Raw genomic sequence first — 272721 nt, forward strand, 5'->3', positions numbered from 1 at the left:
GGAAGCTTAACGTGAGGGCCTGGGTGCACTTATTTGAAGGGTGTAAAACAAAAACAAAATAAAGCATTTCCATGGACTACACAAACGATAAGCCAAAACCATGTCCTGAAATGGAGACATCTGGGGCAAGGAGGAACGACAGGACCCCGTGTTGTTGAAAGTTTGATTTTGGCTCGGGCTGAGCTGTAGCAAGACTGGTACGGTTTTGCCTTCTCCTGCAGGTCCTTGGGGAGGGAGGACATGGACTAAGGCCCCCACAACGGTGGCAGACCAGGTGCAGAGGAGGAAAGGGACAGAGGGAAGGCAGGGTGCACGAGTGGCAGATGAGCCTCCTCGCGGAGGACCATGTCTGCTCCACTCTGGGAAGGGCTTCTAGCCGACATTGTGTTCAGTTTTTCTTTTCTCATTGAAAATCCCATACGTAAACGCCAGTCCATTTTGTTATGTAGCATAGCGGGTTGGAGAACTGTCAAATGTCGGCAATGCTTTGGGAAGCCAAGAGGAATAGCCTTAGAGGGAAGCACGTGTTTTGGGGCAGCAGGCTCCGGCAGGCTGGGGGTGCACAGAGAAGGTGGGAACATAACAAGTGTGGACTTGAAAGAAACCCCAGGGAGCACCTCACCCCTGCTCCCACCCTGCCCTCAACACAGAGAAGAAGACAGGCCCAGAGAGGCTGGTTCATCTATTTCCCACAATTTGAGGGAAAAGTTCCCTTCAGTTATTTACGTATTTAGGCTGCAATTTCCACTACTCAAAAAAAAGCTTGGGACTCCTACTTCTGTTCTCCCCCCAAACTGCCAGTGTATATTGACTGGCAGCCAGGCCAGAGCCATCAGCACCCAAACAAGTACAGTAGTTCATTGAGACCACGCAGACTCTTGTTTAAGATTGTGCTGCCTTTTTTCTCTTTCTGTTTTCCTCAGATGCTCTCTATCCTAACAGGCTCTTTTAAAGTTTTCAGGGATGGCCCTTGACAATTTCTCAGTTGCTTGGTCTGCCTGCAGTCTTTAGAAAGACGTATGCCTTGCCTCGTCCCATTAAGCACACATTTACTGAGTGCCTGCTGCAGCTGCCAGGCATGGTTCTGGACTGGGTAGGTGGCGACGGACAAGTCAGACACAACCCTGCCCTCATGGGGCTTAGCACTAGCAGCTTGCTGCGTCGCCCAACTCTAGAAACAGTCCTCAATGGAATAACACCATCTTCATTTTCCACCCACCCCTCCATGTGTGTTAGCACCCAGAAAGCTCGCCCACAAATATGAATGATTCTGTTTCATTCAAGCTCTGCTGATTCTGCCTATTCTCTCCTTTGTCATCTTTAATCAATGTGTTTTTTCATTTGCATCCTTCAGCGCCTACACCCCCAAGTAACTCAGGAAAGACCCCCCCCCCCAAAATGCACATAGTATTGTAAACCTTTACAAAATTGGAATGCAGCTCCCTTTCCTGTTTAGCATCCAGATGCCAACTCAAAAGGAAATTCATTCAACCGAGGATTGCCTAGTGCAGATGACTTGGAAGTATTTTTGGAAGTTATGTCTCTACTAAACCAAGACGCTTCACCATTCTGCACATACAGGATGAATTAAAGATCTATGGAGGGAAATAAGGAAAATCTGGGAAGCAAGTTGAGAACTGCCATGCATGGAGCGCCCCTCTGCATTCCTCCCCGCCCCCCATCCTCCTGCAGAACCCCAGGGTGACAGAAAGATAACATCAATTTGGGGTCAAAGGCAAGAAACAAGAAGGTTCACTCCCACGTCTTCTTTTCCATTTTAAGGCCCTTACGTGGAGAGAAAACAAAAACCGCCACCACGCCAAACCTTTCCAGAGTCATCCGAAGGGAATCCGCTTGAGTCTAGGAAACATATCATAAAGGATTGCCACCTCCAGGGCCTGGTGTAAATCTACAATCGCAAATAGTAGTGAGATTGGAGCACCCATAAGTCAGTCACAACTATCTGAGTCCATGTAATTAACCATGTCACTTGTTTGCAACGTTTGGCATTTAAGAAAAGATGAGCTGATTGCAGAAAATGACCCAACCAAATGTATTCATTCTCTGGAGACAAGTACCCCTCTCCAGGACATGCCAAAAGTTTTCTGTAATTGACAGTAATAAATTTCAGTAATTGTTATTGAAACAAAGGCAGCTGGTTTACAAATGTGATAAATAATTTCCCAAATTGGCAAGAATTTCGATGTGCGTGTAAAAAGGCAACTTTTCCCAGCCTAAGTGACCCACCAAGGCCCTCAGGGCATGATGTAGACTTACTTTATTCTTTGCAAACGCTTCAAGACTGCATGCTCCTTCTGTGTTGGCTCACTTTTTTTCCCTGAACCCGGAGTGAAAAGACAATAGAAGCATGCCAAGCAAAATCTCAGCATTACAGCAAAGTTGTCTGAAGGGTGTGCCTGTGTCCTCACCGGCCCCGGCAATGGAGATGCATGCGTATCCACCCCACTTAAAAAATGAAAACTATCCGCTTTTATTGTTTGTGAGCAAATCTGTGAATAGAAGGGTCATTTTCTGCCTCGATTTCTTTTAACTTCCCGTGTTTAAGGAGGATAAAATGCACATTAGGAGGATGGCAAGCACCGCCACCACAATATCCCAGCTCCGTGGGTCCTATTCAACTCTTTTTTTTCCCCTTCAGTGAGCTTTGCATAAAGCTTACCCAAACCCACATGGATTTCTATAATATCCAAAAAGAATGACAATGAGTGATGTGATGTAGGTGGAAACTGCCTGAAGAAACCTAAATTCTAACAGGAAAAAAAATTGACATTTTAGATTTTAAATGTTACACAGTTTTTATAAAGCTTCAGTCAATTTATTTTATTTATTCTAATGAAGAGCATTACAACTGCTTTACTGCACTGAAGCAAGCATCGATCACATCATTAATCACACCTTGTGAATAGCCACAAATCAAGTTCTAACAGCAAGCACTGAATCAGGAGCAATGAAGCATAAACTCCTTCACAATTTATGATCTCTCCAATTGCATCTTTTCAACCATTAAATTGCAAGATACCATAAATTTTTATCTTCTTCACTTCAGTCACATTATTGATTCTGCCGTGTGAAATATAGAAGCGCCGTAAATCTCGGCTATTGAATTAAATTTAAAGTCTCGACTTCAGAAAAGAAACCCAACACACTGCCATGGCTGTTAATTTACACTGAGGAACAAATGATAGAAACATTAAAATTTAAATGGACAACAGGGATTTCTAAAAGCCATCGTACTGTCAATCCTAGTCCTTGTCAACCTTGAGGGCTTTTTCTTTTATTAGTAATTCAAATTTTAAAATATAAAAAAAAAAGAATTAAAAATTTTTAAAGTAGAAGGTAGGTAGATTGTTCATAAGAAGAAGTAGAAAAATTCCTCGGTGGGAATGGGTGCCAAGACTGGATATTAGCAAGGCGGGACAATGGCGGCATCCTCGCCTCACCGCCATACCATGGGCTAGGTACATGTGCCTTCTGTTCCACTCTGGACACCTCTGGACACAGTGATGGTCCCGCAGAGGCATTGGCAGTCCCCAGCTGGCTGTGCTCATTGCCACCATTTGCCATCCTGACTCACTCAGATCGGTCTTTCGTCCTTGCAGGCTGCCCTGCAGAGGCCTCCTTGCTATCTGGCTTCCGGGTGGGTTTGGCAATGGGAGGCACTAACAGAATTAGCAAAGGGTAGGGTGAGAGACGGGGGAGCATTCATTCCCACCCTGCTTTGATGCCAGGGTTTGGTAGGGGTTGGACCCCCTCCCTGGTTATAGCTCCAGTGTGTGTGGGGGGGGCTCCTTTTTGGCTCAAACTCTCATGAACTCCAGTGCAACTATTACCCCTTTGCACCTTTGGGCCTGGAGTTAGTAACAGTTTCTCCCTGCTGCTCCTCTCCAGGTGCCTCAGCCTCCCTGGAGGTTCCCTTAACCTCGCCCACCGCTCTGCAAAGCGCCCCTTCATTCAAGTCTCTCCAGTCAGACATCTGAATGGGATCCTGCTTCCTTCTGGAACCTTGACTGATGAAGCTGGCAGGGCACAGAGAAGATATTAAAAGCAGATCTTAAAACCAGAAAAGAGTCAATAGCAACCAGGCCTAGCAATAAAAGCTAGAGATAACACACACCCCAAATGGTAAAGATCCTAAAATAAACCCAGACCATATAGAGATCAAGAAATGTCCACTATGTTCTGGCAGATAGCTGTCTCTGGTTATTATGAAGGGCATGCATTGAACCCAGAAGCAAGACAAATGGGATCACAACAAATGGCCTTTTTCGCAAGCCGCCAGACACTTGAGATCTTTTAGCCACAGAGAATAGAGGGGAGGTTGCCGAGCAAAGGCTGAGTTAGAAGAGGACACAGGGGCTTGCCTTCAGGCATATGCCATTCTAACAGACAGGCAATCGGTGGTCTGCTGTGACAGCCAGGCTGGCTGGGACTCAGCAGACATGAGCAAAACACCAGCCCATTGCAGGGTCTGAAACAACCCAATAGTGTGTGAGCTGTGATCTGAGGAAGCCCGAATTAGCTTTTAGCCTTGCGTACATTCCAAGATGCATGGATTTTCTATGTCCTCCAAGTTTTCCTCTGGGAGGGTAAGACAGTGAAGAAGGTCCTGCTAGAGTTACAATAATTCGAGCTAACACTGTAACGACTGTTCCATGATCCAATAAACACTCCCACACCCCCACACCCCCCCAAAAGAGCAAGGACTTCTGGAATCGAATATACCAATTTCTCCAACCAAATAATGATCTTAAAAGAAATGGGACTGAGTGTCTTTCCCAGGTTAACGTTTTCCCAGAGATGAGGACATCCCTGAGAGCCAGCAAAGCCATTTGGGGAACAACTCGGGGTTCAACCTACCCTTACAGGGGCCAGGCAGGTCCAGGCTGAACAAGATTTCTGGAATCATTCTTGACTTGATTGAAATCCACATGAGGTAGAAGAGCAGTGATATACACCTGTATCACCTATCACGTGTGTGTCCTGGACCCAGCGGTTCCTGCTCCAAAGTGATTGAATTCCCTTGGTCTACCACAGTAATGCCACAAACTCATGAGACGATTTCTGACATCCAGGAAGAAATAAAGAGGGCTCTACAGAGGTGGAACTTGATGGTTCACAGGCCCTTCACAAAGCTTCTGTTTGGTAAAATAATAATATATAAGCATGGCTCAAAATTCAAAAGATACAAAAGAGGATAAGGTAAAAAAAAAAATAATAATCTTCCCTCCCACCTCATCTCTCAGCCATTCAGTTTCCTTCCCAGAGACAACTAATGCTACAACTAGTTTATTCATTGATCTATCTAGCTGTCTAGATATGTATGTGTATGTGTGTGTACACACACAGAAATAGTCCATCACATACAACACACAGTCTATCACATACACAGACTTTCAGAAATAGTCTATCATATACAGACAAGTAGGTACATGTGTGCATATATATACACTCACACACACACATAGATTCTTCCCCTTCCTTCACACAAACGGGTGTCATATACATTGTAGAACACCTAGCCTTTTTCATTTAATGATCTTGTGAAGCCAGTTTCATATTGGCACATAAGGAGCTTCCTTGCTGCTGTTTAAGGCTGCAGAGTTGTTGTGTAAAAGATGGACCACAATTTATTGAAACGTTCCGCTGTTGATGGACGTTTGGGTTGTTTAAAATCTCTTGCTATTGTAAACAGCAATAATGATCTTTTACATATGTCATTTCACAAGTGCTGCACAGACTTTACATTGATCCAACATTTAAAAAAAAATCATATTTCACATTTAAAAATGGATTTGAGGCCTCTTTTGAAAAATGAAAGACCTGGCAGTAGTGAACTCTCACTCTCACCCAGCAACAGCCAGCCAGAGCTGAGCAGCGGCGCCCTGCGGAAGGCTTCTGTGCGCTCCGGTTAGCCATGTCCTCCGCGCGCTTGTGCATAGTCCGCCGGACATGCCACCTACCTCGCATTGTACGAGAGAATGAAGGCAACCCCCCAGCACGGTACTTGGCACCTGGTGAGTAGTGGAGATACTCTGAAGAAAATGATATGCTTATTAAAGGACTATTCCCTCCCATTTTCCTTCCCTTCCCTCAGGTCCACGAATTCTTGGTCCTTCGACCTCTTTCTAATCTCACAAGAGAGTAAACTTTATGGAGACATAGACTTTATTTTGTTTAGCACCATGGCCCCAGCACCTAGAAGAGCACAGGGCACAAAGAATGAATGAGCGAATGAATAAATGAATAAAAGAAACTAATAATGCATCAAGAAATAAACTATACTAGGTTCTACATATCAGTTTCTTGGTGTTTTCTTGCTTTCATTCATTTCCCATACTTTTCCATTTACTTGCCAACTCTGAGCTTTTCCATTCGGACAGTTATTAACACATAAACATTTTTCAAGTTCTTTAGTATTTACCTTCTATTCCTTACCTTTTGAATTACCTTTTCTATTCTGTCCTCTAACTCTTTCTGTTGCTTTCAACTGTTTCACCTTACAGTTTCAAACCAGAAGAAATTGTACTAACTTTTTTTATGTATTCCTCAAATCCATAAATATTATTTTAAATTCCAAAACAGCCCTAACATCTTTGAAATGTTAATAACCCTATAAAAATATTCACATTAGTCCAAATTATGTGATTAATGTGGCATCTTCAGCTTAAACATTTAAGCAACTTTAAACACATTACTTGCGACTGTTGCTGCAACATAAGTCTGTCTAGGGCCAGATGTCCATCTCAGTCCCATAGACAATAGGAGGAAAATAACTTTACTAACCACATTTTATTCTTTGACTTTCCAATTGCATTAACAGGATCCAGGCAGGTCCAGGCTGAACAAGATTTCTGGAATCGTTCTTGATTTGATTGAAATCCATGTGAGGTACCAGAGCAGAGATATACACCTGTATCACCTGTCACGTGTGTGTCCTGTCCAGCAAAGTTAGCTTGCTGGAGGTTTGATTGTGAGTTACAGAAACCACTCAGGTAACCTTAAGCACAAAGAGGAAATCGCTGGGGAGAAGCATGTGTATCTCTTGGCTCAAAGGCAGGAAGTGCAGCTCCACCCCACATTTGTTCTGAGTGACTCACCCTCAGCCCAGGGCACTCCTGTGCATAGAGAAGGGCCAGTCATATAATGTGCAGGGCCCAGTGCAAAATGCAAATTCAGGGCCCCTTATTCAACATTTATTAAGAATTTCAAGATGATAACAGCAGAACTGTCCAAGAGCAGGGCCCTTCTAAGTCCTGGGATGGCATGGAAGAGAGCACAAGCCCATGAAGCCCACCTTGCTTAGAAGGTAGATCTTTGAGAAGTGAGGTTATGGCTAGGCAAGTACTCCCAAGGGTCTCTATTATAAGCAAGTGATATTATTTTACCCTCTTTGTAGGTTTATTCTAACTAAATGACTCGCCTATGTCTGCACAGGTAGCAAGCAGACTTCTGACCTAGATCTGCTAAGCCACCAAACATATGCTTTCAATTCCACCACATTCCCTCTTGCACATCTTGGCACATAATAGGCATTCAGTACACAGAAAGTTCTGGAACAGAAAAAAAATGTTTACAGATAGTATGCTAAATTCTACATTCTCTAATGTGATGTTCATCCATTTAGAAAGCACTAAATTTCAGTAGTAATTTAATTACAAGGCTTTTAGATACTTTCAAATAATAGCATATCCTCACTATCACTGTAATTTTGACATAACTGTCCTATTGTAATTCCTGGAATTCTTTCTGAACCCCAGACAGAGTGCCAAATTGACACTACCTTTCTAGGAATTATCAAATTTTTAGGCATTGACTATTACTCTCAGTTCCTCTTCCATCAAGGTATGTGATAATTCTCCAAAAAGGTGCTCCCCCTACCTTTTTACTTTTAATAAATGTAATTGAACAAGTCCTGGGCAGGAGCATCTGGGCTTGGCTTGCCATGTGGAGTTTTTTTTGGTCCAGAGGGCACATTTCTTGTTCTAGGGTCAATGAAATAATCAAAACCTAGTCCCTGGGGAGGAAATTTTATGGTTCTCATTTATTTGATCCACAATCTACTAAACTCCATGCCATAGTCAATCAGCTGTAAGATAAAGAAGGAAAGCACAGCTAGTTTGCTCTAGAAAAGGCAAAATCCATTGGATCCTGGGCCGGTTAAGTTAGAAATAGATTGATTAAGCCTAAGTTGGGTGCTGATAGGACTTCAATGAAAATGCCCCATGGTCGGAAGCTCACTCATTTATTTTGCTCACAAACAGAAACCGCCTTTTGAAATGACGAGATGAATCCTAGTTAACTGGGTTTCCAACCCAGGCAATGGTCTAGATTGACAGGCTCAGATCGTCAGAAAAGAACAGCAGGGAGGTAATGAAGGGACAGCACTTTAGAAGCGACGGGCTGAGGCTCACAGAGAGAGAGCGTCTGTTCAGAGGCGCCCAGCACTGCCCTGTGGCCACCCAGGGCCGTCTCCTCAATGACCCACCCCTCTCAGCCCTCACATCGCGGGGCTGGCCCGCCAATTGATCTCTAATGCCTGCCTTGGCTAATGTAATTGGAATGTCAAAGAATAAAATGTGGTTAGTTACGCGTTATTCTCCCTCTCATAAAACTCACCCTTGGACAGAGGGAACCAGCCTTTGATGAGGACTGTCACAGGCTTCCAGAGAGCACTTACTTTCTGCATGTCCTGAGACGTGTGAAGCGCTGGAGACTCCTCATCGAGCGTGAATTTAAATGAGCGGTACAAGGGCCAGCAGGTTCTCAGACAACTGTGTGACCAGGGGCTCCAAGAATTCTTTGCCAGCCCATAGAAACAGTCAGCACCCAAAGGATCCTGCGACCTTGCGTTCCCTCCAGGCCCCACCACTTGCACAGCGATGGCAGCCAGAAGGGAGGGGCTTTCTTTCCAGGTTTGGCTGGGGACACGACGTTCCTCTTTCCCCCAGCACTGCTGTGGCTCTAGCACTGCAGATTCCAGAAGGGCACCAACTACGCCCGTGTCCTTACTGCGGCACAGCCAGGGGCTCTCTCAGGCTGACACGCGGTCGATACTAACGTTTGTTGAGTCATTAATAGAATTTCAAGGGAAAACCCTCTGTGAAGAGAGATTTAAGAGGGAGGGACAGGTAGGAAACAGGTATTTATAAGATACTACCCTCGAAGTGGGAAGGTAGGAAAAAAGACACCTTAGTCTTGTCGGATTTTACTTTTTATTTATGATCACATCGTCACAGAGTTGGGCTGTGACAAAGAGAAGAAGCTGAAGCTGGGGAGGCCTGGGGCTGAGTCTGCAGTAGAGTGGACAAATGAAAAGAAATGACAAGAGTTTAGAAACAGCGAAAATATGGGCCAAGCAGCCACTGGGATTCTCCCTCAGCAACGTGCCCTCCCTCCTGCCTTCAGGCCGGGCCACATCTGAAACACCTCATGGGGACGAGGAGCTATTGTTGGAAAGAGAGCCGGAGAGGGGGCTCCAGAGTCACAACTGCCCCCTGGTGAACCCCGGCCAGCAGCACAGGAGTGTGCCCGCAGGTGTGCGGCCTCCAGGTTCAAGTACAATTAGACGCAGAGAGTGTTTGTGTGGGGGAGCCCCGCCTTTGCCTTTCAGAGGGTTGGAATCCAAATTCCAGAGCCGGTGGCCTGCCCCACTTTGACTGCCACAGACATCTTTTTGTGTGTATATTTAGAGCTATTTGCCATTAGGAAACCCACTGCAATATTCTAAATTCATCTTTCTTCAAAAGTGGATGTATGGCCGGGCGCTGTGGCTCACGCCTGTAATCCTAGCTCTTGGGAGGCCGAGGCGGGCGGATTGCTCAAGGTCAGGAGTTCAAAACCAGCCTGAGCAAGAGCGAGACCCCGTCTCTACTATAAATAGAAAGAAATTAATTGGCCAACTGATATATATAGAAAAAATTAGCCGGGCATGGTGGCGCATGCCTGTAGTCCCAGCTACTCGGGAGGCTGAGGCAGAAGGATCACTCAAGCCCAGGAGTTTGAGGTTGCTGTGAGCTAGGCTGACGCCACGGCACTCACTCTAGCCTGGACAACAAAGTGAGACTCTGTCTCAAAAAAAAAAAATAAATAAAAAAAATAAATAAATAAAAAAAAAAAAAAAGTGGATGTACCTTTTGGGGAAGAAGAATTTGAACATGAAATGGTTCTTCTGTGTAGTCGAAGCACCAAAGTTAGGGGGGGGGGGTGGCCAGGCTGTCAAAAGGAGTCCTCCCACCCATGCTGAACCCATAGCCTAGAAAAATGCCCCGAGAATCAGCCGCCACCTAGTAAGCCACGATAGAGCGGTGCTTGGGCCAGCAGGAAACGGACAGGGAGAGGAGGGATTGAAACTCCCAGCAGCAGACAATGAAGGTTTGCAGAAGGAAGGCCGCTTTCAATACATAACAGCAGACCCACCCACCAGGCGAACATCTTCAAAAGTAAGTGATAACTATCTCAAGGAAACATATTTTATTACATTTTTAAAGATGAATACATAAGTAACATTGCATACATAAGTAACATTTTAAATACAATTATTTTAACACTTTTTTTTTGCCCCTGGATTAAGCCAATTCTATTCCACAAAGCTTCTGAAACCAAAAAATGAAGCCTGTGGGAGATACAAGACCAAGTGAAAAGGGTTTCATGTCAACAAACTGGACCCCCAAATTTTTAATTATCTTTGAATTCAGTCACTTACCTGATCCCGGAAGGCCCAGACACTCGCAGATGCAAAACAGATTTCATACAGTTCAGAAGAAGAGTCTGGGGGAGTATTCTGGGCTGTCAGGAGACAATCCAGTAATGAGCAAAAAGTCTTCCATAAAGACAAACAGAATAAAAGGGCTGTGTTAAAATTACTGCAGCCTGGCATAATAGCTGAGCTGCGAAGATACTACAGAAATGGTAATGAGTACAGTAATGCTCTGAACTTGGAGTGTTTTTATTTAAAAGATTTTAATTAACCAGAAAATGAGCATTAATCCCACAACTTGGAAAATAACAACATGCCATCCTATTGCTACGAGCAAAAAGGTGAGAAAAAGAACAAGAAAATTTTATCTGGGGAAATAAGCTCTTTGAAAAATTAACAATTCAGAGCATTAGCTAGAGTATGATAGGTTTGCTTCTAAACAGTCAACTTACAATGGTTTGTTATATTCTGAAATTTCCACCCTTAAATTCCAGAGAATACAGTTACATTTAATGTATACTAGATACACTTACCGAACTTTTTCTGCCATCTAGAATTCATATTCTGAAAAAAATTACTCCTTGTTTCAATTATCCTTACACACTTGGGAAATCCAATGAGCCAACAAGCATCAGCTGCCTGCCTCCTCCTAAAATATCAAAGAAGGCAAACAAGATGCCAAAGGAGACCTACTTACAAAGGTCTTGGTGAAAGACATGCCCCCACCCAACTTCCCTGTTGCTGCTCTAAAGAAATCATTGTTGTTTTTGTCCGCTACATGAGCTATTTTTTCTAGCCCAGTGGAAGTGGATCTGAGTTTATCATATGAATAACAGAAGCAGACCTCAAAATATGGGATGATTATCCTAAAGCTTCTCATTAGCAACCAGGCATCTATAAAATGTAGGCATTGGGAAGGCAAACCTCTCTCATAAGAAATTCTCCAATATGCTCCCACACCATTCTTCCTGGATTTGCATTTGGGATGCAGAAGATTTCAAAGTTCTATGGCCAAAATTTCTACTATCAATCATGTGACAGCTAGAGCTACAGTCATAGGGACTCCAGCTAAATGTGCCCAACACTACTTTACAACCTGTGCCTTGCCCTAAACTCCTTCTCCTAGTCAGTGCACTACGATTCCCACAGCCTTCTGAGACGGAAATTCCAAAGTTATCTTAGATGCTCTCACATAAAAGCTCATCAATTCTACCTTAGAAATGTCTCTTGAATCTGCTCTTTACCCTCTATGCTGGAATTCAGGCACCCTGCCTTTCTCTCATTTGCAAAAACTCCCATAATGCTAAAAGGTTTTCCCACTGCCCTGACTCCATTTGTCTCCAGCTTTTTCTTCCTAAGCAATAATTAGTAATGTCATTCTCATGCTTAAGATTTTCCACTGCCCACCAAACAAAGGCCACACTGCTCACCATGCCCTTCACAATCTCGCCCTACTTTTATTCCCTGATCCTTACTACAATTAACCCATTGTCTCGACACATTGAATTTCTTAACATTTCTCACATCCACTAGGTTCTTTCACAACTTCAATCATTGAACTTTTTTTGGTAAATTCATCCTTGGGCCTGGGCAAGGGGGACTCCTGCTTTAAGGGGATCCTGTTGTTGCCTTCCTCTGGCCACCCTTTCTCCACCAGGCAAGCTGCCCATGGGAACAGGTCTGCGTGCCTGGCCAGAGGCCGCTCATTCCCTTCTAGACCATATTCCCAGTACCCAGAGCTCCAGAGTTTCCTGTCCAAATGACCCAACCTTGTTTCAAGAGCCCGTGTTGGCCTTTTCCCACGTACATCCTCCAGAGGGCAGGCCATACTACCAGCCGGACCATTCCTGGAGCTGAGGGTGGCCCCGAAGCCGATGAAACCAGAGTGTCCACATGTGGCACAGGAGGCCCCTTGTAATAAAGGATAAAGCTGGGAGTCGGGAAAGAAGGAAAGACACACCCAGGGAGGAGCAGCAGGTGACAGGGACCAACTCAACTCATACCATTGCATTCCAGTGTGGAACTCCAAAAAGTGCTAAAATCCAAAATTTGAATTTGGCCTTCTAGACCACTGTGAAAGCAAATTTGTCAAGGTAGAGAAGTGGATTGTATTTTATTTAATGGCTTATTAGATTGATGTATGATTTTTAAATATTGAGATATAGGGCATCTGAGTCTCTTTTTGAACTCCTGCTTCATCCCTGCAGTCAACATTAGAGGCAGGCTTGCTTTCCTGTTCTGCTATACTGTTCTTCTTCATTATAGCTGCATGATGAACTCCTATTCAGCCTTCAAAACCCATTGCAAATATCACCTCTTCAGGGAAGCTTTCCAGCTCTTTCCAAAGCAGAGTTAATCACTCTTGTTTAATCGGGACTTTGGGTTGAAAATAGCAAGTAACATTATTAGTAGTTACACAGGCAAAAAAGCACATCTCCACGTCCTCCTCCTTTTCTTTTTTTTCTTCTTTAATAAAACCTGTCCCTTCCTCCCCTCCTCCTTCCTTTCCCTGCTTCCAATAAAGCTAGAGGACAGGAATGCAGTTGGCCCTAGTCTGACCTGGAGCCAGCAGGTGCGGTACAGTCAGGCCCCAGGCTGTGAGCTGGGCCATCTATCTACCTGTGCCTCACTCTGCAGACCAACTCTGTCTGCCATTTGCCCAGAGGGTGGAATATGGTCATGCCACACTTCAGAAAGGAAAATTAGGTGGGCCAGATAATCTATTTCAGCCTTCAAATGTTCGTATTTAAATAAATGATTTGAGAGTTTTCTCTTACTGTAATTCTTATACCTCTTACATTTAAAAGGCCAGACCCCAAAGAGGCTGATTTCTTCATGCCAACTGCAAATTCCTAGAGGAATTCTCATGTAATGGCAGGAACAACGAATATCATATCCTTCTGGGATGGGATAATACCTTGAGATTAGCCCGCCCGTGTGCCCTTGTCCTTCCTTAGTCAGAAGCATTCATTGTCTTGGAAACTAGGGGTGGGAGAGAGAAGGCCAGGGAGTTTCAGAAGCCTTGGCTTGCACTTCATACAGCCTAGAAGCTGAAGAGACTCTGGCCTCGGGAAATGGGGGAGGATGAAGAACTAGGCTTCACACTCCCCGCAGACTCCCCCACCCTCACCCCACAGATACAACTGGGCAGAGATTAAAGCAAGAGAGTTATATCTGGCTGCTCCCTAGGCTGAGCCTCGTGGAAAGAGTAGAAGCACAGAAACCGGGACAGTTTAGGGATGGATGTGGAGCAAGGACAACCTGGGTCCTCTTCCAAAGTAAAGCCTTGGGCAGCGAGGAGGGAGGCCCAGATTCACCCACTCCCCAAGATGTCATGTCATGAGAAACCGAGAGTAGAAACTGGCAAGCAGTGAATCTAGGCAGATGGCCTGACGGAGCCACACTGAGCATGCGCAGTGTGTGCACTGATCATCCTGGGTGCAGTATGTGCAGTGACTGTGCTGAGCATCCTCAGAGCAGTGACCATGCGCTGCAGGTGGAGGGGGACAGTGAGCATGCGCAGTGTGTGTAGGGGGGGTAGTGAGCATGCGGAGTGGGGGTGAGGAAGCAGTGACTGTGCCGAGCACCCGGAGAGCCCGAGCACGCGGAGAGCCGTGGGATGTCCCGTGTGCTGCAGGCCAGGGTGCCTGCGGAAGCCCAGAAAGCCTCAGGAGCCTGAAGGGGCCATTGGTGGGCACCGACAAGCCTAACCCAGGGGCAACTTGCAAGAACCGACAATCTTGGGTGAAGACAAGGGAGGAAGGAAGCAGCCAAAGACCATCTGCCTATGAAAGAACCCCAGAACACATCTTCAAGGAAAGGGAAAGAACCCTGACGTGACTGCTGCATGGTCGAATGGAGGTTTGAAAGAGAGATCCATGTTGTCGGATTATTTAATTTTATTTTTTTTAGTTGACAAATAATAATTGTACATATTCATGGGGTACATAGTGATGTTTTGATACATCACATAGTGATGTAATGTATAGTGATCAGATCAGGGTAATTACCATATCCATCATCTCAGACATTTCTCATTTCTTTGTATTGAGACGGTCAGTATCCTCCTTCTATTTGAAACTATATGTTATTTGTTAACTGTGGTTATCCTACAGTTGTATAGAGCACTAGAACTTATTCCTTCTGTCTCTCTACCTGTGATTTTGTATCCTTTAACAAATCTCTCCCTATCTCTTCCTTCCCATTGCTGGATTAATATTTTTAAAATAAAATGCTTTTTTTTGTTTACACTATATTCCCTGGTAAGCAGTCCTAGCAAATGGGAGTGATATATGCCTTGGAATTTGTGTGTCTCCCATGAATTTAAACTTGTGTTCTCCAGGCAGGATTTTGAGCATAATGAGGGGCAGCCTCTGCCCAAAGAAGTTAACCCTTTAAGCTCCCTAAGCAGTACATTATTGGATGAGAGCTAAATGGGCACCTGGCAGGGAAGCCACCATGCTCTGACTGAGCTCCATCCCATGAGTCAGGTGGCAAGGAGAAGCCGGACAGTGTGTCCAGGGCTTGTCTGTGGAATTGAGATATGTTTAGCTCACTGACTGGAGTGAGCTAAACATATCTCTGGGGCATGGTACAGGCTTGCCAAACACCTCAGGACATCAAAATTAGTGTTACAGATGACCTGTTTCTGCTTTTTAAACTTGTATTTACATAAAACATGTGAGGACTTTCCCTTTCTGGTTGTTTTTCATTTGCAGCAGCTACTGTGTTCAAATGAACGTTTTTTAAAAAATTAGATGAATAACTGGCTATGAAAATCTCTCTGCTCATAAACTTTGTCATTGCCATACTTTTATGAAAGAACATCTAAAGTCACTATTTCATTAAACCAAGTATATTATCTGATTAAATATCTAAGTGCCTGAAGACTTCCACAGTAATTTCTTTTGTGTGGATTGGACTGGAAGTGGTAAACTGTGCCACCCCTGCTCTAAGTGATACCAGAAAGACGCTTCCAGCTCCAGCAGAGCAGAAGTGGTTTTTTTTTTTTTTAGTTCAAAAAGAACTTAATAATTAATAATCTATTTTTTTTTCTTTCCTTTGAGGACATTCAGAAAAGAAAGGGTCATTGCTCAACATGAGGGACAAATTGGTACCATCATAAGAGAGGGCAGGAGATGAATTGTGCTGCTCTGGAGTGATCTGACAGATGGGGACACGAGCGTGAATGCACACTCACCTCTTGTGTGCACCTCGCTCTCTCCACACTTCCTGGAAGGGCAACCCACTGTCAGTTAAAACAACAGCACTGAGCACCGGGAGAACAATAGATTTTGATTAGAAAAACACTAATGCCATATCTATTTGTTAATTGTAGACTCTTAACAATTTCTGTCAAATGTGGGTTCTTTTTTAAATTTCAGAGAAGTAATCACAGCCTTCTGAAACTCCCTGCGAGCCCCATCCATTCAGGCTTTTGTTTGCATAATGTGAGAAGGTTTGTGGGGGTGTGGGCCGCCATGAGTGGGCCACGTAGAGTAGTTCTCTTTCCAAGGGCACTTGAGAAAGCAAGTGTTGAGCGTACAGTTTTAATCATGAAGGACCAAAGCTAACCAACCGAAAAGTTTTTGATCAAGATGTTTACATTTCCAATTTAAGCACCCAATTGAGAGGGGAAATTACAAAACACATGCAGAAGCCACAATTTTTACTCTTTCACATGGAGTCTAAATTGCTTAGTGTTTTGGATTTTTCACATATTTATTGTCTATGCTGCTAAAACAAAGAAAGGATAAGAAAACCATCCAAATGAAGGGAAATAAGGAAAATTAAAACCGTGAGAGAAAAGAATTATTTGGGTAGGGGAGGGTATTTGGGCGTTCCGCTCTGAGAAAAGAAGAAAATTAAATATCAATAAAAAACCTATCATAAAACAAGAACATTAAACAGCCACTGAACAAAGAGTACAGTAGAGTGTAGCCAATTCTGACTTTCCAATATTTGGGGGCCAGGGTTATCTCAGCTTCAGCCTTCTTTAAGAACCTGCTGAGGCACCAATGTGTCTCAGTCAAACACATAAAAAGCTGGGGCAGGTCTGCCCGAAACTTCTTTGCATAAGGTATGTGGGAGGCTTTGGGGTAGTAATAATTTATCTTTAGAAATGAAGGATCCAAGCACGTTCAACCTGACCCAGTGACAGAAAGGAAACATGAAAATGAACACAACTCTATGTTGTTATCTGGATTTGTCCCCTACTTTGCCCTCAACTTTGACTTGTGGCTGGGTCCTAATTGGGCATGGGGCAGAAGGTGGTACGAGTGCTTTGTAAAGAATCTCTTGAGTAAAATTTGTGCAAGTACCTGTGGTGCAAGCAACTCTGCTTTGGGATCTCTCCAACAGATAATGCAAGAAGAGAGAGGCCTTCTTCCCATCTTCCCAGCTTAACGCCAAGCACCTTTGGTACTCTGGGGACGCCTGGTGTTCTTGAGACTCACCTCTGGAGGCACCCAGTGAAGGGAGACTCCATCACCAGCCCAGGCTTGCTTCAGAGCACTTATAGAAACACATTCTCAAAAGCACCTGGTGGAGAGTGCCATTTGCAGGAAACTGAGGGTATGACTATGCAAGGAGAGTCAAAAGACAATGGAAGATTCATCACCTACTCCCAGCTTCCCTTTTTGTTGACTTTGATATTTAGGTAAGTTTTTCTCTTTTTCAGTTTTTATAGCTTTACAAATTGGTATCATTTAAACATCTTGCTAAATCTCAAAGCTTTCAATGACCCAATACTAGGTAAATTCTATATGGATATAAATCCATGTTATAAACACTGCTTAATAGCATTATACAGCCTTTGAATTTTTGGCACAGGGCTTTCTTCCTCAACTATGTAATCTAATGTTTCAAACTATGAAAAGACCTCAACAAATATAGTTCTTAATGTACTTAAAAATGGTTTATGTTTGTATTCAAATTGGGGGATTATTCTTTTTCATCCCATGCCAGTTATCTATTGTTATATAACAAATCACTCCAGTGATTTATAGTGGCTTACAATACAAAAATACTAAAATGTCTAAAATTAAAATACTGATTATACCAAGGTTGGCAAGGATGTGGAGCAACTGAAACTCTCACACACTGCTAATGAGCATGTAAAATGGTGCAACTACTTTGGAAGCAGTGGAAAACAGTTGGGAATTTATTATAAAATGTTAAACATACACTAACATATTTATTCTACTCCTACATATTTACTCAAGAGAAATGAAAGCCTACAGCCAAAGAACTATGAATGTTTATAGAAGCTTTATTTCTTATAGACAAAAACTGTAAACAGTTGCAGTATCCATCCATTGGGTGAATGGGTAAACAAATTGTGGTATATTCTCACAATGGACCACTACTTGAGTAATAAAAAGAAATGAACTATGATATACCTAATAATGTGAAGGAATCTCAAAATAATAATGCTGAGTGAAAGAATCAAGACAAAAAAATAGCATATTAGCTCATTTGTATAAAAATCTAGAAAATGTAAATTAGTCCATGAAAACAGCGAATCTCTGGTTTCCTGGCTGGGAGGGGAGGGTAGAGGGAGAGATTACCAAGGGGCACAAGGAAACTTTCAGGGGTAACAGATATGCTCATTATCTTCGTTGTGGCATTAGTTTACACATATATGCACATGTCAAGACTTGTCAAATTGGACACTTTATGTACTGTCTATTATATGTCAATTATGCCTCAGGAAAAAAACTACAGTAAAATTTTGAAAAGCAATGTGACGCAATAGATTTAGTGTCTTTAAACAAGTAAAGCTGAATAAAATCATTTCATTTTCTCATAGGTCTATAAATTGGGCAGGGCTTGATGGGGAAGACTCCTCTCTGCCCCATGAGGCATCAGCTGTGACAGCTCAATCGAGAGCTGGAGGGTGAGATCCCAAGATGGTGCACTCACACGGTGACAAGTTCCAACTGGCTGTGGACTGGGAGTTCAACCCAGGCTGAGCACTGATGGCCTCCATTTCTCTCCACCTGAACCATTTCACGTGACCAGAGCTTCCCACCTAGTGACTGGGTTCAGCAGGCAAGTGTTCTGAAAGAGAATCTGGCAGAATCTGCTTCACCTTTTAAAACTTGGCTTTGGAAATCACATGGCACCACTTCAACCAAACCCTAGTAATTGAGGCAGTCACAAAAGTGCACCCAGGTTCAAGGGAAGAGGACATACACTCTATGTGTTAATGCAGAGTGGTAAGTTCTGGAAGATCACATGGAATGGAAAATATTATTAAATACTTTTTAAAAAATTACAATATCCTACAGTCATCTGGCCACAATTCACATTCCTCCCACATGCAAAATACACTTCTTCCTTAAAACAAAACAAAACAAAACAAAACAAAAAAACCAGTCTCATTCCATGAAGGATTTTGGGCTCAGGTTTGTGGTCCAGGATCTCATTATCTAAAGCAAATCCAGTGGAAAACAGTGGGTAGTTTCTTAAAAAGTTAAACACACTGTTACCATAGAGTTCAGCCATTCTGCTTCTAGGTATTTACCTAGGAGAAATGAAAGCACAAAGCCATACCAAGAGATGAGGCTTCTTGGATGAGGTTCCTAGGGTACAGATCCCTAAGTAAGATTTTTCTTGTTCTGAAAATCTTTGAATTGAAGAGATAGCTGTCTACCCCCTACACACTCAACATACAATGGTAGGACATATATATAATAACTTCCATAAACACTCTTGTTCAAAAAGAGGGAAAATGAGGCACACAGAAGTCACTGCTTCATAGCAATCCTGAAGTCCCACTGGGCACATTTTGCCAATCCCTTGATTAAAGTTCAGTTCTACTGCCTGTGTAAAATTTACTGCACCTCTTCACTCTACTCTTTTGGCTCTTCATTCTACATTCTGAATCATTCTTACTTTTTAATAAAATATAATCCACATTTGCAGCTGGGTGATTTTGTCAGTCTGCCTTCTGTCCACAGAAGTTCAGGGGTCTGAAGGCCTACTTATGTTTTGTACAGTATCTATACTATTTAGTTCAAATTGGTTTTGTTTTCAATAATATATCTAATTCTCTTAAAAGCTTATAGATTTCTTAGGAATCTCAGGGTCTCTTTAGATAAAAGTGACACCCACAAATCACATCCAGATAAGCCCTTTTTTACCTTAATCTACTGATAAGGGACAATGTCCTTCAGATTCTTATAAACCCTGTTATTTAACAGGATTGGTGATATTTAAATGTTTAGAGAGTATTAGATCTGTCTGAAAGTTTCTTTAAAGCACTGACACTGAGGCACTGTGGCCTTAACACATTATCTTATAGTCCCACCTTAGGACTGATCTTTGGCCGAAGGACATGCCTTACTTTGAGGATTCTGTGGCACATGGAGAGGTAAGGAATGAAAAACGGTTTCATTTTAGATTCCAGGAAGTCCTGGATCCTTTTTATTTCCTTTATATTTGCTTGAAAATCGAACAGTTCCTTTTTTAAGTTCCTCTCTCCTTATCCTTGTCTATTCATACATAGATCCATTTGGCATTTTCAAAATTCTGCCTGGAAATTTCCATGTTCACCAGTTCATTATGTGTATTTTCTATTTTTTGTGTCATTGCAGGCAAAACCCCCTTTCCACCAGTTTCCAGTGACCTTTTCTTCTCTTTTTTTTCAAGCCCTCACTCACAGTCTCCTCAAGGGCCATCAGGCTCCAGCTAGCAATTGTTTCAAGGTCCTTCCAACTTTAGCCACTTCCCAGTTTCAAAGCCACCGTCACAGTTTGGGGCTTTGCCGTGGCAGCACCCACTTCCACACACCGAGCCTGCTCCAGTTCTCCACTGGCGCGTAATACGCTATGCCAAAACTCGGTGGTTTAAAATGGCAATAATCATTTATTATTGCCCCAGAATCTTCTATTTAGGCAAAGCTCAGTGGGGAACGCTTGTCTCTGCTCCGGTTGGCATTAGCTAAAGCAGCTCGACCGTGAGTCAGAGGATCTGATTTCAAGACGACCCATTTGGCTGACGAGTTGGCGCTGACTGCTGGCTGGGAGTCGAGCCTGGCTTGAGGCTCCTGACAGCCACAATATCTCTTTAAGAGAGCCTCCCCTGAGCCCTGGGCTTCCTCATCCCGTAGTGACTGGAGTCCTAGCGTGAGCATCCCAAGAGAGGAGGGTAGCCTTTACGACCTTGCCTTAGTAATCACAGAGTGTCACTTCAGCCACATGCTGTTAGTTGAGGTGGTCACAAAAGCCTGATGAACCTGACCAGGTTCAATGGGAAGGGACAGAGACTTTCCCTCTTGAAGTGGGTGTACTAAGGTTCTAGAAGAGCACATGGAATGAAAAATATTATTGTGGCCATTAAAAAAAGTACAATTTGCCACACATTCTCTTTTATTTAATTATATTTTTGGGATATTTAAACGTTTTATGTAGTTCAAAAGTCAACACTATATAAAAAGGTATCCTAAGAGAGGTTTCATTCCCATTTCTATCCCTATAGGTAATATATCAATTGATTTCTGGTTTATCCTTCCAGTTTCTGTTTTAAATTACACACACACACACACACACACACACACACACACACACTGTTTTACATTCCTATTGCCAATTCTTTCTTACACAAAAGAGATATTACATATATATATTATATGATAGACTTTATATTTTAGTACTTGCCATATAACCTTTTATCAAGATCTTCCTTATTCTCTTTTCATGGCTATGTAGTACTCCATTGTATGCATGTACTAGAGTTTATTCAATTTGTCTTTTATGAATAGTCATTTGCTGTCAAGCTTTTGAATTTTTGCCATTCTGGTAGGTAAGAAGTAGTATCTCAGTGTAGTTTTAATCTTAATAACTTTATGGTTAAAATATATATATAATCTTCTTTTTCTGTGAAAGGTCCGTTCATGACTTTTGCCCGTTTTTCTACTGAGCTTTCTAAATTTTAATAATTTCTCTCAATTTGGACAAATTTTTATATGCTAGAGAAATTCATCCTCCAGCTGTTGAAAATTTTTTTCTGCCAGTTTTTCCTTTGTCTTTTGACTTTATTTTGCTTTCTACCTGACAAAAGTTTTTGCTTCTGATAATGTCAACAACTTTATCTATGTTTTCTTATTACAAAGAGAAACAAATGATTTTATGCAAAACTGTATATAAATTAGGTAACATTACCACACAGAAAAAAAAAAAAAACTGAAGTAAGTCATTTTTTAACCCAGGATTTTAGCTGTCCATACTTAGTAGGATATATTGTTAGTGGTGTTGGTGACTTAATTTGGAGGTATGTATTTTCTATACAGGATCTCAAAGGACAGAGCAAATAAATTACTCTATCTCTGTGACTGGGAGAAGGCAGAGACCTGTCAGACACATCCTCAGCCTCACTAATGATCCAACCACTGCTGCGTGAGTGGTTGCAGGCAAGCTTCAAACCAGTTCAAATTGACATCTTGTTACCAGTGTGCACTGCTTGTCTCCCTCTTCCTGCCCCAGCATTTCCTTGCTGTGATATGGGATGCCTGTGGAAACCCATGTGATACTCACACATTGTAATTCAGGGGAGCAGATGAATCAGTCAGTCAGGGCAGGAGCTGATAGATAGATGCTTCTCCCTTTTGTCCTTTGGACAAACAACTCTAAGAATATTTTATATACTACTTAGAAGACACTGGGAGATCAAGCACCAATCCCCTAAAGAAGAAACCACCTCATCAATGGATTTGTTTGGGGTTTCCCTCCTTCTGTGTTTCACTCTCCCTGGTTCCTTACTCTTGCTCCCTGAGATCACTTTCTAAAAACAAAACACCTGCATGCCACCCTTTGTCACAGGTTCTGCTTTTGCAGAACCTGGCATGGAACATTGCCCGTGGAAGAGCTGAATCAGTGCACTTACGCTAGAAGCTACTGAGCTCCAAATTTTTTACCACATGGGAAAAATAATCCTTAATTTGTGTGTGGTTACTTGCAGCTGAAAGCACTCCTAACTAGTACAAGTAAACTAAGGGGAGTGACAGTAGCTGAAGCTGAAAGTATGGAAAAGGACCAAATATCAGAGGGCTCCATATGGCAGTCTGAAATGTTTGCACTTCATTCTCTGGAGTGAATCCAACACTTCTTGCCTGGCCAACTGGTTGGATGGTTTGAGCACCCACTAGTCCAGAGGGAGGTACAGCTGGTGCGATAGGGGAACTTAATGGCTTGGATTGAGATGTGTTAAATTGCAATGCCGCTAAACAGTGGCAGATCTAAAGCTGGGGAGGTGCAAAGTGAAAGCTATAAATAAAGCAAGTTTAATTTTTCTGAAGTTACTCACTTTTGTCTTTTTGCCAAACCTAATTCAGATTTTTATGTTCCTGTCATGTTCTATCCTGCTGAGACTTCTTTTTGTAATGGTGCAACACTACTTTATTATTAATCACTACCTGTGAATAATACACTTTTTAAATTGCTCTATGTTGCCTATAAAATACCATATGAATTATCGCCACAGTTTAGTTCCCAAATTCTGAGAGATGTAATCAATTTTTTAGAATCAAGATATTGCTGAATTGTCATTGGCTGAATTTACAGATGGTCTAATTGGCAAAAACATTTGTCAAACTCATGCACACAAGAGTTTAAGTTACTTTTAGAGTAATGTTGAATCATACACTCACACATACATAGACACATGTATGCATATTTACACACATACCAGCACATGAAATTTTAATTTTTTAATTTGCTCTAGGTAAGGTATATAAAAATATCTAATTCAATTGGTTTTGTAAATAAATGGCCATGAATGCATTCTCCCTACAAATGGCCAAAAATATGTGGTGATTTGTCCTTCACGGTTGATGCAAACTTCTCCCATAGGACCTGAGTGAGGACACGTTGCTAATTTGCCCTCTTCTCTTTGGGTGTTTATTGTGGTCCAGAGCAAGGTCTGCCAGTTTATTCAGATCCTTGACAGCACCTGGTTCACCAATGGCAGCATCAACTCCGCCAGGGGAACACCTGTAGGGAGCTGGACCTCAGGAGAGAATTCTGGGCCGAGGATATAGGTACAAAGGTCACCAGTGGCAGCCAGAATTGGCTACTTGTAGAGAGATAACGAAAAAGGTCAAAGTCAGAACTGTGACAGTGGATCTTAAAACTGAAGGAACAAGCAGAGAAATGTATGACAAGACTCAGAAATAGTGTCAGAGATTGGAAGGGAATCAGGAAAGAATGTTGTCACCAAAACCCGGGAGATAATTGACTCTCGGGGAGGAAGAGGCAAAGGATGCCTCAGAAAGGTCAAGTGGGCAGGAAATCTTGCATTTGGTGGTGCGGTTTCCGTGGAGTCCATGGTGGAGTCGAAATCTGATTTCAGACGCGTGAGGCATGAATGGCAGGTGAGGAAGCAGAGACCGTACTGATTACTTTTGCAGAAAGACTACAAAAGGAAGCAGAGAGGAAATGGTGGGTAGACAAGAGCATAGAGGGAACAACAAGAATTTTTTTTAAGATAGGAGAAACTGACATTTAAAGGCAAAAGGAAAGGAATCGTTAGAGGAAAAGGAGAGTTTGAACATATGGTGAAACAGAACTATTTATCAGTCAGTAGCCCAGAGAAAATGAGGGGGGGCAAGATCCCCTCAAACCATCCCCTGTGGCTAGGAAGAGGGACACGTCTGCCCGGAGACTGAAGGGAAGGAGGGGGTGGGACAGATCCAGATACATTTAGGGGGAGCACAGTGGTAAATACAGCAGGTCCACTTCTGACGGCCTCTCTTCTCTGTGACATAGGTGGCAGGTCACCACCAGATTCAAGCTGCCACTTAACCTCACCCCTGCCAAGAGGGAGTGAGCTTCACGTCTTCCCAGGCTGACAAAAACGTCACAATTCCTCGCCTCCTTGCAGAAATGAAGGGAGCAAAGGTGAGCATGGGCTTTGCACCGAACTTTCTGTTCTCAAGATGGCTCGCTCCTGAGAGGATAAAAAGACACATAATAATTAAAACCCCAGGACGGGATAGTGCAGATAAAGATTTTGAGGGATGGTGGAGTGGAGATAATGGAGGAAGAAATCAAATCTACAGGGGCTGTGGGTAGGCTTCCTATTTGGAAAAATTTCTGACAAGGCACTCAAAGGAACAGAAAATTCTGATGTGTACAGATGAACACAAGGTAGAGATGGGCAGAGAAGGTCAACAGTGTTTAATCCAGTGGAATCAGTATAAACAATGAATGCTGAGGTGGTTCCACTTGCAACAGTTACCTGAGCACCAGATTCTAAGGCTGAAAGCACGTTAGTGTAACTGTTAAGCCTTTAGAGTGAGGCTGTCTGAGGTCAATTTTTAGCTCCATCACTTACTGGTCAGCATAACCAGTTATAAATGGAAATAATAATAGTAACCTCCGACCTCATAAGAACCTGTTACGACTCTGTTAGACTATACACTAAAGCACTAAGCAGTGCTTAGCAACAGAAATTGCCCAGTGTCACTGCAGGTAGGCCTGGTATGTTAGGCTTCCGGATCTTTATGTAATAGACTAAGTGATGAAAATCGTTAAAGGTTTGGGGGCTTAAGAAATACAGTGGTTCATGCCTGTAATCCCAGCACTTGGGGAGGGGAGGAGGGAGGATTTCTTGAGGCCAGGAGTTCAAGACCAGCCTGGGCAACATTGTGAGACCCTGTCTCTAAAAAGAAAAAAAAAAAACATTGCCTGTAGTCCCAGCTGCTTGGGAAGCTGAGGCAGGAGGATCACTTGAGTCCAGGAGTTCAAGGCTATGTGAGTTATGATCGTGCCTTTGCACTCCAGCTGGGTGACTCTGCCTCAAAAAAAAAAAAAAAGAAAAAATAGGACTTTCCTGGCAGAGATGTGCAAAATATTTTGAAATGGAGTGAAAATGCAAGTGGTAGGTGAGTAAAATCATCCTTTCAATAGACTATGCAAAAAGGCAGTGAGATTTAGCCTTTTGCCTAGTGTTTATGTACAATTCATATTTATATTGAGCTTTCTTTGTTCATAAATTTTGGCTTATGAACTTAAGAGAGACACATGTTTATGCCAATCAAAACTATCATAGAATTACTTGAATTTATTAGCTATGTATAGGGCATTGCAAAATAGAAAGTAGGTGTGCATCATGTGTGAAAACTTGAACCCCTTTATGTTGCCCACAAGACAGACATGAAACTTTTTTATCCCACGTGTATGATGCCTAATGGGGAGAATTTATTTATTTTATTTTTAAATTGCATTTTTACTTCATAGTCTCGCTAATGAGATAATTGGCTCTCCTATTATTAATATTTTGAGTACTTTTGATTAGCAATCAATGCCCAAATCCTTCCAGAAGAGGTTTGAGTATCCTTTTTTATCTTGAAAGTCTGCTTGCTCTCCATCAAGTATGTTGTTTGGAAATTCATATTTGCCAAAAAGAAACAAGAGAATAAACATTTTTGGTAATCCTTATGCTGATTTCCTATAACTGTGGTAATAATGTTTTCACTATCACAACAGGAAATCAGGGCAAAGAAAGAAAGAGCTCTCTAAAGCTCAGACATTTTATCCTTTAAAAATTAATTCATGAACCTTCATAACAATCACAATGAGAAGAAAAATTAAGTGAAAATAGTGCGAAGAGCAGATAAGTTTTCTTAGGCATGAGAAGTTTGACTTTCTTAGGGACTACATCAAGGCAGTGGTTCAGTTATCTATTGATGTGTAATATATTATCGCAGAATTTAGCACCTTAGCACGACCGCTTTATTGTGTTCACAATTTCATTTTAAGGCCATTTTTAATCTACCATAGGTGATGCTAGAAATAATTTTAAGATATAAAATAGTCCATACAGTTTCATATTTAATGACTTACTCAACATAATCTTGCCATGAAGCATTAGCTTAGGAAATTGAAATGATATTATGAGTTTTTTAAAAAATATATAAATAGTTGACAATGCATGCTAAATTCTTTTTAATACCTTTAGTCACAAACTGGCGGTCCACTGGCTGAGCTTGCCTCAGGGGTGTGTTGTTTGGCCTCAGTGTTTTTAAAAAGATGAGCCAACATTTTAAAATAGGAGGATTTAACATAAAACTCCAAATTTTCAGCTTCTCTTGGAAAGTGGAAAATTTGGGTTATAAAAGGCTTAAATCCCACTTGGTTATATCTTGACCAGAACTGAGTAGCAGCAGTCCCCATAGACAACTCTATCAATTTCTAGTGCTAAATACCATCTTTCCATATGCTTGCACCTGGCTTTTTCCTTATGGTAGAGAAAAATATATCTGTACCCAATATTTACTAAAATTTGGAAAACAAAAGAAAGACAAAGAGGGTGGTATGTTCCTAGAAATGAGAGAATGCAGTTGGTGGGGTGGGGCGGGGGACCAAAGGGGTAAAAGAATATACCTACATGTTCAAAATGCCAATGCCCCTGCCCATCTTACTTGCATTGTTTACCTGCCTGACCTTTGTAGGTGTTTGAGTTGCAGCTCCTGCTTTAGTGACCAGAGGATAAGGTTGTTCTTAAATGCTTAGCAGAGGCTCCCTAGAGTTTAGTGGGAACACAGGACATGCAGTTGTGAGAATAGAGCTTTAAGATCTCTAGTTTTTACTCTGGTAGTTGTGGGATTATGGAATGAGCACTGGATATAAAGACAGAGTATATCCATGGTGGTGTAAAGGCAGCTGAAAAATTCTTTGTAAGTCTGCCTGAGAACAGGTGTTCTATTTCTCCACCCCTTTGGATCTGTTCTGGGCCTATGACTGCTTTAATCAGTAGGATATGGGGGTTGAAATACTAACCTTTCAGATGACTGACAGTTTCTTTCTGTTGGAATCCAGCTATCATGTTGTGAGGAAGCCAAAGCAGCCACATGGGGAGGTCCACACGGAGGAGAATTTTAGCCCCAGCTCATCTAGCACCAACTTGCCATTTGTGTGTGAAGGAGCCAGCTTGGAAAGGGATCCTCCAGTCCCAGTCAGGCCTCCCAGTTGATACCACGCAGAGGACAGATGAGCTGTCCCTGCTGAGCACTGTCCAACTCACATGGCTATGAACAAATAAATGATTGTTGTTTTAAACCACTAAGTTTTGAACAGGCTTTCACACAGCTATAGAAAGTACAGTATCTGCAGCGGTCTAGTGTTTGTGTCCCCAGTACCCATGTGCCCTTCTTCTGGCAAGGGTGCCTGTAATTTCCCTGGGGGAGCCAATCCACTCCCACTCTCAGTACATGTACTTTGAATGATACTGACTCTGTCCCCGGCTCCAGGAATGAGCTTATGATTCACCTTGGCCAAGTCAGAGCAGCTGACCACTGAAATTGTTTCTAGAACGAGGCACGTGACCCAGTCAGAGCCAGTGACTTACAATAAGACTTTTACTGGTGCTGGTGAAAGATGTCTCTTTCTTTTCAATTGGATCTAAACCCAAGAAGATATAAGCCTGGAATTACCCAGCAGGAATGGGCTGAGAATGAAGCAGACACAATGGAAGGCTGGAGAGAGAGATGGAAAGAAGTCAAGTCCTGATGACATTGTTTGAGTCTGGGCACAGCTGTGCCTGAGGCCATCCCCACCTGGGACTTGTCAGCTACATGAACCAGTAATATTTCTGTTTGTTTATTTTGCTTGAGCAAATTCGAATTGGATTTTCTGTCACTTGCCCCAGAAAGAGTCCTCAGACATAGAATCTGAATTTGGATCCTTGATCTTTTTCTTATTTTCTTATCTTTTTCTTATTTTCTTTCTTCCTCTCTTTTAATTTGGCATAACTTCAGATTTACAGAAAATTTGCAATAATACAAAGAATTCCCATATACTCTTTACCCAGTTTTCCCTAATGTTAACAGTTTTACCACATTTGCTTTTTCCTGTTCTCTCTCTATTTATATACACATATTATTTTTTTCTGAACTGATTGTGAATAAGTTGCAGTCACAATACCTCTTTACCCCTAAATACTTCAGTGTGTTTCCTAAAAACAAGGACATTCTCTTACTCAAGTAAGAGAATTACTCAATTAACCACAGTGTAATTATCAAAGTCAGAAAATTAATATTGATATAATGCTATCATTTCATCTATTAACCTTGTTTAGATTATACTGTTTGTCCCAGTAATGTCTTTTATAGCCAAAGAAAATTTTGGACCATGCACTGTACTCACATTGTGTCTCCTTAGTCTATTTTAATCCAAAACAGTTGGTTTTAGTTCATTTCGTGCTGCTATATCAGAATACCAGACTCTGGGCAATTTATAAAGAAATTTATTTGACTCATGGTTCTGGAGTCTGGAAAGTCCCAGATCAAGGGCCCACAGCTGGTGAGGGCCTTCTTGCTGTGTCATCCCATGGTGAAAGGTGGAAGGGGCAAAGGAGGGGACAGAGGGGAGGGATGATGGATAGATAGAGAGAGAGAGGGAGAGACAGAGAGAGAGAGAGAGACAGACAGAGAGAGGACTGAACCTGCTTTTATAACAAACCTACTCTCACAATAGCAAAATCATTCTGTGATAACAACATTATTCCATTCCAGAGGGCAGACCTAGCCACCTCTTAAAGGGTCTGACAGGCCAGGCGCAGTGGCTCACGCCTATAATCCTAGCATTCTGGGAGGCCGAGGCAGGTGGATTGCTCGAGGTCAGGAGTTCGAAACCAGCCTGAGCAAGAGCAAGACCCTGTCTCTACTATAAATAGAAAGAAATTAATTGGCCAACTAATATATATATATATATATATATAGAAAAAATTTGCTGGGCATGGTGGCACATGCCTGTAGTCCCAGCTACTTGGGAGGCTGAGGCAGGAGGATTGCTTGAGCAATCCCAGGAGTTTGAGGTTGCTGTGAGCTAGGCTGACGCCATGGCACTCACTGTAGCCTGCGCAACAAAGCGAGACTCTGTCTCAAAAAAAAAAAAAGGTCCAACATCTCAATACTGTTGCATTAAGGATTAAGTTTCCAACACATGCACTTTGGGGGACACATTTAGACCATAGCACAGTTCCTCAGTCTTTCATGACATTGGCATTTTTCAGGAGTATAGACTAGATGTTTTATAGAGCATCTCTCAGTTTGGGTTTGTCTGACATTTCCTTGTGATTAGATTTAGGTTATGATATGTGGGCAGGAGCATAACAGAAACTATGCTGTGTTCTTTTCAGTGAATTGAATCAGAAGGCATGTAATGTCCCTTTGTCCCATTACTGCTCCTGTTAATCTCGATCATTTGGTTAAGGTGCTAACTGCCTTATACGTAGCTTATAAATTCAATTAATAAGAAGGTAGGGACATAAATCATTGAAGGAAGAGAATAATAGATACTTACAAATGATACTGGATCCCTCCCCCACTTCCATTTTTGAAGGAACAAAAAATGGAGTCATGACTTATATTCTGGTACTGAAGGGGAAAAATAATATTCCAGAAACTAAAGTGTCCACTAGAAATCTCTGATTGTTCTGAAAAATCCCTATAACCAATGAGCAAAAATTATTCTCTAAGCTAGGCTCACATGATCCAATCTTTGGGTGAAAATTCCCAGTCACTGCATTGCCACTGCATTCCTTTAAGAAGGAATTTCTTATTTTGACTCAAAATAATTCTTATGATAGCAGGACAAGATTTTCTCTTAAAGAATAGTCCTTTAGAAATGGAAAGATTTATTACCCTGCTTAGGAATATGAGAGATTGGTTATAAATGGGGTAAGGCCTGGATGTGGTGATTTTTTACTTGACTTTGCCAGAGAAACACAACCCATAGAAGGTGCAGAGCCGAGTAGGAATCTTAGCCACTTCCCAGGCCTCAGCAATGGGGACACATTGCAGGAAAGCTGTCCTGGTCACACCAGTCCCCTCAGACTCCTCCTTTGCAGAAGTAACACTTGTCTCCTGCAACCACTCATTTTGTACTAATTACGTTGGCCACTTGCACATTTGTTAGCCTCGTGGAGGTCGCTGCAGAACTAACGGCTCCTGACAGGGAGCAGGTGGAGACTCAGGCCCTGTCAGTCAAAGGACAAGGAGGACGAAAGAGAAGGCTCAGATTCAAACCAAACTGAAAATCCCTGGCCTCGTTTTCAGCATCCTGATTTTCTTGGTTTTGCGGGGGCGGGGAGAAAAAAAGCAAAACTGTTTTGAGTCTCACACTGCGAGCAAGAGCACACACAAGTCTCGTCAAGGAAGGAAGGGAACACTCTTCATGTCAGAACACGGTACACCAGGGCCACGGGAAGACCTAGGAAATCTTTCACCTGCTGCGTAGGTGGAAAGCTAGGCACGGTGACTGGATGTCATGGCTTGAAAATCCGTACTCCCTCTCTCAAAGAGAGAGACTTTGGTGCCCTTCGTTCATGTTGATCTGAGAACAGAAAGTTGTCTTGACAGAAGCTTGCATCGAGAGTCACCTGGGACCACGCTGCCCCTGTAAGTAATCCTCCTGTTGAAAACTTCAAGAGGAGGCACTGGGTGAGCCCTGCCCAGATAGATCCACTAATCACAGCGAGCTGACTAATGAAAAGAGAGCAGATAGGGAATTAGCAAGGATCCCCTGGAGGGTACAAATAAAAATGCATGAGAGTGACAGATGGTGACAGAGCACGCAGGCTCCCTGAGATGCTGCAGTCAAGGCAGCGTACCCAGGCCTGACTGTATCAGCCCATTACAGTGGGGGTGCCGGGCTGCCGAGCCACGTGACCAGCACTGGCCTCCTGAGTGGCTTTTGTGTCCTTGTTCTGTCTTCTACAGCATCCTCCCAGCTCACCACCTCCTGCGCCTCCAGTGAACCTGTAAGAGCTGGTGCAGTGGCTCTCAAGGGGCCTGGAACTGCCCCATGGGGGTGTTTTGAAATGTTGTGGGGGTGCTTTTGAGTGTCAAAATAATTAGTGGGAGGTACTACATGCATTTCGTGGTCAGGGCCACAGGTGTTGGATGCCTGTAATGCATAGACATTCGCACATAACAAAGAATCCTCCTGCCTTCCATGGCTTTCCAATGATCCACTGCACATTCATATAGATGAGCCTTATTTTTATTTTTGAGCCTAGAACCTTCCTCCATGTTATCTATAAACACAGAAGATTCTTTTGCATTTTGCACAATTTTAATATGCCCTGAATTTTCCAGTTGATTGGGGAAAGATTATTCCTCTCTTTGTTCGAGACTTTACCGGGAGTTGTCACCGTTTCAGAATGTCAGTTCATGACAGGAACGCTGCTCCAGGTATTTGAGGCTCTGACACAGCACTCTTGTGTCAGTGTGCCTCTGTAGCTGTCACCGTCGTGGTGACTATAACTAGATTCTTATGCAGTTACACACAAGCATTCACCTATGAAAATGAAAAAGATGTTATTTTATATGACATTTTCTTTCTCTTTTTTATTGTAGCGGGACATTTTATGATTTTTAAAATGTGTACAAGTTGATTACGTTACCTATAAATGCCATTTTTGAGTAGCAAAGAGAATGTTAACAAAATGTTTTGGATGGGAAGTAAAGATCTATCAGGGTAGAGAAATTCTGCTATAATAATGAGCTGGAGCATCTAAAAATTAGCAAATTTCAACTTACTGATCCAAGTATTCTTTTCCTACCTTTTCTCAATAAAATGCTAGAGAGGAAAGAAGAAGGAGAGAGGGGCTAAGAGTTAGCACCCACAGAGAAAAGGGCCATGACACCCCACAGCAGCCGGCCTGGTACATAGTAATGGGGTTCAGGATGCTGTCCCCAAAACGCAGCACTGGCATTTAAGAAAACAGCAGAACGGGCAGATCACTCTCACCTTCTCCTTTCCCTTCTCTCCTGATGCAGATCATAAAACCAAGCTGACCTTCCCCTAAAGTAGGTCATAAGACCTTCCTTCCAGAGGGATATTCCTTATAACAAGAGGAAAGGAGTGCCACATGGCACACAAAGAAGAATCTGGAAAAACAGGCCTTGCCAAGGTCCCATTGGATCACACCTTTTTATCCTACAATCACGCCTCTGCACAACTGTCCATAGAAGTACAGTTTTCTTTGTTTCTTTGGGTCTTCATTCCTGAAGGCTCCTGTGTCATGCAAAACTTTAAATAAATTTGTATGTTTTTCTCTTGATAATCCATCTTTTGTTATGGGGTCTCAGCCATGAACCTTGTGATGGGTGAGGAAAGAAACCTTTTCTCCCTGCAGTGGTATCCTTTGGTCTGGGGCCTGATTTAGCTACAATCTGCTTTTATATCTACTGGAATTCTCCCCACCCTCTCCCTGTCCAGTGTGAGCAAGTCTCATTTCTCTCTTTTTTTTCATTGTGTAATTTTGATTGTGTTCATTTAAAGTTCTCAACACAGTCCCCAAATTCTCTGGAAGAAAGGTCTTACGTGAATGTCCACAAAAAGTACATAGTCAATATATGAACAAGATGTCCTGAAAATCTGTCACCATTTTCAGAAAAAAAATTGCAAATTATTAAATTTCTTTGACATTAGTTGCCCTGTTTGCTTTTAGCTGATTAACTATCTTCTTTTGGTCACAAGCTAATTCATTTTTGACCTAAGATATAATTGTACCATGTCTAAGTTTCTCTTTATAGTGCCTCAGACTTTCTAACTTAAAACCAGTAGACCGTTTACCAGGTGTGTCCGGAATCTGAGCAATTCTGAATCAAGAACATTTCCAAAATAAACCTATTTCAAGCTTACATCTGAAACAGCACAGTCAGAAAAAGACTCAATTCATACCTAAGAGGTATTTTTTTATTACATAGATTAAAGAATGGGTTCTGGAGTATATACTTGCACAGTCCTGTAGAATAGCTGTTTATCACCAGAACATAAACCATGCAAATCACATGTCGTGAGCAGTGAAGCAGCCGAGATGTTCCCAACACAAACTGGGGACCTCTAACTTCACTAGCCAGTCTCTGGAGCCCAACAGCTCACACTGTCAGGAAACATGACACAGTGAAAGGACTTAGTCTTAGGTATTACAATGGCACAATCTTTAAAATGGGTGGCTATAAAAAGTATCTTTTGTTTGAATGCATCTGTGGTTTAGACATTGAGATAAAAATCTTCCTACCATAATCACATTTTAAAATACAAGAAATAAAACACTGAACAGCCAAGCTGAGGTTAGGAAGGCAATTGACCTATCTCTGCGTCTAAAATCAAGCAACTCACTATGTGAGAAATCACTAAGGTGGACCCTGTACTTTATTTGCATACAAATAGAGGCAGGTCTGAGGCACACTAATGGTTAAATTAGGCAAGAGGAGGTTTTGGGGCTTGGGGTTTTTTAAAGAAATGATTAGGCATTTGTCTTCAACATATACTTTCACACACACCATCAAAAGCATTAGCACACAACAATGGAATGTGCAGATGCTTTAAAAAGAAAACTTAAGTAAAACAAACACACTCATCCTTACCTCCACAGGCACAGGCAAGTATGCTAGAGACTGGATTTGAATTCAGGCAAGTAGCAGAGTCTACTGGTACAGCAAGTGTCGCAGCGGGTGGTCCCGAGGATAAACAGAGCGGCACATGGAGAGTCAGAGAATCAAAGTTCATTCGCTGGTGGGCTCAGAGGGATCTCACCACCAAATTCTGAGCCCCATCTACCTGATTTTTCCCACTTTTATTAAGCTGGGGTGGTCCAAGGGGTGGGATCTCAGGTGGCTAATGCCCACCAGGTAATAGGTTAGTCATGTGTCAGGTAATAGGTTAGTATTATGTTGATGAACCAGGTAATAGGGTAGTTGAGGCACCAGGTAATAGGTTTAGTGTTATGCTGATGAGCCAGGTAACAGGTTAGTTGATGGTCCGGTCATAGGTTAGTATTATGCTGATGCCGGTCTTCTGTGGGGGGTGGGGGCAGTGTCCCAGGTGGCTGGTGGCCAAGTAATAGATGGGGGTTTTCCTTATCACTAGGGGCTGGCTAGTGGAGCCAGGACCAGGAAGCCCCCTCCAGTTAGCTGGCTCCAGGGCCCACGGGTCTCTGTTGGACTGCGTAAGCCAGCCCAGGGGCTGGGCCAGCTGGGGGTCAGGGGCAGGCCCCCTGCTGCTGTGAGAGTGCACAGCTTTATTCAAGTAGCCTGGCACAGTCTAGTTGCACGGTGAGTTGGTAATGGAGCATTAGAGGACGGAGAAATGAGGGGAGGGAACAGGGCCACAAAAACGACTTTACCCTTCCTCGTTCTCCTTGAGACACTGACTGTGGTTTTCAACGTCAAATATTGCAACCAAGCAGAGGCAGTGTGAGGAGGGCAAAAGTACAGATTTTGTGCCTGGCACATAGTCATTTTTGTGTGTGTTATCTCTGTTACTCCTCCCAGTAACCACATGGTCAGAACTATCATCAGCCCCACACTCTTCAGAAGGAACTAAGGCCCAGGATTGCTAAGTGACCCACCCAAGATCACACAGGAAGTGCAGACGTCCAAGCGAGAGTCCAAACTCTTAACTACTAAGCTCTAAGCTCTTACTTAACTACTAAGCTGTCTCCAACTTACATCCTTAAACACCTGATTTTACATAAAATATTACTTTATCATGTTTGGGGGCTTTTATCTGTGGTGCTCAAAACATTTCACCTCTTTATTAATCCAACAAATTCCTAGCGAATTTGAGGATCAAAGTTTTTTATCCCTGGTTAAGGATTGGGAAAAATCACAAACCTCTAGCACTTCCTCTAACCTCAGCATTTCTCTTCTTCATCAGTATAGCTGAAGAGCCAGCCCAGAGCCACTGCCCTTGCTCCTGTGACCACACCAGTTGGACAGACACAGACGGAAAACACTGGTATAGCAGACTTTTCAGGAAAGAAAAATAAACGTAACAGAATCTTTGACGAAGCCAGTAACACTGTTCTGGAAGGGGCACAACTCTGCCGTCCAAGTGTGCACTCCCAACCCGTGCCAGTCATTCTTAGTTACCTAAGGAATGCGATGTGTATTTTCCTCTCATTCTGGTTTTTGTCACACTCACATTGCTAGGCTCATTTCTCACGCAGATAACAACTCTGGACACGATCAAAGTTGCTTTCTGGAAGTAGTTAACTTGAAATATTAACCATGCTGGCAGAGTTTCTAAAATGTGCATCACTACTTAACAAAGCACTAAAATATTAGGGTATTTAAGTAATTCTCTTACAAGTTCTATATTTTTATTGACATGTTAGAATCCCTCTGGGACTGTGCAGTGGAATAACTATAAAAATATGATTCTATTGATAAGTGTGACATATATAATATTACAAGTGTAAACATTATAATTACATAATACTATTCACGTAATATATTATATATTTATATATATATATATAGTATTAAGTGTAATAGATACATGTTAAATATATGTTTATATACATAATTCTACTTATAACTAAGTTATGATTCAACTACTTCCTCATGCAAAAGAACAGCAACATTCCTGAGTCATCAGTTCTCCAGCATAAGTTTCACTTAGATTTCCCTGCTCTCTCTGTGGAAAATGGCTTGTCAATAGCCAACAGGTCCTGTGCTTTGCGAGTTCTGGGTAAGGCTACTATTACTAAAGGATTTTATTCCAGATAATATAAGGGATTTATTGTCATGGAGTTTAGGAATAATAGTGGTAGTGATAGTAGCAGTGGTAATTTAGATGGAGGCATCTGCTTCAAATTATTATAAACTCTTTGGTTTACTTGCCTTTCAAAATTCAGGTATAACATGGCAAAGTCTAAAGTAAGTGACTTTGTTAATGATATATTATCATTAATTTCAAGGTTGATTCTGAAAGCCATTTTCATTAAGCTGCACAGAGAAAGCAAAATGAACCAGCATGTTCAAACCCATTAGCTAGTCAGAAATGTAAGAATACCCCAGAAAATACAATTTAAACCTCTCAAAGGATAAAAATTCAGCTAACATTGAATTATGCAATTTACTATTAGGATACAGTTATCAGTATGGTTTGGATATTCATGGACAGCAGCACAGATTTTGCATTAAGAAAGGAGTAACAAAAGTAACGATGGGGGGGGGGGACAGATAAGCAAATATGAAATTTAGAGGTTGCAAATCCAAATGCTTACAGGGGCCAGGCAGGTCCTAGCAGTGAGGACAGGCTGGTGAGAGGCAACTGGGAATGTCTAATGACGTGCTACCACATGATAGCAAACAAACTCTGTGAGTCCTGAAATATTTGCAGATGAAATGACAGGTCCAGGATTTGCCTCAGAGTAATCTGGGGCAGAGCAGAAAGGGAAGGTGGGGAGGGCAGTTTATATAATAGATGAAACGAGACTGACTTTAAGCTGATAGTTCTTGAGGCTGTTGCTGGATACATAGATTTCATTTTAAAATTCTCCTTATTCCTTTATGGATTTGAATTTTTCTGTAGGTAAAAAGTAAAAACCACTTTTTAAAAATACACCAAAAAGCAGGTTCATAGGGTTGCCAGTTTGCAGCCTCTGTTATAATGGAAACACACACACACATAAGAATGGCTGTAAGACTTTGCACCTGATCACAAGAATGAAGACAAATTGTAAATTCACTGCTGTCATTAATAAGAAAGTCCCAAAGTCAATAGGATCGAGAGGCATGGGACAGCTTCTGTTTTTATGTTTCTGGTATTTATTCATAAATACATATCGAATTCAAAGTATGAGAGAACTAAGCCCTAAAAGGTAGCATCTAGATACCCCCAGAAACACACACATACACATCCATAGACCCCCTTGTTAATTCAGCAGCATCTGCCAGTTGCTGGGGTGCTCTAACAATGAATTACTCCATAGTAGCCAAGTTGCTTTTCACTGTCCTCTCAGCTGGAGAGTTGAATTCCCAGACATCCAGACCAGGCCTTATTCATCTCCACACTCCTGGGACACCGCAGAAAATTAATAAGTAGTTGTTGAATTAATTAAACAAACAGCCTTCATGCACGGGCAGTGTCACTTTGGCAGATCAGAGACAGCCTATGTATAGAAAATGAGTAAAGTGAAGTTGTTGGGATAATCGAGAAAAACTTTAGCAAAATAGAAAGTGTGACGAGTAATGAAAAAACAATGGTCTTTCCCCTGTTAAAACAGCTATGTAAATAAATAAAATGTGATTCTAAATACATTTAGCAAATGACTTTGTCTGGAATGAACATCCAAGCAGCCCTAATGCATCTCATTCCCCCATTTCCCGGGGTATCATGCTCTCTAAGATTGGAATCGTGACAGACAGTTTTCCAGGCAAGTGCCAGAGGCTTATATAACCAATGCAGGGGTGATGCCAGGGGTGCAGCTACAGGAGCTCCCTCCACCCTGCAGGAGGCTCCTGGAGCCCACAAGTGTCCTGGAGCCCTGGGGGCACTGAATTCATAGAATGACCCAACAGAATGTGGGGACACACACTGTATGGGCAGGGCATTGTTCCACTTGCGGGGTCTTTTGGGGGTTGGCCGGTGAGGACCCCTCAGTACAGGTGGAGTGAAGAGCCTTTTGTGTGAAGGCAGCACAGTCGGCTGGTGTGGACTGTGGTTCAGCACAGCTCCTGAGCTCCCAAACCAGCCTCCTTAAACCCAGACAGGCAGGAAGCAGGAAAGAGCTATCTGTTAAAGAAAATGAAACCCAAATCCAGAGGCAGTGCAAAATATCACCACCATCACAAGCTACACTCCGCCCCTTTCTCCACTCTTACACAATCCTACAGCCAGCCCCTTCCCAGAAAGCACATGCCACACAAGAGCCCTGCCCCTCTGATTAAGAGTCATTAGAAACTCTCTTCTTTCCACTTCTGGGATCAGCCTCATTTGGTGACTGCACAAATGACAGAATGATTCAGTTGTGATAGGGGGGACCCCACAAAGGGACGCACTTGTCAATGGCCATCTGTTTGCTGTCACTCTCCACCCCTCGATGAGTGAGAAGTTGTCCTGCTGTGAGGGTGTCACCGGTGGAAAAAATCACACTCCTCATCCCCGTCCCACATGGGGGAGGGGGCACCTGGAGACGCATTAGTTGGTGCATTTGTAGAAGAAGCAGTCACCAGGAGAACAAGCAATGAATCTAGAACTTTCAGCTCCCTGGGTAGTTGTAGCCCCTCATGCCTCCTGTGCTCTAGAATCATTCACAGAAAAACGGCAACCATGGTGCCAGGCATTTATTTCACAAATGTTTATTGAGTGGCTGCTGTAGAGATAGCAACGGACTACATATAGGGAACACAGAGCAGTGAAACTCACGATTTCTGCCCTCAATAAACTTAAGAGATACTTTAAAAAGCTACACACTCATATAAAAAGTGAAGTTATATAATGATGCTAGTACTAAATGATCAGGTAGCTCCACAAGTTCCATTTTATAATTTGGAACCAAATAAGTAGAACAAATCCTAGACATTCTCAGTTGACTGCTCTTGACACCCCAAAGGCTACCACTCTGAAACCCAACTGGGCCTTGCGGGGGTGGCACCCCCAGTCTGGCGCTCTGTGCATCTGCTCCCCATGAGTGAGTTCATCTGGCCTCCTGGGCCAGACTCTGAGGTCCCTGAGGCAGCGCCTTGTCTCCTGCATATTTCACAGACTTCTCAATGCCCCGCGCAGCGTGGAGTGAACAGTGGCGCTTGGCAGGGACTCTGCTCGAGGATGTTTATTTCCCGATGTCGCCTCCTACAGGGCTCAACGCACCTCACTGTGATCATTCAGCGTCTTCCCTGTTGAAATGTAAGTTTTGTGAAGGAGGCGTTGGGTCTTTCTTGCTAATCTCTGTGTTCCCAGCAACCAACTGGGCACGTAGTGAAAGAATGAACTACTGCTGTAACTCTGCTCTAACAGCTGCCAAAGTAACTAGAACATCAGCGGGTTTATAAAACTATCAAGACACAGACTTGTTATTATTATTTTTAAAAAAAGTTAGAGGGAACAATGATAAAAAGATAGGAAAACTGGCTGGTCCGATGGTAGTGGGTTATCAGAACTTATTAACATTAGTGTCACTAAAGTTGGTATTCAACCCCCCACTGCTAAATTTGACTGGCTTAAAAAAAAAAAAGATAGGAAAACATTCTCACCTATCTCAGAATGTAACAGGTAATAATATTATTGTCTATATAAGGTATTTTTCTCTCAACCACCCGAGGCTGACTTGCAAACCATAGAGGCTGCCCCTGGTTTCGCTGTCATTTGAAAAACCACAGGCCCAAAAAGGTCATCTTCGTTGTTGCTGACCAGGCTGCAGCACCAACAGCTGAAGACCTCGGTTAATGTGTGCGTGAGTGCAGCTTCCCCGCACCCGCTCTGGGCCAGCCCTGTGTTTGCAGTCCATCCAGATACAGAGAGGCACGGCCACCAAAACACCAGGTGCCTCCCAGCCCAAGATGGAGTCACAGGTATGGCTGGCGAAACCATGATTGTCTCAACCCTGTGGTTCACCCAGGAGTCAAAAGCCAAAAAAGCAGAAAGCACGCGGCACTCGTGTTCTGCGGATGCTCAGAGAGTCACACCATTGCATATGCTGGGCCGTTGTGGGGAACCTGCAGCCTTGTGGCCATGCGTGGCCTTCCAAATCCTTGAATGTGGCGATTTGACTGAATCCAAATTTTATACAAGAAATCCTTTTAATAAAGGGATTTGTTCTGTGAAGTTTGGATTCGATGGAGGAACTGCACTTGGGGATCTGGAGGGCCACATGTTTGTTGAGGATGCAGGTTGCCCGCCCCCGCCTGGGTCAATACAGCAAAAGGTATTGAGCAGGGAGAGCCACACTTGGAATTTGGCTTGGCAGTGTGCAGGTAAAGAAGAGAACGTTCCATATATGGCTGCTGTTTTCGCTCCTTTCCATTATGTCACCCTGAGTCTGTGGACCATGCACGCATGCGCGTGCACACAGCCAAACACAGACACACGCACGCAGCATGCCAAGGCAGACCTTGTAGTGCCAGGTCCAGATTCCAAACAGCTGGAGCAGAAAGCAGCAGTTGGCAGGAACAGACAATAACAAGAGACACGGCATTGGGAGCAGATTGACACACAGAGTTCTTGGCATCCCCACACTGCAACCGCTTTCAGGGGGACTGGCAGCCTTCCAGAACTCCCCAGCCCTTCTCAAAAAAGCAACTCCTAGACCCTCTGTGGCAAAGAAAACTTAATAGGTAAAGCCATTTGCCTCTATTTCAGGCTATATGAAAATATACTCGTTAGGCTAGGTCTCAAAATGCAATGCTTCCACATTAATAAGAACAATGGCATAAAAGTAGTAAGGGCCATTTCCTCACATGACCTGTGACTTTAACCACCTTAAAATCATAGGATGTTATACCTTGAAGAGACCTTGGACATAATTCACTCTTATGCTCTCATGTGGCAGTGGAGGAAAGTGAGTCTCAGAGAAGGTATATGACTTGGCGTGGTCACACCTCTAGCTAGTGGCAGAGTTCTCGCTGGACTCCCAGGTAGCATTCTTTATTCTCTGCCATGCTGCCCTTGTGATCCTTTTCACATACATCATTAGCTCCTGGAAAGACAGTAATATCCAAATTATGATTTTGTAATATTGTAATCAGGGCTAAGGCAACATGCTGTGATCTCACAAATACAATTGTGTGTTCTAACCAAGCTGCAGGGCACACAAAGATAGTGGGGGGGGGGAGGAACTTAGTGATGACTTCGGTGACAAGGAGGCCAGAGAAACAACAACTTCCTAAGCAAGTTTCTTTTGCTAAAGGGTTAAGAGCTGATGGCTTTGTAGTTAGGAAGACTGAGTTCAAATCCTGGGTCTACCTCTTACTGGGTGAGCTTGCGCAGGTTCTTTAATCATTCTAAACTTCAATGTCTGCATCTGTAAAGCAGGGATAAAATCAGCACTTCCCTCACCAAGTTGTTATAAGGATTTATTGAGATGAGGCACTAAAGATGCTCGCCACATGCCACTTTCTCTTATTTACCTAATGGATGTAAACTTTTATTTTTTTGAATTCTGGTTTTCAACACACTTATATAACTAGACTCATTATTCACCCAGATATCAACTTTGGGCACTACCAGAATTTCTTTCTGGAGGTGGCTGATTTGAAATATCATTCTTACTGGTGGAGTTCCTAAAATGTGTATCAACACTTATAAGGGCGTCTAAAACACCCGACTCTTTAAAACTAATGTTCTTACTATTTCAGCTGAACATCCCCAGCGTGACACTGTTGTCTACCGGGTGCCCAGCACCGGTGCAGCAGCCATCCGGAGGAATCTCCCTTGATGATGAGTCGTGGCATTTGTGCAGAACAGGGAAACATAATTTCTAGGGTAGAGATACCAGGGACACTGAAGATCAGAGAATTGAGTGTTTTGTTTTCGAAGTTTGCAAACGGGACGGGTTTCCAGAAATTAGAATTGTCTCCACTTCTACTCTACCAAGAGGCTCTACTTGTTACCTTGAAAAACGAGGCCTTCTCTCTCTGAAAAGTTCCCAGGTGAGACATTATCTCTTCCTCTGCCTTCACCTCAAAACCTCTCACCTTATTTTCACGCGGAATGTATACAGTTGTAGGGGAGATGTTTTCAGATTATAACTCTGCCAATAGCCTTAGCTCTTGAAATGGCAGATTCACATTAGACAGACCTAAGCCTGCCTACCTCTCTCTTTTTCTCTCTCTCAACCTTATTGAAATAGCTTTTGCTTCTACAAAAAAAAAGGCCAAAATTTCATGGTCCCTAAATTCAGTAACAATGTTTTTAAAATGTGAAAGAAAATAAATCTGAATAAAGCAATTAAAAATGACTTTTTAATTCCTGAGAAAAAGCACTTTAAAACATTTTAAATGCCTTTAAATTTTTTTTTTTTTTTTTTTTTTTTTTTTTTTTTTTTTTTTGAGACAGAGTCTCGGTTTGTTGTCCAGGCTAGAGTGAGTGCCGTGGCGTCAGCCTAGCTCACAGCAACCTCAAACTCCTGGGCTCGAGTGATCCTTCTGCCTCAGCCTCCCGAGTAGCTGGGACTACAGGCATGCGCCACCATGCCCGGCTAATTTTTTATATATATATCAGTTGGCCAATTAATTTCTTTCTATTTATAGTAGAGACGGGGTCTCGCTCTTGCTCAGGCTGGTTTTGAACTCCTGACCTTGAGCAATCCGCCCGCCTCGGCCTCCCAAGAGCTAGGATTACAGGCGTGAGCCACAGCGCCCGGCCTTAAATTTTTTTTAATGTTATTTTTATCTAGTTAAAAATGTGTTAATCACCCAAAGTCTAGATTAAAAGTATCTTGGCATAATCTTAGTGATGGAAATATTTACTCTAAACATCTTGCCTATATTATTATTATTTCTTAAATGCAAATACTTTTAAATCATAGACAAATTGCTTATTCCAATGCAAAGCACCAGACTTTTCACTGTTATCCCTTCAATCTGTTATCTTCAGAACACAAACTGTTCCCTTTTCTGTTGTATCAATTTTACTAATTCAGCTTGAACCTGATCTCAGAACATAAGCCAATTTTCCTAAATTTTTCTTGTGCTTGTTAGCAATTTGGATTTGTCTCTGATGGAGGCTAAACAGGGCTTAGAATATTAATTTAAATTTTTGAGCTAAAGATGTAATAAAAATCTTGGGTTTTCAGCATAAGAGTCTGTGTCATTTCCATAACAATATGCAAAAGGCTCTGTTTTTACTAAATGTACCATGGTAAAGTTAATCCTGAAAATAAAGTTGTTCTTTTTTTTTTTGTCTTGATACATGAACTAGTGATATTTCCTTCTAGCATAATCCCCAGCCTATTTAAAACAAAAGATCTGGGCAGCACACCCGTGATGCCGAGGCTAACGGCTGTCAGCTAGTAAAGGCATTCACCAGATGTTGAAGCCCAGAGGCATCCAACAACAGTGATCATTACAGCCTTCAATCACCCCATTTAGAATTTACAACAAACTGAGCAGAAAGCCATTATTTCCACCTTTGGCGTAAAGTTTTCCTCGGGTTGCAAGCGGAGTTCTGCAATGGAAGGATGCACCATCTGCTCCAAGCTCACTTTACTCTCTCTTGGAACTTCCTCCAAGAGAAACAAGTCCCAGATAAAGTCCAGGAACACAGGGGTGTCATCTGTTATTATTTGGGGAATATTAAAATCTCTAAAGGTTCTTGATAAGGCCTAGAGAAAGGACTTACACTGTAATTAAAGGAAGTAATAACAAATCATAATATAAGGCATAAAATGAACAAACATTATGAATTAATCATACTTAGACAATTACAACCCATATGGTTTGTTAAACTCAATCTGCTACCTGTAGTGACATCAACTGCATGCTGTATATCCAATGCTGCAGCTTTTTCTCCCCCCAGGATGTAATTACTTAATTTTGTGAATGAGAAAATGAGATGTAAAAGGCAATGTGCTCACAATTCGGTATCCGCTTAAGTCTCTCATATTGGATCAAGGATGCACCTGCCACTCACAGCTCAGAGGACGTCTGAATTCCTATCCTTCGGAAACAAATGCCTTTCTTCCTCTTTCCACCTTCATTCTGTCCTTTCCACCTTCTCTGCTATAGAGTATCCAATGCAGGAAGTTAGGAGAGCAGACTGTCTGCGCACCTTGACCAGAGAGGGGAGAAGGTTTCCTCCTGTCTTATTTGACACCACAGTCAAATGCTAATACCAGCTCACCGGAGAAAGTCTTGCCTTTTGTATAATAAAATCAGTGGTGCAACTTAAAATGACCTCCTCCTTACCAAGGTCATTGCTGATCTTGAGCAAATTATGCAATTTACCTGAATGTGAATTTCGTCATCCATAAAATGGGAATAACAATAATATCTACCTGAGCAGAACTGTTGTGAGAATTAAATAAAACACAGTCTTGTGAAGAACCTAACACAGCGTTAGTGGGTGTTCATGAATTGGGCGATGAACTCCCCTTCTGAAAGCACCATTGGGAGTTTAACTGTTCAAGGGAGATTTTGAAAAACAAAAACAACTAAGAATGGCTGGCAATGCTCTTATTCTTGGAAGGACGTTGGTTACCGACCCACCTGTAATGAAAATGGCACTAAAAAAATTAGGCAGTGAACCAGGCTTAGGTCCAGTTTAGAGGCTTGGTGTATTTTAAAATCCCCGTTATCCACCACTAGATAAAGCCCAGAGAATTCCATAGAGTGCCATCAGATCTCACTGACATGGGCTCAGAAGCTGGGACAAAGGGGTCCAGCCAGCTGTGCCTTCCCAAGCAACTCTTAACAACCAGCTGCAGGGCCACTGCAGGTAAATATCAGCGGAGCCTCCGAGGTCAGACCTGTCTATGTATCATCAGTTCCCCTGAGCTGAGCAGCCAGTTGAGGCATCTCTGCACACCTACGGGTGTAGGATCTGCCATCAGATCAAATGAGGTGGATGAACCATAAGCCTCTTTGATTCCAAAAGGGCCCAGAGAATCAGTCCCTATGAATAAGACTTAATTAAGCAATTTTCAAGCCATTACAGAAAAATAGACACGTGAAGCCTGTTTCACCATTTATCCTCTTATAATCAGGTACTTTAAGTTGTTCTATGATATCTCTGACAGAAAAAATTCCCGGGTTAGCTCTTTGCACAAACTTCAATTACAGCAACTCTCTTGTATTCTAATTAGTTGCTCACACGTGTCAGGGAACCAAAGGCTTCGTTGGTTAAGTCAAGCCCAGACTCTGTGCAGATGATGACGGAGGAGGGAGAGGGACCCCCCCTTGGGCAGGAGCCAGAGCCCATAGCCCTAATCCCGTGTCCTGAGGTTCACCCACTCTCAGGAGAGACTGCACAGTTATTGCTCCGTCCCCAACCCACTCGCTCACAAACTCTCCAAGGCACAGCCGAGACCACTTATATAAGAACATTTAAACATGATTCTGCTAAGGACTTGGAGAGAACAAGAAAGGAAATGAGAGATTTGGCATCTTACAGCCTGAATTTGAATCTCAGCTGCCCCTTGTATACCTTCAGCCAGTGACTTAACCCTCTGTCCTCATTTATGAAACATAGACAATGATATACTTACCTCATAGGATGGTTGTAAGGATGACATTTTATTTTTTTTTCTTTTTTTTTCTTTTTTTCTTTTTTTTTTTTTCTTTTTTTTTCTTCTTTTTTTCTTTTTTTTTTCTGGTCAAGTGGAGCAGTGGGAGTGGAGAAGGAACAAAGGAATCTGTAACTGGTTGTGATCAATTAGTTGTAAACACCACTGCACTCGGACCAACCTAAGGATGACATTTTAAAAAATACATGGAAAATGCTTAGCATTCAGCCTCGTATGCAGTAGGGGCCAAACAAATGTTTACTTTTTCACAACTATAAGGTTGTGTTTATTTTCTGCCTTATAAGGTATAGCTTATGAATTCACCCTGACCCAAGCTGTCATCACCTCTCTCCTGGGTTCTCCCAGTGGCTCTGAACTGTGCTCTTTGTTTCTTTCTTGCCCTTCTCCTGGGGTCCATGCTCACATGGCAGCTGCAGTGACCACAGTAGTTTCCTACTGTCGTGATTTAGTACATACTAAATATTAAACACTCTTCCAAGCACTTTGTATCTATTGTCTTATTTGAACCTCACAATAACTAAGAAATGTCAGGACATTTTTTATGAAGATGAAGAATCTGATGTAGAGAAAATTAACTAATTATCAAAGTCACATGGTCCTTAAGAGGTAAAGTCAGACACAGGCACTCTGACTCCGGGCCCAAAGGCCTGTGTGCCATGTGGCCTTTGCTGAGGACCACAGCGGTAGCAGGGTGCCTGGGGAAGCGATGGTGGAACACCATGAGTGCTCCCACGGGGGGGAGGGGGGGGAGGACGAGGGTTAGGCTCCAGCTGGGAGTCATGATACACCAGAATATATACTATATTAGTACAGCAAGATGCTGTTTTTCTCCACGTTGCCATGGAGATTGTAACCTTTAAGTGCTCTTAAAAGTCTCTAAGGTCACTAAGATGTCTTTCTCTTCTGCCTTTAAAAAACTGAGAATTAATATCCTGATTCCACAGACCCAGACCGTAACTTCTTGCTATGACTGCTCCAACAGGAAAGGAATATCTTTCCAGACTGAACACATGTGCCTCATTTACAATTCCCAAGGAAGAGAGAGATTTACTTCCTGTTCATATCCCTGCACTCAGGAAGAGGCCACAGGATGCTTTTCTCCAAGCTTCTTAGAACATATGTGGAAGGCAGGGAATAGCTGGTCACACAAGAATTTCAGCCGACATGTCCAATGCAAATAATACTCCTCGCAACTAGGCATGTATGAAGTTTGCTACACACTTGCTAAGATAGTCACAGAGTCTTTAAATACATTTGATAATAGGTAGGGTTTCACAAGAGGTCACACCTGTCACCTGCTAAGAAGGCAATTGTCAACAGTGTATGAAAACAGATAAACTTCCTGGCAAACATCCTAGAACCCAAAAAGCCCTTTGCCCACATATAATTCCCCATGAAATCCCAACTCTCGGAATCACAGAAACTGACAAAAATGTAGTTAAAATACAGCAAGCATTAATAGAAGGAAATACCAAACTCTTGCTCTCTGTAGAAGCCAGTAGAAGCATAAACAACTAGGTAAGACTATTTTGTTATTATGTGACATTGACACTATATGTCCATTCTTGACATATAGGATTCTGCCCAGGAATTGAGGATTTTGTCACTTTCTTAATGATATCACAGGTACAATTGGTTAAGCATTTTAAATAGCCAATGCTTTTAAAAACAATGGACTATTACTCTGAAAATTTACAATTAATGACAAGGCTTAACCTTTATTCTGTCTTTATTATATGCACTATATTTCAGAGTAACTGAATAGTGCTAGTTGATGAAGGAAAGTTTTTTTGTAAAATTCCACCTAATATGTAATACATACATAATCAAGGAAAGATAGAACTAAAAAATCATCATTCTGTAACTCTTTAACATAATAATTGATTCAGGCAATAAACATCAGTGGATGCTAGGAGTGAAGGATGAGTGAAGAACTAGATATTTTTGGAAGATGACTTCTAGTCCTAAGAGGAAAACCACAACATTATAATGGAAGGGTCTGGCTGTCACCAGCTGAACTCGCTGACTAATCTTGGCATCACTAAAGAATAATCCAGATTTTTTTTTTTTTGCCTCCCTATGTAACACAATATGAAGCAAAACCCAAGACATTACACCAAAATATATTAAACCCTTTAGAGTTAAAAGAAATACAAAAGATAGAGGAACAAACACAATGAGATAATGAGGAAGACACCAGGCAAATCCAAAATGTGGATCATCCCACTGGACAGTGAGTCTCTGTAAGCCAATGGTATGAATAAAAAAGGGGGTAGGGAAGAACAGCTCTAGATTTAAAGAGACTTAAAAGACATATAGTCAAATAGAACATACAGACATTTTTTTGGATCTCAATTTGAATAAAACAACTAAAAAATTCTGGAAAACCATTAGGAAAAATTCAATGTAGTCAGGGTATTAAATGACACTAAGGAATTATTGTTGGAGTGCCATAAGGCATTGTGATTATATATATTTAAAAAGCCTTATTTGTATAGAGATACATACTGAAGTATTTGAGGATAAAGTCACAATGTTTAGAATTTAAAACTTTTCAGCAAAAAATGAAGACTGGTAAATCATATATGGCAAAATAAGAAAAACTGTTTAGTGATCAATATATGAAGAATCATAATTTATTCACTCTCCTTTTATGTATGTTTGAACTTTTTATAATAAAATGTTTTAAGAATTATTCTAAATTTCACTTTCATTTCTTGAGGTTGAAAGAGTAAAGAATGCTAGAGTAAAACTGTTGCAATAAAATGGAAGAGCTAATCTCAGACCCAGCTTTACTGCTGACCCCAAAATTCTACTTGCAAAGAGTCTTTTTTGCCTTTGAAGTTTGTTAATGATATGAACACTACTAAAATGCAGTCCTAAGATTTATAGATATTCCTAAAATATGTATTTTTTTTTACTCAGAGTTTTTAAAAAGAAGAATTGTTCTCTCTAGTTGACCAGCTGATCATTGGTAAAATGAAAAACGCACACTTAAGGACCATTAGAAAATTCTAAAATTATATTCAATTCTCACTCAGAAACAAGCTTTAAGTTGTTCTTGGAAGTTTAATGCTTCCCACATGTTGAGAATTAAGGGTTATAAATATGCCCACTGTAGCTTTCAGCACTGTAAGTTTTGCCTAAAATTTTAAACTGGAGACAAGAATGATTTGTCAGCTAGTTGACCAGTTAAATTTTTCTTCTGTTTTTGAAACGTATGCATAGAAGAAGTTGTAAAAACTTTATTTTATGAAATATGTTTTCACAATTCAATTCTTGAAAACAATAACTTGATTTCATCACATGCTCAAGCATTAATCACAGATTTCAAGGTAAACCTAACTGCTGACGTCCTTACAGTTGCTGAGCTAAGAGTTGGTCTTCCTGTCAAAAAACACAGGAACTAGATCCCATTAATGCACTAACAACATGATTGAGAATTACCCATCTGTGTCTCTGTTTACCTCTGAAATAACAATAAAAATGCCTCCCTGATATAGAAACACAGTAAGGGTTGGGGGTGGGGGATGATGGGTCATGTCCTTTGTTGTACTGGGAAAAATTCCCTACATAAATTGAAAGGAAAATAAGAGTAAAAATAGAAAAGAGGAATTAGTTATTCTACAAAAGAGTTTTTAAATCAGTCCACGCAATGTGCAGTGCATAGTAACGTAAATGTCATTAGCCTGCTTTGCTACAGATCTGTCATAAGTGGCTCCTGGCGCTGGCTGTACAGATTCATCACCATCCACAAAAAGGTAGTTACTGGGGACCTAAAGCAGAACAGAGGCTGCACTCTCATGATCATCTGGAGAGATTTATATTTAATTTGGGGCTGTCAGGTGAAAATATTTAAAACTGACAAATTTCTATTTGATCAAGATTCTTCTGGCACAGGGAACAGAGACTCTTGAACTAGCTCAGGGGCAATGGTGGGGGAGGGGCACATTAGCATAAGAAACAAGTTAGATGGAAACCCAGAGCAGAAAATGGCCTGTAATGGAGCAAGACCAAGAATCAGAAAGCTGTCCCCTCCCCGGGTTGACAACCTTCTAAAGGAAAATAGACCTCTTCCCTCCAGAATGGAAGCTTCCAGGGGAGGTAACTTGTATATCTTGACACCACAGTATTCCTAGTGTCTAAACACAGAGCAGGCACTATGCTCTCTGCCCCTCTCCTTTTCCCTCTCTCAGGCTAGATGGCCTTTCAGCACTCTCTCTCCATTCCTGTCATCCTCAATTCTTTCTCCCTAGCTTGCCTTTTTTTAAATTAAAAAAAAACTTTTTTCATTATTTTTTTCATCCATTGGACTCTGCTTGATAGCTAGCTTGCCTTTTGAGACTCCTTTATACATGGAGCCAAGCACAACCATTCCCACAGTTCCTGAATTTACATATCTTTAATTAAAGCGATTGCAGAAATTTAGTAGCTCTCTCAGGACCAATTCCAAAATCCCAGGAAAACAAATCTGAGTGATCCAGCTTTGGGCCAGATGTCCAGTTCTGATCCAACTGACTGTCACACCTGGGCAATGGCCAAGGTCAGCATAACTCAAACATGTCTGTTGGGTCCCTCCCCCCAGGGGTGAGGCTAGTCCTAAGAAAAGAGGTCACAGCCTGGACAAACCTCTGTTGTCATCGTCATCACTTCACTCCTAGCCAGATGATCACAGATGAAATAGTCCCAGTTAGATCTCACATCACATCTGTGGATAGTAGAGATCACGAGATGCTGAGCCTTGCCAAGGTAGTGCCACCTGTCATCACTAAATGTGCTGCAGCCATTTCTGAGTTCCTCACTTCCACAGGGCACACTTCATTCTTTCTGTGCCCTCAGGAGGTGGGGAGCTGATCTGTCCACTGCTGTATCTCCAGTGCCTGGAACAGCACCTGGCACATAATAGGTGATTGATGGGCATATTTGTTCAATAATGTGGAACAGTATGATAATCAGATGTAACCAATCTTAACTTTTTAGCCTGCATGTGCTCATACACACAGGCAATGCATTGACAGCCACAGCCACCTTTCCCTCAATCTTAGAGGAAAAGTTGATCTTGTACCTGCTCAGGGCCAATCCGTCACCTGTCCTGGTAACCCTAATGCCCTGCTCTCCACAGCCTTGGGCCACTGCTTATCCCCTCTCTGATATCTTTTGCATGCACTTTCTCTCTCTCTCTCTCTCTCTCTCTCTCTCTCTCTCTCTCTCTCTCTCTCTCTCTCTTCCTCCTGACTTCTTCCCCTCAACCTATAAAGCATATTCATACTCTCCCACCCTCGGTCCATCCTAGATTGGGAGAATTCCCATATCCACTTACCCCTTAAGACTCATCTCATTTCACGTTTGGCCCTACACATTTCTACACTGCTAAACTGGACATAGATTAATTTTGTAATTTAAACAGTTTTCCCCCAAGAATGTACAGACAAAAATATTTACTGCATGGATCCTGCTCTTCAAGAAGTCTTGCCTGACTCACACTGGCCACCTAAGTGTCCCCCAGGCCTGGCGAAAACTAGAGCCACATTTGCCAAAACAATTGAAAACCGTCTGCATACATGTCTATCCCCCTCCAAACTGTCAGCTCTTAGGGGGCAAGACCATGGCTGTTAAGAAGTCTGATTCCCTAGGTCCTAGCACAGTGTCTGATCTGATGGCAGTAGAATGCACTAGGAGTTTGACGAACCAATCTCAATAACGGCATTCAAGGCAAGGCGAGGCATCCTATTTAACCGGCCAGTCTTGGTACTACATTGAATAGCAAAATAGAAACAGCACAGCTAGCTGAATAACTCAGTAAACAAGTCGTTTGAATGAATAACTCCATGTGTGGGCCTTACCATTCATAAAACAATTGGCTAGTCGCATATTCCTACAAAACATTTGCTGATGTTTATTATCGTTGCAATTCTTAAGGCAGAATCTTCAAGGACTTTTCCTTCCTATAGTCCCTCATTTTAAGGCCTTTACATGGAATATGAGCTGAAGAGCTCTGAAATACTGGACTTCTGCAGACCAGAGCTGGACCACAAAGTCATTCTCCTTCTTAGGGAGAGATTATCTTTTGAGGATAGATTTCTGACACGCATCACTTTCTTTTATCTCCTTCATTTCTCTGACCTGTGTTGTGGCACGTCCTGAGTGGCGGTGTTGACCGCCCTCCACAGCGCGTACCGGATGGAGGAGCTGCGGGATCAGCCGCGCAGCACCGTGGGCTCTGCGGGCACTGCCGGCGTGCCGTGTGGCGGGGAGGAGGACGGATGAGCCAGGAGGCCTGCTGGTAACACGGTCCACAGTGGTGGAATAGAACTCTCCCCACACATGAAAACACTGCAGAATTTTGATGACTTTTGATATCAAATCTCCTCAATCTGTGACTTAGAAGAAAACCCAAGCATTCCTTGAAAGAGATCTGCAAGTCTGTCCCTGGAGTTAGGGCAGAGCAGATCCTACCGCATATACTCAGAAAGCTCTAGCAGAAGAATTAAACAAAAGCAGGCAGAATCCCCAATGGAACACTCCTTTCTACCTGTGTGTACTTGCAGAGATCTGCAAGTCTGTCCCTGGAGTTAGGGCAGAGCAGATCCTACCGCATATACTCAGAAAGCTCTAGCAGAAGAATTAAACAAAAGCAGGCAGAATCCCCAATGGAACACTCCTTTCTACCTGTGTGTACGTTTAGGATGGAGTGGGATAGAGTTTTATGTTCACTTGGGAATCGGAGACGTCTGCTTCCAGTGGGTGCCCATGTTCTGTGAGTATGGGAGTTACAAGAGCGGAAGAGTGAAATGGTATCATGTGGCGGAGGTTCAAGCCAATGAAACATTTGCAGGTCTGATGACTCTTGACTACTAGAAGGTTTGAATAGTATCAGGATTGTTCTTTCTTGTCCATCACACACATCCCTTCATCCGTTTATGATCTATTTAGACTTGCACACCAGCTCCCTCCAAAGGACTTACAGTCGCTTTGAACAAATGGAATCCTTTTCCTCTTCTCCTAATCAGTCCCCAGCCTACAGCTTCCTTACCTAGTGGAAGACGCAGCCCTGGGCGTCAGAGGGGAGCCAACTGAATTGGCAAAGACCCATCCTGCCACCGTGTGCATGCACAACAGCCATTTGCATTTTTCTAATTTTGGATTCGTGCTTCAATAGGCACATAGGACATTCTTGAGGGTATCTTGGCAACCCACACCCATATTCATGCATGAAGGTGCCTAGTCCCAGGCTGACTAATCCCACTCGTCTAAATTACACATGTCAGGTGACCATGGGATTTGCTGAGTGTGTTCAATTTAGTGCAACTATGCAGGGCTTTTCAACATCTCAGGTTACATGAAGCATATGTTAGAATAAATCGACTGACTTCTGCTGCTAGGTTTTGGCTCTGTTTCCAAAGAACTCCTGAGTGGGAAAATGGGATATGCACTCGGTATGCAGATCCTTTTCTCTCAGCTGGACTTGAAGTAGAAAAAACAAGGAAGTTGAACTTGACCATGGCCCTCTGTGGGCTGGCATGCTGGAATCTGAAGGGAAAAGGAAGCAAAGGGGAAAGAGTCACACTAATGAAAAATTCTCTTTCCATTCATCTGTAGTGGGACACTTACATTGATTCCATAGCTTGGCTATTGTGAATAGTGCTGCAATGAACATGGGAGTGCAGGTATCTGTCTACATACTGATTCCATTTCCATTGATATATACCCAGGAGTGGGATTGCTGGATCATATGGTAGCTCTATTTTTAATTTTTTTAGGAACTGCCACACTGTTTTCCAAAGTGGCTGTACTAGTTTACATTCGCAGCAACAGTGTGCAAGGGTTCCCTTGTCTCTGCATCCTCAACAACACTTGTTTTCTTCTGCCTTTTTGATAATAGCCATTTTACCTAGGGTGAAATGGTATCTCATTGTGGTTTAGATTTGCATTTCCCCGCTGATTAGTGATGTTGAGCATTTTTTCATGAGATGATAGACTAACTACCTTGATTAGATCATTATACAACATATATATATATCGAAACACCAAATCGTACCCTGTAAATACACACAATTATAATGCAATGTGTCAATTAAAAATATCTCAATGGGATTGGAGCATGATTTCAAGTCTACCTACAAAAGTAGTCTCCCATGTGCTCTTTCATATTTTAAATTCCTTTACTAAGAAAGGAAATGGCCAGGCTACTCGGAGCCAAGTGCACACTGTCTGTGAGGAAACAAAAGACTCTTCCCTGGGGCTGAGCGTGGTGTAATCCTAGCACTCTGGGAGGCCGAGGTGGGCGGATTGCTTAAGGTCAGGAGTTCGAAACCAGCCTGAGCAAGAGCAAGACCCCGTCTCTACTATAAATAGAAATAAATGAATTGGCCAACTAATATATATAGAAAAATTAGCCAGGCATGGTGACGCATGCCTGTAGTCCCAGCTACTCGGGAGGCTGAGGCAGCAGGATTGCTTGAGCCCAGGAGTTTGAGGTTGCTGTGAGCTAGGCTGACACCAGCACTCACTGTAGCCTGGGCAACAAAGCGATATTCTGTCTCAAAAAAAAAAAAAAAATGAATCTTCCCTGGGAATCCAATAGACCAAGATCAAATCCTAACAAAGGAAGGCTGTGGGGTGTCTATATGTAGGAATTGTGACTCTGATGCCTGCTTCTGGCTACAGCTCCTCACTGTATCAATCCACAAGGGCTGCCTGTGTTCAGTGAAGAGTCCACATCTTCTCAAAATATAGTAGTGTTGCCTAATTAGTATTTGTGCTAAACCTACAACCGGAAGTATAGAGACAGCATACAGCACATATGCACCGATTATATCTAGGACCAACACATTAGGGTTCACTCAGTGCAACCCCCAGGTTTTCACAGCTTGATGACCCTTGCCAGGGGTGCTCGCTCTCCCTCCACTCTCCTAATCCTGGGAGGCCAAGACTCTTGCCAGAGGCTCTGGCTTCACCTCAATCAACCTCCTCATACCACATCCAGACCACGGAGACAGCTTAGGTAGCTACAGGAGGCAAAGAACATCCACACCTACAAGGTGACTAATGAGCCATTGCAGACAACACCAAGAGATTAAGGTTCTGTGGCCTTCTACCTCGACCCCCCAAAAATGTGGGTGGTGTTGTAGTGCACCAATAAAGAAAGTCTCATTTAGATAGATTAAATAATTCCATATTGGATAGTCTTTTTGAAAGACTATCTCTGATTTCCACATTATTGCATAAAGCCAATGAAGAAAATAAAGGTCTTAGATCCAGATAGCTCAGACAAAGTCCCAGCCAAATGGCCTGAAACGGAAGTTTTCAACTGACAAGTCCCTACCGGGCACGTCATCCTACAGCTGCATTTCCCAAAGTGTGCACTAAGGTGCCCTGAGGCACCACAGTGAACTCATAAGAATACTGTGGGATAATTTAAATTTTCAAGAAAAACACAGCAATTTCTGCTGATCACCATGCAGATTTTTACCATTAAGTTCTTTGGACCTAACTACTTCACATAAACAGAACTATTAGGCAGTTCTTTGGGCCCAGAGGTGCTGTGAAAAAATGACTGAGACTCTAGGGGAGCCATGGGCAAGAAAGTTGGGGAATTCCTGCCCTAGCCTGAAGTTCCCAGTGAACATGCCCATCCCTCTGTGTAGGCTCCCAATCTTCATGTCTCACCTATGAGCAGACAACTGAGCATATCAGACATCTGAGGAAAGCTCCTACCATGAGATATACACCCATAAGACAGAAAAAAGCAACATGGGAAAAACAGAGACTGCACAGGAAGAAGACTCCAGGAAAGGAAGCATGGGAGGAAAAAGAATCAAGATATTTGTAAGAAGCACAAATAGTATTCTTTCCCTTCTTTATTTAAGCGAAGGAATTCTTTGCTAACATCACATATACACCTCCAATCACATTTATTCAAAGTATAATCCCTGATGGCTGCAAAATCCTAATCATGATCAATACATCTCTAAATATTTCAATCAATCCCTGACACCCAAGCTCACCTTACCAGGCTTAACAGATAATTAACTAAGATTTAGGTCCTACCAATTCCTGGGATGCTTCCAAGGCATTGGAAATGACCTTTTTATATTCTCTGGTGGCCTCCTGTATGTCCACAAAAAAAGATTCTATCTATGGAGAAAGTCCCACAGCATATGCCCACTTCCCAGTACAAATCTGGTCTTTCAATCTTATTTAAGCCTTCAATATAGTTCCATAGGTTAAAGAGCAGTAACAACACACAGTAACAGCAACTCATGACCCTATGAACATTAATGACAACATTCTTAAAATCAAACATGCCTCCTTCATGTCAAACTACTGTCATCAATTTATTTTAAAATTCCATTTTTGTAGATTAAATACTGTGTCTATCAGGCAATTATGGGTACATTTTTGTGTTCTAAGAAAAACAAAAACAAAAAAACTAATGTCTATAAGAGGGTCATTTTGCTCTTTAGTTTTTTCATAGAATTGGACTAAATCATGGCAATTAGTGTAACGGAAATGTTTACAGCAATCTCTGATGGCAGTTCCACTAATGTAATGATTTAGCTCAAGCCCAGTAAAACATGAACATGTTTCATTAGGATGAATCGAAATCAAAAGCATAACAACTTTTAGCTTACAGTAATTCAACATACATCATCTCATCAGCAATGCCAACTATAAAATTAAGGATATACAATTAGTCAATCAGACGGTTCCTGAATTAATTAATTAAGCGAGGAAAATCAGCAAGCAAGGACAGGACTACATCCAACAACATACTTCCCCCTCTTGGAACAATCCTTTCCATTAATTTTGGTCTAATTATCCAATAAATCATAAGACTCAATCTTTCCCAGACAATATTAGTGACCAGGACATCTCGCAAATCAGCCACCACTTTGGTATTCCACAAACACCCTCCAAGAGGTCACTTGGCTTTCTTTCTACATCTGAGAATTATTTGCTTTGCTGTCTGCCTGGAAAAACATCTCTGACAATCTCTGAGAGATCTTCCAACAGCTGCCAGTGGAATTAATGCTAAGAAAAGGGGCTAAGCATACTCCTCCATTAGGAAGAATAAGGAGAAATGTGGTGAACTAGAGGCTGAGATTTTGAGACAAGGAGTAATAAGTAAGGACGAAAGAAGTAATTCATCAGAAATGCATAATAATGTACCTAATACCAAAGTTTCAAAACACGTGAAGCAAAAACTAACAACTGAAGAGTCAAATTGACAATTCCACAATCACAGTTGGAATATTTAACATCCCTCTCTAAGAAAATGAGAGAAAAACTAGACAATGAAAACAAGAAAAACAAAAACAGTAATAATATAGAAGATCTTCAGCTCTTTGAACTAACTTGACCTAATTGATCCCAGAAAAGGCCTGGTAATTTCTTTTAAAATAGACATATACCTACCCTATGATCCAGCTAGTTCACTCCTGGGTATTTACCCAAGTGCAATGAAGCCATGTCTACAAAAAGCTACTAAAAAGGATGTTTTAGTAGCTTTACCCCTAATAGCCTGAAACTGGAAAAAAACCAAGGTATTTGCCAACAAGAGAATCAATAAACAAATTTTTGTATTTTTATACAATAGAATACTACTCAGCAATAAAAAGGAATGAACTATTGATACACACAACAACATGGATAGATCTCAAAACCATTATGGTAAGTGAAAGGAGTATATATACTGTGTGATAACATTTGTATGAAGTTCTAAAACAGGCCGAACTAAACTATGGTGGAAATTACTCAGAACAGTGGTACTTCTGAAGTTAGGAAGGAAAAGGACATTTCCTGGAAAGAAGCAAGAAGTAACTTTGGGGGGTAATAGTAATACTTTGTATCTTGGGAGGGCTTGGTTTACACAGATATTTACACTTGTCAAAATCCAGCAAACATACACTTAAGACTTTTGCTTTATATTTCAGATAAATGTTTTCCTTTAAAAACCATAAACAACTATTGACTTCTAATTATTGTGCTTGCTGAGACATTTTGGGGTGAAATGTACTGATGTTGCAACCTACCTTGAAAGGCATAAAAAAACAATATGGATTGATTGATGGATGGGTGGAAGAATGAATAGATATGTGATAGAGCTAGAATTGTAAAAGGTGAATGATAGAATCTAGGTGGTAGTATATGAGCATTCACTTTAACATTCTTGTTAAACGATGGGCACAGATGTGCACAAAGAGATGTAAAGTTCATTGAAATCCAAGAAGGGGAGAGGATAGACGAGGGTGAGGGATAAAAACTTACTTATCGGGTGCTATTTTGATGATGGGCCTACAAAAAGCCCTGACTTGAGCTTTATGCAAGGTATGCATGTAACAGAAACATTTGCACCCCCTTAATATTTTGAAATATTTTTAAAATTACATTAAGAAATAAAAAGACCAAAAAAAGAACTGGCCATCATGAATCTCAGGGGTGATTGAGAACCTGGGGCGCTGGATCAGAGTGCCTCGTGGCTCAGTGAAGTGTGGGCTGTGATTGAATTCTGGGAGTCAGACAGCGGCACTGAGCTCCCAGCTCTGCCTCTGACCAGCCCTGGGACTGGGGTGAGGGCCTCACTGCTCTGGTGCTTGAGGTACCACTGTCATAAATTTGATGCACCCTTCCTGTCCCTTTTTCTCTCTTATCTTTAGCTATGATCACTATGTACTGCACATCTGTTTTTGTTTTTGTTTAGATAAATAATCATATCATTCATTGTGAAAAAAGATTATACTATAAAAGTATTAGTGACATGAGAAATTTTGATGCTATATTATGAAAACCTAGTTATAAAACTATATACTCATTAGGATCCTACCTACAAACTATATATTTATATTGTTATATACCTAAGTAAAAAAGATAATTACCAATATGTTAATAGTGGTCATCTCTACATGACAGGTATGAGCAATTTTCATTTTTTCCTTTATACTTTTCTGTATTTCCAATTTCTCTTTACATTGACATTTATTTAATGTTATTTTTATAACCATTCAAAATAATATTTAATCCTCATTTTTTAAAGTAGAAATTTTACTGACCTAAAAGTGTGTATTATTGGTCTGAGACAAGGATACTGCTAAATGAACACATGACCAAGTCACAGCCAACAGCTTGATGTTCGGGTTCGTAAACCAATCTATACAGGTGTTTCTCAGAGTTTTAATTTAATCAGCAAGAATCATTCTTTAAGTAACACCCTTTGCAAAGGAAATCTATGTTTCATCATGAAAACAGAACAAAACATCCGTGCTTTCATCGTCCAGGAGCATGTATAGGGTGGACAGCCTCAGAATCTGGCAAATTTACACATAGCAGCTACATACTGCAGCAAAGAAGTATTAATGAAAAGTCAGTAGACCTGGTTCCATTCCAGGTTCTGACATCACCACAAGGAGCTTTGCCCCAGCCATGCTTACAGCATTTTCTAACAGGACCTTGATCCCAAATCTGGCAGCAGAGAGCAGCAAAGTTTGAGGACTGAGTGAACAGAGTCTATAGGGAATGATCCGGGTAAAAGTGGATAAAGAAAATGCCTTCTGACCAGAACCAAAATGACCAGGGAGAGCATAGACAATTGGGGAATGCCAGGAAATGAACAGAATCTCCCTTCCTCACCAGGGAGTACCTGCGGATTTTTTTAATGCAGAACCACAGACTGCTAAAATCTGACTTAGAGGAGTGAAGGAATGTGCCCAAGGTCACACAACTGGCGAACAGTTGAACTGAGATCTGAACTCAAAGTCTGACTCCAAAGCCTGTATTCTCCCCACTACCCAGACGCCTCCCGGAAACAGAGAGGGCTGAGTGAGATGTCCCTTGTTCTTCCAGCTCTGTCCTGCCATGATGCCATACACAATACTGAAGCCTACAGATATCTACCCTTCTAGGGTCCTGAATGCCAAAGTCCCAGAAGAAAACATGACTAAACAATATCCCAACCAAATATTCGTAAAAGGAAAAAAAAAAAGAAAAAGAAAAGAGAAAAAGAAGAAAACAAGGACAGTGTTAAGAAGCGTACTTGATGTAACCAGAGTCATGGTTTAAAGCTCTGTTATCAAGGAACAGAGGGGCCTCCGATTTGCACAACATTAGCGAGCATCATGGTTCATTGTCGCTTATCTCCCCCGGGTTGTGCAACATGGCAAGCCCTACAAATGCGTAAATAAGTTGACATAATGCAAGAGTACATCATGGAATGTTTCTCAAACATTTGCTTATTCTAAGGACACATCACATGCAGATAAGAGAAACAGAGAAGAAAGAAAGGATGGCATCATTTATCCTGTCGCGGTGCCTGCTGGATGCAGTACTCTGCGTCTGCTCCCAAAGTAGGGTCACCCATCCAAAGCCACTGCAGGCCACTTTGCTAGGCATTAAATGAAGTGTCAAGCTGATAAGAGCTCTCTACTTCAAGGACAAACAGCTACGATGTCTATTCTCAGAGACGCCTACAGGAGTGACTGAGGCTCCTCGCAGGAGGACTATGGGATGTGGAAGGGCTGTGGGACATCTCTGTCATCTCAGCCCGGGAAAGCTGCCTTCTCCACAGGGCTCTATTGGTTCCTAGGCCTTGTGTCGTTGCCTGGCATTCAACACTTTTTTTCAACCTACATTTGGTTTTATTTCTTAATCTTGCAGTTTTCTGAATTCATCGAGTGATAATTATATTATCATTTTAGTTTATATTTTTCCTTGCATTTTTAAAATAAATTTTTCTTGGGGTATAATTGACAAATAGAACTTATATATATTTAAGGTATGTAGCTTGATGTTTTGAAATATGTATACATTGTAAAATGATCACCATAATCAAGCTAGTTAACATATTTATCACCTGAAATAGTTATCTTTGTGTATGCGTGTGGTAAGAACATTTAAGATCGACCCTCTTAGCAAATTTCAAGTATACAATACAGTATTGTTAACTATATTCACCATGCTCGTGCTGTACATTAGATGTCCAAAACTTATTCATCTGGCATAACTAAAACTTTGTACCCTTTGATCAATATTTCTCCATTACTCTACCCTCAAACCCCTGGCAACTACCATCCTACTCTGTGCTTCTATGAGAACAACTATGTTAGATTCCATATATAAGTGAGATCATGCAGCATTTTCCCTCTGTGTCTGGCCTAATTCACTTAACCTAATGTCCTCTATGTTCATCCATGTTGTAACAAATGCCAGGATTTCCTTCTTTTTTAAGACTGAATAATATTCCTCTGTGTGTGTGTGTGTGTGTGTGTGTGTGTGTGATATCTTCTTTGTCCATTCCTCTGTCAGCAGACATTAAGGTTGCTTTCATATCTTGACTATAATGAATAATACTTCAATGAACATGGGAATACATGAAATACTGATTTTATTTCCTTTGGATATACACCCAATAGTGGGATTGCTGGATCATTTGGTAGTTCTATTTTTAATTTTTGGAGAAATCTCTATACTGTTTTCCATAATGTCTATACCAATTTTACATTTCCATCAGCAGTGTACATGGGTTCCCTCTTCTCCATATCTTTGTCAACACTTGTTATCTTTCATGTTTTTAATAATAGCTATTCTAACAGGTGTGAGGCCATATCTCACTGCGGTTTTGACTTGCATTTCCCTGATGATTAGTGATGTTGAGCACCTTTTCATATGCCTGTTGACCTTTTGTATATCTTCTTCGGAGAAATGTCTATTCAGGTCCTTTGCCCATTTTTTTTAAATCGAGTTATTTGGTTCTTTGCTCTCGAGTTTTTTGAGTTCCTTATATACTTTGGATATTAACCTCTTAACTATATGGTTAGCAAATATTTTCTCCCATTAGGTAGATGATCTTTTCAATCTGTTGATTGTTTTCCTTTGCTGTGCAGAAGCTTTTTAGTTAAATGCAATCCCATTTGTGTGTTTTGTTTTCATTACAAGTTATGTTGCACATATTATGCCAAATAATACATAACAATGCCAAAAATACAAAGTCCTTCTTAACTACCCAGGCCATTCCACCATCACCACAGCCCCAATTTCGTTTGCCTTCCTGGAGTTAAATCATTATAATTTCTAGTATATATCTTTACAGAACTTTTAAAATATATTTAAAAGATATATATATACATAAATAGATAATTATATGGTGATATGTGTTACATAAATGATGTCATGTCATACATATTTCTCTTCAACGTGCTTTATTTGTTTAAAAAAATCTGTCTTGGATGTCCTTTGAACTGCTGTATAGTTAACACTGCTGCATAGCCCATGGTATCATGGTTTGTTTAACTACTCCTCTACTGCTTCCAGTTTTTCACTACCACAGTCATAATATACAGTAATGAATGTTTTTTGTATATAAAACTTTGGGCATATGTCCAAGTCTTTCTTTGGGACAAATGTCTGTAAGAGGTACTGCTATAAATTATAACAGCTTCAGCAAAATTACCATTTCCCCAAAGCCACACCAATTCACATCTTCACAAATTGTAAATGAAAGTTCGTTTCCCTGGTCTTCACTGCTACTGGACATTATTGGTTTTCCAGTAAACCCAATGGGCAAAAATAGTGTTTTACTTTTTTAACTTTCATTTCCCTAAATACAGTGAGGTTGAGCAGTAATTATTAAATGTGTGTTTCATTTGCAATCTCTTATATTTTATTCTACTGTTTTGATAGCTTTGTTTTTTCCAGTTAACTCTTTGATCCATCTGGAGTTTGCTGCATGGTTTGGTATAAGGACATACTCTAATCTTATTTATTTTTTCCAAGTGGATAGTCAATAATCTCCCCATCATTTATTGGAGATTTCCTTTTTTCTACCCTGATTTAAACCTCCACCTAAAATATGTTTAAAACTCCTATTTATCATGCATCAATTTCAGAACTTCCTATTCTCTTCCATTGATTAATTACTATGCCAGGAATTGTTTTAATTATTAAAACTTAATTGCATGCTTAATGTCTAATAGTATATCAGCTATTTTGTACATTTTCTTTTCCTGATGGATTGCAGAACCAGCCTGACACATTTCTCAAAAAGAAAATTCCACGAGGATTTATTTAGGTTTCCTTTTCTGTCATTGTTAGACTTCTTTTTTTTTTTTTTTTGAGACAGAGTCGCACTTTGTTGCCCAGGCTAGAGTGAGTGTTGTGGCATCAGCCTAGTTCACAGCAACCTCAAACTCTGGGGCTCAAGCAATCCTACTGCCTCAGCCTCCCAAGTAGCTGGGACTACAGGCATGCACCACCATGCCCGGCTAATTTTTTTGTGTATATATATTTTTTAGTTGGTCAATTAATTTCTTTCTATTTTTAGTAGAGACGGGGTCTTGCTCAGGCTGGTTTCAAACTCCCGACCTTGAGCAGTTCGCCTGCCTCGGCCTCCCAGAGTGCTAGGATTACAGGCATGAGCCACCGCGCCCAGCCGTTGTTAGACTTCTTTCTAAGTGTTTTACTTATTTTTATTTTTGTTTCAGGCTAGGCACATATACTTAACTCACATCTGATGTAACTTCACTACATTGCCAATGACCTATACCTTACCACAATAAAAATAAAGTTATCACTTTTGCTATTCTCCAAAATTCACTTAATTATCATTAAATTATTGTAGGTCATATTGTTCAGTTTCCTGGATCTGCATTCTGCAATTAACTTGCTCTATAAACAGATAATGGAGTAATCCACAAGAACACTACTAAGGTTTCCTGACTCTGGTGGGTGACTGGTAGACCTGCTTCAAGAAATGTGCAGGCCGGGCGCGGTGGCTCACGCCTGTAATCCTAGCACTCTGGGAGGCCGAGGCGGGCGGATTGCTCGAGGTCAGGAGTTCGAAACCAGCCTGAGCAAGAGCAAGACCCCGTCTCTACTATAAATAGAAAGAAATTAATTGGACAACTAATATATATAGAAAAAATTAGCCAGGTATGGTGGCGCATGCCTGTAGTCCCAGCTACTCGGGAGGCTGAGGCAGGAGGATTGCTTGAGCCCAGGAGTTTGAGGTTGCTGTGAGCTAGGCTGACGCCACGGCACTCACTCTAGCCTGGGCAACAAAGTGAGACCCTGTCTCAAAAAAAAAAAAAAAAAAGAAATGTGCAGTTCCAAGCCTCTTCTGTACTGGGCTCTCCACCTTGTTTCAACCAAAGCAGCAATGTTTTGGACTATTTTGTCCACACAGGTTCTATATAAAATTTCACCTGGAAGCAAACTCCCTTGATGAAAAAAAATTGTTTTGAAAATAATTGTGTGGTATGAAATGCTGGAGACAGCAGGTCATTTGTTCAAGGCTGGAACAAATTCAAGGCTGCTTACTAAAGAAACTGCTGGCTGGGCCCGCCCACAGAACCCCCTGGGATTCATTTCCTTGTAGAGATGTGTGGCCTACAACCTACACTGTCTCCTCAGCCTGCTGAACTGGGCTTCACTCACCAGCACCTGTTCTTTTTGTTGCCAAAGTCTAAAGTTACACCTTCATTCAGCAATAAAGAGCTTTGGTATTATCAGTCTTCATCAGAGAGTACAGTTTTCTATCCAGAGTCTATCAAAAGTTTGGCTGCAACTAACAATACTTAGAGAAGACTATAGACCGTGAAATCTACACACCCATCAAGGACTCTCAAGATCTATACTTGCATAGGATTAAACAGCTAAATGGATAAATATTTTGACCTTATGGATTTACCTCTGAGAGAAATCATCTTTACCCAACTAAATAATATGCTTTGGTTTTGATTTAAGGTCATTCCAAGAAAGAGTCATGAATAAGTAAATAAGCAAATTTAAGAAGAATCAGCTTGCAAAGCGGGAAACTGTAGTTTTTGTCACTGTAGGCCATTTTGTTTAAAAGTCTATTAGAAAAAAACCTGATAATCCTAGCCTCTTCTCAATTCTAATAAATACTGCACACCCAAAATAAAATGTAATTATAAGAAATGTCTCACTGTTGGTTAGAAAGTTTAAGTACTACAAAATATGTATCCAACAAAGAATTATTCCCAAATTAAACATTATTTTTATCTTTAACACCCAATATGCTAAAACTTCAAAATGAATGTTTGTGCCAAAAAGAATGATACAGTCACTTTAATGGATTGTTTAAAATTCTGGATTTTGTAGCAGTAGATGTCACGAAAATTTCAGAGTGGATTTACTTTACTTAGACCTTACATTAAACAACTACATTTTAAAACAAAGTCATATAAAATAACAGGTATGTGATATGATGGCATTAGGAGCTACCCATTTCTCTCATCATAGAAGTGAGCCAGAATGGAAGATTTTACTAACTAACCACTTACTATATGTTTTTTTAAAAAAAGTTACTTTGTGGCACTCTTTACTCAACTCCAATTGAAAAAGTGATTTCATTACACACAAAAAGGGGAAGGAAATAAAGAAAAGCAGGGAGGAGGGTAGGAAGGGGGAAAAAATTGAAAAGAAAGGAGGGTAAAAGAGAGGGAGGGAGGGAGGTGGAAGGAGAGGAAGCTAGTCTCTCCAGCAATATAAAACATTACCTTCAGCGATATTCCATATACTATCTGTTCAAATGAGATTTCTATTAAAGTGTTACATTAGTAATATTCTAAAGAAAGTAGAACCGTTTGGGGGAAGGTTTATTCCCCAGAACTTTCGGTGGATGAGAGAGGCTTCCCTTTCTATGTGACTCCCAGTAAGCTGCACCATATAAGGAGCTGAGGGTCCCTACACTTCCCAACGCTCTGTTCTAGCCCACTTGGGAAGAATGGTGGGGGGCAGGGGCAAGTATTATTGTGTTTATGCAGCTTTCTGGGCACTAGACCAAGATTGCTGGAATCGTTTTGGTATATTAACATGCATAGTTCTCCAAATTATTTTCTAAGGGTCATATATACTTTTTTTTTTTTTTTTTTTTTTTGAGACAGAGTCTCACTTTGTTGTCCAGGCTAGAGTGAGTGCCGTGGCGTCAGCCTAGCTCACAGCAACCTCAAACTCCTGGGCTCAAGCGATCCTCCTGCCTCAGCCTCCCGGGTAGCTGGGACTACAGGCATGCGCCACCATGCCCGGCTAATTTTTTATATATATATCAGTTGGCCAATTAATTTCTTTCTATTTATAGTAGAGACGGGGTCTCGCTCTTGCTCAGGCTGGTTTTGAACTCCTGACCTTGAGCAATCCGCCCGCCTCGGCCTCCCAAGAGCTAGGATTACAGGCGTGAGCCACAGCGCCCGGCCTACATTTTTAATATTGCATTATTTTAGTATTAAGTTTCATCAGGTTATGAAAAAGAAATTTTTCTCTATAGAGAAGTGCAAATGTTTTGTAAGGGCCATTTTGTCCTTTTCAGTGTGATGGGCTAATATCCAACCATTCGTGGTAAACATTGGTCCTAACATCTGTAGGTGATCATAGAACCCATCGGCGGAGGCCTGAAGTTCTCGGTCTCTGGTCTGTCCCGGACCAGAAGTGCACGAGTAAACCACCTACTCTTGGTTGGAGAAATGTACTGCGTGAGGGACGCATAAATCAAGAGGCATGGGGGATTAAGGCATTTGGCCAGGAAAATAGATTAGCGGTTCTATTTTGTTGTAATTTGTGCTTCAATATCTGCCAGGGGGTTTCTGAAACATACTAAAACCAAAACGCTTCCTAGCACGTGGCTGAGGAAATGGACATTGCTGCAGTCACTAACATCTGCAGCTCTGGAAGGTGACAGAAACACACCAACACACTCAATTCATCGTCCCGCCTGCTTCCCTGAGACTGCTGGATTCATAAAAAGTAGCAGAGAAGTTTCTAGCAGAAGAAACTGCAGATATTAATGAGAGCTCTGTGGGAAGCCTCACTCTAGCCCCTCTACTGCCAAAATATGACTGAGCAAGACCTGGCAGGTGCACGAGGGACTCCACAAGACAAATTGACCCACGTGCGGCATAATACATTTTGTTTTCAACGGTCATTAAAACTGAAAATGAGCTAACTACGAGGCGTTGAGGAAGTGCAGTCAAGCATGGTGGGATTTTTTTCAAGCTATAATGATGAATCTGTAACAAAGGCAGAATCTTGACTTATGTCTTGGGAACAACCTGAGCCCCCTTCAGTTCCACAACATGGTGGGCTCAGCCAATCTTCGAGACGCTGTAGTCTGCCCCCTCATTCTGTAGATTGGGGAACCGAGACACAGAGTGGCCAAACGATATGCCCAAAGTTTCCCACTAATTAGGGCTTGGGTGAGACAAGAATGCAAATTTTCTCTGACATCCATGAGCCCCCCCCTACACCCAAAGCAGAGTTGAACACTCTATTTTTATGCAGTCCTTGCTTCTTGCACAAATGCCAGGTATTCCTATTGAGCTGAATTTGCAAGTGTTTTCCTGTCTCCCTCAACTTCAAGCCTCTAGAACTGTGGTCCCCAATCCCTGGGCTGTGGACCGGTACCGTTAGGCCTGTTAGGGACCAGGCTGCAGAGCTCCCCTGCCCACCCACCTCCCACCCCCGTCTGTGGAAAAATTATCTTCCACAAAACGGGTCCCTGGTGCCAAAGAGGTTAGGAACCACTGCTCTAGAAGATAGAGACATCTTTTATCCACTTTTTGGTAGGGATGTGTTTTATGCACATAGCATAACACCTAACACATGCTACGATATAAAGTAATAATACTAATAACAGCAGCTAACTTTTAATGAGCCCTTAGTAGTTCATATCAGGCCTGTCCTGCCTCCTTAACATGACTTCATTTGGTCCCTACAATATCCTTTGAGGCGAGCACTATTATTGATCTCACTTAACAAATTCAGAAAGAAATTGAGACCCAGAGGGGCCACATGCCCAAGGACAGGCAGAGCCTGGACCCTCAGATCTGTCTGACCACTCAATTTTTGTTCAATGAGCAAATAAATGAGATGAGTGAGTGGATTAGCCTAACGTCAGGTACCATGAACTTCTCCCCACTTTAGCTTTGCCGTTTCATAAATGTCCAGGCTGGTAAAATAAAGCCCTTGACTCCTTTTGTTCCTATAGCATAAAGTAGAAGGTTGTGCATGTGGAAAGAGAACGACCAGAAAGCTTGTCAGGGCCTCCCTGCAATCTGGATCTGGAGACTGCTGGATCTCTTCCATGTTTTGAGGTTTTCAATGCATTAAAACATGAATACATACTGAAACAGGGTTACACAAATAACAGAATATTGTAAATGTTCAGTCTTGGCAAGGTAGCCCTGTGACTACATGTAGCCTCATTTGAAGGTAATGTCAAAATGTAAATTTCAAGACTTTTCATAAATGTGAACCTAGGACCAAAAGGTCTTCCAGGACCACCCTGTGATAAGCCCCCATTAATCTTAAATCCACTCATCCTAATTCATTTGCGGAGTCATTGTTAAAACTGTTTGCTATTATTCCAGCAAAGCGTTTACTGCACAAAGTACTTAATAATCACTAATTACATTAAATGGTTATTTCAGTCACTGTTGGCATGGAGCCAACAAAGGAAAATACCTTTCAATCACGTGAAGTTACCCTCTACCCTACAACCGTTTTTCAAACTAGAGATACAAGTGGTTGTCTCTGCAGAAGCAATACAAGCATAATGAATCTCTCAACTTCCTTCTCACCAATTCCAGAGGATGGTACAGGTGGCAGCTACGGGGAAAATTGCAGTCCACAGCCACATACAATGTGCCATCTTAGGTATCCAGAGAGGTGTCATTAAAGTCAGCACGTGCAGAAGGGGATTTAAGCACTCAGGACTGTATGAGGAAAACTCTTTTAGAGGCAATTGCTATATTGACTCCTGGCTCATCTGAGGATTGTTCAGCAATGCCAGGACTTTCTCTGTAGGTCAGTGAAGAGTGTTTAAATTGCCTTTTTATAAATTATCTGAAAAAATTATTTTGTTATCCACATTTTCACTTTGGGTCTCAAAAGCTGGCATTGAACTGAGTATTGAAAATTCTAAGTCTCATCAGAATTGTAACTAAATTGCATTAATTTGTATGTCTTTCACAATATTTTCCATCTATAATTTTCAGAATGATAACAATAAAAAGAATTTGTGATTTGTCAATGTTTGGTCCACGTCTACTACAGAGCTGAATATCCAGGTCTGATATCCCCAGTTCTCACCCAGTCATTATAATTAACCTTCACTTCCTAAAGCAGGACGGCTGAGCAGTGGCCCACATACAGAAGTGCCTTTTCTTATGCAGACACGAACAGCCTACCCTTTTACCAGAAGGAGCAGCCCATCCTCAAACCTTTCCTTTCAGCAAATATAATAAGCACCTACAATGTGCCAGGCACAGGAGAAATGTGTTATTGCTGCTCTGAATGGAAACTGAGAATGCATTTTCCCATGGAAATATTGTCACTGACATTAGCACTCTTGGACTCAGGAAAGCAGGGGCCTACCCCAGAACCCAGGACTCAGGTATTCCCATGCTTTGAAGTGCATTCTGGGGCCTGGGACAGGCCAAGACTGGCAGAGTCAACTGGGAAGTCACCTGGAGCCTGGGCCAGGACCTGTGTGGGCTCCTGTCCCCATTTCTCATGTCCCAGAGGCTCACCCAGCCTCCACTGCTTCCCCACAATTGTGAGGTCAACCAGATGCCATGAGGAGCTCCAGCACTCACACTGTGGAGTCACCCCAGGGTGCTAGGTCTAGGCCCTGGTTCTGAGAGGGCAGCCTAGCAAAGGCACAGTCCCTGCTGGTCCAAGTAGCATTTTTTCATGTGATCAGATGAGACTGGGCATCAGAATGATTCTGACCCTCTGATTTTGGGTGACTCAAGTTGCTTACATGAACAGATGCCCCAGGAGGAAAAAAAATGACCTGGGATTCCCTCAGATTCTACGGGCCATTCTGGTCATTTAATCAATCAAGTGTTATAAAACCAAAGCTAAGTGCCCTTAAAACTTTTTAGTATAGGTGAATGCTTCTGATTTTCAAACTAATTTTCCAATGAATTTTTGGAACTCAATTCAACCTAAATTGGAGACTGTCCATATTGTCCTATGTATATACTGTAGAACTCACTTATAATGATGGCCGATTGTTCCATGAAATTATCACCGTAACGTCTTTCAGAAACAACGCCAAGGAAACACCAAGTACATGTTTCTCTGTTGTATGTATGTTTTCCAGAACACCTAATTAAATACATTGCCTATAGTAGACACTCAATAAATATGTGCTGATCATCATTTTAAAGTAGAAAGCCTTCATTGTGTACTTTCTTCAGACAACAAACGTTTATAGGAGCTTCATAGCTAATTGAGTTGGGATCTTTTACTAAGAAAACAAAATGAGAATGCTCTTACATAACACATGAGAATATTTTCCCAAAGAAATTCTTCTGGCTTCATACTCTTGTCAGAATTGCCAGTGTTTTTTCTTGTAGTTCAAGAACAACAAAAAGGACATAGCCATTCATAGCTTAAAAATAAAAACAAACATTGGGAAAATGGCACACAAATTTCCTGAAAACGATTCAAAAACTCTCCCACTCAGGGAAAGATTCTTCCCATTCCAGCCTCTCTCTTCTTTCTGTCTGTCTGTCTTCCCCATACTCACAACACACACACACACACACACACACACACACACACACACACACACGCACGCACGCACGCACACTACTTCCATCTGACAGGAGTCAAGAAGACAGTGTGGAGGGTGTGGTTTCGGTCCATGGGAGCCCAGTGAGAACAGTCAGCCACTTCCAAAATAGGCATGTGGTAATATGAAAACCAGAGCCTGTCCTAAGCCAAACAGAAATTGAATTACTGCCTCAGTCAACTGGATATTTCAGCCATTAACTTAACAAGTGAAAAATGTTCATACTCACTATAAAAACCAATATTTAAAGAATGATGTGTGCACATATTTGCCATCTATGCAAATATCTATTAAGACTGTCTAGCAAATTTGCTATAACTCCTACACGTTCAGTGTCAAGGATTGTAAGACACCATTAGCCAATAGCATTTCACGGTCTTCATGAAGTAAATGAACCCAACTTTTCTTGACAGTTCCATGGCATCATTTAAGTGGACTCTTCCAAAACCAAATGTTTATGATCTGTTTTTGGAAATATATTACACATGGTTGTAACAAAGCAAACACCCAAGGAACAATTGAAACTCGCCACGCTGAAGAATTGATCGATACTCCTCCTTTGGGGTGTCTGCAGGTCAGTATGTTCACAGCTGAACTGAAAAAATACCTTTTAGTGCCTCTCCGTGCCGGCAAATGGTCGGTTGCCATTGTCTGGTGTCCACACAAGGAAAATCTGCCTTGCTGTTTGTAGAGATTCGACTAGGCTGTGTGCCAACTTAATCTTTGTTGAGTAAATCATATGTAAATACACCAAGAGAACTGAATACTATATTTAAACATATCCTCTGGTGTAAACTGAAGGTGTCAAATTATCCTCAAGCAAAGAAAAAAACAAAAACAAAAACACCCCAAACTGAATTTGAATCCCAAAGCATATGAACCGAGAACAGTTCACTGCAAATCCCAGCTCTGTCTGATACGTGTACAGCAGGGAAAGCAGTGGGTCAGATATCCCAGCCTGGTCACTTCCATAACCATCAAGACTGGGCTTGTGTCACCTCCATGGGTGTCATTCCTGGTTTCGATAGATGAGTATCCTTCTGATGAAGAGGCAAAGGCCATCAAAGGGTCACCCCAGGTTAGAAACTATTTCTTGATGACAGTTGGCACCAACTTGCTGCCCCATGGATAGGGTCTGCCACACTGAGAGGAAACACCTGTCACCTCTGGTGGAAAGAAAGCAGCTGAGAGAGAAGCAGGAGCACCGTGCCCAGGTGTTCACGCAGCAAGACGGGCCTTCTGAGGACAGTCGTCTTCCTTGGCAATTGCACCAAAGGTTCCTCCCCTTCAGCCACTCTCGGGTTATTCCCACCAGACATCTGCCTCCGTCGCCCCACCCACTCCCTCAGGAAGACAGCACTCCCTTCAGAGCGCCCGTCACCTCCACTGGCTCTGTACCATGGCCTTAACCACTTTGGTACCAGCGTCAACTATAGTCGTCAGCCAAAGATGAATACGCACAGCCTAGTGTCGACTATAGTTGACAGCCATAGATGAACACGAGCATCGTGAGCGACAGCAAGCGACAGCCGTGATATGAAGGCGCACAGCTGAGCGTTGACTTTAGTCAACAGCCAAAAGCTTTTGCTTTTGTCTCTGCAGTTGCAGTGTGCACGTTCAGCTAATAAATTACTACGAATCTGTGACCTTTTAACAAGTCCTTAGTAGGAGTTATTATAGTTATTTTCCTAAAGCTGCCTGTAAAGTAAAACAAGCGTTCAGTGCTTTAAAGCTCTCCTCATCACACAAGAGCAAAACGGATTCGTCCTCAATGCACAGCACAAACTATCATGCGGACAATAAGTGTCGGCTGTGGGCAAGGTTTCGCCGCCGGTGTACCGAAGTGGTTAAGATCTCCTCAGCCCCACACCCAAGATTTTCATTGCATCTTCATTTTTTGTCTCTATCCTGGCATAATGTCCAAGAATCTTCTGCCAAATCTAGCAGTTCCAACTAGCAATAAGGCACCAAAGCAGGGAGCAAAAATATGGGATATTTTTGGTATCTTATCTGATCTAGATCTCCCTCCAGAAATGGAAAGGAATTCTCTAAAACAGGTATTCTCATCTCATGTTAAAATAAAGGAAATTTTAATGAATGGTGCTATGGACTGAATTGTGTCTCCCCTAAAATTCATATGTGGAAGCCCTAACCCCCAGTGTAGCAGTATTTGGAGATGGGGTCTTTGGGAGGTAATTAGGTTTAGATGAGGTCATGAGGGTGGGGCCCTCCTGATGGGATTATTGTCTTTATAAAAAGAGACACCAGAGAGCGTGTGATTGTGGGCTCTTTCACTCTCTTCCATAGGAGAACACAGCTTGAAGGCAGCCCTCTGAGAGCCAGGAAGAGCCTGACCAGCTGGCATCAGCCTCCAGGCTGTGTTCTGTGATGTAACTTACCTAGTCTGTGGTATTTCGTTATAGTAGCCCAAGCTGATTAATACAAGTGGCTTTGATGAAATTGTCCCTAAAATCCTTTCCAGCTCCAATTCTTTGAACCTATGTGTACTTCATAAAAAACATGCTTGTGTTGGTGTAGGCAGTGGATAGAATGGAGGGTTGCTAACGATAAGGGAAATGACACTGTTAGGGGCAGATAATCAAACAACAATGAAATAATGATAAACTGTCAAAACTCTAAAAAGGTAGTAAAGCTATGACCCGAGACTTATTGAATGCAAATTCTGTCTTGACTTCTTCAAATATAAGTTATCACTCTCACCATTTTCTGATTGACTGGCCAACAGTTCTGAAACATAAGTGGCCCCTTACCTAAAGGTACAATACTGATAAGCCAAACAAAAACAAATACTGTTTCATCGTATAGTGTAAAAAATAAACTTAGCATTTCTCAAACCTGAGTAAGTTACAGTTCTGATTAGGTAAGCTATTAAGATCAGCAGAGTTAGGCTGGGTATGGTGGCTCACACCTGTATTCTCAGCACTTTGGGAGGCTAGGGCAGCAGGATCACTTGAGGTCAGGAGTTCAAGACCAGCCTGGACAACATTGCCAGACCCCATCTCTACAGAAAAATTAAAAATTAGCACCTGGTATGGTGGTGCACACCTGTAGTCCCAGCTACTCAGGTGCCTAAGGAAGGAGGATCATTTGAGCCTAGGAGTTTGAGGTTGCAATGAGCTATGATGATGCCACTGCACTCTAGCCTGGGCAACAAAGTGGAACACATCTAAATAAATAAGAGATTAAAAAAGAAAAGATTGGCAGAGTTAGTGATGGGCCAACAGGGTCCTGTGTCAGCTTGGGATGCTAAAATGAGAAGTGGATCACTTTGACTTCAAGAGACGGTGACAAGCTTGATGCCTTTACATGCTAGGGCTGCTTTTGCATCTGTTCTGGATGCATATCCTCTCCTCTTGCCTCCTCCCCACATACATACCCACACGCATGCACCCTCTATCACACCCCTGAGCTATTCACAAAACTATCTAGGTCTATAGAGACAGGAAGTAGACTAGCCGGTACTTAGAGCTGAGGGAGACGGAGAGGGGAATTAGGGATAATAGCTTAAGGGTAAAGAATCAGCAAAAGAAACCCAAGAGTTTCTTTAAAGGCAATAAAAATGCTCTAAAGTTGACTGGCAATAATTGCACATATCTGTGAACATACTAAAATCCACTGAATTGTATACTTTAAATGGGTGAACTGTGTGATATATGAATCATATCTTAATAAATCTCTTTTTAAACATATATATCTGGGTTATACCCAAATGTCCACTTTTGAGGACAGTGGGCGGAACACAGAGAGGACACGGAAGGAGTCGCAGGGCTGGAGCCTGCCTGCCTGGCGGGCCAGGCTTGACAACGGGAAACAGAGCATCATGACGTGGTCCCTATGTCGGCTTCCCCATCAAACCACCCTCTTTGGAGGGCCATGTCACAGCATCCAGGGTCAGGAAAGGTTCTTCCACCATACACAGAGAAAAGCCCTGCCCCGACAACCAGCCCTTTATCAAAGCCTCACTCAGAATGTATTTGATTGGCATGAAGGATCCATACTGGCGAAGGTGGAGGAGTGAATCGGGTCCCAGGAACCTGGTGGCGTGAAGCAGGCTGCAGTGCCCTGGCTCGCCTCTCCCATCAGGAACCCATTAACATGCAGATCTGGCAGGACAGTCCCCCCTCGTCTTTGCAACACACCTCCTGCCTGAGTCCTATCCAAAATTCTAATTAATAGGAATCCATATTTTCACACAGCTCTGGCAGTTTGAATATGCAAGTGCCTATTCAATGCTCTGAAGACCCCAAGCCCCCTTTCCGAGCGCGCGGCTCTGTACGAGGGCTCCCTCGTCTGCAACGCAGACGCGCCTCGCTGTCACCACCCTAGCAGTGTGGCAGCTGCGCTCCCCAGAGCCAGCAAAGTGGGTCCTGCGTGTGTGCGGGAGACATGCCTCAGCTACCACCCACCATCTGCTCGGATGGTGGGTGCGCAGCCTCGGCGCAGAGAGACAGCTGCCCCTGACAATGGGGGAGACGGCAGCCCTTCCTCCGCTCCTTTAGCAACAAGGAAAAAAAAAACTCTGCAGAAAGAATATGTAAAATTGCTGCAAATTTCAGATGCAACTGCTATTATGCTTCCTCACAGCTAAATGATCACACTCAGTAGGATGAGCTCTGTTTAGCAACTGTAACAATTAGGCAGATTTATATAGAATAAGACACTAACAAGGCTAAAAGACTATTGTCCTGGACAAAGAGTTCCTCCCATAGCCTCCACCATAATAAATGATACCTTTAGGGAAAAAAAAAGCCTCTTTAAAAATCCTTCTTTTAAGTAAAACGACTATCGCTAATTACTTTGTTGTGATCACAAATAAAAATTACTTTCTTCAAAAATTCTAACTAAATAAATTACGCCAGTCAAAAAAATGTACTCAATTAATTCTTTATTAAGGGTGTTGCAAAATCTAAGTGGTTGTTCTCGGAGAAGTTAGTGCCAGGAAAACATTTATCACTTAGCTTAGAAAAAGTTCCAAAAGTCAAAAAAGAAAAAACTCAAGGATTATTTGTACAAGTCTCAGAAGACAAGGACAAATGCACAGAAGCATAACTATAAAGAACATTTCATGGCCACAAAAAACTGGGTCACCTGAGCGCTGTTGGAGCAGAATCTCTAGGCCCCACCCCAGCCAGGCTGATTCAGAATCTGCATTTTAACAAGATCCCCTGATGATTTGGGGGTTCTTAATGGTTCCGGGCCACTCATTTCCAATGGGTCATGTTCAAATCAATCCCCTGGGGGCATGGAAAGAAAATATTAATGTGTCTATTGTTGTTAATCTTATCTGTTTTAGGTCTGTTCTTGTATATTTATATCCTATATAACACAGCAATACAATAGTAGCTGTATATCATTCATACATAAATAAATGTATACGCTGAGGGCACGTGCTCAGAAAGGTTTGGAGACCCCACTCTGGGCACTAGGAAGGCACTGAGACTGGGAGGGTCTGATGGAATCCCCACTCATAGATAATCCCGACAGTGGTGTGGCTGGAGTGGGCAGGAGGTGCTTTCCTCGCTCAGGTTCAGGGGACCGGGGAAATGCATTTCTTACCAATTTTCTGCCCCATCCCCCACACCATCTTCCACACGCTGCTTTTGAGTATTCCCAAGGTTCCCAGGTTGAATCCCAAGAGCAATCAAGGCAGGGGTGAAAAGCAGTGTGTCCCAGACACCCGCCAACGGGAATGGAAGCCAGCCCAGCTGGGGCAGGTGTCCGTCTTTTGGCTGCTGGGTTAGGGAACCAACTGAGGAATCCCAGGAAGGGATCTGAGGGGGCCACACGGGGGACTAGGGCAGGGTTGGAGAACCTTTTAATGCTGGAAGGTCACATTAATTTAGCTGTAATCAAATAAGGCCGTATTCAAGAAACTTCAAATAGATATATTTAAAAATGTACATTATTTTGTAAAAATCTAACTGTATACTCAATAATTTCAAAAATGAAAACTATTTGTTCATTTTAAAGTTAACTAGCCTTGTAATGACTTTGTTGTGTCTGCTTTTTGTTGGAAAGCATTTGAATCTTTGGTTGTAGCACAGAGGTCCACGGTTTCAGCTGATCCTCGGGATGGGTATCAGTCATTTGTGACTTTAAGGGCATCTTGATTTGGGTTAGTTAGGAGAATGTAGATTTGCAGCAATAAGTGGTTGAAAAGCAAGAAAGCATTTTGGGGGCATGTTGCTGAAGGCATGGGTATTCTACTGCATTTTTCCATATTTTAATTGGATCTTTCTTAACATCAATGACTTTAAAATGTCATCTACTGAGAGCTCAATCAATTCCACCTATGGTTCTTTAGGTGCCTTGGTGATATCAACGAGGTGAGGCTGAAATGCTAATTTGAGTGTGATGTCATGATTCTCAAAGTCAGTGAACTTTTCCAATTAATAGGTCTGTAATAACTGTGCATTCTTCAAATGATTTGCTATATCATCCTATTCATCAATGGCCTTTACTAACCGGGGAAAATGTTCATCTGAAATTTCCTTTTGAAGAAGAACTGTTTTGAAAAAAGCTATCTGTTTTCAAAATGCTTGGAATTTTTGCCACATATCATATATAGACTTAGTTTTACCTTGCAAAGAAATATTCAAGCCATTTTGATTGGACATGATGTCACACAGAAATGCTGCATTCCTATAGAAATCTTCTTTCAATAATTCACATTGCTGATTCTGTTCTTCATAAAACTTAACTCTGTTCTGTCAGATAAAAAATTTTGGCTAACACCTGTCCCTACAATAGCCAATCCACTTTAGAATGATATGGCAAATCCATGCTGAATACCTCGTCTAACTTCAGCATGTTATGAGACTGACAATGCCATGTTGCATTTGCGCAAATATAATTAACAATACTTACAACTTGTTACAAAGTGTCACTTAAAATAGTAGCTTTAACACAGAGATTTTGCTGATGCAAGATACAATGACAAGAAATGAGAGCATCTGGATCTGTTAATACTTTTTTTATCTGTGCAATAAGCCCTTCACATTTTTCTATCATGGAAGGTGCACCATCTGTACATACACTCACTAAATTTACCAAATTCAGTCCAACTTCACGACATTTATCTTGAAAGTTGTTGAAGATATCTATTTCCAATGTTCTGTTTACAAAAGTGCTCAAAGCAAGTAACTTTCCATAGCACAGAAAATCTGCTATGATCCAAATGAAGCATAAAACCTGCATCTAGTCAGTAGTATCAGTTGACTCATCCAAAGTGATTGAATAATATATATTTTCTTTTGAAGTATTACATGAAGTTTTTCTGGTAAGTTGAAGGCTAATTCATGCTGCTAATCAGTTGTGGTTCTTCTTGAAAGAGGCAGTTGTTTGTACTTTGAAACATTGTATGCATCTAAGCATCTTATAACTTCGACAATGCATTCTTTCACAATTTCTACATCATTGAATGGCTTCCCTTATTTCTCAAACATATGAGCTACTTTATGAGTTGCTTCAGTGGCATTATTTCCAGGTCTTATTACTGTTTGAAAGAACTGTCTTTGCTTTTGCTTTCCATCTTTCAATTTCTGCAATACAGCCTTTTGCGCCTATCCCTGTAATTTAAAATAGCTCTGGTTCTTATGAGTGTTATAATGCTGATAAGCATTGAATTTCTTTAATGTTGATATTGCCGTATCACAAAGCAAGCAAATCATCTTATCTTTAGCAGAAACAAGATAATATTGCAATTCCCAATCCTTACTAAAAAATCTGTTTTCTTCCTTCAGCATTCTCTTGGTTTTCTTTGCCATGATGAGCTGTTAAGCAAACAGAATTTTAAAATGCTGTTGAACTGTTCAACTATTCACAAATTTCCACTTCAAACAGAAACACAGTGCACCATTGTCAAAAGCTAATAACAGACTGGAGTACTCGACCTCCACAAACTCTCCACAACCAGCCTCTTGCAGGAAGGTAGAACTAAATCACGGCCAGGTGCGGTGGCTCACGCCTGTAATCCTAGAACTCTGGGAGGCCAAGGCAGGAGGATCGCTCAAGGTCAGGAGTTTGAGACCAGCTAAGTAAGAGCTTGAGACTCCCATCTCTACTAAGAAAAAAATAGAAATTAGCTGGACAACTAAAAATAATATAGAAAAAAATTAGCCAGGCATGGTGGCGCATGCCTATAGTCCCAGCTACTCAGGAGGCTGAGGCAGCAGGATTGCTTGAGCCCAGGAGTTTGAGGTTGCTGTGAGCTAGGCTGATGCCACGGCGCTCACTCTAGCCTGGGCAACAAAGTGAGACTCTGTCTCAAAAAAAAGAACTAAATCATGAGCCTTTGCAGCTTACTAATGTTCTAATTGTGCTGGTCAATCTGGAAGGATTAGTTCATTGAAACTAATTTTATTCTTTGGTATTTTAAATATGTGCATTTTTTAAAATACAATAAAAATATAAAAGATGAACAAAAATGTATTAATAAAAATAAATTGATTTGATCTGTAAAATTTGGATTCAGTCAAAAGGCTGCACTAAGGAGAAGGCCACAGCCACAGGTTCCCCGGCCCTGGACTGAGGGAAGGACTTTTTTCCAACAGGTGAGCAAATATTTCAGTGTTGTAACAACCAATACAGCCATGCCAGGGACTATCAGCTGAATGAGAGACTTAACCAGATGGGTAACATTTGGCTATTTTATGAAAGTTTTCCCCCGTTTTCTCTCTGTTCTTGTGCATGGGATAGCAGGTGCCCAGGACCATAGACAATTAGGGACTTTGCCCACTGGAGAGGCTACTAAAGAAACTAAATGCACACACAGCCACAAAACCTTTCTTAGAGGTGTTATCTGAGCAAAAATAGGACTCTCTGAAAAGTCATAATGTACTCTATGGAGTCTCAACTCCCCAGCTACCATGGAATAAATGAATATTCTTTTCATCCTAATTGTTTTCAGACCACTAACTAGAATTATAGCATGAAAAGGCCGCTGTCACATTCAGTATACATTTTTAATAGACATCTTTAAACATTTAGACAAAATATTATTTTTAAATGGCAATTCTTTAACTGGTAAATATAATTATCTAACTTTATAAAGGGAAAAAAAAAAACCCCTGACAATCAAAATATTCTGTCACTGCTTTACCAAAACACCTAAAGTATCTTTTCAGCAAATGAAACGATTCTTTATTTTATGCTTTTAAAAATGCATTAGGGTAATTGCTCTGCGACAAATCACCTTCTCTGCTCTGAGCATGGCCACCACGTCCCTCGCATGTCCATCAATTGTGCACATTGTCATGATATCCTGATGATCACCAGGGGTGAGTCCCCCTAACAGCATGTTTAGAAAAGTATTCAGCTGAGCAATCTGCAAAATAATTATATTTCAATGGAGATATTATACTATGAAAAAAAATCTATTATATGTCAAGTGCTAAATGAAGCAGTTATAAAACCAAGACACATTTATTGGTGCTTTTAATCAAAGCGAATAACTTTTGCAAGCTGATCATTCCATTGTTTTCTTGCGATTTCAATTTGCTTCCTTAATAACAAAAATACACTTTTCAACTAGCAGCCATCCCTTTATTTCTGAATGAACAAAACTCCAGGTTTTTTTCCTTAACATTCTGGTTTACTATCTCCATATGGTCTGAATCCGTTTTCCCAAAGTCCTAGGGCAAAAATTAAAATAGAAAAAAGTACAGAAGCTAGTCTCCTTACAAAGGTTGTCCAGAAGGCTACATGATCCTTAAGTCCAGAGAGAGACTAAGGGACCCTTAACCCCATCTGCTGGTGGCAGGAAGAGTTGAGGAATTTTTGCTCCAATGAATTTCATTAGTTCCTCTATAAAGTTCAAAGTTCAAGCAGAGGCGGTTCTCTGCAAGCTTTGTACTAAACACAAGCGTGCTTCCTTTCAACATGCCAGCCGTCTCCACCACCACAGCGGGAGCTCTTAGCCACCTCTCAGAACTAAATTTTAAAATGCACATTTGTATTTCCAGAAAATTCTGTGTGTATAAAATCACTCTTTTGAACCTCAAAATGTAATAACTTTCACAATGACTTACCATTCCTTGGCAAACCTGACTACAAACACTTTGACCTGCAATATTAATGAATTCCTCATGAGCGTAACAGCTCACATTTCCTGAAGGCTCTGTGCCAGGCCCTGGTTTAAGTGCCATATAAGCATTCACTCCAATATTACAGTAGTCCTGTGAAATAAGTCCTGTGATCATCCCAGTTTACAGATGAGGAAACTGAGCCTAGAGAGATTAGGGAACTTGCTCTGTCACCACCCTAGATGTCCCCTGTAGGTGCTCAGCAGATGTTCACTGACACCAACAAACATGCTTAGGAAAGTCTTCTTCCGCATAAAACCTTTTCAAGATCTTGTTCACATCTCAACTGCCCACCAAGTCTGCAAGCCGGTCAGTCAAATTCACTTGGATAGGAAAGTGCAATATATAATGAAGTTGTAGGCAGCTGGAGCTCCCAGGGTCTCTGGGCATTCTTTCCTCTAAGACTCACCAAGCCCTAGCCCGCAGGAAAGTTTAGAATCACTTCCCTTCCTCCTTCTGCCTTTCATCTTATTTGCAGGAAAGAATCTATTTGAAATCCCATCCAAACTTCACAGTAGGATTTCCCTTTTAAATATCTGCCTGCCTGTTTTCCAAGCAGGGAGTGTGACTAATCACAACATTGTGATTGGAAGAGCCCATGGAGGGCTCTCAGTGCCTCTGCCTGGCTCTGGGAACACTGTGCTCCTTGTGGCTCGAGTCCCGAGCAAGTAAGGGCTGCCACCAGGAGGGTGCTCCATCTCCACTTCACCCCCAAACCTGGCACCACAGGCCATAGAGAGGAAAGAGAGCTGTCCCGGCTCTGGCCATCCCTGGATCCAGCCACTGACTCTGTCACCTGGTGTACCCTCTCCACCTCCTGCTCCCTCCTGCAGCCACCCAGCTCTGCCCACTTGTTATGGTTAAACCTGTGTCATCCAAAAGGGACTAATTATTAATATACAGTCCATGTGCCACAGTGCCATAGATCTTGGAAAGGAGAGTGCTGACAAGAAGGCTTTGTGGAACAAAAATGTCAACCAGATGCTCAGCACTGAAGGGGAAAGGCATCTTGTGAATTGCAGGGGAGGTATGGGGGGATGGGGAGAGAAAGTGTGTGATAGAGTGTGTGTGTGTGAGAGAGGGAGGCTGTGTGTGTGTGTGTGTGTGTGTGCACGTATGTGAGCATGTCTGTGCATTTAGTCTGGGGAGAAGGGAATCTTTTGCTGGAGAAATCACTAAAGTTTAGATGAATTTTATTCTCAGAATCACAAGAGTTGGGTCACTTTATAACTATAATATTGAGCACTGATTATATGTCAGACCCTGTGTAAGCATTCACAAGAATCCCAACGTACACCTTATGAAATATACTATACTATATATATATACTATTATGAAATATATACTATTAACTATACTATGAAATATATACTATTATCTCTACTTTACGGATGAGGAAACTGGAATTCAGATATGTTAGATCATTTCCTCAATGTCACACAGCTAATAAATGGTGGAGCTTGGAGTCAACTTGGGCAGTCTGACGACAGAGTTGGTGCTCTGTGTTAATACTGCAGTCTGCCAACAGAATTGGCCTTTGGTGTTAATATTTCATATTATTTCTAATAGTAAAGATGCCGTGTGCACTAATTACCACCATTTTCACCCTTGGATCCAAACGTTCACACCCATTTTCACAATGGTGCGGATTCTGGGCTAGAAGTTCTCAGATGTCAGGGAATGAAGGACTCAAGGAACTCGTTAAGATGCAGCGTCTTGGCTACAGCCTAGTGATTCTGGCTCCTCTTGTCTGAGTCAGGTCCTGGGAAATTGCGTCTTCAACAAGCATTCCAGCTGACTCTGCTGCCCAGACTGCAGCGCTGAGATAACTCAGATGTTTCTGTCCTTCTTAAACACAGGCATCACCCTGCCTCACCATTTCCTGCACAATCTCTCGAGGGTTAGGGATGTGCAAGTACAAGATCGAAATACAGCAAAATTTGGAGAGGTTGTTTTCCTCTAATAAATTCATTTTTACCCTAAAATTGATGGAAAAAAATAGTCTATTTCATATAATCTCTAAATATAACAAAAATAAAAAGTAAGCCAGTTTATCTCAAGAGACTGCAAGTTCTGTGAGAGCAGGCACAGTGCCTGACACTTACCAGACATGCCATTCAGTAAGTATGGAATATTTAGAGATTTTATGAATATCTGTGAAATATGTGGAGATTCTGTGAACGAATGCAGAATGCAGAATGAAACCAGTCTACTCAATTTTTGGCATTTCTTCTAACAAAGAAACTTGAGATCTTTAAAGCAGAGGTTCTCAGTTAGGGTACTACTGATATTTTGGACTTGATAATTCTTTGTTGGTGGAGTGTCCTGTGCATTGTAGGATATTTACCAGCATCCCTGGCCTCTACCTACTAAGTGCCAGTAGCAGCTCTCCCTGCCCAAAGTCATGACAACCTAAAATATCTCCAGACATTGCCAAATGTCACCTGTGCAGCAAAATCACTCCTGGTTGACACTCATTGTATTAAAGGAAGCGCAAAAAAAAAAAAAAAAAAAAAAAAAAAAAGCGTTGAATACTTAATTGGCCTTCCAAAATTTCTGACTCCTTTCAGATCATTATCTCTGCTAGCATCCCACCCACTCCCAAAGGAGTATATTTTTTTTAATGGCCTCAGAATTTCTGGAAACTTTGCAAAGTTCTTTTCAGGACACTTTTCTAACGTGCTTTTGAAAGGAGATTAGAAGGTATAATAATCTCAAATTTCACAGCACCAGGAATAGAACAAATATCATAAGAGTTTTTAGAGAGGAAAAAACTACAGTATATATAAAATGAAAGAAATCAAAATGATATAGGATTTCTTCTAGGTGCTAGAAGACATAGACAAATATCTTCAAGATTCTGAGGGAAAGAATCCCTCTAGAACTGCAGACCCAGCCTAGTATTCAATCAAGTAAGAGATTTAAATAAATTTATATTTAGACATTCAAGTAATAAAAAAATGTACTTCCCATATGCTCTTTCTTAGAGACTCAACCAATAACGAAGCATGAGTCCCAGGAAAGAGGATATCTAACATGGGAAAAAGGATGAGAGATATTCCCCACACCCAAAGAGCACCCAGTCCAAGTTTGATAGCACGCATTTTGCATAGGCAAGAAGCTTTTTACACCTTGGACATCAAGTGTCTAGGAGCACAGGACAAGGACAGTTACTAGAGTGGCATAATAAAGAATGCAGATGTGCTTGACGAATAGAAAATCCCCAAGAAATTGCACTGCCCTCTGTCTCATTTATACCTGGAAGATTTTAATTTATGGAGGTGACTGAGTGACAACACAGAGAGGCCAATGCCATTGAAAGATTTTTATTACTTACATTTCCCCAGACGAGGGGGCAGCCATACTACACAGGGCCACACAGGGAAGCACCACGGCTTGGTCAGGACGCAGAAGCAGGGGTGAGGGGTGAGCCTTTACTGGGACTTCCATAGCAAACGCAGGGCAGGGAAATAGCTTGGGATTGGCTAGTCTGAACAGTGTTGGCAAGCTTTGGGCTAGAGGGGTAGTGTCTAGTTGTCTCATACCTGGCCCTGGGTGGTTTAGGACAGGGGGAATATTGACTGGTGCATGAGAGTTAGATAAGGAAGAGGTTCAGAATATGGGCTTTGGATTGCAGGGGAGAGGGAAACAATTTTGGCTTAGTTTGGGCCTGTAATTAATGGATTCCGAGTAAGTAAACATAAAATCTAACAAAGCACAGTTAGAACATCATCGCTTATTATACAATATTACCAGGCCTTTTCTTTACTTAGCTAAAGCTAGATATGGCAAACTGAGAAGGAGAGAGTGAGTGACTAACAGATGATAAACTTATTCGTCTCCTGGAGGTATCTTTTAAAATGTGCTTTGTGAGCTGTGGCCCCAGCTCCCCAGGAGGCTGAGACAGGAGAATGGCTTGAGGCCAGGGTTCAAGGCTACAGTGAGCCATGGTTATGTCTGTGGACATATTTTAAAGAGAGAAACAGTCCAATATTCTCAGCAAGGAGACCGAGTACCAGGTAATGGTTAAGAGTATGGGCCATGGGTTTCAGGAGACCTGAGACTCTCTGCTCCACCACTTACAATGGAATGACCTTGGGCGTGTTGGTTAGTTCTTCACCCTGAGAAACAGAAAGATGGCACTTGCCTCAGGGTGGATTATGAGGGTCTAAAGCAGGGACACATGTTAGCACAGGGTCTGGTGCACAGTAAGGGTTCAATAAATGGATAACAATATTTTTGTTATCTAAATGTTTAAAATTATTATTAAGAAAGAAGACTCACTGATAATGTCCACATTTCTAGCCGGGGAGACTGAGGCACAACAGACAAAGCTGGGAGAGAAAGGCTACTTGGGGAAGTGGGCAGTGAGTCCCAGCAAGCCGGGTTCAGGCTGGCATGAGGCATTCAGGAGGTGATTCCCAGGCAATTAAAACATCACAGGTTAGACCTAGGTACACAGAGCTCGGAAATGAAATTTACTCCTCCAGAAATAAAATACTAGGGAAATGGTTAGATATTACTTCTAACCTGTTTCTTGCAAGACACTGCTCAAAAGAATTCTGTGGAAAGCATATGTTTTGTTCAGCGATAGTTTAAAAAAAAAAGCAACAAACAGAGAAAGAAATGTTTCTGGAATTTGATCATTAGGTCCTGAAAATGACCACAGTTAAAAAAGACAATTGAACAATTTCTATCTTTTCTGGAGGTGTATTTCCATCTCTGGCCTTCGCTAATAAAAGCTTGCAATAGTCAGTTCTCAATTAGCTTTGTTAATGGAAAGGAACAGTGACATAGATAAAACAAACCACAGATAACCCAGAAAGGATTTACTGCCACTCACAGGCTCCCCTCCACCCCCGGCCTCTCCCCTTCACGACGCCCTCCAATCAGCACCTGCAGACCCCAACGTGCGGTGTCAGAAGGAGACTGTGGGTCACACAGATAATCTACTCAAGGGTAATGGATTTGACTACAATTTAGCATTGATTAATTATGGTGTCCAATTTTAATTCAGTGCTATTCACCAACTAATTAGATAAGGTTTTTCTATGTTCTATTTTTGGCACAGAAAATTCTAAGCATAGGTACTTTAAAATTAGCAGTGCTGTCGAAATTTACTAATTATTTATCCCCAACCTCACCATGAATGCTGTGTGAGGGTCAGGAGAACTAGGTTTGTCCCAGTCCTACCTATGGCAGGGACGTTGTGACATTACAAGTCAACTGTAATTGACTTGACCCCTCTGAGTTGTTTCTGTGTCTATACAGCGAGGTAGGGCAAGGCAGAGGGCTGAGGTTGCTGCCATTCTACGCTAGGCCATAGCTATGATGCATGTCAAACACGTTTTCCCTGAGACCTGTACTCAGTAACGCATGGCAGTGAGTCTCAGCCAGAAGCAACTTTGCTCCCAAGGGCAAATGTGGCAATGTCTGGAGATATGTTTATTGTCATGACTGGGGGGACAGGTAGGAGTGGCGTGTGATACTGGCATCTAGGGGGTAGAGGCCAGAGATGCTGCTAAACATTCTACAATGCCCGGGACAGTCCTCCACAACAAAGAATTATAGTGCCCAAAATGTTAATAGTGCTGGCGTTGAGAAACCCTAATACACAAGAAGATATTTTGACATAGGTCAGTAGTCTAACAATTGCCCTATTTTGGAAGGGAAATAGAAATTTAAATTATAGGGTAATTGAATATTCAATTTGAACTTACAACTGAAGCACCAGAAATTCTAGAAATATGAAATTGCCGAAGGGAGGCACCAGACCACTATGTGGAAATTTCAAAGAGAGTCATAAAAACTGGGCAGCCCTAAAAACCTGCAAGAAGGATATAAAAGTGCCAGAAGTATGGATATCGGGAAAGGAAATACGAAAGGAATTCTTTGGCAGAGAGCTCCTGCCCCGTGCAACTCCTCATCCCACCCCACAAGGAGAAAAGTTGGCTGGAGCCATTTTGAATTCTGCCTCTACAGTATCTCCTGGGAGTGATGGGCCTCCAAAGTCTCTGTGGAGTGGCAACTCCAGACCACAAAGGCTGGAAGGGCGCAGCATCTAGAGGAATAGTCTACTCAGTTCACCTCCAAGGACGGACGTTGGAAGCAGCCTGCAGAGGAAGCTCTGAAGAGCCCACCAACAGCCCCACGAGAGCAAGATTAACCTTCAAGTATCCACCAGCCCCAGACAGGGTGAAGCTATCTTGTGACCACACCATTCAAGCAAGAGCTGTGCTGTACCTTTCTCCTTCTCACCTCCCAGGGTTCTGATCCCAGAGGAGCCTGGAAGTTAGAAAGTGGAAAACAAGAAAGAAAAAGCCACCATCTTTCCTTCATCAAAAGCAGGTAGCTGTGAAGAACAGGCTATGGCTGGCGAAGGGAGAGGAGGTCTTACTTTTAAATACACTGGAACATTATTATGTATTAGACTGAAACTCTAGTTCTAAATCAAGACCGTGTATTTTGGCTTAAGTTGATAGAAGGATTTTTCTACTCCTTAAGTGACTAGAACATTCCTGAAATCTGTCAGAGTTTTCATCCAACAAAAACCTCCCCACTGAGTAAATTCTAAAGAGCAGTAGAAATCAAAAATAAGTTTCATTCCAATTACATCTTGTCCATCACACTTGTTCAACATACCAGTTATACACACAAACATCTTCCTTCTTCTGGAAATGTAGTCAAAATTTTGTATGAGCTCTTTGCTTAAAGGGAAAAAAAATAAAAAACCTTGCTAGATATTTCCTGTTTAAGTGAGATATTAAAAGGCCTGGTACGGTGGCTCACGCCTGTAATCCCAGCACTCTGGGAGGCCGAGGCAGGAGGATCGCTCAAGGTCAGGAGTTCGAAATCAGCCTGAGCAAGAGAGAGATCCCGTCTCTACTAAAAAATAGAAAGAAATTAATTGGCCAACTAAAAATATATAGAAAACATTAGCCAGGCATGGTGGTGCATGCCTGTAGTCCCAGCTACTCGGAAGGCTGAGGCAGAAGGATTGCTTGAGCCCAGGAGTTTGAGGTTGCTGTGAGCTAGGCTGACGCCATGGCACTCCAGCCCAAGGAACAGAGTAAGACTCTGTCTCAAATAATAATGATAATAATAAAACTTTTGGAGTTCATAAAATATATTAAATCATTTTTTGGTTCCTAAGAATTTTTCATCAATTTCATTGAACTTTGTACTCTGAGGAGGGGAAATATCTCACCTCTCTGTCATTAGATTCAAAGCTCTCCAAAATTATAAACTCAGCTGTGAGTACTCCCTGCACTTACTTATGGTCCTTACTTTGATGATCCCAAACCGTCAAAATTTGAAGTTAATAACATTGTCATGTATTTTGAGAGGATGTCTTTTCAGCTATTGATGCACATCAAGCATTCCAACTATTTTGTATAGGATCCTGATAACCCTTAAAAACAATGGAACCCGGAATCTCCTCTTATATTTACACAGGCCTGAACTAATTTCTTCAGGGTGTCCCCAAAGGCACAATAGACAGGTTTGAAACCAGTAGAAATGTCATGCACAGATGGAAAAATGATTTTGTATTTATTTCATTGACAATCACACATAAATCTTCACCTACGTATTTTTTGAAATTAAATGTTATTATTTCTTTTTTTTAATACTTTTTTATACTTTCCATCATATGATTACAATTGAAGAGAAGGAAAACAATAAGTGACTTGGGAATATTTCCTGAGGCCCCAAGGTCCCTGACCAAAAGTGTGGTCCATGAACCAGGCGCTTCAGCCAGATCTGCGAGCTCATCGGAAATGCGGAATCACAGACTCCGCCCCAGACCTACTGCATCCCAACCTGCATTTTAACAAGATTCCTGGGTGATTCTCAAAGAGCAGTCAAATTTGAGAAGTGGCAATGTAGGCCATGATCGAGATAGTCTTCGAGGGTACTAGATAATTTAACCCAACACAATTAAATGGAAATAACCCAGTTAGGATGAATTTACTTAGAGCCAATAAATAAATAAATAAATCCATGGTAGAAACATTCCTCTCACTTCCTTGGCAATGAAAATCACTTTTAATCCAAAAAGAGTGCCAAAGATTGTCATGACGTGCCGTCTGCACCCATGAGCAATTTCTGCAGCAGAAATGCAGCTAGGACTCAGCACGTAACTCCCAAGATCGTGCTGGCCAGCTGTTGTGTAGGACTCACAACTTCCTGATAATCCCAACTGACTGATGGTTGTGAACACTTTTTGTCTTTTTTTTAAAAAATGAACTCCTAAACCCATGGGCAAGGTCAGAAAGATAGGAATATATTGTCCCAATGAATATTTTTCTTTTTCGTGCTATTTGGGAGGTGACCTTCAGCAGTCGTTCTTCGTCTTTGCTACACCTTTTAGAGTTATCTGGTGAACTCTCAAACATCCCATGCCCAAGCTGTCCCCTATACTGATGACGGCAGAGTCTCCAGGGTTGGAACCCGGCCATCAGTACTTTTTAAAAGTTTCCAGGTGATCACAGTGTGCAGCCACCTATACAAGTCAAAATGAAGGAGTTATTCGACAATCATATGGTCTACTTATCAAAAGAAATAGCTAATATTCATAACGTATGCCCCCAGCTAGATCTGGTGGGGGTAGAGTAGGGGTAGCTGTGTAGATTGACACAGTGCCACCCTCTCCCCACCCACTTCACTCACCTACTCTCATCTCTAATCAGACTATGGCAATGGCCTGCTCACTCATCTCCTGCTTCTTGCCTTGGCTGCTTATACTCTATGCCACCCATCTTCTCCCCTCTCACGCTGCATCCCTAAGCCAGGACCAAAATAATAATAATAATAATAAATTCAAACCTCACCCCCCCCCACTTAAAACCCATCAAAGGTTCACCATGGCCTGCCTAATAAGCTCCATGCCCCTGAACCTGGCAACCCAGGCCTTCCATGGTTTATCCCATGTCAACACCTTCACCTTCACCTCCGGCTCTCCTTACCCCTGGGCTCCAGCAACTTAGCCAGTAACACATTCCCATATGCCCCACGCCACTCCATGCCCCTGGGCCTTTGCTCATGCCTTCTCCTCATTTCTTGAACTGATTCCAGAGTCCTCTCAAGACCCCAGTGCAGGGCTCACTCCTCCAGGAAGCCTTCCCTTTCCCCCACACAACTCCCTTTGCAAGCTGCTCTCAGGAGTGCTCCTTTGTGCTCCAGAGAGAAGGGAACAGCATGTGAACAAGCATAGCAGTGAGAAGACATGGTATATTCTGAAAAAGCAGATAAGCTCACTATGACAGATGCAGGCAAGAGACGTGGTGCAAAAGAGATGGGTATCCCTGCCCCGTTTCTACGACAAGGCGCGTGCACACAGCCAGGCGACAGCAGGCTCTTGCAATCATGAGAGCTTGGGTAAAAAAATGGACCCATGCTGGTGAAGGGGAGAATTTTCTCTGTTAAAACAACAAAAACTACATTTATCACTAAATTTTTAAAAAAACTAACTGTAAAAAGATGAATCCTAAACTTTGGATGATAATTAGACTTTATATGACTCTGTCTGTAACAACCCTCAGACTTTGATGGCATCTCAGAACCATGTGGGGTTCCTCTCTGTGTTAGCAGTCCAGGAACTTCCTAGCCCCAGTGATTCTCATCAGAACCTGTGGAAGAAGAGAAGAGACTTATCGTAACCACCTGCTACCTAAAATAATAGCAATGAAATGGCCCAGCTAGATTGCATTGCTACCAAGACCACATGGAATGTTCCCCATGCTTTTTTCTTGTGTCTTGTTTGTCACTATATATATATTTTAGTGACAATATTTTTTTAGTCCCTCTTCCAGTTGGTCCTGTCAAAGGAAAGAAAATAAGTAACGTTTATCATGCACATATTTACATGCCAATCACTGTGTTTGGAGTATTTTCTATATATTTTCTTGTGTGGCAGTTACAACAACCTTGTAAAATAAGCATTATCTACTTCTTACAAATGAAGAAATTGAAGCTCAGAGAGCTTAGGTTGCTTAAGATCATAGTTAGTAAGATACAAATAAGTTCCATAAAGCTGCATCTTTATTGACAAAATAACAACGATAATAATATAATAAAAGAGGAAAAAAACAAGATACCATTAAACTCCTTGAAAGCATATCCTTAAATGTTGAATATACAGATACATATTGTTCAGAAATGAGACTTTTCTCCTCAACTAAAATTATGGCATTATCAGACTTCTTTCTTAGAAATAACCTTTTACCTAAACAACGTGAACTTGCACATCAGCTTCAGAAAAGTGTGCTTGGGATTCAGACCACAATATTTCAATAAAACCCCTCTCAGGATCCAAGCACAGGTTTCGATGTACAGCTTTTGCTAAAGCAGACATCTCTTAGCTCTTAGGTACACTTTGAAAAATGGAGGAAAACATCATTTGGATCTAGTTTTAAAAGAAGGAGTCACCAGTAAAAAATAAATGTGTGCCTCAACTTGCAATTTCAAAGGCAGGTTGACATTTCAACGCTGACATGGCCCGTTTGTGGTGATGACTCTACGATGTGCATAATCCATTAAGTGTCTTCTGGATATGACATTGTATCACATTCAGCACATTGAGTTTAGCAGCTGAAAACTCCAGATACACTAAGGTTGTCTGGTTAAAGAACAGTGGTCTTATAGGATTAAAGTAAGAATCACACTCTAGAGCCAACCAGCAATAAACTCACATAAAAAATTATCTCTTGGCAGTAAAAATCATGCCCAAGGTTTAAAAGAAGATTAATTAAGGAGCTACTAGTCCCTAATCTGAGGTCCATATTTGTTCAGTGAGGTTCACAGTTATTTGTTTCCATGCTGGTTTTAAGAAAAGCAAACAAATATAATATAAAATAAAGTAAAATAAAATAAAATAAGGTGTTCCTGAACAACCCATGATACCCAAGGAGAACCATAACACTTTCATGTTGCATTAAAGAGGCTTTTTCCAAGGTCAACGTGAGCTTTACTATATAGATTGTGTTTATATATAAGATACAAGCACTTTTTAAACTGTCTGAAAATACTGGTAATCTGAAAACTATGACTTGCTTAAAATCATACACTCTGTGATGTCTTTTCAATAGTCCCTGTGATCTTCTAATATGGGGAAGTGGTTTTTACCAAGCTAACCACCAGCCTTGAAATACCTAATGATGCCCTGAGACTGGAGGGAATCATTCCAAATTGCTTTAAATTGAACTTCCCATGGTAAGAACAAAGGGTGACACTTAACTCAAGGCCAACAGCCATGGGCCTTGGGGGGTCCAATTTTCCACTCAGGATTCCAGTCTTGGGAACTTCAGGATTTTAAAGTACAGTGTCTCAATCTGGCATGCAGAGTGAACTTGCCCATTTACCCAGAGAAAGAGACTGTGTGGTGGTTTTTTTGTTTCCCTGAGGTTCCCCTTTGCTGGAAGCTGGAGACCTCCAGGCTCGAGGTGGAGCTAACTGGGGAAATGGTGAAGTCACTGCCCCCTGTGTCATCATTTACCCAGACTCACCTGGATGTCAACGTGTTCTCCATAAAGATAGGCTGCCTCGTTCTCAGAATGCATGTCAGCACTGTGCGCCAGGCCTATTACAGCAAATCGTGAATGATAGAGCAAATCGACTCCCCTCTGGGAAGAAACACACTTTATGAGGATACTTTTTGGTTGCAAAAAATAGAACTCCATTTGAGCTAGCTTAAACAAAGAAAAGATGGATTATAAGAATTCTGGGAGTATCGCAAGGAATTCAAGAGCAATTAAACAGCCAAGCTTCAGACAGGGCAAGAAGCAGGAGTTGGGACATTGTAGGGAGTCCTGCAAGTTAAGTCTCTCCAGTTCATCACGGCTTCACACTTCTCTGTTTCCCAGCCCTCAAGGTGGACAGTGGCCGTCACCAGTGCATCCTCGCTGGTGTCTTTCCACTCCAGACAGCATCCCAAATGGCCTGTGTGCACTTGCCCCTAATTCTACTTCTCCAAAGAAGGAATATGATTGACTCAGCTTGGATAAGGTGCCTGCCACTCACCCAGTGAATACAGGGAAGGGCATTCCTTCAAACACCGCTGCCCACACTGAAACAATGGGGTGGAGGAAGATGAAGAAGGGATAAGGTGGGCAGACTTAGCAGATAAAAATACAGAAGGTCCAGTCAAATTAAATTTCACACAAACAACAAATAATTTTTTAGTATTGGTATGCACTATGCAGGACACTAGGGTACCTTGAGATATTAATAAATATTCCATAGATTTTAAAGGTTTTAAGCCAGTGCAGTGGCATGTGCCTGTAGTCCCAGCTACTTGGGAAGCTGAGAAAGGAGAATATTTTGAACCCAGGAGTTCGAGGCTGCAGTTAGCTATGTTATGCCTATGAATAGCCACTGCACCCAAACCTGGCCAATGTAGCAAGACCCCACCTCTAAAAAATAAAATAAAAAATGTTTAGAGGTTTGGAAAACACTGGGTAACAGCCATCCATTCACTGAATGTTAGAATTAGTGCCTACTATGGGCCAGCCACAAAATTCAACAAAGGATTTCTCAGAACTTTTAATATACCAAAGTGTACTGTGACTTTGCAAGAGCAGAAATGACTCTCCATGTCAAACTTGTCTGACAACTGAAAAATCACCAAATTCCTAGTGTTGCTCAGAACCTAGTCTAAAAAATGCCGATATAAAGCAAATAATAATAATAAATATAAATATATATAAATATATGGAGAGAGAGACAGCTTAGCAACTAGCTTGCAACAGTTCTGGCAGTAGCTCAACAGAAATGCACATTCAGGGAGTTCTTGGTATGTGTGTTATTGTCAAAACACACTCCAAGTCCTCCGGCCTGCATCTGAAAGTCCCAGACCTGGATATTTTCCCCTTGGCATACAGATTATTATACAATGAACTCTGACCCCAATTGTACAGAAATTGTTTTATTATTTTATTGATGCGGTTTTCAGCTCCCTTTGCACAGGGCTTCTAGAAACTTTCTGACACCTGCATCCCCTACCAAAATCACTACTCTCTTTGCATATTACATTCTGATCCAGAAAGGAAGTTTTGATTGTGGGCAGTGACACTCCTATAAGAAGAAATGGCAAGGAATTGTACCAGCAGCATGAGTAGCCAAAGGCTAAGTGCTTCCCAATCATAGAACTCACCTTCTTGAAACTGCCCTGTCTCTTCAGTACCTTTGACCTTACCCTGAAGTCCTTCCTTTGTCTCTTCTTTGGGGTCTTGGCTGCCCCCACCACACACTCTCACTCAGAATCATCATCTGTCCTGTTAATCTCCTAGCTTACCTTTTCCACGACAGTTTTTTCTGAGGGCTCTAAAATGCCTCCGAAGACATAAAATGCCAGGTATAATCCAGTTTGAAACAACTCTCCACGTGCACCCTCTTGAATTTGGATGCACCAGTTCTCGAAATGTGTAAGTGTCATGAGGCAAGTGTGAAAAAAAATAAAAGCTTGAAATTTGCTCCAAGTTGTAAGACTCCCAAGGATTAGATATTAGTGGTTTAAATGTGGTTAATTGAAAATTTGAATAGTGACTGGATATTTGATGATTTTTTAAAAAAATTATTATTAATGTTTTTAAGTTTGTTAAGGGTTTTGTGGTTATGATAAAAAAATAAAAAGAGTAGAGAAAGAAAGAAAAGAAAGAAACGTGCGGGGGGTTGGGAGCCCTTCACTTCTGTGAAAAGTCATGATGTCCAGAATTTGCTTCTAAATCATACAGGAAGGTAGGAGAATAGATGAGAGGGAAGATGGAGTAGGATTGGCTGAGGGTTAATGGTTGTTTGAGTTCAATAACGGGTACATGCTGTTTGGGCATTGTTCATTATATTCTTCTGTTTATTTTTGTGTGTATTTCAAAATGCTTCTCTGAGATACAGAAAAAATACCAAAGCGCCTTTTCTGCTCTCATGCACCACTCAACACAACACTTCTGACAACAGGTGCGGTGTTTCCCACACACACCAATGAAACAATTCCGCAGCGGACACTGGCTGGGTGTCTTTCTAATTCATTTTAATTCTGATGCTGCCTACCTGGAGATGGCGTCAGATCCCACAGGTGAAGGTCTCAGTCCCACAAAACTGCCCCGTCCCTCAGATGCCAGTTACAAGTAGGAGGCTGTGCGACCTGGGCCTCTGACCAAAGGGCTTGGCTTTCCCACCATCCCCTCCTCAGGTTCAACTAGTTTGCTAGAGGGCCTCGCAGAACTCAGAGAAACACTTTGCTCCCATTTGCCCGTGTATTATAAAGCATATCACAAAGGATACAGATGAACAGCCAGATGAAGATGCACAGGGCAAGGGATAGGATAAGGGGCACCGAGCTTCCAAGTCCCCTCCTGGTAGGTCCCCCTCTCGGCACCTCCACCTGTGCAGCATTCCAGAAGTTCACCAAACCCTGTCCTTTGGGGTTTTCATGGAGGCTCTGTTAACATAGGCATAACTGATTATATCACTGGCCATTGGTGAGCAATTCAACCTTCAGCCCCTCTCAACTTCCTGAAGGGAGGGGCTGAAAGCTCCAACCCTCTAATCACGTGGTTGGTTCCCCTGGCAGCAGCCCCATCCCAAGGCTAGCCAGGAGCCCACCAAGAGTTGCCTCATTGGAACAAAAGATGCTCCTATGATCCAGGAAATACCAAGGAATTTAGGAGCTCTGCGTTAGACACTCCTATCACTCAAAAAATGGCAAAGGAAAGCTCTTAGGAGAACTTCAGTTTAGGGGATAAAAAAACTAAATGTCAGAACGAAATGGGGTATTATCCTAATGCCTCTATCTACAAGGGTTTTAGGAGCTCTGTGCCAGGAACTGTAGGGCAGAGACCAAACATGTTTTATATTGTATCGCCATATCACAGCTCCATGATAAAACGTTTAAAGCAAATTAATGAATGGGGCTAATTGATCAGAACTTGGGGCACAGGATGGGAATTATGGGACAACAGCTCCGCCGTGTTCCTAGAATGAAATCTGAGCGATCAAGCCTAAAGTAAGCTTGAGAGATTATCTCATTCCCTGCTGTTCCAGGTGGTGCCCTGCAGTGTGCTCGGTTAGGTATTTCTGCTCTGGTGAGAGCCCCTTTGCACGGACCCCATACGAGCTGGACACAGATGTCCACCCCCTGCGTTAGGGAATGTGCACCAGGTCGTGCGTTTTGCCTGTGCAGCCACCCAAGGGATAGACCTCCAGTACTGAGTCTCTCTCCAACCCTGTCTGCGGAAACCTTTGCTCCCCCCCCCCCCACTGGACATGGCAAATGCCGGCTGTCGCCTGCGACTTAGCTTCCTGTCACTCTCACACGAGCTCTCTAGGTTGCTGCTCTCTCAGCTGCGATCTCAATTCTCTCATGCTGGGTGACTAGAGGTGCTCTTCAAACATTTTGGCAAGACGAGTTCCCTTCTAAGAAAAGCACAAACTCGAAGCAGTGCCATCCCTCAGACATCAAAGGCACAGTGGCGGTTCCTGTGGGACAGCTTTAAACATCCCGCAGCAGCAGAAACCCACGAGCACTGAGGTCCAGCGTCGTGTGCTCTACCAAAACACAGGTTTTGACGGTAATTGTGGGTCATGAGTAAGTCTAATTCATTCTCCGTTTGTAAGGTAGGCGTTTGGGAGACGTGTTAACATTTAATGGAAAGAGAGTACTTCCTGGATCAGTCCAGGTTCTTGATTTCAAACCGTGGGCACCGACTCTGGCAATTCTTACCTTGATTTCAGCAAGGTAAGAATTTGCTGGAAGGATATGTTGGTAGCTCACAGTTTCTCCAGGAAAGTTGGAGAACCAAACTCACAAAATAAGCAGGAACGAAGAAGCAAAGTTTCCTGAAACACGGTTAAAATCCACTGCCCCTGCTCCTAAACGCCAAAACCTCCACCACTGTTGCAGACGCTGGTCCTAGACGCTGTCATGGTCCCTGCTTCTTCACATCACTCGCTTCTGACTCAGGTCCAAGTCGGAGGCAGCTGGTAGGCTGAGCCGAGGATGTGCCCATGTCCCGCCTGCAAAGTAGCATGCGGAATGGACCATCAGGCCATCTCTACCTCCATGCTGGCACCTACAGGGGGGTCTCCCGGTGAAGCACCCATGTCACACGTGTTCCCCTATGACTCATAGCAGCTGAACTCCCATATTAACGCAGAAGTCTCCCTGGGGGCTCTATCCAAGAATAGCTGCTGCATGAAGGTGAAGCCTCCTTTTCAGGGCAGAACTAGGGAGAGAGAACGAGAAGGCTGCTAAATTGTTGTGCTTCGGACACTCAGAGGGGGGCTGCCTGTCTATGGCTATGACTTGTTTCCACTTCACCTCACTCCTAACGTTTGTACTCGGTGTTTACCACACACTCATTTTTAATTAAAAGAAACCTCATTGATAAGAAAATGATGAATGAGGAGAGCAAAGGGACCATGATGATAACCTGCCCTTTGCAGCCCTTTTCCAAAATAAAGGAATAAACGATATTTGTTGACTCTGAAAAACAGCCCAAGAGCCTAGGTCCACTGGCCTCTGCCTTTCCTGACTTGGAAAAAAGATCCCTGCCGCTCCCCAGCATGGTCAGAGAGCACCGTGGCTCCCCAGGCTTGAGGCCACACACATTTTTATTCTCCTTGGTCATCCTTGCTGCTGTTCCCGTGGACACCACACTCACACACAGCCCGAACACGGTTATTGTAATGAGCCATACTTATTTTGCAAGGTTGTCAAGTTAAACCAAGTCAGAACTCTTCATATAATATGGTACAATTCACAAATGGAATAAGCCATGACTGCATCTTGGACTATTTCAGAATTAAATCTGCAGATTTGGAATATTGAAGCAATCCTGAACAGCCTGCTTCCAGATACCTTCTTCACTCGTATCAATGATCAATGCCTTCTGTGTCTGCATTTCTAACTCTGCCTGACCCCTTGCCTGACATGTGTAATTTGCCATGTAGTATTTTGCCGTAGTGCAGCTCAAGGCCGTGATGGGGTCATCTCACTTCCCAAGATTAAGGGCGCCTGTTTTCCCCTTTGCCAATGAGGAGAGCAGTTGGAAATCCTGCTGAATCCACAGTTCTTCTTACCTGAGCTGGAAGTTATAGCCATTGACTTTTCCAACCTGTGCTTTCTGGGGATAAGTCAGGTACCTAACAATGTAAAACAATATCCAAATGGACCCGGGCCTGTGCTAATGTGACACAAGACATCTGATCATGCCTGAACACCAGGAAGCTATCAGCACTGCTAGGGTCATGTCAAGACTCAGGAGCTAGGCTCCCACTGATGAAAGCTGATACAATTTCAGCATTAGAAAAGATAATAATAGCAAGAGATTGAGATTATTTAAATCTATGAATTATAATGACAGTAAAAAAAATCACAATAGCTTTATTGATCACATTTGGGGGATGCTGGGGAACCAACTCACTATTTTGAAAGCTGATAAACAAAGGGAAAGAAATGAGCATTTATGCCTCTTTTCCCATATAAACAGCTCCACTGGATGATCAAACAGTTGATGAAGGAAAATTTCTCTTTATATAAGTATTCTAGCTTTAAAAATAAAGGATATGTAAAAGAATAATAAAATTGTCCCTTCGCAACTTCTGGTAGAGAAATGCATCCAGACAATGGTCACCGGTGGCTACTCACATCACAGAAAGACAGTCACACATCGTGTGCCCCCGATGGTGAAGCCACCACTATCTAAGAGGTAGTCTTACCAAAAATAAAATAAAATGACATGAATTGAATCACGTTTGCTTCAATTACCAATTTATAGGAAATAAACAGATCAGAGGAACACATTAAATGACTCCTTAAAAATGCAATCAGTAAAACCCAGACTTTGGGAAACACTACCGGATGAGCAACCGTGTTTCTTCAACAATAACAACAAATTTTGCAGGAAAAAAGAAATGGAGGGGGACCTGCAGATGAAACTTGCTCTTCTCCATTTACCATCAAATTGGAAGAGAAGTACTAAGAGCCACCCCAGGGGACCACTGGGTGTCAGACACACCCACCTCCACCTCCATGTGTCACACCAGCTGTGTAAACTCTCCAGAAGATCAGGGCCAATCGTCCCTGCCAGGATGGATGACTCCACCCCTGGCCTGCTGGCCCCTAGCCACAGGGAGCTACAACCGCTCAGGCAGCAGTTACACTTTGCAATTCAATGGGACTCTCTAAGTGCCCCTAGAGGAAGTGTTCCCCATTTGGGTACCTGAAATCCCAAACCAACAGAGCCCAGGGTTGCCAGTACAAGAAGCACAAGTGGGTGACTGGAAGTAAGACCACTCCTGTTTCCTCCCCTTGGTTTCCAAATCCATGCATTCCTGCTACTGGAACAGGGCACCCTATCAAATGTGCTGCAGCCTCAAGGATGATCACCTCACAGCTGGCACTTCAGCTGTGCCTTTTAAAGGCCATTCTGAAGCTCTGCTAGGCCGGCAGCTTCTGGGGGATGCAGTACAAGATACAACCAGTGGAGAGCATGGTCGTGGGCCCATTCCCACACCTCCTTCTCTATAGAGTGGATCCCGGGCCCGACGCTACAGGCCCTCAGATGGTGCTGCTGAATGAGACCCTACAGGCAAGAAAGACAAACCCATGCTGGATTATGACTTGCTGTCTCATCTAGGGGGCAAGGGATCTAATGTAATCAAGTTGCTACCACGTGTCTGGTTGGCCTGTTCACATCACACAGTCCTCGATGAATGCCACATCAGGGATTCAGCATTGTTCCCACTTGCTGGCAGGTTGACATCCGCGGTGGGAATAGCTAGACCAGCTTTGGTAAACAGGAGTCTATCTTGTTAGGTCTATGCATAGCCTCTTTTTCTGCTACCATAGTCACTGCACTCATGTGCCCATCATGCCAGGCATGGGTGTGGCTGCTGACAGCTGCTGGGTGACATCAATGGGCTGAGTAATTTTGTCTACTTGGTTGATTAGTGCCACTTCTGTGACAGATACTTTCTGGTGGATTAAACTTACAATACAATAATTTTCCCATTTTGACTCTTCCTATGTGTTCATTGGCATACTTCTACACCAGTCAGTCCTCTTTGTCCCTGATCTTCCCATCTTTCTCCTTCGGGCCCCTGACCAGCCAGCCAAGCCATTTGCCTCTGCCCACAAATCCATACATTCAGTCCTGAGCCACTTCTCTTTCCTAACAGCGGATACTAGAGGAATCTCCGAAACCTCTGCCCACTGGGAGGGTTTTGTTTCATCAATGTCTTTCAAGGCCACCCTTGATCAGGACTGTAGAGCAATTGCCTTCCATTGTTGGCTTGTGCCCATATACCGAGGCAACCCATCTGTGAATCAAACCGAGGGCGTATCCTCCTCAAACAACCCATCTAAAGGAACCATCCAGCCATAGGTGTGAGCTGAGGGAGAGCCACTGGTACAACAGTGGCGTTGACATGAGGCTCTGGGCTACCTGTTCACTCAGCTTACTATGTCCTCTGACCCTGCTCATGTGTGATCCCAAAGGTTCTACTTCCATCTTATAAAGGATGGTCATTGTCAACACTTATGGCGTGGTGAATCTGATAGAACCTAGTTCATGATGGCCATGTGACCACTGGCGTTCATGCTCAGACGCCACGTCTCTATGGGGGCCCAGCAGCACCCAGAGCTGTTTCTCCAAAAGGCTTACAGTTCTGTGATAGAGCTACGATTCTAGAGGTTAGCATGGCAATTCTTTCACTGGGCTTGCCAGATACCCCACACAGCATCTTCTCTCACCACCAACACAGCTAAAACCACAGGGACCACTGGATCCTGTGGCTCAAGCAGCGAAGCTGATTGCACATCAGGCTGGACCACATCAGGCTTTGATTCCCCCTCAAAGGTGGAAGCATTTTGTGTCACCTTGTATATGTAGGTCATAGGTGGAATATGCTACTTCTAGGATCTAAAGGGATCTACCAGGTGTTTGCTTCCTCCTTTGTGGTGCAAGATGCAATAATTTCTTCTTTATCTTGGATGGGATAACTTGGTCTGCCCTGGTCACTAGACTCCTAAAAATTGTACTTACATGGCAGAAACCTAAATCAACAAAAGGTTTATTTTCCACCCTCTGGAGTGCATATATATTTCCAAGACCTCCAATGTGCTAGCCAGTTATTGTTTGTTGAGTACAATTAACATGATGTTATTGATATAGTGGATCAATATAGTGATGTTCTGTGAGATGTCCAGATGGTCCACATCTCTTTAAACTATATTAATGACAGAGTGTGGGGACAGTGAACATAGTCCTGGGGCAAAGTTGTAAATGTATGCTGTTGTCTGTGCCAGGTGAACACAAAAATTTCTGATAATCTTTTCTGATAGTAATTGAAAAGAATGCATTTGCTAAATCAGTGGCCACATACCATCTTCCTGAGGTCATGTTCTTCTGCTCTAGAAAAAAATTCACATTTGGCACAGTGGCTTCAACTGGGGATACTTCTTGGTTGAGTTTGCAGTGGTTTACTGTCATTCTTTAGGATTCCTCTGATTTTATAGAGGCTGCATTGGTAAATTAAGTGTATGACAGGGACCATTACATCTGTATTCTTTTGATCTTTAAGGATAGCCCTAATTTTTAACATACCCCACAGAACATGTTGTTTTTTATTTATTATCTTGACAGTGGGGCGAGAGAGAGGAAGCTTCACTTGGTCTTGCCTACCAGAGCCATTTACTTGGGTAGCTGTGCACTGGGGAAAGGGAAATATACAAACATTTCAAGCATTATTTTTGTACCTGACATAATTGAAATAAACATATTTGGTAGTTTGCACAACACTCACATTGGGTCTTCAGCCTGTAGGCTGAGAGCTAATGTGGTAGGCAAGACCAGGTGGAAGTTTCTGAAACTACCTCCTCTCCCCCCACCCCATTGCAATAAAGATAATAAATAAAAAAACAATATATTCTAGGAGGCATGTTGAACCTTCCCCAGACACCAAATCATCCAGCACCTTGATCTTGGACTTCCCAGCCTCCAGAACCATGAGAAATTAATGTTTGTTGTTTAAGCCACGCAGACTATGGTATTTTTGTTACAGCAGCCTGATTGGCTAAGACAGGTCTCTACAACTGAGGCATCTCCTAAGGGGCTGACAGCTAAGGCCACCTGCCACAGCACTCCCAGCAGCCAAGGCAACAACAAGTCCATCACTGGAAGGGAAACTGGGGAGTGGGGAGGTGCATCACACTGTCCTCCACACTTCTCTTTCCTTAACTCTGTTACCCTTGGATACCCCTCAGTTGTGAGTATGCATGCAGGCTTTATTGTTTATATTTTAAATATTTATTCCTTCAAGGCACATAAACTCATTTACAAATGTGCTTAAGAAGTCTCATCACAAAAATGTCACTTTTTCCGGCAATTTACTTTTCATTACTGTTTAAAAATAAACAACATTTTAAATGGAATTGGACACGTGTGCATAATGAGTGCACGTAGACATTTATTATGATGCTATAATGCTGGGCACACAGAGCGCTCAGCTAATGTATGGGGACAACTTTATTTTTGGGGTATTTTATTAGCTCTTCTAGGATCCCTTCTAATTTCAGGACACCAACATTCTTCCATTTTAAATTCACCCAGAAAGAGCTGCTTTGGAGGATGTGGCAACATCATCCTGACTTGACAGCTTCAGGGCACTAACAATGTGCTTTTAATATAAAGCAACCACTGGATTCAACAGATGTGCAAAGCTTGCTTTCTAATGGAGACTTTTAAGATACTTGCAGTGAATGACAAGTCAGCCACCCAATCTGTCAGAAGCCTGACCTCATGGGCTGACAGCAAAGCATTTCCCTCGAGAATATATTCTCCACTTACCTGGCAAAATGCAGCTTCCTCTGAGTGGAGGGGGAACAAGGCAGCTGGCAGGATGTAGCTATTCCAGACACATCAGAAGCCTAACCATGTCCCAAAGAAAAGAGGAGGTTGGATTTGGGCAGGTGTCCACTTCTGATTCAGCCATCTATGGCCCTGGAGGACACACACACTTTGTGGAGCATCCACACGACTGACTTGGACCCTGGAGGGACTTGGACCCTGAAGGATGAGCAATGCTGCTCTCAGAGAAGATGGGTGTCCACTTACTTGAGGCGATTATTACTCACGAGCAATTGGCTCAGTGCTAGTCACTGTCTTGATGCATCTTGGCTTCGGGACCCTTCCCTTCCCACGACCCACTTGTCTGCTTAGGATTGTCTCATGCTGATCACATTGCTTGTGTGCATAATTTCTCACACCTGCTTTGACCAGATAAGTATGCCAACCATCAGATACTCAATCTTCCTTCTTATAAAATGCTAACCTCCTGATCTTCTCAGAGCACTTGACTATTTCTTGCTAACTGTAGCATACGGGAAAATACTTTGCCATCTTTTCTACACTTTTGCTCCCTATCCTTCTCCTTGAGGACTTCATAAATAATTGTCAATTTCCTTTTCTCTAAAATGAAAGTACTGGGTTAAAATTATTCCTAAAATTCCTTTTCACTCCAAAATTCTATGAGGCTATAATTTTTAATCATTCTTTCACTCGAGTAATCTCACTATCCAAAGCTGCAACTTTCTTATTTCACTGAATCCTTTATAATTAGGATTATGGCATACTTCTATAATTCAAGCATAATATTTATAACAGGAATCATTTTGCAGATACAATGTAAAAGGTATAAATATGTGATTAGAAGATTGTAGGGTAATGGGATAAAATGATGATTTTAATGTATCATACAGTATTATACAATATTGCTACACAATATAATGTATATTTTATCTGTTCTTGACAGCATTTTTAAAATTTTCTGACACTGCTTTTCAGATTGTTTAAAATGTTCATTAACTCTGTACTACTTCAGAATCCTCTTTCCTATGTGCAATTTGTGCCCTCAAATTAGACTATTTTTAATCCTCTTTTTACCCAAATGATGTGTTTCTGTAACATGTTAATAGGTGCTCCATACAAAAGGATTTTATAATCAAATAAATGTTGGGAAATGCTGGGTTAAATTCAATTAAACAAGTTTTTACTGCACGACTTCTCAGATCTTTTAATGTACTAATATATACTTTGAAGGGAACCCCCTTTCAACCCTTTTTTCACCCAAACACCTATTTAACAGCTTTGAAGTAGTAGTCAACAAAATATAGTTTAGAAAAGGCTGGCCTGGTCTTCCTTAATACATACTTTGTGCTCCAATGTACACCCATAATAAAACTAATAAAGAAGGAAAAAGGGAGGTATATATTTGAGATTTTTCTGTTTGCGTTTTTTGCTTTATTTCTGAGATGGTTGCTTCTCATCCTGACCATGCGTCCCGGTGGAGGGGGCTTCTTCCAAGTGCTACTCTTTTTCTTCCTACTATTGTTGACTATCTATGGATAGAGGGAGGGATGCCGGGAAGAGGGAGGAAGTAAATATGATAAAATGCTTTAACAAAGTTCCTTTGATGTTAAAAGTGCTGTGGAACACTAGGCTGGTAGCACAAGTAAGTACTTTTTACTTAAGGAAGTATTTATGAGTCTTTTTCCGCTCTTAGGGCTAAGCTTATTAGTGAAAATGATCATAAAATGATTTTAAAGACTACTAAGTGGATTTGGAACAGTTGATGGATATTCTTCTTAAAAAAACCTGGGATGTTCTCCAAGTTTTTATAAGACGTAATTTAATTAAGCTTTCCTTTCATGTGCTTTTTCTTTCAGCAGTTACACGTTGCACACACACAGTCTTATGGCCTCGGAAGAGCTAACACTCAGTTCTTCTCATCCCACACCTCTTTGGAAATTCCGGAGGCAGCTTAGCTTGCTTTGATAAAAGGTAAAATAGTTCTTCAGGCTCCCAACATCTAGATTTTTCTTCACCATTAGGAGTCACGTGTTCATTCATTCAACACAGAAGACTAGAAAAATGACTGGGAAACAGTTCCTGCTCTCACAGAACTTAGAATCTAGCCAAAGGAGACCAACCAGGGGTGGAAGGCTATATACAAGGAGGACAGTCTATGTTACTGAGGGAAGGTTACCAAGAGGGCTTCTGGGAGGAGGTGGTACCTGGGCTAAATCTTACAGTACTTGTTGGGTAGACGAAGTAAGACAAATGCATCACAAGAAGGGCTGCAGCCCGAGAAACCGCACAGGAACGTGGCAGTCTGGTGCTAGTTAGGAACACCAGGTTGTTCCTGGGGAGAGTGGCAGGTAGGGCCCCACCCGGTAGGGACTCAATTTTACCCCCAAAACAATAGGGAGACATTCAAGGATGTGCAGCAGGGAAAGATAAGTATGTTTTGCATGCAGAATATTTCATGCAGAGGACAGATGTGAGGATACCACGTAGAGATAGGGAGGGCAGGGGAAACCAGGACAGGAATGGCCAGTCAGGGAGACAGAGAAATACCAAGGAGGCAAAGTAGGTAGAACCCATTCTCCTTTGTAATACGCATGCGCATGCGGAGGGAGGTCTGAGGTTTCTAGTTTGGCTGCCCCGGAAGATAGTGGTATCTTTCACTGAGATAAGGAGCACAGGAGAAACAGGAAGTGTTGTCGGGGCAAGAGGGAGGGAAGAGATCAAAGAAACCCACTTCTGTGTTTTTGAGTGTGAGGGGCTGGTGAGTCATCCAGATGGAAGTGACAGGGGAGGACCTGGACTCGTGGAGCTGATGCCTGAGAGCTCTGGGCTGAAAATAGTGATTCTAGAACCATTGTGTGTAAGGGAGGCCAGGGGAGGCAGAGGCAGTGCTGTGCTCCTGAGCCATTCCTCCGTCACCTGTTTGATTTTCTTTCATATCACTTGCTACTTATTCCATTTTATAACCAATACTTGTCTTCAAGTCATCATCTCCTATTTTGCTTAATACAGTTTATTTTATAAGGAAACTTTATATTATTATTATAAATTTTAAAACATCATTTGACATAAATAGAAAGTAAATATAAAAATAAATACATAACAATTATATAATAATATGACCTACCTTATATATAACACACAATTTGGCCAAATTATAAGAAGAAATTAGCAAACCTTCAATCATAGTGAAAGATCTCAGCATATTTCCCTTAGTACTCAATAAATCAAACAACTTTAAAAGAAGTAAAGATATAGATTTAAATGCCACTGGTTCTTTTTTAAGTAAACACATACCATTTTTTTAAATTGTCATATACTAAGCCACAAAGCAAGTCTCAACATGTATCTAAGAGTCTCTACCCTACATATATTCTGGTTATAATGTAATAGAGTTAGAAATGAATAATAAAAATTAATCCTCCAAACATTTAGAAATTTCTTTAAATTTCAAAATAATTCATGGGACAAAGATGATATCATCACAGAAATTAGAAATTAGAACTGAAAGTCGATTTATGAAAATGTATGGGATAATGCTAAAGCAGTATTTAGAGAGAAATATGTACTATTAAATGAATATATTAGAGAAAAAGAAAGATTAAAATTTACTGAGCTAAGAATCCAATCAAGAAGTTAGAAAGAAAAAACCAAACAAAAAAATACTAAACTCAGAAAAAGTAGGAAAAAATACTAAAAAATAAGAGCAAAAATTAATGAAATAGAAAACAAAGAAAAAACAAAAATAATCAAAGAAATCACAAGCTTTATAATTCAAAGACTAATAAAATAAATTTTTGTAAGATAAATAAGAAAAGAATTCTGCCTCAAATAAAAATATTAGGGAAAAAAAGGATGTCCTTTTATAGAGGATGTCCTCTATACAGAGAGATTTGAAAATAAGAACTTTATACCAATAACATTGAAAAATTAGATAAAATGGATAATTTCCCTGAAAAAATGACATAAAATGGACTATAAAAGAAGGAAAAACATGAATAGACCTAAAACAGTTACATAATTTTAAATAATAGTTTAAACATATATATAGACACATGCACAAATATCATTCCTATACACCAGTAATCATACACAGTACATTTTAAAAAGATATATTACAATAGCAACAAAGAATTTGGGATGTTTAGGAATAAATCTAACAAAAGATGTACAAGGGAGAGTTATAAAACTTTAACAAAGGATGTAATGAAAAGCTATATAACATATATTGGGCTCATGAGAAAGAAGATTCAATGCGTAAGGACGGCGAGTCTCAAATCATTCTATAAATTCTACGTACTTCTAACCAAAATCCTAAAAGAACACTTCACATAACTTGACAAGGTGATCTTGAAATTCAGACAGAAGAGTAAGGAAAAAAGAATAGCTAAGAAACTTTTAAATAATAACGGTAGACTCACCCCTACAAGAAAGATTATTATAAAACTACATTTAAATCAGTACAAATAAAGACAAACTAAAAGTAAGTAAGCCTAGAGACAGACCCACATATGATGAAGAACTTGGTACAGTCCCAAGGTGGCACTACAAGTCAGTAGGAACAGGGTGGACTAGTCAATAAATGATGCTGGGACAGTGAGCTATAAAACTCGATTCCTGCCTCATGCCATAGATGGCACATGGGTAAAAAACAAAACTGAAACTTTTACTTTTCGATGAGAACATAAAATACACTGATGACATCAGGATATGGAAAGATTTCTTAAATGTAAACGCCTCAATCTGTAAAAGAAGATATTGCTATATTTGACTACATTAAAATAGAAAACTTTATGACAAAAAAATACCATAAACAATGTGAAAAGATAAGCCACAGAATAGAAAAAGACATTTGTTCCCGATATATAACTGACAAAGTATTAATGTCTAGAATATGCACAGAACTTTTACAAATCACTGAAAAATATCTAACAATAGAAAAAAGTCACAAGAGATGAACAGGATATTCACAAAAGAGACTATTCAAATGCCCAAGAAACATAAGAAAATGTGCTTAACTTCCTCTAAAATAAAGGACATGCAAATTTAACACATAACAATTATAAAATACCATTTCAAACCATCAGATTGGCAAAAATTAATAAAACTTATATCAGACATCTGATGTGGCATAGATATGGAGACAAATAAATCCTTCCATTCTTTTATGTTGCTCTTGGGTGTATGAATCAGCACAAACAGCCAGGCACAGTGGCGAGCGCCTATAGTCCCAGCTACTTGGGAGGCTGAGGCAGGAGGATCACTTGAGCCTAGGAGTTTGGGGCTATAGTGTGTTATGCTGATGGGGTGTCTGCACTAAGTCTGGCATCAGTATGGTGACCTCCAGGAGCAGGGGACCACAAGGTTGCCTAAGGAGGGGTGAAATGGCTCAAGTTGGAAACAGAGCAGGTCAAAATTCCCACGCTGATCAGTATCGGGATGGTGCCTTTGAATAGCCACTGCACTGCAGCCTGGGCAACATAGCCAAACCCCCTAAAAAATTAAATAAATAAATAAATTGGCACAAATATTTTGTGAAACGATTTGTCAATACTAGTGAAGCCAAAGACGTGACTATCCTATAACCAGGAATCTATTCTTGGAGAATCTCAGAGGAAACATGCACTCAGGTTGATGTTACATAGCATTGTCATAAGAACAGAAAAAGCGGAAACAAACTATTGCCCTAAAGTATGGCACCTGGGCATACTGAGTATTTTAAGCTGAAGGAAATGGAGAAAACTGCATGAGCAGGAAGGTCACTCTCTGACCTTCTCCCGCCTTTCTCCCCTGAAGCAGGCCATAAAAGAATTCTCTGATGTACCTTCCCTGAAAGTAGGTCATAAGACCCTCATTCCAGAGGGGTCTTGCCCTGTACCCAGAGGCCAAGAAGAATCTGAACAAACAGGCCTTGCTAAGTTCCCCCAGTTTATTACCATTCCATTACACCCTTTTGTCCTCCAATCTTGCTTCTGCACAACTGTCCATAAAAATACAGTTTTCCTGAGGCCTTTGGGTCTTCATTTCTAAAGGCTCGAGGTCACATAAAACTTATATTAAATAAATTTGTAAGCTTTTCCCTTGTTAATCTGTTTTTTTGTTATAAGGATCTCAGCCACTGAACTTTATAACAGATGAGGAAAAGATATTACTTTTTCCTCCCCTACACTATCAATGGGGAAATGGACAAATAAACTGGTTTATTCAAATATTTGAACACAACAGAGCTGTCAAAATAAATTATTTACCTCTACATATTTCAATATGAATAAATCTCAATTATATTTTGAGGGTTTTTTTTGGGGGGGGAGCAAGTAGCCCAAGAATATGTTTAATACGATGCCATTTATGTAAAACTTACAACCCCACAGAACATACTCTCTACATCTTCTTACTATGTACAAATATAGGACGTACACCACGGAGGGGAGTGATACTGGCTGTAGCAGATGCTGTCAGGGAACCCCCCCAGAATCCCTCCACACTAGCTGCCCCTGTACACCCCAGTTTCTCACTGCAAACACCTCCCACGCTGCCTGGAGGCTGCAGGAGGGTGCTCAGCCCCTCGCAGGGCAGGGCAGGGCTGGACCTCCAAGGAGTTTACAACCAATGACAAAGGGAGTTGGCAGGTCTGTACCCCCAACCTCCTCAGCCCTCCTATAGGACACCAACACAGTCCTCCAAAGCTTCTTGTGGACTGAGCCCCGGCTGACCACAGGAATAAGCTGCTCATTCCCACCCTCCGCACTGGCCCCTTTCTTTTTTTTTTTGAGACAGAGTCTCGCTTTGTTGCCCTGGCTAGAGTGAGTGCCATGGCGTCAGCCTAGCTCACAGCAACCTCAAACTCCTGGGCTCAAGCAATCCTGCTGCCTCAGCCTCCCGAGTAGCTGGGACTACAGGCATGCGCCACCATGCCCGGCTAATTTTTTGTATATATATTAGTTGGCCAATTAATTTCTTTCTATTTATAGTAGAGATGGGGTCTCGCTCTTGCTCAGGCTGGTTTCGAACTCCTGACCTCGAGCAATCCGCCCACCTCGGCCTCCCAGAGTGCTAGGATTACAGGCGTGAGCCACCGCGCCCGGCCTTCACTGGCCCCTTTCTTGCCGGGCGGCATCGCTGCTCTACTTCCCTGCAGGTCTCCCTGGGATCGACTCCCAGTACAGTACTTGCGCTCAGAGCCTTGCCTCGGATCTGCCTCCTGGAGATCTCAAGCTAAGATATTCTAAGATACTTACCAGCATCAGGAGAGGGGCCCCCTCTGTGAAGGGAAGAAGGGGCATGAAACAAGTGGGTACATTTTAGCGGTATTCATTTATTTATTTTTATTTTAGAGTATTATGGGGATACAAGTGTTAAGGTTATGTATATTGCCCATGCCCTCCTCCCCCCTCGAGTCAGAGCCTCAAGCGTGTCCATCCCCCAAACATTGCACATCTCACTCATTGCGGTTGTATATACCCATCCCCTCCTCCCCCCTCCCACCTGCCTGACACCTGATAAATGTTATTGCTATATGTCCACTGAGGTGTTGATCCGTTAATACCAATTTGCTGGTGAGTACATGTGGTGCTTGTTTTTCCATTCTTGAGATACTTCACTTAGTAGAATGGGTTCCAGCTCTGTCTAGGAAAATACAAGACGTGGTATATCACCATTGTTTCTTAAAGCTGAATAGTACTCCATGGTATATGTATACCACATTTTATTAATCCACTCATGAATTAACAGAAAGATATCTGAAGCAAACATCAGGAAACTGTTAGGATGGTGGATTCATATGTGCTATTTTATCTTGTATGCTGTCTAGGCTTTACATATTTTTAAATTGAGAATAAAAAATTCTTAATAAAGTAAATATATGTGATAAATCAATGAAAAACAGAACACTAGTTCTACATTTAATAAGACCCAGTCAGGACCACCTCTAAGGTGTTTGAGGCCTCAGGCAGCTATGCTTTGTGTTTTGATTTAAAAATGCATTATAAAATACATGGGCCATGTGAAGCAAAGGGAGTTATCAATGAGGATTTAGAATAACAGGTAGAGAAGAGGTACTTCTGCATTTGCTATTGTCCATAGGGGCACAGGAAGATTCGTGATAGTGTTCAGGCATGTTTTATTTTATTTTATTTTATTTTATTTTATTTTATTGTCAGTTGTACCATTCATAGACAGTTTTACATCTCCCATGCATGACCAAAGGTAGTGGTGGCATTATCACTCACAATGCATGGCTCTTCAGAACCTATTTCTGGTTTGTGATTCCCTTACACCACTTTTTTTAACGCTGGTTACAGCATTAAAAAATGCATAACACTGAATTATCTGCTGTAGAGCCCATGAATACTGATTTCCAATAACTCTCTCAAAAGTTGTTAGCTGTGTTTCATTGACAATCACAAATGCAAGTCTTACCCAGAGTATGTGGGAAAATGCAAACAATCATTCATGTTCTGATTGTATTCTATTTACTATTTGGAATGTTATAGCATAAAGATGCAACATAACATCTTCTAGCCTCATCTGCTCTTGAACTCTTTAGGCTAAATCACAGCAGGAAAGATAACTGAGGGGTGTGTGCGTGGTGCAAGAACTCCATCAGTGCAAGGAATGTCCATTCCTGGCCAGTGTGGCATAAGATCACCCAGGGAGAACATGGTATCGCTACTCCATCTGAGGCTGGTGCCACTGAGTTTTAGGAAACAATAGTCTCAAACACCCTTGGAAATAAGGATAGCCACCCTTGAGGGTGCCTGACAGGTGGCACAAAGCCTGTGGAGGAGATGGGGTGACCACCCTGGGTGCCAGCAGTGGGGATCACATAGATTAAAGGATACCTGCTTTAGGTGCTATAGATAGGCCAGAAGTTGCACCATGGTTAGAGCCAACACACACAGCTCAAGTCCAAGGGTTAGTAGCCATGGACGGTGAGTGACCCAGAGCCGGAAACTCATCCTTACTCACCCCAAATCAGCATGTCAGCACCATTCTGACAGCCCCGTCCCATGTGATCCAATGAAAAAACTGCTGCACTGACCAGCAGGGGCAACCTGCTGACCAGAAGGCCCTCCTGGCACCTGAGACTAGCTATAGGACCTACAGGCACATGGCCTGGAGCTCCTTGGGGCACCTAGTCAACCCCACAGAAGAGATCGAGGGTCAGGGAGAAACAGAGGCCCATGCAATCCGGGTCCTGGCTCATGGCAGTCCTGCCTGGACAGCACTGCTGGCCTACTGGTCTCAGGCATCACAGGGGGACTTCGAAATTTTTGAGGCAGCCACTCAAGACTGAAGACCCCCTCGGCTATGAGGCATGAGGCTGGGGGCCCGTTGGTCCTGTCCAAGGGTAGAACAGTACCATGTCTCACATGATCTGTACTTGTTCTGTGTGTGTCCATTTGGTATTACACCTCAATTGGGAATTTTTTCTTTCTTTTTTTTTTTTTTTTGGAGACAGAGTCTCACTCTGTTGCTTGGGCTAGAGTACTGTGGCATCAGCCTAGCTCATAGCAACCTCAAACTCCTGAGCTCAAGCCATCCTTCTGCCTCAGCCTCCTGGGTAGCTGGGACTACAAGCATGTGCCACCATGTCCAGCTAATTTCTTTCATATATTTTTAGATGTCCAGCTAATTTCTTTCTATTTTTAGTAGAGACGGGGTCTTGCTCTTGCTCAGGCTGGTCTCGAACTCCTGAGCTCAAATGATCCTCCTGCCTCGGCCTCCCACAGTGCTAGGATTACAGGCGTGAGCCACCATGTCCAGCCCGACTGGGAATTTTTTAAGGAAAGGCTTACTTCGTGGACTTTTTCTATGTCAGTCACAGACCTCGGTACAATGCTAGATTCATACCAGATGCCCAGTGGGTAACTACTGACCCAAGGACTGACCATATTCTTTCCCTGGAAGCAAAGAGTCAGAGAAATGTTGACTTAAAGGTGACACTGGTGAAAACACCACACAAGAAGCTGATGTTGAATCAAAATTTCCCCTTTGCACATCAACCCTCTAGTGCAGTGTGCAATCATCATACAGCCCCTTTTATAGCAACGAGGACTCAGCTCTTTCATCCACACGCTTCTACTTTAAGGTTCTGAAATATCTTTTTAACAACACCAAAGAATATGGATGTTACCTTGTAGTCTAAGATCTTTTCAGTATTCGGAAAAATCATGTTCTGTATCTTTATACAAATAACATACCTCATCATCCTTTTGCAGTGTGTGTGTGTGTGTGTGTGTGTGTGTGTGTGTGTGTGTGTGTATGTGTATTTCTTCCACTATCCTTTAATGGGAAAACATTAAAACAATTAATTTCTTTATCCAGCCCTCTCCTTCTCTCTCCTACACTAAGTCTTCTTGCCAATTTAGCCTTTCCCTCCTGTTTTGCCTTTTCTCCATGAAACAGCAATGTTTCCACTTTTGAGTGTCATTTCATTAAATTTCTAAAGCAGCCATCCTGCATCCCCAAATTAACTCTTGTCTGGGAGGAAGTGTAAATGGCTTATCAGTGCATAATGTACTTTTTCAAAAAAAAAAAAAAATCCCTCCCTGTAATGTATATTTCCTCCTTGTTGTGCTTAGGGGCATCAATTAATGTCAGAAGCCTGACAATTCCCTGAACACATCCCTTTGACTGCAGATGCTAGTGCCACATTTTCTGACATCTGGGCAATGTTTTCTCCACGTGGCTCACTCCTCTTGCCCTTGATTTCCATGACATTCTCACACTGGCTTCCTTCTCCCTTCCCCTTCTCCTTCTGGGGACAAAGAGTGTGGCGGGAGCGGATCCTCAGCAGACTAGACGCCCTGTGGGATACCTTTCTCTGTCCTTCCTTCTTTCTCTCTCTCTCTCTCTTTCCTGTCAGAAACTTACTCAGACTTGAAACATCTTAAAATAATACTATTTTAACCTTCTCTCCTACATTCTTACAGTTACACAATGAGTAAGTTTTTAAAGAAAGCCTTCAACTATACAAGCTTCCAAAAATGACAACTTCAGAATTAGAGGCTAACGTTTTCATCAGTGCTCTCTTTTTTCTTTTCTCTCTTTTTTTTTTAATGAGGACGTGATGGTACAAAAAGGACTTCCGTTTTCAAAGGAAACACATGAGATACTCTCCAAGAACAGAAGTTGAGAGGAGGCAGGCCCACCCTGAGTGAGTGAGAAGAGATGGGTTTCCGCCTGATTCACATTCTTGTATCACACAGACAGAAATCACACCGAGGCCAAAACTGAGAAAGGGGTTCAGAGATGAGTCGTGGAGAAATGGTGTAACCCAAGCTCGTGTGGGACCACAGGTGGCATTTCTTGACTCTAAAGTCCTCACTGGCCCTGGACATTCCAAAACGCCCTTATGGGAGCCTGCTGCCAAGTGCCACGTAGGCTGGTACTCTGCTCTCAGGAAAGAGGGAAGGGATCCTTACCTTCTCGTTCTACTTGGAATGTCAGTGGCAACCCCAGCTACAAAGGCATAAGTGATGCCCAGTGGGAAAATCTAATGTATCTTTTCAGAACCTAAAATCATTTCCTCACAGCACAGCCCTACACATCTCGAGATGGGTAGGAAACACAAACCAGTCAGAAAAAAACTGAAGGGAAATGCCACTAGAAATAAACAGGGAGAATTTTCTTGCATCCCTACAGAGTTCGAGCGAGAAAGAAATATTGCTTGTTTATAGGAATTTGACCTTAGACTTCAAAGAAAAGAAAGATGCAATGGGGGTCATGAAGGAAATGCCTTTTTCTTGGATTTTTAACATCGGTTTTGTAAATGGGTCAAAGCAAAGTGAGCTAAGAGATCAGCGATTGATTTTATTTTATTTTTTTCCTTCTAGGAATCCACTTTCTTAGTCCCACTTTCTTTATCACACTAAAGTCTTACCCCAGATGAAAATACTATCGCTCTTGAGATAAACTTGGGGGAGAAGGAGGATGCTGACCCGGAAGGATTACGGTTTTAAAACTTAAAAGCCTTTTCCTTTTAAGCACAAATTCTAGTTAACATTTAAAGGAGACTTCAGAACGATCCTTTGAAAACCAAACCAGGAGAGACATCCCCAAAGCAGCACAAAATAAACCCATTGGCAGTCCAGAAGGGATTAGATGCAAACCCAAGAAAAATCTTTGTGGTGACAAATCACACCGGTGTCTTCCCCTTTAAACCCCAGTTAAACGCTCCTATATAGAACTTCCATAAGACAGAAACATACACATGGTCTGAGCTCTAATAAAACATTTCTTCCATACTTTCATTAAATTCATAAATCCAGGAAAAGATCTCAAAAATTTTGTCAGGGTAGTATTTCTACAAATATCACCTTGACACTGGCCCCTCGGGTCCCAGCTCTAACAATATCCCATGTTACCTCTGAACATATTTTTGCTTTGAAATTCTACAGCATGCAGATACCTAGAGCACCTCCACATAAATAAGCAGAAAAAAAAAAAAGAATTCTAATAACAATACCAACTGCATCCTATTCAGCGATTGAAAACTGCAACTATGTTTTCCAATCTGCCGGCAGTGATGGAAGTGTCATCATGTGGAATGAAAACCCGTGGATTATAGTCCCTCTGCCCATATGCTTATGAGGCCCTGTTTGCATCAAACCCAGAGATGACTTGATTTTTAAATTGGTTTCTGAACTCCTGCCTGGAAAGCTGAAAGACACAATGTATTTATTCAAGGAGAGCCCTGTAGAGGTGAAGCAGGTGATCCGTAGAGACTCTACCATAACTTTTCCCGAACTGCCATTCATTAAACATGTTCCATCTCATGAACCATGAATCATTTCATTTTTAAGCACTCTTTTATTTCCTTTAAATTTATCTAAAACTTTATTAGATTCCACTGGCACAGTCCTGACAGACAGCCCGCATACATTTTCAACCTTCCCAGCGGAGAGGCATAAAACACTTAAAATCTATATTTGATCTGACAACAGCAGCACAGTGTTTGAATTAGAAACAGATTAGACATAATTGAAGATAAAGAGGACGCAAGCACCACTCCCATTTTGGTGAAGTGGGCTTTAAATTATCAGATTCCTCCAGAATACATTACGGAGAAACATTGAATTGTTATCTTTAGACAGCCTTTTCTAAGAGTTTACAATTTCCCAGTTCAGTGAAGCTTACCACCAGCTTGTTATCAGAACAAAAAACGAAAAATCATTCGGTTCAGAGCACAGAACCGATCTCACCTCAAAAAGTACACATTTCCTTCTGATAACAGACACTTCATTGGACAGCCAAGGGGCCACTTCACGCACAACCTTTCTGGGTCCTTCTACTTCCCAGGTAATTCCTGAGTAGGCTACAAACAGGCATTGTTTATCAGCAGGGCGCCCTGCCAAGCCCCACCTCCGTCCTTTAATTAAACAGCACACACGTCACCCACATTCACTCATGCCCGAGATCACAGTCACACCCAGTGAGCGAGAGCGCTCTCTCTCTCTCTCTCTCTCTCTCTCTCTCACACACACACACATACACACACACACACACACACACCTTGGCTTTGCCAGAGACCTTCCACCTTTCTCATGAGGAATGGAGCCAAACTCATTATGCAAAGCAAACCTACAAAATTTAATTAATGAAAGTTAAATAAATTAAGTTTGGATGCAACACCATGCCATGTTTTGGGGATTTTGTTTGTACAAAAAGAAAAATCAGACTTTGGAACAAAAATCAGACTTTAACAAGACCGCAAAAATAATTCCATTTAGAAGCAAGCTACGGAGCAAGAACCTGTCTCAGGTTAGTTTCTTCTTGTTAAATATATTTTTACTCATTTTCAATGTAAGACATATAAATACTCTTATAAGGCATCAAATCTTGAGTTTTCTAAAGACAAAAATGAGGACAGGAGAAAAGAAGGGAGACTGAATTATTTCAGAAAAATGGGCGTCTAGCTCACTCATGGAGAGCTCAAAACCCTTTCAGTTAAGCCAAATTCTGAACTTTAGTTTTAAGTCCAAACTTTTCCCTGTGTAGGAAAGCAACAATTTTTTACAAGCAACTAGAAATATATCCTCTCTCTCTCTGCACTTCTTTTTTAATTCTTCCAAGTTTTAGAGAGAAGCTAAGGCGTTTTGGAAATCTACTTCTGAACAAGCATTAAACTTGGAACACAGTAGATATTTAAGAAATATTGGTGGAATTAAATGCTTAATTCAGTGATTATCTGGCTTTGATTTTACCATCACCTATCTGTACTCTTATGTACCTCAGCTTTTTCTCTAAAGCACATTTTTTTGTTTTCCATGTTAACTTTGCTCCCTCCCCAGGAATATTTTTTTGGAAAAACCTTGCAGTGCTTTGTGATTTTCCAAAGAATTCAAATTAAATAATCAATATTTAAATCAGGGTAGATCTTCAAAATGTAGGAGTTAGACTGTGTGTGCAGGAGGCAGGGGTGTGTGTGTGTGTGTGTGTGTGTGTGTGTGTGTGTGTGTGTGTTATTAGTAAAGTCACTTAGGCTGAAAGTCAGAAAATATTTTTTAACTAAGTAATTCCTAGAAGGCAGCCTTCTTGCCTGGGAAAGAGCACAGAGTCGGGAGCCAGACAAACCTATATTTAAACACTAATGCTCTGCCTTTAACCAGCTGGGTGACTATAGGCAAATTACTAGACCTGGTTTCCTCCTTACCAGGGGAAAATACCTCCCTCCAGGGCTGTCCTGAGGTTTAAATGCGATCACATCTGTTAAAAAGCTTGATCCTATGTAAACTCTAAAATATGAAAATAAGTTATAACCTTATGTCCTATACATACAATGCTAAAAATTGGGGTTATGTACTTCAAATGCCTTTGGATAATAAGAATATCAAAGTGATAATGCAACAAAAATGAAACAACTATTTTTAAATAAATGTTTACAGAACACAAATGATTTTATGAGCATGTATTTAAAATGTAAAAATAAAAAAACTCATATACCAAATTTCTATCATAATTTTTCCTTTTCAGGGAGTTTTCCAGATAAGCTGAACCAGGTGGGACTTGGTACAATACACCGAGTTTGTAAAGTGGCCACCTTCTTCCCTTCCTGGTAATCTTGTGGACATTCTAGGATTCTTGATGGCTCTAACAACTTCTGGACTGAATTTAACGTAAGGCCATTTGTCTGAAATTTTTTTCTTAACCTATCCTATACACAACGAGTGATTATGAAAGTCTTTGATGAATAGTAGTAAACGCTGGGAGGAGAGTGATCTTGGGAAATTCATTTTCTTCCTCTCTCTGTCTTTTATTTCAATAAGCCCTTATTGCTACAGCACTAATACTAACCACTTCCCTTTTCTAGGATGCTGAAGTTATAGAAAGTTATTTTCCGGAGGAACCAAAATATCCTTTGTTCTCCCAGAAAACACATTCCTTTGATGTCTCTGGGAGTCTGTTCCTCAGCATAGCAAGAATGTGCTTGCCAAATCTGGTGCTTAATTATTTACACAAACGAATTTGCCGCATCGTGATTGGGTGCGATTGGATCATGCATCCAAGCAGGCAAAAGCCATCTCATTACTGTACCGACCTCAGCACTCCTCACTTCCTTCAAATAATTTCCCCTGCCCTTGAAAATCACACTCCTGGGCAAAAGCAACCATTGGAAATTGCAGGCTAGCTCACCTACTTTCAGAGCCAACTCGTGGTGACTAAAATAATATCAGGCTTTATTTCCATAGGGATGGGTTTTCTTGATGTTTTCATTTTCTCTTTTTTGTATCATATTTCCTCTTTATAAATATATTGAAGATTAAAAATAATTTCAAAACTTGAAGAAACTTTGCAAAAAGAGAGAGAGAGACCGTAATATAGACTCACCCTGAAGCCAGCCCTAACCTGCAGATGGCTTCTGGGATATGGCCTTCGGGTTTCATTAGAGCCAAAGCAGGGCGTTTAGGGTGTGAGCTTGGGTTGTGAGCACTCATTAAGTAATCTAAGTACAGCCCAACCTTAACTTTTGTTAAGGTAGTAACTTGCTATTTTGGGAGTGGCCAGGAGTTTTGGCTTTGGAGAACACAGAATGGAATTTGTTTTGAGGTGGGAACCTCCATGAAGACTGGAGGAACCATTTTAATGAACTTTTTAGTCATGCAAATATAATGGAAAGTAGACTCATTGTTCTCAGGAAGACCCTGAGGTAGGGTAATCACCCAAATGCCTAGACTTCAGACTGAGAGGTTTAGTATCCTATTCAGAATGTCATTTGGGCTTCTTAGCAGGACTCTGCTCCCACAGAGTCTCACCAGGGCCACCCCCTACGACCTGGCAGATGTTTGTGTCTTTTGTGTCCAGGCATTTTCCAGGGGGAGGCTGGCACTTGAGGCTGAACTATCAGATCCCCTGACTCTGGGGACACAGTGAAGAGCCTGGGTTAGCCTTGGTACCAGCCCAACCTGGACTGGATGGAAGGTGTTCCCTGCAGGGAGTTATCCGAGGCTGGACCAGCCAAACGTAGGTAAATATATGGTGAATGCTCATCTGGGCCACTGGAGATTCCTCTGTGACCTCCAAGCCTTAGGGCAAAAGAGCTGAAAGCCAGAGCATCGCCTGAGGTGCTCCGTGGAGAACTGGGGAGGGCAGGAGTTCCTGCCCACGGCTGGAGTAGGCCTGTGCTGAGGATGGCTCGTCAGAGTCACTGTGTGCAGGGTCATCCGGAGTATGGGCAGAGCCTGGCATCAGGCTGAGAAGCCTAAGTAGAAAGATGAACTAACTAGAGGAACTTGATCTCAGGGACACTCTGGTTATCAGGGACCCAGATTCCTGGCACTTCACAGTGATGCCTGAGAGGGTACCTTTGCAAGGAAGTCAGCCATGTCTGAATACTATGTTTCCCCAAAAATAAGACAGGGTCTTATATTTCTTTTTCCTCAAGAAGATACCTTAGGGCTTATTTTCAGGGGATGTGTTATTTTCCCCTCAAAGCCTCAGCTTGCAGCACGCACAGGATGGCCGGGACCTGATGGGGGAGCCAACCTTGTTGGTGGGGCTGCCCGCACCTTTTCCAGTCACCTCTGGGATACTAGGTGTCACGACGATGGGGCAGATGAGAAGGGCTGCTCGTCTTCTTTACCGCTCCACGACAAAATGCATGGGTTGTGCAGATGCGCTGCGTAGCCACGCCCATCACTAGGTCTTATTTTTGGGGTAGAGCTTATATTGCACAAATGCTTAGAAATCCTGCTAGGGCTTATTTTATGGGTAGGTCTTTTTTTCAGGGAAACATGGTATTACTGTTCTGAATATTACTGTGGTGTCTTATTTGTGACTTGAAAGGTACTAAAATCAGGAGACCATCTGAAAAAAGCCCACAAGAAATATTTGTTCTTTTCTCCCTTCCTCCAAATTCAGATAGATCTCCTTTTCTGAGATGTAGGAGTAGAACCAAAAGGTCTCTATCTAAAGGAATATGATATTTAGATCAAGATAAAGAATTATTAATAGCCTAGCACATGTGTTAGAAAATTGATCACATATTTTCATGGGTACTTCTCATCCCTGGAAATTAAATGTTCTTACCTATGTGTAGCCACTTGCAAAGGAGGTGTGTTTGTGGGTCACAGAGCACCACCTTTTCACAGATCTTGGTTTTCATAGTAGAAAACCACATTTATCAAATTTTTTTTTTTTTGGTACCAACACCTTTCATCAATATAGAAGAGCTAAGTGGAATATTTAGCTTTGAGAATAGAAATAAAAACAGAATGTTCAGCCACAAAAGATATATGCCTTCCCAGAGACAGGGAAAATAAAGAAGATGAACTTCTAATACCCCTCCCTTTTTCGTAACTCCATGAACCTATTGCTGACTTTACAGCATCTCCGCTTAATTTCAACTTCACACAACTATTACAAGTCAGGTGTGAGTCAGTAGCAGCCAGAAACCAAGCTTGCTTGAACTCAGGCCTCAGATCTAGAACCACGTATCTGTCCAGCAGCACTTCCACTTCCTCAACTTCAACAAAATGCTGTAAGGTTCTCAAGTTCCGTTGTATTTACCCCTACATAACAGCAAGGTTCATTCAAGGTGAGTTATGGTTTTCTAATAAAGTCTTCTTTCAGCCATTTTTGGATGAGCTTTGTATAATTCAGGGAGGAAAAAGGTCAACTTTTGAAATAAGTTTCATAAATTGGACACATAGCTTGACTCAGTTTTTTTCATTATTGGTTTTATAGCTTTATTGAGGTATGATTGACATATAAACTGTGCTTATTTAAATGTGCAATTTAATAAATTGTAACATACATATGTTGTGTGTGTGTGTATATATATATATATACAGCCATGACATACATCACCACAGTCGAGATCATGAACATACCCATCACCCCCAAAAGTTTCATCATGTCCCTTTAAATAAAGGACTCTATTTTTAACCACGAGAATATATCCATAAGCTCTTTACTACACTTTCTGCCTCAGAAAGTCAAATTGCTGAGAAATCTATTTCTGAGCCTTATTTGGCTTTTATTTGGACAAGTTGAATAAATACACGCAATTTGTTGACAATGCATTCATAAATGAGGGTACAAGAAATCTGCCTTCAAATTGCATCTGAAAAGAAAACATTTTCATAGTAAACTCTATTTGTCCCAGGAAGTATTAGACTACTTGAAAGATGGAAATTGAAAAGTAAGCAATCATACTTTGAAAGGTCCCTGATTTCCATCTCCTACAGGTCTGCAAATTTCTCAGAAGCCAAACTTCAGAAAAACCTACGGATTCCTGACGTGAGTATTGCAGCCTCCATCCTCCCTTAGTCTCCGTAATAGAGGTGAAGTTCAACCTCAGTTTTTATTTTGGGGAACCTCAATTTATAGCTGGTCTCGAAATATGATTTAAGAATTGCTTGATAAAAATCTTAATGTTCTGGAAAAAGTAACACCAATAGCACTATTAATACTATGGTGCAAAGATTTTCCCTTCTATGATCTTTCTGCCTCTTCTGGGTTCCCAGGTTCCTGGTTCCGCTGCTTACTACCTGTGAGGGGCCCTGGGTAAGACATTGAACGGCTCCAAAATTCAGTTTCCCCATCTATAAAACGGGATGAGTGATAGTAATAGGATTTCCAAGAAGATGAGATAACAGGCACTCTTTTAATGCTATTACTTTTTTTTTTTAATAGAAACAAGGTGTCTCTATGTGGCCCAGGCTGGTCTCAAACTCTGGGCTTCAAGCAATCCTCCCGCCTCGGCCTCCCAAAGTGCTGGGATTACAGGCTTGAGCCACCGCTCTTGGCCTACTCCTTTAATATTAGCCATCATTATACATGTATTGCTTTTTCTAATCATGCTCTAGGCTAGAAGTGAGAGATAAAAGCCTCCAATTACAGTGTTCCTGACATCCTGGAGCAAGTATTTATCACATATATTTAGTGGAGCAAGCTGTCTTTTTACGGTATCTGGACATCTGCTTATGGCCAGGTGGGAAACTGCTCTTCTGGCTCATTTTAGCTTAGGAAAGGAAGGAAGGACGCTCATCTGCCAGAGAGAGCCGTTCCTCCAAAACCTCAGCTTCTGAGGACGGGAGGAGCTGGTTGTGGAAGTGGCCCCACCCCGAAGGCCTCAGCGTTCTGGGCACTTGAGTTCTCCTGCAAGGCCGCAGGGAAGCGATTTTCTCACTGAGTTTGGAGTGTTCCCACAGCTCCAATGAGTCCTCTGTAGAGAGCCCTGAAAAAACAGAAAAGGCTTCCAGGTGGAATAGCTCTGGAAATACTTTTCATATTGTATATTATAATTGTAAAAAAGGGTCTATCTTAGTTCTGGGAGTTTATTGTAAAGACAGCATTCAAAAACAGAAACAAAAACAACATACATAGGAAGATATATCTAACATTGATGCTAATGGTAAAAAAAAAAAAATCTCAACAATCTACCATGTTTCCCCAAAAATAAGACCTACCCATAAAATAAGCCCTAGCAGGATTTCTAAGCATTTGCGCAATATAAGCCCTACCCCAAAAATAAGACCTAGAGGTGGGCGTGGCTACGCAGAGCATCTGCACAATCCATGCATTTCGGCACAGAGCAGTAAAGAAGACGAGCAGCCCTTCTCACCTGCCCCATCCTGATAGCTACTATCCCAGAGGTGACCGGAAAGGTGCGGGCAGCCCCTCCAGCAAGGTCGGCTCCCCCTGTCAGGTCCCGGCCATCCTGTGCATGCTGCAAGCTGAGGCTTTGAGGGGAAAATAACACATCCCCTGAAAACAAGCCCTAGGGTGTCTTCTTGAGGAAAAAGAAATATAAGACCCTGTCTTATTTTCGGGGAAACACGGTAATGCAACATCTAAATGTTGCCACATCCATGGGCTTGGGTAGAATGCAGGGATTTTAAATTATAAATATAAAGCCAATATAGAAACAGAAAATATTTCTGCTGCAATATTAAGTAAGATAATACTTTGATCATTGTACATGTAATCTAACCTCATAAAAATAAATATGAGCAAAGATGAAAAGAAATATGCAAAAATAAAAATTATTTTTATGTTAGAGTAGGAGACAGTTTTCTCTTATTTTCCATATTTTCAATATTGTTTTCATATTTTTTAATGGCAAAAAGGTATGGCTTACCAGACAGCTTTAAAGGAAATTATGAAATACTAGATCTTTTCTATAGGAAAGAAAGTTGTACACTATTTTGTGGACTTTTTGCTTCATCATTTAGCCAGGGAGGTGATGGATGGCCATACCTTTTCACCAGTTTGCCTGTTTTTCCCAAAAAGGACCACTTGCAGAAAGAATATCAGTTGTGAGAGATTCGTAAGTATTGATTCGGTAGTTAAACAGTAGCCGGCTTTACCCCTGGGAAAAGGGAGGCCTGGCAGATCTGGCTCTAGGCATAAATGGAGGTAGTTCTGCAGGGAGTTGAATAAACAAAATATCTTTGGAGTACGACAGATCTGCGTTCAACGTTGTGATCTTGGGATAATCAATTTGGGCTCAATTCCAGTCACTACTTAGCTTTTCTGAGCCTCAATTTCCCCATCTGTGATATGGGGATAATATGACAATGAGATCCTTCCCAGAAAGTTCTAGTGAAAATTTTAGCTTAGTTCACTATACTAGTTGCTGGAGATAAAATGCTGACTAAGACACCAGGCTCGAGAAACATGCAGGGGAAGCGTTGTAAGCAAAGGTTTGGCACGAGCAAAGGCGGCGAGAAGAGATGTCCCGTGCTGAGGGCAGTTACTAGCAGATCGGGATCGGGGTACAGCACTGTGGCGAAACTAGAGAGACAGGCAGGAGACAGACCCATATACCCCGGACCATTGAACCTTACCCTGCAGACCACAGAGGGTCACTGAAGGGTTTTATGCAGAAGAGTGGAAGCTTTTTTAAATGCATTTTGTATAGAACACTCTGGCAGCCCCATGAAGGATAATCCTTAAGGCACAGAAATCAACAAAGAGGCCATTGCGTGGTCCAGTGAGATGATGGAGCTCACAGGCGCTAAGCTGAGCCCTAATCTCCTTCCAACCACAAACCTAGCCCTGGCGCAGCCTTCCCCACCTTGATGGCAGCAACACCTTCCAGTGGCTCCCTGACATCTCCCTCTCTCACTTCCCACAGCCCCCACTCAGCAAACGCTACGGTCACTTCTCCCTTCAGACTGTGGCAGAATCCAGCGACTCCTCACCACTTCCACTCTCCGCCAGCGTGACCCCTTGCCTGGCATGCTGGTGGCGTCCTGCCCGTTCCCCCTGCTTCTGCCCCTTCCCGTCCTCAGTCCACCATCAACACAGCAGCCTGGTGGTCATGTCGTCCCTCCACCCCAAACTGCCAACTCCCCCCAAACCCCTCCATGCTTCTTTTTCTCCCGAGAACTTATCTCCCCCAGCAGCACAGTAGGTACTTGGTGGATAAATGATTAATGATTGAATGATGAAGGTCCTGACTTGAAGGAAAACAGTGGGAGGAGACTTTTTTTTTTTTTTTGAGACAGAGTCTCACCCGATTGCCTGGGCTACAGTGCCGTGGCATCAGCCTAGCTCACAGCAACCTCAACCTCAAATGCCTAGGCTCAAGGAATCCTCCTGCCTCAGCCTCCAGAGGAGCTGGGACTACAGGCATGCGCCACCGCACCTGGCCAGGGAAGGAGATATTTTTAAGAATGACTTAGGGCCAGGCGCAGTGGCTCACACCTGTAATCCTAGCACTCTGGGAGGCCAAGGCGGGGGGATTGCTTGAGGTCAGGAGTTCGAAACCAGCCTGAGCAAGAGCGAGACCCTGTCTCTACTATAAATAGAAAGAAATTAATTGGCCAACTAATATATATATAAAAAAAAAAAATTAGCCAGGCATGGTGGTGCATGCCTGTAGTGCCAGTTACTTGGGAGGCTGAAGCAGCAGGATTGCTTGAGCCCAGGAGTTTGAGGTTGCTGTGAGCTAGGCGGGTACCATGGCACTCACTCTAGCCTGGGCAACAAAGGGAGACTCTGTCTCAAAAAAAAAAAAAAAAAAAAGAATGACTTAGGAGGTGAAATTGATCAGATTCAATAATCAATGAAATGGACAGAACGCGGAGTCAGGACCCCAGGTCTGCCTCTGGGCTCCTGGGTGGATGGTGATGCCATGACCTGTCTGGAGAGCAGAGGCAGCAGAGCAGGCATAAGGATGGGACATCTGAGCAAGAGGACTCTGGGGGCTGCACAGACCCAGATGCCTGGGTACAAAAATCACAAGGGTCCTTCTGCCCAGCCAGACCTTTGCCTGGCCAGACTGGCCCTTGCCTAGGTCCCAGATGATATCTAGAAAGGGACAAATTCAGGTCAGAAACTTTAGGGTACATAAGAATGCCTCAGGGGTGCTTATTTAAAAGTTCATATTTCCCACCCTGTGTCTTCTGATTCAGTGAGAGCTGCAAAGAGCCCAGGAAGCTGCGTTTGAACCAGTGCTTGGGGAATCCAGATGCAGGTGACCCACAGGCCTCACTTTGAGAAACATGGACCTTAATCTTCCTCCCTTTGGATGGTCTCATTTATTGCTTATAGCTGTCTGAAATGTATCTTTACATTCCTATCATGTTGTTAAATCAGAACATTGTCAGATGGAAACACTGACACCTGATTAAGATGTAAACTACATTCCTTGCATGCATTTGATAGGAATCTTATGATAACGTTATATGTCATAATTATATTATAGAATGCAATAGCATGTCCCAGTGAGTTACACATAATTATATTAAAGCAGTATTTAGGGCAATTATATCGTTTGTTGAATTGTTGTAATTTCATTAAGTATAGGAACCTGTAATGGATTAAACTCAGAAACACTGAAGTTTTAGAGTGGCTTCCCTTGAAAAGTACTAGGAAGATACAGGGTTTGTATTATTCTGCTGAGTCCCAATTAGACACTAAACACAATAGGGAATTAGATGCAATTTGCCTTGCACAACCCTCTTTGGTTTTGTTCCACCCCCACCCTGACCCCCACACCTACCACCTTCCCTCCTGACAGGCAGCAGACCCTGGCTCCTGGCTCCCTGGGCCTAAATCCTCCACCTTCTAGACACCCTCCACGTCTCTTTGCCACACTCTCTAGTCATTGAAAAATACTCCATCTCATTTACTCAGAGCCTGAGAGGTCAAATTTTGGGTTTTTTAAAAAATAAACTCACAGCACGTGAAACATGACAGCTGACGACCCTTGTGGAAACTGAGGCCCATGGACCAGCAGTATTGGCTGCACCCAGAGCTCCTCGGACCTGCAGACTCTCTGGCCCCACCGCAGCCCTACTGGAGCTGGGTCTGCCTTTCAGCAAGATCCCCAGTGATTCTCCTGCACGTGCAAGTTGGAGAAACCCCGCTCAAAAGTCAAAAGCAAACCAACCTGGTCCACCTTCCTGATGAAGAAACCAAGACCCAAAGGGATGAGCTCACTGGCCCAAAGGCTCACAGCTGGCGGGGGGCAGAGTCATGTTAGAGCAAGAATAAAGCTTTTGTTATTTTACTAACTATTGTATTATACTAACAGCACCAAACTATCCGCTTTACATACATTTTCTCTTTTAAGCCACTGTACAACTCTATAGGAGTTTATCAGTGTTCCTACTTTCTAAAGCAAAAACCAAGAGTCAGAGTTGGAAACTTACTTGAGGCTATAGTTAACTGAATTTTAACACCAGGTCTTCCTAAGTCCAATATCTGTGTTCCCAAAACAGTGCTTTTTATTTCTAACCCATCGACAAACAAGCAGTTGGAATGCCAGGCCATGCTGGACTCATGAAAGAATTATTTCTCCACATTCAGCATCTGTCCTTGGCTCCCCTAGCCCAGGGCCAGAGGGCTAACAAGCTCTTCCCTCTGCAGAAGACTTCTTACCTCTTCTTACACCCACCAGCTCTGTTACTTTCCAGAGCGTTTTTTATTATATGTTCACACTTCTCAGCCTTCACTGGGCTGAGATGCAGCTGCTCCAGTTACCTCCACATTGACTCAGCTGCAACCCCTATTTGAACACCAAGTTCCATCTTAGGACCAATGGGAGCCCCACGCACCCCTCACTTTCCCACCACCCACAGGAGGCGTGGGGACCCTACAGAGAGATCGAGATCTGCAGTTGAAGATAATCACACATCTGTCTTAGTCCATTTGGGCGCTATGACAAAATATAAACTGGGTGGATTATCAGCAAAAGAAATGTATTTCTTATGGTTCTAGAGGCTGAAAAGTCCAAGATGAAGGTGCCAGCAGATTTGGTGTCTGGTGAGGGCCCATTTCCTGGTTCATATAGGTGTCTTCACACTGTGTTCTCATGACCTAATCACCTCCCCAAAGGCCCTGTCTCCTAATACTACCACCTTGGGGGTTAGGATTTCAACATATGAATTTTTGGGGTGGGGAACAGAAATATTCAGAGCAGAGCACCTTGCATCTTGCTTTGGCAATGTCTTCTTCCATCCACATTTCCACACTGGAATTCCTGGAAACAATCAGCACAGCGTCTTCTTGAATGGGCAGTCTTATTTTCTATGTTTTTTCTTTTTTTTCCTATTCTTCTGAATTCTCTATATTTTCTATTTTTATACTGGCTTATTTAATCCCTTTCTTTTCCATTTCTTTCCCATATGTGTTAGTTAGGGTTCTCCAGAAAAATAGAACCAATAGGAAGAATGAATTCATATATAGATAGGTAGATGATAGATAGAGATAGATAGATAGATAGATAGATAGATAGATAGATAGATAGATAGATAGATAGATAGATAGGAGAGAATGGATTTATTAGAGGAGATGACTGATGAAATTATGGAGGCTGAGAAGTTCCACAATTGGCTGTCTGTAAGCTGGAGAACCAGGGAAGCTGGTAGCATAGCTCTGTCCAAGTCCAAAGCCTGAGAACCAAGAAAGCCAATGGTATGATTGTTGGTCTGAGGCCAAAGACCCAAGAACTCTGGTGGGGAGGAGACACTAGTGCAAGTCCCAGGGTTCGAAGGCCAGAGAGCCTGGGGTTATGATATGCAAAAGCAGGAGAAGAAGGGTGTCCCAGGTCCAGAAGAGAGAGCAAATTTGCCTTTCCTCTGCCTTTTTGTTCTATCTGGACCCTCAGACAACTGGATGGTGTCCACCTACACTGGGTGAGGACAGATCTCCCTATTCAGCCCACTCATTCCAATGCAAATCCCTTCTGGAAACACCTTCACAGACATACCCAGACATAATGCTTTACCAATCATCTGGGCATCCCTTAGCCCAGGCAAGTTGACACAAGCTTCCATCAGCATTCTACATCAGCCTTGTCAAAATCCCTGACTCTAAAGGGCCTATGGTTTCCTTCTTCTCCTTTCCTCCCCACACTAAGCCTTGTTTATAGTTCCATTTCTTGGTGATCCAAATTCTTTCACATTCTTCATATCACATGAAACAAAAATTGAGAAATACCAGTTTGGGGTTCTATAACTGTACAGCTTCTTCTGCTCCTATGAATCTGAGGCAAGCAAATTTGGTAAATAAAATAAAAAACAGAAGGGAAAAAAAAAACCTAGATCCCACAAACAATTTATAGATTCAAGAACTGAGTTTGAATTCCTGAATAATCAATCCATGACATTCTGGCAACTTTGTCAGCTATTAATCTCTACTTTCCTCTGGGCATTTTTTTCCCGAATAAATATTTAATTCAATGTAATACACATGAAACAGTTACTGCAGACAAACAAAGTGAGGAAAATATGATGGCTGTTAGAGGAGCCAGCAATGTGACATGAATGCTTTGCTATTAATTATTTTAGAAGATACTTGTGCAAATACGCCAGGCTCCCCGCCCCCCAACTTTTAGTGAGACTCCTTTCCAAACTGGGCTTCATTCAAATGACCTATGCCACAGTTCAGATGAAGATCTTAAAATATATTTTTAGTTATAGAGTCTAGTTGATCTTAAGCATAAGGAGAGATTTCTTTGTTGTTTGTGATATACTTACATATACAGTAGGGAGTTTCCTAATTGCACCATGTCTGCAAGGTACCAAAGCAGATAAAATATGAAACAAACCGGTCATTTACTATTGTATGACCCACAATAGGTTACTTAGCTGATTTTACCACTTCCTATTTATCTACAGCCTCTCTATATGGAAAAGATGGTTAACTCATGGAGTTTTCCAGGGTAGGGGAGACACCACATGACGGAAAGCTCAGCTTTGTTAGCCTCGGCCTTTCACAAGCAGTGGCAAGCTCTCCTCGAAGGGCAGAGCTCCTCCAAAGACACCTGCTGATTCCGATTTTCAACAACTTCAGATCTACATTAGAAGGTAGTTGCTGTGCAGGAGAAGCTAGTCTCCATGGAGGACACTGTGTGTGTGATCCTGATGATTGTCCTTCACTGGGCCCAGCCCTGCCACATTGCATCGTGTCCTCCTCACCTGCAGAATCCCTGTGACAATGGCTGCTCTGACTGTGCCTGCTGTCACCAGCTACCCTGATGGAGCATTCCTTCCCCACGGATGAGAGCAGAGAGGGCTTTGGTTGTGTCACTTGTTTAAACCAAGCCCTTCTAAAAGAATGTAAGCACATAATGGGACTGCAATAAGAGAGTAAAAGGAACACAGCTATTGTCAGAAATGGGTGCCTGCCAAATTTGTCAACCAAATTCTTTTCATTTAATGTCATTAAATAAAAAGTGGAGTTTTTAAAATGAAAATTTTCTAGATTGCTATGAATTTATCTCACTGATTTTGTTAATATAGCCAGTTAGTATAACAATTCTATTGTACAGAGAAAGGGGAATAAAGCAAAAGTGAAAATAAGGGTAGAGGAGGTTTCTTAATTCTTTTCAGTCAGATATTCCCACATTAACCTGTAAAGGACAAAAATAGAGTTTTAGGGGAAGGAGAAAAAATAGGGTTTTAAACATTTAATTTGAAAAATCATCTCCATTTAAATCTCACTTGTCCATTTTATTGACCACCTCCTTTGTGCATTTTATTCCCTACCTTCGATTTCTTTAAAAAAAAAAAAAAAGCCTTGTGTTTCAACAAGCATATACTGATTGACGCCATCAAGACAGACTGAGTAACTAACTTACATGTAAACTCCACAGCAGCGCTGTGAGAAAATGCACTCAGATTAACTCTCACCCATGTACGATCACAGTGCTCAAAAATGGCTAAGCAAAGATTAGAGCCTCTGTTTTCTCCTTCCAAGTTCACAGACCTTTCTATTAAATCTTTAAATCTTTAAAAATACCCTGTAAATACATAGAGCATACTTAGAAGACCATGAGTCCCACTTTGATTTGTGGTTTGGAGCCAAGCTGGGGAAAAGTAATACCTACTATCTCTCAGAGATAAACCCTCTTTTTTGAGTCCATATCACTTATGTCCATATAAATCTCTCTGGAAGCTTCAGTTGAGCAGTTAAAATAGCAGAGATTTCAGGGGCCATTTTTTGGGGCTGTCCAGCTGCCCACAGATCCCCAGTCAGTCCTACCGGGCTGAATCCTCCCTGGCTGAACACTCCCTTCCCTTCCTCTGCCCGACCTTTTCCTATTTCATCAATAAATTGCCCTTACTCAGTTACACTAACATATAATGTGAGAAAATGCCAACAGTTAATTAGGGATGAGCCTGTGAAAACTTGGGGGAAGCTACATGTTTCAATTATATTAATGAACACGCAAATGCAATCAAATCAAATGGATAAGCATTGTGTCAAGTTTTTACAAGAAGAGAATTATAATTCACATGCATGAAAGCAACTCTCTTGTAACTTACAGAATATGAGATTAAAAATAAGCACACAGGAGAACCATTAAAATACTTACTATTTGAGTTAAATTAGAATTCTATGAGGGTGGTTTCATCAAATGATTTGTGTTATTTTAATTTCCTTTCACAATCAGATTCAAATTACGCTACCTGCAGGTTACATGGGTAAGCAGATGCTTCTTAAACATCAAACCCTATTTTTTTTATAACATTCATCATTGATTTTTAAAACGTTTAATATCAACTTGAAGCTAGCCAATAAATATCTTCTGGTTTTTAAAGTTATCAACTTCTTCACATAATATTTCATAGATGTTATCTTAAAAAAAAAATGAAAGACCTCTCAGAGGCAAGAGCTTTATATCTCAAAATATTTCATGATTTAACAGCTGTCCAGGGAATTGAAAAAGATGATGCTAGACTCAGCTAAAATTCAATACCTGTTCTTTAAAGTGTGCTAACTGCAGTGTAGAGTTCTGACACTCACAGTCTGCATGCAATTCTGGTTCTTCAGCACCAAGAAATCACCCATGGAGAAGGAACTGCTTCATGAATTCAATTTTATCGTCCATCCATAAGTAGCTGTATTTCTTCAAGTAGCTCTGATACTTGTGAACATTAATGGTGACTGATTGCACCCTGCTCGGGATTTCCTGGTGCATTTCCTCTAGCAGATCCATCTGAGCCACGTTCTTTCCTAATGGGAAAATAAAATTGAAAAACGTAAGTGGAGCCAATGATTTCATTTAAAACCATGAAGACTCAGAGGTGGACTACAAGCTAGACTGCTGCCTTCCAAAACCCAACCAGTACCCCAATAAGTAAGAGGGAGAGCTTATTTCACCCAAGTTCTCAAAATTCTGTACTTTAACTGAATTTTTGTAAAAAGAATCACACTCTAAGTATGATAGGAGATCATGTTATTTGAGGGAATATTTGTGAATCATTTGGTAAAGTAGAGAATTCTTCTAGAAAGTGAAAAATTACCCACTTAATTTATCGTTCACAAACTATATTGGTTTTCTTAAGACCAGAAGAATATGCAACTAAATCTCTGCACAAGTGGAGAGTAGATTTTTTTCACCATGAACATTCATGAACTGGCAGAATTAGACATCAGCAGTGATCAATAGGAAAGGTGAAGGTTTCCCCCTGACATCATCATCTTCTTCCCACCTAAGGAGCTCAGGTAGGCAAAAGCATCCCATTGCCACTATTTCCAAAGACCTTTCTGATGTCTTTACTATAAGCACCTCTGACCTTCCCCCTTAGCTTTCAAGCAGCCAGGAGACTGGTATTATGAGGAAGATAAAGCCAAATCAGAGGCGACTGCCCACAAGCATGTTGGCCACAGGCATCATTGCCTTACACAAATTGCTATTTCACAGGACTGTTATGAAGACAAGGTGGGATGATGAACAGAAAGGTATCCCCGGCACACAGGAACTGTGAAATACATATTTGTTCCATCTGTTCCATAGCCCTGCCTTGTTAGATTCACTCGTATCTTCCCCCAAAGACTAAGAACTCTGGAAGAGCAGGAGCCACATCTCATCCATCTTTATAGTCTGCACCTAATTAATATACAGTGGTTTAGTTAAAAGTAGGCACCGCTGCATCTGACCAAAAACTAAGACGGCCTTAAGTCCACACACTTTTCTCCTCTCATGTAAAATTCTAGAGACCACTAAGAATCCAGGCCGCTCGGGCAGTTCCAAAGATGAGTCTGGGTTCTACTTTCCTGCCAGCTTTATTTCCTGCCACCCGCAGGACTTGGCCCTTGTTGGCATGGTCTGAGGTGGCAGAGAGGGCTCTGGTGACAGATTTGGATTCCAGCTAGTACCAAAGAGAAAGGCTTGGCTCTCCCCTAAAGGACACTCCTGGAAGTTGTGAAACCACTTCTGCTTACGTATCATTGGCCAAAATTGGTTGTGAGGCCCCACCCAGCTGCATGGGAGGCTGGAGAATGTAGTCGTTAGTATGGGCTTCCATGTACCCAATTAACATTCAAAGCTCTGTTACTAAGACAGGATTTTACACTGGAGGCACAACGAGCAGTGTCTGCCATATTAAGCACATGAGCAACACTCTGGCATATTTTACTGGTCAAAGCAGTCCCAAAGCCTGCCCAGATTCAAGGGTAGGGAGCAAAGGTTGCACTTCTCAGCAGAAGGTATATAAAAGTACTTGCAATTATCTTTAATTCTCCATAGGTGCTTTTCACTTAGTCACTACCCAATAGATGTTTATTGAATGGCTCACAGATTTGGTTCTGTTCTAGACCCCGAAAAATAACATAATTGGCAGAGATACTGAGTGGAGAAGGAGTTCAAAAATGAATACACAGATTTGGGACACAGGATCTGATTGTACACTAGGAAGATAAAAGTGGAGTTTATTCCAAAACATGAAGGAAGAACGTTAACTGCCATTTCCTATACTTCACCAACAGTTTGAATCGGTTGATTGCTTTTTGGTATTAACTGGGAATTTCTCCAAGATTCAAGCTGATTACTCCCTTCAGTCCTAGAGAGACAGGAAAACAAAGCCAGACAAGAGTGAATTATTGCCTAAATATAAGCTTCCTTGGCAAGTCTTGGATGAAGGAGGTAAAAAGGCAGTCACTGGAAAATGCCCCAGGGAGAGCTCTCATTCGTTGAAAGAAAAGCAGTACCTGACAGGAGTCTTTTCCAAGGTGTCTAGCAACTCACTTTACAAACGAGGCAACCCTGAAATTTTGATGAGAAAATGTCACCCCTGCTAGTGACATTTTTATTGACAGCATGGTTCTAAAAAGTTTGGAGAGTCATCTCATTATCACTCAAGATGCATGAGGCCCCATATGTTAATAAAAGGATGGATTTAGAGTTGGGTTTGAAGATTTCCATCAGATGCTGGTTCTAACAGATACTGATTTGAACCCTCGAGCATCCTGGACAATCCACATAAAACAAAATAATTGCAGTGACACCTCCCATTCATCAAAATGAGACTCGAGTGAGTTCTGCTTGTCCTGATAATGACTTGAAAATGATAAGTTAGTGGGAAAAAAGCACTTAGAAAAGCTTTTCTTTTTCTCCTCAGCTAATTGGCCATTTGTAAAGGAGCTTTGGCTTTAACTGGTTTTTCACTTCAGCTACTACAAGACCCTGCCTAGAGCAGCCAGATAACCTTAATCTTTCCTGGGTGTGGCTGGACTGCACTAGTGTTAAGACAAGTTCTTTGGGCCTGAGTTTCACACCTCTTCCCTGCCATACCATGCAAGTTCTTTAAAGACCGTGAAAGTAAGCACTAAACACATCTAATCCTGTAAGAGAAATAAAAGTGGGCTTAAGGAAATTCAGCCTGTGTATCAGTGAAAATCAGCAGTAGCCTTCCCAGAAATAGGACATATTGAATAATATTTCTACTGTTTCCTCTTGACTCCTTAAGGAAAATTTCTGTGGTACATTCACCAAAGGAAAATCAGTATTTAACAGTTTTTGCTCAGTGGGTAAGAAAAGCACAAAAAGTTGCGGCTTATGTTTACAGGGAAGATGAGGTTTTACAGGGAAGATGAGGTATTGCAGGCATCTGTGGGAAGGACTGGTACAAATTTAGCAGGCCAGATAATAGCTGGGCAAATGTGACTTTTACCGTAATGGCGGTGTTGTTCAAGCATGTGGAGGACCTTGATTGGCTGACCTGGGAATGACCTTCTTTGTGTAAACAGGGTCAAACGAGTGACTTCGCTGGCCTTAAGTGAGTGATTAGAAGTAGTTATCCAGCCCATACTTATATTTAAACAACTCCTTTGGAAAAGTCTCCAACTTCGCCTTTTCTCTCTCACAGAGAGGTCCCTTGACCTAAGTTCTGTCCTTGTGGTAAGGGCAAGACTCTAAGGGACTCTCACTTAAACCAGCCATAAGCTGCTCAAATTCCTGACTGATGGAGAATTCGGACTATGCATTCTTTACCATCGAGGCAAGCAGAAGGCCTCACACATTCCAGCTCACGGAAAAGAGGCCATTGCTCAATCAACGTGGCTCTCACAGAGAGCAGGTCCACATCGCCCATGGACTTCTGGGCCGGGGCGCCCTGCTCTCAACTCTGCCCAAGTTTAGGAGAGACTTTCCCCAGCACATCAACCTTCCAAACCACACTATGCTGGGTGCAATAGCATGGTGGTCAAGTGTGTGGTTGGGCATTAAATTGCATGGTATGGAACTCAGCTCTGCTACTCTCTTGGGGCAAGTTATCATCCTCTGTGTCTTGTTTCTGCACCTGTAAAATGAGGAGTATAGTGGCTATGAGGATTATGAGAAAAAATAACATATAAATGGCCTTGTGTAGTATCTACACATGGGAAGGGCTCAAGAAATATCTGTTATCGTTATCATTTCACTTGCCAGCCAATGTTCGTCACTTTGGTTGCCAAAATGGGTGGGACTGGGAGGTCTTAATTGCAAGATGCTTTTTCATAGCCTAATTCCACTCAGTGACTAAATTCAGGCCCTGATATAAAAACAGAAATGGGTTTGTGGGCAATAATAATGAAATTTTTTTTATCAGTCACATTTTTCTTTATCCATTAAAGTAAAAATAATTACTTACAAAAAGAACTTAATTTTTTCAAAAAGAACATTAAAATCTGGTCATAATAATAATCCAAGTGCTCGTTCCTGTCCCCACACTTCATAAAGAAAAGCAAAAGCAAAAAGAAAAAAACAAAGCAAAAAGAAAAAAAGTAGGGGTGTGCTCTTCTGTGGCCATGTCCACCAGAAACCACGATTGACATGTGTTACACCAAAGCAGCGTCTATGACATGCCAAGGGGTTTAACAGTTTAACAATCCTGCAGGCAGACAAGCTTAACAGGTCTAAATTCATCAACGTTCTTTAATTGGAGCTTGAAATTAAATATAGATTCAAATGGATTGCTCACGCTGGTTCGGGTATCCTACAGCTTTTTGTTCTCACCTACGTCTGTCCGAGAAAATGGTCCATATTTACGTCTTGGAGAATTTTAGGATGTAAGCGTGTCACAACTTCAGATATGGTTAGGAGCTTTCCAAATCTCTAGGTATTACACTTCCTGGGGAACAGCTGAAAGCCAAGCACATTCACAGCCTGACTGATGTTAACCCTTCACTCAGAGAAAGTGATGTCTCGTCGCAAATCGGGAGAGATTTCTCACCCTGTATGAGAAATATTTACCGTCCCCATCAGCCGCTGCTGGCTTTGCGCTGCTCTGTGGAAAGCGTGAAGGAGAGGAGCCAGGGGAACCGAAATTCAGCTGCCAACCTCTGTAGCAGGAAAGATTTATCCCTTGGAAAATGCAGGCTATCGCTGTAGAGATCCACCTCTTAATGGCTTTCGACTCTGCGGAAATTGTTGTCAGGGAGACTGAAGCGGATGCTTGTCACGCAGAGGCCATCTTGTCGCTTTGCTCACCCAGACCTGAGGACTCGCCGTGAGTTATTGGTTTCCACTTCCCACTTATCCGGGCTCCATCACAACCGATGTGCAATCGCACATACGAAAGACCTGATCCTGCCCATTAATGACAGATTCACAAAGTGGGCCAGATGAGCCTCACAATCAACTCTCAAAGAAAATGCACACATCTCTCCCTGGAAGTGGGGCTGTTGGCACGGAACGCAGTGAATTGTTCCATAGTCGTCGGCTCCCTTTCTCTGAATCCCTATAGCACTCATTATCCGCACCACGCAATTTAGCACTTGATTATATACTGTCTCGTATTGTTCTCTAATTGTTTCTCCACCCAGATAAGAGGTGGAGTTTCTTGGAGCCATCATTTTTTCCCCCTAACATGATTTCTATAATTGTCTGTGGCTGCATCCCTTAAACCTCTGTCTAGTCATTTTTTCTTCTATTATGGTATGGATTGCAAATCTACCTAGATGAGGAGAAATAAAAACGTCAACCACCATCTCCTCAAAACACACAACTAATAGAAAAATAAAAAGTCCCTGCACACATAATGCACACCTAACACTGGGGTACGTGGAAGAAAATGTCTTCACAGGTAAGAAATTCAGGGAGCATTCGTTTCATCCACCGGCCACCAAAGCACCTTGTGCTTATATGATACACACTTACAAAAATCTCGTTACTCTTATGTCCTCCCATCCTTTTCAACAGGGAAAAGTCCCTAAAATAACAATGGCCATTCACCAGGACAGAGATCAACTCACCTCTATATTAAAGTTAGCATCATATGGCCCATGCCCATTACTCCTGGAATTGTTTGCTTGAAATGCAATCCACAGAAGCAACTAGGACTCCTGTTTCTAGAAGGAATGTCTTGTATCTCCCCTCATTGTGGCAAACAAACAACCATTTTCAAATATTTTTGGAAAACCAGATGGCTTGTTTTTTTTTTTTTAATCCAGACACTTCAGGAAGCATCAACCTCATTCTGAATTCCTTTTTAAATATGCAGTGTGGGCCTTTCAGCCCCTCGTGGACGGCTGCCTGCAGCGGCCCTGGCAGGCGCTCCATGGTGCCCGAATGAGCAGGCAGTGGGTGCGAGTGATCGCACTCCCTTGTAGCTCCTGCCTCTCTTGGGATAGTTTTAGTTTCTCACTGACAGGTTTTTGTGACGTTCAGTGCACCCTTTAAAAGGGAGAAATGGTTTCTTCACAAAACCCCTTGAAGTTGTCTGTACTCACAAAGGATGTATAGACAAACAGGCAGGAACCTCAAGCATAATCCCCATGTCCCTGCCTTGAGGCAGAACCACATATGTAAACGTAGCTGGAGAGCGAGGCTTTGCAAGATTTTTCAAACTCTTCAAAGAAAGAGAATGGCACAACCTCCTCTCCGTTCATGGTTCATCAACTGGCTACATTAGAAAATTACTGTGTATGCGGGGTGATTTGTGCTTCAACAACATGTGCCCAGGTGGCTCTGCCTCGTTTCCCTCTCCCCTGTCAGGCAGGACCTGGTAGAGTGCAAAATGAAAATGAAAGGCCCCTTGTTTAAAAAAGGTACGAAGACCCTCAAGATGGCGACAGCAGAGTGTCATGCCCAGAGCGGGGGCCATGTGACTCACCTCAGGGGAGACTGCGGTGGGCCTGGCTCCTGCAAGCCCATTTCAACCCATCTCTGTCCATCATCTTCTTTTATTTCCTCATGGCGCCATCTCGTTCATTTTTCGTTTGTTTACTTGTTTACCATCTGTCTTTCCCATTAGAATACTAAGACCACAGATCTTCTCCAGCACTGCGTCTGCAGCACCTGTGCTGGGCACACAGTAGGCATTCCACTTGCAGGAAGACAGGGACAGAGGGAGGGGGGACCAGGGAGGGGAAGAATTATACACCAACTATAGTTCCTTCTCAGCCCTCCCAGCAACTCACCTGTTCTTAGTTGCCTTGTTTCCCCTTGTTCTTCTTTGGCCCCCAGCTCTACCCTGAGAGGTGGGGACCAAAGAAGACCCTGGAAGGAGGTAACAGAATGTAACTAACATTACTGAGCACTTGCCCCAAGACTCTCATCTGATACATAGAATCTCCTTTGCTTCAGTTAGAATTTTCTGGTTAAGAGAAGCAGGTACCCATGCATCTACTTTAAGAGGGGCTGACTATGGGACCTGAGCTGACACAGTGGCTCACATGCATGTGTGCATTCTCTCTCTCTCTCTCTCTCTCTCTCTCTCTCTTTTCCTTTAGCTGAAGCTTTGCTCAGCCTTTCAGATCACCCTTGATTGTTTTCCCCTCATAACTTGAGCCTTCACACAGCCTGCTGGGTCCTGACTCTACCCCACAACTTCTCAGCTAAAAATCCCACCACTAGTAGTTTTTCTTCATATTGTTTGGTCCAAATTCCCAAGAATTTGTTAGTGCAGTGACCCAGCCATCTTCCTATACCTGGTCACGGGTAGCTGGCCAGGCCTGTGCATTGGCTGCCCTTGGATCAGGAGTCACTCTTGCTGTAGTCAACTATTTTTTGGAGAAGGGGATTAAGGTCATGTGATACGTAACTTGACTGCCCAGGGCATGTGAACAGTGCAACATCCATTAAATGAGTTATGGGTGGGAAGGCATCTTATATGTTTGTTTTACAGCATTAAATTCTCACATTACCCCACTCCCCTCCCCCAGTGTGGTAGACATTCTTATCCTCCTTCTGCGGTTACAGAGCTTGAGGACCAGAGAGGTTAAGCAAGTTGCCCAATTTCTCACAGGTGGTAAATGTTAGCATCAGCAGTCAGACTTAGCTGAGACTGCAAAACCCTGACCATGAAGCTTCCTCCAAAACAGGGAGAGGGACAAAGCAGAGGGTGGCTGAAAGTGCTTTCCATCCACTCTAAAAGTCAGAACTGCTTCTTCATATGCAAATCCCAAAAAGCTAACCTACTGGGGAGTGTATTTGTTTGCTAGGATTGCCATAACAAAATACCAAAGACCGGGTGGCTTAAACAAGAGAAATGTATTGTCTCACAGTTCTGGAGCCTGGACATTCAAAATCAAGGTGTTAGCAGGATTGGTCCTTCTGAGGGCTGTGAGGGAAGAGTCTGTCCCAGGGTCTCTCCTTGGCTTGCACTTGGCCGTCTTCATGTTTACGCAGCGTTCTCGCCGTATGTAGCTAAGTCTGTGTCCAAATTTCCCCTTTTTATAAAGACATCAGTCATATTGGATTAGGGCCCACCTTAATAACCTCATCTTAATTTGATTGCCTCTCTAAAGACTCTCTCTCCAAATAAGGTCACATTCTAGTTACTATAGGGGTTAGGGCTGCAACACATGAGTTTTGGTAGGATACAATTTAGCCCACACCAGTGAGTGAATTGAAATACTCACAAGGTTCCTGCTCAGGACACGTTCAGAACACTCCTCATGTTCTTAGAGCCAGGGTCAGGGAGGCAAGAGGCAGTAAAGGCACCTACACCTGCCAGGTTCCTCTGCTGCTTCTGAGGACTGGCCCTGGGGCGGCAGGGACGCCCTTCGTCAGCAGCACGGAGTGCAGGAGGGCCGCCCTTGCCTCCCTCCACGAGGCCCTCCTGCCAGCCTAGTTACCCTGCAACCTTCACCCCTCCAGACTTTCCAGTCTCGCCATCCAAGGCTGTTCCTCAGCCTTCGCAGAAGGGCCCAACAGGAGCCATTGTCTAGTCATTAGTCCAGCCTCCTGACACCGCCACAGAGGCTCCCTGTGCTTTATTGTGCCACGGGACAGGCAGGACCCTATTTATTTTTAACATGTATCACTCGCCCTGTTCAGCAGGATAAGCAGACTTAAGCATAGATTCAGGAGACAGCCGCGCACAAGGCATGAATGGAGGGGGCAGCGGGGGGGCTGGAATAGATCAGTCCAGGCATCGTCCCCTACATCCGGGACACACGGCACAGGGAGCCCGAGGGGAGAACAGTCATTAACACTTGGCAGAGATTAGCTGGCGCTATAGTTTGAATATGTGTCCCCTCCAAAATTCGTGCTGAAACTTAATCCCCATTGTGGTGGTATTAAGAGGTGAGGCCTTTGTGAAGTGATGAGAAGAGTGCTCGTGGATGAATCAATGCCCTTATAAAAGAGGTTTCAGAGAGAGTTCGGCTCTCATGCTCTTCCACTCCTCTGCCATGTGAGGACACATTTTACATATAAAATCTTAATGCTGCACTGTAATTCCTTGCATAGCAGTGACCAGGAAAATAGTCTTGAGACAGCCACTGGGTGAGGGCAGCGTGGAAGAAGACAAGGACAAAAAGAGAAAATAAAACTGTTCTGTATAAAAAACAAACAGCCATTTCAGGAGGAGGGGAGAGAGAAGAGAAGGCACAGCCAGACAACATGAACGAGCAGATAAAGCTCCTTTCAAAATAGAAATCTCTTTTGAAATTAAAATTTTTTAAGATTTTTGCATTTCTTTGATTCCTCCTCCAATTTCCTAAACCTTTAGAAATGCTTCTTATATACACAAAAATGCTTGTGATAGTGAGTTTCAGCAGATATCTAAGTAAAGGGGCTAAAGCACCACTTCAGGGTCTACATGGCACACTTGCGTGGAGAAGAGCAAGGTGACCCAGACACTGAATAATTCAGTAGACTTGGGAGCTCAGGCCGGAGGTACAAGGAAAACAAACGGCCTGGCTGCCCAGAGCAGTGGCTAGGGCAGGGGTGGCTCCTGCACATGGGATGGCATTCAAGCCAATTTCACTCGAACTTCAGGGGACAATGTCTGCTGACATCTGGATTACAAAGTCATTTGGTACTTTGAAGAAAGACAAGGTATAAATTGCCTTTTCGATTGTCATTGGAGGGAGGTTTTCAGTCTGGAGTTTTATTGGCCAGAGATGGGAATAAGCAGAGGTCATTTGAACAGAATAACTCCCAACAACACTTCCAAAGAACCTTCAAAGCCCTCGAATTTCTTTGCAAGCGAAAGATTAGGCAGATGGCTCTCATGACCGACATGATTCTGGGCAGTACTAAGTGGACAACTGCCCAGGGAACTACTAAGTGGCCAAATATGCTTCCAACCACAAACAAACTTGGAGCTGAAAGGACTAGAGCATTAATTTTCAAACTGATGCTAGCAATAGATCCCTTTGCTCAAACAAGATCTCACGCACACCACACAGAGAACTGCCCTATTGAGGAGTGAGGCTGGAAATATGGAGTCACCCTAACCCAAGCCTGGGTGGCACTTGAAAAACACACGACATTGGGGGGCAGAGTGCAAATCAAAAAGAGTTTATCCTGTGTATACTGTTTTGATGGTTAGTTACAACAGACAAGATAAATCCTGAAAAGTACAGCTTTGACGGATCTATAGTGCAAGATCAGAATTGGGTGGGGTGGTTGGTAAATTGACTAAGAAGGATCATGAGGGAACTTTCTGGGGTGGTGGTAATATTCTCTATCTTTTTTTTTTTTTTTTTGAGACAGAGTCTCGCTTTGTTGTCCAGGCTAGAGTGAGTGCCGTGGCGTCAGCCTAGCTCACAGCAACCTCAAACTCCTGGGCTCAAGCGATCCTTCTGCCTCAGCCTCCCGAGTAGCTGGGACTACAGGCATGCGCCACCATGCCCGGCTAATTTTTTCTATATATATCAGTTGGCCAATTAATTTCTTTCTATTTATAGTAGAGACAAGGTCTCGCTCTTGCTCAGGCTGGTTTTGAACTCCTGACCTTGAGCAATCCGCCCGCCTCGGCCTCCCAAGAGCTAGGATTACAGGCGTGAGCCACCGCGCCCGGCCCAATATTCTCTATCTTGATAGGAGTTTGGAGTACATTTGTCGAAATGCTGCAAATGTGTGCTTCATATTTGTGTATTTCATTGATAATAAATATTATATCTAATGGGGGAAAAGCTATAAACAAATATTGAACTCTAGCTGATGATGTGTATGTTGAAGTGTTTAAGGAGGAAGGTACAGATGTCCACAAGTTACTCTGAAATGCGTCAAAAAGAAGACAAGATGGCTTAATGGATGGAGGGACAGGTAGATGGGGAGCTATAGGACAAAGAAGTATAGTGAGAAGTTGACAGTGACATCTAGGTGGTTGGACATACAGCTTTCATCTGTGCTGTATGTTTCAAATTTTTCTTAATAAAATGTTGGGGGGAAAGAATCCTTATCTTCAGATGATACATGTTGAAACACTTATGGATAAAATGACACAATATCTGGCATTTGCTTCAAAATAATATGGGAGGAACAAGTATGAGGGAAAACAGAAAAAATAAGCTTGGCCAAGAGTTTATAATTGTTGAAACTGGTAATGGAAACATGGGGATTCATTTTAGTGTTCTCTCTACTTTGGTGTATATGTTTGAAATTTCTGTTACAAAAGGTTTTTAAAAATGAGAAAAGAATACTGCATTAGATATGCTTTTTAAAGAGCTTCCTCCTAATTTCTGTTTTGGAAATATGATTAAATATTGTGTCAAAAAGTTTTATGCAAAGCAATAAACAATACATTTTCTCCTTATGTTCTCTGTAGTAATGGGCTTTTATTTAAAAGAGCAAAGTACCAGTTGTGCTCTTATCAAATTGGTTTGACCAAAATTATGTCTAAAATGGAGAAGGCCCAGTTCCCATTCTAAAAGCGTTTCTCACTGCGAAGCATCAATGAGGAATTCCAGGTTACTACACTGTACCTGACTCTGGTTCCTGATGGAGTTTGGTGCCCCATAACAAGATAATAAGAAGGCTACCACTTTAGGTGTGGCTGCTGTGCCCAGTTTATGGAGCCAATCCCTCCCCCCCACCCCCAGACAGCCATGCACCTTCATTAAGAGAAACCAAGGCTCAAGGAGTTCAGGGACTTTACCTGTGCAAGAGCCCAGGTTTTCTGTCTCTAGAGTCACTGGTCCAATTTGTTTCCATACTGTCTTTCTAACAAAATACTAGAACTCTCAAGTCAAAAAGAAAGAAAGAAAAAAAAAAAGATCACACTTTTGAAATTCATAAAAATGGAATTTCTTGTATATAGTCCCTATGCAATAAAGTTTAATTCAGAGAAACACCCCCACATTCTGATGTTTAGCCAAACCACCTCGGGCTTTACAATGGGGCCAGAAGTATGACAGGACCCGGCTCCGTTCCAAGACCTTTGGTCCTTCCTGCTTGCCATCAAAAAGCAAAGCTCCCTCTCCCCGAATCCTTCCTCTCGGCTCTGTCTCCCCACCACCCAGACTTTGTTGTGGTGTTTCAAAGCGTGTCCTGTGAACCTGGATAAAACCCAAACAATCGAGGCTATGGAAAATGGGAACGTTGTTTTCTGAACAATTTAAAACCTAAAAATAAATTAGTGCCTGCGCGTTTGGTATGAGTTTTGGATGAAAGCCCAAAACAACTTTCCTTTGCACCTGAACTGGGTTGTCCATACCTGTGCAAGGGAACCGCCCTTTCCTCGGTGGAAATATTATTGGTTATTATTCTGTGAGTTTTACACTTTTTTATTAAAGAGCTCTCCCCTGGGGATACGAGATGTGCCTGAGTGGTGGATCACTGAGAACAAAGGAAGTGTGTGGAGGGAGGGACCCGCCAGAAGGACTTGACAGCTCAGTGGGCACTGAGTGGCCTCGTGGTAAGCTGGTCTCCTCTCCCCAAAGCCTGCTCAGCACCCAAGTAGGAGAGCTGGAGGGAATGCAATACAGCCAGAAGGCGGTGAGAGCCCTCAGCATGGAAATGGAATCACTAACGTCAAACCCTACCAAAATGGAACTGGGAGACCTCACACAAGTATGTCTATGACAAGAACTTCAGCATTCGAGATAAGCCACTTACACAAGGACACTTGCCTAACATGGCTGTCCTCACCAATGAATGAATGCCAACTCCTGCAACAAGTCCCTGTAACCAGTGATCTTTGTTTTAAAACAACTTACATGGACTTCTCTCCATCTTTAAAAGTATCCCAAGACTGGAAAAACAAGCACCACATATACTCCCCAGCAAACTGGTATTAACTGAGCAGCACCTAAGTGGACACATAGGTACTACAGTAATAGGGTATTGGGCAGGTGGGAGGGGGGGGTTGGGTATATACATACATAATGAGTGAGATGTGCACCATCTGGGGGATGGTCATGCTGGAAACTCAGACTTGTGGGGGGAGGGGGGAAAGGGCATTTATTGAAACCTTAAAATCTGTACCCCCATAATATGCCGAAATTAAAAAAAAGTTTCCTCTTGCCCCAATCTCTTTGGATATGCCATTGCACAAACCCTGTGTTGCAATCCCCCACTCTTCCCTAATAAACTCTTTGCTCTGTTACTCATTTTAGGTTGACAGGCCATGTGGGAGGTGTCAGAGGGGGCTCACGTAGGGCCGACCAGTGGCAGATGGCGGAGCTTGCATCAGCTGGCACTGCCCTGCAGCTAAGGGGAAGGGTCTGCAGCCAGGCTGCCTTGGGCTTGGAATTCAGCTCCTCCGCTTTGCAGCTGGATGGTCTTAAGTAAGTAACCTGACTTCTCCAGGCCTCAGTTTCTCTGCCTCTAAAGTGGGAATAATCACAGCTCACATGGATCAAGCACCTTCCCCAAGCCAGGCCCTGTTCTGAGAGCTCTGTATTTAATCTTTATCACAACTGTATATGTAGACATATTACCATCCCATTTAAAGCTAGGTGAGTTTCATCAAAGTCACACAGCTACTATTAATAAGTGGTGAAGCCCAGCCACAAGCTGAGGGAGCAGACTTCAGAGCCTGCTCATTTAGCCGTAGGCTCTCTTGCCTTCCTTTTGAGATTGTTGTGCACCAATGATTATTCATAGACCCTCTGGGCCAAAACCTGACATAAAGCAACAGCTGGAGGAGAGTGGCATGTTCACCTGAGATTGGAACAGGCTTGAGCAGCTTGCCCCTGAGCTGGACACAAACCAAGCTAAGAAGAGAAAAGAAGGCCCAGGTACCAGGGGTTTTGTCTAGAGGCTGGAACCACAGGAGGAGATGCCAAGCGGGACTGGCACATACAGGTGAGAGGGCTTGAAGGGAAGTGCTTCCACAGGGAGCCCAGTGATTGTCGGGAAAGTGGCTGGCAATCCTGGAAGACACTAACCTTAAAGTAGGTAGGAGCTAGGAAGCCTAGTTCAGCGCTGTGATACTGGGAAATATGTATCCGGTCCTCATCTCCAGAGTGATAAGAATGTCTTTTGTTGCTAATGAGATGGCTGGTGTCAGGAGCCCCAGGATAGCCTCAGGATGGAGGGCTTTTTGCGGTAGGCGGGAGGGAGCAACTGTGTTTAGAGAGTTGAAACTTTCCATCTAATCCCCCATCCTGCAGGGGAGTGGGCTGAAGGTTGAGTTGATCATGCATGGCCAATGATGTCATCAATCATGCCTGGGCAATGAAGCCTCCCTAAAAACCCAAAAAGGACTGGGTTCAGGGAGCTTCCAGATTGCTGAGCAAATGGAGGTTCCCAGAGGGTGGTGCACCTGGGGGAAGAATCGAAGCTCCTCACCCCTTCTCCCAAACCTCAGCTATGCAGCTCTTCCATCTGGCTGGTCACCTGTACCTCTGTAAGATCCTTTATAACAAATGGGTAAATGTAGGCCAAGTGTTTCCTTGAGTTCCATGAGTCACTCTAGTAAACTCATTGAGCCCAAGGAGGGAGTAGTCGGTGCTCAGCTTTGTATAGGTGGCAACCCGGGGCTTGGGGTGGGTGCGTCTGCAGTGGGGGGCGCTGTTGTGGGACTGAGCCCTTAACCTGTGTGGCCAGTGCTCTCTGGTTGGTGTCAGAGCTGAATTGAATCAGAGGCCGTCCAACCAGGGTCTGCTCCAGAATTGCTTGGTGAATATAGGAAACATATCCAATGTCAGAACCGTTGTATCGAGTGACTATGTAAAATAGAATAGAAAAAACACTCTATTTTCTTTTCCTATATCCCTTAGAAGCACTCAGCCCAGAGAACCCTGGACAGAACAAACATCACAGGCAAAACCCAGAGGACAGCCACAGTGCCACCCAGAAAAAGGGTTTCGAGAAAGGAAGGTTAAAAGAAGCCTTAGGCCCCTTTGTGTCCCAGGGTAGAGTTTGGAGCAATGTTCAACCACTATTTTCTTGAGTCCGTGTAGCTATTCGAATAGCTGTTACTCGTGCCTTCTCCCTAGAGAGACTGACAGTAAAAGGCCATTGAAAAGCCAAGCTATCGCGCACTTACTCTAGTGAGAGCAAGGAGTGAGGGCCAATGTGAAAGATGCAGCCCGCTTTGAAGACAGCCCCCCCGGGAGAAGAGGGACTGCTTGGGAATGATGGATTCCCAGGGCTTACACGGGACGAAAGGCAGAAATAGATGGGAAGCCTGTGGCGGCTGCAGGGAGGGACCCAGGGTGTCTGGAAGGAGAGCTGTGCTGCTTTACACAGTCCCCAGGGACACCCACGGCCCTGGAAATGTCGGCAGAAGCTCGGCCTAACAGAGCACCCTGGGCTGACCACGCGCACACCCGAGCTCTAAACAGAGCATTCCCTTTTCCCACCAAGTCACCTTTGCATCCACACCGAGCCAGCCTCTGCTGAGTCTCTGTCCTTTCTCTGTCACTTCCTCTCAGGAACACAGGAAGGAAAAGGGAAGGACTCTATATCTCTACAAGACTAAGAGGAGGTGGAAACTGGACCTGGTAGAAAGTGAGGGAGGAGCCAGGGTCTGACCCTGGCCAAGCCCCCCTGAAGGGGGAGCTGGGGGTGCAGAGCCCGCCAGGGACACATCACCCCCAACCACCCTGCCAGGCGAGGCGAGCCCCTCCCCCCCGGCACCCAGAGCCTACTCCGGCTAGTTCTCCCATTGGCAACAGGGAGCTGGACTTGACCAGCACACGCCACCCTCGGACCCTTCATCAGGAGACACTTCAGAGTCCCAGCCGTCGTTCAGGCCCACCTGCCTCTCCGCATGGGTGGCCCTGGGTACCTGTAACTAAGGAAAGATAAGGAGAAAAGACGTCCGCACTGGGCGTAGGTGGAACAAAACAGTTCAAGACTTTTGAGGTGATAGGGTCCCCCAAGCCACGCTTGAGTGCTCAGTAGGAGCAGGCGTAGGGCTTCCATGGTTTCGGACCAGAGCGATGAGATAAACTTGCAAAGCTGGACTACAGTACCAATTTTTAAAAGATTCTGCCGCCACCTGATGAGGACGATTCCAAACAAAAGGGTGAAGAGAAATCAGAAAACAGTGTCCTGCTGCACTGAAACCATTGTTGGGGCTCAGAAAATGATACCCCAAAGCCTGGGGCTTTGACGTGCTGAGTGCTTTGAACTACAGGGGCAGCCTCAGAACCAAGCTCTCTCTGACCTCCCACCCCTGTGCTCACCCCTCTGCCTCTCCCTAAGCACAGACGAAGGACAGTTCCTCCAGAAGGAATGCCCCTGTCTCGAGTCCCCCCATCACCTCATCAAACAGGGAAGATAAACTGGCAAGAAGGAAGACTAGAGTTGACACCACACTCAGAGCCTTTGTCCCAGGCTATTGTCTGCTCTTTGGGCCCATTCATCTCCCTAAACACCATTCACTCTTCCTCTAAAACTGCCTACAGCCCCCATTCTCCCCTGTGAAGAAGCATATGCGTACACAAGCTTCTGAATCTCACTGGGCTATTGGGTACTCACTTTCCTGTGATGCCCCCAAGCACACAATGCATCTGTGCGCCTTTTCTCCTGTTGATCTATTGCCAGTTTATTTCAGCAGACTCAATTATCGAACCTCCAGAGGGGAGAGCAAAGGTTCTCTCACCCCTGCACCATGCATTGAAGCCAGCCTTTTGCCTTCCGTTTATTTAGCAAAGATCAAAAACAACGTTTTACAAAGAATGGCAATTATATCAAAGGTATATTCCAATTTCTGGAATGAGGTATAAAGAAAAAGATCAAACCAGATAAAATAGAAAACTGCCATACATCCAAAGTGCTTGTTTTTGTGTAACAAACATCAGTCATTTAAAACTGATTCGTAGACCATTATAAGTGACTTCACATTCCCAAAATACCAATAGTACAATAGAAACAGTAAAAAAAAATTCTCCATTTCTCTCTGTTAACAATGACTTGCTTGAGACCAATTTTCTTATAAAACATTGATAGATTCAGAAGCAGAGATCTCAGTGAGAGCCAGATAAGCCTTCCCAGAGACCAAGCAAAGACGGATCTATATATAAACCCTAGCGTGTTGACACAGACCCGTGCGCAGGCAAAGAAACCAACAGACACCAAGTGTGTACTTTGGGCAAAGCAAAGAGTATCACCTGGGCAGCGATGCCCTCTTGGGAGAAAGTTCTGTGCTGTTCTATCCAGAAAATGTCCCAGGGAGCCCCAGCGGAGCCTCCCACTGCCATCACTCCGCTCCCCTCACTCCGCTCCCCTCACTCCGCTCCTCTTCTGCACGTCACTATGTGAGTCAGGGGATTTCTTGGTGGCCTTGTGTCTCCTGCAGCTCCAAGGAGAGCAGGCCCCAGCATTGGACACAATGGCTCCTACGTAATATGTTCTCCAAAAACATATGTTCAACGGGGAGATAGATAAATCTTAATGATGTTAAGGGAAAAGTGATGACTATAAATATTTAACAGAGCGCATGAACCATTCTTTTCTCTCCTCAAGAGGTTAAAATAGCCAGAGACAGTGAGGTTTTAACTTAGATTGCTGCACAAAATATGAATTAGAGTTTGTCATTCCTTTAATCTTCTGAATTCTAGTGGAATAAAATATAAGCACCAGCATTATTTACCATTAAAATAACTGGAAATGCTGGGGGCAAATATATTTATGAAATATGAAAATTGTTTTCTAAATTTAAAAAAGCCTGACTTTAGGACAGACACATATACTATACATGCAGGTTTTAATTGGGCAAGAACTCAGATCCAGACTCTCCCAGGTTTAGAGTTTCCAGAGGGATGGGCCGTGCGGAAGGCCTTTATGTAGCAATCTGGGGATAGTCTTTGTGATTTTTCATTTACACCAGCCACAGGCACGGGCAGTGGAGACTGGGAAGGAGGTATTCTGGAGGTGGAGCCCACAGGAATACCCAAAGGAGTAGATGTAGCAGTGGGAGAAAGAGAAGAACCAAAGCTAACCACTAGATTTGTGGATGGCGACGCCACTAACAAAGGTGGACGATTCTTGGGGGAGAGAACCAATAGATCTGACTACATGGGTTAAGCGTGTTTATTAGCCATTAAGTTTATTTCCACATTCTCATCCTGTGTCCCTCTCCTTCCCTCTGCCCTTCTTTCAGCTCCTTAAACATGCAAAGCTCATTCTTGCCTCCAAGCCCTCGCACATGCTGTTCCCTCTACAAGCACTCCACACCTTGCAGGACTTTTCTTTTGCATCCTTCAGGCCTCAGCGGAAATGTCCCCTCTTCAGAAAGGCCTTTCCTAGTTGTTTCAGCATTACTATGTTAGCAGTAGGGCTCTAGGCGGGGTCCCGCCAGGCCCTCTGCCTGCCTTTGTAACAGCTGAGTCTGAGCCTTGCCGTCCCAGGACTTGGTCCTCCTTGGGTTGGGTGGCAGTCCCATCGTAAGCACTGCACACCAGGCTGCAAGCTTATTTACAATGAGACTCAGTCTTTTCTAGTGACTAGAGTACTGTGTCACCCATGCAGGGACCCTCCTTCCTGACTTTGAAATACCTGGGAACCACAGCAAAGACGAGAAGGTGGCTTGCTGGCCTAGGAGTCGGTCAGAGGGGCGCATCCTATGAGCACGGCACAGCTGTGAGCACCACCCTTCCATCCATGACAACAGATTTTGTTTACATCTCCCGAGTTTTACGCCAAATAACGTCCAATTTCTATCTGGTTTGAGTATACCTCCTTTCTCTAACCCAATTTCTCTAAATTTGCCCTTGTTTTGTCTTAAGTGGAGGGGAAAGAAAGGTCTTTCTAGCTATCCCATCTAATTTGGGGCCCTCCCCTGGGTCTCCACCACAGCTCTGCCTCCTCGCGGTGATCTGCGATCGTGCCTCAGTCTGCTTTTCCCGTCCGTCCTCCCCGGGCTGCGCAGACCCAGCGCCCAGTGAGGCGCTTAGTAAGCGCTCGGTGAAAATGTCTTCAAACGAAGGGAGGGAGAAGCAAAAAACAGGACTGGGGTTGGCAAAAATGCACAGGGCCTTCTGGGAAGGGGCGACGCAGGCGTCAAAATGGGGCCATGAGTGTTTTGGGGGCGAGGGCCAGGAAACCCGCCTGACTCCTGCAACTGCTCCCAGAGCCCCTCCCAGCCCAGCCCTGGGCCAGCCCATGCCGCTCACCGGGACAGTCCCAGGGAGAGAGGCCCAGGGCTCGGTCTCCTGTGCACGCGGGCGCCCCAGGCGCAGCCCTTCCCCCAGCCCTTCAAAAGGCCAATAGGGCAGCCCTGGCAGCCCTTGGTGTGACAGCGACCTGGCCTGGAGTGGCAACATGCCCCATCTACATTGGACACTAAATTCATGCTGAAACTATCCAGCTTATAGAGTTTAGCCTATTTTTTTTTTCAATAGACTTTATTTTCTTTAGAACAGTGTTATATTTACAGAAAAAATTGAGAAGAGGACAGAGTTCCCATCTACCCCATGCCTAGTTTTCCCTACCACTAACGTCTTTGTTAAAATTAATAAACCAGTATTAACACATCATTGTTAACTGGAGTCCCTATTTTATTCATATTTCTTTGTTTTTTAACCTGAGGTCCTTTTTGTGTGCCAGGGTCCATCCAGGACACCTCAGTACCTTTGGTCTACGTGTCTTCTTAGGTTTCTCTTGGCTCTGACCGGTTCTCAGATATTTTCTGTTTTTCACAGTTTGGAGGAGGACTGATGGGTTATTTTGTAGAACATCCTTCTCGCAGGATGACAGGCGTTTGGAAATCACAGAGGTAAAGTGCCGTTGTCATCGCATCACATCAACCTGACTCACCGCTGTGGATATGGACTTCGGTCCCTGGCTGAGGGAGGGTTTGTTGGGTTTCTCCCCTGTAAAGCTGCACATTTTTCCACCCTTCCACACTGCACTCCTTGAAAAGAAGTCACTGTCCACAACCCGGACTTGGGGGGTGAGGAGTTACGCTCCCCTCTTGAGAGCAAAGTAGCTACAGAAATTATTTGGAATTATTATGCAGAGATTTTTCTCTCCTCCATTTATTTATTTTACTTGAGCACTTGCTTATATTAGTATGGACTCTTGAATGTTTATTATATACCTTGGGTTCTAACCGAATACCCCTTTATAGTATTGTTCAAGTTGTTCTTGCTTTGGCCACTGGAAGCTCTTTCAGCTGGGCGCTGTCTACCTTCAGCATACCCCCCACCCCAATCCACGTGGGCTTTGGTTTTGTTGTAATCACCTTCTTACTTTCTGGCACTACAAGATGCGACTTGTTTCTCAAATAATTCCTTAGCAGACACTGATTTAAGGCAGCCGCAGAAGTAATTAAAGGGATGTCCTTGCTTTTTATCCATGGAAAGGGATATTCCTAGACCATTTGGCTCCCTGGTGCTTACTCTGATGAGGCTTCTGCTTTGCTTCTTAAACAGAAGTCATTCGACAAGTGACAAAGGACACAGGGAGTGCTAGATTGTAGGAAGAGGAGCACTAATCACCGATTCACGAAGATTGGAATTAACTGCGTCCTCCACATCTCCAAGCCCCCGTTTCCTTATCTATCCCTAGCAGGGCTTTGTGAAATGAAAAACACATTGCCGGGCCCAGAGTTGTTGCTTTAAAAATGGTTAGCATCACAGGAGGAACGAGGAGAGTGTGGGTCCATGGCACGGGGATCTTGGGGTTGTGAGGAAGCGCAAGCAGCTTGCTCCAGCCCCTCCACACAGCCAGGGCTCCATCAGTTCAAACCTGAACAAATGACTCATGAATTCTAATCCATTCTTCCAGTCTCAGCTTCCCTCCTTCATGCTGGGAGGCCAAATTACAGTATTTTATTATTTTGCCTCTTTACTGTGTATTTTATTTATCTCTGTTGTGCTACCTGGTTTTGGGCACTTTTTCAAAAGCCTACTTGTTCCTACCTGCTATTTGTATTCTTGGTAATACCACCGATCTCTATAATGTACCTCTCCCAAACCTCAAGAAGATTTCTACGTTGTATTCTTGCCGCACTACTAGCTTCATTAATCAGGAGCTGAATGCTGAAATTCCACTTACTGCTCTGATTTTGGTGTTCCCCTGGCATCTTTGTCATTTTCCAGAATCAGAAATTCTGCTCCTGGACAAGTGGCTGCTCATGGTGGCACCCACCAGCCAACCACCAGCCGAATGCCAGGGCAGGTCCTGACAGAATGCAGGTGGCTGTCAGAATTCTCACCCTGCTGAAAGAGCGGTGCTGTCATCAGCCATCCTCTGCCAACAGAGCCGCTGGACACAGTGCAAACTGGTGCCTGGCTGTCCTTTGCTAAATTCCAAGCAGTCAGGGCCACCTATGTCTTGCTCACGGCTGTATCCCGACAGTGCAGCTCAGTGCCTGACACAGTAGTTACTCAGAAAACATTGATGAAGAAATGAAGGGGTTTCTCCAAGGAGTAGTCCCTCTAGCTCAGGGGACCCCAAACTTTTTAAACAGGGGGCCAGTTCACTGTCCCTCTGCCCGTTGGAGAGCCATTGGAGAGTGCGGGCCCGGGACGAGTTGGCTGCTAAGCAGGACAGGCTGCAGCGGCAAAAACACTCGGCAGGCCGGATAAATGTCCTTGGCGGGCCGCATGTGGCCAGTGGGCCGTAGTCTGAGGACCCCTGCTAGCTTTTCTTTTCTGTCCTGGTGGATGCAAAAGAGATGCTCTTTTTCCCTAGTCCAAAGATGGCCCCATCTTATCTGGCTCACCGTGTTGATTGTCTTCTACAGGGTAGTCTGACTTAGAGTTTTGGAAGCAGAGCTTCCAGTAGGGGCCCTGGAAAGGAAGGGAGGAGAACCAAGATGAATTGAATAAGAACGCCCTCTCACCTCCTTCTCTCTTGAATGTTCCCAGACACTCGTATTCCCAGATCCTTCCAGGCCTGGCCCCTGCCCAACACCAAGATGCATCTCTTCTCAACTTCCTTTAAACTTATAGCTTTCATGGCCCGTGCAGCTCGTCCACAGGACAGAAGATGTTAAAGACACTTCTTGTACTGTAATCTTCTCTCTTGTAACCTAATCCTTTATGATGACTTCATTTTTCATATATTTATATCCTATCTTCCCGATCACACTATAAAGAGATGGTGTCTCATATTTTTTTTTATGGGTCTCTCTGTCCTGGCGCCACCTCTGGCACATGGAACGTTCTTTCTAAAGTTATTTAATATTTGCCTCCAAGCCACTAGACACTAATCACTCTCTCACTTCATAAAAAAAAGTAAGATAAAGGAGGGTGAGAAGAGAAGGTCAGAGAAGGAAAGAGAGAAAAATGGGACAAGGGAAAGAATATGAGGTCATCAAAATAGGAAGCATTGAGCCCAGACAAACCCCAGCAATACGTTAGGTTAAATTTCATTGAAAGCCTGAGTGGGTAGAAAACCCAGCGCTCCTAGAAGGGCAGGCCAGAGACTATGAGCCCGGTCCCCTGTCCCCTCACGGCCTCCTCATACCCGCGTCACTGCTACATTTGGAGTCCCCTTGGCACGACCTCTACCCACTCCAGCAGAGTCTCCCTGGACTGGAGTTTTGTTGCATTAAATATTATTTGAAATAAGTAAACACTTAACCACCTGGAAATCGTTGAACCATAGGTTTTTCAAGCTGGAAAAGATATAAAAGACCAGTCAAGACTATAATTCTAAATCTAAGATCCAATGTCTCCTTTCAAAATATGCAAGAGGGTCTGGAAACAGTGCGGAACATCACGTATAAGCCTGCGTAAACTTTTCTGGGTGGGGGAAGGATTTATGAACTTTGTCAGATTCTTAGAGGGGTCATGCCACCAAAAAGTCACAGATCACTCCTCTGCGCTAAGCCCTGGGCGTCACAGACCAGAAAGCTCCGAGCAGAAGGGTTAGGTGGTGTGCACAAGGCAACGTAGCTGGCTGGTAAGAGGACCAGCATCACGACCTGATTCTCCTGACTTCCAGCAGCCACTTTTTCTCCTGCACTTACACCTGCCCCCTTCCTCCTGTTTCCTTTGTCATAAAGAGATTTTCTTTGGCAGCGTTCGCTCTAACAGGATCTGACCTGCGGTGGTTGTGGGTGCTTTGCTCCGTTACATTTTAAGCATCTTCTATTTGCCTGCCTTCCTCCACCCTCATGGTGCCCACAGAGATGTAATTTTCTCACTTTTCTTTTTCTATTATCACCTTCTCTGGCCTTTGCCCACTCTCTTTTCTGCTACACGTGGCAGGTCTCTGTGAGCCCTTTTATCCTCCCATCCCGATTTTATGAGAAGTATTTGTTTCCGTGTTTCCTGTATTTGCCTGGATGTATTCTTACCCGGCTGATGGTAAAACTCTTCTGTCTCAGCGGGAGGCTGTTGCTCACAGCAATTACGCCTGCTGTCTTCCTTTTCATTTTCCTTCGGCTCTTGATGAAATTGTGTTTCCAGAAACCCTATGAATTCTTTCTCAGACTCTTACATAACTCAGTGTATTCGACCACTTCTTTTCCATCCGTATTTTTTTGTTGTTGTTGGTCGGGCACTTGGCTCATTTTCTCTCCAGATAATTTGGTGGCTATTTGATCTTCAGTTTTGCTCACACTGCGGATGATCTCCCGCATCCCAATGGAGGGCTCAGGGGCCAGCCAGGTTGGGTTGGTGCTTGTGTCATTAGCTGCAAATAAGTCTGTGAACTCGCCAGTCCTGTGGTTTGTCAGTCTGTTTTGTTGATTTTGTGCTTGGGGAGGATTTTTCATTTTTTATTTACTCTTTTGGGGGAAAGGGATGTTCATTTGGGTCCAGTTGTAGGGCTAAAGTTTGAAATGGGTCCTTTTTTTTTTTTTTTGAGACAGAGTCTCACTCTGTTGCCCTGGCTAGAGTGCCATGGCGTCTGCTTAGTTCACAACAACCTCAAACTCCTGGGCTCAAGCAATCCTTCTGCCTCAGTCTCCCGAGTAGCTGGGACTACAGGCATGTGCCACCATGTCTAGCTAATTATTGCTATATATTTTTAGTTGGCCAATTAATTTCTTTCCATTTTTAGTAGAGACGGGGTCTTGCTCTTGCCCAGGCTGGTTTCAAACTCCTGACCTTGAGTGATCCACACGCCTTGGCCTCCCAGAGTGCTAGGATTACAGGCGTGAACCACCATGCCTGGCTTGAAATGGATTCTTTTGCTCCAGGTTATATCTTTTCCACCATAAAAGAGCTTGTCCCTTAGGCAAATTCAGTGTGTGTGTGTGTGTGTGTGTGTGTGTGTGTGTGTGTGTGTGTGTGTGTTTTCTGGGAATGATTCTATAGAATATTTTATTGGGGCTGAAATACAGGTTTCAATATTTTCTCTGTAAATAAAACAACACTTGAGGATAAGTTCTCAGTTCTACTCCCTCCACCCAAAACTATCCCCTTGCCCTGTCCTAATTTGAGGTTAAGATTCACTCCAGCCTCAGAGGAGCACCAGCAAAGTTAAGGCAGAAATCAGGCCCTCAAATACCACACTAGCGTTCAGAAGAGGCCAATACAGTCATGGAAAGGGGTGAGGGATGGGGGGAGTTCTAGAGGAGATAGCGACTCAGACACATGGTGGTCCTTTCTTTGGGCTTTGGGACTGACTGGGGGTGAATGTGCCTTAGGAACAAATGAGAGACTGATTGAATGTGGCTGAGCCCCTGGAGCTGGAGGCAGGGAAGGAGCAGACTCATTCTAAGCCCTACTGAATAGGCCAGGGAGTGAGGGAGGGCTGATACTGAGCCTTCCCTATGTTTCCTGGTTGCCTCAGGAGATAGGGCAGGACAGATTCCAGAGGAGTTCATGATGAGCCCCCTCAGGGGCAATGGGGCAGGGCCTGACATCCTTGGTGCTGTCACTATGGCAACTGCTACTACACCACATTCATTTTCCTCTATGTGCCAAGGTACCCTGGTGAACTTTGAACTGTGCTGGGGATGCCATCAAAATTTGACCAATGTGTAAACTATATTTTAACTGTCATGGAGAATACCTACTGGCAATGTCTTCCAGATAAAATCTTAAGCCAAGTAGGTTACAATATGAGCCTGAAGTCTGGTACAAGTTTCTGCTGAAAGAAGCAAACAGCTATAGTGTAATGCCAAGTCGTCCTGGAAGACAGAACCAATGGTCAATACAACATGCCCTTAGAAAGTTATAAGACGGTGCAGCCTGAGCAGTTCACAGCACTATGCAAACAGCACTTGTGCTGAAAGAGTATGTAAATAAACAAGGTGATGATGGCTATCGAAAACCTTTCTCAATTTTCTATTTTTTTTTCCGTAAATAGGTATTCAACATTCAAGTGTGCTGCCAAAAAATTCAAATATTCAAAAGGTTGCGTAGGGTCAGATAAGTGTGATTCTTAACCATTGTAAGGGTCACTGCTGATCTCCTATAACAAAAGACAGGCTAACAATAGAAAAGCATAACAAACTCATTTAATCAGTCTTACATGACACAGGAGCCTTCAGAAATGAAGACCCAAAGACCCAGGGAAAATTATTTTTATGCTTAGGTTTCATGAAGAATGGACAGCCATATAGAAATGTAGCTGGACAAAAGGGTATGATCTAATGCTAATAGACTGAGGGGGAAACCCAGCAAGGACTGTTTAGGTCTTCTGGGCCTGTCTGTGTAGCATTCCTTCCTCCTGGGCATGGGCAGGACCCCTCTGGAGTGAGGATCTTCAAGAGAAGAGGGAGAAAGTGACCTTTCTAGGTATTATGGTTTGCTTTTGGAGAGAGGGGTTCTCAGTTCTAAGACTTGCCTTTGGGAAGAGGAATTCTGGCTTCCGTGACTTACTTCGGGGAAGAAAAAGAGGCAGGAGACAGGAGGGTAGGAGCAGGTTAGAGAGACCTTGCTTCTCAAGCCTTTCCAGTCTTCAGTTCAAAGTACTTGGCCCTCCAAAGCACCAAACTTCAGGGTATCGTGTTCTGAGCCGCAGGAGTTGCCTTGAGTTCAGAAAGCAGAGTTGGGGCTAGAATTAGTTCATTACATACAATGCACGGTACAGAAGTGATCTTTTGATATTATGTAGCTAAATCTATCAACACTTAGAAGATCCGCAAAGCTCAGTGAACCAACATTTTCCAAGGGGCCAATGAAGGACATTACAAAATCATGCATGGGTAAGAGACTCATTCAAAGTACAAGATAGATCAGTGGGCTTTAATGTAACAGAATATGAAAATGTCACTGATGTGGTTTCAGACTTCATATTATAGCCAGCGTTAAGGAACCACCTCTTACTGAGTGTTGGTGTAGTATCAATGGTGAATATCCATGATTATCTAAAAAGGCTATTTCTCCCTTTTCCAACCACATATCTGTATGAAGCTGGATTTTTTTTTCATAAACTTCAACCAGAACAACATATCCCAACAGATTATATGCAGAAGCAGATGCAAGAATCCAGCTATCTTCTAATACACCAGCCATTAAAGAGATTTACAAAAAATGTAAAGCACCGCCACTCTTCTCACTAATTTTTTTTTCAGAAAATACAATGTATTTAATTTTTAAAATGTATTATTCATATCAACATGTAATGAGCTTGTTACTGTTATTTTTAAATGAATTAATAAATATTTTAAACCTTTTCTCAGTTTTAATTTCTAATATGGTAAATTTGGATATATATAACCCAAATAAACAAAGTCTCTTTGGAGTTCTCAATAATTTTTAAGAATATAAAAAGGAGCTGCTATACAAACAGCTAGCTATATTAATATTGACACAATAGATGTAAAGACAAAAATCATTATGAGATACAGAGAAGGCTACTATATAAAAATAAAAGATTCACTGTGAAGTTATTATAGTTCTAAGCTTGTATGCACGTAAGAAAAATAGCCTTAGCTGGGTGTAGCAGTGCCTGCCTATAGTCTCAGCCACTCAGGAGGCTGAGGCAGGAGGATCTCTTAAGGCCAGGAGTTCGAGACTAGCCAGGGCAACATAGTAAGACTCCATCTCAACAAAAAGAAAGCCTCAAAATATATTAAGCAAAAATACAGTTGTATTTTGTCCCTTAGTCCCTTAGTATTCGTGGGAGATTGGTTCCAGGGCTCTCCCTTCCCCTCAACACCAATATTCCCAGATACTCAAGTCCCCAGTCTAAAATGGCATAGCATTTTTACTTAACCTATGCATATCCTCCATATACTTTAAATCATCTCTAGATTACTTATAATACCTAATGCAATGCAAATGTTATGTAAATAGTTGTTAGACTCTATTGCTTGAGGAATAATGACATGAAAAACAAGTCTGCATATGTACAGTACAGACCCCAATTTTTTATTGAATATTTTTGAGCTGTGATTGGTTGAGTCCACGGATGCGGAACTGAAGGATATGGAGGGCAGTCTTTATACACAAAGCATAGATCCACCATCACAAGGGAAAATTGCATTTCATCTCCATCAATTATTAATATTATTAAGTCAAGCAGGAAAAAGTGAGTCCAGAGATTCTATCACTTAGATTCTAGCAGAAAAGAGATGCACCTTCAGATGAGGTGAGTGGAGAGAGTTTAATGAAGAAATGTTCACAAGGCATGGGTGAGGTTAGAGACACCAGCCAAGGACTGTGGAGGAAGCCTCTCCTGAGCTGGCAGCAGGGGCAGTTACCTCCCCAAGGCCTCAAGGGCCTGCACGGGGGTGTGGCACCAACACCAGGGAGACCTGTAGCTGAAGGAGAGGGTGTGGACAAGCTCAGTGGTCTTGGACAGGGGATTGCAGTCTTTGCCAAAATAGCCTGGCAGCGGGGAGCTGGAGGAATTAATACTCCGATTGTTTTCTCTATGGCTCTTCAATCTCGTGCCCTGTCTCCCATTGGCAGAACCCGTGGAAGCCAAGGACCAAGGGAGTCCTTGCTGTAGTTGGTACAGGCCAGCCTCTGCCTGCACAAAGCAGGGCAAGGAAACTTGAGGGAAGCTCTGGAGGAAACAGACAATCCAGCACAGACAGAGGGATCTGAGCAACATCATTTAGACCTTTAGTTTACTGGATGAGACAGAATGCCAGACCCAACAACTAAGGAATATGCCTTCTTCCCAAGCACACACACGGGGAACATTTACAAAAACTGATCACAATTCTAGGCCCACAAGCAAGTCTCAGCAAATTTGTAAAAGTCCGTATCAAACAGAACCTGTCCTCTGATCACAAAATAGTTCAATGATGTGGGATTAGAAAGTCCACAGCAAAAAGACTGGGGGGAATCGGGAGGGAACTCACATATTTGGAAACCTTAAAAACTTACTTCTAATTACTCAAAGAAAAAAAAAAAGTCATGCAAACCTAGAATGTTTAAAAATTAATGATAATGAAAATATTGCATATCGAATCTTGTAGATGTAGCAAAAATAGTACCTAGAGGGAAATGTATATCCTTAAATTCCTATATTAGGAAATTTAAAAACTAAGAATGGATGTGCTAAGCACCCAGAAAAACGATGAAAGTGGTAAAAATATAAATGCAAAAGTGAATGAAATAGAAAACAAAGATGAAATCAAGACGATCAAGCCAAATGTTGGTTCTATAATAAGACAAATATACAAACTTTTTTGAGGCTGATTTGGAAAAAGGAGACGAAAGCAAGAAAGCATGAATGAAAGTCTCATCTCTGCTTCCTCCTTCATGGCCTCTGTCCTGACATTTCCAGCCTCCAACCATCCTTTCTCTTGCTTGCGCGAGCTGCAAGGTCGTGTTTGAAATTAGAGGCTAAATGAGCAAAATACACAACTGAATCTGGCACCTTTACAGAGTCTGTTGAGATTCTGCAGACTCGTCCACATCTCTGGCCAGCAGTCACCCTCTGGGCTCTGTGCCCCCGGCTGCGTGCGAGGGTCCAGGCTGTCCGAGAGCCCGCGTGGCTACCTGAACAAGGATGGGAAGAGCAAAAGGCATGCTGAGCACCTGAAGTGGAGGAAGAGTGGAAGTGAAGCTTCTAGAAAAAAAAAAACCAGTGCCGACCTGGGAAGCTGAACTAGCAAAAGACAAGCGGGAGACGGCGCCTCCATTTTATCCACAGCCGGCTCTGCGCCTGCTATTCATGAGGCCGTGAGCACCACCATTCAGGTGGGATTTGGGTGCTGAAGGCCTCTCCATGGCTACACAAAATCTTTTTGTTGTGCTGTTTGGGGAATTTTCTTTTGGTTTTTGTGTTTTCCATTTTTCTTCTGCCGCTTTATAATACCTTTTCCACGGGGACCCCAGATCCCTTCCCAGTGCTCAGTCATCTTTGTGAGATGGAGGCCCGCTTACCGCCACGAGCTATCTCAGCATGCGTGGACCAGAAATAAAACACTCACCCAAATCGTCCAAACCCCAGGGTTTTGCATTCATGGAAGACTGTGAAAGGTAAAAAGAACCATGAACCAGCTGCAAAGAGTCATTTCCAGCTTTATAATTACTGAGGGGAAACAGCATTTCAAAACCATAGGTGTGGAACCAAGGTTGGCCAGGACAGAGGTGCGATAACATAGGCTGAATCACTGCAAATGACACCATCCGTTATAAATTAGTAGTATCAACACTCTATAGATGAATAAACTTAAAACGGAAATACGGCAGTTCATTTTCTCCCATCAAAAAGCTGGTTGAGCCCTTTTGACTCTTGAAATGACCAGTCATTAATCTGCTAAAATGTTCCATGTAGTTGGAGAGAAATCCCTGCATTCCAATTTATTGGAAATTCAATGTGGAATTTAATTTAAAACATCAATATTCTTCCTTCACAGAAACATTCCCCAAATAACTTTCATTTCCAATCTTAATTAAAAGAACAGTCTAAGAATTGTGTGTTATGTTGCATTACACGCTCGCTGAAAAACAAAAATGTACTAAAATGGATTGATACTATTCTTGTGGTGATGACTTTAAAATTCTCACCCTGGCCATTTATAATCACCACAAATAAGTGAAATATGTGTCTCTACTTATTTAACTACTAAGGAAAGAGATCTCATTGTTTCCCAGTCATTTCTTCGATATATGAGAACTATGACTTCAAAAATAATTTTCTTCTGTTTTAATATCTGAATATGATGAGATCTCCATGGATCGTGGTTAGTCTTTTCTGTTTTTTATCTTAAATTTGGATTAATCCTGTATGTGCATAAAGCCACCTCCTATGCTTTTTAATTCTATGACACAGAAATCAGAAACAGTATCTATAGATAATCTTTGAAATTGCCCAATAAGCACAATGATTTGATTTACTGCTCCAAGGTGTAGATCATATTGGCATTTGTATTCCTACTACCAATCAAACCTAAGACGTAGATAAGGTAATAAACCTCTAGTCTAAAGCATATTACACAAGACTGTAACTCTTCCTAAAAATTACCATAAGCAAAATCCAAATGTTTTCTTGTTTCAAACTATTTTTCCTCCTTTGAAATCTGAGCATTATCTTCATTAAAAATTGTAATGCAATTCCATGATAAGTCATGCCAGAAATGGTTGATGAATACGTGTGCAGGCCTGCATTTAGGGTACAAGGGCTCATCTCATTTAAATAAGAGCATGGTTCCTGTGCAGGAACAATACTGAATTTTCACCCAAAACTGCATAAGTCTAGCATGTAAGTGATGTGCAAATGAAGTGCTCCCTGAGCAGGCATTAAATGGGCATTACAAGGGAAGCCCGTAACAGTCCATCATTTCAATAGTCCCAGCCCAAAGGTGCTTGAGTCACCCTGACACAACAGAGTGTGACAGCTTCATAGGCGTTGTTTCGGGCTGCTGGGTCCAGACCACGGAAAATCGGCCCCACGAGTCACTGATGGCCATAACCCAGGCCCTTCGCCCCACTTGGCACAGTCGGTCGCTTTTCCAGACTGGGCTTGCCAGCTTGATCCACGGGAGGGAGGATTTTATGTGGGTTTGCTTTAAGTACTTGACAAGTGACCGATGTGGAAATAGGCCAATCAGATAATTTTGTGTTTGACTCTAAACCCTGGGCAGTGTTTTCCAGGTGCTCACAGAGCAGATAGGAGCTGCACAGACGGAACAGTCTCTTGGGAGTTGTTGCTCCAATCTTTGCCTCACACATTGAAGGCATGTAGGGTGTATGCCTAATAATTCATCTTTCCCTGTGGGGATTCGGAGTAAAAGCATTCTGTCTTTGACCAGCCCAGGACTAATATTCCTATGATCTTTCCCCATAAAAGGAGCCCCCATACAACAGCCCAACTTCAGCAATAATGCATCCATTCATTTAGGAAAATAGATGGCAGGGATGGGATTGCCACACATCCAGTATGTACCACCAAGCCTGAACATGGCAGGTATCCAAAATTATGTTACACAAGCCAACCTCGAGTTATTTTTTAACCATCAAGGGTAGATTTGTACTAACCATTCATGCAATTTTATCTAGTCCCTTAGGCCTGCATCTGTACCATATCTAGCTAGAAGTGGGAGTGAAATCAATACCAGATAGCACAACAGTTTCACCAATTTGTGAGAAAATGGCCCACGATTTGGCCTCATTAATACTATTCTCCAGATATCATCAACCCACTGAAAATTCCACTTCTAGATTATGTTGTTAAAGAAATATATCTTAAGAAAGTGAGTGAGTGAGAGAGAAAAAAAAAGAAAAAAAAATTAAATAAAAAATATGTCTTAGATCTAATAATGAAATTAAATATGTAAGTATTGGCATCAAAGAATATATTTCTAGGAAACAAACACAGTACAGTTCATCTGACCGCATGTATTAATTTATTTTCCAAATAACCTTTTCTTTTCAAGAGCAAATCTTGACTTTCATTATTTTTTGTAATATTTCTTTTTAATATGTGAATACCAATAATGTAATTTAACCTTTTATTAATATTTAGGGTTGACCTTAGAAATGTAAGTTAACATTCTCTCCTATAACACAGTGGTGCTCTCGGGGCCTATTGGTGTACATAAAACTTCCTTTTTCAGTTTCACTGAAAGGCCTCCATTCTGATTTTGGTTACTTCATTGCTTGTCTGAGGATTTCTGTCCAAATGAGAGATGATCACGTCTCCCTACTCTCATGTGTCAGCCTCTAATGCCCTCCAATCCCCCTCACCCCAGTCCCCACCACTTCACTGCATTTTCTGCTTCTAAAATACCTGTTCATTCATTTCTTTATTCTAAAAGTATTTAATGAGCCTATACTATTAATATATGCCAGGCACTGTCCTAGGGATAGCATGGAACCCATTCTCATGAAACCCACAGCGAATGGGTAGATAGACATCAATCAAAGAATCACATAAGTAAATGTATCACCAGGCCAGGTACAGTGGTTCACACCCGTAATCCTAGCACTCTGGGAGCCTGAAGAAGGAGGATTACTTGAGGTCAGGAGTTCAAGACCAGTCTGAGCAAGAGCAAGACCCCATCTCTACTAAAAATTGAAAAACTAGCCGGGCATGGTGGCACATGCCTCTAGTCCCAGCTACTCGGGAGGCTGAGGCAGGAGGATTGCTTGAGTCCAGGAGTTTGAGGTTGCTGTGAGCCAGGCTGCTACCACGGCACTCTAGCCCAGGCAACAGAGTGAGACTCTGTCTCAAAAAAAAAAACCAAAAAACAAAATAGCAGTATCACCTCTGAGGAACAGAAGGGATATGGTGCTATAGAGAACCCAGAACTCACCGGGGAAGTCAGGGAAGCCTTCCTTAAGGACGTGGCAGTTGGGCTGATGTGAAGACAGCGCTAGCGAGCAGGGCACGGAGAGGATCCCAGCAGAGGGAAACACTAACGCAAAAGCCCTTTGGTAGAAGGGAACCTGGAGAAGCCACAACATGGGAAGAGGCCCCTGGGCACTGAGACCCAGGTGTTCTGGTCTCTATTCTGAGAGCAATGGAAAGCAGTTGGGCTGTGTGTGTGGTAGGGAGGGGAGTGGGGGCAGGTGACAACAAATCTGCATTTTCAAAACGCCACCTTGGCTGCAGAGTGGAGGAGGTTTGGGACGTGAGCAAGCACATCCATCCAATAGGAGTCCGTGGCAGTAAATCCAGTGAAAAATGGTGGCCTGGCCAAAGGCAATAGTCCTCAATCTAGGCACCACAGAATTCTGTGAACTTATGTGAGAAAACGAGCACATCTTTATTTTCACACACCTCTAACTGAAATTTAGTATTTCCTTCCATTATGAACATAGACAGCAAAAGACAACAGTATTATCAGCAGCTGTGACCTTGCTACCAAGAGAAATCACAGGTGATTTCAGATCCCATTACAGTCGCTGCAAATATATCAAGATACCGTTTATACTCATCACTACTTGAAAATTATCAATACGATAGTTGTTAGGCCTGCCACTATATCATATCACAGGATGCATTAATAAAGAAACATAATTATTATAACTCAAATTTATATTTTTACAACTGCATTTTAACATAATTGGTTTCTTTTGGAATCCTATGTGTTTGATCTAATACATTTTAAAATCTTAAACTGGAAAGGGGTCCGTAGGCTCCATCAGACTACAAAAGGGTTTCACTGCAAAAAATAAGTTAAGAACCCCTGCTGGTGGAATGGAGTGGATGGTTTGAGAGCTCTTTAGAAGGTCAAGGTGGCAGGACCTGGATATAGATGGGTGTGCCCGGAAAAGACGAGGAAGGTGCCTGGGAGAGCTCCTAGGGGTCCGGTTCATGCAAATAGATGGGCAGTGGAGGCTTTACCCAAGAGAGAAAACACTAGAAGACCACAAGAACATCTACAGATAAAGTGCAAAGATTTTAGTTAATGGACTCAGGGGGCATCTCGTTTGGCCATGTTTTCCTCACTCTCTCATTGTCAGCCAAGTTGCAGATAGTTGAGAAATATCGGTAAGTTGGGTGTCACCATGAACAGATACATACACAAATAGAAATTGTTATCAAGAAAATGACAGGCTTCTAGTCACAACACAATTTCCAGCTACAAAGTATGTTCAATATTCACAAATGCAACTGAGACCAGCACAGACCACCGCCCGCACCAGCAGAGAGAGTTCTTGACCTCCCTGTAGGAAGAAATTCAAGCACAGGGTCACAAGCGAGAGAGGAACTCAAACACAAAGTACAAGCAGAAGCAGATAGACTTATTGAAATTAGAGTACAATCTTTTAGAAATGCAAAAGAATGGGCTGATCCAAGGAGGAAAACAGTGTCACCCCAGGGTTAGAGTCTGTCCTTTTATGCTAATCCCCAATAATGTGCTAAACTAGGGGCAGAATATTCATAGATTTTCTGGGAAAGGCATGGAGAATTCCCAGAACCAGGAACCCTCCCCTTTCCTGACCTTATCGGGTAACTTCTGGGAGTTGCCAGGGCATCTGTAAACCATCATGGCCCTGGTGGGCATGATTTTTACCAGGTCAATGAGGGTAGTTCATTTAGGGACACTGTTGCCTCAATTGCGCGCATGCCACAATGAAGAAAATTCCCCCTTTTGCCTTAGATAAAGATGTTATGGCTAAAGTGAAATAACTAAGGGGTCTCTATTGGTAACATTTATCTTAGCTAAGCACGTTCACATTCTTGTGACTTTCTTATCCTGTTGGCCTTCTCCCTCTGACCCCTGCCCCAGCTGCCTGCTGCGTGTCTGAGTCCTGTCTCACAACCGTTATCAGAAAGGCTACCATTTCCTCTGAATTATAAGACTGCTTCCCAAGGGGTTGAATTTCTTTTCCTGGAGGACTCTAGTTTTCATTAAAACCTTTCATTAAGCAATGGATGTCATCCTGCTTCCCAATCTCCATTCTATTTATTTAAGGCCTAGCTCCTTCAAAAACTCAGAAACATCCACCCAAATATCCTTGTTATTTCTGTCTTTACACAAGAACAACATGTTGACTTTGCCAAAACAATTAAAACAAACTTAAATCATGAGTCATGAGCCCAGTGGTTCCCTTGACTGCATCCACACCTCCCGCCAGCTGTCCGTCATGCACCTGCCGGGTTCCGGGAAGGGAAGGGTGGCAGACAGGGGAGTCTAAATCCAGAGGCAGGTCTCTATTCTGTTCACCTTTAAATTTGTGTAAACCTTGTAAACCCCAATTGATTCAGAATAAAGTTTTGAATATCAGAGTTAGAGGATTTAACTGTTGATTTGCTCTTGCCTCTGGCGAACTCAATATAAATTTTCTCATTTTCTGCTATTTTTCTTTTTGTCTGTGAAAGGAACACTTCAGGCAAGAATAAATTCAATAGCAGGTAGACAGTATTTGAAAAATAGTGGTTTTCCTTGTCCTGGTCATTCTCAGGTGTCCATGCACATGGTGGCGGTGTTATAACACTTCTTCCCTCTTCGTTTTCTTTTACCCATGCGCCAGGCCTCGACCCTCTCCTGCAGAAAAATCCCAGAGAAACTAAAGCCATGGAGATTTTATTTTTAAGCCGCCCCCTTTGCCCTCACTATGCTGAGTGAAATCCAGTTAGTTGTCCTGCCTTCAAATTTCCAGAGTTTAACCCAAAATATATTTCATTTGATGAATGTATCCATTCAGTGTTCTGCTGTTGCTTTTATCATGTGCTCAAGACAAAAATACAATTTTTTTTGGAAGGAATTACTGCTATGCATAGGCTGCTTCTTCAGAGAGCCAGTTCTACTCTATACCAAAAACATCTCACCAAATACTTTTGTATCAAACTGGTTAGTTTCTAAGAAATTTTCCAGATTAAGATCTACCTCGCAAACAGGACTGCCTGGCAGCTGGACAAGTTTAGCCAGGTTGCTAGACACATTTCCCAAACTTCATTTTTTTCTAATTTGCTATTACATAAATAATATGGAATAAATGTCAAAGTAGGAGAGAAGTTAGGAAAAAATAGTATAGTGTGCTTAGAAATATTTGCCTCACACAGACAATGAGATCCGCATTCTAGGAGAGAAAAGGCACATTTGCTTAACTTGTTTGGCTAACGAAGCAAAACAAAATCTGCATGTGTTAGAACTTTAGCGATGGTTAGCTGCAAAGCTTCAAAACCCAACAAGTGAAAAAGACAACTAAAGATCACCGGCTGATGCCAGATTCTAGGAAAAAAGGAGCCTCACGAACAACTGGAACCTACCCCTGTCAGAGATCTCTCTCTTTCCTCCCTCCCCCATCCCTTCTCCTGCTTCTCTCTGCTGGCTGGCTTCACTCTCAGCATTACAGAAAGAAAGTAAAGAAAGTTTTCTTGCCTCCTGCCAGCTTCTATTTTTACAAAAATGCCAAGGCAAGACTCTGCTTGGTCTCGTTTTGGACACATGCCCTTTCTCAAACCACTCCACGTCGCCAGGGAATATGGACTGGCTTCTGCCAACTTCCCACCCAGCGACAAACACAATGCTAGAGAGACAAGGTCAAATTTTAAAAGTACAACTCCCTTTTGCATCATATATTAGCCCAGTGGTTTCCCAAAACGCAGTCTCAAAAGGAAGAGAGTGCTTAGCAAACAAAACAATAAATGCCTTTATGTGACAACCATAACTCTACTGCCTTGGCCAGGTGAGATTCTGCCCTGGTTTGACATTTAAGGTGCCAGAGAGCAACTTAAATTATTTCATAGCAAAGGTCTTGTTTCCTCAAAATAAAATTGTAATTGTGTGAGTCATCAACAAGGATGCAACATGAAAAGAAATATTTTTATAGTGACATTAAAGTGACCATTTTTCCCATTTCTGGCATTCTCTGATAGTTAAGTACTAGGTCTTTTCTGGAAGTAAAATACAACATTGAGGGTTGTTGTTTTTTTTCTCATCATTTATAATAGGCTACACCAATAATTTTAGAGTGCCATTTATGATCTCCCCACATACAAATAAGTGCTCTAGAACTGCTCTAATTCAGCAATGTCGGCAGTGCCTGGGAAGCTAATGGAAGTACCATGCTGTTTCCTTCAGTACACATACACAACTGTGCCACACTAGGAGCCACTACAAGGATGTCTTTCCACCCAGTGTTGGGTGCCACAGCCACCTTGACCACAGGACTCTAGACCACAGGAGCTGGAGGCCGGAGTTATGTCACCATTCTAGACCATCGTTTCCCGGTCTATAAAAATGATAGGATTAGAGTAGATAATTTTAAGATTTAAAATTCTAAAATATTATAATCCTCACAGAAAATAAGTTAAGCATCATTGAGATATAAAAGAGCCTTTTGTTTTATCACTTAGAGTAAGACAGTCTCTCACCCATTAAATGTTTACCCGGCCACTTGCCACCTTCTGGGCTGGGTGTCAGGGACAGAAGATGGGCATACTGCAGTCCTTGTCTTCAGAGAACGCACTGACTGGGGTGGAGGGGAGACAGCTTGTAAACAAGATCATCAAAATGCAATGTCGAAAGAGTCCTAAACCTGGGAGGTGACTAAATCCCGGGAGGTGACCTAACAGAGGAGGTGCTGTTCAAGAGGAGCCTAGAGAGGTGAGTCAGCCGATCATCTGGTGCCGACGGCCAAGTTCGAGGGAAGAAAATCTGGGCAGGGAAGAAAGCATGAGCCACAGGAGCCCGGCATGTTGTGAGACAGCAGTCTGGGAAGCAGGGGCAGGAATGGGCAGCGAGGAGAAGCGAGGCTGAGGCCCCGTCTCTGCTGAAGGGCTTCCCACAGGAGCTCGGCAGGCACAGACCTGCCCCACAGAACGCTCTCCCTGGCAGCAGGGCCGGGTGGATCAAGGGAAGAGTGCCTGAAGGCAGGGCACTGAGCCCCAGAAGTTTCTAGATTGGTTGAATGATCTGATGAGGCTCTGAGTTAAGGCAATGGAAGGGGAAAAGGAAGAGGTGACAGGTGCCACTGAAAGAGGAGAAAGTGTTCTGGGGCCCGAGAACTGAATTACATTTACTGTGTTGGGGAGGAAAACCTTTCCCTCTACCCTCTTAGGCTCGGTGCCTGGGGGCCTGTGAATTAAGCTAAAACAAGATTAACAGGAAAAAGGGCATACGATTTTTGCATGCACAGAAAAGAAGTGGAACTCAAAGAACCAGTTAGACTCAGGGCTTGTACACCACCTTAACAAAGGAAAGGGGGTTTGGGCTTCAGGGGATGATAAATCATGGGAAAGTGACTAGGAAATATATGGGGAACTAATGGGAGATAAAGGTTATCTTAATAAGGTCTGTTTATGCAAATTTGTCTCAAGGTCGACTCCTCATCTCAGGTGGTAAGAGTGGCTCTCCTCTTCCTATGGGGGAGCAGGGGGCGGGCAAAGGGGAATTCCTGCTTCTGACAGGTAAGGGGAGGGCAGAGAGCTCTTCCTGCCTTGGTTGATGCTCAATTACCTTCAATGCAAAATAATCCTTATACCAAATGGCATGTTTTGGGGGACACATTCTGATCCCCTTCAACCACATGTGTTTGAGTTTAACCTTGCTGAGCCTTACTTTCCTCACCTCCAAAATGAAGGTAAAAATTCACGGATTTGCAGTTAAAATAACGTGCCACAATTTATTTAAACCATTCAAGACAACAGCAAGTGGGGAACAAACATAAATCAACATCATTCGTATTAGCGTGTACCACTGTGCACTTGTCCCTGAGGGAACGGGGACAAGCCGAGCTGGCCAGTCACCCAACACTGGCAGGAGGTCCTGTAGGTAGTGGCTCAGTGGGCGAGGGCATCAGAGTATCCATGAACAGAAAGAGCCGGAAAATGAGGGAATACGTATTTTTTGGATGCCGACGGTCAAAGCTAGAAAAGCCAGAATTTGTCCTCAAAGGGACAAGCACAGCGGCAGAAACAGGAAACAAAGCAGGAAGACAAGGAAGATGCAGAACTGAGTCAGAAGCCAAGAGCAGGTTTTGAGGGAGGAGAAAAGGACCAGAATAATTTTTGCTGTGGGCAGGGCTGAAGCATCCAGGTTGTGGGTGGCCCCAGTGGGTCAGCTTAGTTTAAAAGTCAGGAAGGACCTGAGCAGACACCGTAAACCATCGCCCACCGGTATCTTGGGGACACCTCCCAACAAAAGACTGGAGAACGCGTTGCAAAGACTCTGTTAGGTAGATAGTCGGGGATTACCTAGGGATGAAAGTGGGTGCTGTTGCCTCGGTCCAACTGCCCCACCTAGGAAGAAGGACAGGGTGGGCCCCAGGCCCCCATCTTGGTCCTGCCCCACCCTAATCCTCTCCTGAGAGACTGCCATCCTTGGGGGAGGAGAGAATATCCTACAAAGCTGCCAATCATAACTTAGCATGCCAGCTGCAAAAGAATGCAGAGGACTCCAGCCCATGGGCAAACCATCATAGGTACCACAGAGTCCAGAAATGACCTATAACAACCCACATGCGTAGTAATGCAACTCCCAACTGTCCAATCAGAGTGATTCTGTGGTGACCTCTGAACCATGAGGGAGGTCCCAATCCGGGCACTATAAAACAAGATGCAGACCCTAACCAACCTCCTTTGCACCCTTCCTTCTGCTCTCCCTTTACTGCCACAGTGGGCCAGGTCGTCATCTGTGGCGTGTGTACCATGCTCTGTAAACCTGTATCTTGCTCTTGCTCTGCAACCCTATCTTTCTCTCCTCAATAAAACTCATTTTCGTGCTTGCCTTACTATGGTGCATCTGGTGATTCTTCGGCCATGAGTGCGTCAATAACCGACATTTCAGACAGAAACCTGACAACTCCACTTTCAAGAAAAAGAGAACATTAAGCCCCTACTCAAAGCCCCAAGGTAACAGGGGCAATATTCAATACTTCTGATTCTTCTTCCCATCTGTGACTAAAGCCATGAGGGAAAAGTTCATTGAACAAAATAAGAACTTTTCACTGACTGTCCCAAGCCTCATTCCAAACATTTGTCCTGTACTACTCCTTTAATCCCCACAACTCCACTCTCATCATCCTCATTTTACAGATGAGTAGGGTGAGGCTTACAGATGGTGAGTGGCCTGCCCTAAGTCATCCCGCCAGTAAGGCTGTGACATCGGAGCACCTCCCCAACAGTGCCGCTGCATTGCCTCGGCTGAGGCAAGACCCGGGAGCAGGAGGGAGAGGGGATAAGAGTGGGATGCCTCTTCTCTGAGACCAGAGGGAGAGTGGGAAAGGATAAATAAGTTTGGAGTTGGAAAAGGAAGTTGAGGTCTGGCTTCCATAAAAGAGTTGGAAAGGGAGTGGTCTTGGGGGACCACAGGCTGAGGATTTCCTGGAAGGCCCGGGGCCCCGAAAGGCTGGGAGAAGGAGCAGGCGTGGGGGCTGTCCCAGCCACGGTCGGCCCTTCCCAGCACAGACTGCTCATGAAGTCCGAGAGCCCCGGGGAACTCAACACACCTAGCCCCCAGGGCTCTGGCCTTTCTGTTTGTTTTGTTTTATTTTTAATTGACAATATATTTATCTGTATATATACAAATAAACAATATCTTTAATTGTATATATTTATGGGGAATAATGCAATGTTTCCATGCATGCATACATTATGGTATGATCAATTCAGGCTAATGAGCATATCCATTGCCTCAAATATTTATCATTTCTTTGTGTGGAGAACATTTAAAATCCTTTCTTTTAGCTATTTTGGAACATATAATACATTATTATTAACTATAGTCACCGTGCTGTGCAACTGAACAATAGAACACCAGGATTTATTCCTCCTGGCTGAAACTTTGTACCATGGACCAAACGTTCCCCATTCCCCCATTCCCCATCAGCCATCGTCCCCCATCAACGATTTTAGCCATAGTCTATATATCAAATTCCAGATGAGAGCGGGCATGGGACAATTCCTTAACGTCCTCTGATAGGGACAAGAAGCCGATCTGAGCAAGCAGCCTGTGCAGGGGGTGCTCCTGCTGCATATTCTGTGGGCTCAGGCTGGTGTTCCCACGACCCAGTCCTCACTGAGCACCTACTATGGCCAGGTGATCATCTAGCTGCTGGGGATCCCACAGTAAGCAAAATGGGCAAAAATCCCTGCCTGCAAGAAGCTTATGTTCTAAGAGAGGGGAAAAAATAAACCAAACAAGTAGAAATACACACTGGCAGCGTGGACAGCCGGAGCAAGGGCCCTGGGGCAGGAGCGCACCTGGCTCGCTCGGGAACAAAGAGCCCTGTGTGGCTGGAGAGGAATGAGCAAGAGGAGTAGGAGGGGCACTCAGAGAGCAAACACAGGGCCAGATCCTGCTGGGCCTCATAGACCATCATGCAAATTTTCACTTTTACCGTGAGTGAGACAGCAAGCAAAGGGGGGGGTTGAGCAAAAGAGTGGTGTGGCCTGACTTAATGTTGTAGTAGTTACTCTGGCTGTTGCTTCAGGGATAGGCAGGGCAGGAAGAGCAGTTAGGAGGCCGCTGAAAGGGTCCAGCAAAGAGACAGCAGGGGCTTGGAGCTGGTGATAGCAGTGGAGGACGAGGAGACACTGGATTCTGGATATTGTGTAGGTAGAGCCAAGAGGGTCTCTTGAATGTGGGATGGCCCCAGGGTCTTTGGCCTGAGTAACTGGAAAGACGGAGCTGCCATCATCTGAAATGGGGAAGACCCCGGGCAGAGCAGGCCAAGCAGAGGCTGGAGCTGTAGCATCGAGGAGAAACCTGTGTCATGTTTCTATGTCATATGTTCTAGGAGCAAGTGGTTTTCAGTTTTAGTCGAAAAAGGTGGTTATATATTCCCTGCTTCTCTGCTTAAAAGGATAAACTAAACTGTCAGATTGCAAAGCCCATGCCCAATGGCAACAGTGAGCTGGCAGCAAATACATCTGAGCTAGTACCTGGCCCTGAACACAGCCCAGCAGCTGACTCCAGCTGCCCGTGATGGGGACCCAGGTCTGGGCCTCGCCTGAAGTCGGCTTAGCACTCACTAGCAGCCGCGCTCTCTGCTGCTCCCCGTCTCGGTTCTCTCAGAATGAGCCTTAGGTTAATGCCATTTGGTGCTTGGCTTCTTCAGCCCCAGTTCAGCGTTTCCTGCCTACGGGGTCAGCAACACAGCCAGGAGACCTGCCCAGGGTACAAGGTGGCCAGCTTTGACTGGCAGTTGAAGACAGACCTCCCTGCCTCAATTCCTGAGACCCCTTTATCAAACCTTTGTGAAAATCAACAAGGAGCATGCCAAAACCACCTGCATGTAAAAATCTGGTTGTTTAAAAAAATAACTCATGGATGCCCAGCCCTCTGCAGAACATGTGGCCTACTTCCCACAGTCGCAGCGCTTGGGTTGATTTCATGATTTTACAGATGGTGCAAAAGAGTCTGGGGATTAGCTAGAGTTACGCAGTAGTTAGGGGCAGAGCCGAACCAGAGCCCTGCCCCCACAACCCTGGTCATGAGGCGCAGCTCACTGCTGGCCACAGGTGTGCACAGGTGTGCCAGGAGACGACCACAGCCCTCCTGTCCTTACAAAGATGACAGCTCTGAAAACTTTTAAAAATACGAATAGTCGAAATGATATGTGACCAGGATTTATATGGCTCTCTCTGGAAACATCCTAAATTCCTAATTATTATTTCGACCCTCACGACTGCGGTGTGCCATCTGCCCCCAGAGCATGGTCTAGAGTGGCCAGACTGAGCAGCGCTTCCTGCCTCGTGCCGTTCAGATGTCTGTGCCATGATGTGAGAAGGGTCAGGAAACCTCCCATTATTAAATTTTCTCTTGCCTTTTATAATGACCTTAAAACACATCAGTGTTGGTGACCTCTACTTTCCAGCCCTTCTGCCCCCTGATGATCTTTCATGTTTCTTAGAAAGCTTGGCTGACGGTCATCGTGAAACCAGACAGTCTCCCCTTCAAGGCCAAAGGAAAGATGCTCCACGTGGCAGCCTAGGAGCACAGAGAATGTTCTCTGTCGCAAAAAAGAACATCCCCTCCCTGGGCATCAGTCTTACTGCGACTCAGCCCTTTCAGGAATACTCGGGGTCAGTAAGGCAGCTGGCAGCTCTGTACCCTTTACACTGTGACTGAGTCCCTCGTGGTAAATGTTTAAAGTTGCTCTGAAATGTTTGTATGGTTTCTCAAAGTCTGTCTGTCCTGGATTCTAGCTTCATTTTTTTTTTTAAGTGTTCTTGATCCAGTTTTTAAAAATTATCTTAGGAATAAGATATGTGTAAACCCAGCATGAAGGACATGTTCAATAAATGTGCACTAAATGAATTATTGTAGTTAAAGTTTAAAAAACTTTATGACAAAAAGGGATCATATTCATTATCAGCTTTAAGTGAATGCTACAGAAGAATGTTCTAAGAAGTAAGAAAAATAGTAATGGGTTCATTCAGCAAAACAAAACAGTGAGTATTTGTGAAGTGGTTATCTTTTTTAAAATATAGATTCATTGAGACTAAATCAATATATTATCACCAAAATGATATCATGTAATACGTAGAATATTTGCTTAACAATCTACAGAACAACCTAAAACAAGCAAAATGGTAAAATGTTTCAATCATTGCTTTATTTCTTTATCCAAGGATGATGTAAATACATTGAAACAAATATAACATTGGGAACATTGGCAAAGCCTGCCATCTAGAAATACGCAACTGTAAATTAGGTAAGTTTACATACTTTGTACCACTTGTACTCTTGTGGGATTTCAATTGTACACAGAGTACTTAATTTCTTTGAAGAGTTACTTAGAAGTTTCAACTCTGCTCCTATATTTAAGCTCTTTACTTACCCCTTTCTTTGGGGTGGGGAGAGGTACACAAAGTGTCACATCTGACTTTATATGGATATGCAATCAATATTAACCCCAAATAATGTAAACAATATGTTCTTCATTAAAAAAAAAAACAAAACAAAACCAGGCCTTGATTACTCTGCATACTCTGAGTAAGCAGTCACACACACACTAAAAAGACAAACACTCTAATGCTCTGCAAATTAACTACGTGAATTTCCAGGGGTATCACTGAAACAGTATCCCAGGAATGACGCGAGCCTGGACTCCCGCCCCGATTACACACAACTGATCCCACCTGCCAAATGGCCACTTTGAAGCCAGACAATGAACTTCTGGGAATAATGTGCTGTGCTTATATGATAGGTACACACTTCTGTTGCTTACCCATCCCTCATCTCTTCTGTATTGTCAGAGATTGTGCTAAACTGTCCTTTAATACGTCACTCCTCAGCATTGCCCGGTGACCAGTGCTGCATGGCATGTGAAGTTCACTATTCCTTGACTGGGACCCATGTGGGACTTCAAGTCTTAGCCCTCTTGCAGCTGGGCAAGGCCCTGGGACTAGTCCTGGCCAACAGGCTGTGCGGAGAGACGAGTGGCGAGTGGCGAGTGGCATATACAGGATAAAGCACGGGAAAGCCCGTGTGGGATCCTCCAGGGGCTGCAGAGACAACACTCCCCAGACAGCACAGCTATGAGACGTGAAGCCTCCGCAGTCTTGTCGTTGTCTCTGTTTCTCTGTGACGGTGACCGTGTGGAGCAGAGCCCCCTCCAACTTGAGCAGAGCAGGTAGCAGGAGCTGGGAGCAAGGTGCTGTGTTTCTATGGTATTCTGAGGACATCGGTCACTTTAGCTGGCACTGCCTCTGAGCCACCTGGGCCAGGAGTTTCCCCTGTCAATGTTCTGCCCATTCTCCAGCAAGCCCGCCTGCCAGCCCTGGAGAGGACACACCAGTGCAGCTGCACGGACCCAGAATTCCTCCAGGAAGTGCCTTCTACCCCAAGACACACCACCTTCTTCTGGCCGCCTCTCCTGCTCTTCCCAAACACGTGCGTGGCGCTCGGAGACAATCGCTGGTAACCCCTGTGCGGCGGCCTCCCGTCCTGGCCCCTCTCCCGGGCAGCGCAGGCCCAGACGCCGGCTCCCTCGGGAAGCTGCTGTCCTTAGCCGGCCCTGGCTCCTCTCCAGCTCCCTCGCCGCCAGCTTTTCTGAAGAGCAGACGAAGACTCGCCTGTGTACCTACTGGAGATGCCACTTCCTCCCTCTGTTCGTAAGTAAGCACTCGGATTTCTGCCTTTTCTCTTTTCCCTGCTGTGGAAGGAATCGGCCACTCTCCACTGAGGCCCAGAAGCTGACATCTGAAATTCATCCTGAGAGTCCAAAGGATGATGGCAAAAACTCTTGCGTGCTCTACCTCCGATTCTCCAGGGTTTCCTTTGTCCATCAGCTTAAGCCTGCCCTTGCCTGTTGCTTATAAATTTGATTTTACTCTTTGTAAAAGGCCAGGGTGTGAGGAGTTTGGGAAAGGATGAAAGGGGAAAAAAAAATTTTGTCATTTTTTTTTTGGAGACAGAGTCTCACTTTGTCGCCCTTTATAGAGTGCTGTGGGGTCATCATAGCTCATGGCAATGTCATACTCCTGGGCTCAAGCCATCCTCCTGCCTCAGCTTCCTGGGAACTACAGGTACGTGCCATCATGCCCAGCTAATTTTTCTATTTTTAGTAGAGACGGGGTCTTGCTCTTGCTCAGGCTGGTCTTGAACTCCTGACCTCAAGCAATCCTGCCCCCTTGGCCTCCCAGAGTATTAAGATTACAGGCATGAGCCACTGTGCCCAGCGTTTTTTTTTTGTTGTTGTTGTTGTTGTTTTTGTTTTCTTTTTGTCTTTTAATTAAAAACAGATGACAAAGACAACTCAGTCATGGAAAATGACAGGAGTCAAACTCTCTGGCTCCCATTGGTGCCTTTCCTCCATCAGTTGCCATTGAGCAGAGCAGCAGCAATGCTAACAAGTCTCTCCTCTTCCTTTTCTAGAAGACATTATCTAAGATGTCTACAGGATTCCATTAGAAAACTGCATGTTATTCTTCCCTTTCTGTCACCTGCACAGAACGACTGTATTATAGAGCCGGAAGGGAACGTCTGTGGGTATCATCATGTTAGCAGGAAGGAGCCCGGTGCCAAGGGAGGTCAAGGGAGTGAGGTGGACCCATCTTATCGAGGTCTCTGGTCCCACCTTCCAAATGCTGAGCCTGTCTGTTGAATCCATGCTTCTCAGCTGCCCTAGTATTCAAAATAGTGAGGAGCCCCTGCTGTGCATGTTCTGTTTTTCAAGCCTTCAGGAACAAGAGCAATATTGCACATGCAGACAAATGTTCATGTACCCGCTGGGCTTTCTCTCCTCCCAGCCCATCTTGCCATTGTTTGCTTCCTTTCCAACCCTTTCTGTTTGTTTTTTCTCTCTCTCTCAACCAAATTTAGCCTTGTGCATACTCTATGAGTTTAGACAGTTTGCTTGCTTGTCTGTTAACTCAAAGACAGTCTAATTCCGGATTTTCTTACAAGACTTCATTTAGATTCAGTCTTCCAAGTTGCATTATTAAATGTGTTTACAGTTAAGGTGTTCTACAATTATATATTATTATAATAATTTAAAAGCCCTGGTCTCTGCTCTCGGGTAACTCACACTCTAAATGGAACACTGCATTTGTTGTGGTAGTAGCATGGAATATGTTTTTATACTGTCAGACTCTTGCCTTTCTTCCTTGTTCCCCCAAACATGAGAAGGACATGGAGCAGGAGTGACCAAATGAAGTGATTACAGGTCATCAATGAGACTAAGCCAGGGAAACCCTGATGATGACAAATTCAATTCATGTCATGTGGCAGACAGAAAAATCACATGTTCTGGAATCTCTGTCCTGCTCATTAAGAAAATTTGGACTCTTGATTCCAAAAGACAGAAGCTCAACCAACAGTAGCTTGAGCCAAAAGGGAAGCTTATTAGAAGGCTCACATACCCATGTGGGAAGAGCAGGGATGCCACTGGCCGTCAGAGGTGTCTGGGGCCAGGGACTCGCAAGCACCAATGTGCCCGTGTGCTCACTCATGTGCTCTCTCTATCTCTCCCCCTCTCTTCTGCATCTCTCTGTGGTTTGGCTTTATTTCCTCCAGACTGGCTTTGCTCATGTAGTGAAACCACAAACTAGTCTTCATTCCCCAGCTTATCCACAAGTATGAGATCAACTCTCCCCTTCCAATTCCAGTTGAGATCCCCCAAGGAATGACTCAGTTGGACTGACAAGAGTCAATGCCTGCTACTCCTATGTATTGAGGGCCTGTCTCAGATAAGGGGAGATCATTGAGACCCCTGAAGTTGCCTCAATTTATATCAACCACAAGATGTGGCAATGAGAAAGTTCCTTCACTTCTCTGAGCCTTGATTTCTTTATTGTAAAATGAAAAAGTTAGTGGGTGGGTGAGGGCAAAAATAATACCTTCTTCAAAGAGCTGTTGATCATTTTATATAGATAATCCTGTCAAAGGCTGGTGCAGGGTCTGGTATATATAAAGCATCAATAAATGTTCATTTTTCTTCCAAGGTGAATCTTAAAGTCAAGGGAGAAGTCCGCATGTTAAAAGGGAGAGGAAAATTATTTGAAGCACAGGGAACAGAATGGGAAATACTATACAATTCAGAGTAAGAGGCACTACAGGAGTTGTTAAAAAGAGAGTAATTGAGCCTTAAATCATTCCCACCCATAAATCACCCACAAGATCCATGTTCTGGAAAAAGGGGCACTAGCATTAGCTATTGGGAACCTGGAATGTCAAGTTGACCAATTAATCTGTAGCTTGTGAGACGTTCTTTGCTATCAAGGGGAAAATTATTTCAGTCAAGTAGCATTTTAAAGCCAACATAAAAAGAATTGTAAAAGATATGGATTTCGATGAACTCTGAGGAGCAAAAGCTGCATTTGCTCATATTCCCTTTATAACTTTTTGGAGCCAGGCCAATGAACATACCCAGCTGCACAGCCAGATAACTTGAATTTACTACTAGTTCTACAAAAATATTCCCTATGTTGTCTTCCCTCATACATTTCATCCTTAAGTTTTATGAGAGGAAAAATAGACTTCATATTACACATTTCTTAGGTAAGATTACTACACCGATGGAGTACTGAAATCAATAGATCATAAAATTTCCAGTTTTCCCAAAGCTTTAAGAGTTCTGTGCATCTAAGATTTGGTGTTTCTGCATTTGAAATCAATTTGACTCACACCAACATCTGTTCTTGATAAAATAACATGAAATGTAATATCTTAATGGTGGCACAGATGCAAACTCCAGCCTTCTCGTTCCTCATCCCTTTCTTTGGTATTCTCCATGTCATCTGATCCTCCAGTTGGTAAATGACTATGACATCTAACTGCTCACTAGAATTCACCTGCCCCGAGCTTCCATTTTCCCAGGTACACGTGGGCTACTAATGGCAATGGCGAACTCTGCATCCCTGCAGTGTGTGGAGCCTTGTGCAGCTGAACTTCACATTTGTAAAGTTAATTCCACCCCTTTGAGCTTCGACTCAGCTCAGATCCTGCTCCAAGACCTACCCTCTCGAAGACATGTTCTCTACTATTCCGGCACACGGTCAGGTTCTCCGCTAACTCTTACTGACAGCATCAATCTTTTGATCTTAACCAAAGGCTGCCCAGTATTGCAATTTAATTTTTACGTGTGCCCATGTCTGGGACCTTTCTGTGTTCAGCAGTACCCAGCACGATGCCAAAGCACAGCAGAGGCTCTGTAAATACATGCACGAATGAGAGTGAATTGAACGCTTTTCTACAAAGGTTGGTGTTTTTAGTCTTTGGGAAATGAGGTGTGTGGAAGACTTGAGTCTAAAGACTGCAGATTTTGGCTCCATGCTATAAGTTACTCTTATAACAAATTACCTCATGGATCTGGAGCAGCTAAGATCACCATGTGGAGGTAGAATGAAACAGGGAGCCATTCTGGGATGGCGTGGAGCCGTGGCCAGACATAGGAATAGAGACAGGAGGTGGGCAGGCATCCCGAATCCTGGTCCAGGAACCAAGTGATCTGCATTCTGTCTCTGGCCAATCACTAAAAAGCAAGTTCTGTCATCCAGGGCGAGTCATCTAATCTTCCTGAGCTCAAGACAATTCACAGACATCTACCAACATTTACAGATCCCTGCCTCTTTTTCAGCAGAACAAATTCCTGCAGAGCTCAAAAACATCCACTTGAAGGTCTACATCCCAGGTCCATTGTCAATCTAATGCAAGATTTGCCACCCCAGGAGAAAAATCACCTGCAGGACTGAGAGTTGTTGGAATAATTATGACAATGTGGGCAGGGCCACTGAGAAGTGACCCTCAGAAGTGGGACCAGCCACCTCCTCTCCTTTGCACAGTGGACACCCAAGCATCCTCCTGCACCAGAAACAGCTTGGCTAGAGGAAGGAGAGACTCCCAAAGATGGAGCATTTACCAATAAGTGCCTGAGCTAACTGCTTTAAGCTAGAAAGTACTGAGTTGTCTGTCTTTAGCTTTCAAATTTAAATTCTTCCCCAGCCTCCAAATCATCTGTCAAATGGAGTTCAAAAATAAGTTGAGATTAGTTATGTTCTATAAAAGGAAAAGCCCTACAATACTGGTCAGTTCAGCAAGAGAGCCACTGCTTCACCTAAATCATTTCACATCATCCACTATAAGATCCAGTACCAAGGTCTAGGGCTGAGTTTGGGATGAAAAGAGGGAAAACCCTATCACAGGAGGAAAGAACACTTTCAGGGTCTCTCTACTGATATATCTACTTTAGGCTTTTTAGAAAAAATTACCAGCTAAACCACTGTCAACTCTAAACTCAAATATTTGAAATATTTATTATTCTAACATAGGCTTATGGGTCTGGTTCTTCACTCGGTCTTGTTTTAAGGTACTGCTTCCAGCACTGCCCCCCCAAAGCCCCTCCAGTGGTAAGAAACTTATATCCAGGCTCTTTCCCTGGAAGGACCAATTCAGCAGGTTAGGGTGGGACCCAAGAATCTTTGCTTTTTAACAAATGCCCCAGGGGAAGGTTGGGAAACACTGCTTTAAGGCAGTGGTTCTCAAAGTGTGGTTTCTGGACCCCCAGCATCGACATCACCAGAGAACTTGTGTTACAAATGCAAATTCTCGGGCCCCACCCCAGACCTGCTACATCAGAAACTCTGGGTAAGGGACACAGTAAGTTGGGTCTCCACAAGCCTTTCAGGTAATTCTGATACACTTCAAAGTTTGAGAACCACGGCCGTCCAGAAATGATAAACAGGCAGTGAACAACATTTTATTACAACTAGACTCATTCATCAATCCACAGCCTACCCACACCAAAAAAACTCAGCAACAGTCTCTCCAGTACCCCGTGTCCTCCGTGGTGTTAGGTTGCTGTGGTCCCCAGACTCAGGTGTGCAGGTTAATGCTCCCGCCGCCCAGGGGCCGCCCTCACCGGTCACGTGGGAGCCTCTGAGCGTGGGAACTGGCATCAGCATTTGTGTAAGGGGCTCAGGTGATTCCAATGAGCAGAAAGTTTGGGAACCACTGTCCCAGTGTCTGACAAAGCCTTTCAGATCAGACTTGTCAGGAAAGATAAGAATTACAAAACACAGGGAGTCGGGGCTGGGAGAGCCCAGAGAAGGCCCGGTCGCAGGAGTGACCTAGCCGAGTCACTAACCGCCCCGGCCTCGGACGGGCCCCTGCGAAGCGGAGCTGCTGTGTGAGGTCGAATAAGAAAATGACTGAGGCCCTGGTATGCGGGAACCCTCCAGAAGGTTAGCGCTTCCTCTTCCTTCTCTGCCTTCCCTATTTCTTTCTCGCCCTCATCTTCACGTCATTCTGCCCAGGCCCAGGGCGGCAGGTGTTAATCAGGGCTGATGGTGCTCAGGTGTGTTCAGAAAGGGTCAGGCGGCGCAGCTGAGAACTTTCCCCCTTCCTGCTCTGACCTCCACACTTCTTGGGTCTCGGGAAGCGCTCCAGAGAGTGAGGGTGTGTTCCATGTTGCCCAGTGGCTTCTGGGAAACCTTCCTGGTCTTTCTGTCCCCTAAAGCACAGTCTCCTACACACCTCATTCTAAGGGTTTCTTATGAAGTACTGTAGTGAATGAATGGAGGAAGCCCCCACCGGCCCCCACCGGGCCTTCTCTGGGCTCTCCCAGCCCCGACTCTCTGTGTTTTAGAATTCGTATCTTTCCTGACAAGTCTGATCTCAAAGGCTTTGTCGGGTGCTGGGACAGTGGTTCCCAAACTTTCTGCTCATTGGAATCACCTGAGCGCCTTACACAAACGCAGTTCCCACGCTCAGAGGTTCCCACGTGACTGGTGAGGGCGCCCCCTGGGCAGCGGGGGCATTAACAGGTGTGGCAGAGTGTGGGGACCACAGCAACCCAGTAGCAGTTCGAAGGTTCTGGAGGGATCCAGGATGCCAGGGGGCAGGAAAGAGACTCTGGGAGGTGGAAGTGGAGGATGTGGAGGGTGCAGGGCCGGGCCCACGGCATGGTTTAATCCAGCCGTGAGGTCTGGGTCCTGGGGAGGGAACGGAGGGTTCCCAGGGAGTTCAGGGCAGCTAAGGCGAGGGAGAACACATGGGAAGTGGGCCCAGGGCAGTAGCCATGTACCCACCAGCACGATGGATTTCTACTTTCTTTTTTTTTTTTCTATATATTTTTAGTTGGCCAATTAATTTGTTTCTATTTTTAGTAGCGATGGGGTCTCACTCTGGCTCAGGCTGGTTTTGAACTCCTGACCTTGAGCAATCCACCCACCTTGGCCTCCCAGAGTGCTAGGATTACGGGCGTGAGCCACCGCACCTGGCCTCCACTTTCAAACTACATCAGTAGTGAAATGTGAGCCCTGGTTCACTTGGTGCAGATATAGGGAGTAAGGTTTTTTGTGGTTTGGGGAATCACATTTTTTTAAAAGCCCTTTGGCCTCTTTCTTAACCCATCCCTAATGAGGTCCCAGATGTCTCAACGGGGTCCCCAGCGCAAGCGCATCTGACTGCATCCTAAAGACATGGCTGCCTCCCCCTCCACCAGAAGGCCACCCCGGGCTCTGTCGGGAAGCTGGTGCAGATACTTGCTGCACAGGAAGAACCTGATGGGTAGAGTGGTAGGGAGAAATGGAGCAGAAATCCCCAAATCATGACACAAATTTATCTCAAATTTCTCATTTGAGCTGGGAAACACCAAAATATAACCAACAGGAGCAGCTTATTGTTCCATGTTGCAAGTTTTCAGTCCGCTAAGCAAGAAAGTCTCAGCTTGGGCAACCTTGGAGAAAACCCCATGCAGTGGTCAGCCGGGGGGCTGGAGGGGGACCCACACGGTCAGGGGATTGGGACAGACCTGGAAGTCTCAGGAGAACACGGTGAAAAATCAATCACAAGGTTACCACTTCAACTATGTAAGTCAAATTGTGGAATAAAAATTCCTAAGGAAAAACATGGACTGATATATACTGTCACATAATACTATGACAATCATTTTGCGTGGATTTAAGGAAACCAGAGCACAAGAAAGGGGAGCCCCCAAGCCAGAGACTCTGTCAGGCTAAAGGGTGCAGGACCTTGGTTTGAATTATAAGCCGAGCACCAACCACCCGTCAGCGGTTACAGGCAACAGTGAAAACTGGGCTATTTGGATATAAAATCCACCTGAAAGCTAAAGGTTAGCACTACATAGACCCCCAACTATTGACACAGCATTTCACAACAATAACAGCCAACAATTGCGGAGTGCTCCAAAACCATTTGTGAAGCCGTCAAATCAGACTCTGCCATGCAGAAAAATGTGAGGCTACTGACCACGGGGTCACCCAGGTCCCCACAGGAAAGGCCTATGAGGTCTTTAAAGCTGAGACCAGCTTCACTCCCTCGAAGAAACGGCATGCCTTGTCCTTTCTGAGCATGAGAGTTACGGCCTAGCTGTCCATCTGTCTTTCTTGCTATCTCCCTCTCATTTTCTAAAGCTGTTAGGAAGCTCAGAGTCAAACTTGAAATTCAAATATAGCATAGGTATTTACAGCCTATATCAGGGGTCTCAAAGCTGTTTTTTAATCTCACCATCCCCTCCAGGGAAGAATTTAAGGACAACCCCCTAATAGATGCATATGAATTTATTTATTTATTTGTAAAATAAAGCCGCATGTCAAATATTACTAAATCTTCATGCCTCTCGTTTTAGGATGAAAAATGACTCTGTTATGGATATTTTAAAGCATAATGTACGTGGAGGCCAGGGGTCATTGTCAATGACTGAAGATATAAATCCATATTTCAATGGCTCTTCTAATAATTTCAAAATTGCTCTAACTTCTTTCAGATTCAACTAGATTGGACTGCCATTATATTCACTTCCAATGAGGCCGAATCTGTCTGAGTAGTAGGAGAAGAGCCAGCTTTGCCATTTTCTTATTTGCTTAAAGATCATACTGTATGACAAGCAAAACCAGCAGTTTCTTTGCGGAAGTCTTGTTCCAGCTACTGTCCTCCTTTTGTAAGGATGTACGGCAACATGAATAGTAGAAATCATAAATCCACGTAACCGGACAGACGTGTGGCGCCAGTCGGGGGCTCTGCCGGCCTCTGTGGAGGGAAGTGCATGCCAGTGTTCCTCCGGCCACTGTGGGGTCCCTAAGTGCCATGAGCCGGCGGAGTGAAGCACATGCCGATCTGCATGTTGAATTTTACTTAGTCTTAATGCCTCTCATTTTAGGATAAAAATAATTCTAACTAAACATATCAATAATTAAAAATTCTACTATAAAGATATTTTCCCCCAAGCCACAATAGATCTCATGTATGTGCACTACTTTAAAACTCATCTATCTGTATCTCTGTTTTTGCCTTTTCCTGGTCCTGTTTTTTTGTTGTTGTTGCATTTACTCTTGATTTTTATTTACACAAATCATCATCTTTGCCTGGGTTGTCATGAAGCCCTTTATGGAATGAGAGTGCACATGTCGTGAACAGAACAGACACGAGAAACTGAACAATACCTTCCTTTCTGTGTCCATCTTATTATGTTAGCCAATCATATATTGGGGAATCTGTAAGTTTGGGTTCTTCCACACACCTTTATCTCCAAACATTTCAAGGTCATGTGCAGAGGAATAACTGTAAGCCAGTACTGATTACAACGGAAACTGAAATCCTTAGGCTTTAACAAGATGCTAAGTAGCTACCAAATCAGGGTCAAGGCTGGTGACAGGATTAGGATTAAGATTAGGTTGGGGTGACAGAAATCCTCAGAAAACAATGACTTTAACACGCCGGGTTTTATTTTTACATGTATTTTTACATGTAAAAAGAAGTCCAGAGGAAGTTTCTCCAGGGTGAATCAGGAAGGTGCCTGCATCCCAGGTAATTTCATGCAGCTTCGAGTCACTCCTAGGATGCGATCCTCAGCCCTGGGGTATAAGAGGGCAGCTGGAGCACAAACACATGGCCCTTCTAGGCTGACAGCAAGCAGGCAGTGGGGACGGGATGGTGTCTGCAAGGACACAATGCAGAAACTTCCAAACCACTTGCCCTATATCTCACTGACCAGAATACGGTCATCCGGCCATAAGGGTGGGTGGGAAATGCAGGCACTAAAAATCAGAGAACACGATTATTGGAAGAACAACAAGCAGGCTCTGCCACACCTGCTGTAAAACTCCAGCTTAGTGAAGTTTTGTGAAAACTCCAGCTTAGTGAAGTGTAGAATCCAGTATCAGAATTGCATTCAGTAGATTCCGATTCTAGACCATCAAGTTATAACTGATTCTGATTTTTTTGGGGGGGCGGGGCGGCCAAAGTCCTATTATCTATTACCACTCAGGGGTGTTTAAAATAGCAAATTCTTTGGGAATACATTATACATTATAGAAGTCCTGTGAATGCACAGTCAATGTTCGCCACAGTGTTTGGACATACTGAAAGCACTTTTTAAAATAGAAACTTGCCATTGCTTTATACAATAAGGGTACTCCTCAATAAGTACATCAGGTTTTGCAAACCTGATCCTCCTTCAGATGCATGAGTGATGCCAGCAATTTCATGAAACCCACAGTGAATTTAGGAGGTAAGACTTCCATCTTGTAATGTGAATAATCACACTCTAACACCTCAGGATCAGAATTTGAAATGTTCACCTTTCAAATCTTCCTAAGTTAGTGCAATCTCACTCGTGATTTTGGCAGACTCTAAAAGAAACCCAAAATGTAAATATCATAACGAGTCATTATTTCCCTTTTATTTTATTATTATTTTTTTATTTTTATTTTTCCTAGTTGCCAAAGTAACAGCAGAACATCCTTTCCCTTTTGAAGTCTCGGCTCAGCCACTGCTACGTACCCTCTGGTAGAGACCCCGCTGGAGAGAAGGCCAGGGGGTTTTGTGACTTTCCCGTAGAACTGGCCCCTACAGCTAGAGATAGGCAGATGCTGAGTGACAATCTTCCTTCTGTTGCTGAACATGAGTCGGGGACGGAATTCATTGCACAACACACATTTCTCATCTTTCAGGTGCCACATGTTCAAAGTATAAAAATACCTCCCCTGGCCACTCAGCAGCAGATAGGCAGTGACCCAACTGCATGAGCTCACACTGCACCAGTGACTTCGTACGTCAATCAGGAGGGCTGTGCTGTTCATTACTAATCAGCGAGAGAGCCTAAAATAGACAGGCTCTCCTTGCCTGGGCCTCATCCTCCCTCACCAAACCCGGAGGGCTTGCTTGCTCAAGTTGACAGGAAAAATTCAGGAATCTAGATAGTTCCATTCAACTAAAGAGTAAAATATGTTGGGGACAAGCGTTAAATGTATCTGTGTACCTTATGAATAATGGAATTATCATCGCGAGAGGTGTGGCCTCCAGAAAGCTGACACCGTGTGAGCACAGTTGCCCATCCCACCACCATTACCTCCAACTCATGAGAAAGGGACAAAACCTCTTCGTCCGTTTTATAATCTTTTCCCTTCTAAATTTCCCTCTGAAGGGAAAGAAGAAAATTATAAAATCAGGAGCCTCCGTACCCCCTGAGACATTTACATTCAAGCTGGACCACGCACTACCCATGTATCGCAGGCAACAATTTCACTCTAGCAGGGAAATGGACTAAGTGACTTAATGGGTATTTTCCATCTCTAATTTCCATGATTAAAAGAAAGAGGCTGAGAGGGGTACATGTGGAGCCTGTTGTGAGTTTGCCAATGAATCCTAATTTAGATCAAAGAAAGTCTATGTGACACTGAACCATAAACACCCTAGTGTGCGTTACTTCAAGGAAGTTGTTAGTGTGTCCCCCGATGGCTATTATGTGATATAGTTGCGCTCTATAGCCTGCACCCTTTAATTACTAATATAGAAGAAAATCCCATATAAGAGGGAGGAATGTAAATGAGACCTCTGCTCTTTTGAACATTTTATGCATTTGCCAAATTAAAATTTTCTGTGGACTTTGGTTTTCCCTGATCGCTGTTGGTAGTGATCTTTTGGCTCATGGGATTAAATCCGACTTCCCAAAAACTATTTCCCATCAGTGTACAGATTTTAGATATTTATGTATGCTTTGCACTGAGACATGGATCATCAGAACCAGATTGGGAACAACTTCTTTGAAGTTTTCAAAGGTATGGAATAAATCTTCTTTCATTCTCATCTTTCTCTCTGCTGATCATTGCTTCAGTGCAGGTTGAAGGGGCTGCAGCTGAGAGAGAGGCGCAGGGAGTCTGGAGGCACAATGTCATACCACACTCGCATACTACCTGCAACGTGTGCATCTGGCTTCCGTGCACCGAGGACCCTGCTGTAGGGACTTGGCTCCGGGTCAGTGAGCATGACTATCCTTACTTAAGTGGGGGTTGCTCATACTGAGTTTTAAAGCACAATTTCAAGATGAGGGCAACCACAAATGTCAAGTGGAACAACATGATTTTAATGATACTTCCTTCTTTAGGATTCTTTTGCCCTCAGCCCACATGTAGAAAAAAATAATTGACTACTCAGGAAGCTAAGGCAAGAGGATCACTTGAGCTCAGGAGGTAGAGGCTGCAGTGTGCTATGATCAGGCCTGTGAATAGCCACTGCACTCCAGCCTGGGCAACATAGTGAGACCCTGTATCTGAAAAAAAAAAAAAAGTAAGAGCTTTGCACTTAAATTAAGTGCAAAGTAAGAGCTTTGCACTTAAATTAAGAGGTGAGTGTAGAGTCAGGCCCTGTACAAAGGCAAATATGCTTATTAGACAGAATGACTGCTGAAGACGTTAACCATTCAGAGAGATCTGCCATGCCCAAAACCGCATCTTGTTCAATAAAGCAAACTCCTTCTTTGCCATCTGTCTCATACTACAAAGAGATAATAATAATAATAAAATCATTGCTTAATGAGTAAACTAAGTAGATGATAATTCCCTGGTAGGTCATATTGGTGTTCTTCTCCAAAGGCTGCCATATTCTCAATGAGGCAGAGAACACAGGGGAGAGTGCGTGATCATGCTCAAACGGGGATGCCTAAAATCAAAAACCAAGGCAGCATATGTCAGTATTTAAAGCCCCATCAAAGAAACATCCAACTTTTCAGCTGTAACCCAAATATAAATTTTCCTTACCCTGTCAATTAGCAGATTACAAAACTTCTGTAGCAGGAAGACCATTCTGCCAGCAAAGCCGTAGTGTTTGGAATGGGTCCAGGTCAGACAGATGGTGTGGAAAAGGGGCGCAATGAGACATTCCCTATCAGCAAAGTCAACTGTTCTTCCATGCAGCAAATGTAACCTTTGAAGGGTGGAGCCACAAGGTGAAGTGCATCTCCCATGCAGCTGGAGAAGCACACAGATGTCTAGACGTACCGAAGTAGACATGACAAGCACAACAATGGGCTGCCTTAAGGGAAGCATTTAGAAAAAGAAAATATGCAAAGCGTTAAATAATTGGAAACCTCATTCTGTAGCACTTAAAACGTGCCCCCCCACACTCTAAGCCGATGAGCATAAAAAGCAGAGTTATATCTTCTCCAAGTATGATATGATTGTTTAAATTAGGATAATAGAGAGTTCTCGCCCTCTTTGGAATGTTGTCTATACCACATATATTCAAATGATATAGCTATTAGGGAAAGAAAAAGGATATTTGCTATATTATTATTATTATTTTTAAATCCCCCTTATAAGTAACACCTATCCAGCTGCACAGAAAGGCTTGATTCAGGGGTTTATGGTTAACAAAGTTATTATACCTAGTAATAACAATAATAGCTCACTGAATTTAGAAAGTGAGTTTTAAAATGGAAACACTAATTGATGAGTATTTTTTAAACTTTAATTTAAATTCCCTTTCATTAAGATCAAAGAAACAAAACTACTTCATTAACTTAAATAGTTTTAGGTCAATAAAAGTGTATTTGTTGACAGCTCTAAATTAATAATGACCAGCTACTTGTAAGCACTAACAATGCATTAAGGATTTTATATGTGTCATTTAATCTTCTAAACAACACTGCAAGATGGAATTATTCTCATCATTCTAGAAGTTAAAAATTAAAGATCCAAGAAAAGAACCTGAGCACACTCTGACAGTAACTCAATAGTGGTAGCTATTCCAATTCCAGGGGTCTGGTTCCAGAGCTTGTTTATGCTGCATTCCATCACAATGCCCCCCATGGAGAGAGGCGACTGTGTGTTGCAAGTTCCAAGTCAAACTCTGTCTTCAAATGGAGAAGTACCACCTGGTGATGCAGATCAATTGGCCTAATGCAAAAGAACCGGCTGGATTTATGCCATAATTCCTATTTTAGCTAGTTCCAGGTCTTGGCTAATAGAACGTGAATTTGCACCATGAAGTGTTTTGTGCCCAAGCACAAGTTGGAGTCCTACCTTTAGGTAGTTCTTCCTGAAGGTGTTACTCCATGACAAGGAACCTGGTTCCACCTTGACACCTATCTTCGCCAAGTGAGAGATATGCAAACACAGGACAGTAATTCCATGGTGCCCTTCCCCCACCAAGTCCTGAATCTGTTCTTTCTGTGCTTTTTGCCCGCTCACCCACAGAGGCTTGGGGTGACGGGGATGGGGGGTAATCTCTATATTGAAATAGTGTAGAAAGGAGACATTAAGGCCATTGTCCTGACAATACTAGGGTAGATTCTTTTCAGCTGCTCTAGCAAAAGTGGACTTTGCCTTCACACAGAGTCTGGATTTTCTTTGACATGATCTTGATAGAACAGAACAAAAGAGAACTCACATATTATGCTCTGTCCACAAGAGCCCCTGATTAAAGAGAATATAGACCTGACATCACATTTCATGCTATAGAGATTCCAGAACCAAGGCATGGTTGACCTGCCAAGCCTGACCTGACAAACCCTGTTGTCACTTCAGAATGACCTATAAGAAAGAAGATCCAATGATTAAAACAATTAACCTGGTCCTCACTTCAAACTTTTCCACCCAGGCCCCTGCCCTATATCCACACCCTGTAAAGAAAAAGAAAAAAAAGCACAAAAGCCTCATAGAAGTAACAATTGCCTATTTTAATGTTGGCAACTTATAACTGACAATTATGTTGTTAATTGATAGTTATTTCAATGAGTTATCATCCATGTAGATTGTTCAGATTAGCAATGTTGTTTTTGCATTGTGATTAAACCACTGGGTAGCTGCATAAAAACTGTTGTAATCTATTATAGATACATTCTAAAATTTCAGAAGAGAAAAGAGCCAAGCCCCTTTAAAGATACAGATGGTTTTTTAAAGAGGTTGGGAGTTATAAAGTCTTATTAAAATACGATTTTTAGCAGGACGCTAGATTAATGAAATGTAATGTTTAATTAAAGAAATTTCTTTCTATGTAAATGAAGTATTAATCAGACAGAGGCAATAAAAGAGGGAGCAATAGTTATCAGCAAGGTTACTGAGCATGCCAAGAAAAATATAACAGAAAATCCAAGCTTGTCCTTGGAACTCTCTTGAACTCAAGACAAGTGGCTAACTAAAGGATATAGCTGGTTTCTTTTTAGGACTGAAGACCAGAGAAAGTAAAACCTCAAAAAGAGTTTAGCCTGAAGGAAAGATTTGGAATAAGTTCACAGCCTGAGACTAAACAGCATTTTTTAACTCTATATCTTAAAAAAGAAAGAAAGAAAGAAAGAGAGAGAGAGAGAGAGAGAGAGAGAGAGAGAGAGAGAGAGAGAGAGAGAGAGAAAGAAAGAAAGAAAGAAAGAAAGAAAGAAAGAAAGAAAGAAAGAAAGAAAGAAAGAAAGAAAGAAAGAAAGAAAGAAAACCAAAAAACCTCTACATCTTACATAGTTTTCTATGGCTTTCAAATCTTGCAAAAATAGATTGAATTTCTAAGCGTGTCTACCATATAGAAGCTGTAAGCTATAATCATTATATTAGCAATAGAAAACAGTGACCCTGAACATCTGCTAGCAGCAAGTTTGGAAGGCCCAACTGGCCCCTCCTAACCCATGGGGCAGTCCTGGCCACAAGGGGGCAGCTGCCCAAATCTTGGGCAAATTGACTTAGAACTAAACAGAGTGTGGAGTTTTGGTTTGAATGTGGACAAAAAGCATTCAAGTTATTAATATTAAGCATCTCTTTATTTCCTCTTAAATTAGGTCAAGCTAAAAAGCTTGGCAATAATTCTTGTTGAATTGGACCAATATTCCTTTTCACATCAACTGTACATACATTTTTTTAAAAAACCACTTTTTTTTTGGTGGTTGCATCTATGCAGTATTACTATACTCTCCTACTCCCCACCGCAAGCCCCAAAATATCGCCACACCTTCAGTTGGCACTGCTGCACTACTGTCCTATTTAACCTGCACGAATTGTTTTCCTTTCTTCTGATACTAGGACTCTAATTTTCTTTTTTTTTTTTTTTTTTTTTTTGAGACAGAGTCTCGCTTTGTTGCCCAGGCTAGAGTGAGTGCCGTGGCGTCCTAGCTCACAGCAACCTCAAACTCCTGGGCTCGAGTGATCCTTCTGCCTCAGCCTCCCAGGTAGCTGGGACTACAGGCATGCGCCACCATGCCCGGCTAATTTTTTATATATATATCAGTTGGCCAATTAATTTCTTTCTATTTATAGTAGAGACGGGGTCTCGCTCTTGCTCAGGCTGGTTTTGAACTCCTGACCTTGAGCAATCCGCCCGCCTTGGCCTCCCAAGAGCTAGGATTACAGGCGTGAGCCACAGCGCCCGGCCTCTAATTTTCTTTAGATAACCACTCCTCATCTACACTCTGCTGCAAGGTTTGGGCGGGACAGTCACCACCTCCCAGGCTCAAAGGTGGGCATGCATCTCACGTCTGACCAGTCAAGTTATCCCATCCCTCTGGCCAGAATAAATGGATCAGAGACGAGCACAGAACCCCGCCAGTCCAATAAGAACCCATCTTAGAACTTTTTCTGAAACTCCTGGGAAAAAGAAAAGCAGCAGTCTTTTTTCACGGGTTATTAGGTGAGGGCATATAAGCTTGAAGATGCTGGGCTGCCACATGGAGAGAGCCTGACCAAGAGACGGGCTTACCCAAGGCAAAGCAGGGTCAAGATATAGGGCCCAGGTTAGCAATCTGGTAACTACTTTATACATTTATGCGAGGGTTGAGCAAATAGGTAAATATACTGTAGATAAAGAGAGCCATGTTTCTCACTCTCAGAGAAAGAAGTGAAAAATAAAAATAAAAAAGGAATGCTAGAATGAACTTTGAGATTTTGGGATTGGAATTGGAGGCACTAGTATGAATTCAGGGGTTTTCCCCCCACTATATATCCAGATTGATAATACAGAAATAAATATAGATGTATATGTGTACATGTATACCTGGGGTAATACATATATTTCCTAGTCCTGTCTGCTAGGAACGCTTAGATGCAATGACACCCCAGTAATAATGAGCATGCCTGGCACCCAGATCTTGGGTCCTAAATACCATTCTCCAATAAAATGAACTAGGGCTTCTTGGAGAAGTGAATGATTCCAATATTGGGGTAAAGTCTGTAGTATGAGTCCATATTATCTTGCGGTGCCAGAAAGTAGGCAAAGGCTCAAAAAAAAATGAAAAAGGCCGGGCGCAGTGGCTCACGCCTGTCATCCTAGCACTTTGGGAGGCCGAGGTGGGCGGATTGCTCGAGGTCAGGAGTTTGAAACCAGCCTGAGCAAGAGCGAGACCCCGTCTCCACTATAAATAGAAAGAAATTAATTGGCCAACTAATATATATAGAAAAAATTAGCCAGGCATGGTGGCACATGCCTGTAGTCCCAGCTACTCAGGAGGCTGAGGCAGGAGGATTGCTTGAGCCCAGGAGTTTGAGGTTGCTGTGAGCTAGGCTGACGCCATGGCACTCACTGTAGCCTGGGCAACAAAGCAAGACTCTGTCTCAAAAACAAAAAAACAAAAAAATGATAAAGAGATATCAAAGGGCATATGAAAGAGTTCCCAATAGCCAAAACTAGAACCATGTGAACAACAAAATAAATATTGGATTATAATCCTAGAATAAAATAAATATTTATGATCATACCAATGCATTTTATCTATTCAATAAATAACTGAATGAATAGATCAATGGAGGAAAAGGCACAGCTCTTTTTATAGAAAAAATTTCAACTAATAAATATAGAAGAAATAAGGGAAATAGAAAATTACTATTAGAAAAATATAGTAATAATTGTTGCAGACAAGATTCACCAATGGTTTCTAAAACTGGCAGGAAATAGCTTGAGGAGAAATAAGATATTTGCCTAGTTTCAAAGTATCTCCCCCAAGGGTATAATAGTTTTTCATTGGAGAAACCCAGAAGACATTACTTAAAGTTAACATTACTAGGACTAAGACAAATTGACATCACATACCCCCAATTTAAAGGGACTGAGAAGAACATGTCATTTCTGAGGCATTCTTACCACAGATGCATAACATCAGTCTAACCATGAGAAAACAGTCGACCCAAATTGAAGGACCTTCTACAAAATTACTGGCCAGTGCTCTTTAAAAGTGTCAAAGTCATGAAAGGCAAAAAAGATTGAGGAGATGTCAGAGTATAGAGGCCAAGGAGACATGACAACCAACGATGACATGAGCCCCTCAACTGGATGTGGGAACAGACTTAAGGGGAAAAACTGGTGAAATTTAAATAAAGTCTTTGGCTTAGTTGTATTGCTCCAGTGCTAAGTTCTTAGTCTGATCATTGTTTTGTTGTCATGCATGACGTTAATGTTAGGGGAAGCTGGGTGAAGGGTATATAAGAACTTTCTGTACTATTTTGCAACTTCTCCATATGTTTAAAATTTTCTCAAAAGTTTTTTTTTTAATATAGGGGTTAAAGTAGAGGGTCATTGAAGATTAAAGGGTAAGGAGGAGAACGAAAGGGAGACAAGGGTCATATGAGGTGCTAGACCATGCTATGATAGAAACTGAGTTAGTCCAGGACATTTTGGTTGTTCCTGGACAAGGGTGCTTATGAATGCACCATACCTAACAAAACACTAAATTTAGATAAGTATAGTAAATTCACAGACCATTAAGAGTAAAGAAGGGGAAAAGTGTTCAACAAGGAAAGCAGAGGTGCAACCTATAGAATGTTAGAATAGTGTCATTGGTATTTTTTGAAAACCAAAAGTTGAAATGTTTGGAAATATGCCTCTTCAATTTGCCTAGTACTTTTTGTTGTTGTTGTTGTTAATAGAGATGGGATTTCACTATGTTCCCCAGGCTAGTCTTGAACTCCTGGCCTCAAGTGATCTTCCTGCCTCAGCTTCCCAAAGTGCTGGGATTATAGGAATGAGCCATTGCACCCAGCCTACCCAGTACTTTTGAATGTCACTTCAGTTGTCAACTGAATTCACTATTTCCATAAGGAGAATACCTAAATAGTGTGCCTGAGAAATGCAAGGAAACTCGCCCTAAAACATCATTCTATTGGCCGTGCCCTAGAACATGAAATTCACAGCTCCCATCCCCTTTTGGATTAAGGCCTTATAGGTCTCTCTTAAAATGTAAATGCTGTGGCCCAATCTATAAATATTCATCCAGGTTCTATCTGGAGGAGTAATGTATCATTAATATATTATCAATCATTAGCAACTTAGCACCAATTTATTAACACGATTAATTTCTGCCCCATGGTAGGGTTTTAAGGAATGGTATATAGAGTGAGTAGTTTTTAATGAAGGATGAGGAGGAAGGATTTGAAGTCTAAGAGGAGCTATCTGGATAGTGTGCTGACTCTGGGGGTCTAGTTTGAAGGTACCAGGAAGAAGAAAAAAGAGGAGCAAAGAGAAAGGAGTAGGAAAAAAAAAAGAATGTCACAGTGCCCAGGGCAAACCTGCCAAAGAGTCCTGTCCACAGCCGCCACTTCCAGGAACAGTATCAGCTTGGCTGAAGAGGTACATCAGATCAGGCCCTCACGCACAGCCGTGCAGGTTGCTCTGGTGCAAGCAGCGGCTGAAATCCAGCCCGTGCTCCCCTTGCCAAGCCCAGAGTCCTGCAGCTGCCCAGAGTGACACCTTTCTGTAATGGATGCAAAAGTTTTGCAGCAGCGGCCCTGCATTGAAATCATTTTCAGGCCTTTTTCATCCAGGGAGGGACAAGGACATGTTGATACTTCCTGGTTGCACAATCCTCTTCCCCTTTGGGGAATGTGACAAGGGACCTCATTGTCTTTTACCTCAACTGTGCATCCAGGCTACCATCACCCCAGTCACCCTCCTGACACTCAGGCTCATTTAAGAGGTGGCAGGAGGCAGAGGATAGGAGGCTGTAGCTCAGGAAGGAGCTTCTCAGCGGCCATCACACTCACTACTGATAACTTTTGTGCATACTGATATATCAGTTGGGCCAGTTAGAGGCAAAGGACAATGGCAGAAAGAATCTTCTTGGAATCTTACCTAAAATATAAAACATCTTTGTTATCTCCTTTTCTGCTAGGTTATTTCCTGCAAACAAAATTAGAGAGAAAGAGAAATCACCATGACCTGTATGGTAGTTCTTCCAACTGCTTCCGGGACGGTGTGAATTTGCGGGACGGCCTCTAACATATTTTGACTAGGAGAAAACAGTAAATTACCGTATTTTCTCTTTAGAGCAGCAAAGACACGCTAGTTCCTCCCCGTCATCTCACTCCCACGGAGAAGAGTCCCATCACACCTTAGAGAATATTACCTGACGAAGACAACAAGCAAATGCTCATTTTGGTTTTGCCCAAACCCTTCACCTCAGCCTTTTCTCTGGCTGGTAGCGGAAGCTGCGGCTCACGTGGATCAGTGGTTATCTGGTGTCTCCCCAAGATTGCTGCCACCTCCACAGGGCACCTCACCCCCACAGTGAGCCCAGATGAGCGCCCACATTCCACTCGTGAAGGAAGTTCGGGCAATTATCTAAAGCACTTTATCGCCTTGGCTTTTCCTTGCAGTTTTCCAATAAATGACATAAAACAAATGCTAGGTATAGAGAGGGCAGCCACACAGAGAGAGTTTTCACTTGAGGCAGCATCTGACCTTAAGCTCTTCCCCCGAAAGGCTGCTGCTGCCCGAAATGTTCGCATTGGGTTAAGGTATTCTGTCTCCAAAGGGGCCGATGTGAGCATGTTACTTTGCAAGGACAGCTCATTGATAGCCTTTTCCTCGGTCATTCAACAAGTACTTATGGACAGCCTGCTATACCTAAACAGGCCCTCCAGGCGCCCAGAGGAAATGGTGCTAAGCAAAGTAGACACATCTAATTTGCCATTCTTATCTAACCAACTCTTCTTCCTCCCCAGCTTTTGTCACTCCTCCAGGGAGCATCCCATGAGCCCAACTCTGGTTTAAAGGACCCCTCTTCTATTCTCCTGAAATATCCTATGCACACCCCTGTAGCACTTAGCCCCGACAGGGAACTCTGGTTCCCAGGATTTCAAAGGGGGGCAAATGTTAGTTCACATATCTCAAAATCTCCTGTCATTTTCATTTCTGTTGTAAAGGACCACACAAAATAACTCTTTGTGTGTGCCATGACACCGGCTAATTTTTCTATTTTTAGTAGATGTTAGGCAGGGACCAAGTCTGCAGGTGGCAGATACAGGCCAGCAGGGTAGTTCGTAGGGGCGGAGAAGCCAGGGAAGGGACTGCAGGAAAACGCAGCTAACAAGCGCCAAAAGCAGGAACTTAGGGTTTTGAGGCACACGCACCTGTAGAGCTGCAACTTTGTTATAAGAACATCTGTCAATCACAGATATCAATCATCTGGTAACATTCCACACCTCCCATAAGCTCTCCCCTGCACAAGGCCAAGAAAAGGAAACCACCTGGTCTGTCTCCACTCGTGCAGACTGACCCGTTCCTCTCTGGATCGTACTCTCGCTTTGTGTAGCTCCCTTCTTTTCTGCGATAAAAGCTGTTTGTGTGGAATTGCTTCCTGTCCCTGGTCACTCCCGCACACTGGCCCTGCTTGTGAATTTCCAAGCAAAGAACCAAAGAACCAGGACAACAGTCCACCAAGAGGCCTGACTTGACAGCAGAGATGGGGTCTCACTCTTATTCAAGCTGGTCTTGAACTCCTGAGCTCAAGCGGATCCTCCTGCCTCGGCCTCCTAGAGTGCTAGGATTACAGGTGTGAGCCATGTCGCCTGGCCTAGAAAACATCACTCTTAAGTGCTACTCAAAGGAGGGAAGAATTGATATTCATTGCACAAAATCTGGAAAAAATAAAGCCTATATTCTTCATAGTGGTAAAAGTGGTCGTGGATCATGAATCTGGTCTAAATCACCAAAATCCATAAAAACAGTTACAACTTGCCCATAAAACACCTCTTGCGAGACTTTCCGTAAGAAACTTTAGAAGGTAATGAAACAGCAGATAATGGGGAAAGCTAATTAACTCTGGCAAAGCCTTGCTAGGCTCTGCTTTATTATCTTAATTAGGCATATCGTGAACACGGTGCTCACAGACACTCGCCTTCTTCACCCAACTTTCCAGTATCGATGGGCAGACCAACAGATCTTCCCGCTACCACACTCACAGCCCAGATTTCATCTTTGAATTCCACAATGTGCCTACTGATGACTTCCTGCCCGTTCCTGGGCCTCCACACAGAATGATTTCGGTAAGCAGATCCCATCATTGAGAATTAAGACTGTTAAGGGCCCAAGTCCCATGTTCAAAATTTTAAATTAAAACCAGACCTATAAATCATACTGAAAGATGTAAAACCAACGTGAAACTAAAGTAGAGGGGAGAAAAATTATCAAACAGGAAAAGGAAACCCTTTCATGTCTAGTTCCTCTCATAAAATATGAAGCCTTGGGAAAAAATCACAGTATATTGGATTCAGAAAACCTTTTTACTCTTTCTGTTCCTATTTCTTCAAACTCTGATAGTCTCGACTTACACTCTCAGGTTTCTCAAACCCATTAGCCATTCTGTGTTGTCATGGTATTTATTATCATCTTGAGCCCATGACAAAAGTCAAGAAGCAATTTTCCAACACAGTGAAACATTTGCTAAGTAATGACAAATATCATTAGCACATCTCCAAATAGAGGTAATTTTGACAAGATAAAATAAGATTAGTGAGTATCTAGGCTTCGTAATGACCCATTTGGTTTCACAAAATAATTCAAAGGAAGGTGGGTAAATTCACCAATTATAAACTGTCAAAAACATTAAGAGACATCATGGCAAGGGTAAGGTTTGTAGGTTAATCTATGAAACTTGGCTTTCTCTGGATTTTTCCCCCAATCTTCTTTTCAATACTTACTCTGTTGACAGTACCTTTTAATGCCTACGAACTGCTTTAATAATCTTGAAACAGGAAAAAATAATTAGCATATATTTGTAACAAAAGGTGTATAGACATTGATGCTATAATTATATATCATGACAAAGAACATAATTCCATGTCCTAAAAGACAGCTTGCCTAAAAACACATAGGAGATGATTTGGGACCTCTTCAGGGACATAATAATTTGGTAGTTGGAAAATAATTTAGGCAGCAAGCAATGTGGTCTACTTAACCAAACCACAGAGCAAATGTAATTAAAAGGGAGAATGGAAAATATTGTGGGTTCGTCTGAAAAAATTGGTTAGGAACTTTTCCTGACTATAATCATCTCCTGTTACAAATGTCAGCATACGGAAGAACCAATGCAAAGAACACGACCTGTCTAGATCCTTCCTTTTAACCACCTGGGATGCAGGCAAATAATGAAAACGACAGAGATAAACCTAGAATATAAGGTTCATAAGTTTAGATACTTCATCTCTTTTGATAAAACCCTGTACTAGTTTAGCTGAATTAACATGCAAGAGAAAGAAGAAACAAGAAAAAAAAAATAAAAACTCTAGGGAGAAACATATAAAGAGAAAGAGCAGTGTTCAAACAAAAGATGATTCTCCTCTTCCTCTTGGCTACCATTGGGTTGCTGCCAAACTACCAGAAGAGATTTATCATAGAGTCCCAGGGAAATCCTCATACCTTCTTCTATAACTTATTCCACTTGGAATTTCTTTCTTCATAAAGTTCAAAATTTACTTGAGACTTTTTAGTTAACACAAAAATAGAATCCAAAGATCTTGAAAAAAATAATTAGGTCAACATAACTTGGTTATATTTTACTATTTAACACCCCAGTGCCATACCCAAGACTAAGGGGATCAGTTATTTTTCTTTTTCTAAGGTCAGGCTCCCCAAGGGGAGGTGGCTGCAGTGAGGTGGAAAGCATATGAGAAACAAGAGGACCCTGGCGAGCTAAGTGTGGTGGCACACACCCATAGATCCAGCTATGTGGGAGGATGAGGCAGGAGATTGAGGCAGGAGGATCCCTTCAGCCCAGGAGTTCAAGGGCAGCCTGGGCAACATAGTGAGACCCCCATCTCAAAAAAAGAACAAAAAACCAAAAGGGGCCCTGGCTGCCTATATGCTAGTCAGGAGCTGGAGACATGGGATAGGCTCTGCACCCTCCTATGCCAGCTAAGAGAGCCAGACAGCGAGCTAATTATGCAGCTGTGCAGAATATTTCTTTGCTTTGAGCTCAGATTGACTACTGCAATTGTTGCAATTAATTCATGTTTCTCCAGGGATGGGAATTGAGAATAGCTCCAGATCCACTCTCTAGCCTATCAGTGGGCCCCTTCTGCTCTACAAAGCACAGTAGGTCTTCCCAATGGACACTTTGCTACCTGGGACTGCCCCTCCCCTAGTGCAGCAAAGGCTCCATAGAAGCAGTTCAGGCAGAAGGAGGAGAATACAGGGGCAACCTAACCATCAGGTACAGTACGCACAGTGCCTAGGCTCACAATACATTTAGGGGCTCAAGAAAATGCTGTTAATTTCTTTTAAAATCAGGAGAGCAATGAGTCCAGCCATTCCATTCCTAGTTATATACCCAAAAGAACTGAAAACAGGCATTCAAACAAATACTTGTCTATGAATATTCATAGCAACACTATTCACAATACCAAAATGGTGGAAACAGCCTAAATGTCCATCACCTGATGAATGGATAAACCAAATGTGGTATACGCATACAATGGAATATTATTTGACCACGAAAAATAAAGCACTGATACTTATTGCACTGTGGATGAAACTTGAAAACATTATGGTAAGTAAAAGAAGCCCCACACAAAAGAATATACTGTATGATTCCACATATATGAAACATCCAGAACAGGTAGATCCATAGAGACAGAAAGCAGATCAGTGGTTCTGAGGGGCTGGGAGGAAGGGATCATGGGGAGTGCCTACTTAATGGATACAGGGTTTTCTTTCAGGGTGATGTTTTGGAATGAGATAGAGGTAGCAGTTGCAAAACAATGTGAATGTATTAAATGCCCCTGAATTGTATACTTTCAAATTGCTAATGTTATAATACAACATGGTGACTATAGTTAGAAACAATGTATTATATACTTGAAAATTGCTAAGAGAATAGTGTTTTCACCACAAAAACATAAGTATGTGAGGTTATGCATATGTTAATTGGTTTGAATTAGCCATTCCATAATGTATACGTATTTCAAAACATGTTGTACACCATAAATATATACAATTTTTATTTGTCAATTAACAAAATTTTTAATGGTAATGGTTAATTTTATGTTCTGTAAATTTTATTTCAGTAAAAAAAGAAAAAGAAATGAATCCAACCTAGATTCTATTCATCTTGGTACTAAGGTAGCCCTAAAATATAATTTTTTTAAGCCTGAGTAAAAGCAAGACCCCATCTGTACAAAAAACAGAAAAATTAGCCAGGCATGGTGGCTCATGCCTGTAGTCCCAGCTACTCGGGAGGCTGAGGTAGGAGGATTGCTTGAACCCAGGGGTATGAGGTTGCAGTGAGCTATGATGATGCCACTGCACTCTAGCCGGGGCAACAGAGCGAGACTCTATCTCTAAATAAATAAATAGTAAAATAAAATCTAAATAAATAAATACTAAAAGAAAATAAACTACGAAGGGTCCATAAGGCACAAGTGCGTAAAGGCCACGGGAGCCTGGCAGAGGCAGCCCTGCGTGGATGCACAGAGCACAGAGGCCGGCGGGAGGGAACACGAGCCATCTGAGGAGGGGAGAGGGCAGCTGGCCACCACACAGCAAGTGAGCGACAGCTCATCTGAGAAGAGGCTGTGGAAGTTGGCAGAGGCCCAGCCAGGCCCTGACAAAGACTCGGGATGCTACATGAAGTGCCAGTAAAGAGTTTGAAGGACAGCTGGCTGTGATGGCACGTCTACAATCCCAGCTACCCTGGAAGCTGAGGCGGGAGGACTGCTTGAGTCCAGGAGTTGGAGGCTGCGGTGAGCTCTGATGACACCGCTGCACTCCATCCTGGGTGACAAAGTGAGACTCTGTTTCTAAACAAACAAACAAACAAACAAACAAACAAACAAATAGTTGTAAGGAGACTGGTATTTTCAAAGATCACTCTGGGCTGCTGTTTGGTGTGGACTAGCAGGGGCCAAGAATGGTTATGGAGACCCCAAAGCAGAGGATACTGCTGTAATCCAAGCCAACAGTGAGGGCTGTGGGCTAGGATGCCGGTAGAGATGTAGAGAGGGGCATGGCTTTGAGTCATGTGGACCGTCCACAGGAGGGACGCGGGGACAGGAAGGAGAGCAGCGTCACTGTCAGCTTGCACATTTCTGGCACAGGCACCCAGATGCATATGACGATGCTCTTCACTGAGACAATAGGTCTAGGGGCAGAGATTCAGAAATTGAGTTTCGAACACATAAGGTTTGAGGTTCCCGTGAAACTCCTGATACAAGGGCCAAACAGGCAAAGCAATGTCTTGCCTGCAACTCAGTTGAGGAGTGGGGTGGAGATGGGAAATTTGGGAGCTGTCATCATCTAGAGTGAAGAGAAATTCCCAGAATGAATGAGATCATCCAGTAAGGGTGCAGAGTTGAGAAGAGCTATCAGCTCAGGATCGAGCCTTGAGAAGACGCAGCACTGGAGTGTCCAGTACAAGAAGACAAGCTAGCCAGGGACACAGAGCAGGGGAAAGAGGAAGAAGGAAACCCATTGGGCCACAGGTAAGTATCGAGGGAAGAGACTGTTTCTTGAGAAGGGGGTAACAGCCAAATGAGTCGAACACTCTGAGGTCAAGCAGGATGTGAGTGTAAATGGTACGTGGGTTAGTGACAAGGAGGTCACTGTTGACTTTTTCAAAAGCATCTTCAGTGGAGTGAGGGCAGAAACCAGATGAGAGTAAATTGAGAAGAGGGTGGAAGAACAGGAAGTGGAAATACCGTGGGCAGCTCTTTCAAGAAGCTGATTGTGAAGGTGAGGAGCAGTGAGAAAAGTCAAACCCCGCTCTGCTCGCCCAAGCTGTCTGCCCGTGGGGCAATAGGGAAACTAAGGCAGAAATACATTTGCCAAAAGCAAAGGAGTTAGCAGCCTGGTGCTGCTAATTCTTAGAGATCAAAGATGAGCATGGCCTAGGTCTTTCTGCAGCTGGTTGCCTAAAGGACTAGCAACTTTGACAGAAGCTACGCCGCCCTGAGCCTGTTGATTTTATGACTGTTTGTAAAGGGAGTTTTTTCTGTTCTTGCAGAGCAAAACCAGAGAGGAATTTAAGTTTGCAACTTACACCCTAGCAGATCTCAAAGTTGTGCGTGTGTGTGTAGGGGAAACCTCAAGAACAAAGGTGTGATCACACTGTGTTGGAGTCCAAACAGACAGCTTCAAATAATATTAACACTTTTTATCAGCAGCAAGCAGCTGCTTCATGTGAACTCCTTTGGTGGTTCTTTATATACAGATTTTTGTTTGTTTAAGACAGGGTCTCACTCTGTTGCTAGTACAGTGCTAGTGCAGTGGCGTGATCATAGCTCACTGCAGCCTCCAAGCCCTGGACTAGAGCGATCCTTCTGCCTCAGCCTCCCCAGAAGGTGGGACCACGAGCATGTGCCACCATGCCTGGCTAATTTTTTATTTTTTTTGTAGAGACGGGGTCTTGCTGTGTTGCCCAGGTTGGTCTCAAACTCCTAGCTTCAAGGGATCCTCCCGCCTCAGCCTCCCAGAGTGCTGGGATTACAGGCGTGAGATTGTTAAAAGACACCTAAGCCTCACCCCAGGACATTCCCATTCCTCCTACCCTGTCGTCTTCCTCCTCACCAACAGCTAACTGTTCCCTTCTCCTGCAAGGCTCTGCTCCTTGTGTCCTAAGTTTAAATTCGAGGGGACGAGAAAATATCTCCGAACAGCTCCATTATCCTTTGCCAGTTGAAAAAGGAACCAGCCAAGCCAAGAGGGGCCCAGGTAACTCAAGCTGCTTGGTTTGGGTGGTGCTCACCCCTGCTGCCCCTTCTACTTTGTGACATCAAATGATTTACAGGGCAGAATATCATGTGTTCCCTCTTCACCAACTGTGATTAGAAAATCAATTTAGTGCGTTTGTTGCTGCCTTGTAGTTTCTAGTTTCCATTTCAGGGTTGACTCACCATCTCTAATATTACAGCAGATTTGAGGACACTGTAGCTAGAAAGACACATCCCATAAGCAACTTTTCTCAATTTTTTCCTACCCTGAATTTGGTCTATCAAGTAAGCCTCAAGCTTAAAACTAGAGCCCAAACAAGTAAGGCCCTATGTACTTTCTTTGAATGTCATAAAAGGTGCCCTCATGCATGTGGCCATGCCAAGCAGACAGAGAGCCCACACTCAGGCTCCCCATGCTTGGGGGCACGACATGCAGGACAGCACATCTGTGGACATTTAGCAGAGTTACGCTGTAGCTCTCAGAGGATCATGTTTAAGAAAAAATAAATGAAAAAACTAGTTCTTCCCTAACTTTGAAATAAAGGGAATATGTTGTTATAATGGAAAAAGTACAGGAAACTAGAGAAACCAGATAGGATTTTTTGAAAGTCAGAAAGTGATTGTAGTAAGGATGTCATTGGCCTAACTACATAACCTTCAGGACAGAAATTATGAAATGGTCCTCATTTTATCCCAAATGTTGAGTATAAAATGTTTGTTGAAGGAAGGAACCAATGCCATCAATCCTCTAAGTTCTATGAAGACAGCTGTTGTATTTGGGATAATTACACAGGATTTAAAATAGCAAATCTGGAGTTTGCATTCTGATGTTTCCCATCTATGTGACTTTGATACTTTACCTAAGCCTGAACTGGAGATGGAGAGAATGCCTAGTCTACCTATCTCACAATGTTACAAGGATTAAATAAGGTTACTGTAGGAAAGAAAAGTAAGTGGCAGTCAAACAGGACAGAGATGTCTGCTGTCACCCCTTCTGTTTAATGTTAAGCTGATGACACAGTAAGATATTTTTAAAGTAGAGGTACAGGAATTGAAAATGAAGACACAAACATTTTCTTATTAAAGGACAATATGACTGTCTCCAGCGAGACCCCATCTCTACTATAGAAATAAAATTGGCCAACTTATATAGAAAAAAAAATTAGTCGGGCATGGTAGCAGATGCCTGTAGTCCCAGCTACTTGGGAGGCTGAGGCAGGAGGATTGCTTGAGTCCAGGAGACTGAGGTTGCTGTGAGTTAGGCTGACGCCAAGGCACTCACTCTAGCCTGGGCAACAAAGCGAGACTCTGTCTCAAAAAAAAAAAAAAAAAAAATCTTATGGAATCTATAGGCAAACTATTAGAAGTAGCAAGAGAATTGTGTAAGGTTGTTAGACCAAAAAAAAAAAAATTTACAAAAAGTACCAGCATTGGTCAATTCAAACACTTAATTTAAAAAAGACTATCCTCCATGGCAATAACAAAAACATAAGCTACATAGGAAGAAATGTAATAAAGACAAAATAATTTATAAAATAAAATCATTAAAGCAGCCTTGAATATATGTAGAGATACAGAATGACCAAGGATAGGAAGGTAACATCCTTCCTCCAAATTAACCCACAGATTCAGTGTAATTCCAACAAAACTGTTAACATGATTGTTTAATGGAATTTGATAACTTAATCCTAAAATCCACAGGAAGAGCCATTTTGAAAGACAAAGCAGCATGGGCAGAGGAGACTTGTTTAAAGCCATAGCGTTGAGAGTCTGGGCTCGGCACATGGAGACCCGCACACGAATGAAATAGTGATCAATGACAGGGGTGGCATTACAATCAGTGGGGGAGGGGAGAAGGGCCATTCAACAAACTGTGCTGACACAAATGATTATCCATATGGAAAATATTACACTTCACACCATAAAAATAATTTAGAAGTGAATAAGCTAAATTGAGAGACAAAATTGTAAAATTTTTAGAGGAAAATATTTTTATGACAGTGCGTAAAGAATTCTTTCAGAAAGAAGAGCCACAACTCATAGATACTATAAAAATTCTATAAAACACACACATATTCCTCTTTGAACCACAAAAAACAAGAAGAAAAAACACACACAAAAAAAACACCATAAACAAAATTAAAAGATAAGTCTCAGACTGGAAAAAGATACTATCAGCATATCTATCCCTAAAATATGAACAAATAACCTCAAAAATACAAATAACCTCAAATATTTGCAAAAATACAAATAACCTCAAAAAGCAAGTGAAGTGAGCAAAAAATTCAAATAGCCAGTTCCCTTCAAAGGAAACATGGATTATGAACTTATGAAAATATGCTCAACCTCACCAGAAGAATATAAGAGAATGAAAATTAAAATCATGAGTTATGGGCGGCAAATAAAAGTTACCATTTCACATCCATCAATCCATCACAAGCAGGAGCCTGTACCCTTAGATGAAAATGTACACCATAGAAAAGGGCTAGTTGGGCTTATTCTTTACAATATTCACCCCAAGAGGGTGTCTACTGTCTAAGGAGGCCCCTACAGTGACGACAGAGTGTGGCGAGTACCATACCTGGGGTAGAATGACTTAAAAGGTGGAACCAGTGAGAAAAATATGCATTGTTTCTGCTGCAGTTAACAAATGCTTGGTGTGCCTACTGGTATCAATTTTTTAATATATGTATTGCTTAGTTTCCTTTTTAATTTCTTACCTATGCTTGCTTGTTCCTCCAGATGAATTTAGAATCATTTTGCCAAACTACAAATTAAAATTGCATTGCTTTTCCATTAGAAAAAATTAACTGCCACGGCCAAGGATTGAGGAGGGTAATATGTGAACTCCTATAAACTGCTGGTAGGAGTACAACTTGGTATGTATGCTGTGGAGGTCAATTTTGCAGCATCTGATAAAACTGAAGGTAATACCCGATTGGTCAGTGATTCAAGTTCTATATACACAACTCAAAGCAACGCTCACATACGTGCACAAGGAAATATGTCAGGTATTTCATTGCAGCATTGTTTGTAATAGTTAAAACGTGGAAATAACTGAAATGCCATCAAAAAGAAAATGGGTAAATTGTGATATGAACTGTAGCATTTAAGATAATTTAGAGAAATATGTTAGTGTGGATATATCTCAGAAACGTTGAGTGGTAAACAAGTCCCAGAAGGTTATTTATAGGATAATACCATTTATATAAAGTTTCAAAAACATGAGAACAATCCTATATATGCACATATAAGCAGCATATAAACCATTCATGGTATCATTCTGAGGAACATCAAATTCAGACCAATGGCCACCTGGGTAAAGGGAGAAAAATAGAAATGAGACAGGGATACGCAGATTTCAACTACAGCTATAATCATTTCTTTTTGAAAGAAAAAAGCAAATATGGGTAAAAAGATTGCAAAAGCTGCAAATGGATATATCAGTATTTGTTATGCTGTTTTCTGTATTTTTTTATATGCTTGAAATGCTTCATAATAAAAAAGGCACAAAATTAGTAGTCTTGTTAATAAATGTCTACTGACAACTAGGTGGAGCAAAGTAAATTAACTCATTAATATATGATGACAAATATCTCCAAGTGTAGGAAGAATATTCATTGCTCCAAGGCTTACATTTACTAATAATTAATATGTGCCAGGCACTATGGAAAGTGGTTTACAGTATTTAATCTCCATAATCATCCCCATTTTATAGATTAGAAAACTGAGGCTCAGAATGGAAAGGTAAAGCCCAAGGTCACATACCTAGTAAGCAACAGAGCGGGGATACAAGCAAGCCCCAGTGTGTCTAAGTCCACTACCTATGCACTTAATCACATTACACTATCAAAGGTTTCACCTTTACTAAATGAATTAAGATGAAAAAAGCACAAGAAGTTACCAACAGTAAAAATGAAAGAAAAAAAAAAAGCAGTTAACACAACTAAGAATTTCTCAAGGATCAGGGCATGAAAAGGACTAATCCTTTGGGTATACACAATTAAAAGTGAGACCCAAACCTCTTCTGAGTCCTAACACATAATAAAAATATACAGGGAAGACTATGTGGTGTGAGATATAACCATTAAGGCTAATGTTGGCAGGAAGTCAATATTCCTTAAAACCAACCATAGACACGGAAACGTTCTGTTAAGAGGGTGGCCTGAGACTGTAGCCTAATCCATTTTCTTGGGCATACATTCTACTGGCCCTTGAAGGCCCACCACTTCTCAATCACCCAAGCTCTATACCACATTCTCCTTCTTCTAAACCTGACTCATCTGGCACTAACCATGACTTTTTGTTGGGATTTTATACAGGACCAAGTCAACAACTTGTGTTTTATGCAAGGATGAACTATATCTCAGAAGTGTTAGTTGACATTATTTGGTAGCAAGTAACAGTCTCCTAAATTTGTTGAAGAAAAAACTAAGTTGGAGAGTCTCTGTGTAAGGTTTCAAGGCTATCTTATGGAAGCCCAGGAGCAGGAAATGCAGACAGGCACAAAACACTGGAAGAAAAACTGCAAAGTTATCAGATATCAAGGCAGCCATTCTCTTCATCTTTTTCTTCTGAGGTCGAATTCTCATCTTTGTTTTATTCTCAATTTAAATTCTAAACCTTCTTTCATGTATTTGCATTAAAAACAAGCTTCCCTTCATTTTGAAAGAGAAAATCAATACCTGAACCATAATCAAACAAATTTTGAAAATGCCAAAATGCCGGTCCCCCTTCACTATAGAAAAACAAAACCTCCAGCGTTAACGGGACAGGGGCTACCTCTTACTGAGCCTCTACTGTAAGCCAGGCACTAAACTAAATGCTTACATTTTAACCTTCACAACAATCCTGAGTACTATTCTTACCCTTTTTATGGATAATGATAATGGCAGGAAAACCTATCCAATATCACATCTAGTATGTAGCTTAGTATGAATTTAGAAGAGTTAAAAGGTGGGAAATGGGGAGAAGGGCTGAAGGAAATAGACCTCCTTTTTAGCACATCTTTTTTTAACACCAAAAATTGTATCTTAAATATACAATAATGAAATGGTATGATGTTACATGACAGCATACCATGCAGCTTTTAAAAACTTGTTTTAAAAAGATACATTGGCCAGGCACAGTGGCTCACTTTGTGAGGCTGAGTGGGAGGATCCTTTGAGACAGGAAGTTCAAGATTAGCCCAGGAAACATAAAGAGACCATCTCTACAAAAAACATTTTTTTTTTTTACTTAGTTAGGCATGGTGGCATACACCTGTAGTCCCAGCTACTCAGGAGGCTGAAGCGGGAGGATCACTTGAGACCAGGAATTCAAGTCTGCAGTGAGCTGATTGCACCATTAAACTCCAGCTGAGGCTAAAATGAGACCCTGCCCCAAAAAACAAAACAAAAAAACCTAATAGAGATACATAGATCATAAAGGAAGCCTTATAACATCAAATGAAAGTCACAGAAGGAAAAAAAGAAAAAGAAAAAAAAAAAACCTTGTATATCCTCTAAAGTCCAATTTTGTTATGCACTTTAAAAGAAAATAATTTAAACAATGGTCATCTCTGGGCAGCTTAGACATTTTAATTTTTATGCTCTTAGTTTCTCAATATTCACCTATAAAGTGTCACAGCCAGAAAATTTTTTCCTTAGTCCTGCCTCAGCCAAGCATCTGCCCATCTTTCTTCTTTTCACCACCAAATTAGACTATTCTATCCTTACTGCCTCCATAGCCTCTTGTCCTGTGGCCTCAGTTGACCAGTGCGACTTTTACCCAAACTCTCTGCTCCCAGAGATCAACAGTATTGCCAAAGCCTTTTCTTGCTTTTCATACAACTTAACCTCGATAGTTCCTCTTCCTCCACCGGGTTCCCTAAATGTGTTTTCCAAGGTTCATTCCTTAGCTCAGATTCCTACAGTGTTTGAAAATCCTGGACTTTTACTCATTATTTAATTTTTCTGGGAATTTAAAAGGCCTGTGATCCCAAAAAGATCAGAAATCATTGATAAAAATTAAATTCTTAACTCCTGTGCAATTCGACATCTCCCTTGAAAACTTTTCCACTCCATCCCTCACAGATTTCCCTATTGCTCATAATATATCATACTATAACCTTTGCTAATGCCATTCCTTCTGCCAAGTTTCGCAGACTTCTCCATACAGAATTCTCCCTCTTCTAGGTCTAGGTTTCTACAGCACTTTGCATCTGCCACTAGTATATATTTGCCACATTATATTTGATTATAAGCCAGTCTGTCTGAATAAGGTGGCAATCAATATATTTTTGTTTCCAACACTAAATGACTTCACGAAAATACCAAATTTTGTCCCCAAGATATCAATCGTTTTGTGTGCCTTGTCAACAGAAGACTTAGTGTTCATTCATGGCAGTAAGTTTTAATCATACTAGTGATGCAAATGATTCTTTTACATTAAAAACTTATCAACTTAAATTCCTATCAATTTCATATAATTAAAACTGAAAACCAAATTATCTAATAGGTAGAAAGACTAACATGTCAACTTATATTTTAAAACCAAATGCATCTTTTAACCCCAAACTTCAAATAATACTGAATAAAAATTTTAGTAAGACAAAAATTTTGGGATCCTGAGTAGGCAGTACTAGGATTTAACTACAATTAAGAGCCTAAGAGGATGCTTCTCTATTTTAAGTGATTCTAACACAGGAGTGTTTATCAGAGCCAACAGAGGAGGTGTTTCAAAATACAATATATATATATATATATACATACACTCTACCCTCAGCGATCTTGATTTAGCAGGTCTAGGCCTATAGACCTTTAAAAATGCTCCCTGGTATTTTCTAATGAACACTACTAAGAACTATTTTCTCTGAAATACATTTGGCATGCCTTCAGTTTATATGTGCATATATTTTTAAGTATTTTAAGTGTTTTCACTATTTTGAAAGACCAAAGCTATTTACAGGCACCTTTTTCAATAGATGTAGCTCCTTTAAAGGATTATGTGCTTTTTGATTGAGTCACTTTTCCAAGTCACTAGTCTCAATCTACAGAAAATGAGATGCTTTCATGTGCCATTTTCTTTGAGGTACAGAGTATAGACAATCCCACTCCACTAGATGAATGTTACAATATGAATTATTTGTGTATAAATATACTGAATATGCATTAACTCTAGCCTTTACAAAAATAAAGCAATTGACAAATCACCTAATAAAGAATACACTTACATCAATATTATACACATATATAATATTAATACAGATTTTATAACTAGAAAAAATTAACTTTAGAGTAAGTCTTCAAATATTGGGCTTCCAGAGTATATCCAACATTTTAATATAAAAACAGAAATATTTAAAATCACCTACACTGATGTTAAATACTTTGAGTTCTTTGTTAGGTAAAAGATCTAAAGTTCACTAATATATTCCTAGTGGGCACTCAAAAAATCTAAAAACTATTTAAATAATTTTCAAGACTACTTTCTTCACTGCAAAGAACTGATGCTTGAAAGCTCATGTATCAAAAGTACTCTAAAAACTTACTGTAAAAATTCAGTATTACTCAAAAACATCTCTATTGTCATTCTAAAATGGTTTCATCTCCTAACTTAATGGACATTTTACCTTCTCACCTACTCCTCTTCACACAATCTTAAAAGAATAAACAATTCTAAAAATTACCTAAAGGAGGTAAGATTCATATTCTAATCCTTGTAACTTCAAAATAATTATAAATTCCATTGATTCATTTCCGTAATTCCAAGTAATATTTCATATCTCATATCACAAGCTTAAATTTCACATTTAGAAAACTGTCCATGTTTATGCCTGTGTCTAGACTTACCCAAGCACTTCAACATATTATTGATAATGTCAGACTGAACCTGGAAAATAGACAATGGAAATATTTATCCCCACTGTATGCATGTGGAAATGAATTTGATTTTTACCTTGAAATATCTAATACAATCATATTATTAATATTCTGCTTTTTTTCCTTTCCTTCTACCCCACCTTTATCATGATTAGACACAAACTCAAAACATGTTTTTGAAGAACTCTTGTCATGGTTACCAAAATTTGTCTTATGTTAAATTTCCAACAGTCTTTATATAAATTTAGGTCTTTCATAAATCAAAATACTCTGCATTGCTTTCAACGGTGAAACAAACAAAAACAAGGGTTTGCAAAATGTTGCATTGATAAAATTGACATGAATCAATGTACATTAATTTTTTCAAAAATTATATTTAATATTATATTATTAAAATTATAAGCTCGTTCTTAGGTAAAAAAATTCATAAACTGCCAGTGCCTCTACAATCTATCTAAAATATACCTGTTTACATTTCAGTGTCTGAAATCAAGATTCTGAAAATAAAAGGCTAAGTTGAAAAAAAATAAAACAGATTCTTACCCCATACCACTGCAATATTTTAAATGCATAGGAATACAACAAACTCAAAAGAAAAAAAAATAGTGTTTTATTAACTACCACACTGTTATAATACATTTTAAACGTACAATAAGGTAGCCTTTAAATTTGAGGTGGTCTTAAGAATAATAAATGAACAGAATTCCAAATTTTTGAAATAGGTGAACTGCTGCAGTTATAGGTATACATTTAGGAAAGTTGTATAGCTCTTACAAGACCAGCAATGTAACTTTATTTTGTACATTTCTTTAAATTGAAAATATAAACAGTAATTAAAAAATAAAAAGAAAATACAGCATAATAAAAAACATATGTTTCTCAATTAAATGTACTGGATACATATAAATTTTAAGGGAAGAAGCAAAAAAGGAAAATGATTGATATTTAAGTGCAGACTGACTACCTAACAAAAAAAAAAGACTTAAAAAAATATCATAAAACCTCTAGTTTTCTATGACTAATATCCATATGGTTGGAGTATCGTCACTATGGAAGTGATTTTGTTATGTTTGCATATGTTATACTTTACTGGTAAATTTACATGATGGCTTTTAAGGCCCTGGCAGACATGGTTTTTGGAAACAAGATTGGATAAAAATCACTGCTAAGACGCAATACACCTCATTTTTTTGGTCCTCCAATATTCAAGAAAAGGGATAATTCACTATAACATTTTCTTACCACCCAAATGCCTCAACCTATACATTTTAAACTTTCTTAAACATTGGTTATATTGCCCAACTTCGTTATTGAAAGAATATTAACAAGACATTATTTTGGCAAATTAAATCTTAAACATGGCTTTTCAACAGGATTTAAAAGGTGACTATCCCTAGAGTTCCATGTTAAAATGTAGTTTTCAAAATCTTACAAGAGTAATGCTTAAAATATTGTACATAGTTAACCTAATTAAAATAATTAGCTTCAAAATGACAAATTGATAAGCTAAGTAAAGCCTACACTATGTAACATTTGCTTGGAAACTTGATTTGTCAGTTATGCATAATAAAAATTCCAGTCATCAAGAAAATTACAAAATTTTTTTATCATAACATGATTTCTTTCACCCACCAACTTTTTTATCTTACAATAGATAAATACCAACATGTTCTCATTTATACACTAAACCACACAGGATTGATGCATTTGGTTAGACTACCATTCGCATTGTTAAATTCAATTTTCTCTTTATATAACTTGGTAAAATTTCATTTCTTCTAGATTCCAAAAGTACCTACAAAACCCATGCAATTTTACCATTTTTTAATATACTATGGAATATCATACAAAGTAAGGCATTTCAGTGTCATGTATAACCAAGTTACTGTCAATCCAAAAATTTTTGCACATCAATAAAAAGTATCTAAGAACTTAGGAACAATATTCTTCTCACTACTGTATAAAAATAACCACAATGAATAAGTATTTGTGTAATATTTACTCCATTGTCTCATTTCCAGAAACTGTGACAAGCTGTAAAGGTATTTCAGTGTTGGTAAGGATATCTTGATTGCTGGTGGCGGAAGTATTAACAGTTCCTATCCCTGAAACAGAACCTTGTTGAATATTTGCAAGGATAAGTGTTGTTCCTCCTGCAGTAATCAAAGTATCATCTCGCGCAGCTTCCACAGATGCCAGCACTGTACTGCTAGAGTGAATACCTTTTTTATTCTGATGTGTTTTAATATGTTTGGCAAGGTGGTCACTTCTCATAAAGCGTTTTGAACATTCTGGACAAACAAATTTCTTCTCACCTATTAAGAAAAAAATTAAGTTACTTACTATTTAAAATTTAACTTTAATAAACCAACCATATTCTCCAAAACAGAAAGTATGCTAACACTGATGGGTGGTGATGGGTATCAGGGGTCTATTACAATAGTACTAGTTCTATGAGCTGTCTCTGCAAGATTTTTCTTATAGAATATTTCTGCTCAAAATAAATGTCATCTTTACTTTTTGATGAAAAGCAATCTTCAACTATGCCAAGTTTGTTTTGAAACACCCATATTAAGATACCAACTAAAAATGGACCATAAAGTGCCTTAATCCTACTTAACAGAAATGTGTTATGTAAAGTCTCTTGCTCTTTACTGTAACAAAATGGTCTTTCACTTCTTCTATTAATGTAATAGCATACTTCTAGGAAAATATTTCCCAGTTTCTCCAGGAACAGCAGTCCTGAGAGATGTTCCACGGCAAATGGCACAATGTTCACACAAGGTTGGGAAATTCTGATATACACATTACATCTCCCACTTATAGATGGATGATGTTCATCTAGCATTAAATTTAAAGGTCCTAAAGAGGCGTGCCTTGAAGGTACTTGTACCCAACTTAACCCAGTGTTTCTCATACTTATCTGATCACAGACCTTTTCCCCCTTTTATACTATTCCTTTTTACAACTTGCTGATCAAATTCCACTGAGGAAAATTCTGTTATAGGGTCATTTTGAGCTCTACTATCCCATGCCTTACTAATCTAAGCATTAATTATCTCTGCTTCCTTAGCAGATAATTCATATTCGACAGCACAGATTGTTACACAAAATCTTTTACTTCATTGTCTACTTAATTGTTGCAGTTTTATACAAGTTAATCTCATCTGTCTAGCTACACAATGAAAGAGACAGGAACTAAAACAAGTAGAGAGAGCATTTGTGTACTATTACATACTTCACAGGTTATTTCATAGAATATTTAAAGCCAAAGTAGGAGTGAAGCAGCATCAGAAAATAGGGTATTTGGCTTAATCTAATAGAGAACTTGAATCGGAAGTCAGATGACTTCAAAATCCATGCTCCAATTCATCATACTTCTTTTAAGCTCTCTAGGGATTGTAGATACAGATTTTTCCATTCTCCAGTATTGAGACTAGATTGATGAACACTTTTGATTGTTTACATGGTAACAGGAAAAACTATCTCTAAGTTATATTAAGTTAGGTTTCAGTTTGTATCAGTCCTGGGTCCATTTCATATAACCACCACACAACACTATGTAAAACCAATATAATGAAAGAGAGTCTTGACATCAACAATGCCTTGGTTGTCCCTCAATGTGAAGTCTTTTGCTTACCTCACAGATACTAAATAGAAAAAGTGAAATGCCCAAATTTATCAGAAGAAAAGGGATTATTCTTTGTTACAGTGTCAAGGGAGAAGAAGAAAAAGATGGATCAAGAGTAGAAGCAGACAACTAATTTAAAATGTTAACAGAATAAACAATAGCATAAATGTGGCTTAAGACTTTCAATATCAACAAAAGCTAACCAAAGTCAGCATAAACTAAAACTTTATTTTACTGGCTTGTTCTTTGGAATTAGTGTTTTTAAATTGGTGTTACTAAAGGTAAAAATTTGATGTAATATGTTGTATTCTAAAGATTCAGTTCAGTAAGGTATGCTAAAAAAAAATTCAAGGTAGTATATAGCCCTATAATTCAATTTTGTCTGTTAAAAGTAAATAGTAGTAACCTGTATGTGTTCTTCTGTGCCTCTGTAATTCATCACTTCGAGTAAATCTTTTACCACAGTACATCCAGTTACAAATAAAAGGGCGCTCTCCAGAATGCCAACGCAGATGAGCTCTCAGATGTGAAGTCTTCCCATAGACTTTACCACATCCGGGTATATGACAAATGTGTTGCTTCTTTTTCCCAAGATTGGTACCTCTAAAAAACACACAGAATAATATATACTTACATGAAAATATTCAAATGGATATTAGCACTTATATACTCCATGTTGAGTTTCAAATAGAAGATATTATCACCATGAGGTCAATCAGAAACCAAAACCATTTAAAAAACAATTTAAATGAAAATTTATATACCAAGTGTATATGTTTTACACATTAATTTTACTCCTGAATTAATGTGATTGCTGTCCAAATGCAAATACACTCAAGAAATATGTAACTAAAAGGACATTTCATACATAAAAAATGTATAACAAAGCTATTTATTATTCTGCCAGAACCATTGAAAAATTATTTGCATAAGTCCAATCCAATTAAATTAATTGTATGGGAAACTAAATGGTCTTTATTCAAAAGTCAAGATTTCAGATAATTAAAAGTATTTAAACCAAAGAATGAATGTAAAACTGATCACAGGTACAATTAAAAGGTAGACAGGCAGCTAAGTAGACTTTAAATTAACATGATTTAAGCATATTTATTCATATATTTATATGGGCACACCCTGAATATACGACGACTTGGAAAAAGTTTTTAAAAAATCTAGCTAAAGCTATGATCTTAACTTCATCAGCACTAGTTGAAATAAATACAAATCAAATTATCTTTACAGTTAAAATTCCCTTCGTATTAACCATGCAAAAGACACCCAAAATCATATACAAGAGATGTATTAAAATACAGTTTTCTCACACTGCAAAATTTGACATTCATTACATTTCAGTATTTGATACTAAGAAGAGAGTTAGGAAAATATGTGGTTAGATGGGTGAACAGAGGTATCTTAGCCTAAGAAGAAAAATTTTTGATTCCAGAACTGCCATCCAAATAGTATTAAGCATTACATAAAATGTTATTTCTCAAGCTTAAAAAAAGGGGGGGGCTAGTTACTAAATAAAAATAGTTTTTTAGAAAACATGACACTTTGGACACAACAATTATCAAAATATTGTATAAACTTTACAATGTTTCTCTGAGATTAAAAAAAATGTACATTTAACCCCCTCCCCAACTTCCCTCCTCCCCCAATCTCACAGTCTATCTATGTAAGTGGTAGCCTGTAAACCTTCTATAGCCTGAAAATCCTCCGGTATACAATATACCTATCGTTTTTCAAATTTTACTGGAAAAATGCATATTTCCCCACATTTATATTTTAATGTACTCACACTCAGTAGCATGTGAAATTGCCATAGGACAAACAGTGCTAAACGGTGCAGTGCTGGCTGTTAGATGCCATAGGTGTTCTGAACAGGGAGACATCAATGTGGGCTCCAGTAGTTAGAGAAGGCTTCGTGGAGGAGGTGGGTAGGATTTAGATAGAAAGGAGGGAAGGCATTCCAGGCAGAGGAATAGCATAAGTAAAGACAAGGAGGAGTCATGCTGTTGTCTCAAGGGCAAGGATGTCATAATCTAACACAATTCTAGTTTCTGCTCCACTCCACCCCCAACTTCTACAACTCTCTTCAAAGAGCTGAGTTGAGTGAAACAGGTTTTTCTGGCTCACTTGCAATGCCAAAGTCCTATCAACCAAAGCCAAAATTGTTTCCATTTAATTTAGCTTTTTAAACATATTTTATTCTGAAATAGCCATAAGAAAAGCAGCAATGTTTGTGGCTGCTGGTGTACAAACCAATTTTACATATTGTGTTCACCATAGCAATTTCACAGAGAACCCAATTCAGTTCACTCATTTACCTGTGACTTCTTGCCTCTCTTCTAGGCCTACCACTCAGATAAATAAATGCGCTTTTATATACTCAAAAGTGTTGTTTCACCACCTTAGCAAAATTGAGGTTAGGAGCACTAACAAAGCACAGGACTAAAACAAACTAACAGCAACAAATCTGGGTTCTCAAAAAAGCAAGAAGCTAGGGAAAGATACTTTCAATTGAATTATAAGGAAACAGGAAAAATAGTCTTTGAAAATGGACAGCCATCTAAGAAAGAGAAACAGGGGGCAGGGTCCCACACAAATATATAATTTAAGGGAAAAACTTAACACTCAAGTCCAAGTTTCTATTTAAAAAAGAAATGTGATTCAAGATAAAATACAGATATGCTCAATATGGATTTTATAGCATATCATATGAAGGAAGAGAACTAAAATGAATTTCTTAACAAACTTCATGTAAGAAAAGATTTAGTCATAAATTTTCTTCTTGATTAGCATAATTATACCACTAATACCTATTATGTAACCTAAAAAAACTAACAATTTTAAGATTCTATTTTTGAGTACCTAAACTTGTTCCCAATAATTTAATAATGCCAAGGTAAAGTGACTATAAATAAAGCTAAATTGTGGGTGGAGAGATGACAAAAAGTTTAAGTCCAGTCTCTTTTGCCCAGAGTGGGAGAAACAGGACATAAACTGCAAAGAAAACAGATTTTGCACAATAATTTTAAAATGTTCAGCTCACACTGAAGTGTTGGTTGGGTACTTATGTATTAATAGAGTGTACATTCACAACTGTTAATTCAAGTTTAGTCTGCCCCTATATTAACAGTTTAAAAAATTGTAAGTAAATTATTGGATATTAGACTAACATCTTCAGGTGTTCAAAATAACAGAATTTTCAAGATTCCTAACAAAAATTATAAAAATGTAATCAAGAGTTGTGAAAAAGGACAAAATAGTCTACAGTATATTTTCAAAGCAAACTTTTATTAGACTGGCATAATTTATATTTTGCTTCTCTAGTGGGTTTGGAAATATTTATTGGAGGTAAAGTTATGTAGTTTAATTTTTAATTCATAAAGAAATAAGCATATTTAAGAAGGCAGACCTGTATCTTAGATCATGTCATATATACAGATAATGCCGTTTTCTTGTGTGCAGGGTGTATGTAGTCATACTTCCAAAGGCCTTACTGTATAAAGACTTTATAAAGATGAATCCTTGATTATTTAAATTTCTATAATTTTTAAAGTTTATTATCTCTCAACTACTTTGTTCAATGTGAAAATGTGCTAATTCATGGTAGAAGAGTGTCAATTGACAGTTCTATTAAAAATTAAAAATACAGTATTTAGGAAGAAATGCAATACGTAGATATTTCAACAGTAATGTTATCAGTTCTTTAATATGTGATTAAGAGAAGCTGTAGGTTACTGTTATGGTGGAATATGTGGCTTAGAGATACAAAACTTAAATGTTTACATAAAGTTATATTGAATGTCACAGAATTTCATAGAAGAAAAGGTGATTTGATATTTAAACTAGATTCTAAAGGAGATAGAATCTGAAAAGAAACTAAAGGAAACTAATCGACTTACTATAATACTGACTTTTCTTACATATCAAATTATTGGACTTTTAAAATGTCATTGTATACTCATTTGACTGACTTTGTAAAACAGGGTTTAGCATCACTCATTTTATCTATATGCTTATTGTTATATTTAATTACTATGGGTGTATGCTTTAACATAGGAAAAGGTTTATAAAAGTTATTTATGCTATATTGAAAGTCTTATCTTTAGAATCTCCAGGATATTTAAAAGAGTCAAAGTAGCAAACAAAAAGCACCTTTATCAAAATTTGATCCTATGTGCCTTGCTTTACCAAATACCTGACTTTTCTGGAGAATATTTCTGTAATTCACAACTTTAAACACACAGGCAAAATTAGAATGTTCAAAGAATAACTATAATTCTATTTTTTGGTTGTTTCAAGATTTGACCTTTAAATCCATTATCTAATGAAATTAAAATAGGTACATTATAAAAGCATTAGTGAACAGTACTTATTTAAATAAATGGTGGTACCACTGCCTCATCGTTGAGCTTTATGAAATTTTAACAATTATGTAAAACTGTCATTTTGTTTTCTTATTATAAAATTAATTTACTGTGTTTTTTTCAGTATTTTTTAAATGATTTGGATCTTGAATTTGTCTGTATTTCATTTTTTTGAAAAGATTCTTTTGGGTTTGGGAATATGATTTGTATTATTTGAATTTTTTATGGATATCATTCAAAAGAATATATAAACTGGCTTTTGTTAAATGTTTTTTAATTGAAAAAAGAAAATAGATTTTGCACAATTTTAAAAATATGGATTTATGCATAATCCATATAAACCCTAGATAGCAATAATACCTCTAGAATTCATTTTACTTCATTACAATTGTTTCTCTCTTCCACTAGATTAAAGAGTCTCTGGAAGGATGGTTTTGCTCAATAAATATTGACCAAATTAATACAATTTTAAGTATTTAATTATATTTTATACCTTACCTCAAAAAGGTAAGCAAATAAAATTTATTTCTCTAAATATAAATAAAATTAGTTCTCTAAAAATGCCATCTTGCCTATATTCTTTTTTTTTTTTAAAAGAAATAAATAGGAAAAAAGCACTAATATTCTAAAAACAATTTTAAGTACAGCCTCACACACTTTTACAGAACACTTTGGAATATTTTGGATTTACAACATATGTCATGCTTTCACTTTTTAATTGCATGCAATAATTGTCATTTATACAAGTGTGCCTATTTATGCATATACTAGTTGAATTTTATTCAAACAAGCCCTAAGAAACAATGTAGTTTCTTAAGAATCTCAATTTTTATTGCTTAGAATAAGTAAGCTTTTAAAAAATGAAGTCACAAAAGTTCTAGAAAATGTCTAGGTGAACATTTTTATAACCCTTGGGATGGGGAAAACATAATAGCATGGTGGTAACAAGGCATCTACTAAAGGACAGATTAACTTAAAATTTTTTGCTTAAAAAAAGTTTCCAAGTTATAGGTAATGGAACTCTTTCTTTACTTGTGTATTAATAATGTATTTTGCAAACCAACGACATAAATTTGAAGGCAATGTAAAACTGGGAAAAATATTTATACATATGACAGTTACACAAATTAACAGATTCACAAGACAGAAACAATTCACAAAAGAAATTTTAAAATGGCAAAAATAACACCAAAAAGTGTTCTACCTCACCAAGCAATAAAAAAATACACTAAAATAATACTGAGGTATTATTTTTCATCTGCCAGACATTAATAAGTTTAAAAAAATAAAATCCACTGTTGGCAAGGGTGTGGAAACCAGATACTCTCATACTCTGCTGGTGAAGAGTAGACACTACCCTTTCTAGCAGTCAATTCCCTTTAACCCAGCAATTCCACTTCTGCCAATTCCACTTATACTACTAAAATAGTCAGACAAATGTGCAGACACATGTATAAGGATTATGACAATAATAAAATTCCAACAAAATATGTTAAATTATTGCACATTCACACAATAGAAAACAATACAGCCAAAAAAAAAAAAAGATACAGACTATAAAGACTTTGAAATATAGCCAAAAAAATTCTCAAAACAAGACTAGACATGGAAAACACTGAGAATAAGATGATTCTACTTTAAATACATGTAAAGTCTGGAGGGATATATATACAAAAAATGTTACTGTGTTTATCTTGAAGTAGGGTAAGATTTTAGTGTTTTTAAACATTCCTCTATGTTTCTGAATTTTTATGAGGATGTGTTACTTTAATAAATTAAACCATTTTCATTTTAAAGAATACGTGAAGCATAGGCTAGGGCCTTAACCTTTAATTAGATTTTACTTTCATAAATAATTTATTTTAGAAGCTCCTCCAAAATGAAAGTAGGTTTCAGAAAAGTTATTGTCTAGCCAGAATTCCACACTTATTTTAATTGACCAAAACATGTCAAAGAACAAATAAAATTTTGAACAATTAAATAATTACAATAAATACAAATACCTAAGGATCAGATGCATATCCAGATCCATTTGGAAATCAATACAGTTTAATGGTTAAGGCTCTGGATTAAGAAACTAGGTCTAATCCCAGCTGTGTGTACCCTGAAGAGTCATTCAACCTCTGTTTCGTGTATAAAACTGTCTGGAGCACAGTAAGCTCTCAGTGTTATCAGTTATTAGCCATTATTATTGCAAAAAGGCTGGCCAATGTCCAAATTAGCTATTGAGACCAATTCAAAGGCAGATAGGTTCTATTAGATGAAGTTTGTTAACTGTTTTATTAATAGTATACTCTGTCTACTTAAACTGTGCATTTCAAAGAGTAAGTAGATATGTTAAGACTTTTCACCATGACTGAGGACTTATTTAGTATGGCTATAGAGTTCTATCAATTTTTGCTCTATATATTTCAAAGCTGCACAAAAAGGTACCATGACTATTAAATCTTCCTGATGGAAACTTCATATTAAAGAAATATAAAATATCCCCTATCTGTCCATTTAAGGCTCATCATCTTAATCCCTCCCACCTTGCTTGATGCTAACACTGCTATCCAAGTTTTCTTTTTGTTAATATTTGCCTAATAAGTCTTTTTCCATCCCTCATCTTCAACATTTCTGTGCCAATTATTTGAGGTATTCCTTATAATCAACATCAGACTGTATTGTTTTTTAAACATATGATCTGAGCCTTAATCTCTTAATTATTAAACTAAATTTATTCACATTTAACATAATTACCAATATTGTCTTAATGCTTATTTTTTAAAAACACTCAAGTGAATTACTACAAAGCTACTTTTTAAAAAATTCTATCTATTAAGGTTTATTTTTCACTTTCGTTGAAAAATGGAAGTACTTATCAATTATTTTTTTTTTTTTGAGACAGAGTCTCACTTTGTTGCACAGGCTAGAGTGAGTGCCATGGCGTCAGCCTAGCTCACAGCAACCTCAAACTCCTGGGCTCAAGCAATCCTTCTGCCTCAGCCTCCCAAGTAGCTGGGACTACAGGCATGTGCCACCATGCCCGGCTAATTTAATATATATATTAGTTGGCCAATTAATTTCTTTCTATTTATAGTAGAGACGGGGTCTTGCTCTTGCTCAGGCTGGTTTCGAACTCCTGACCTCGAGCAATCCGCCCGCCTCGGCCTCCCAGAGTGCTAGGATTACAGGCTTGAGCCACCGCACCGGCCACTTATCAATTATTTTTGACCTTCTTAACTTATTTTTACATAACTGCTATTCTCAACCTAAGAATCAACTTTTTATCCATATTAAGGCAAATCTCATTGCTGGTTTGCAAACAGGCTAATTTCTGATATGGGCCTATTAAATGGTATCTATTACACTTATTTGAGAAAGAAATAAACTAAATAAGTTTAGTTTAAGAGACATTTAGATCTGAAAATTGAATTTCATATATTTTGTTCCCTAACTTCTGCCACATTCATACAGATAGATACACACCCAAATGATCATGTAATGAATTTCTCAAAATTGATACGGCATGCAATATTTCAAAAATTAGGGTGATGATATTAGCATTCTTTTAAAAAAAAAAAAAAGGATATGTTTCATGTGTGCATACCTCCCACCACCTTCTTTACAATTGGGACAGGTGCAAGCTACCCTCCGAAGTCTTTTTCCTTCTTGATGTTGTTGGTCCCCTTCTTCATCTACCACCTGTACTCTTAAGTGTGTTAGATCATTGGTATTCAATGTAGAATCACCACTGAGCTGCCACTCTTCAGGATCAGGTTCTTCTTCCTTGATCCTAATATCTAAAGAAAAAAAAACAAATACAGATGAGAAGCAGCCCACTGGCCCAAAAAGATAGCAAGAGATCTAAACCTCTCTAAGGTAAAGTGAATATTATGTAGAAGTCAAAAGTCATCTGTTTGTAGAGCTTAATCGTTGCTCTTCGTTGTGGCTTATTCCTTTCAAAACAACCTATTTTATTCTAAATATCAGAGATTAAGCCAAAAAGGGAATAAAGCCAACATGAAAGCTTAGTTTTTAAAAGATTCAGAAATAAAAGAGGGTAACATTTTTTGAGCAAGCTGAGTTGCATCCAAAACTCCAATTATAGATGTTCAATTATAATTGTCAATAAATCCAATGATCAGTTTAGACTGGAACAAATTCTAATGCCTTTTTAATCTCTACTTCACAACTTGCATCTATTATGCCAATCTATAGGCACTGTATGAATGCAAATGAAGGTAGAATTCACTTAAAACTGTTATAAACTTAAGCTCTAAAGTCAATCTTTACTAAAATCTCTATAACAGCCAAAATATTACTGTAGAAGGAGGTGTATCAGACAGTTTCTATTTTCAAAGAGTTTTATTATAAACCAGTCTGGGAAACAAAATAAGCATGCAATGGTTAAAAAAAAAAAAAAGTGAATATGGCAGAAAGTTATGTCATTTTTTGGCAGAGCCAAACATTTATTTATATGTCAATAATACGTCATTTTCTAAGTGAAACTAAGAGAACAGATCAACTGAGGTTTTTTTCATTTCAGAAAACTAATTTTTTTTAAAAAGAACAATGAATGATTGACAACAATGAATATAATCATTTTTACCATTTCTGGTAAGATATAAATTCCTACAAATCTTGGTTTGACGTATCCTAACAAAAAAAATCTTAATTATTTTAGACCTGTATTAATCACTAATACTTGGGGCAAAAACAACCTTAAAAATCAAATGTGCCTAGTAACTCCTGAATTTATACTAACAAAAACTAGAATGTATAATCAACAGTCATGAAAATTGCCTCAAACCCCTTAAAACTAGTTTATTTTATCAGAATAACCACATCAAGAATCAAGGGGGGAAAATGGGACAACAGGGTAGGTGGTAGTGTCATTCACTGAGACAGGAAATACTAGAGAACATCCAGGTGGGAAAGAACAGTTGATGAGTTCAAAGTTGAAGGTCAGTTGAATGAGTCTGAACCATTTGTGAGACATACAAGTAAAAAGGCTGGACCTACAGGTTTGGTGCTCAGAGAGTGGTGTGTGCGCTACAGACAGAGTTGAGAGTTATCAGTATATACACCAGTGAGAAGCCCATCCAAAGAAATTAGATCACTAAGGGACCATGAGTAGCATAAGATGAGAAGGTGGCCTAAGAGGAACAAAAACACTTAAGGAAAGGAAAGAAGAGAGCAGCTAGAACATGCTACCATAAAAAGAAAAGGAAAAAATGTATTTCAAGAAAGGGAAAAAGTGGACAACATCGAAGGCAATGAATCAAGAAAGAAACTGACTAAAAAAGTGAATGAGAAGTGAGAAAATATTAATAGCAAATACAGACAACTTTTTCAAAAAGTTTGGTTGAGAAGTTCATTCATCCAATAAATATTCATAGTTATCCACTCTGTGCCACAAACTGTGCTAGGCCCAGACACAGAATAAATTTGATAGCTGGAAATTAATAGGAAACTGAAGGAGATTCAATCTGTTGTTTCTATATTCCCAGTGAAGAAGAATCAGATGTGTATAAAATCGTTCCAGATACATGACTCTTAAATTCTGTTCCTTTATAATCAGGTGTCCACCTGTATCATTATGTCAAAAATAATGCACAAATATTGTGAAAGATAGCTTTTACAAATTGAATAAGAGAAAACATGGATATCAGACAAAATTACATAAATTCTAAGTCTATAACATGAGGAATCTTATTGGACTTTTTTAAGCTGCTCAGTTTAATTTTCAACTTTTTGAGTAGTTAACATTATTTCTGATAGGACAGTAGGGAAAAAAGGGAACAAAATACTAATACCAAGAATGAATAGCAAGGAAGTGGAACAACTAAACCTCCCACAATAATGGTGGGTGTGTAAATCAGTACAACCACTTTGGAAAACCTTTCATCCGTATCTTCTAAAACCGAACCTATGTATACCCTAGAGCCCAAACAATTTCATCTACTGGTATATACCCTATAGAAATGCATACATATGACACCAAAAAACATGCACAAAATTCACAGCAACATTATTTGTAATTATGTTAAACTGGAAAGAAACCACATATATCCAGTAGTATTGGAATGGAAAAATAAATCATAATATATTCATTCATACAATGGAACATATCAAAACAATGAAAATTAACAATTTATATGTAATGACAGGAATGAATTTCACAAACATATTTTAAACAAAAGAAGCAACACACACTCCCCCCATATATATGTATTCTCTATATATACAGGGAATAGGATCACACATGATTTTTTAATATAAATTAAAAAATTCCATTTATATAAAACTCAAAACAATAGGCAATGATTATTCCAACTACATGACATTTTGGAAAAGCAAAACTATCACGACAGTAAAAAAGATCAGTGGTTCCCAGGGGTTAAGGGAGACAAAGGGATGAATATGCAGATCACAGAGGAATTTTAGAGCAGTGAAAATACTCTGTATAATATGGGTGGACACACGACATACATTTGTCCAAACCCATAGACTGCAAACCACCAAGAGGGAACCCTAATGTAGAATATGGACTCCGGGTGATAATGCATCAGTGTAGGCTCATTGACTGTAACAAGCATACCACTCTGATGGGGGATGCTGATAATGAGGGAGGCTATGTATGTGGGGGTAGGGGGTATATGGTGTATTTCTGTGTCTTTCTTTCATGTTTACTGAGAACCTAAGTCTGCTCTTAAAAAAATTAAGTCTTTAAAAAAGGGCAGGGGCCCACTCTACGGTGATAGAAGAGTGGTGATTACATACTTTCAAGAGGGATAATGACTGAGTACAGGCAGATATCTGGGGTTGCTGATAATATCCTATTTCATGATTTGAGTAGTGATTTCTCCTATATGTTCCATGTTGTAAAATTTCGTCAAGTTATACACACATGATTTGTGTATTTTCTCAATATATATTAATACTTCAATATAAAGATTATTCTAAAAGAAATATTTTAAGTAATCTATAAGAGATTACTGGCCGGGCGCGGTGGCTCACGCCTGTAATCCTAGCTCTCTGGGAGGCAGAGGCGGGCGGATTGCTCGAGGTCAGGAGTTCGAAACCAGCCTGAGCAAGAGCGAGACCCCGTCTCTACTATAAATAGAAAGAAATTAATTGGCCAACTAATATATATACAAAAAATTAGCCGGGCATGGTGGCGAATGCCTGTAGTCCTAGCTACTTGGGAGGCTGAGGCAGGAGGATCGCTTGCGCCAGGAGTTTGAGGTTGCTGTGAGCTAGGCTGACGCCATGGCACTCACTCTAGCCTGGGCAACAAAGCGAGACTCTGTCTCAAAAAAAAAAAAAAAAAAAAAAAAGAGATTACTTAGGAATTATTATAGATAATAAATTTCTCTTGCTGTGGCTTCAATTCTGGTTCCCCATATGCAAATAAAAAAACTTAAAATGAGTGTACCTCACAAATTAAACCCCGTAATTTGAAGTTTAGAATATAAATGTATTCATTCAACAAATATGTGAGTGTCTACAATGTGCCAGTCACTGTTCTAGGTTCTAAAGATAAAGCAGTTAACAAGAGCTAAGTTCATGGTTTTGTAAAGTTTACCTTTTAGTTAGGAGAAGATAGAACAAAAACAAATAAATACACAGTATTTTAGGTGGTAGTTAAGTGTTTTGGGGGAACAGTAAAATAAGGAGGGATAAGAAACAAAAGGAGGGGAGTGTTGCCATTTTAAATGGAGTGGCCTATGAAAGCTTTGCTGATATACTGACATTTGACCATGAAGGAGACAAAGGAGCAAGCAAGAGAGGGTGGGGGAGTACTCCAAGAGGCAAGAAAACCAAGTTGGATGTGTGTTTGGTGGGTTCAGGGAAAAGCAAGGAGGCAGCCTGTATGGCTAGAGTGAAATGAACGTGGAGAAAGAACAGTAAGTGATAAAATCACAGAGGTAACAATGGTGGGTAGTGGTGGGGAGATTAGGATTTTAGGATCATATGTGATGTTACAGATCATTGTGTACTACCTTGTAGACCATTATAAGAACTTCACGTTTTATTCTGAGTGATAAAAGCCACAGGCCACTCAGGGCGTTAAAGGGGTGATATAATTTGAATTGCATTTTAATGAAATAATCCAGGATCACTCTAGATGTTGTATTAGACTGTTCGGAAGCAAGAACAGAAGTAGGGAGACTAATTAAATTAGGAAGGAGGCTGCTGTAGCTATTAAAGGAAAAGATGACGGTGGCCTAAAAATAAGGTATTGATGAGGAAGTGGTAGAAGTGGTCAGTCAAGACATATTTTGAAGGTAGAGCAATGATATTTACTAACAGACTGATAATAGGTTATTATGTGAGGTGTGAGAACAGAAAGGAGTTAAAGGCACTTCCAAGGTTTTTGTCCTGAGCACCTAGAAAAATGGAGTTGCCATTAATTGAGATAGGTAGACTGGAGGTAGAAAAGAGTGTGGGGGAGGCGGTGTCAATCAGGGGCCCATTTTTGGATATGAAAGTTTAGAAATGCCTATTATATAGACCAATGAAGATGTTGATCATGCAGTGAATGGGTCTAAACTTCAGGTAGAAGTATGCCTACCAATATAAGAATATATAATTCGTATAGTCATGTAAAATACAGATAGACAGGAGGAAACCCTGGAGCACTCCAAAATTAATAAGCAGAGGAGATTAAAAAGAATCAGCAAAAAGACCGAAAGTGGCCAGTGAGATAGGAGGAAACTGGTCCTGAAGCCAAATGAAGAAATCATTTCTAGAAGAACATAATCAACTATGTCAAATGTTTGAAAAATCCTTAAAATGAGGGCTAACAAATGATACTTGGATATAATGTTGTGGTAATCACTGGTGATTTTAACAAGAGCTGTTTCAGTGAAGTAAGGATAAAACCCTGCCTTAAAGTAGACTCACGAACAGAAAGAGATGAATTGGAGACAAGTATAGATAACTCTAAAGAGTTTTGCTTAGAATTATCTGTAAGAGCAAACACTATAAATTGGCACTGGTTAGCCCACAAATGTAGATTTAACACATAAGAGTACCTGAAATATTGTAAACCAGCTTTATATTTAGTAGCAGTACCTAATATACACTGGCAGTACAAAAAATGAATATGCTCACTTAAATCTGACTTTTGTGTTTAAGGAAAAACTAATTTAAATGCAAAACATTTAAGCAATGGAAGCAGAAATTTCAAGGATATCTGCATAACACACTAAAGAACTTTATAAAATACACTGGTGTTTTTATTATGTCTATTCTCTACCTCAAAATGTTCTAGTTTCTGTTTCATCTGGCCTAGTACAGCACTGACAGCATCTTTGTCCCATGAGTATGGTTGCTTCCAAGGCCTACCAATAAAACCAGCTTGTGAAAGGGAAATGTATGTAAGAAAAAATTTTCCTGCAAACCTGTGCAAGAGCTGAAGTAAAAAGGAAACAGGAAGTTTAAATGATGAAATATATATATACATATATACACACGTGCACACAAATATACACACAAGCATACACAGTATCGTGACAAACACTAATTTTCAATATTAGTTAAGCATTAATAACCCAGGGCATGCATAGATTCTATTAAAAATATTACCAGAAGAAAATCCTAAATACCTCTTCCTAAAATTAACTGCTAATTACTTATCATCAGAGCTAACAGAATATATCAGATAAATTCTCAGTTGGTTTATCAAGTCTGGAACATGTGTATTTAACTTAAGTAGCTAACACTAGATAAATATGAATTACAGTACAGCTGATTTAAAATGAAACATTCTCCTTTATCAATAGCATATCATTAGGATTTTGTTGCCCTTATCAAAGTCTTTCCTATTCTCTGCCTTTGACTTTTTAAAGCACTGATAAAATGACTTCACTTGATTCTGAAAGTCAATTTTATTTACATTTGCCCTTTAATCAATTTCACTTGCCATAAAAATCACCTAAACAGAATAACGTGATAATCCTACAAAAGATGTCATCAATTCTTTTAATTAGAGTTCCCTAATTATTCAGATTGCTACGGACATTTCAGAGCTACTTCAAGTCTTTTTTTAAACTTTTCTTTTAAGGGCATAGTTCTAAATTATAGAAATGGGTTCCTAAAAATGTATCTTCGCTAGTCTAATCAAAAGATGTTAACTCTTTAGGGATTTGGTTTTAAACTAAATTTTGGCTGGGCTAGTAGCTCACACCTGTAATCCCAGCACTCTGGGAGGCTGAGGTGAGAGGATTGTTTGAGGCCAGTAGTTGGAGACTAGCCTGGGCAACAGAGCAAGAGCCCATCTCTACAAAAAATTTAAAAGCAGGCGGGCATGGTGGTGCATGCCTATTAGTCCCAGGTACTCAAGAGGATGAACATAGGTTAGAACAGGAGGACATTTTGGGGCACTCCGAAATTAATAAGCAGAGGAGATTAAAAAGAACCAGCAAAAGAGACTAAAAGTGGCCAGATAGGAGGGGACTAGAAAGGACTGCTTGAGCCCAAAAGTTCGAGGCTGCAGTGAGCTATCACACCACTGCATTCCAGCCTGGGCAACAGAGTGACACCCTGGCTCTAAATTTTTATCCCCTTACCAAATATAATTTACAATATAAATAGTATCTAAGCTTTAACATTAGGCAATCTCTTCCCCCAAATTCCATCTCTTTAGATTTGGATCATTACTCTTCTATAACTGGTCCTCTCCTCTCATTTAAAATTAATCTTTTATTAATCTTCCACATTTCATAGCAGTTTTCCAAATTATCTTCAAAGCTTTTCCACTCATTTGGAGATTATACATTAGTAAGATTATTCTCCTATTAAATATACACAATGCAAGCTTTTATAGGATACACACACATACAAATGGAAATGACTTTCTAACATGTCTTAATATCATGTTTCCCTGATAATAAGACCTACCCATAAAATAAGCCCTAGCAGGATTTCTAAGCATTTGCACAATATAAGCCCTACCCCGAAAATAAAACCTAGTGATGGGCGTGGCTACGCAGCGCATCTGCACAACCCATGCATTTCGTTGAGGAGCAGTAAAGAAGACGAGCAGCCCTTCTCATCTGCCCTGATAGCTACTATCCCAGAAGTGACCAGAAAGGTGCGGGCAGCCCCACCAACAAGGTCACCTCCCCCTGTCAGGTCCCAGCCATTCTGTGCGTGCTGCAAGCTGAGGCTTTGAGGGAAAAATAACACATCCCCTGAAAATAAGCCCTAGGTTGTCTTCCTGAGGAAAAATAAATATAAGACCCTGTCTTATATTCGGGGAAACACGGTAGATCTCATTTTACCACAAATATGTGAGAAAAAGACTATGTGACTTGCAATTAATATACTTTGAATAGTGAAATATTAGCTTCACACGTTATTTAATCTGAAAGTACTAGATAAGCCCGTTAAGGGGAAAGTGTTCTAGTTCTACTCTCTCAGATGATGATGATGATGATGATATTAGCTAGCACTTAAATTAACTCATTTCATGCTCCCAACTACCCTGAGGTTAGTACTACTTTTTCCCTCTGCTTTCTAGATGAGAAAACAAAGAGGTCGTATAGTTTGCCTGAAGTCACAGTTGAAAATGGATGGAGCCAGGACGTAAGGAAAAAAAATGTGCAAAACCATATTGCAAGCATTGCTAAAGATCAGTTCCCTACCAGGGCAAGTTCATAGAAATGGCAGCTTTGAAGTAAGTGTCCCTTACATATAAATACCTGTGATAATTTCAATAATTGTTTCATCAAATTAAATTAGCAAGAGTTTAAAAATCTGGGGCAGATAAAATTTAATACATACATACAATGAAATATTATGCAGTGTTTAAAAAGGAAATCCCATCAAATGCTACAACATGAAGTTCAAGGATGTTACACAGGCATAAAAAGACAAATATTGTGTGATTCCACAAATATAAAGCATCTAAAGTACTCAAAATCATAGAAACAAAAAGTATAAAGGTAGCTGCCAAGAACTAGGGAGAGGGGAGAGAAGGAACTGGCAACGGGTACAGTTTCAGTTTTACAGGATAAAAAAGTTCTAGATCTCTGCTGTACAACAGTGTGAATATACTTAACACGACTGAACTGTATACTTAACAATGGTTAAGACACTAAATTTAATGCTATGTGTTTTTTTACCATAATTGAAAAAAAAATCTGGCAAAGTTTCTCCTGTTGCTTTGCACTCCCATAGAGGACTTTTTATTTTAGGAACTTCAGAAAAACTCTTCAATGCCACAGGGAAGAAATTTAGAATAACTATGAAAGACATAAAGCGATATGTTTCTAAGTTATTACCTCATGGTACTCTTTCCCCTAAGGCTCTTCCCTTTCCTCATAAGCTTTAGGGACTAGTTTTCCTCTCTCCTTCAGATTAAAAAAAAAAAAAAAAAAAAAAGACTACTTTAAAGCTACTATAAAGGCTTTTAAAAAACTTTTTCCCCAGGTTAATACCAAAAAAAAAAAAAAAAAGATAGTTCCCAGTAACTTCTAACTACTATCCAAGAAACAGCAGGAAAGTGATCTGCTAAAAGCAGCTACCATAAGTCACAACCACCATTCAAGTCCTCAGAGTATCAAACATTCATCCTAAGATTCACAACTCTCACTATTCAAAATCCTCAGAGTATTAAACATTCATCCTAAGAGTAGACTTAACTTTTAGGGACAATCAAAAATGATCTGAAGCTGTATATTATGAATAAGGTTAGGTACTCAAATGGGGAGGTATCATATTGCTCTTGATTCAAAACAAAGTATGACTATAACAGAAACTGGATCCTAATGTAGTTTACTTATCTTCCCACCCCACAATCACCTAAGCTTCTAAACATTGTATTACTAGAATAAGCAAATACTTTCTTAGTCTAAGTACCTGAGAACAAAATACATTGTTTCTTTAAACCTCCTTCTTTTAGTAAGACCAATGGAGAAAATACACAAAAACAACTTATATGATTTTTTAAGTTCACCTCTTGGTATTTAACAGGTATACTTATAAGAATCCTATTCTCAGCTTTCATACTTTCTACCAAGTAGATACATATCTTCTTTCAGGTTCACATATATATTTGTTTATGTTACTCACCAAGAATGCAAAAATGGCTTCCATATAATTCTATCACTATTATTAATTCAGCCTAATTGCATGTTACAAAAAACCTCAAATTGGATGGCTTGTGGCTTATAGTTATCTTAAAGTATTCTAGAAATATTAAAATATTCTTAAAATATTCTAGAAATATTTATGAAATAAATTTAAATACTCTTAAAATATTCTAGAAATATCTATGACAAAACACAGTTCAGTTATGCTTTTCTTATAATCTGCTGAAATACAATGGTAATGGCATATAGCGTAGTATAAATTCATTTTCTAAAATTTAACCTAAGGTTCTTTTTGATATGCTTTAATTATAAAAATTTTTAAAGTTAAACTTTGGGCAAGAATATCATTTACTATTTCAATGTTTAATTATTTGTGTATCACTTTAAAAATCATCAAAAACTTCTAAAATTCAAACCCTTCAGGGCACCGAGTTATTTAGGATAGTTACCAACACCTCCAGGTTACCATACTTTGAACAAAAATCTCTTCAGAATCAATTAAACATATACCTACTTTCCTTGGCAGGAATTTCAGAATATTAATCTTTGTCTAACGACTCTAATTTGTTATTAAAAGTAATTTATGCTCTTAAATAATCCCTAGAACACTGAACTAAAAATGTCCAGAATTCTAGTTTTTGATTTCTTGTATCTACTTGTTTTCCTGCCTTCTTCTAAACTCTAGTGACCTCAACTCTCTCCATCCTCCACCTTCCAGGTCATCATACTCATGCCTTCTAAAGTACCCTTTCAAGCCAGTTTTAAACTTAGAAATCAGTTACGAGTGTTGAAACTATATATAATTATTGGATAAGGTAGGACAAAAGAAAGGATCTGAGGTTGCTCCTAAGAAACCCAAATCCCCCAAAATGAAGATGGACACAATGGCTATACCTGCTTCAGCATAAGGACTTGCAAGCTGTTTCCTGAAAGGATACTTAACTGCCAGCAGAGAAGAGAATACATGAGGTCCCTGGCCATCATAAAAATCAGAGCAGGCCCACTGAGATTAGTATTATACACTGGAGTTCTACCTAAGACTTCATTTGAAGAAAGGGTTTTGTTCCAGCACTGGATTAAAACTGATGTTGCTGCCATTGCTGCTACAGCTAGGAAAAAAAAAATCATGGTTTGGGGGTTCCCCCACTTTGTTTAAAAAATTGCCTTTAAACAAAGAGATTCCCTTTCCTCCTATTGTGTTAGAAAGGAATATTATTTTTTCTAAGGATTGTTTAAAACACTTTCTATAGATTATAAACAATCCTAATTTGGGCTGGTATTACTAGAAATACAAAACAGCTTTAAATGATCCACTAAACCACACCAATGTATTGCTCCGAACAGTTATTCCTAGTTATAACGTTACAAACTTCATTGTTTTCTACCTAAGTAATCTCTTTGCCATATTACCTATAAAAGAGGACACTTAAGTCAACACGTAGGCTGGCTATTACAAGGAATATAAGCTAAAAAGCTGGATCTTAGCAGTTTTAGAATTTGTACATTTTTCTTTCACCCTCAAATTTCTACATATTCAATTCAAACATTTATTGAACTACTGTGACAAAAATTATAACCTAATACATCAATCAGAACTGGTGAAGTTGTGCTACAGTAACAATCACAAAATCTATGGCTTGATACAAGAAGTTTTTTTATAAATTTTACATGTCCAATTCAGGTTGGCAGGGGAGATCTGCTTTTAACACTTCCTCAGGAACCTAAGCTCCACTTGACACATGCTTTCTTCCAAGACTGCCTTGCCAAGGAAAGTGATAGGGAATGTGGCAAATTACATCCTGATCCTAAACTTCCACTCACATTGTACTGATTACAAAAAAATATGGGGCCATCCCTGCCTTTAATAACTGAAGGAAAAGGCAATCCTATCATGTTCCTGGAAGAAAAGTAGAAAAGTAGACCTATTATGAAGAATCATGACTCCCTAGTCCCCCTGCTGGTCAAATATTCAATTGACTCTTCTTTCTGCATGCAAAATACACCTGCCCCTCCCTGCTGACGGTAATCCAAATATCCCATCTAGTCACAGCATCAAGCTCAAAAAACAGGATTCATGGGGGATGTGGCCCCTCTTCACAGGCACTCACACGCACACTACACAATGACAGTAAAGATAAGCATAACCATAAAAAAAAATTCCTATTCAAAAGAAGAAAGGGGGACCTAAGAGTCACTGGTTCGTAGCAATTTGTAAACCCAGCTGAACACGCTAAGTGCAAGGTCTCTCTGTCCTGGAAGGTGCAGAATGCTATGACTGATACTTGGGAGAAGTTTCTCAGTCCATTGTTCTCTGTGCCCCTAGGCTGGTTTTGCCCTTTGAGAGGTTTTTGCTGGTCTGGTATCTTCTACTATAAGTAAAGTGGACATCAGAGAGAGTGCCCTATCAGTTGAGCAGAATTCTCAGCAGGCAAGTAGAAGGTTCAAGAGAGATGGGGTGAGGAACAAGATCATTAAGTCTCAAGCAATTATACTTGTTTCAGACTTTGGTCCATGCCTGTGGTTTCTTTGGCTATACAACTCCCTGAAAAACTTACAAGGCTTATCTATTTGATTCTAGCCAGTTCTAACTACTGATTTTTTTCTCTAAAATATGCCTCTTAAATTTACTACATTTCTTTGCTTTCTTGCCCCATGATACAGTGGTCTGTTTCTCTCTACTTGATTGTGGGGACCTTTAGCTTACTTACATGGCTTTAGCTGGGAATCCACACCTTTAGTCTCTTCTCCCTAACCCAAATGAAAGGCACTACACCTCCCTCCGTAGACCTATACTCTGAATTACTTTAAACCATTCAGAAGTTTTAACAATGCAAGTGATGGTCATAACCTTGACTGGATCCTGGCCAAAAGACTGACTTTTAATTATTTGCTTAAAAGTCTTCTCAGTTTCACCTTACTGATTGGAAGTGAGAAGCAACTGCTTCTTCTAATCTTACAAATCCCCAAATTTCTAGACTCTACTCCTTCTCATTTCTACTTGCAAACCAGCCAATTATTTTCTAGCTCATCTTTTTCTCATAACATCTTGCCAAATGAAACCAAAGGCAGCTAAAATATGTTTTCCAACCTCATCCCCTAAAGCTACAAATGCATTAGATATGTTACTTGCCTTCCAAGTTACTGCAGGCAAGTTTTGCCAACTTCTCTGCAAATTTTACCAACTTCTCTGCATCGTCATATTCCCAACCTCTAATATCAGTTTTCTTGCTGCCTGACCCTTGAGCCAATCCCATAGTTGAGGTTTTTTGTTAGAGCACACTACACCTTGCATAGATTTTAATACTACAATCAATCACCTACAATATAGGTGCTACCAAATAGAAATGTAATGCAAGTTACATATGTAATCAAATTTTCTAATAGCTACATCAAGGTAAAAATAAAGTGAAATTAATTTTAATAATATATTTCATTTAATCCAATACAGGCTTACCTAGAAGATACTGTGGATTTGGCTGCAAACCACTACAATAAATATTACAATAAAGCAATTACTGCAAGAAAGCAAATCATATGAGCTTTGTTTCCCAGTGCATGTAAGTTATGTTTATACTACCATACTCTATTAAATGAGTAACAGCATTATGTCTAAAAAACAAGATACATACCTTAATTTTAAAATATTTGCTAAAAAAAATGCTAACAAGCATCTAAGCCCTCAGTGAATCGTAAATCTTTTTGCTAGTGGAGCATCTTGCCTCAATGTTGATGGCTCCTGACTGATCAGGGTGGTAGTTGCTGAAGACAATGAGGTTGTCTTTAACCTCAGTGAGACTGCCATATCAACTGACTCCTCCTTTCACTAAAGAGATATCTGTAACATGCAATGCTATTTGACAGCATTTTACCCACAGTAGAACTTCAAAACTGAAGTCAATCCTCTCAAACCCTGTTGCTGTTTATCAACAAGGTTTATGTAATAGTCTAGGTCCTTTGTTGTCATTTCAGCAATGTTCACAGCATCTTCACCTAGAGTAGATTCCATCTCAAGAAATCACTTTCTCTGCTCATCTGTAAGAAGCAACTCCTCATCCATCTGAGTTTTATCAAGAGATTACAACAATTCAGTCATCTTCAGGCTCCACTTTTTTTTTCTTTTTAATGAAGGGGTGAGGAATTGTAAGGAGGGGTGCTCAGCTGCCTTGTTCATTTTTGTTGAGACAGAGATTCACTCTGCCACCCTGGGTAGAGTACACTGGCATCATTGTAGCTCACTGCAACCTCCAACTCCTGGGGGCTCAAGTGATCCTTCTGCCTCAGCCTCTAGAGTAGCAGGAACTTAAACGATCATGCCACAAAACCTGGCTGGGTTTTTTAACTTCTTTTTGGTAGAGACAGGGTCTCACTCTTGCTAAGGCCAGTCTTGAACTCCTAAGCTCATGCAATCCTCCTGCTTCGCTTCCTAGTGTTAGGATTACAGGCATAAGCCACCATGCCCAGCCCAGGCTCCACTTCCAAGTCTATTTTTCTTGCTATTAAATATTTCCACCACATCTGCACTTACTTCCTCCACTGAAGTCTTGAACCCCTCAAAAATCATCCATGAGAGTTGGAATCAACTACTTAAAACTCCTGCTAATATTGATATTTTGACCTCCTCCAATGAATAACAAATGTTCATAATGTCATCTACACATTGGTGAATACTTTCCAAAAGGTTTTCGATTTACTTTGCCCACATCCATGAGAGAAATCACTATCTAGACAGCTATAACCTTACAAAATGTATTTCTTAAATAGTAAGACTTGAAAAGTCAAAATTACTCCTTGATCCATGGGCTGCAGAATGGATGCTGTGTTAGCAGGCATGAAAACATTAATCTCCTTGTATATCTCCATGAGAACTCTTAGGTTCATAGTGAGTAGTAATATTTTGAAAGCAATCTTTTTTTCTGAGCAGTAGGTTTCAAGAGTGGGCTTAAAATATTCAGTAAACCATGTTGTCAATAGATGTGCTGTCATCTAGGCTTTGCTATTCAACTATAGAGCACAGGCAGAATAGATTTAGCATAATTCTTAAGGGCCCTAGGATTTTCAAAATGGTAGATGAGCATTTGCTTCAGCTTAAAGTTACCATCTGCATTAGCCACTAACAAGAAGTCAGCCTGTCCTCTGAAGCTTTGAAGCCAGGCATTGACTTCTCTTCTCTAGCTATAAAAGTCCTAGATGACGTCTACTTCCATATAAGGCTGTTTCATCTACACTGAAAATCTGTTTTGTGTAGCCCCCCCCTTCATCAATGATCTTAGCTAGATCTTCTAGATAATTTGCTGATTCAACTTTTACTTTCATGTCACAGAGCCAGCTTCTTTCCTTAAACCTCATGAACCAACCTCTTCTAGCTTCAAACTTTTCTTCTGCAGCTTCCTTACTTCTCTGTTTTTTTTCTTTTTTTAAAAAAAAGACAAGAGTCTTGCTCTGTCACTCCAAGTAGAGTGCAATGGCATCATCATAGCTCACTGCAACCTCAAACTCCCAGGCTCAAGTGATCCTCCCACCTCGGCCTCCCACCCAGGGTGCTAGGATTACAAGCATGAGCCACCGTGCCCGGCCTCTCTCAGCCTTTTAACTGTAGAATTGAAGGTAGTTAAGGCCTTGCTCTGGATTAGGCATTGGCTTAAGAGAATGCTATGGACGGTTTGATCTATCCAGACCACTAAAACTTTCTCCATATCAACATTACAGCTGTTTCACTTGTTTATCATTTATGTATTCACAGGGGGAGCATTTTTAATTTCCTTCAAAAACTTTTTCCTTTGCATTCACAACCTGACTATTTGATGCGAGAGGTCTAGCTTTTGGCCTATCTTGGCTTTCAACATGCCTTCCTCACTAAGCTTAAATCATATCTAGCTTTTGATTTAAAATGAGAAATGTGAGATTCTTCCTTTCACTTGAACACTTAGAGGCCATTGTAGGGTGATTAACTGGCCTAATTTCAACATTGTCTTGTCTGAAGGAATACGGAGGCCCAAGAACATGGAGAGAGATGGGGAAACAGTCAGTGGAACAATCAGAACACCTACAACATTTACTATGTTCACTGTCTACGGGCATGTGACTCATTACGTTCCAAAACAATTACAATAGTAACATCAAAGATTAGTGATCACAGATCACCATAACAGATATAATAAGAATGAAAAGATTTGAAATATTGTGAGAATTACCAAAATGTGACCCAGAGATACAAAATGAGCACGAGCTATTAGAAAAATGGCACCGAGAGATTTGCTTGACTCAGGGTTGTCACAAACTTTCGATTTTTTTCTTAACGCAATATCCATGAAGCACAATAAATCAAGGGATATACCAGTATATCTAAAGTAATTCCATTTCAACATGAATCAGTATGAAAATTGAGATATTTTACTTTCTATTTTTTATACTAAATCTTCAAAATTCAGTTTGTATTTTATACTTAAAGCACATCTCAATTCAGTCTAGCTACATTTCAAGTGTTTAATAGGATCATGGAGCTAGTGGCTACCTTATAAGACAGTGCAGGGCAAAATGAAGCTGCAGTGACAACCCTTAAAATCCCAGTGGCTTAAAACAAAGGTTTATCTTTTATTCACATCCATCATAAGTCAGCTGAGGGTATACTTTATGCTTTCCTCACTTCCAGATCAATGCTAACTGGAGCAGTCACACTATGGCATATTTCATTAGCCAAAGCAAACTGCACAGCTACACCCAATTTGGGTGTCCCCAGGAAGAGAACCAGAAATTTTAGGTACAGCACTGATAACATGCCCATTTTTTAAATAATAATTTAAAACTTTCAAACTGTTTTCAAGGAATTCTACCTTTCAAATTTTCCTTTTCTTCCAATATAAGCCTGCTTCAAAAAGCAAATAAAATAATAAAGTGGTGGGTGCTCTTTGAATATACTGAATAAACTACTACTTGAATAAACTACTACTAACTAAATAGTAAATCTAGGACAAATAAAATTTCTTTACCATGGAACATAGTTTTCCTTTAAAGTTTCTCAAGATTTGGTAAAAGCAACTGAAAATATGGGAGCAGGCTCAAATACTATTTCATTTAATTCATTTTAGCAAACAAGTACTTCAAATTCCCCTTAAAACTTTCTTACCAAGCCTTTCTGATTAGTTACTGCTGTTGAAACAAGTGCAGGCTGAAGGAAAATTCGATGGGAAGAAAAAACCTACATTTATTCCTCAAAAGTGGGGTGAAAGAGGAAAATAAGGGAAATAATCAAAACCAAAAATATTTTTACCAATTTTCAAAAAGATCTCCTTACAGCCTTTAAAGTTAACTTTCTATTATTGCTTCTCGGCCTTTTGGCTAAGATCAAGTGTAGTATCTGTTCTTATCAGTTTAAAGTTAACTTTCTGCCATTTGACACTGTAATATTAGAATCACTTGCCTACTCACTTATCCACAAATACAGATATTACTTCAAGTCTAAAAGCTTTGCTTTCACAGTTTTAAGGCAAAACCCTTACTCTTAAAAATAAATCTTTAAACTCCAATTTTCACTTAAGCATTACTTTGGAGGACCAAAAGTAATGAATGACTGAATTAAGTACTGAGAATTACAAATCTATAAGAAAGATGTAGGCAATAAAAAAGCATCACAAGAAGAAGCTTATGCAAATATAACAGCAAATTTTGCTTAGAGAATAAATGTACTGGTATGTATGTGAACTGGTTTCATATATAGCAGTTAATTCCGCCTTACAAAACTCTTGTTTTAAAAATTGGGGATTCTGGGCCGGGCGCGGTGGCTCACGCCTGTAATCCTAGCTCTCTGGGAGGCCGAGGCGGGCGGATTGCTCAAGGTCAGGAGTTCAAAACCAGCCTGAGCAAGAGCGAGACCCCGTCTCTACTATAAATAGAAAGAAATTAATTGGCCAACTGATATATATATATATAAAAAAATTAGCCGGGCATGGTGGCGCATGCTTGTAGTCCCAGCTACTTGGGAGGCTGAGGCAGAAGGATCGCTCGAGCCCAGGAGTTTGAGGTTGCTGTGAGCTAGGCTGACGCCAGGGCACTCACTCTAGCCTGGACAACAAAGCGAGACTCTGTCTCAAAAAAAAAAAAAAAAAAAAATTGGGAATTCTAACTTATTAACAATCAGTCTAGGACAAAATAAGCTATTATAAATAAAGCAGAGGTCATAATATCTACAACTGACAGGCAATCCATGTAGCTGCTTTTCTGAGGGAAAACAACAAATAAGACAAAACCAAAACCCAACCAGCAAAACAACTGAAACCAAAACTATCCACCAAGTCCAAACTAAACTTTCCAATAGCAGATGTCAGAGGAAAGAGAAATTGTTTTCCATTATCCAAAGAAATATATTACCCACTAACTTTATTATCCTAAAAAGAATATCTCAGAAATGGCAAAAAAAAAAAAGTATTCATTTAAATTATAGTCCCCGCTTCACCCCCAAAATTTCCCAAAACATCTAATTCCCTTGCTCAGTTTTATCTACTCTCATAACTTCTATCCTACAGAATTTCATTCCTTTGTCCTCAGCTCAGTCCTCTGTCTCTACTACCAACAGTCCTTTCAACATAACACCACAAATTCAAACCATTAAAACTAGTATCACTTAGCTGTCTCCAGATGACTTTTCCCTTCACAACTTTGCCAATGATATAACCTTTCATAAAACAATGGATTCATCTATTTTATTTCTGATAGCTAATCATCAATCCTATAAATTCATCCTTTGGAATGTCTAGCATTCTTTCTTCCTTTACTTTCATAAATTTATCCCTGTATAACTGAAGTAGCCCCTCCTAGCCTTCTTTAGTGCTAGTTTCTTCCCAGTCCAATCTGTTCCTGGAATGTTTTCCAAGCACTGATTTTTTCATGTTTTTCCTCCATTAAAAAACTTTCAAGGACTCAAGTTAAAAAAATTAAAATCCTTACCAATGGATTCAGTGCTCTCCATTCTCACTATACTTACTCTAGTCACCAAACAGCCCAAATTTCTATTCATGCTATGATAGTATTTCCAAAGGAGTGCCTCACAATTAACTCAATGAAATACTAATCTCTACAGATGTAGTATAAAACAGAAAAAAGATGCTGCTTCCTTTCCTTAAACAGATTTATTTTCCACAGGATTTCTCAGAAACTTTTAACATTGCTAATAAGTTTCTTCATAACTTATTTAATAATATCTATTAACATCTTACAAACCATTTTGGGGAAGTGCTGAGCTATTACTGTTTCCTTGACAAGCTGCTTCTATTATTATATTGCTTTGTACTTTGTTAGTAAACATCTTCCCTTCATCTCTCTACCTATACAAATCTAGATTTCCCATTCAAGTTCTCCCTTCTCAATGTATCTTCCCTGACAACTAGAGTCCGACTCCTCTTAACTTTTACACAATTTTCTGTATCATGCAACTGAGTGATTTATTACATTGATTTATGTTGTAGATTATACAATGATTCACATTGCTGATTATTGCTCCATGTATCTGTATCAATACCCCAACAAATCTGTAAGCTTCCTGAGACTATGAACATGTGTTAATACATACACCTCTTACAGACCACACAACATGATAAAAGTACTACTTAATTGACTAAACACAGCTCCACTCTAAGAAATTTGTTCACCACCTCTTTTCTTTCAAGTTCCTAAGCCTTTACTATCCCTTTGCCCAAACAAGGCTGTCAAAATGTAGGCACCAAAAGCATTTATAAAAAAAATATATCTGGCTTTCCCCTTCATATAAAAGAAAAACCAAGAACACTTCCACTACAGTTTTTATCAACTATCTTTATCATAACACAGAAAATAACAGAGAGAAATAGTCTAAACCAGTCAAAATCCATCTTCACGGCTTTCCTAGAACTGTAAAATCCTTTTCCCACTAGAGAATTAGGTTAAGTATTCACACTCTGCCCAAGCTGTTACTGTGAACAAGGCTCCACAAACACAAACATCACAGGAGACTTTGGAAACAAATTTAAAGTCCAAACTTATTTGTATGTCACATTTCTTTTTAAAAAATTTTAATTGAAAATTTCCACTCATCAAAAACATGATAATAAAACTCACATTTTCAAAAGCTTTTTATTACGGAAAATCTCAAATATATACCAAAGTAGAATAGCATTAAAAACCCCAATGTAATCATCACCCAATTTTAACTAACAACACTGGGACAATTCTGTTTCACATATAAACCAAACTGCCTACATTATTTTGAAACAAGTCTCAGATATTAACATTTTATCCACAAATATTTCAATATGCACTGCTCAAAGATAAAGAACGTACATTTTTAAAATCTCTCACCATGTTATTCATAGAATAAATACATGAAATATAGAGTGTTAAAAAAAGACTTCGGAGACTGGGTGTGGTGGCTCACGCCTGTAATCCTAGCAATCTGGGAGGCCGAGGCGGGCGGATTACTCGAGGTCAGGAGTTCGAAACCAGCCTGAGCAAGAGTGAGACCCCATCTCTACTATAAATAAAAAGAAATTAATTGGCCAACTAATATATATATATATAGAAAAAATTAGCCGGGAATGGTGGCGCATGCCTGTAGTCCCAGCTACTTGGGAGGCTGAGGCAGTAGGATTGCTTGAGCCCAGGAGTTTGAGGTTGCTGTGAGCTAGGCTGACGCCATGGCACTCACTGTAGCCTGGGCAACAAAGCGAGACTCTGTCTCAAAAAAAAAAAAAAAGACTTCGGGGGCAAGTCATTTAATTCTTCTAAATTCTCTCGCATGCAGGCAAGACTAAATTTAAAGTTCCTTTTGCTTCTCTTAGTTTTTCTCCCCAACAGGTTGGTTTCTGAAACGTAATTCTGAACGTCAAGGCTCTTTAAAAAGCTACTAATTTAACACAATTACACAATTGGTTGTTGTATGAGATAAAATAAAAATAAAATCTATGTATCTCACATATATCAACTAAATTATTTCAAAAGCAAGCAGGTAAAATTTACATATTAGACATTACCATACAAATCTATGTTTATTCTGTACCTATTACTGATGGGTTAGTTTATCCATTTAAAAAAAACACAGAAAGAAATGACTGCTGAATTCCAAAAGGAGAAAAACATATTAACTATTATATAATACAAAACAAAGTAAACAAACAGCAATTTAAAGGAGGCAAGAAGCAGGAAAGGCTACAGGAATCTGTGCTAAGCCTTGAAAGATGTCGACCAGACATCTATTCCTCTCTGTTCCTAAAGTGCTATGGGGTTCACTATTAATATGCCATTTATACCGTTATATTAGAACCACCTGCATGTCTGTCTAAACTAATAATTATCAAGGGGCAGGGGGGTATTCTGTCTTCCAGGGTACATGTGGCAATGTCTGAAGCCATTTTTGTCACAACTGGACTGGAGGTGTGGATAGTGGGTAAGAAGGTACCACCAGCATCTAGTGGGTAAGCCAGGGATGCTGCTAAACACCATACAACGCAGAGGACAGCTCCCACAACAACGAATCACCAGGTCCAAAATATTAATAGGGCAGAGGTTGAGAAATCCTAGTCTAACCTGTTAAATTATGATTAACTTTCATGCAAGAAATATCATATTCGTCTTTGTATCTCCAGAATCTGGCACACCGCTATATACATATTTGTACACTCAACAGACCTCAATATAAAGGCAATGAAAGAGCCAGTAAAGTTTGTTGTTGGTGGTGGTAGTGGTGATACAAGGTCTCACTCTGTCACCTAGATGGAGTACAGTGGTGTAATCACATCTCACTGCAACCTCAAACTCCCAGGTTCAAGCTATCCTCCTGGCTCCGCCTACCAAGCAGCTAGGACTACAGGTGTGCACCACCACACTCCCCTAATTTTTTAAATTTTTTGTAGAGATGGATTCTTGCTATGTTGCCCAGGCTGGTCTCAAGGGATCCTCCGACCTTGACCTCCCAGAGTGCTGCGATTACAAGAGTGAGCCACTGCTCTTGGCCACCAATGAAGATTTTAAAAAGGGCAACAATATTATCTGTGCTAAGGGAAGATTAGTGATATAAAAAGGATACAGTGGGAAAATGTCTAGTGTCTTCTAAAATTAAAAATGTGTATGTTCTCTAATCCAAGAATTTTGCTTTTAGGTGTGTATAATTCAGATATGCACATGTGCTCTAATGAAAAAAATAATACATCTGTATAAGGATATTCACCACTACATTATTTAAAATTGAAAATATCCATCAATAAGGGTCATATTAAATGAATTACAACACATCTGTTCAATGCCATTATTGCCACTGCTAAGAAAGAGACAGTTCTATACTTGTAATAGCAAAAGAAATCAAACATAAAAATTTTAAATTCAGAAGAATGGGTATAGTATGATATAATTTCAGATAATGACAGAGAAATATATGATAATGTTTATAAACATATCCTCCCACCAGAGATATTCTACACATTTAAAAAACTGGTGACAATGGTTAATTCTAGAAAGGAAAACTCCGTGGTTAAGGAGATTATTATTGATTATCATTTTATACCTTCTGAATTTGTGCTTTATACAAGTATTGCTTATTCAAGAAATAAATACATTTAAAAAAATTTTTTTAACGCACTGGAAAAACAAAGATTAGAGACATGGAAAACAGATTAGACATTTTAATAGTAACAGCCAAGATTAACAAAATGAGAATGGAGAGGAAAAGGTAGATGGCAAAAATATGGCAGAGACTGAATCAAAATGAGTTAGAACTTACTAACAGGAAACAGAAAAGAGTTACCCCTGGACCTGCACCCAGCAACTGAAGATAACTGGAGAAAAATCACAATTGTGCTAATTAATTAATTCAAGCAGGCACCCAATACTGCTAAAATTCTACATCTCACATTTCACTTTCCAATTCTTTCAGATGACCAATTCACACCTTCTTCCTTCTCAAACTTCTAACACCTGCCCCCACCACCTATCAAAGAAGCTTGATTCTTATCAAAACAGGAAATAAGGAGCAATCAGATAAGAATTACCTTATATTCCAATCAACATATCTGCATCTGCAAAGGTCCATCCTATGCCCTTCCCCTGTTATAATACCATTATCCCCACTTCTGTGCCCAACCTCTAAACCTATGTCCTGTATTTCGTCTTATTTGCCTTCTTAAAAACTGTCCTCTATTATACTTTCTCTTCTTTTACAAATCTGCAACGTCATTTCATTATGGTCTCCAACTCTCTGTTAAAAATTTTTCAAGTTTGGTATTATCTCCTAGATCATAGTGAACACTTGTTTTAGTCTATGTTGTTAATTCTAATATGTGCAGCTCCAATGGTCTATTCCTGTTGTTTCTGCTGGTTCTCACTCATGGTGTCTCTTCTCCTCATATGCCTGGTCATTACCTTTGACTCTGTACTAGATATCGCATTTAAAAAATCTGGAGAAATAATTGGAGGCTCAGAATACTATTTTCAAATCTCTTCTTCATATATTTCCCCACTAAGTAATTCTCAAACCAGCTGCATGTCAAAATCACTTTGGGACTTCACAACACAATTTTCCTAGGCCTCATGCACAGCAATTAAATTAGAATGGAGAGAAGGGTGAACACAAGTTGTTTGAATTTTTTTTAAAGTTTCCTGTAACATTCTACCATACACCCAAAAGTTAAAAAGCCATGACCTGAATGATTTTATCAGGTCACATCTGTATACATTAGTGACACCTTAAATTTCATCTCCAGCCCAATCTGACCACCACATTCTGATATCCAACTGTTTACCTGAACCATGCGCTTGGACATTTCAAACCAAAAACCAAAACAGAATTCTTAATTCCCTCTTTACTCATCATTACTAGCCTAGCCAAACTCATTATCCTCTTTTGCCTATACAATCAGCCCTCCATATCCACAGATCCAACATCTACAGATCAACTGTGCAGATCAAAAATATTGAAAAATTAAAAAGCTAGCGATACAATAAAGAAATGCAAATTTTAAAATACAGTAAAAAAGGTCCAGCATGGTGGTTCATGCCTATAACCCTAGCACTCTGGGAGGCTGCGGCAGGTGGATCCTTTGAGCTCAGGAGTTGAGACTAGCCTGAGCAAGACCGAGACCACGTCTCTAACTAAAAAAAATAAAAGAAAGAAGGAAATTAGCTAGACAACTAAAAATAAAAATATGTAGAAAAAATTAGCCGGGCATGTTGGCGCATGCCTGTAGTCCTAGCTACTCGGGAGGCTGAGGCAGGAGGATTGTTTGAGCCCCAGGAGTGTGTGAGGCTGCTGTGACCTAGGTTGACGCCACAGCACTCTAGCACAGGCAACAGAATGAGACTCTGTCTCAAAAAAAAAAAAAAAAAAAAGTACAGTAAAACAACTACTTATACAGCATTTATATTAGGTATGATTTAAAGCTTACAAGAGGATATGTGTAGGTTATATGCAAATACTATACCATTTTATAAAAGGGACTTACACATCTGGGGATTTTGGTATCCCAGGGGATGGGGGTGAGGTGTCCTGGAACCAATCCCTCATGGGCACCAAAGGAAAACTGTATTACTCCATTGACCTGTGCTTACACTGCCATAGGGATCTGCCAGAGTGATCTTTTTAATACATAAATCAAATTGTCACTTTCCTACCCAAAACCCTCCAGTGTTTTCCTACTAAGGGTGAAATAAAATCCAAATTCCTAATATGGCTTTTATTAACTGGTCCCTGCCTATTTCCAATCTCATTTTCTAACACCCCTCATTTGCTAAGTTCCAGCCACCCTCCTCATTCCCTCTTCCTGGAATACTCCTTCCTCCAGATGTCAGTATGAAAGGTTCCTTTCTCAGTGTTCAGATCTGTAGTTCAATTTCATTTCCTCATAAGGAAGTATTTCCTAACCATCTTATCTAAAATAACCACCATCTTCCATGGTTTTTCCACATTCCCTACTTTTCCATAACTCTTGCTTTATTTTCTTCATAACACTAATTATTTAAAATTATATTTGCTTTTGTCTTCACCCACTAGAACACAAGATTCATGAGTAGGGACTTAGTATTTTTCATTGTTGCAATCAAAGAACCTAAAATACAGTGCCTAGAATATTGTAGTATACAGTTATGAGTTGTTTAATGACAGGGATATATTCTGAGAAATGTCATTAGGTGATTTCTTTACTGTGCAAACATCATGTACTTATACAAACCTAGATGATACAGCTTACTACACATGTAGGCATAGACTATATAATATAGCCTATTGCCCCTAGGCTACAAACCTGTACAGCAAGTTACTTTACTGAATACTGTAGGCAACTGTAACACAATGCTAAGTATTTGTGTATCTAAACATAGGTATAGTAAAAATACAGTATTATAATCTCATGGGACCATCATTGTATATATAGTTTGTTGTTGACATAAGCTCCCTTATTCGGTGCATGACTTTACTCTCAAACATTTGTTGACTGAATGAATGACGACTGACTTATCTAGGTTGCCAGGTTATGGTGCTATTATTCATCAGAGCAGAACTTACGGAAATTTATAAAAACAGTATCACATGTTAAGTACCCTCATAAAATAAAGCTAGATACAAAAAGTGTTCCCAAGAACCACTAAAAGGACAACTTTAGAGAACAAGCTGTTAATAAAGGTATCCTCTTAAGATTAAAAGTAATATAGCATTATAGAACAATGTAACAAAGAAAGCATTCTGATGAAAAGATCACACTAGGTGATTTCCATTCTGTTGTGTCCATCTAGAATTCTAATTTGCATTATTGTTACTGACTATACTATCTGGTAAGTTTGGTTCAGTATTAATTGACTATACTATTTCAGAAAACAAAATGTATTTAAAAATACACACTGAGCAGCCATTTGGCGAAGATGCATTTAATGAGTTAGTTGAACTCTCTAAAGATTCAATGTATTAAATCACATAACTATATCAGAACAAGTAAGTGGTTATAGTATTTACCAATGTTAAATTAAATAGATATTTCAGATTGCTTGATGCTTGCAAGTATCATCATCAATGATGAATCTCATGGATATGCAAACACTATCTTTCCACAGAATACTAAGAAAATAACAAGTGTGACCAAAAACACATTTAAAATGATCTTATTTTAAAAATCACATAATGTATTCTAGATCTTCTAGTCAAAGAAAATATAATTTAAAATTCCCAATTTCTTCCACATACTGTTGCCATTGCAGCAGAAGACTTGCAAATCAATACAAACTAAATTCAAAAACTAAACTTCAGGCCAGGCATGGTGGCTCACGCCTGTAATTCTAGCACTCTGGGAGGCCAAGGTGGGCGGATCATTTGAACTCAGGAGTTCGAGACCAGCCTGAGCAAGAGCAAGACCCCGTCCCTACTAAAAAAAAAAAAAGAAAGAAATTAGCTGGACGACTACAAATACAAATACAAATACAAATACACACACACACACACACACACACACATATATAAATCATGCCTGCAGTCCCAGCTATTCAGGAGGGTGAGGTAGGAGGATCGACTAAGCCCAGGAGTTTGAGATTGCTGTGAGCTAAGCTGATGCCCTGGCACTCTAGCCCAGGCAATAAAGTGAGACTCTGTCTCAAAAAAAAAACAAAACCTAAACTTCAAAGTTTCTAAATTATTTTACTCAAAAAAATCTAGTAAGAACTTACATGTACTACAACTCAACATGACCAAACTTAACAGCAAACAAATGGTAAAAATATTTGTGGTGCATGACAAAAGGTTAATATCCTTAACATATAAAGGTGCTTTACAAATTAGTAGTAAGGGAAAACAAGCAAAAAACATAAAAGGCAATTTATCAAAGAAACAGAAATAGCCAATAAACAAGCTCTACTGTATACTACTTGTGAGGAAGAAAGTAAGGCAAATAACATCTCAATGTCATTATGAAAATAGCTCTGACTTCATAGTCTTCCACCTAAGGGTCTCAGGGACTCCCCCCTCCACATCCCCCCTCCTCAAGAGTTCTCAGACCACACATTGAGAATCACTCCATTAGTATTTTGGGGTAATAATATACAATGTCTGGGATTTGGTTCAAAATGACCAAGCCAAATTTTAAATGGTAGAAACAGGAAACAAAAGTAGCAGGATGTTAATAATTGCTGAAGCTGTGAGTGGTAGTTACACATTCTGCTTTCATATATTTTAGAAATTTTCTATAATTTTTTTTTAGTTACCTGAGTATCAAATTTTCAATTTTTTCAATTTTTTATCCATTTCAATGACTGGCATTATTTCCTTATTTCCCACTCATTTCCTCAGGATCCATTTTTTCTACTTAATCCTTCAGTAGTTAGTTCAGTGTCAGTTTTTGAATAATGATAGTTTAAATGTCTTCACAAAACCCTAACTCTTGAGTAGTGGTTTAACTGCATCTAGAATTCTGGGCTGCTGGTTATTTTTTCTGAGCACTCTGTGAAGATATTACTCCACAATCTTCTGACATCTGTGTGGCTGAAAAGTTGTAGGTCTGTTATTGATTTGTTAGTCTTTCTTGTTTTGTTAACATTTAAGATAGGATAACATCTCTGTTATGTCTCTGCAATTTCAGTTTATGTCAGAGATGGACTTTTGACTTACCTAGATAGTAAAATTTTGACCTGTTCTGTATTTCTTCAACACAAGAAAATTCTCAGCCATTATCTCATCAAATATTGTTTCTCTTCCCATTCACTCTATTCTTTTTCTAAAATTCCCATGCTTGTGGTTCTCAATCCATCTTCCATGTCTCTTAAATGCACATTATCTCTGTGTGATATTATGAGTAAATTCCTCAATACACTACTATTCACTCATTCTTTTCTTAAGTCCATTCTAAAGGTCGTCCTGGGTTCCCCCAGAACACAAATTATATTTCCTCTAATCTAAGACACACTACTACCATGTTTCCCCAAAAATAAGACAGGGTCTTATATATATTTTTCCTCAAGAAGACACCCTAGGGCTTATTTTAGGGGATGTGTTATTTTTTTTTAAGTACAGTACAACAACCTACATTTATTCAAATATAGTTAAGTCGTCTTCTTCTGGAACAGCATCCTAATTCTCCAAACCCCGAATTCCATCCTGAATTTCTTGCAACTCTATTTCCTTTAAAACCATTGGCCCCAATCTCTCATGTCGAGCAATAGAGCTCTCATGGGGCAGATGAGAAGGGCTGCTAGTCTTCTTTACCGCTCCTTGAAGAAATGCATAGATTGTGGTTGTGCATATACGCTGCATAGCCACACCCATCACTAGGTCTTATTTTCGGGGTAGGGCTTATATTGCGCAAATGCTTAGAAATCTGGTAGGGCTTATTTTATGGGTAGGTCTTATTTTTGGGGAAACACAGTATCAGAAAAATGAAAAAGCAATGCCAATTAAGACATTAACTGCCATGTGAGTTGTATTTAACTCAGGCTAGTTCTGAGCCTGGGGCCTCATGAAGCATATGTAACTCACGTATCTCTTCACCTTGGGAGCTGCAACAACTATTTTTCAAGTTGCATATAACTCACAGGCAGGAAAAAATAACAAATTTTTCATTAAATTAGAAAAGATTGGTTTGTTTTCAAAGTTTTTATCCTATTTTTGTAATAAAACACCATGGCCCCAAGGAAAGAAATGTTTTTTTCTAGTGTGGCAGTCAAAGTCAATTGACATGCCTTGGACTGCAAGACGAAAACCTGAAGGTGCACATTTCAAATGCAAGATGCATATTTCAGAAATGTCTTAGGATCAATGAAATATTTCTCCCATCTAGAATTTGACTCTTGTTCATGTTTTTTTGTTTCACTTCTTATCTATAGAAACTACTGCTTATTTTATCTCACTGACAATTATACTGATTTTAAAGTCTTTAACAGATTGTTTTCTTTCTTTAATCTGACATAATCTCATCTTCTAATTGTTAATTTACCAACTATCTTTCATAGATTTTGCCTTCACCTTCATTTTGGAATGTCAGTTTTCAGGCTCATCTTAAGTACAATTTTTTTCTCTTTCTCTGTATTACAACTCTGTATCTAGCATTTTTGCAAGCCCCTGAACTCTTATATTAAGATTTAGCAGTACTGACTCTATCATAAATCCAGACACTAACAGTTGAATGGGTCAGATGCTTGTCATATAAGACAGTGCTGATGTCCTCCTGTTTCACTGTATCATCTTCTCATTTCTGTAAATCTTCATTTAAGCCTTAACTTGGGGTAACAAAAAGTAACCTTTTTTGTAGCTTCCAACTTTAACAAAAAAGGAGCTCTACTCCAGCCCTGGGCTTCAAGGGATAACTCTAACTCTGAGCTCTTCTTCATGTGGGGTACTTTTATCTACATTAATAGATAACTAAATAGGATATAAGTCCTGATCCAAATAATTAACAAGTACAGTAGTCTCCCCCTTATCTAAGGTTTTTCTTTTCATGGTGGTTTCAGTTACCTGCAGTCAACTGTGGCCCAAAAATACTAAATAAAAAATTCCAGAAATAAACAATTCATAAATTTTAAATTATTCACCATTCTTAGTATGATCAAATCTTATGCTGTCTCTCTCGATCCCACCTGGAACATGAATCATCCTTTGCCAGCCTACTCACACTGTATAAGCTACTCACCCATTACTGCATAGGAAAAAACACAGTGTATACAGGGATTTGGTACTATCTGAGGTACAGTTCTATAATCAGCCAGTTCTGACAAGTGATCCCATAGATAAAAATAAATAAAGATTTACCTTTTACCTTGTTAGAATCACCAATAAAAATGTTTCAGAAGACATTTCCTCCACTTACCATAAAAAATACTTAATTCAAAAAGATTAATATATTTACCCCCGAAAGGAAAAAAAAAATCTTAAATAAATATAACCAAGAAAAGGAAGAAAAATACAATACTGACGTAAATTAAATAGCAGACTGCCAAGGCAGCATAGTATAGTGAAAATAACAAAGCTTAGTTGTGAAGCCTTGGGCCAGTTTTTTTCCTATCCAATTGTTAGAATAACAAGATTAATGTAAGAAAGAATTATGAGACAATATATCTAAAAATGCCTAAATAGCACCTGACACAGTAGGAGCCTGTAAGAGCTCTCTCCCTTTTGCCCATTAGTATTTAAACAGAGTAAAATAAAAATAAATCCAACTTTTAAAGCACTTCTATTTTCTCTAATTAGAAAAACAATAACAACAAAAAAAATACAGCTACCAGTTAGTCTGTAACTGGTTTCGATATCCAGTTTTCCATGGATAATAGGGAATTCTAAACATTAAGCTGCTTGTAATCCCAGTTACTCAGAAGGCAGAGGCTGGGATTATAAACCCAAGAGTCTGAGACCAATTTAAGCAACATAGCAAGATCCTATCTCAAAATAAATTAAAAAATAAAGTAGCAATGACTTCTAGAATTCCTTCTTTCTACTTCAAACATCTGACTACATTTTAAATACATCCAGTCTTTAAGGATAAAACTGTATTTAGATAAAACAAAATCTAGCAGAGGACTAAAGTTTGAGAGATTGAGTAAGTCTTGGCTTAAATTTTGGGGAAATTTTCTGACTAGGAAAGATGCTGGAAAGACACATAAATTCGTACTTTGCCTGCTCTGGTGCAGTTTCAAATACACAGCAATGTCAGCAAAGTGAAATTGAGATGACAAAAACATTCTCTAAAACAGCATGGATTTTTCAGTGGGCCAGAAGAGGATGGAAATATAAGGAGTGAGTGGGGTTGCAGCTTGGGGCCTGATGGGCTGTATGTACCAAGGAACATGATGGTTTGGCTCCTAACGGTTAAAGAGAGTAATAAAAGTACTCCACAAGAAAGGGAGCCCAGAGTCAGATTTACTGCTTAAAAAAGCATAGAGTAGGGCCATGTGGGCCTGTAATCCTACACTCTGGCAGGCTGAGGTGAGAGGATCAATTAAGGCCAGGAGTTTAAGACCAGCCTGGGCAAGAGCAAGACCCCCTCTAAACCACCCCCAATCCCCATCTCTACAAAAATAGAAAAATTAACTGGGCATAATGGTGCAAGTCTGTAGTCCCAGTTACTTGGGAAGCTGAAGCAGGAGGATCACTCAACCTGGGAGTCTGAGATTGCAGTAAGCTATGATGATGCCAGCTGCCACCGTACTGTAACCCAGGCAACAGAGTAAGACCCTGGTAGATGGGGAGGCTGGAGTAGAAGTCCTTTATTTGTGAGCCCTAGTTAAAAAAAAAAAAAAAAGTCCCTTCTCTTTTATTTTGGAAAATTATTACATTAATTTCATACCTATCAAAAATAAAAATGCAAACCAAGGATATCAAAGTTTTAATCATTTTCATCTGGGCATATAACATATACCTAACATAGATTAAAAATCTTTTGCTCTGATTTTCTGGTGAGAAAAAACTTCTTGAAATAATTTATCCCCCTTCTTGCCAATTAAAAACATAGTACAGTACACTAAGAGAAAGTTTTCCTAATACTCAATATTCCCAAAATAAGAAATTTCTAATTTTTATTACTAAATATGCTGTGTACCATCTAGCATTTTTATTTCTCATTTGCTTTAACTCTTACTTTCTCAAATTCTTTTCCCATTCCTTTAAAATTGGGACAAAATTCAAATTTAATGGCTTTCTGGAATATTTTATCTTATGCTTCCTGGCCACCATTCAATAAACTAAATTACCACTTTAAAAATTCCATTTTGTATTTATTCATATGATGTTTCTATTTGGTAACATTTGAAAAGAAATTATTTCATAAATCACTTGGTACTTCATACCAACCTAATTTCATAACCAACATAAATCCACAAAAATCACAAATTTTCTAGAAATGTTTTCCTAACATGTATAGAACTCCGTAACATTAGCTTTGCATAAGCGCTAAAAAACCAGCTTCTAAAAACTATGTCTTCAAAAATCTATCACCTTAGCAGTTCTCAAACTTTTTGGTCTCAGAACTTTTAAACTCTTAAATATTATTAAGGTCCACAAAAAACTTTTGTTCATGTAGGATATGTATGTATCTCTCAATATTGACTGTACTAGAAATTATAAGATACATTTACATACTATAAACAGAAATCTTAAATTTTTAAATTCATTAAATAAATCTATTACCTGTTTCCATAAATTAACATTTCATAAAAAAACATTTTCCAAAACCATGAGAAAACATGGTTTGCGTTTTTGCAAAACACTGTAATGTCTAGGTTAAAAAAAGACATTCAGAGTCTCAGATATGCTTCTACATTCAATCTCTTGCAATATGTGGTATGGCCTGAAGCATCTGAAGACCATCTAGTCTCACAGATACGTAGCTGGAAAAGAGAGGAATAACTTAATATCCTTTCAGCCAACTGTGGGTATTCTTCTTTGATACCAAACTTGACAAGTGGCAGTTTCTTAAAGGTCATTATGAATGTGGAATTTGAAACCTTATCTGTAAACTTTCTATACTGTTATTGATCTATCCTACACTTTGGATCTTTTACCCATGCATGATTTTGTAAATATAATGAGTTGACCATTTGAAAACTATTGGTTCACTGAGTTATATTTTCCAAGTGATGGCACATGTCACTGTAATATAGTATCAAAAAAATCCAATTCATCTCAACAGAAAAATATAAATATTAAGAAGCCTCATAAAACAGCAAAGTTTAAAAATTTTTTTTAAAAAAATTTAAGAAAAAAGAAGCATCAAGCTCATGGGAGTAGATTTAAGTTTTCCAAAATTCTAATTTTCACTGGAAAGCTCAAATTTCATCACTGGTAGCAAATACTTTCAGGTTTTTTCCTTTAAGTGACATGCTCACTTTATTTTTTTGAGAAAGTATCTGTCACTTGAATGTATTAATCTCAAAAACTATAGTTTGTCCGTTGTTCTTTCAAGTAAAAACATGTTTCATGAAAATGGAATCTAGTTCAGCTTGCAGAACTACACAGCTAGGGAAAAACTGTTCTTCAAAGACAATTATTTTGGTATGCAGCAGAAATGCTTTATTAAAAAAGTATACTTCTCACTTCATCACAAAAAGTATTATTATAAAAACATGCAGTAGGAACTACAAATCAAAAGCACAATGAGATACCACTTTACCCCCACTAGCATGGCTAAAGAAAGATGATCAATAATAAATGTTGGTGGGGCTATAGCAAAATTGGAACCCCTCAACACATTGCTGTTGATAATGTAAAATGGTGCAGTCTCTTTGGAAAAACAGTCTGGCAATTCCTAAAAAAGTTAAACATAGAGTTACCATAAAACCCAGCAATTCACTCCTAGGTATATACCTAAAAGAAAACATATGTTCACACAAAAAATTACTTACACAAATGTTCACAGCATTATTCGTAATAGCCAAAAAGTAAAAACCACCCAAATAAATGTCTATCAACAGGTAAATAAAATGGGGTATACCCATATGATGGAATATTATTCAGCCATAAAAAGGAATAAAGTATTGATACATGCTACAACACAGATGAACCTTGAAAACATAATGGTAAAGAGGCCACGTATTATATAATTACACTGATATGAAATAATAATAGACAAATCCAAAAGGACAGAAAGTAGAGTACTGGTTATCAGGGGCTGACGGGTGGAGGGAATGAGTGACCGCTAATGGGTATGGGCCTCTTTTGAAGGTGATGAAAATGTTCTAAAATTAGACAGTAAAGATGATTGTGTAAGTCAAAGACTAGACTTTTGAAATTCCTACCTATACTATCAATAACTATATCTAGCACAGCTAAGTTTAGTGTACATGATCAAAGAATCAACCACTGAGTTGTATAAAGTATTAATTTTATGGTACATGACTGAGATCCCAATAAAGCTATTATTTTTTTAAAAGATAGGCAGCATTTAAGGGTCAAGATTTAGTAAAAACAAATAACTATTTTTACTGGTTCATCAAGGTCATTTTTGAGTGAAACTAGAAATTTTTTTTTTTTTGAGACAGAGTCTCACTCTGTTGCCAGGGCTAGAGTGACGTGGCATTAGCCTAGCTCACAACCACCTCAAACTCCTGGACTCAAGAGATCCTCCTGCCTCAGCCTCCCAAGTAGCTGGGACTATAGGCATATGCCACCATACCCAGTTAATTTTTTCTATATATTTTTAGCTGGCCAATTAATTTCTTTCTATTTATTTTTAGTAGAGATGTGGTCTCGATTTTGCTCAGGCTGGTTTCAAACTCCTGACCTTGAAGGATCCTCCCACCTCGGCCTCCCAGAACGCTAGGATTACAGGCATGAGCCACCATGTCCCGCCAAAACTGGAGTTTTTAACTACAAGTGTATGTCTGGTTATGAAGAATACAGCAACTACTAACACAGTTTGATGCCACTGCCTTGATTCAGGCTAAGACACAAGCAATTTTATCCATCATCAGTGAAAGTGTCAACACAGAGAAAATGTAAATAATTTCTTAGTATTATTATGAAAAGTAGTCTGACATGAAGGATCTCTAAAAGGGTCTCAAGGATTCCCAGGGATCCACAGATCACACTTTAAGAACTACTGCTGTAAACCACAGCTTCAGGAGACTCTAACACAATTAAAGGATTTCCAAATACAGATTTGAGGCTCTAAGAAAATTCCAATTTTTTAAGTATATATTACAAATTTCTCAAGAGAAAAAAGACAATCTTTAAATGATGATGGGAGTTATTCGGTTAAGTTCAATTCAAGTGACCCAATTTAAGAGTTTGGAATCACTGACCCAATAGAAGGTTCTACAAGTACAATCTCCACAGAAACCCAAATACAAAGTAGAATTAAAGTAATAAAGTTCAGGATTTAGTGCACAACTAAACATTCAATAAAACATTATCTAGATAAATAACATTAACAGGGTAACAATGATACTATCTCTTTTTAAACTTTATTATTTAACTCTTACATAATATTCAAAGACTAGACTTCTGAAATATCTACCTATACTATCAATAACTATATCTAGCACAGCTAAGTTTAGTGTCCATGATCACATAGTCAAACAATTTTAAGTCTGGAAGTTACCCTAGATATAGTTACCTAGTCCAATACCTCTACTTTACACAATGAGGAAAAGGAAACTAAGTTTGTATGACAAAAACAACTTGGCCAAAATCACACCTACCTAGTCAGACAACATAAGTAGTCTTTGCTCCCAGTACCATGTTTTCACTATGCCAACCTGATTCTCCAACCAAATGTAAAGCATAAAATGTTTAACTCACATTACACCAAGGCCAACCAAGACACCCTACCTGCCAAATAAAAATTTTATAATGCTTAATACCAACCAGATATCAAAATGAATGTAAACTTGTTAAGGAAAAACTATAGATGTAATTGGTATAGTAGAAAAATGAATCCTTAACTTCAAAAACTACAAACTTTCAAAGAACAATTTGCGAAAGTACTTCGATGTCTATTTTCATACAAATATATTTAATAAGAGACAAATACTGATAAACACTAAATGCCCTATATATTATCACTGAACTTATTTATGGCATGACATAAGTTAAGACTCACCTGCAGGACTGTCAGCATTCTCTCCTGGATGTAGCTGTATACCAGTAGAATCTATAGAGTTTACTGTAACTGTCTGTAGATTTGGCAACTGACCAGTGCTTAGACTAACTGGCGTTGAAGTCAAGGCTCCACCTGCCGCAATCTGACCAAGTGTGAGTGTCTGAACAGGCGTCAAAGTTATTTGTTGGGCAGCAGTATTCTGTATTTGCAAGTTCTGCAAGTTCTGGACCCCTTGCACTTGAAATGTTTGCCAGGTTATTTGTCCAGAAGGGGTCACTGTCTGTGCCTGAATTAAAAAGGTTCCAGGATTCAGCTGCAACTGAAGATTTTGCAAAGCCTGTTGTGATATATTTTGACCACTGGCTTGCACACCATGGATTGTCTGTGGTGTAATACCTTGCACAATTTGGGCTTGACTGGTTGGCTGCTGAGACTCTTGAAGTTGTAGATGTTGTACAACAGGCTGTGCTGTAGAAACCTGAATATTCTGAGCCTGTGTCTCTTCAGAAACAGGCGACTGGATATAATTTCCCTGAAGATCTGAAGAATGGACTTGCCCACTAGACGTAGTCAAGCTATTTGTGTTTTGTTGTAATATACCTGTACTATCTATCGTAACAGGCAACTGTGATGAAGAGGATGTTGGCACAAATAAATCTGTATCAGTATTAGTTTCATTAATATCAGGAGAAACCCGCTCACCAGTCCTTTCTGAATTGTCTGAACTATCCATAGCTTGTCCTGTGTTTATCAAATGTCCATCAGCATTAATGCCTGCAGTCATTGTCTGAGAACTGCCCGAGAGTCCCAAAGAATCTAGATCGACACTATTGATTGGTACAAAGGTAATATTTCCTGGCAGACCAAGAGGCACATTAGCAACTACTTGGGTTTGGCCAGGAAAAGATGAACCACCAATTGCAACTCCCTGAACCTGGACTTGACCAGTCTGTGGTATGAGATTCTGGATATTAGCAGGAGGTGTTCCAGAGGCAAGTAAGGTTTGATTAGAGCCAGGAATGATCTGAATTTGACTGCTTTCTTGATTTATACCCCCATTATCTGAAGAGCCTGTGAAACCAATCTGAACCTGCTGACCATCTGTTGACTGAATCTGTGGTATTACTTGATATTGAACATTGGACACTGTACCATTTGAGGAATCTGATCCTGGTGCAACTGAAAATATTTGTTGATTCTGCAAATTCTGAAGGGGAAGCACATACTGCCCACTCGAAGTAGCAGAACTTGGAATCTGTACTAGATTACCAGCTTCATCTTTTATAGTTGTAGGTGTGGCTGACAAAACCTCCCATCGGTTTGGTGCTCCTCCTAACTGTGCAGAAGCCAAATCACCTGTCTGGATGAAGAAAACAAAAATGTTGTGATATATTTGTGGTATATTTAAACCAAACCTCAAAAAAAACTCTCAAAAATTGGTATAAATCCTACTACCTGAAGATACACGTTATCTTAATATCACAATAGAGTTCAAAAACATATATTACTATATGAACTACAATAAATATCAACTTCCAGTTTTGTTATTGTAAAGACAGTCCATCCTATTTGAGCAAGGGAAAAAAATCTCAATCAGAATGTTCTTGTTTTATAATCACGAACTGATCTTCTGATCCTATATCTATGATCTCTAATGCCACACAGTTAAAGAAAAAAAGGTGGAGGTGGTTAGAAAAGATCATGAACAATTCAAACCAAACATACCTCAACAACTGGAGAGTTCAAAAAGTATACAACCCACTAAAAATATGACTAAATCAGGTGCATTATATCTGTGTACAAAAAAGGAACATTAGTGAAGTGTATGAAGTCATCCAAGTTAGAAAAGTAAGATTTGTACAGCATTGTTATAAACCTGAAATCAAATTATTAAAGCTTCTCTTTTATGGTGTGTATTAATGTATTCTACAGTAAACTCAGGGCTAGGGCTATTCCATTAGCAGGCTATCAAACTCTTTACTTTTCCCATGAACTACCAGAAAATATATGAGACCTTAAAGAAACTTAATGAGGAAGGTTATTGCCCTGTGACCACATGGTAAATTAGCCCCATCTAAGAGTTTTTTCTAGAATCTAAAAGCTGGAAGATATAAACTGTGGTTTTACCTACTATTCTATTTTAAATCTCCAGCAGAATGCCAGGGATACACATTTTACACTTTGTGGCCTGCTAAAATCTCAGGTATCATCCCCATAGGCAAGACTGGAAAAATACCAACATAGAAAAGTAGAGAGCAATAGAATTCTACATATCAATGTCCAAGAGTAGATTTTTTTAAAGGAAATAACAGTAATGTCTGATATTCGAGATTTCCTTTTATATGCCAAGTACTATAAGAAAGGTTTATAAGATTATGTCATTTACTCCTTAAAACAATCCTATGAGGTAGATGTTAATTATCCCTTTTTCACAGATAAGAAAACTGAGGAACAAAAATCACACAGCTATCATATGGCCAAGGCAGGATTTAAAACTAGGCTAAGCCTAACTCTAAAACCCAGGTCCTTAGATCTTATCTGTCCCCGCCCAAGACCAGGGGTCAAGACAGAGAATAAATCCCATATGATTTACTCACCATCAAAATAAAGCCATCCCTATCCAATTTCCTTCTAGATCTATCTGTGATTTTCTATAACTCCCATATCACTAGACAATGAGAATATAAGCATATCTAGCCCAATATTATCAACCTAGGATCCATGACTGGGCATCAAGGACTCTGAATCCTCTAAAACAGCATTTTTGAGAAAGTGCAAGTGGGGAGGGAGGGATAATCTAGGGTTTCACAATACCATCTATTCTCAATGGGGATCTGTGACCAAAAAACAAGGTTAAGACAAATATGGTTCTCCCAACATAAACCACACCATAAAATTTAATGCAAACATTATAGAACCAAAATATCTTAAGTTTCTTACAGAAACTCACTACCTAATTTACATATAGACAAAGTTGAGAACTATACACAGTATTTCAATGGATAAATCAGTTTAATGACTCAAACATTTGAACATACCTGCCAAGGTGAAGGAAATTTGAGTAGACCCAACGTACTCTCTACCTTCAAATGGTTCACAATCAATCAATCCAAGCAGACATACACATACATGCTAATACAATGTCAAAAGTAGCGTATACAAGCTATATGATCAAAACACTATGTGGGAACACAGAAGACTGAAAAAGATTTCACACAGAGATATTTAAAGCAATATTACAGTGAAACATAAGATTTCACTGTGGTCAGTTAGAAAATAGAGGCATTAATAAAGGTATAGAAACAATAAAAACAAGCAAAAAGAAACCCTGAAGAATGCAGTTTGGAGTTCAAGAGAGGATCCACAAAAGGCTCATATTCATAGAGAAAAGTAATGGGGAACAGGACTAAACATTTTTATCAAGGCCTGTAAATGGCTTTGTGGATTCCACTAAACTGGACTTTATCCTGCAGATAGGGAAGGAAAGCTATAAAAGGTTTATAAGCAAGTGAGTGGTGCAATCACATCTGTATTTTATAAAGATAAACTAAGGTCCAGTAAAGGAGACTGAAATAAAGGAGGCAGAGACTAAAAGCCAAGAAACCTTAAGACTTAACACAAAGTCCCAGGCCTAAACTAAAACAGTGATCTGTCTTTTAAATATAAAAACTGAAGTTAAACTTACTAAACTCAAATTTTAAAATGAAACACTAGACATTAAAGTCACATATCATTCTTAAACTTCAATCTGATATAGAAATTATAAGCTTTAGTCACCTTTCCTAACATTACAGTAACAAATCATGTCTCATTTCAGTCTTTTGGCATGTTAAGTAAACTAAAAATATCTACAACTATACTTTATACTAAAATCTGTGCTTTTGTATGCCTAAAAGCAATCCTTATCTTCTTATGGTTGTTGTCCTTCTGAAGAATTGATTTAAATTTCTTATGACCAAAATTAAATTTACAAATATTCAAAATTTATCAAATACACTATGTCAGACACAAATTAATTTTACAATACTGACATTTTATTCCTTTTCCTTTCTTTAAAAAAAAGTAAAACTTATGGCATTAAAATAGTGATAAAGGCACATATTCAGCCACCACTGAGCAGCTTTCTAGTCAAGAAATTCCTTGATAATAAATAACTACTCAAATGACAAGTCTGAGTAAACATTGCCAAGTCACCCCCTCTCCAGAAGCTAAATAAAAATAAACTGTAGTACCATTTTTCCCAGCAATGCAGGCCATTAATTAAAGGAAAATCTCCAAACCTAGGACAAAATGATGTATGCTGAACTTTTTTTAAATAAACCTAAGACAAAAAGCATATATAAATATCTACAAAGCAAAAGATGAAAAAAACGATGGATAGTGTAAACAAAAGAATCAAGCAAGAAAAAGAATTTTAATGTAATAAATCTATAGTTTTAAAAAAATTTGCTAAATACTATTTTTTTAATGGAATAGAAAAAACACACTAAATCAGAAAACTACCTGACTTTGATTGTTTAAGCTAAAACTATGCTTAGGGGAGAGGAGTATATTACACTAGAAAGGAAAAAACTCGGAACTGAGTTCTCATCCTAGCTAGAATTGTGGAAATGTACGTGATTTAGAACAAGACTCAATTTCCTCATGTTAAAAATGGGGAAAATATTATCATGCAGGGTCAAGAAAATGTTAAGCTTTATAAACTATAAAACACTGCAAAGTATCATTATGATTACTAAAAATATGAGAAGAGATTTAAAAAATACCCATTAGACGCCTAGCACAATTCCTGGCACAAAGATCAGTATGTATTTATTGAATCAACCTTTAAGGTATTTTACTTTTAAATCATTGCAAACAAAATGACAGAAAGAACGTATCAATAAAATTACCTTTGAGGTATTAGAGCCTTCTATGAAGAAGGCTAAACCAATTTTAAACCTATTTCCATAATTACACAATGAATAAAGCGCCAAATATTTCAAAACTACAAAGCTGTAGTAGTATAAGCCCATTAATTTGTAAAAGAAATTTCATCAGTAACATACCACTAAAAGAGATAAAGCACACTTAATACCAAATGGGAAAGGGATAAATTAGAAAACCACCTGGGACCAAAACAAAAAAAAAAAGTTTGATATTAGGCTATAGGAAATAATATAGAAACAAAGTAAGAGAGACATAAAAACATACATTCTAAGTGAGAACTAGTATTTGGTTTAGAAGCAAGATAATCCTCCTAAATAAGCTTACAAACTAAAAAAAAACCACCAGTGTTTCTCTCAGTAACGCTAATATTTTTATTGGACAATTAACAAACAAGACACCATCTAACATAGATATTGGCATTAGCATAGTAAAAAGTTGTAACTAAAGGCACTCTAAGTCTCTCTACACATAAACACATAACCACACGGTGAAAAAAAGACCAAATCCTACTGTAGCCCTGGGGGGGGGGGCACCAGGGGGTTGAACCAGCAGTGACACTACTATAGCAATTCATTACAAGGGCATTCTCCAACACAACTGGATATAAAAATAGGGGGTTGGGAGGTTAGAGAGGAAAGAAAAAGAGAGTATTATTTTTTTAGATAATACCAGTGGAAAGAGAAAAAGAAAAAATTCACCCCACTTATTACACAGCACTTGGAAAGGATTATATTAACTTCTCATTTCCCACAAATGGACTTTATGAAAGCCAGAAATAGGCAAGGAAGGAGTATAACTGGAAACAAGAACAAGTGTGAAGCTAAGGTGGAAACAAACTAAGAACCATTCTTAGGCAAATACTCAAGTTCTTAAAATCTTCAAGGAACAGTAATAGAACTCAAACATTTTAAATAAAAACATATTACCCCACCCAATGAATTAACTACAATAATGACAGTAGAGGTCTTATCTCAAGTAATGGCAAAAATCACCTCTTTAAAAACAAAAAGCTATTATTCATTTTTTAGCTCACCAACATTTATATGCTAAATTAATGAACACTAAATTTACAACCTAAATCAAAGATCAGGCAGTGACTTTCATAATATTTTGTTCAGTTTATTTCACTAAACTACAAATGAAGTAAATTAATAATCTACAAGTTTACACAAATGTGAAGTGCACAAGTTAATACTTGCATAAAGGTCTACTTTATTCTATTTCCTGGCTTTCTAAAATTAACCACACAACTTTTACTAATAAAGTAAAAGGAATGCCAAGCACAGTGGCTTATGCCTGTAATCCTAGCACTTTGAGAGGCCAAGGCAGGAGGATCACTTGAGGCCCAGAGTTCAAACCAGCCTGGGCAATAGTAAGATCCTGTGTCTACAAAAAATAAAAAATTAGCTCAGCATCATGCCTCACACCTATAGTCACAGCTTCTTGGGAGGCTGAAATAGGAGGATCTGCTTGAGCCCAAGAGTTTGAGGTTGGAGAGAACTATGATGGTGCCCCTGCACTCTAGCCTAGGCAACAGAGCAAGACCCTGTTTCCAAATTTCCAAAAAAACACACAAAACAATGACAAAGGAAACTTGTTATAAAACCATCATTGGGAGTCCATGTTGTAGGACATTACAGGTGAGACTAGTTTGCAATTAGACCTCTTCAGCACTGTCCTGAAGGTAACCAAATACCCTTGGCCAAGATGCTCTTCTATAAAAAAAAATTCTAAATTCAAAACTCAAATATTCAAATCAAATCTTTAATGTAGCTGACTGGCTTCTCAAGGCCCTTTTAATCTTAAAATACCAAGCTCAACTGGCATAAAGTCGAACTATAGGCATATATTTCCATCTGATTTTAAACACAATAATGTATCTGTAATGTGGTATCTGGAACAGATCCCCAGAACAGAAAATGAACATTAGTGGAAAAACTGATGAAATGAAAATGAAGTCTGTAGTTAGTAATATCACACTACTCTTAATTTCCTAGTTTGGACAAATGTACCACAGTTATGTTAACATTAGGGGAAGCTGGGTGAAGGGTATGACTCTCAGTTCTGTATTTCCAACTTTTCTGTAAATCTAAAATTGTTCCAAAATACAATTTAAAAAAGACACAGCTATATCCCTCTGATTCCCAGTAATTTAATTAAAATAAAATTATCTAGCACATATTAAAAGAAAAACAACTCACAAGAATTTCTTTCACTTTCTAAGATGTACTGAAAAAATGTCTTAAGTTTGTGGTTGAACTGGAAAAATAATTTTTCTATCTGCTAAGGCATATACAAAAGCCGGTCTTACCAATTTTATTCAAAGTGAAAAACCTTATACACAGGTACCAAGCATACAAAGAAATGTCTGTTTTGAGAGGTTTTTGGCAAAACTGTATTTTCATTTTACTATGATTGACAAATTATGATGTATTTGATTGATAAATCTTAGATTTATCAGATTGATTCTAGTTCATATTCAGCTGGAGCAAAATGTGCTGTCATTAGTGATTTGGTAAGTCAGAGAAGGTGCAGAAGAGACACAGAAACAACTTCCCTACAAGTATATGGCCACAGTTGGCTAAGGCTGGAGACTCACATACATATGTACGCATACATATTTTTCACTCATAACTTCCTTCTTCACTCCCCCTCCCCCATCTGTAAGCTGATATCTGAATTTTGTAAACTACATTTACAAGAAATTTTTTTCTCCTATTTGAAATATAAAAATGTAAGTAGAAGCAATCTGCTTTTCAATTTTACTTATGCAGTGGTTTCTTAAGATAAGCAATTTGTTTTGGCACTTTGGGACTGGAGGGATAGATTTCATAAAAAAAAGTCTACCATACCCTAAGTTTGTTTAAAAATAACAATTATGTCTCTCACAATATAATTTTATGCCTTTACATTTGAGCTTACAAAAGCACAGCTAAGACATTAAAACTACTCACATCCCCCATAGTATAATTTGAAGCACTAAAATTACAAATATTGACTAACAGTTTAATTGTAGCTTAACTTTTAATGCCTAAGCATACTATTTTCTGCAGACTATACCGAACTTTTCTGTCTAGTGACTATTCAAAATATCACTACACAAATCAATTCCTATAATCCACCACAAAAAAAAAGATTGAGAGGGGTTTCAATTATATTAATAGGTGAACACACGCGTTTAACACAACAGCAAAAATCCAAACAAATGTAAAATTCACAATTAACAGGCTAAAAACTATTCCCTAGCTTATTTGTATTAAGCCTTCATATAACATAGACCAGCTCCTCCCCTTGTTCAGACACTATAAAAGCATTACAAAAAGAATCCCACCACATCCTATCACACTAACAGTCATAATAATATAGACTTTTGCCAACAAAATTCAAATGTAAGTACAGTATGCATTAATATGCACGTAAATACAATTCACTGCATGTACTTTTGTTTCTAACAGATATTCATTTCAAATGCTGAAGTGATAACTAACTTCGCTAATTTCAACGGTCGCTAAACGTTTCATTTACTCCCACTTCAGAAAACTTACAGCAAATTTTAGTAGTATGCAAAAACTGAAATTCAACAATTTTGAATGGTCACTAAAAAAGCATTCAAAGAGTGTTCATTTTCTGCACACAAAAGGGTGATTCCAAGAATAAACCCTCATTTTTTTTATAATCTACGATTTAAATCAGTAAGATCTTGCAACTTCCAGCAGAAAAAGCTCCAGGTTCAAAAATACTAGGCACTGCCTCTGTAGTTGATAACTATCTATGGCCGACAGGCTGTGCTTGAAAATTTTGTAGTGTTCAAGCAAAGGAGTTTTCAGCACTGATATGAATTGCTCAAACATCCATTTTGGAGTCCTCTACCCCCGCCCTCTCAGACTTCATTTTGTAGAAAATTTTGAGCAAGGTGCCGCAGCGACAATTTCGAGAAAGCCTGGGCTGGCTCCCGACCCAAACAGGGATGTGAAAAAGCAGGAACGGGCGCCCCGGGGCTGGGCGACCCGCCCGTTTCGGGCGAGCGCGGGCGCCGGGGAGGCCTTTTGGGCGGGCGCGCCGCAGGCCCGGGATGGCGGGCGCAAGGCCTCGGCGGGGGCGGGCCGCGCGCGGGACTTACCGCTCCGGCGGCGGCGGCGGGGGCTCCGGCTGCGGCGGCCGCCTCCTCCTCGTCGTCGCCCGGCGATGGCGGCCCTATCTTGCTGCAGGTAGCGGCCAGCAGTGCGAGCGGTGACGGCTGAGTGTCCTACCCCCGATGGGCGGGTTCAGAAAGGGAGACAGGGGGAGGGGGTGGCGGTTAGGGCCGGGCCGCCGCTCGCACAGGAAGTGCGACTCGGTCCTCGCAGGCTGCGCCCGGGCGAGCGCCAGCCCGCGCTCTCCTCCTCCTCTTCCTCCTGCCCCGGCCTCCGGCTCGCGTCCCCCAGCTCGCAAGCACCCCGCCACCCCGGTCCGCGGGTAGGCGGGCGGCGGGCTGTGCGCCGGGCCTCCACCTTCCGCCCGGAACCCACCCCCGGCAGGGCGCACACACTCACACACGCACAAAAAGGCGGCGGGCGGGGGAGCGCGGGCGGGGTCGGGAGCGTTGGCGCCTCGGGCGGGCAGCTCCCGGGGCGGGGGGAAGGGAGGGGAGAGGCGAGGAGGGAGGGGAGAGGCGAGGGGAGGAGAAAGCGGCGCGAGGGGGGGAGCCGGGCCGGGGCTCAGCCGCTCCTCACCTGGGCCGCCGCCGCCACCGCGCCGTTTCCGTGCTGCTGCTGCTGCTGCTGCTGCTGCATATACTCGCCGTGGCCGCCACCGCCGCTGCCGCCGCCGCTGTCCACGTCCAAGGCAGCCATTTCCTCTTGTTTCACGGGCTTTTCGGGAGCTGCAGGCACAGCGCGGGGGGGGGGATGGGGTGGGGAGGAAGGCGGGTGGAGGAGAGGGAGGGGGCCCGCGGGCCGAGGCGAAATTACTCCGAAAGCCCGGACCCAGGCCCCTTCCCCTCCCCCACCCGCCCCCCGGCGGCGGCTCCCTCCTCCCCTCCTGCTGCTGCCCCCGCCCGCCGCTGCCTGTAACCCTCCTCCTCCTCCTCTTTCCCTCCTCCTCCTCCTCCCCGCGCTGCCCCTGCCCCCTCTCCTCTCCTCTCCTCCCCTTTCCCTTCGCGCCGCTCGCTCTCACTCGCGCTCGCTCCTCTCGCACCGTCAGTCACTCACACACGCCCGCCCGCGCCCGCACACAGGGGGATGCGCTCCCGGCGGACCGGGCCGCCCGCCCCGGGGCGCGGCAGGGAGACGGCGTTGCTGGGGCTTCTGGGGTGGACGGTGGCTGGAAGGGAGGGAGGCGGAGGGGAGTGCGGCTTTCTGCCTCTCACGGACACTCGGTCGCACACACGGGGCTGGGGCCGGGACAGGCGGCGGCGGCGGCCCCAAGCTGGCTGTGGTCGGCGGCAGCAGCGGCGGCGGCAGCAGCAGCAAGGGTTGCTCTCTGTCGGCTTTACGTACCAGTCATAGTGTGTTTAGGGCACCTCAGGCGGGGCTCCCCGCCGCCTTACACATGGTGAGGAGCGAAGGCGGCGGCGCCGGGAGAGGATGCGGGAAGCGGCGGCGGACACGGCCGGAGCGGTCCGGGGATTTTTTTTTCCTATTTTGATTGACTGTGCGGGAAACACAAAAGGTGGAGCCTCCAGCCCAAAAGGGGGGAAGAGGGTGACAGCCCGCCCGGAACTCCCGCCCCTCTTCTTCGCGCTCATTCGCCACCACGATCTCCGCCGGCTGTGCTCATTGGTCTGGACGCATGTCCGTCGCTCGGCCAGGCGGCGCGCTTCCTGTTTGCCCCCCGGGTGGAAGGGGAAAGACAATGAGCGGCCGTGGCGGCGTAGGTTCCCGAGAGCGGCTATGGCTTGCCCGTTACCCTGCTGTGCCCGCCTTGTTCGCGGGCTGCCGCTGCCAGGCCCGAGGCGCAGGCCTCCACTTCTCAGGCGTTAGGAGCAGGCCTCGCCAAGCTGTAGGGGAGCTGAGCTGGGGAGGAAATCCGTCCCCGGTGACTCCGGCTCCACTCGACGCTTCCTCCATCCCAGCGGCAGCTTTGGCCGGATCTCCCCAGGGCCTCGCGCTCTCGGAACCGCCGCTTCACTGCGCTGCCAGGAGGCCGCCACCGCTCAGCCCCGGGGCTGCTGCTGCGGCCGCTGCTGCTACTGAGCAAACCAGACCCGCCCCACGAGCCCGGGGGGAGGGAGCTGGTATTGGGGGAGACACCCCCTCCGAGGCTGGAGGAGGATTTTCTCTCACACACATTCAGCTCTTAGATTCACAGTCAGAGCCATCGCATTCCCATCCCCCTTAGCGGAGTTTTCAACTGGTCTCCCACTTTCACGTACCGTGGAGGCAGACATTTAAAGCAAAAAAGAAATCTCAGGTCACCTCATATTCTAGAGGAAAGCTTTAATTCTGGCCAGTGACACCAAAACAGGAACTTAAAAGTATATTTCATTTTATGTGGTATGCATATGTACTCAATGGGGCAGAATCATTTTAAAAGAAATCAGTCACATAATCATTTTGCTGCACAAACATACGTTACGCGCTTCTTGATCCTCTTGGTACCAAGTCAGATATCTCCTGAGAAAGCCCATCAACAATTGCCAATGTTGTTAAAGTAGTGAATCTCAGTGAAGTAGTTTTTTTATCTTGGAACGTTTTCGTTCTACTTCAAAATCTTGTTTTATTTATTAGATTAGGTTAACACTCCTTCCCTCTTTGGCATCCTTGATATTTTACTGTCATCCTGGGGGGAAATGCTCATGTTTTATGTGTGTTTTGCCAACTAAGAGACATCTCTGCCTGTTACCTTTAGGTGTAGTTGCCAAGGTTAAATTTAAGAGATGGAAACACTGTCCACAATATCCCTTTTATTAGAAATCTGACTCAAATAAGAATTAGTGTTCCAATTACTGTGATTATTATATTTTGTGTGATAAGTGTAGTTTTGCTTGGGGAAAGTGAAGTCTAAGCACTTGAACTAGATTTCGTGTGCACTAACTAAATTCTTAATCCTTTTGTGAGATACTAAGTTTACATCCCAATTCCAAAGCACGCACACTTGCCAACTATGCTCATAGGACCAGAAACACTGTATAGTTACTTGACTCTTAATTGTACAAAAGATCAAATTTCCAGGTAATTGACCTAAAAACCACAAACGTGCAAAAACAAGACTCAAAATTCTAATCCAAGAATAGGGTTGATCTCTTCCTATATTATAGTAAGTACTTTTGGTCTCATATTTAACCAGAAGAATCATTTTAAAAATTTAATAGTATAACTGGTATACTATTGTACACTTAACTTTTTAAAGGAAAATAAAAGAATAAGCTGATTGGGAGGATAGAAAAAGGGATGGGTGGCTTGAAGAGCAAAGCAGAGATGAAAACAAGTGGAGTGAGAGAGTGGAAGGGAAGTCACACTATTAATCACTTTTTGCTCTTACCTAGATATGTTAGCTAGAGGCTAGCTCTTTCCTAGAAAGGATATTTCAGGCATTTTCAGTGTTTTTCCAGGAGTGGAGATGTGTTTTATGGGTCTAAGTACACTATTTCTATGCCCCTTTTGCAAAGTGTTACTCCAACCCCCATAGAAAGCAAAGTCCTTGGCCACAGGAATTAAATTCTTAATCGATACCAATTGACAAATGACATAAAGAAATTGTCCATTTTTTTTTTTTTTTTTTGGTCCATAGATCCTTTTGACATGCAGAAAACACTTCTAATCTTTCTGAAAAAGAGAAAATACCTACCTGAACTATTTTGCTTTTAAGAGATACATATGGGGGAGGTGGTGGGGGCAAGGAAGAGAGGTTGATTAGTGCTTACAAACATACAGTTAGATAGAAGGAATAAGTTGATAGCACAGTAGGTTAACTATATTTAACAACAATATGTTGTAGATTTCAAAATAACTAGAAGATTTGAAATGTCCCCAACACAAAGAAATGATAAATGTTCAAAGTGATAGATAACCTAAGTACTCTGATTTGATCATTACACATAGTATGCATTTATCAATACCCCATGTATCCTACAAATATGTAAAAATATGTCTAGAAATACATATACCAAAAATATCACTCACTACTATAGTAAGATTCAGAGAACCCTCTTGGACCATACTTGAAAGAGTTATTGTCATGGAATATCTTAAAAAGATGGCTGGAAATTAAGATAGTCTCTTGAAAGAATACCCTTTCCTAGCTAATTTAGTACTGTAGTCAAAGCTTGAAATACAGTTTAATTAAAAGATACTTGTTTTCTTAGTAGAAGGTACCTCAATGGCACCTATGCTACATTTACATAGGAACCCAAAATTACAGTTGTGTAACAGAGCAGTACAATGCTGGATATTATTTACACTTCCTCCTTTCCAAAATGCTTTAAGGAAGCTCTGTGCTGACCACTGTTCACATCATAGTAGGAGATATGGATGTCACCTTATTTTTCTTTATCCTCAATTTCCTCACTTTTTAAAAAAATTTTGTATGTGTTTTTATAAGTTTTCTTAAATCCTTTGGAAATGTGATGAAGGTCAAAAGTCTCCAAGGTTCTATACACCTACTGGCATGAAATCTTTCACTCATCTTCAACCCTTTTCTTCCCTACAAAGAAAAGAGGCCACTAAATATTGTTTGATGTACATCTGCTAGAGGCTAGCCATTCTGTATTAAAAACAGTGAAAGCCCTGGTTAGGTGCACAACTGAAGGACTATGTCCTTTCCTTCATGTTCTCTACTTGTATATTTCTTCCCTCCTGAACATCTATCAAGTGAACCGTATGAAATTGTCAATATTCAACTGTTTTTTTTAATCTAAAAAGGTGGCAATTTTGTATAGTTCAACCTAAATCAATATTGCATGAGCATAACCTTTATTGCTATGATTGTGACCTTACTTTTCCCCACCCTACTAGATCTCTCTAACCTATTCACAGGATTTCAAGAATCTTTTTTTTTTTTTTTTTTTTTTTTTGAGACAGAGTCTCGCTTTGTTGCCCAGGCTAGAGTGAGTGCCGTGGCGTCAGCCTAGCTCACAGCAACCTCAAACTCCTGGGCTCAAGTGATCCTTCTGCCTCAGCCTCCCGGGTAGCTGGGACTACAGGCATGCACCACCATGCCCGGCTAAGGATTTCAAGAATCTTGATTTGTTCTACTCACATAATCACTATCACACTTCAGAAACATTCTATTTTACATTAACCAGGTATACTTAATCCCCTTCATATTTCATATCTTCCCTTTCTCAAAAAAATACCTCAAAAATCATATCTATTTTTTTCTTAATCTAACAAAAGGTAGAGGTAACATTTTTGAGCTTTTACTATGTGCCAAGTCCTTCACATCTTTATTTAATCCTCACAGCCCTGTGGGTAAGTATTACAGATTTATCATTTTACAGATGAGGAAACTGTAAAGATTATGGAACTCAGTGTCAGTTTCAAATAAGTGACAGAATTCAAACCCACATTCTTCAGTCTTGCCAATCGACATATCAAGTCTTTTTGAACGATCAGTTTAAAAGATTCAACTGTCCATTATGTGAAAAAATAAAAATAAATAAAAGATAAATAAAACAATAAAGCAATAAAATTGATATGTATTCATAAGGAAGATCATTAAAGCAAGTCTTTGAGCTCTTTGTGTTAGGGATCCTATACTTTGAATGCTGCAACCAATACTGACACATTGTAGATGTTTAATAATAAGCAGAAAGATTGTCAAAACAATCATCTTGTGGGAAAATGGATGATGAATGAAAAAGTTAACTAATAAATACTGTATAGTAAAATTTCTTTGACCTTATAATAGCTCATTTCTTTCAAAATTACCTTCCCCAAATGAGTCAGATACTTCTTTTCTTTTCTTTTTTTTAAATGTTTTGCTTTTTTAGGGATGGGGGTCTTGTTATGTTGCCCAGGCTCTTCTCAAACTCATGGCCTCAAGCAATCCTCCCACCTCAGCCTCTCAAGTAGCTGGGA

The 272721-nt window shown here is 41.0% G+C and overlaps 1 protein-coding gene, 3 long non-coding RNA genes and 1 pseudogene across 5 annotated transcripts; 2 read left to right on the forward strand and 3 right to left on the reverse strand.

Annotated features, from left to right (window-relative positions):
* Window positions 1–45763: 45763 nt before the first annotated feature.
* LOC142872358 (uncharacterized) lies at window positions 45764–115707 on the reverse strand. Its single transcript, XR_012920569.1, has 3 exons — window positions 115458–115707; window positions 79504–79635; window positions 45764–45860 (listed from the first exon to the last, which is right to left on the reverse strand). It is a non-coding gene; the product is annotated as an uncharacterized LOC142872358 (long non-coding RNA).
* A 34-nt stretch (window positions 115708–115741) lies between these two features.
* LOC142872357 (uncharacterized) lies at window positions 115742–128915 on the forward strand. Its single transcript, XR_012920568.1, has 3 exons — window positions 115742–116016; window positions 120942–120993; window positions 128829–128915. It is a non-coding gene; the product is annotated as an uncharacterized LOC142872357 (long non-coding RNA).
* LOC105865080 (uncharacterized) lies at window positions 125671–168278 on the reverse strand. 2 transcript variants are annotated; one of them, XR_001151307.3, is made up of 3 exons: window positions 168125–168275; window positions 156772–156920; window positions 125671–131169 (listed from the first exon to the last, which is right to left on the reverse strand). It is a non-coding gene; the product is annotated as an uncharacterized LOC105865080 (long non-coding RNA). The 2 variants fall into 2 exon arrangements; XR_012920570.1 differs by lacking the exon at window positions 125671–131169 and adding an exon at window positions 156116–156653 and having other exon boundaries at window positions 168125–168278.
* A 43497-nt stretch (window positions 168279–211775) lies between these two features.
* Window positions 211776–268925, reverse strand: SP3 (Sp3 transcription factor). The gene is made up of 7 exons (XM_012753400.3): window positions 268201–268925; window positions 267436–267584; window positions 266844–266969; window positions 257795–259154; window positions 222785–222977; window positions 215226–215422; window positions 211776–213503 (listed from the first exon to the last, which is right to left on the reverse strand). Exons 1-7 carry the CDS (start codon window positions 268205–268207, stop codon window positions 213187–213189), a joined length of 2349 nt encoding a protein of 782 aa, XP_012608854.1. The 5' UTR covers window positions 268208–268925; the 3' UTR covers window positions 211776–213186.
* Window positions 239596–239774, forward strand: LOC142872775 (uncharacterized; annotated as a pseudogene).
* Window positions 268926–272721: the final 3796 nt, after the last annotated feature.

Source organism: Microcebus murinus, chromosome 8 (assembly GCF_040939455.1).
Source record: "Microcebus murinus isolate Inina chromosome 8, M.murinus_Inina_mat1.0, whole genome shotgun sequence".
Lineage (NCBI taxonomy): Eukaryota > Metazoa > Chordata > Mammalia > Primates > Cheirogaleidae > Microcebus > Microcebus murinus.

Excerpts from the sequence above, each read along its gene's own strand:
- SP3 (XM_012753400.3), bottom strand. Across the intron at positions 266,970-267,435 it reads CGGTGGCGGCGGCGGCCCAG|GACACTCAGCCGTCACCGCT; the intron begins GTGAGGAGCGGC and ends CATCGGGGGTAG. Across the intron at positions 215,423-222,784 it reads TGTAAAGAAGGTGGTGGGAG|AGGTACCAATCTTGGGAAAA; the intron begins GTATGCACACAT and ends TGTGTTTTTTAG.